This window comes from Engystomops pustulosus, chromosome 6 (assembly GCF_040894005.1).
Source record: "Engystomops pustulosus chromosome 6, aEngPut4.maternal, whole genome shotgun sequence".
Classification (NCBI taxonomy): domain Eukaryota; kingdom Metazoa; phylum Chordata; class Amphibia; order Anura; family Leptodactylidae; genus Engystomops; species Engystomops pustulosus.
This window is the reverse complement of record NC_092416.1, coordinates 48,972,759-49,196,701: the sequence shown is the minus strand read 5'-3', so window position 1 is coordinate 49,196,701 and position 223,943 is coordinate 48,972,759. Positions and strand designations below refer to the sequence as shown.

At 41.5% G+C, this 223,943-nt stretch overlaps 4 protein-coding genes across 10 annotated transcripts; all 4 read left to right on the top strand.

Moving 5' to 3' along the window:
- The first annotated feature begins 19,953 nt into the window (after positions 1-19,953).
- On the top strand, positions 19,954-22,558 carry LOC140065895 (transmembrane protein 26-like). The gene is made up of 3 exons (XM_072113455.1): positions 19,954-20,150; positions 21,513-21,636; positions 21,977-22,558. The coding sequence occupies exons 1-3, from the start codon at positions 19,954-19,956 to the stop codon at positions 22,556-22,558; spliced, it is 903 nt and encodes a 300-aa protein (XP_071969556.1).
- Positions 22,559-37,293: 14,735 nt separating this feature from the next.
- LOC140065681 (transmembrane protein 26-like) lies at positions 37,294-54,929 on the top strand. Of its 2 annotated transcripts, XM_072113256.1 has the most exons (5): positions 37,294-37,330; positions 41,156-41,202; positions 42,482-42,699; positions 50,478-50,598; positions 53,983-54,929. In XM_072113256.1, exons 3-5 carry the CDS (start codon positions 42,503-42,505, stop codon positions 54,571-54,573), a joined length of 909 nt encoding a protein of 302 aa, XP_071969357.1. In that variant the 5' UTR covers positions 37,294-37,330; positions 41,156-41,202; positions 42,482-42,502; the 3' UTR covers positions 54,574-54,929. The 2 variants fall into 2 exon arrangements, with proteins under 2 accessions (XP_071969357.1, XP_071969356.1); XM_072113255.1 differs by lacking the exons at positions 37,294-37,330; positions 41,156-41,202 and having other exon boundaries at positions 41,747-42,699.
- Positions 54,930-70,577: 15,648 nt separating this feature from the next.
- On the top strand, positions 70,578-87,192 carry LOC140135030 (transmembrane protein 26-like). Its single transcript, XM_072155985.1, has 4 exons — positions 70,578-71,200; positions 78,156-78,373; positions 81,863-81,983; positions 84,717-87,192. The coding sequence occupies exons 1-4, from the start codon at positions 71,186-71,188 to the stop codon at positions 85,299-85,301; spliced, it is 939 nt and encodes a 312-aa protein (XP_072012086.1). The 5' UTR covers positions 70,578-71,185; the 3' UTR covers positions 85,302-87,192.
- Positions 87,193-90,788: 3,596 nt separating this feature from the next.
- Positions 90,789-215,938, top strand: PRKCZ (protein kinase C zeta). Of its 6 annotated transcripts, none has more exons than XM_072155980.1 (19): positions 90,789-91,174; positions 94,800-94,964; positions 106,952-107,073; positions 119,990-120,079; positions 126,191-126,241; positions 179,139-179,224; positions 182,836-182,967; positions 186,278-186,338; positions 194,208-194,260; positions 194,579-194,767; positions 197,733-197,830; positions 198,129-198,215; positions 200,139-200,274; positions 200,701-200,788; positions 202,043-202,162; positions 205,929-206,008; positions 206,176-206,265; positions 211,947-212,062; positions 213,272-215,938. In XM_072155980.1, exons 2-19 carry the CDS (start codon positions 94,894-94,896, stop codon positions 213,357-213,359), a joined length of 1,758 nt encoding a protein of 585 aa, XP_072012081.1. In that variant the 5' UTR covers positions 90,789-91,174; positions 94,800-94,893; the 3' UTR covers positions 213,360-215,938. The 6 variants fall into 6 exon arrangements, with proteins under 6 accessions (XP_072012081.1, XP_072012080.1, XP_072012082.1 ...); XM_072155979.1 differs by having other exon boundaries at positions 90,790-91,174; positions 186,257-186,338; XM_072155981.1 differs by lacking the exons at positions 90,789-91,174; positions 94,800-94,964; positions 106,952-107,073; positions 119,990-120,079; positions 126,191-126,241 and adding exons at positions 133,885-134,082; positions 168,837-168,882 and having other exon boundaries at positions 186,257-186,338.
- The last annotated feature ends 8,005 nt before the right edge of the window (positions 215,939-223,943 follow it).

Here is a 223,943-nt window from a genome sequence, read left to right as displayed (position 1 = left end):
ACATGTGAAAAAGAGCCTTTTGGTGACATGGTTTAACTGTCTGCAGGCCATAACAAAGTCAACAGGAGAAAGACAGGTGTGGTGGATATCAATGAAGACAGCCAGGAGTGCAAAGTGCAGGACAGAATTCAAATTAAGTACAAAATTACAACAAACAACACATCTTCTGCCATACTTTACAAGCAGAGGATGATGCAGAAACCCGAACGGGCACAGACGTTACACCTGTCCTTAGGAATTGACATTGAGAGCAACAAATAAGCAAGACTCAAGGATAATAAACAACAGGTAATCATAAAGTTACTATAGACACTCACTGGGACTCACATTAAGGGTCCATGCACAGTAGCCATAGAGAAGGAGAAGTGAGCCATTCTTACGGCCAAAGATAGAGCATGCTCTATCTTTTTTGTGGACACGGTCCGGGCGCCAAAGACAACTAGGGGCGACGTATATACGGCAGTAAATTTGCTGCCGCATTTACGTCCCCCATACGTTCGTGTTGCATGGCCCGTAAAGGCACAGCTATTGTGTGGAAGGAAGTATAGGTGTTAAGTTGAGGGGTGCTAGGACAATGCTGAGTGATAAGCCATATGAGCACTAGAGGAACACACAACAAATGTCTGCGACTTCAAACTAGCCCCATTCATACAAATGGTGTTCCAATGGCAGCAAGCACATAGATTTTCATTAAATTAATATTAAATTAATATTGAAAGTAATGCAATTTTCTTTACATTTGCACAAAGGCTCTTTGTCTTAACTAGAGATGAGCGAGTATACTCGTCCGAGCTTGATGCTCGTTCGAGTATTAAGGTACTCGAAACGGCTCGTTGCTCGGACGAGTATTTCCCCTGCTCGAGATCGAGCATTTAATTAAAAAAACACAGTGAAGAACAGTGAAGAATAGAATAAAAATAGTGAACACAGTGAACACAGGATCATTTAAGTTAAAAACACAGTGAAGAACACAGTGAAGAATAGATTACAGATGTTCGGCACATCTGCTTACCTGTCGGAAGATATGCGCGGAACGGCAGCAGGGAGACATCAAGCAGCAGGGAGACATCAAGCAGCAGGGAGACAGACATCGGGCAGCACCACGGGGGACACAGACATCGGGCAGCAGCCCGGAGGACACAGACATCGGGCAGCAGCCCGGGGGACACAGACATCGGGCAGCAGCCCGGGGGACACAGACATCGGGCAGCAGCCCGGGGGACACAGACATCGGGCAGCCGCCCGGGGGACACAGACATCGGGCAGCCGCCCGGGGGACACAGACATCGGGCAGCAGCCCGGGGGACACAGACATCGGGCAGCACGGGGGACACAGACATCGGGCAGCACGGGGGACACAGACATTTGCCAGCACGGGGGACACAGACATCGGGCAGCCGCCCGGGTGACACAGACATCGGGCAGCAGCCCGGGGGACACAGACATCGGGCAGCCGCCCGGGGGACACAGACATCGGGCAGCAGCCCGGGGGACACAGACATCGGGCAGCACGGGGGACACAGACATCGGGCAGCACGGGGGACACAGACATTTGCCAGCACGGGGGACACAGACATTTGCCAGCACGGGGGACACAGACATCGGGCAGCACGGGGGAGACTTCAGTGGAAGAAGAGGAGCGGATCCCGGGACAGCGTATCACCCCGACAAGTAAGCAGATGTGCAGAACATCTGTAATCTATTCTTCACTGCGTTTTTCACTTAAATCATCCTGTGTTCACTGTTTTTATTCTATTCTTCACTGTTCTTCACATCTGTTAACTTGTCGGGAGATAATATACGCACGGAACAGTGAAGAATAGATTGCAGATGTTTGCATACTTATCAGAATTCTTTTTCAGTTAATTAACACATTTTATTCCCGAACCATGGTCCCTTTGAAAAATGCTCGGGTCTCCCATTGACTTCAATGGGGCTCGTTATTCGAGACGAGCACTCGAGCATCTGGAAAAGTTCGTCTCGAATAACGAGTACCCGAGCATTTTAGTGCTCGCTCATCTCTAGTCTTAACATCAAATTAGGTTACTTCTGTTCTGAAAGTGATCTCCAGTTACCTCTCCACATGTATAAGCCAACTTTTATATTGTCTCACAACATCAGTAAGACAAATTGTGTCATGCTAGATAAAAAAAAATAGGCATCCTACAGCAAATGTCTTACTACTATTGTTTAGGCAGAGTGGTGGGGGGCATAGAAAGTGTTTTTATTAATCTCCCAAAAAGATATTCCAGTGTTAAATAGCAGTATATCACACTGGAATATCATTTTGGGAGATGTATACTTTCTATGCCCCCACATCACTTTACCTGAAGAAAAGTCAATAATATTAGCAACATTTTAAAAAATAGCATTTAATAGATATGTCATACAGCAACACAGATTACATAAAGTGAATACAGAGCAGAAATGTTTTAGTTGCTCATTGCAACCAATCAGAGCTCAGCTTTCATTTTTCCATAGCTGTTTATAAAATTAAAGCTGTGCTCTGATTGGTTGCCATGAGCAACTAGAACATTTTTACCTCAGACACAACTGATAAATCTCCCTAGGCCTCATCTGCACAGATGTATGCATATCATGGCCTGCAAACAACTGACCTATGGTCCGCTGTTTACAGCCTATGCGTCTTTGAGGCCATGAAATGAGAAAACACTTCTCGAACATGGACACATATGGACAGGAATAGTACCTGCCCTGAGTTAAGGCAGTTAATACAAATGGATTGTAGAAGATATGGCTGTGTGTGTGAGCCCATAAAAATACATGGGGACATGTAGTAGTTCATGTACATGAGGCCTTATACTTCGTACATGGCTTTACTTTGTGTGAATGATGCTTCATTTGGTATTTTTTGTTTACGCATTCCATTTTAGACTCCTAGTCAACCATTCTAGAAGTCCACCCCAATGGATGGCATGTTCTGGCTTTAACATAAAAACTGCATATAAAGTGGTGAAATCTACCATTTGATTTCATGCATTATGAACCAAACATACCTTGAGAATGCTGTAGTTACACTGATGTAGAAACATTTCATGTTTAATCCCTGAGCTGAGTGGTTTTGCTGATAAAACAATTATAAAATTCAGGATAATGAGGCTTTGTCAGTCCTGTGTCTGAGAATGATGCCCTGACAGGCTGCACCATCCCCCAGTTGCTGTGTATAAGTCATCCAGCTCACATTGATTAGTCTTGCCTGGAGAGGTCAGCAAGCTCCATGTAATGTGTTTATGCATGCAACACAGCTTTCCCTAGGTCCTGAATTTTTCAGCAAAACCACTCAGCTCAGGGATCAAACAAGATATGTTTCTGCATCAGGGTAGCTGCAACATTCTCAAGGTATGTTTGGTAATGCATGAAATCAAATGATATATTTCCTTTAAGGAGCTTTTTATAAGCATTGCAATTCTACAATAGCCCCATTACTAGTAATTTGAAGGTAAGAGATATTCATGCATATGGAAACTCAATTCAATATTAAAGAAAATCTACTAGAAGGATCCAGTAATGTAAACCAAACACATTTACATCCTAGTGTTTGCCTTACCACCCACCCAAGCCCCCCCACCCCCCCCCCTCTCCCCCCCCACCCCAGTCATGATTCTCTCTTCTATTTTTTATGCCCTTGTTTGGCTGAAAAAGTCTTTTAATCTCATGCAAATGAGCCTAAAGGGCTCTGGGGATGGCGTCTTAATTATGACTGGGGAGGGAGGAGGCTGACATTAAACCTGCACCCCCAGAGCCCCACAGGCTCATTTGCATAATTTTTCACCAAAATGAGGGCATAAAAAAACTAAAAGAAGAGTAGATCCTGACAAAGGGGGCACATAGGAGCATGTATGTGTGCTCTGTTTACAATGCTGGATCCTGGTAGTAGATTGCCTTTATTTATCAATAATCAAATATAAAGCTATAGGTCCTGCAGCAAATTTATTTTATTTAGGATGTAAAGATGCTGTTGTAAAAGGGCAAAGCTTCTAAAACATGTGCATTATATACATTATGGGTGGTTTGGGAATTTCATTTTAAGTTCCATCTCAAGAACATATCTCACATCCGACCCTTCCTTTCTTGTATTTGTAATTGCATTTCATGTCTTAATATAATGCATGTGCACCCCAGCATTATCTCCTTACAACAAATGATTCGCTTAAAAACACCTTATTGCTTTTTAATGACTTATCTCTTCACCCTAAGCTAAATGCACATGCATCCCTTGTATTGCCTATTCTCCAAAAGCCAACTAGTCCCGCTAGACTGAAAGAGAGCTCTTTATTCTTGGCAAATGCCGGGTATACTTCAGGTCACAGGCCTTAATAATAATGGCAGGCTGCCCATATTAGAGCCTTTTCTCTGGTGTAAGCATTTGTGAGCACGTGCAGTTTTGATAATTACTTGTAATCATATCAGTGTCCTACATTAGCATTATGGATCGAAAACAATTATATCTACACAATATTTCAAGTGAAATGCACTTTATTTGAATTGTCACAATGTCATCTAAGTGATTAGAAAAAATAATGGAGTGCCACATTAGCAGCACACATCAAACTAGTTCGCAGGGGTATGTTGACACATTGGGGCGGCACATTTACTTAACTGTCCATGTCGCAATCCCTGATCCGGAATGTCTGACAATCATGGATTGTGTTACGATTCACTACGAGTGTGCCCCGGATATCCTGCATGTGTCGCTCCCCACTCAGGTCCGCAGGAGTTCACCTTTTTCTTCCTGGTGCATGGCCTGCGACACAATTTAAATGTAAAATCCTGAACTTAGTCCGAATCAGTGAGATTGACCAACGCACCCCCCCCCCCCCCCGATTTGTGTCACATGAAAGTCGGCACCGATGTGCCAAAGTCCAATCATGTCCGCCAAAAACCCCTGCTAAATGCGGCGCAAAACGGAAGTCGTTGGAATATCCGACGATAGAGAGGTCTGCAAAACCTTAGTGAATAAGCCCCATTATGGATAAGGACGTTTGTTGGTGGAAAATTTGCAATGTACTACAGTAGCTGATGAGTTTTTACCATATTTAATTCACAAATTTGGCAAAACAATTATGATGTATTATGAAGAAATTTAATGGAGCACATTGATAATCCAGTCCTTGGTTAGTTGATAGATGCTGGGGCAAATATTACTGTTTAGCCCTGGCTTAGTCCTGACCCGTACATGATCAGTGATTATAACTCAACCTTTGTTCATGTGTTGTAAATAATTGCAACACCCTCGCCGATGCAATGGCGAAGGAGTGCTTGCGAATAAGCCCCACAGCATGTCATCACATCACACAGGGGGACATTGCAGTGTTTAATCCTGCCTGGCAAGGCAGTAGTTAATCTGAGTATGATGTAAAAGTCTATCCAATCCAATGATCTGTGTTACATCCTGTCTCTGTGAGCTGAGAGGTAATTGGAGGAGCAGCCACCACCTGACCAAGGGGAGATAATAAAACCCCTGGCCAAGAATATTCTAGAGAGCAGTTAGCTGAGCAGTAGCTCAGAAGGAGACTGGAGTCTCTCCAGTACAGACTCTTCGGAGTCTGTACAGCTAGCATACCAGACCAGAGCAGGAAGAGCCTAGCCCCTGCCTGAAGTGGAACTAATAGCTAGGTAGTGAGGAAAGGGGTATCATCCTACCTTCAAGGGTGATACCTGAAGATATCCAGGATCAAGCTGAAGCTTCCTATTAGGACACAGCTGCCTCCCAGCCTGCCATCGGCATCCAGGCTGGTGATCTACATCCTGTGGCTTCCTCCAAGTACCTCTCCAGCAATCCACCATCTTGTTAAAGGCACGTTGCTGATGTTCCTGTCGGTTCCAATAAAGAACTGTAAGTGTTTCTGTTCAACCTCTGCCTCCGTCTGGTCCCTGCTACTACAACTACCATCATCACAGGCACCCTGTCCACCACACAGAGACTCATACTCTAGACACCAAAGGGTTGCCCCAGGGAGATCCGCTATAGCAGCCTCTCCCTCATCATTTCTTGTCAACACCACCCTGCTGGAGACCTGCCAGGCTGTAGGACAGCCCTCCGGTTCCCCATACCAAGCACCGTGACACAAGCGTGCTTAGGCCGCAACCGCCAGCCACTCATGTACTGCGGGCCCAGGCTGTCTCCAGGCCCCAAGAAAAGGCTAGGCCCCAGTGGGGGATGTTGCACAATGCTCTGTTCACATCTCAGTGAAGGCCTCTATTTGACATGTGTTAAACAAATCTGTAACTAACACAATATGGCTCCCAATAATACTGCATAAGGCATAATGTACAACATTATTCTATGCTCAAACAGACTGGTTATTGGACCAGTATGGAAATGCTTACTGGGTATTTAGTACTGAACATTACTAAGAACAGTGCAAACTAAACAGATTTCTGGCGCATGTCCTCCATGAATCTGGCACCCTCTGCACTGCTTTAACAAAGTGCATCACTTTTTTTGATGCTCCTTTAACATATTGGGGCAGATTTACTAACCCAGTCCTGTCGCGATCCCCAAGGTGCATTCTCCAATTCTTCAAGATCGTGCATCCATTTTCCTGTATTTGTTGCTTCCCCACTGAGGTCCACCGGAGTTCACCTTCTTCTTCCCGGTGTATGTGAGTGCATTGTCTTGTGACACAATTTGAATTGTAAATCCTGCCCTTAGTCTGAATCAGTCGGGTTGTCCGTCGGCCGCGCCCCCCAATTTGTGTCACATGCAAATTGGAGCGATTGCGCCAAAATCCAATGGCTTGCACCAAAAACCCCACCTAAATGCGGTGCAAATCGGAAATAGTCGGGAAACCCGACGAAAATTCCCCATGCGGACCCTTAGTAAATGTGCCCCATTGCCCACACTTATGTCGGAGTTTGAAGAGAAAACTGGCACACAGTGCTCATTAAGTGTGGGCCAATGTGAACAGAATCCAGCAAAAAAAAAAGTGTGAGATCAGGGCACTCACTCCTGCCATGATAAAAATGTAATCTTTATTCATGAAGGGTGCATATAAAATCTACACTGAAACAGTGGTCAGGTAAGACTTCTCTTCACATTCTTCTCTCCACATACAAACTCAATGTAAAGCAGAATAATATGTGTAAACAGTATTACAATTCGGTACCAAATTTCTAAAACAAAGATGAAAAATGAGAAAACCATAATAGGAAAGCAAGCTATTATAACATCTGTTTGGGCTTCAGTGTCATCCTCTATCCATAAAGTACAGCAAAGATTGCACTCTACTTTGATTTTGCACTTATTTTGCATTCTGTCTTGCACTAGTCTGAACGCTGCCCTACTTCACTCCTGGCTGTCTTAGCTGAATTCCACCACACCTGTTTGTCTCCTTCTGATTTTGTTCTGCGCTGAAGACAGTTAAAGGGGTTTGCCCATGTGATGATCCACAATAAAGATCATTTTCAACCCCTTACTTTACAATGTTACTCAGTGTAATTGCTGCTTTACCTCCTATCACTCAGTAATGGTCAGTGTAAAATTCCAGAGTGTGGGTGGGGACTCTCTGAGCAGACATTTCATATTTCCTCTACTGCTTTGTGCTGACAATGTGGTTAGATTATTAAAGTCCAAGTTTATATTTAGCTTTTATTTAGCTTCTGAACATTCACTAGTAGCTGACACTTAGAAAGAGAGATGAGACAGATCAGAAATAATAAGATCCATGAGATGCCTATTACACATGACATTCTCAGCTCTGCAATCACAGCCATTACATATTGTCACTTCTTCAATATGTCTCCCTCCCCCTCCACTGGATAAAGACCTTATCTGCCTGTAGCTTGTAACTTTACTTTCCTTACCCTGTGCTGTTGTGTGCTGGAAGGAAGTCAGTGTGTGTCTGTTTGAGCTCATCCTGGAATGCAAGGGTGTGGGCTAGAGGCAGAGAGCAGCTCAGTGCAGCGTCAGACAGAAGAACAATGGGGCATATTTATCAAGCTGTCTAAAAGTAAGAATGTTCTTATGGCAACATGGCAACCAATTACAGCTTCCCTTTAAAATATTCAGCACTTGTGAAATGAAAGCTGAGCTGTAATTGGTTGTCATGGGCAATCTGCCCCAATGTGTCTGCCGACTCTAATGTCAGTAGATCCAATGTCGGATCCAGAGGCAACCAAAATTGTGTAGAGCAGGACTGATAGAGACAGGTTGGAATTATATCTGTGAAATGCTGTATTTTTGTTAATAACAGTAAATTAGGGAATGTGTTATTTTGTTATCCTGAGTAGATTTAAGAAATTTGTCTTCATGCGAATAACCCTTTAAGCTAGTTATGATGTGACAGGTGCTTTCTCTATGCATATTCCTCCCTTGCTGGTCTGTTTTCTGTTTGGGTTAAATGTTGGGGGTCCAATCACACTTGGACCAGGACTCTGACATCCCATGAGAAGTAAATTTCCCTTCTTTCTATTGCTTGCTATAAGTCTTCTCAGGGTAGAAATATAATCTTACATGACTAAAAGGATCAACTCTAAATCATGGACACTGTTACTATGCAATATATATATTTACATCCTCACATGCGCTAGTAATTATTTCTTTAGCTAAAGTAGCAGAAGTCAGGTGACTTACCCTGATATGTATAAGGTCAGTCATTCTTTTCAAAGCTTCTCAAAATCACATTTAATGGATCCTGTTCTGCTTAAGAAAAAGCTTTTTAAATTCTTTTTGGATTTTTTTTAACATTTAAAGTGCTTTTTCAGGAAAAATAAATTATATAAAATATTTCTCAGAAGTGCATAATAACATTACAGTGCTACTCACCACCACTTCTCTCCCTCTGCTTAGGGCCATATTTACAGGTCCCTTTACCCAAGGTACTATTCTGTCTTTATCCTTATACGACAATTCCTGAATCAGAGATGGCTAAGATGTGCACACTCATTGAAATTAATATAATTTCAAAAGTTCTTATAGAGACCAGATAAATATCACATATACATATTACTGTATAGACCATATATCAGGTAGAAAATGTAAACTTGTCAACCTAGCCATGGGCTCAGCATCTTGGAGAACAGTGGAGCACATTATTTTACAATTCTCAATCTCTGTTTCACCCAAAACCCTTTAAATGTGGTAGAGAATTATATTTTAATAAGAATTGATTTTTCCTTTTGCCTTGGCCAAGCTAATTTAATTGACTCGGAATATTAGTAGCTCCTTTGTGTACTTTTATATTAAATTAGCAGCTGACATTTTGATAGCATTTTCCCTTTCCAAATATATTAAGTGAATTTATACTGCTGGAATAAAAGAGCTGGTATTTTAGACCGATTTCAACATTTAGAGCAAAAAAGTATTCTTTAAATGTGAGCATTTAAGTGTATATTCTCAAAACTATATGTTATAGTACAAAGGTATTAGTAGAGATTGGTACCTAGATGCTTAATTGTCCGTGTACATTATGACTCAATGTATAGTAATAACAGGGACTCAAAGAGGAGAAAGTAGCATTTATGTTTTTTCTTGCAAAGTTATATGCAGGTGATCTAAAATACTTATTTTATGCCTGAGATGAGTTACTTTTAGAGGCTACCCAGGTTTCTAAAGGACCTTGAACCATGATATGTTATTAAAGAACACAATCTACCCTTTCAAATTCCATTGGGTTTGTGGTTATGTGAGCTACAGAACTGGAGATACAGGCAGTTAAAGACATAAAGATTTAGTTTTGGACCCTTCTTGGTATTGTAGGAGATAGAACCACAAGCTCAGAACCTCAATGATGTGAGTTGTAAGTACTCGTTACTATAGACACCAAGATGGAGGCCGGGGGGTCCGAAAAGATGCTCCCACTGAAGTCTGTAGAGAGGACTCATCTCATGCAAAAAGTGTCTCTTCCAAACTCATCTGCATATGACGGTAATATATGCAGTGAATTGATAAGTGAGTCTATGGAGAATCTCTGTGCTGAAAACTTTTGACCCAAAATAGATATTGCAGATCTGCTTACAGCAATTGGATTCAGAGACGATTCTGGTCTTCTATTATATGCTACAATGCTACATGACCTCCTTCACAGTGACCTAAAAGATAGACCACCTCACCATCTCTGAAACAAAAGGGACTCTTGGAACATATGACTTGCCAGACAGATAGATGCAGGGCCGGCGCAAGCCCTGGGCATGCCTGGCCAGGTGCCGGGGCCCTGAGCTGCTGGGGGGGGGGGGGGGGAACATAAGGCTTTGCATGGGGGGATAGGAGACTGTTTTAGTTTTTCAATTAAGTAATGCCACCACATGAATTCACCACACAGGTGCCTAATGTGCCGACCGTGGATAGATGGACAGACAAATAGACATAAATGCATTAAATCTGCATCTATATGTTATATAGTTACATGGGATTTTGAAAAGTAAAATAAAAAAAATTGATAAAGCCTTATGTATAACTATCAGTTTCTTATTAAAGAAACTGATGGTTATAGACCTGAAAGCATGTAGTAATTAATGTTACTGAGAACCTGTCTGTGCTATACAATGGACTGAATAATGAAGGATAAATTCAAGAGCAGAAGAAAAAGACAACAGTCACGTAAGTAGATAAATGAGATAATTACAGGAAAGCTCTTTGCCATATTAATGTAGTCATTTGTTCAATCTAGTGACAAACTGATCACAGGGTTTATGTCAGGAACTAATCCCTAGAACAAATCTATGCCTGAAATAGTAATAATTATGATGGAATAAAAACAAATTATTTATTAATGGGTCACTATTAAACATATAATACAAAGTAGAATTATCATAAAAGGGCACATTTTCTGTAATAATTTATACTTTTTATAAATAATTTTATTACTGTTGATTTTTTTATTATTTTTTTTCATAGTCTGAAAAACAAAATCTAACTCCAGCAAAAGTAAATCTAAAACGCAGCCGTAGCCATGACCCTTACTCAATATCTGCTGTTTTTTGGGATACTGGTAGTTAAAACATAGTTGGGAATGTAAACTGCTGATGAAGATTCACATCTGCTTTGTCTTTTACTTAACTTTTATCTCTGATTCTATGGTGTAGTACACAGATGTATTATTAATGCTTGGATTGTGATCAGTAGGATTGCTTTCTATGAGATGCAACAATCGCATGTTCAAGTGTCTTTGGGGGGGGGGTAAAAAGTTTTTGTATATGTGTGTTATTATGTAATTGTAATTTATTAGTTTTGAATCACCCCTTTTTTATAAAACGCATAAATAAATAAGCAAAAAAAGTTTGAACACCTGTTATTATCTTGCATCGATAAAATAATAAGAAGAAGTAAGAAAAACTTAATAGAAGTAATGGACACTAACAGAAGTCATTAAAAGTTCATTAACATGAATGGACAATGTAATGACTCTCGTAGACTTTGTTGTTTTGGTGACACAATAATCATTGTTTTAATGACGAGAGGTAATTACGAAGGTCCATATGCACACATCAACTGGGCCTTGCGTGTCAACATGTAAACATCATTCCACTCTGCCACCGGCCACGTCCCTCTTTCACGTGGCTTACTGGGGAAATAGGTGCAATCCCAGGCCGTGTGCGAGGAATTTCCTCCTATTTCAGGGCCTGTAAGTCAGGGCTGGATAATTGAGTACATCTAAGTACAGGTGGAAGCCTGTAGTAACTTATTCACCTGTCGTCACTGCACACAGGGGTCAAATAACCCATTGGATGTACTGCTGTAGGATATGAAGAGTAGTAATTTTAGTCTTTGACATTACCTTTAATCTAGGTCTTAGGGGAGTGTTCCTAGGAGGATAGCTTATCTGTGCAAGTACAGTAGATGTTACAGCACCTCCGCTTTGTAAAATGTCTGGATCGTAAGTAAATATAAAGAGAATTTTGCTAACCACACAGCATAACACCACAAATACTTCTACAATTATAGGTAAGTACCCTGGATACAGAATAAATAGTTGTAAGTTAAATGTATTTTTTACTTTGACATTTTCTTTAACTGATTGTGGAAATTGAAAAAAAATGTTGACCTTTTTCAAAATGTGATGGTTTTGGTGTCAGAATATATGAATGGATGTAGGCGGGGCCGGTGTTAGGGGATGGCATACCGGGCATTTGCCCAGGGCCCCCGGTCCTAAAGGAGCCCCCTGCATATGGACTTTTGTGGGCAGAAGATGTATTTCTCCACGTGAAGATGCTAATGGTGCATCTCCTTTCTATATATTAATCATCTATCTGTCTAGTTATCTATCTCCTATAATTTGTCTATTTCGTATCTAACCATTTATCTATCTAGCTTTGTGTCTATCTATGTATCTACTGATTATATCTTCTATCTATCTATCTCTCACTCTATCACTCTTCTATCTTCTACTGTATCAATCATCTTTCATATCTACCTATCTTCTATCATCCGTCTAGCTATCTATAAATATATCTATCTATATCTCCTATAACATTCTCCTGCAGCCCCATATTACACATTGCCTTACCATATTACTGTTTGTAAACTACAAAGTGTTATTATTGTACATGGCAAAAGGGAGCCTCTTACTGTCTGTGACTGCTTATAAAATAGTTTTATTTTGGGGCCCCACTTTTAGTTTTGCCCAGGGCCCCACTTTGTCTTAAATTATCCCTGGATGTAGGGACCATTGTACAATACATTGGATATCCTTATTCACTGCTAGTAATGTACAGTATAAGTGCAGGTTACTTGTTACCACTTCAAATAAGTTTGGTGCAGTTTTTGACCCCCCTTCCCTCTTTATAAGAAAACTAATTATTGAAAATGCACTTCTTAGAGTGTCCTTTACCATGTTATTAGAAAAGGTATTCATCTTTGCAAGGGAGGCACCTAATATGGGTGCATTTTATCCAAAATTCAGTCTTAGCCCCAATGATACATGTGGATCTAAACTTGCTTTAAATTTAAGCAAAATTCTAATAAATATAACGTATATAAGACAGTGAACAGATCTAACAAGATTCAATTAGTCAAACCAAATTTTTACATAGCGCAAAGAACGCTATAGCTGACCGCTTCAATACCATCAAGATAAATTTATTGACTAATACTGTTTATGGACTGCATACTTGGCGTGCTTCATTTTTTATGTCTCTCCTGAGATGTTATTTTATATTACATTTTATTCATTTTGTATCCAATAAAAACTACATTTTATTATCATCACCCTTTAGCTTGTTGTATTCTCTTTAGTTTTCAGTTTAAAGTGTGCTTGCTTTAAATTTATACAGGAAAATATCTTACAGGATGCTGAAGTGGTAGATGCACCCAGACCCTAATACTGTCAGGGTCTAAATGCCTCTCAGCCATCTATTAAACAATTTTTATCAATGGGGTATCATAGGAACCATCATAACATTTCTGTTCGGACCAGGGGCTTCACATACACACTGGCTTTATGAACCTGCATACAAGTCTAATGAGAAGGTTTCATGGGCTGCATTATTCTGTGGGTACTTATACAAGATGTACCCCTGGAATTATCTTGAATTATATTTACTGTTAAACTGCACTTATAAAGAAACAAATGTACATACAATTGAGGCTCATTGTTCCACTGTGTTGTTTCAGATTTCTACAATATCTATTTATCACAAAAGGTCTTCTCGCGCTGAAATTATATGCTGAAAGCTGAGTGCAAAACAATAGCAAATCACAGCTGGGAACTGCTATTATCTACATTAAAACAACAATGTGAGTGTCAAAATGCAATCAAAGAAGCAGGCTCACTCTTCAGTATAAAAACTAAACCTAATATTGTGCATGAAAGATCAGTCAGAATCCGAATCTATTAGCTCCCAAATCACCTTACAAGTAAAACCGAAATTGTTTAGAAGATTCCCAAACACACCTTTTATTATCTCCCAGCGATCTCTCATTTCAGAGAAAATTCAATGTTTAGCTAAACGGTGCACTGGGGGTGAAGCTGTACCTGTTACCTTCTTTTTGTTGCCCATCATTACATATAACCTAATAAACAGTGAACAAAAATATTAAATAGTTGTCAAAAAATTTCAAATTAATGCCCAAATATACACTCACCAGCCACTTTATTAGGTACACCTGTCCAACTGCTCGTTAACACTTAATTTCTAATCAGCCAATCACATGGCAGCAACTCAGTGCATTTAGGCATGTAGACATGGTCAACACAATCTCCTGCAGTTCAAACCGAGTATGGGGAAGTATTAAACCGAGTATGGGGGAGTATCAGTATGGGGAAGAAAGGTGATTTGAGTGCCTTTAAACGTGGCATGGTTGTTGGTGCCAGAAGGGCTGGTCTGAGTATTTCAGAAACTGCTGATCTACTGGGTTTTTCACGCACAACAATCTCTCGGGTTTACAGAGAATGGTCCGAAAAAGAAAAAACATCCAGTGAGCGGCAGTTCTGTGGGCGGAAATGCCTTGTTGATGCCACAGGTCAGAGGAGAATGGGCAGACTGGTTCGAGCTGATAGAAAGGCAACAGTGACTCAAATCGCCACCCGTTACAACCAAGGTAGGCAGAAGAGCATCTCTGAACGCACAGTACGTCGAACTTTGAGGCAGATGGGCTACAGCAGCAGAAGACCACATCGGGTGCCACTCCTTTCAGCTAAGAACAGGAAACTGAGGCTACAATTTGCACGAGCTCATCGAAATTGGACAGTAGAAGATTGGAAAAACGTTGCCTGGTCTGATGAGTCTCGATTTTCTGCTGCGACATTCGGATGGTAGGGTAAGAATTTGGCGTCAACAACATGAAAGCATGGATCCATCCTGCCTTGTATCAACGGTTCAGGCTGGTGGTGGTGGTGTCATGGTGTGGGGAATATTTTCTTGGCACTCTTTGGGCCCCTTGGTACCAATTGAGCATCGTTGCAACACCACAGCCTACCTGAGTATTGTTGCTGACCATGTCCATCCCTTTATGACCACAATGTACCCAACATCTGATGGCTACTTTCAGCAGGATAATGCGCCATGCCATAAAGCTGGAGTCATCTCAGACTGGTTTCTTGAACATGACAATGAGGTCACTGTACTCAAATGGCCTCCACAGTCACCAGATCTCAATCCAATAGAGCATCTTTGGGATGTGGTGGAACGGGAGATTCGCATGATGGATGTGCAGCCGACAAATCTGCAGCAACTGTGTGATGCCATCATGTCAATATGGACCAAAATCTCTGAGGAATGCTTCCAGCACCTTATTGAATCTATGCCACGAAGAATTGAGGCAGTTCTAAAGGCAAAAGGGGGTCCAACCCATTACTAGCAGGGTGTACCTAATAAAGTGGCCGGTGAGTGTATATTAAAATAAAAAGATACATAATGGGGGTGATTTAACAATGTGTCTCAGGTTCCGCCAGTCTCTAGTTGCAAAACACTAGTCTTTTGCTGCGCCAGATTTATCACTGTGATGATGAATTCTGGTGCAGTATAAGACTGTCGGTTCCTACTTTAGACCTACTTTTAGTTGGTCTAACCTGTGCGCCAGAATTTTGGGTACAGGGTGATTTCCTGTAAGCCACGCCTCCTTTCTCATGATACCACGTCCATCTCCCAAAGGCCACGCCCCCTTAATCAGACTTGTTGTGATAGTGCCAAAAAAAGGTATAAAAGCCTTAACTGTGGTTCAAGGCATTTTAGACAGTGCTTTTGTCCCAAAACCACCAGAATTGTGGCTCAAGTGCGTTTATAAATCCCCCCAATATCTTGGAAAGTAAACATATTGAAGGAGATTTATTAATCTGTCTATGGCAGGATTCTGTTGTAGTTTACTCTAAAAAAAAGTGTCTGCACCACATTTATAAAGTGTTTTAGACAGTTTTCTGTCTCTCCTACGGCAAGCTCAATGAAAGGGTCAGTGCGCCAATAACACACCTGACCCAACAGAATTTTGTCCTAACTTTCTGGCATAAAGTAAGCCAACTAATAGGAGGTATAGAGTATGACTAGAGAGTCTTACACTGCACAAGACACTTAGATAAATCTGGTGCCGAATAAGACTGTGAACTCATGTGGCAGCATGCAAAATTCAGAAACTGAAACAGTCTCCTGTCCTAAAATAATCCCCAGTTTATCATACCAAACAGTCTTCTCATGGTTATTTTATATAAGCCCCCTCACATCCTATAGATTTATTAGATATAGCCCCCCTTTCCCCTTGGATTACTTATGAACAGCCCTATGTGGGCCCCCCAGCAGCTCTGGGACCTTATAATAACAGTGCCCCAATAGTTTAACCCGTAGGCGCACCAGGACATTATAGTACTTCCCCGGGGCTAGATACTTAGCGCACGGGGACGTTCTATAACATCCTGCTTCTGGCACTGGCTCACGAACGGAGCCGGTACCAGAAGCAGCGGCTGTCAGCTGTCTAGTACAGCTGACAGCCTGCGCTAACACCCGCGATCGGAGCCGGCTCCGATCGCGGGTGTTAACCCCTTACACGCCGCGGTCAAGCATGATCGCGGTGTGTAAGGGTTTTTGCGCTGTGGATCGGATCCCCCGTGCCGCTTACCGGGGGATCCGATCCACTTCTGGGCAGCTCCGAGGACTGGCATGTGCCCCGGAGCTGCCCGGTCTCCCTGGCAGTCAGACCCCTTCCGGGTCTGACTGCAAACTGTCTGAGCATGCGCCTGCATGCTCAGACAGTTTACACTGCTCTATAATAAAATAATATTGTAGAGCAGTGTATTGAACTTGAACCAGTGATCAGAGCATCACTGGTTCAAGTTCAAGTATGTATAAGTAACAAAAAGTCAAAAACACTAAAGTTAATACATTAGAATAAGCCCCTAAAATGTCACTTTCCTATAAAAACACTTAATAAAGTATAAAAAACACAAAAACACAAAAACCCCCCCACATATTTGGTATTGCCGCGTCCGTAACAATCTGTATAATAAAACAGAATCATTACTGGACCCGCACGGTACACGCCGTAGAAAAAAAATGCAAAAACGTTCTGAAAAAAGATGATTTTTAATTAATACTCTAAAAAAAATGCTCTAAAAAGTAATTTAAAAAATGTTATGCACTCCAAAAATAAGCCCCTAACTAGATTTGTCAGCCGAAAAATAAAAAAGTTATGCATATGAAAAGATGGTGATGCTAAAATGAACAAGATTTTCTCCAAATTGGTTTTTATTCAGTACAATTGAATAAAATACTCAAAACCCCCACATATTTGGTATCCTTGCGTCCGTAACAATCTGCATAATAAAACAGAATCGTTATTAGATCCGCAAAGTGAACCCCGTAAAAAAAAACCCCAAAAAAGCTCCCAAAAAAGATAATTTTCAATTAATACCCTATAAAAAATGCTCTAAAAAGTGATTTAAAAAATGTTATGCACTCTAAAATAAGACCACTAAAAAGAACAATCCTTCTCGCAACAAATAAGCCATTAAACACATTTGTGAGGCGAAAAATAAAAAAGTTATGCATATGAAAGACGGTGATGCTAAAATTAACAACATTTTTGCCAAATTATTTTTCATTCAGTAAAAATGGGAAAAAATAAAAAATCTATATAAATGAGGTCTTTTTGTAATCGGGGCGACCCATAGAATAAAAATAATATACTATTTTTATGGTATGGTAAACGGCCAAAAAAAAAACATAAAAATCTTCCTGAAAAGTGATGATTTTCATTTCCTCCACCAACAAAGAGTTAATAAAATCTCACCAATTAGCCTATAGATTCCCCCAAATTACATACCAAAAAAGTGCATCTCATGTGGCAAAAGAAATAAGCCCCTATAGGTCCACATTAAAAAAAGAAAAAAATTATAGCCTGTACAATGTGACATAGCAAATCTGATCTGGATGGCGCCTCCTTTCCTTCTATGCCCGGCCGTGCGCCCATACCGCAGGTTACCACCACATATAGAAGATCCGTGTACTCGGGAGAAATTGGGTATCAAACTTTGTGGAGCCTTTATTCATTTAATCCATTGTAAATGTTTAATTTTCCACCCAAAATGGGTGTATTGTGAAAAAATATTACAATTTGCAGACTGCACCTCCATTTTGTTTTAACCCCTATAAAACATGTAAAGTGTTAACAAACTTCTTAGAAGTGGTTTTTCATACGTTGAGGTGTGTAGTTTCCACAATGGGGTAATTTACGAGTCTCACTATTATTTAGGCCTCTCAGTGTCAATTACAAGTTGAGCAGGTCAATCTAAATACGGGTTTTGGTGATTTTACAAAAAATGTGAAAAATGATACCTAAATTCTGAGCCTCATAACATTCTAGTAAAATATGTGGAATCTTAAAAAAACCATGCCAACATAAAGCAGACATTTGGGAAATGTAAGTTATGAATTTATTTGGGTGCTATAACTGTCTGCATCAAAAGTAGAGAATTTAGAATGTTGAAAATAAAGAATTTTTCCAAATTTTTGCCAAATTTTGTTTTTTTTCATAACTTAACGCAAAAGATTTCATCCAAATTTTTAAACTAATTTGAAGTACAATGTGTCACGAGAAAACAATCTCAAAATCCCCTGGATATCTCATAGCGTTCCCACGCTATAACCACTTATAGTGACACAGGTCAGATTTGAAGAATGGGGCCGCGTCCTTAAGGCCAAAAGAGGCTGAGTCCCGTAGGGGTTAAAGGAAATATACCGCTTGCCTCAGGTAGGTTTTATGTAATCACTTTTACAAGCCGGCGGTATGATCCTGAAACAGGATCTTGTCTTCATTAACATTAAAACTCAACAAATGGAGGAAATGGATTTATAAAAATGAGTAAATTAGACTAGGGATATCCTAATTCATTCAAACTGCTCGGTACTCTGTTGTCTTACTGGCACTTATTCCATTCTCCCTGATGTCACTAGTTATGGGGATAGGGAATAAGCACAAGCAAGAGGTGTCAAGTGCCCAGCAGCTTGGATGACACTCACAGGAGTTACATATATATGCAACATCTGGCACCGGGGCCTAGCGTTTTCTTGAGGCCTGGAGACAGCTGGGGCCCAGAATACCGGAGTGGCTGGCTATTGGGGTATAGTGCACACTGATGTCACGGTGCTTGGTATGGGGACCAGAGGGCTGACGCACAGCCTGGCAGGTCTGGAGCAGGTGCTGTGTGCAAGAAATATGGAGGGAGAGGTTGATGTACTTGCTTCTCTCTGGGGCAATCCCTGAGTGTCTGTAAGATAAGTCCCTGGGTAATGGATTGGGAAGCTCGTGTTGTTGGACAGCCATATCCAGGGATCAGATGGAGACTCTTTATTGGTTCTTTATTGAATAACATAAACAATCAACAGCAGATTCTGATGCTGGTACTGGAGTGGTCATGGAGAGTGGTCCTTAGGAGTAATGCACCAGCCTGTTAGTAGATGCAGGCTGGGAAAATTGAGATGGGGCTGTGTCCAAGCTGTGGAAGCTGAAGCTCTGGAGTAGAGTCTCTTGACTCTTGACCCAGTTCCTGGGATTGGTTTCTGAGCAGCACTAAAGGTGTGCTGTACACACTGGGGCACATTTACTTACCTGGCCGATGGAGTTCACCCGAAGTGCATTAGTGTTAATGAAGATCCTGTTTCAAGATCATACTACCGATAAGTAAGTGTGATTACATAAAAACTACATGTAGCAAGTGGTAGAAAAAAGATTAAAACACTAACCTTATTCCTCTCCTCTTTGGGCCCTTCAGGATCTGTGGCGCAGGCGATGCTTGATGACGCATGCTGGTTCTGGGTCAGCCAATCATGTGTCACAAAGGCTACATATCCTTTATCTTATAGGCTGGTGGGCTATAAGATGGAGGGCAACTTTGCTGGGAGCAAAGAAAGGAGGGAATACTCCTTCCGGGCCTCCTGTTCTGTTTTGCCCCGCAGGGAAGATGACTATTTTACCTATTTATCTATAGTTATATCTAATAGCTGTATAGATTTAATAAGTGTATATATGTCACCACATGTTTTATGTTTTGACAGATATCTTAATAAATGGCCATCAAACATTGGAAGATACTGTCAGCTATCTTAAGTCGCATTATTTTCACTGTGCACGGTTTTCTTTTGGTATGGCAAGTAGTAGAAGTAAAGAAGAATACTCGTTACTGGATGCTTCTCATTGGACTTCTACTATTATATATGGAAGCTGTTGTCACATTGACTATAACCAGGAAAGGAGAATGGAAATGGTAATAATAACATATATACTTTATAACTTGCCACCTATATAACACTGTTCCTCTTGCTTTATAACATGCTACCTGGAGATTGGAATTTTGTTTTGTTGGTAATAAGGTTACTTTAAAGATTGACACATACATTATATAATTGGTTATTATAGGGTAATTGGCCTTTTTTAGCTCTATTGGAATTTGTAATGTAGGATCTGGGAAAGGACAGGTTATACAGACAGAAACAGTGGAAGCTATATCTTTTTTAGCTGTCCTTCCCTGTGCCAAAATATGGAGAAAAAGACAAGACAGTACAAAAAGTAAAGACTAGCTTAGAACGTGTTAACACCAATAGGACAATCACAGTACAAAATCACAAGGCATCAAAGGATATCAAAATACCAGAATACAAAATAACAAGAAAACAAAGCTAGCTTACTAAGTCCGAAGCCTATAGCAGGCAAAGGACCTACGATAGGTTGAACACATCCTGATTCAGGTAGTAATTGGACCAGAACGCGGATATCCAGATAAGACAGAACAAGAAGGGATTAATGTCTGTTTCAGGGCAATCCAAATCAGAGATACGGTCACATTGGAGAGAACCGTCCTTTCAGAAAAATTGTTTGCTTCAAACTAGAAACAAGTTTGGAAGTGTTAAAAATGAATCATAGAAGGTCGCCCTTGCAAACTTTCAGTGAGTTGAGCTCTCAACCGGACGAAGATCGCCTTTCTTGGTTAGAATATATACAACTGACCTACACTCACCGGCCACTTTATTAGGTACACCATGCTAGTAATGGGTTGGACCCCCTTTTGCCTTCAGAACTGCCTCAATTCTTCGTGGCATAGATTCAACAAGGTGCTGGAAGCATTCCTCAGAGATTTTGGTCCATATTGACATGATGGCATCACACAGTTGCCGCAGATTTGTTGGCTGCACATCCATGATGCGAATCTCCCGTTCCACCACATCCCAAAGATGCTCTATTGGATTGAGATCTGGTGACTGTGGAGGTATAATTACCAAAAAAAGGGCATATATGGCAGAATATGGCATTTATGGGTGATAAATTTGGATCCTTCCTCTGGGACCTCCATCGATAGGGATTAAAAGTCCTTCTGTCCCTTTCTGTTTGCTCTTCATGGTTATAAATAACGTTTCCTGAATCTCCAAAGGGCTTCAGCTTTAAGTCTTGAGGAGTGCTGTCTCTGTAAATCAGTGTCCTGAGAATATACCAATAATGACCAAAAATGTATATTGTGAATACTTCCTTAACTGAAGCTGCTTTTTTATACAAATACAAATGTTTAATAATGGTTATTTATACAGTATGTAAATTTTTGGCTTGTGTTATACCATTCCTTTCATTCATTTAGGTTTAGTCCTATGATTTTCCTCTACTTGACATCTACCATTCCCTCTGTATTCTTGCTGGAACTCGAGTTTCTTGAAATGAGGACATTAATGATTAATTCAACAAATGCTGAGTATGCAAAACAGGTATGTTTTTCTTCTCCGTTTGCAGCCTTTTTTTTAGAATTCTCCAAAAACTCTATACAAATTAAGTTTTTACATTTCCTCATAACCTGTGTAGTATCTTCTGTTGGTAACCCCATTCTGTATGGTGTATTGTCATACAAAGTACTAAAAAGAGGTACCTTATATACCCAAATGAATGGAACAGCTAGTCACACAGGCACAGCTACCCCATCCATTTGCTTTGAGACTGTCCAAAATCTCTGAAAGGAGCATAGGGCATAACTATGTATCTAGTGCCACCTACGATGTTGCCATGTGGAATTATATATTCATATATGGTAAACCTGTGTCTTTATTGCAGGTCAAATGCTTTGTGCCATCATTTCAATGGTTGGAGGCACTGGAGCAAGTCATGATCCTGGTGCTTGTTATAGGCCGTTGGCTGATGCCAAAAGGAGAGATGAGCAGAGAACAATTATCTCAACTATTGTTGATCTATATTGGTTTAGGAGCAGATATCCTGGATATCTTATTGCTAATGAAGGAACCCGCTGTTGAAACCAACTGGAGGGTAGTCATTGTGGCTCTGTGTCTCTTCGGTTGGGCAACTTTACAGTTCACATTGGTCCTAACACAAATGTCATCATCTACTCAAGAATCACAGACTATAGAGGAGACCATGTCACCACCTGATGTGAAGGAGGGATGTGCGTCCTTCAGCTGTGGCACTAATGAAATAAATGAAATATGGAGCTTATGGATCACAGTGGGGATGCAAGATGGACCTTTTCTCATCTTTCGGCTTTATCTGGCAATTAAAGAGAGAGTCTTGAATGGAATGATGATCTTCTTCATCTGCAAAAATATTTTAACTGTTACTATAGAAATATACAGAATTGTTGTGGTTCGCTGTAAAAAAGGAAACTTGTGCAAAAATAGATAACAGGCCCAATTCATAGGATAGAATATAAGTTTCTTACTAGGGGTTTAACTGCTGACACCTTGTAATGGAGGAACAAAAGTCTCCTGAAGATCCCCATGTAGAATAAAGCAGACTTGCATAAATTCGACCTGCACTCCATTCACTGGGATATTCAGGGTACCCAACAGATGGGCTTTCCGAAAAGTCCAATCAAAGTGAATTGATCGCAGGATGAACAAGTTCACTTGTGCTTTATATGTTATGGGGAACTTCGAGAAATTTTCAGCCTCCCACTCTACCAATCACTGAGGGGGTCACAATGGTCAGGCCCCCAGTGATCAGACACTTTTCTCCAATTCAGTGGAGATTGTTCAATAGAATGGTGTGCATGTTCAATGTGCGCTCAGTTTACTTCTACGGGACTGTAAACTCATAGGGGGAGATTTATCAGAAGAGTCAGTAAAGCTATTCTAGTTACCCATGGAAACCAATCAGAGCTCAACTTTAATTTTATAAATGGCTGTGGGAAAATGAAAACTGAGCTCTGATTGCTTACCATGGCCAACTGGAACAGTTCTGCTCTCAATGCTGATAAATCTCCCCATACTGTCCCATAGATGTAAATGGAGCATACATCAAACATAAACAACAATGCATCAACATATGGAGCACTGTGGGGCACTTGTGTACCCTCTATCTAATTATCATTTGGGTCCCTCAATCAGATCCCCAGTAATCAGTCACTTGTTTCCTATCCAATGAAAAGGTCAGGTGTTTCATTTTTTTGGGACATTACCTTTTAATTCCATCTTTTAACTGCATTAATTTTTCTCTTGTCCTGAAACATAATATTTCTCTTTCTTGTTAAGTGTCTCTGCACCGATCAGATTGCTGTAAATTGATGCAAGCAAAAATTTTACTTTAAGGGCTATATTAGGATTTTTTTGTGTTATACCTGTGCCACTGCTCATGCTCCAAAAGTAAATGAGCTGGATAAGTGTAAAGGTCTATTTTTGGTTTCAATAATGTTTTATTAAAAAGGAAATGGGAAAGCAGGGTGTGGTAATACACGCAAATCCCTTCACAGGGCGTATCAAGAAACACAAATAATAGATTGTGCCCAACCATGGTACAAACCTGAAAGTATTAGAAAAATAAAAATAAATAAAAACGACAATAGAAAGGAAGATAAAAGAGGAAGGGGCATTACTCTCCAATAATGAGGTTGCACATTGACAGGGAACACAGACCACAGAACCTCAGGGGAAAATCACAACAGACTGGTTTGGAAAGCAGATATAATCATTTCCAGACACTAAAAATGAGTCCATCATTTAGATATTTGGTGGTACCTTTAGCCACCATTTTGGACAAAAAGCCACCTTTCCATAAGGAGTGGTATGAAAGGCTCCTGGCAGGTTCCCTTTAGAGTTATATGAAATATTATAGAAAATGTTCAGTGTTTGAAAAGGAAAAACTGAGACAAAATAAGATCACATGCAAAAAATAAACATTTAATAAACACAGAGATAATAAACACAGTGGTGTCACAGTACAGAGATAATGCACACATAGGGGCACATTTACTAAGGGTTGCGCTGCTCACTTTTGTCTCACTTTGCACCTTTTTTTGGGATTAAACAGCTTGGACAGGTATTTAACAAATGTCTGTGCTGGGATTTTGGCACACGCGATCCATTTTTGGCGCAGCTGTGCTGGCTTCCATGCAATTTGGGGTGCATCCTGCCAGATGATCAGACTGATTCGAGCGCAGGACATCGGACAATGCACTTTCGGTGAACTCCAGTGGCCAGGTAAATAACTGTGCCCCGTAATGTCACAGTACAATGATAATACACAGGGATGTCATAGTTGAGGGATAATAAACTCAGTGATGTCACAGTATAGTGATAATACATACAGTGATATCATAGTACAGAGATAATACACACAGTGATGTCACAGTACAAAGATAATAAACACAGTTATGCTATTCACAGGAATAATAAACACAGTGATGTCAAAATAAAGGGCTTATGCACAAAGTGATGACACAGTACAGTGATAATACACACAGTGATGTCACAGTACAAACATAATACACACAGTAATAAAAGTAGAGTGTTAATATACCAAGTGATAACACAGTACAGGCCTAATACACAAAGTCATGTGTTAAACAGGTGTGATGCAAACAGTGATCTAACGGTGTAGGAAAATTACACACAGTGATATTTCAGTACAGGACACACAGAGATGTCACTGCATTATTAACATTATGCATTATTATATTATATTATTATAAAGTATACAGTACTGCACAAATAATAAGGGGATCACATACGTTACTTTAAAACAAGAACAAATGCAGGTACAAAATACAAAAACTACAGAAATCTGAAACAAGTGTGTAGGAGGACCTTGCTCCTATATACCCACAATCTTTATGTGAGGATAGATGGAGATTAGAGATTTCCCCTGCTCGAGATCGAGCATTTAATTTAAAAAACACAGTGAAGAACAGTGAAGAATAGAATAAAAACAGTGAACACAGTGAACACAGGATCATTTAAGTGAAGAACACAGTGAAAAACACAGTGAAGAATAGATTACAGATGTTCGGCACATCTGCTTACTTGTCGGAAGATACGCGCGAAACGGTGCGAACAAAATAGTATGTGAAGAGCAATATATATGTGTGAAGAACACATTGAAGAACACGGTGAGCAGAACAGAGACACCAGGGCAGCAGCACGGAGACATCGGGGGCACAGCAGCACGGAGACATCGGGGACACAGCAGCACGGAGGCATCGGGGGCACAGCAGCACGGAGGCATCGGGGGCACAGCAGCACGGAGACATCGGGGGCACAGCAGCACGGAGACATCGGGGGCACAGCAGCACGGAGACATCGGGGGCACAGCAGCACGGAGACATCGGGGGCACAGCAGCACGGAGACATCAGGGGCACAGCAGCACGGAGGCATCGGGGGCATAGCAGCACGGAGACATCGGGGGCACAGCAGCACGGAGACATCGGGGGCACAGCAGCACAGAGACATCGGGGGCATAGCAGCACGGAGACATCGGGGAGACTTCAGTGGAAGAAAAGGAGCGGAACCCTGGGACAGCGTATCTCCCGACAAGTAAGCAGATGTGCCGAACATCTGCAATCTATTCTTCACTGTGTTTTTCACTTAAATGAGCCTGTGTTCACTGTTTTTATTCTATTCTTCACTGTTCTTCACATCTGCTAACTTGTCGGGAGATAATATAAGCGCAGAACAGTGAAGAATAGATTGCAGATGTTTGCATACATCTGCTAACTTATCAGAAGACATTCTTTTTCAATTAAATAACACATTTTATTCCCGAACCATGGTCCCTTTGAAAAATGCTCGAGTCTCCCATTGACTTCAATGGGGCTCGTTATTCGAGACGAGCACTCGAGCATCAGGAAAAGTTTGTCTCGAATAACGAGCACCCAAGCATTTTAGTGCTCGCTCATCTCTAATGGAGATATAATGTGAGGTAGAAGAGCAGTAAGGTTATATAAATATATATATATATATATATATGTAAAAAAAAATTCCATAAATATTATTCTATCAGCCTTCAGGAAATGCTATATCATTCAAGAGCCTGATGATGGAAAAAGTCGATGCAAATGGATTAAGTGGGTTCACTTACATAGCAGGTGTATAGAAATAAATGCACAGTGAAAACTATATCCCGTCGGCTAAGAAAATTTTAATTATTTGCACATCTTCCCCTGTGTTATCGTATGAAGGCCTGCTTTGCATATATTCAGGGAAAACACAAACATCCAACCTGCAACCTGAGGACCCACAAAGGAGACAAGACATTTGGTGAATCCCTATTCAAATTGTTGACAGTATTCAATGCCGACCTGATTTTGACTATGTATCCAAACTTGTACCATAGAAATCTATATTGATAAAAAGTATAAACTTATGGCTCATGTAGATGACCAAGGACGGGCCATAAATTCCGGACTGTGAATTCCAGGCTGTGCACTGTGCAGAGGATTGGACACGAGTCAATACAGCCAGCCCAGCACTTTAAAAAAAAAAAACTTATATACTCGCCCTCCGATGGCCCCGATGCACAGCGCTGCTCCCCCGATGTCCGCGCGGGTCCTCCTCTGTCTTCCGACTTCTTCTGTCTTCGGTAACATCCTGCAGGGCGTGGCCATGTTTCTTCACGGCCGGCGCATAGTATGACGTCAGCAGCGGCCGCGTCATACTATGCGCCTGCGGGCCGGGAAGGGCGTGGCCATGCCTTGTTACCGAAGACAGAAGACAGGTGTGGAAGACAGAAGAGGAGCCGCGCTGACATCGGGGGAGCAGTGCTGGCTGTATACTACTGGGGGCAAGCTGTGCTGGCTGTATACTACTGGGGGCAAGCTGGGCTGGCTGTATACTACTGGGGGCAAGCTGTGATGGCTGTATACTACTGGAGGCAGGCTGGGCTGGCTGTATACTACTGGGGGCAGCCTGCCTATATACTACTGGGGCAGCCTGCCTATATACTACTGGGGCAGCCTGGCTATGTACTACTGGGGGCTTGCTGGCTATATACTACTGGGGGCTTGCTGGCTATATACTGGGGGGGGGGTCTGTGATCAATGCATTTTCTGTCCTCGGCTTATACTCGATTCAACAGGTTTTGCCAGTTTTTGGTGGTAAAATTAGGGGTCTCGGCTTATGCTCAGGTCGGCTTATACTCGAGTATATACGGTAATACAAGAAGTCCCTCCTTCATTGCAAAACAGAAGGGCCACACTGTATTCATGATTAGTCATAAGGATTAAAAATCACATTGACAACTGGACTACCACTATCTTGTAGTGGCAATATGGGGCGATTAGTAGTCTATGATGAACAAATAAAGTGGGTGGGGATAGGTAGTAACATCACTCACTAGTACCCGCCCACATCACTTATAAACAGGGAAACAGAAGAGGAGCTAGTAGAGGACCAAGGTAAGTTAGTATTTTCTTTATTTTTTTGGTGGAGCCTATAAAACCATCCCTGTATGTGTTTGACTGGACCGGACAGCCCCTTTAAGGTAAGCTTTACCAGACCAAGGAAGCTAATTTATATATAAGTTACATTTGTATTTTTGGATTTTAGTAAATGAGTATATACACTCACCGGCCACTTTATTAGGTACACCATGCTAGTAACGGGTTGGACCCCCTTTTGCCTTCAGAACTGCCTCAATTCTTCGTGGCATAGATTCAACAAGGTGCTGGAAGCATTCCTCAGAGATTTTGGTCCATATTGACACGATGGCATCACACAGTTGCCGCAGTTTTGTGGCCCGCACATCCATGATGCGAATCTCCCGTTCCACCACATCCCAAAGATGCTCTATTGGATTGAGATCTGGTGACTGTGGAGGCCATTTGAGTACAGTGAACTCATTGTCATGTTCAAGAAACCAGTCTGAGATGATTCCAGCTTTATGACATGGCGCATTATCCTGCTGAAAGTAGCCATCAGATGTTGGGTACATTGTGGTCATAAAGGGATGGACATGGTCAGCAACAATACTCAGGTAGGCTGTGGCGTTGCAACGATGCTCAATTGGTACTAAGGGGCCCAAAGAGTGCCAAGAAAATATTCCCCACACCATGACACCACCACCACCAGCCTGAACCGTTGATACAAGGCAGGATGGATCCATGCTTTCATGTTGTTGACGCCAAATTCTGACCCTACCATCCGAATGTCACAGCAGAAATCGAGACTCATCAGACCCGGCAACGTTTTTCCAATCTTCTACTGTCCAATTTCAATGAGCTTTTGCAAATTGTAGCCTCAGTTTCCTGTTCTTAGCTGAAAGGAGTGGCACCCGGTGTGGTCTTCTGCTGCTGTAGCCCATCTGCCTCAAAGTTCGACGTACTGTGCATTCAGAGATGCTCTTCTGCCTACCTTGGTTGTAACGGCTGGCGATTTGAGTCACTGTTGCCTCTCTATCAGCTCGAACCAGTCTGCCCATTCTCCTCTGACCTCTGGCATCAACAAGGCATTTCCGCCCACAGAACTGCCGCTCACTGGATGTTTTTTCTTTTTCGGACCATTCTCTGTAAACCCTAAAGATGGTTGTGTGTGAAAATCCTAGTAGATCAGCAGTTTCTGAAATACTCAGACCAGCCCTTCTGGCACCAACAACCATGCCACGCTCAAAGGCACTCAAAACACCTTTCTTCCCCATACTGATGCTCGGTTTGAACTGCAGGAGATTGTCTTGACCATGTCTACATGCCTAAATGCACCATGTGATTGGCTGATTAGAAATTAAGTGTTAACGAGCAGTTGGACAGGTGTACCTAATAAAGTGGCCGGTGAGTGTAGATCAATGTGCAACCTGAACATGAAGAGTTTGGGTGATGAGATCTCTTCCATTTACTATCATTGCACTGCAGGGTGTGTTCAGTGCGGGAAATGTGTTTTTCTCTCCTGGCTTCATCAATTTAGTGGTCTGGAGTATCTGAATAATTAAAGAGCACTGAACACACAGGGGAAGGTGAGAATTACTTTTACAGTGAAGTCTCTTTGAGGCAACCTCCCAAAATTGCAATGTACAATATTTTCTCTGGGGTGTTCTCCTTATAGAAGATGCTCAGAATGCAAAATATTTGTTGGATGCCAAAGTCTGTCAAAAGTAATCAGATAGGGATAAGTAGGTGGTCTTATTAAAGAAGTATGTTTAATATATGGTGGAGGTGGTAAGGAGGAAAAGTAGCATTGTGTTCTGTAAAAACCCATGCTTTTATTTCCATTGTTCTGCTCTGGTGTACAAGAAATGCTCTTACTTCCCTAGCCTCTCACTTAGCTTAACCAGTTCCCTACACTGTACTGATGAGATGCAAAGACATTAAAACAGCACTGTTTACAATAGTCTGTTCCTTATGTGATAGATTTACCAATTTGGCTATTATCCCGTTTTATGTCAGGGTTTCTGAAAAAGTAGAGAGAAACGTAGCACACATCCTGTGATGAATTTTAAATTATCATTTATTTCATATCATATATTTCATAATTACAGCTCCACCGGGTTTATGAAAATAAGGTACTTTTTTAACAACAGATCATAAAGTTTCCTTGGCGACGTTTCGGTCTGAATCGACCTTTGTCAAGCACGATCTGAAATGTGGACAGTAGCTGTGTTCCACCATAATTACCCCATAGCTACAGGATAGAGGATATCTAAAATGGTCTCACTGCACAATTCACAGAAAGAGGGACCACATGTTCCTCATGTCAGCTTTGGACTTCTGGGTTGGGTCTGTCCGGTTAACCAAACAGAAGTCCCATAGAAGTCAATGGAGCACAGGTTGGAGCCCTATGCTGTGCTCCATTTACCTATATGGGACTTCTAGACATGCAATACGTCTGAAGAAGTCTCTGAGCTATGGTGTAAATAAGAGGAATTTGTGATCCCCATTCTGTCAATTGCAGGGGGTCCGACAGCCAAAACCCTGCTCCATCGTTTATTTTTCCCCTACACAAGTGTATAGAGGCGAAATATAGTCAATGACACAGCCCTTTTAAAATCCCATCAAGCTGGTGGTTCTTTAGACTTTAAAGGGGATAAAGGCAGTAAAAGAAATAGTCCGGAACTGGATCTTTATCTGCAGCTGAAAGATGAGATTTTCATCTTTAATACAGCACCAATAGCGTAAAACCATAGATAGGAGCATTTCATGTTCCTATCTAGTGACACCATCGCCCACAAAGTATTTCGATTTTACTCATCTGAAGCAAATATGATTCTTCTATGCTCATAGATTTGGAGATTTTTTATAGGTAAATGGGCAACTTCCAGTAAATACTTTTGAAAACTTCTCATGTTTGTGTTTCAAGGGTTTTTACTTTTTTAGCACAAAACTTTTGGTCAAAATAGATGGTATAATGATTAAAATGACAACAGTCAGTGCAGTGCAGAAGATTCTCAGAAGCCTGGACTAAAGAACTGTCATAGAACAATTTGTATTACACACTACCAGAGGGTGTGATGAAAAAATTACCCCCCCTTTCCCTACAATAAAAAAATAAACAAAAAAATTACTAAATATTCCTGTCTCCCAAAATGCACGATCTATTAAACTTGTGCTATTTTTTTCACCATTTTGCCTTCCATTAGGTATTAAAACACACTATAAAAAACTATACAAATTTGTAAAAACAAAGCCTGTGCATTTGGAATTTTTTCCAGCTTTCTAATTCATTGCACCAAATTTTAAAGTGTGCGACTAGAAAGTACAATTTGTACCCACACAAAACAAACCCTTATAAGGCTCTCTAAATGGAAAAATAGATTGGCTTTCTTTTTTAAAATATGGAAACAAAAAAAATGATAAAGAATGCAGGGTCTATAAATTATAATATAATCAGGAGTCATAGTGTATTTTACATATGCATGGGTCACCCCAAATATATTTTACATATACAGGAGGCAAATAATGGTCAGTTGCATTGTCAGGAAGGGAGCGGTATTTTTTAAATTTAGTACTGTATTGTAAGTTACTAATATTTTCAGGGGCGCAGTGTGGAGATTGGCTGCAAAAGCCATAGACATCTGTGTGGGAAATTCTGCAGCTGTAAGTTACAGCCAGAAGAAGGGTTTATTTTGTTCTGTACCCCATAAAGCAGAATCATCACACGTCAGATGCCACTTCTACCTATGAGTGGTGAATAAAATAGTTACTGACTACGATGTTGCGTACACACAAGGCTGCCTTCTGGATTTAGGCCATCAGTTTTAGAGTGGGGGAAATGGGGTGTTATCAATTGTTTTTCCAGATTGAAAAGATTTTAATTTATTCACCGGTTATTTAAAGAGGACCTGTCACGCCCGAAAAATACTGACAGCGGCTAGGCCACGCTGTGCTGACAGTGGCTACGCTGTGCTTATTCACAGCGCACATTCAACCGCCGCTGTGAATAAGCTGTCAGTTCGGCACGGCCGACGCTGTCAGTGCGCCGCATCACAGAAAGCCGGCAGCGATTGCGCCGGCTATTCTTACAGGTCGCCGGCTGACAGGGGCGTAGAGGGGGGGTGTCGGCTGGCCCCATCTTGAATAGGGGACCTTTACGAGGATCCGACCTCTTATTTGGTAAGAGGTCAGATCGATTAAAACAAAGTCTGCACACAAAAATTTCAATAAAAATTGAATAAATATAAAGGGACCGGGGAGAGGATTAGGGGGAACATATTTGGTGGGGGTATTTTTGGGGGGTGACAGCTCCTCTTTAAGTGGACATAATGTAGAGAAGGATTAAGGTTAGGAGGGAAACCCAAGCTGAACCCTTGTTCTGGACCGAATGTGAATTAAGCTGTGTTATCTATAAGGATAAAGGTCCTGGCAGTTCAGTCCTCAGATATTTCCTATCATAAAGACTGTAGACATCAGCAGACTCATTACTCCATAATTTCTGTAAATGCTGAACAAATCTAAGGCATTGCATTAGCAGACCTATTTGTTATTTTCATAAATCAATTTACCCTTAATGTTAGAACATAAAGCAGAACAAGTATCATAATTACATACTTGCAGATGTATCCCTTAACCCTTGAGATTTTTGTACTAGTTCCTGTAATTAGAGAGATGATAAAATCTGCCTCACTGTATCTGGATCTGAGAGTAGGAAACACTTCTAGAACGTTCATTGTTAATATTCTGATGATACCATGTAATGCCCTGTGTAATTGTTTTATTGTACTGAAATATGATGTGTCTTATGATGTTGGTAGTGCACCTTATGATAATAATTCCTTTATGTATATAGTGCACACAGATTACGCAGCGCTGCACAGAGTTTGCCAAAGCAGCCCCTGTCTCTATGGGGCTCACAATCTAATCAACCTACCAGTATGATTTTGGAGTGTGGGAGGAAACTGGAGGAAACTCACGCAAACATGGAGAGAACAAACAAATTCTTTGCAGATGTTGACCTGAACCCAGGTCCCCAGTGCTGCAAGGATGTAATGCCAACCACTAAGCCACCGTGATGTAGCCCCTGATGTAGTCAGCTGGTCTGGAATACAGCCATACCATGTCCATACCTGGCAGCTGGAGAGAAGGAATAACACACAACAAATACCAATTTTTTTCATAAACAATAAGCAGAGAATCTGCATAATAATTGAGTTATTAAAAAATGCAGTTATTTTTTTAATGGAGTTTTTCTGAAAAAAAGATAAGTTAGATCAAAATTAACTTTTATGTATGCAGAGCTGTGTCCCTAGTCCTGTGGGAGTGGCAAGAGGAGTGGGGCAGACATGTATCATGTCCTGAAGGAGGAAGCAACAGGGGGGGAGGAGACATAGGGGCGTGGGAGTTTTTTTAAATTTAAAATCAATGCATACAGAGCAGTTTCCTAGGGTCAGGGGGAGCCTCCCTGGCTACTCCCATGGACTAGGGGGCTCTTCTTTTTTTGGGGAAAAAGACAGCTTTATTATAAAAACACTTTGGCAATATGCACAATATTCTCCATGGGGATATGGGGGAGGCAGAAAAAGAACTCATCATGACAGGTATTCTCATCTGGGCATTGACATTTAATTTAATCTGCTTTACAGACAGCTCTTTAGGTTTGTTCCTAAGTTGAATTTGTATGTAAGTCGGAACAGGTATATTTTATAATGGTAGCTCCCGACAAATTTTTTTTTGCCCCAATGACAATTGGATTTTCAAAATTTTGTACTGTCATGGGAACAAGGAATATCAATAAAGCTTAATTACAGACACCTTACAGCCGATCATTGCAGCCTGGGACTAAAGTAAAGCATCCAGAGAGCTTCACCAGATGTCACAGTGGGCAGAGAGGCCTGTCTATAACAGGGGGTCGTCTATAAGTCAGATTTAATCCAATTGGTCAGACAGAGCTCAATAGCTGGTCTCTGTTGGAAGAGTGCGGTGGTGGTCGTATCCACGGACAGCTAAGTAATTTCTAAGGGGCCACATTTATGGAAAATTAACTTCATACATGTACATTTTTTCATAACTCAGTCATACCTATGTGCATGTGTAATAGTAAATAATTTTGCAGTATATGTATAGTGAAGGATATCTGTTTACTATTTGTACTTATATATGATACAGGATTTATATCCCATGTCTGTAGATTGTTTTAGTTTTTATTGTACACCCACTCCACGGTCCCAAGGGAGGTTTTTTCCACCATGTAACTGTCAGAAGGTTTTTAAAAAAAAATTAAACTAGTGTGAATTGCACCACAAAATTAGACCTTGATTAAGACTCGATGAACAAGACATGATGAATACTGCTAGATGCTCCTATTTTGCGGATTGTATGGAGTCCTTGACTTGGGGACTGCCCCTAGCAGGTTGGGGTGAGCTGCGTTACAAACTTGTAGTGCAGATACTATTCCTGCCCCAGTTTACAGCTCGGGCAGATCTTTTTTTTCTCAATGACACACAGGCTGCAAACAATGGACCATGGGCCCATTGTTTATGTCCCTGATATGTTTGTGTGCATGAGGAGTGAGGCCACGTAAACATGGGGTAGAATAGTAAGTGATGACCCTGTGGTAAATACAGCCTCAGCATAGAGGATACCATACAACAAATCCCATCTGCATGCTGCATAAAACACCTGCACCGTCATCTATTTGGACCCGCTGCATGTCTTCTAATGTTACGGATTTATGCTACGTTTTTTCCTTGTTTTTGTTGCACATTTCTCCCCTTTTTGTGTTATTTTAATATACAATTTGGAGTATTTTAACCCCTAAGGACGCAGCCAGCTTAAGGCTCAACCCCATTTTCTGGATTCTGACTTGCGTCGCATATTATGGTTATAACTTTTGAACACCGTTACTTATCAAAGTGATTCTGAGATTGTTTTTTTCCTCACATGTTGTACTTCATTTTAGTGGAAAATGTTGGCAGATAAATTTTGAGTTTATTTACAAAAAAAAAGAAAAAGTGATGAATTTTTTGAAAAATTTGCCATTTTCGAAATTCGAAATCATTGCGTTTTCAGGCAGATAGATTTACCACCTAAATAAGTTGCTGAATAACATTTCCCATATGTCTGCTTTTCATTTTCATAATTTTTTAAATGTCAATTTATTTTGATGTCATGCGGCTTACAAATCGAATATCTCTTTTCCGGATTTTCAGAATTGACTATTTTGGGGGCAAATACAGTTTTGAATGAAATTTTGAAATCAAAACCCCCGATATAATCAACCCATTTCAAATCTGAACCCCTCAAACTATCAGAAACAGCTTTTAGGAAGATTATTAAGTAATTGAATTAAAAAGGAGGTGAAATTTAAAATGGTTAAATTTTGACGGTTATAGGTTCATTTAGCCCTAAAATTTAAACATTTCCAAAAGAAAAAAGAGAAAACCCATCTTACAATTTGTTCTGCACTTTCTCCCGAGTACAGAGACCCCTCACATGTGGCTGTTTCTTGTTTTATGGGCGCACGGCGAGGCTCAGAAAAAGAAAGGAGCGCCCTGCAGCTGCCAGGATTTTAGTTTCCTCATTGGCCCCTTTTGTAGGCTATATAATTTTTGCTTTTTCGTTATTGGGGCATTTTTTTTGCGGGATGAGATGCTTTTTCCAGTGTTACCATTTTGAGGTTGGCATTTCCTGTTGTTGAAAATTTAGGACCTTTTTTTTAGGGCAGGAGTAGAAAAGCATCAATTCTGTACTGGATTTTTTACTTTTTTTTTCTTTTTTTTGGTGTTCATCGTATAGCCTAATAATCATGTTATCTTTATTCTATGGGTCGATACAATTACGGGGATACCATACATGAATATTTTTTCTTACGTTTTTCTAAATTTGTCAAATAAAACTCTAATGTGGGGAAAAATCTTTCATTTTTGCATTGCCATCTTCCGAGTGTAATAACATTTTAACTTCTTTGGCTACGGAGCTGGTTGATAGCTTGTTTTTTGTGGGGCATGTTGTACTTTGCATCAGTATCATTCTGGAGTACATATGTTTTTTTGATCATTTTTTATAGCATTTTTTGAGGTATTGAATAGGTAAAAATCATAATTTTTTTTTAACTGCGTTTATTGTGCGGGTTCAATAATTATTTACTGTTATTCTACAGGTTGTTATGGACGCGGTGATACTATATATGTGGGGTTTGTGTTATGATTTAGACTTTTTTTTGTGTTTTATGTCTCTTTAAATGTTATGGGACTTATGGCATTTTTATTGATTTCTTACTTTATTTTCTAGTGAATAACCTTTTTTTAACTTTTTTTTACTGTTTCCACCATGGGACATGAAGAAGCAATCATCTGATTGCTTGCTCATGATAATACTCTGCAATACTGATGTATTGCAGGGTATTAGCAGTGTAAGCCTATGCACATGCATAGGCTGACACTGTGCCTTTAAGATGACGTCACTGACGCCATCTTACTGGCAGTGCCTGCAGGCAGTACTGGGGTCCTGATCGGACCTCAGTGCTGCCATAGCAACGATTGGCGCCTCCCGAAAACGGCACAGGGGGGCAGATCGTGGGGGAAAGACCCCCAAAGGCAGGTTTAATGCCGTGGTTGCATTGACCGTGGCATACAACGGGTTAAACACCCGCGATCGGAGCCCATTCCGACTGCGGGTGTTACACTGGGGTGTCAATTATCAGTCACAGCCGGCACCCGTGTTTCGCGATGCCGCTTCGGCTCAGATCTTGACCTGAACTGGCATCAGCTCTGCTACAGATATATCGGACGCTGAGCGTTAAGTCACTGCGCTCGGCATCCGATATATTGGAAGCAGAGCTGTAAGGGGTTAATATTCACTGTTAGTTTAGGTTTAAAAGCTGTTTTAAAAACATAGGCTGAGCTAAAGTGTGGGGCACATCGTATGGAGATCTTAGCTCCCTTGGGTAGCACGGTGGCTCAGTGGTTTGCACTACAGCCTTGCAGCGCTGGCTGCTGGTCATGAATTCAAGTCCCATCCAGGTCAATATCTGCAAAGAGTTTGTATCTTACGTGGGTTTCCTCCAGTTTCCTCCAACACTCCAAAACATAGGTTGATTAGATTGTGAGCCCCATGGGGACAGGGACAGCTTTGTGAAGCGCTGCATAATCTGTGTGCTATATAAATAAAGGAATTATTTAATCATTATGAAAAATGGACTGTGTTGGACTCTGTAGTGTCGCTGCTGCCGTCCGGTTCAGCATGCAGGGGGTCCTCACATATTATTTCTGCATGATGTAAGGACTCCCATCTGTGCTCCATCCACTGGATCTGGGGGGCTCAAGTGCTTTTTTCATAGTGCAGTCATTAAATCCCTAGATATAAACCCTGCCTGCTTGGAAAACTAGAGTTGGAAGAATCTGGATGGCTGCAATTATAAGACTTTGTAGGCGCAGTATTAAGAGGCTTCAGAGCTAAAAGAGAAGATGGGACAGCTGGAGAGGACTATTACTGGAAGACATGAAATGAACTTTTGCAACAACTTCAGTAATGATGACTAATAGAAAATTCTCAGAATTCTGGTAGGAGCCAAATCTGGGAGAAAAAAAATGATTAAATATAACAAGAAGATTTTACTAAATGAGGGTGAGGCTGGATGATATGTGATCTCTGTGGCGTATTATCACGGTGCAGGGTGTGTTTTATCATGGAGATGTCTCTTTATTTGTTGGCACCATTGATCTGGTGGGCTGAGCATATTAGCAATTCCTGAGCACTGGGGAAAACTCAGAAGCTGGAAGCAGATTGCTCAGGTATAAGATTGAATGGGGTAAGACAGAAGGTAAGACATTGACTTCCTTGTGTGATAAAAATTTATAATTGCAGGGATCTGATATGTACAGAGCAGCATGAGATATTAACCCTCTCTCTGGACTGATATAGCTGGCTGTACACAGGAATGCTTTGCATCAAGTTTACAAATATTGGATAACATATTGGGAGGAAGAATTGTTTTACTGTACAATACACGAAGATTGTCTCTTTATCCACAAATTAGTGCAATAAGTAGTTGCTTTGTTTCATATTTAATTCAATTTCAGTTCACAGACCTTCACCATGACCCTATTTGTGTGGGAAAAAATAATTTCAGAGTGAATAGAGGCAATATGAACTGTAGCAGCCACCTAGGACTATGCAGTCCCCCCTTTAGATCCTGTTTTGGCACAGTGTATCAGTACGCTTCACTATTCAATGCCAAAATAAACAGGCACTATAGGAGAGAGAAGTTATTTTCTTGAGTAACAATGAGCCTGAACATTTCCATGCTGGAGTCTGTTAAATGGAATCTTCTGTTTTTTTGTAATATCCAAAGTAACATTCCAGTCTATTTAACCCTTTACAGCTGAGTATGATTTAACCATCATTTTATAGTGGCATCAGACTGGAATTTAGTTTATGTATATGACTGCGGGCATGTATCACATATCAAATACCGTAGCTGTTCCTTCTGAATTCTTCTTAGTGGCTTACAAGGTACAATGATACATGAAAACTAAATTGTATATATGAAGTGTGGGTTTGTTTTTCGGTCTTATTTTTACCTAACCTTATTAGAAAGTATAAATTGATGTAACTTACTGTCTAGAATTGCAAAGAATATGTGGCTCAGGCACCAAGCTGTTTACATACATTATAACCACATTCATAAAAACATACAGTATGCACATAGTCATGCACATACATACACAAAAATACAAATACAATACAAACACTAATATACTGTTTAACACATGCATAGCTATACATACATAAGCATACACATGTGCATATATACAGGACGTGCACACAGGAAGAAGCAGATCTATACAGGCGGTCCCCTACTTAAGAACACCAGACTTACAGATGACCCCTAGTTACAAACAGACCTCTGGATGTTGGTAATTTACTGTACTTTAGCCTTAGGCTGCAGTAAACAGCTATAACTTTTATGTAAGGTGTCTGCAATTAAGATTTATGGTTGATCCTGATTCTTATGACAACCCAACCTTTTTAAAATCCAATTGTCACAGAGACCAAAAAAATTTGGCTGGGGCTACAATTATAAAATATACAGTTCTTACTTAAAATATACAATAATTCAACAAATTCAATTTAAGAACAAACCTATAAAACCTATCTTGTGCATAATCTGGGGACTGCCTGTATATATACATAATCTCCATTAATAAGTACATTTTCACATTCATTCTTATTCTGTATTTAGCTTGAAATCCCACCTAACTGTTTGTTTACAAAACTAAAGAAAAAAAGATCATATGCAAGACATCCATCTTATGCCTAAAAATGTTAGCAAAAAGAACAACATTTACAGCAAAGAATTGAGAATTATTACAAAAATCTACACAAATCTACCATACAAAATTGTGCTTGAACAATCATTTATAACATATTCAGATAAAACTCAAATGTGTCCTGCAAAAAAGGTAATACATGCTGAAGTAAATGCCCTCCTTACTGTAACTGACAGTCCTGTGTCTAGTGATGTGCGTTTAGCCCCGTAACAGAAAATAGCGACCAAAGTCGAAAATGGCAATTTTTTGCCATTTTGAAAAATATAAAAATTTCTATAAAAATGATTAAATAGTTGTACAGTTCTAAAAAAATAGTAGCATTGAAAACGCCATCAAAAGTCGCACAAATTGACACCACCCACATTTCCGTAGACCAAAATATGAAAAAGTTATTAGCGCCAGAAGATGGCAAAATGAAAAAAAAAAAAAACATTTGTGTGCAGGAGGTTTTAATTTTTGTAAATGTATGAAAACATTATAAAACCTATACAAATTTGGTATCCCCGTGATCGTACCGACCCATGATCGTATTGAATATTCAATACCGTCACTATGAAGTGCAACTTGTTAGGTAGAAAATAAGCTATTACAGATCTCTTTAAGTGTAGAAATAAAAATGTTATAGATTTTTGAACGTGGGGAGTGAAAAATGGAAATGGAAAAAACAAAAAAGGGCCTGGTCGTTAAGGGGTTAAAGACATCCTGGGTATGCATTGATCACTCTTTACCCCTATGCAGGCCAGTTGACCAAGAAAACAACATAACTAGCACACAAATACCATATTAAACAGATATTTTGCAAATAAAACTTAAAGGGGTTGTCCGGAAGTTGAAAGACATGGCTGCTTTCAACTGTACCAGTGCCATGACTATGGGTTGTGGCAGAGTATTGGACTACAGGCAGTCCCCGGGTTACATACAAGATAGGGTCTGGAGGTTTGTTCTTAAGTTGAATTTGTATGTAAGTCGAACCTGTATATTTTATAATGGTAGCTCCAGACAAAAAAAATTTTGGCCCCAGTGACAATTGGAGTTTAAACATTTTTTGCTGTAATGGGACCAGGTATTATCTATAAAGCTTCATTACAGACTCCTTACAGCTGATCATTGTAGTCTGGGACTATAGTAAAGCATTCTGAAAGCTTCACCAGAGGTCAGAGGGGTCTGTCTGTAACTATGGGTTGTCTGTAAGTCGGGTGTCCTTAAGTAGGGGACCGCCTGTATACCATTCTTGATCAGATCTGATGGTATACAGAGTGTTTTTCTAATTTCAATATACAGGCGGTCCCCTACTTAAGAACACTCGACTTACATACGACCCATAGTTACAAACGGACCTCTGGATATTGGTAATTTATTGTACTTTAGTCCTAGGCTACAATAAACAGCTGAAACTGTTATCAAATGTGTCTGTAATGAAGCTTTAGTGTTAATATTGATTCTTATGACAACCCAACATTTTTAAAATCCAATTGTCACAGAGACCAAAAAAGTTCTGGCTGGGATTACAATGATAAAATATACAGTTCCGACTTACATACAAACTCAACTTAAGAACAAACCTGCAGACCCTATCTTGTATGTAACCCGGGGACTGCCTGTACCAGACTGTTACGAGGCTGAAGAGTGTATCTTTATTTTTGTATTGTTCTTTCATTAACTGTTTCTGAGTTGTTTTCTATTCTAAGTTATAGTCATCTACATCTCTATATATACAGTATAGTGTTTGAATTTGTATATCAATTTATAATTTTTATAGTCTTAGGAGACTACGTAGCAATTCGTTTTCTATTGATGATTAATCCGCCGCTCATGCATCTAGGTTATGCTACAGATTAATTTATTATACAATTACATGTATTTGTATACAATTTTAGGTGTATTTTAATTGTTTTTTAATCATGTACTTATTAGCAAAGCTTTTTATTAAATTGTTATTTTTTTGTCTTGTTAATTTTGCTTTAGGATGTTTGGTCTAGTACTAAGTTTTTTATTATGACCCCCTTTCTTGTACCTTCTGATGCACAGTGAGAATGAATGGCGCCATCAAAGTTATTTGAATAGACAAAGGCAATCGGTTCATAATGAAAAGTTTTGTATAAATACGTAACAGCATGAATTAACTGCTAACAAATTTGCAGATTTGCATAAATTTATAATGCAGATAATAATAATGATAAATGTTTCTTTGACCTGGGTTGAACTCCCTTTCTTCCTGCATTTAGCATTGTGTATGAATCAGATTTCACTCCCACTGACAGCTAATAAATGAAGAGAAGTTGCTAAAGTTTCTAATGACTTTTTATTTATTCCAGATAGAGTCCCAAAATAGTCTTACCTCTTTACAGAGCCGAATTATCAGGTGAAATATTCTTCAAGTATGGAAGGAGTTAATCAATAGCCTCCTGTCTTTATGCATCTGCTGATTACAGGCTTTCAGAAACACTGCTCACTAGTGGACACAAAGGGAACCAAAAATACCACAGGGAGGTACAGGCAGTCCCCGGGTTACATACAAGATAGGGTCTGTAGGTTTGTTCTTAAGTTGAGTTTGTATGTAAGTTGGAACTGTATATTTTATCATTGTAATCCCAGCCAGAACTTTTTTGGTCTCTGTGACAACTGGATTTTAAAAATGTTGGGTTGTCATAAGAATCAGGATTAACACTAAAGCTTCATTACAGACACCTGTGATAACTGTTACAGCTGATCATTGTAGCCTAGGACTAAAGTACAATAAATTACCAATATCCAGAGGTCCTTTTGTAACTAGGGGTCGTATGTAAGTCGAGTGTTCTTAAGTAGGGGACCGCCTGTATTTTATTATTAGCACTTTCACAATTCACTCCTGAAATGTTTCCACTTTAAAATAGATAATACTTTAATTTTTCTAGCATAGACCCTCCTATTCCCAGTTGAATCCTCCTGTGTTATTGGATTGATAAACAAAAGTTGTATTTTTTTTTTGTTTTGGCCACACAAAGCTGGAAACAGTGTTAGGTATTTTCCTGGAGATCTGTGTAACCATACCTTTGTGTGTGTGTTTAGTAGCAGGAAGACTGTGAAATGCCTTTATATTCCAGGATTGTAGCTGAACTTACACTGCTGTGTTCTAAGATCTCTGCATTCAAACTGCTACACAGCCCCTACCCTGCTACTACTCTGAATATGTTTTGAGATCTCACACACCAGTGTATCACAGTGCTTGAAGTCCAGCTGCCAACCTAGAATATGCATAATTCACAGTTTTGCTGCTACTAACAATATGCATAAAGGTATGAATAAAAAGATCTCAAGGGTTGCTATCTAACAATATCTGTATCTGTGTATGGTGAAAACATCTTGTAGATTCCCTTTAACAAAGAGTTTTATAACTTTTGGATATACATTCTGTAGAAAAATGTCATAGTTTTCAAGACCTCTTCTTGCTGTCATTGAATAGTTACTTTTATTATTCCCAAGGATAATACAGGATGGACAGGTAAACGGCTTGTATGTTTGTAGGAGTTTTATTCCCTGAAAGTAAATAGTATAGTTTTCTTCTGTCATCAATAAATGTTCTAATTCAGCAAAAGTTCTTCCTTATTGTCAAGCTAAAGTACAAGATTATTCACATATAATTTCTTTTGTTCTCTCCACAGAGTTTAAGTTAAATTGTCAGAATGTGGTGTAACTGTAGGAAGATATTGGCTGCCATCTTCAGCCGTTTATTCTTTGCTTTACATGGATTCATTATGGTCGCGTTATTGGTGGACCACATGAAGGAAATGATCTACTGGACTTTTCTCGCCGGAATCTTTCTCTTATTCATTGAGATGATTGTGACACTGAAGATGACAAAAACTGGAGAATGGAAATGGTAATATGGACCAATCGTCTTGAGTTTGCCTAAGCAGCAGATAAAGGCCCTGTGCACACTGAGAAATTAGGAGCAGGTTTAGAGGTGTTTTTTTGTGAATTTTTTGAGTGGTTTTTGCTGTAGTCTTGTATGCAGAATAGCCTCAGAAAAAGATGCGTCTGTCTGGGTGTGTTCACCCGTGGTGTTTTTTGGATGCATTTTTAAACGCATCTCAGAAATGCGTTTTTACATGTTACCATACATTTTGCTAATTTGAAAGCATTTTCTTCATTGCTGAAGTGTGAACAGCTGTGCCCTCATGTTAACACAGCTAAGCATACTTCCAGCAATAATAAAAAATGCTTTCAAACCAACCAAACGCAAGGTAACATAAAAAAACACATCCAAAAACGCCCCCTTAAGGTCTGGCCACGTTCAGCAGCTAGACTAAGGGGAACATTGCTTCCTGTTTCTTTCTTTGTGAAACTTTTTTGCAGTTTGCGACTTTTTAGGTGCAGAATCAAGTAGTGTACCAAAGTTATCTGCCTCAAGAAATCAATGCAGTGGCTGGATTTATCTTTGCAGCCAAGATGTTTGTGCAACTTGTACGACTTTTAGGCTTGGCATTGTCCCATTTTTGCACCTAATAAGTTGCAAACCAGAGCATGCTAGACCCAGACTTACTTTTGGTAGACTACTATTTGCGCCTAAAAAGTCGTACACCACAAAAAGTTGCAAAAGTGAGACTAAACAGGCAATTCATGTCTCCCTCTTTTTCACAGTAAGCACCACTATTTCTCCTTTTTTTATCATTGCCGTGCCCCTTATTTCAAACAGAGCGCTCCTCCATGCTCCCTATTCCCCTTCTATTTCTAACAGTTTTCTCCTCCATGCCCCTCTATTTTTAGAGAGTTCTCCGCCATGCCCCTCTATTTTTAGAGTGTTCTCCTCCATGCCCCCTATTTCTAACAATGCGTTCCTCCATGCCCCTCTATTTTTAGAGAGTTCTCCTCCATGCCCCCTATTTCTAACAGTGCACTCTTCCATGCCCCCCTATTTCCCTTCTGTTTCTAACAGTTTGCTCCTCCGTGCACTCCTATTTATAGCAATGCGTACCTCCATCCACCCTTGTTTCAAATAGTGCATTCCTCCAAGCCTCTTATTTCTAAAAGTGCACTCCTCCATTCCCCCTACTTCTAACAGTGCGCTACTCCATGCTCGCCATTTCTAACAGTGTACTCCTCCATGCATGACCCCCTATTTCTAACAGTGCATTCCTCCATAAACCTATTTCTAAAAGTACCCTCCTCCATGCCCCCTACTTCTAACAGTGCGCTACTCCATGACCCCCATTTCTAACAGTGCACTCCTCCATGCCCCCCTATTTCTAACAGTGCATTCCTTTATATGCCTGTTTCTAAAAGTGGGCTCCTCCATGCCCCTTAATTCTAACAGTGCACTCAGGGCCAGATTAAGGGTCCCAGTGCTATGGAGCACCTCATTTAGGATGGGGCCCCCCAGCTCGTTAGCCAATGCGGGGCCCCCTCCCACAACAATATAAGTAAAAAGATATCACATAGTTACAGTTTCAAAGCTCTAGAGACATTAGAAACAATGGTATCTTTAGTTTTAGATAAATTCCTACTTTTACTAAACCATTTCCAATTTTGGTCCATGACAAACTAAAAAATACTCCCACCATATTATTACCGAATAATGATACCACAAAACTGTTACCAAATAAAAGTACCATAAGACCAAAATTCCAAACAATAGCGCTACTATTTGCAAAGGATACCTCGAAACTGACCCACAGGATTACCACAACGTGACCAGTATTACCAATAATTTACCACATATGAACTCCATTTACTGATGATCTTTACCGCCATATTGTTATTATACAAACACCAACCAGCACAGGACAATATCACTAACGACACCTCTGTACAAGCCCAAATAATAACATTACATCTTGATTATCACCACTACATAATGACTGGATAATACTGCAATACTACATAATAACCTACACATGCAGACCAGTATCTACCAGCATATAGTAGTAGTATCCCTCACACCACAACTGACCACACTGTGCCCCCACATATATCATATATACCCCTCACACCATAACTGACCACACTGTACCCCCACATATCATATATACCCCTCACACCACAACTGACCACACTGTGCCCCCACATATATCATATATACCCCTCACACCATAACTGACCACACTGTACCCCCACATATATCATATATACCGCTCACACCACAACTGACCGCACTGTGCCCCCACATATATCATATATACCCCTCACACCACAACTGACCGCACTGTGCCCCCACATATATCATATATACCCCTCACACCACAACTGATCACACTGTGCCCCCACATATATCATATATACCGCTCACACCACAACTGACCACACTGTGCCCCCACATATATCATATATACCCCTCACACCATAACTGACCACACTGTGCCCCCACATATATCATACATACACCTCACACCACAACTGACCACACTGTGCCCCCACATATATCATATATACCGCTCACACCACAACTGACCACACTGTGCCCCCACATATATCATACATACACCTCACACCACAACTGACCACACTGTGCCCCCACACATATATCATATATACCACTCACACCACAACTGATCACACTGTGCCCCCACATATATCATATATACCCCTCACACCATAACTGACCATACTGTGCCCCCACATATATCATATATACCCCTCACACCACAACTGACCACACTGTGCCCCCACATATATCATATATACCCCTCACACCACAACTGACCACACTGTGCCCCCTCATTTATCATATATACCCCTCACACCACAACTGACCACACTGTGCCCCCACATATATCATATATACCCCTCACACCATAACTGACCACACTGTACCCCCACATATCATATATACCCCTCACACCACAACTGACCACACTGTGCCCCCACATATATCATATATACCCCTCACACCATAACTGACCACACTGTACCCCCACATATATCATATATACCGCTCACACCACAACTGACCGCACTGTGCCCCCACATATATCATATATACCCCTCACACCACAACTGACCGCACTGTGCCCCCACATATATCATATATACCCCTCACACCACAACTGATCACACTGTGCCCCCACATATATCATATATACCGCTCACACCACAACTGACCACACTGTGCCCCCACATATATCATATATACCCCTCACACCATAACTGACCACACTGTGCCCCCACATATATCATACATACACCTCACACCACAACTGACCACACTGTGCCCCCACATATATCATATATACCGCTCACACCACAACTGACCACACTGTGCCCCCACATATATCATACATACACCTCACACCACAACTGACCACACTGTGCCCCCACACATATATCATATATACCACTCACACCACAACTGATCACACTGTGCCCCCACATATATCATATATACCCCTCACACCATAACTGACCATACTGTGCCCCCACATATATCATATATACCCCTCACACCACAACTGACCACACTGTGCCCCCACATATATCATATATACCCCTCACACCACAACTGACCACACTGTGCCCCCTCATATATCATATATACCCCTCACACCACAACTGACCACACTGTACCCCCACATATATCATATATACCCCTCACACCACAACTAACCACACTGTACCCCCACATATATCATATATACCCCTCACACCACAACTGACCACACTGTGCTTCCACATATATCATATATACCCCTCACACCACAACTGACCACACTGTGCTTCCACATATATCATATATACCCCTCACACCACAACTGCCCACACTGTGCCCCCACATATATCATATATACCCCTCACACCCACTCCAAAATATCCAATGTAAGGTGAAACAAGTAGTCTACTTTATTCCATGTTTAAGCAAGAGTACAATAAAGTAGAGCGATGTTTTGGCTCACGGGAACCTTTATCAAGCTTGATAAATAAGAAAACGCTGAAAACCATAACAATAACTGATGACAATAACCCCACACCACAATGCTGGCTCACTATAGACACTAGGAATATAACAGGACATGTACAGTACAAGCTCAGAGATGTCTCACACTAGAAGGTTAGTCAGTTAATACATTACCGGTACTGCAGAAGTGGCGTCTAGTACCTCACAGGTGACTTCTACTTCTTCTACTTCAGGGCCAGAATCGACGTAACCTATGGCTGAAGAATCTTCCACCAGATGTCTTTTGCTCCTGGCAGCGCATACCCCACACTGTTCACCTAAAAATACCACAGTTACTCACAGTATAATGTCACCTGGATAACAGAAATATGCCCCCCCCCAAATATACCCCACAATAAAACCTCTGTGTTCCCTGCATATATTACTATACTACAGACCCTGAGTAATACTGTACCCCTAATTATATGTCACCCCCCAATTACACAATATATGGTTCCCCCATGACTTCATTTATATATTGCCCCCTTTAATGAATTAATTTACCGATTTATGGCCCTTTCTAATATACTGGGGCGCCACATGAATTTTAGAGACTGGACCTTCTAATTTAATTATTTAATATACTGCCCCCCCCTATTTAGTTATTTAATATACTGCCCCCTCACCCCACCCTGTGAACTATTTTACATACTGGGCCTCACCCCCAATAAATTTCATACACTGGCTTCCTCTAAACTATTTTATATTCTGCCCCCTCCATTAATTATGCAGTATACTGGGCCCCCAAATGAATTTTGTACACTTTACTCTTTGGTTCAGTATGATTACAGGGAAACTACATTTATACAGGTTTTATTGAGTTTTAATACATCTTAAAAAATTAAAACCTCATCACGAGTATAAGCCAAGTTTTTCAGCACAAAAAATGTGCTAAAACCTCAAACTCAGCTTATACTCGAGTCAATAAAAAAAAAGAAAGTCAAAACCCACCTTTCCTGTGGCAGGTCCGTAGACGCTGCTGACGGAACAAGAGAAGCACAGGAAAGGTGCATTTTGACTTTCTTTTTTTGAGTGCTACAAGGGGCAGGAGCTGGCTATATTCGGGGGCAGGAGCTGGCTATATTCGGGGGCAGGAGCTGGCTATATATACGGGGGCAGGAGCTGGCTATATATACGGGGGCAGGAGCTGGCTATATTCGGGGGCAGGAGCTGGCTATATACGGGGGCAGGAGGAAGGCTATATACGGGGGCAGGAGGAAGGATATATACGGGGGCAGGAGGAAGGCTATATATACGGGGGCAGGAGGAAGGCTATATACGGGGCCAGGAGCTGGCTATATACGGGGGCAGGAGCTGGCTATATATGGGGGGGCAGGAGGAAGGCTATATACGGGGGCAGGAGCTGGCTATATACGGGGGCAGGAGCTGGCTATATACGGGGGCAGGAGGAAGGCTATATAGGGGCAGGAGCTGGCTATATACGGGGGCAGGAGGAAGGCTATATAGGGGCAGGAGCTGGCTATATACGGGGGCAGGAGGAAGGCTATATAGAGGCAGGAGCTGGCTATATACGGGGGAGGAGCTGTCTATATACTGGGGCAGGAGGAAGGCTTTATAGGGGCAGGAGCTGGCTATATAAGGGCAGGAGGAAGGCTAAACGGGGGAAGGATCTGGTTATATGTACGGGCAGGAGGAAGGCTATACAATGGCAGGAGCTGGCTATATACGGAGGCAGGGGCAGGCTATATCGGGGGCAGGTGCTGGGTATATATGGGGGCTGGCTGGCTGTATACGGGGCAGGAGGAAGGCTATATCAGGTTCAGTTGCTGGCTATATAAGGGTTGGCTTATACTTGAGTGTATAAGGTACTGAGATGTGTGAGGAGTCATGAGCTGACGTTTTCATTGCTACCATTTTGAGGGCTGTGCGACATTTTGATCAGTTTTTATTACATTTTTTATGTGATGTAAAATTGTGTAAAAGTTGCGTTTCGGATATTTGGGCGCTATTTTCAGTAATGTGGTTCAACACCAGCAATAACCGTTTTTATATTTTGATAGATCAGATATTTTGAGATGCGCAATCCCTAATGTGTTTGTGATTTTTACTGTTTATTAAACTTAATATCAGTTCTAGGGAAGGGGGGGATTTTTTATACTTTTTTTTTACTACTTTTTAGAGTACTTTAACCCTAGATGGTGTTATCATTCCTACCATATACTACAATACTACTGTATATGTATTGCAGTTTATGGCATTTTTATAAAGTATTCATTACAATGAGCCACTGGTACATTGTAACGAAACTGCTATTATGGCAACCGATGATAGGAATAAAGATGGTGGCGGCGCACATCTGTGCCATACATGTAAACCTCAGAGCGTGAGGGAGTTAATATTCTACCCCCCCCCCCCACACACACACACACACAATTAACTATTTAATATGCTGCCCCTCCCAGAATTAACTACTTAATGCCCCCATAATAAACTATTTAATATGCTGCCCCCCATAATAAAATATTTTATATGCTGCCCCCCCACAATTAACTATTTTATATGCTGCCCCCCCCCACAATTAACTATTTTATATGCTGCCCCCCACCATTAATTATTTAATATGCTGCCCCCCACCATTAACTATTTAATATGCTTCCCCCCCACCATTAACTATTTAATATGCTGCCCCGCCACCATTAACTATTTAATATGCTGCCCCCCCCATAATAAACTATTTAATATGCTGCTGCCCCCCACACACACAATTAACTATTTAATGTGCTGCCCACGACAAATTAATTATTTTAGATATTTCTGCCCCCACCATCTTTTAATACTGTTTGATAAAAACAAAACATTTTACTCACCTCAGGTCCCGTGTCTTGCTTCTTCTTGCCGCGTCCGGGAAGGAAGGGGTGCGCGGCCGCGTGGTGACGTCATCACGCGGCCGCGCATCCCAGTTCATGGAGCGATGTGCGCCGGGGTTGTCTTCCGGCCACATCACTCCAGTAATAGTGCTCGAGCGGCCGGAAATGGCCGCATCGAGCACTATATAGTGACGGGCAGGAGCTTCCGGTCCGGACGGACGGAGGCCCCTGCCCGACTGCCGATGGTCGAGGCCTGCCGGGGGCCACAGCAGGAGCCGGATCATTGGAGCGCCAGCCCGGGGGCCCCCAATCAATAAATTTGCATCCGGGGGCCCGGCGCTGGCGCTCCAAGAGCGCCAATGATGATCCGGCTCTGAGTGCACTACTCCTTGCCCTCCATTTCTAACAGTGCCCTCCTCCATGCCCACTGTTTCTAACAATGCGCTCCTTCATGACCCACTATTTCTAACAGTGCGCTCCTCCATGGCCCCCTATTTCTAACAGTGTACTCCTCCATGGCCCCCTATTTCTAACAATGCACCTCCTCCATGGCCCCCTATTTCTAACGACGCGCTCCTTCATGCCCCAGTATTTCTAACAGTCCGCTCCTCCATGGCCCCCTATTTCTAACAGTGTACTCCTCCATGGCCCCCTATTTCTAACAATGTGCCTCCTCCATGCCCCCTATTTCTAACAATGCTACCCCATTTCTAACATTGCGCTCCTCCATGAACCCTATTTCTTACATTGCGCCTGTCCAGGTCCCCTTTTTCCCGCCTACATGCTCAATTTACTACTATTATTCTAGTCTTCATATATGCAGCCTGCAAAGTTAAAAAAAATGTTTGACTATTTAAATTTCTATTTCTCTACTATATTCAACTATTTTCTGTGTTATTTTAGGTTTTCTCCTATGGTGTTTCTGTATTTATGTACTATTATTCCTACTGTATTTGTGATGGAACTTGAATACCTAAACGTTAGAATGAATAACACCAACCTGATACATGACTGCTCCGAAAATGTACGTACCTCATTTTATACATACATCCTCGTTTAGTAATACCTGACTCGTTTAACATTTCTTTAATTAAGACTACCCCCACTTCCTCATGCTGCAGACACACGTTCCGCTCGCAAAGCGTTTTGAAATGTAATGCAACCAGAAGGGGGAGGGGCTTGTGCCGATTGCTGCAGAGGAAACACATGCGATCGGTAGCCAGCACCAAAATGAAACATTTCCTCTAAAACACTGATCAGCACAACAGCCTCCCTGCTCTGGTTTTATTATGTTCAAATTGCATTACAAGCATCAGAGGTATAAAAAAACATAATCTTCCTGCAACCGGATGCAGTTGTATACCTGGTGTTTAGGATTCCAGGCAGTGGTGTAACTAGGAGAGGCTGGGCCTCACACCAAAATTGTGCTTGGGCCAGCTCCACTGAGGCCCCTTTCACACTTGCGTTTTTCACACGCGTTTTCTGCGCGTCCTTTTGACGTGCAGAACTTGCATTGTACTCTGACCCATTGTAATCAATGGGTCTTTTCAGACTTGCATTTTTTTTACGCACGTTTAAATCTCGACATGCTCTACTTTTGCAAGTCACGTGCGTGAAAACGCACCATGCAAGTCTATGGATACGCATCAAAAACGCATTGCAGTCTGAGACACTTGCAAGTGCAATGCAAGTGCAATGCGTTTTTCACGCATCAATTGCCATAGAAAAGATAGAGCTCAGCCCTGAGTCCATTTCATGCACATTTTCTGCGTTTCAAAAACGCATTGAAATTGCATTGAAATTGCATTGAAAACGTGCGTGAAAAACTGAGACACTGAACAAACTCTGACTGAAAACTGATTGCACTCTGATGCAAAATGTGCGTTTTTCACTGACCAAACCCTGATCGCACCCTGATCAGACTCTGGCGTGATCTGCAACGCAAGTGTGGAAGGGGCCTTAGACATGAACATCACAGACTGAAAGCTCTTTGTTGCTTGTCTATGGTTAAAGGGAAACCTACCATTTGCAAATTGTACTTCTAAGCATCACATACCGGAGCATATCTTCATTATTTTTATAAACCGCTGTAATACTTTTAAATACTGGAGAGCCGTTGACGTCACGAGCGCATGGTGCGCCTAGAGCGGGTACCACCAGCTGCTTCAAATATTCAAATTACAAAAGTGTTTAAAAGCATTACAGTGGTTTATGAAAATAATGAAACTATGCTCCGGCACCAGCTCACCCTAAGCTGGTGCACGGTATGTGATGCTTAGAAGTACAATTTAAAGGGGTTGTCCACTTTAAGCACATTACATCAAATAATTAATATTGTTTGTGTAATGAAAAGCTACAATTTTTTCCAGTATACTTTCTGTATTAATTCTTCGCTGTTTTCTAAATCTCTGCTTGTTGTCTTTCTATAGGAAGTTTCCATGTCTACTTCCTGTAGATAAACACTGATTTATGGTTATATGTATGGCTCATTAGCATCACACAGCTTTGATTACACTGTATGCTATAACAAGCCGTGCACCTGTGTGACATCACATGACCAGGGATATAACAAGCCATGCACCTGTCTGACAGCACATGACCAGGGATATAACAAGCTGTGCACCTGTGAGACATCACACGACCATGGGCCAATGTTCATTGACAGGAGTAAATAACAAAGCATCCTGCTGCATGACAGCAAACAGACAACAAGCAAAGATCTTGGAAACCGTGAACAATTGATACTGAAAGTATATTGAAAAATGTTATACCTTTTCATTATAAAAACAATATCAATTATTTGCTGGAATGTGCTTAAAGTGGACAACCCCTTTAAGTATGTTTCCTCCTTTGTATCGGGACACCATAATGCGGGTCATTTACTAAGGGCCCGATTCACGTTTTCCCGGCGTGTTACCCGAATATTTCCGATTTGCGACGATTTTCCCTGTATTGCCCCGGGATTTTGGCACACGTCATCGGATTGTGGCGTATCGGCGCTGGCATGCACGCGACGGAAATCGTGGGGCGTGGCCGAACGAAAACCCGATGGATTCTGAAAACCCGACGCATTTAAAAAAAAAAGTGTCGCGGGACTTACCTTCACTAGGAATAGGCATTCAGTGCATTCCGGCGGGCCTCGGGGAACTTCAGCGCAGCAGCGCCACCTGGTGGAAGTCGGAGGAACTGCCTTAGTGAATCCCGGCCGGACCCGCATCCACCGCAGAGAACGCTCTGCTGGATCGCGAATGGACCGGGTAAGTAAATCTGCCCCAATGTGTTAAAGGGTATCTACAATGTTTTTGACTGGGAAGTGCTGCATAGAGCAATGCTAAGCTTCCGTCACACAATATTGTGTGCCACAGTATAACCCAAACTACAAAATTGTCCAACATCACTGAGATATAATTACTGTAAAACCCAGGCCAACAATATTGGGGCACATTTACTAAGAAATGCTCCAACAGAGAGCACCAATTTTCTTTTGGTGCACCTTTAACATGATATATATTGACATCAACTCACAACTTTGTGACATCATAACTGTAGAGCCCGGGCGCTCAGAACACAGACCGGCAAAATTGTGATATCATTACATTAGAACCCAGGTCAGCGCTACTATAATGACATCATAGTTGTACCCGGCCAGAACCATTGTAAGTTCATTGCAAAAGAAACCATGCCAAAACTATGACTTCATCTTAGTAAATTACCTCAATAAGACCACCTCTATTGTGACCAGGGCCGGCTCCAGGTTTTAGTAAGCCCCTTGGTGACAGCGTCTCAGTGGACCCCATTGCAGTGAACTCCCATGGAGACAGAATTCAGAAACTAAAACAGTCTACTGTTCCCTAAAATATTCCCTAGTTTATCATCCCAATCAGCCGCCTCATGGTTATTTTATATAAAGCCCCCCTCATCCCCCTCACTTCCATGGAGTATGCTCAGTGCTGGCACCAACCCTGGTTGTAACATCATCATTGTCAGAACTTGGTTTATTTGTCTAGGGACTGTCAAGTTCCTTATCCAGTATAAGACAACATTTGATCACCATGCAATATGTGATCAACATATTTTTTGGCACTAAGAACCCTAAATACTTCACTCAACATAGTTTGGAGGCAAATATGGTACACTATTCTTATGAATACACTGGAATGATGTATCCACCAGTTACCACGTCTTTTTTAAGATGTTTTGGTTGTTGTAGTAGTACCGTTATGGCTGTTGTATAAGATGATATAGCCATATTGATGGTTGAGAACAGACTACTTATACCATAAGATACAGCATTAAGTATGAAGATACTTTCTGATTGAAGATTTACACGCTGTATGAGTTAATGGCTATTGCTTAGTATTTAGTATATTCGCTTTATGTGTCTAAATTAAAAATTGTCTTTTGGCAGGTCCTCAAAGTAACCTCCAAACTGGTACAAGGTGGGGAGGAGTTAACAATCTTGGTTCTTATTATTGGACGTTGGTTGATGCCAAGAGGTAAAATGAGTCGGGAACAGCTTTCCGAGCTGCTTCTGATGTACCTTGCATTAGGGGCTGATATGCTGGATATTTTGGAACTGATGAAGGAGCCATCAGTTACAACCAACAAGACCATAACTGTGGTTGGACTGTGTCTATTCAGCTGGGCGATCATGCAATTTGCCATAGTGATGAACCAAAGTTTAAATTGTTCATCTTCAGATACAAAGGTCGATGGGAGATTCCATTCATCGTCTCTAGTAAAGAACTGCCTACTGTCTTTATGTTATAGCGATGAGATATGGAATGTGATTTTCGCAGTGGGGATGCAGGATGGACCCTTCTTGGTTTATCGCTTGTACTTGGTAACTAGAAAAGGAGTGTTCAATGAGTCCATGACCTTTTTTATAAGCAAAAACATTTTGTCCGTCGCAATACAGATCTATAGAGCTATTGCATTTCTTTACCATGAAAGTCGCAAAATGAAGAAACTTCAACAATCACAAATAAATTCAGAATAGCAAATATTGTAATTTGAATGAACTTTTGTTTCATTTAAAAAATGAATTTACAAAAAAAATTGAGAACTGCAACTAAATGGAAAACTGTTAACTGATGTAGTTGTGTATCCTGAAGATTATGTTGCATTTTGGAGTTTTTTTCTCACGTTCCATTCATAAATTAGTTTTTTCTGCCTAGTACGAATATTTATGCAATGCAATTATAAGTTAATGAAAAAAATCTACTGAAACATTATAGATGCAGTCAAAGAGATCCATCCATTAACCTGCATGTATATGGGGATTTACCTGAATGTGTATGGGGATGTCATAAGAGAACAGGGATGAAGTTTACAGGACTAAGTCCTTATTGTTTACACTTGCACTAAATTAATTTATATATGTATTGTATTAAGAAATAATAAAATTTTGCATAAAAAAAACTTTTTCCTAATTATTTGTTTTGTTAACCACTTCTGGACTCCCATAGGAAACATGTACTTTCTGTAGCATTCACTTATCTCCTCCACCTCTATGATTCTGCTGCCTCTACACAACATCCAGATGTGAACCTTGAGTCAAAAGAAGAAAAGAGTAGAAGAAAAGAAGAGTTTTTCATTTACACATGAATGTAAATTTAGATTTTTTTTTTTGTGTGTGTTTGTATGTTTTATTAACAGAAATGTTCCATAGAAACTGGGAGAACAAAACTGATATCAAGCAGCTTGTGAGAAAAGAATTGCAACTTACCAATCACCAACATTGGGGCACATTAACTTACCCCGTCCTGCGGAGTTCACAGAAAGTGCATTGTCCATCTATAATTCACTAAGATCGTGCGCCCGATATCCTGCATGTGTCGCTTCTCCGCTCAGGTCTGCCGGAGTTCACCTTCTTCTACCTGGTGCATGTAAGTACAATATCTTGTGACACAATTTTAAAGTTAAATCCCGCACTCAGTCCAAATCAGTTGGATCGTCCGACGGTACACCCCCTAATTTCTGTCTCATGAAAGCCAGCACAGCAGCACCACAATCCGTTCGTGTGCGACACAATCACTAGTTAAACACCTGTCCCAGTGGCACAAATCCCGAAAACAGCGGAAAAAACAACAAAAGTGCGGCTGCAGACCCTTTGTAAATAAGCCCCATTGTCTTACTTCATCTTTATTCCATCATTATGGTGCTGTACAGAGTAAGAGAGGAATACAAAAAATTGTAATAAAAGCAACAACCGTTTCGCACTATTGGCGCTGCATCCGGCTTTTTAAGACCATCTCTGCATATTTTGTATTTCTCCATCACCCTGTACATCAGGGGTCTCAAACTCGCGGCCCGCGGGCCAACTGCGGCCCGCGGGACAATATTTTGCGGCCCCCACCTGGTCGCGCTGCATGGAGAGGGCTCACGGGCTGAGCCCTCTCCATAGCCGGTAAGTCTTTGCTGCATATTGCAGCAAAGGCTTACCGGTAACACCCGCGATCGGTGCTAGCACCGATCGCTGGTGCTTTCACAGCGATGGCTGCCGACAAAGCTGCCGGCAGCCTCAAAAAGATAGCGGCGCATGGGCGCCGCCATCTTACCTGGGATCGCCGCTCCCCGTGACGTCATCGGGGGCGGCGATCCGTCTCCATGGTAGCCTCGGGTCTTCCGAAGACCCGAGGCTATTTCGTTTTAACCCCTTCATTACAATGTGCTGAAAGCACATTGTAATGAATGAGGAGGAAAATCTCCATATACTGCCATACTGTAGTATGGCAGTATATGATAGGATCGATCAGACAACCTAGGGTTAAAGTACCCTAGGGAGTCTGAAAAATAGTATAAATAAAAATAAAAAAAAGTTTAAAAAAAAAAAAATAATAATAAAAAACCCTAAAATTTCAAATCACCCCCCTTTCCCTAGAACTGACATAAATATAAATAAACAGTAAAAATCATAAACATATCAGGTATCGACGCATCCGAAAATGCCCGATCTATCAAAATATGATGACGGTTTTTCAGTGCGTTTAACCCCGTTACGGAAAATAGCGCCCAAATTCGAAAATGGCACTTTTTTGCCATTTTGAAAAATATAAAAAAATCTATAAAAAGTGATCAAAAGGTTGTACAGTCCTAAAAATGATATCATTGAACATATTATCAAATTTCGCAAAAAATGACAGCACCCACAGCTCCGTACACCAAAGTATGAAAAAGTTATTAGCGCCAGAATTTGGCAAAATAAAAAAAATATTTTTGTACAGTAGGTTTTAATTTTTGTAAATGTATGAAAACATTATAAAACCTATACAAATTTGGTATCCCCTTAATCGTACCGACCCAAAAAATAAAGTAGACATGTCATTTGGGGCGCTCAGTGAAAGACGTAATATCCAAGCCCACAAGAAAATGGCGCAAATGCATTTTCATTGCATTTGGAATTTTTTTCCCGCTTCCGAGTACATGGCATGGAATATTTAATACCATCACTATGAAGTGCAATTTGTTACGCAGAAAACAATCCATCACACAGCTCTTTACGTGTAAAAATAAAAAAGTTATAGTTTTTTGAAGGTGGGGAGTGAAAAATGGACATGAAAAAACAGGAAAGGGCCCGTAACCGGTTAATCCCCTTCCCTCCGGTACTTGAAGAAGATGAAGTCGCCGCTCTGAACGCACTTGGTGCAGGTCAGAGCGGCGACTTCATCTTCTTCGATGGGAGGGACACGGGGAGGCAAGTACCGGGTGTGGGGGGGGGGGGGGAATGGAGTGTCCCTGACTGGGCTCAGTGCGGTAGGAGCTTGGGACCCCTCGGTACACAGGACGCGTTCATAGAGAAAACACGTCTCCCAGCTTGGGGCTTTCCTTGCACTGGGAGACGCCGTGACATTTGAATCTGAATAATGATATTTTGTAAGCGCATTTTGTGTGGAAAACTTGATGCGGCCCAGCCTTACCCAGAATCTACCTCCAACGGCCCCCAGGTAAATTGAGTTTGAGACCCCTGCTGTACATCATAAGGATGGAATAAAGATAACATAAGAAGATGTCAGTGGTCTCTGGATTGTTTCATGAGCAGAGCACCGCCATATTATGAATTGCTCCCCGTGGATCCTTAGAAGCTTCACTTCAGTGTAACAAGTACCGAGAGCAGTGACCACCCGCTAGTTTGATTTTGTTGCACAACTGAATTTAAAGATGTTTTTATTTGGATATAACTTTGATTGCGTCCAAATATAGAAAGTAGTGTGAGGATAAAGTAAAAGATCTGTATAAAATCAGTGTGGTAGTGGGGAGAGGACACCAACCACGAACAGGCAACAGGGCGTTTCGTGGAAGTGTGTGCAAAGCTTGCCATTCAGCTATGTATAAGAAAAAGTGTGTTTGTGGGGGCAAGTCCATGACAAACAGGCTCTACAACGCATAGGCAGACTACCAATTGAGATAGTTACTTCATCCGTCAACAAGCAAGATATATCCTACAGACACAGCAGCAAGAATGGTTCTGCCAGATTTCAACTCTTCTTTGGCCTGTTCAGTCACCACATTTATCGCCAATTGAGCACTTATAGAGTAAGCTGGCACGGCAACATCTGCAACCCACAAGTTTGCTGGATCTACTGTTTCATCTACAAGGATCTATGGGCAAAGGTGCTACAATATGAAACCTATTTGCCGCCATGTCCAACCATATCTCATCTTGTATCTTGTATCCAGGTTAGTGATAGCCCAACAGGGTCCTAGATCCTCCTGCATTCCCTACTCTAATCCTAGTCTATTGTAAAACTCGCCCATTGTAGTCAAACTTCGTGACAACCTCCGTAATTTACAAATTACCATCCGTCATCTACAAATTAGAAATTACCAGTAGGTATTCATTTTGGAATCCAATTCAATGTTGTCACTTGCAATGTGGAAGTGACTTTCATACATTTTTATTGATGCTAGATCTGGATCTCCATAAATTTAAATTTAGGAGTTTTTCATCATTTTTGTAAGCAATTTTTTTATTCAACTAGGTAAAATGTTTTTCTTTGTTTCAGTTGTTGCATACTAGATGCTTGTCCATTGTGATTTTGCATACAATATTTTCACTCATGCTTAATTACTTTCACTGCATCTGTGTAAAGGCTCCTGTTTATAACTGTTTTTCTATGGGAAGTACATGTCTTATTTTATATTGATGGTCTCTGAATGAATCACTTATATATTCATCCTGCCAACAGCAATCTACTTGCAATGTATAAATACATTGTGCAAATTGAAGAGGGGCCTGGATACCTTTCTTGATATAACATATTTTGGTAACTGGAACATTAATCCAAGGATTTATTGTGACAGCCATATTTCAATATTTTTTTTCAAATATACTCACTGAGCTAAAATCATGAACATATCATTATATTAAAAAGTTTTCTTAATCCGACCGGAGCTCACAGTTGTTGTAATCTTCTATTCCACTGAATATCTATATACGACTTCCTTCAGTCCAGGAAGATATTTTCAGACTAAAGATTTCATTGGGAATAAGCCACTGTTCAGACACGAAACCGCTGCAGTTCTTTTTCCACAAATATACTCCGTAATTCAGCTTTGCTGTTTAGAGTAAATAAGTATGGACATAGCGTAGACGGTTTCAACAAGTAAAAACTCTTTATTCCTGGTTCTACTCACATAAAATCAGATAAAAATGCGCATATAGTCAATCCACAAGGACACCAGACATCGCCCGACCCAGGGTTTCGCCTATCAGCTTCTTCTGGGGCCTCTATGTATCTACCTTAATCCATCTTGAAGTGAATGAATACACTGGAGGTCATTGGAACAAGTGTGGGGAACTCTGGCGTGGGTATCTTCGGTTTTCTGAAGAATTAATAAGGTTGGAACATGGATGTGTCTTCATTCAACCACCATTGTTATTGTTGAAGAAGGGATGGGAGATAAGATTGGAGCTCTCCAAATATTGTCCACTGCTACCAATTTAGTATCAGGGCTGGGTTACTAGAGCTCAGCTTCTGTTTATTTACTTGAGAGTTTAAAGGGGTTGACCACTTTACCTTATGTTTTTGTAATGTGTGTGTAAGTGTGAGGGACAGGATATTAGGTAATTTACCAATATACATCTATTAATAGTTCTGCACCACATTCTTGATATATAAAGTGAAGCCTCCTGTCTATTACCTCATCAGTCAGACATTCCTGTCCATAAAATGGCCGCAGATGGAGGGTCATGTGATCTCTGTCTGTCCATGAAGAATTGCCAGTTAGAGATCACATGACCCTCCACCTGCGGCCATTTTATGGACAGGAATGTCCGGCTGATGAGATAAAAGACAGGAGGCTTCACTTTACACATCAAGAAAGCAGAACTATTAATAGATGTATATTGGTAAATTACCTAAGATCCTGCACAAATTACAAAAAACATGAGGTAAAGTGAACAACCCCTTTAACTGCAGTCACTTAGCTTGACCCATAGAAAGGCATTGCCTTTGGGTCAGTTCTCTGTGTTAATTCGGACACCAGTGCCTACTGATATTACCTGATTCATAATGGAGCTGTGTATCAGCCCACCCTCATCTCACATTGAGATATTGGGGCTCATTTACTAACCCGGTCCAGTCGCGATCCAGCGGCGCGTTCTCCGGCGAGGATTTGGGTCTTCCAGCGATTCACTATGGTCGTGTGCCCGATGTCCACCAGGTGTCGCTGCGCGAGGTCCGCCGAGGTTTGCTGGTGTTCACCATCCTATTCCTGGTGCATGTAAGTGTGTGTGAAGTGACACTTTTTTTTTTAAATAGTGCGATTTTTCTAAATCCGACTGGTTTTACGGACGGCTAGGCCCCCCATTTTTCGGCGCATGCCAGCCGGAAAACCCAGCGGAAAAACGCGATTCGGACCCTTAGTAAATGTGCTCCATTATGTAACATTTTTTCCGAAGTCAACTTCTGCCCATAGTCAACTGCATAGAATCAGTGATAAATCTCCACCTGAAACATTTTTATATTTCCGTGTACAGTGCTATGCGAGGGCGTATTTTCTGTCTAACAAATTGTACTTTGTAGTGACATTATTTATTGTTCCATGCCATGTACTGGGGTAAAAATTCTAAATGCTATGAAATTGGTGAAAAAAATTATTTGCGTCATTTTCTTGTGGCCTTGGATTTTACGGCTTTTACTGTGAGCCCTAAATGATAGGTCTCGTTTATTCTTTTGTGTCTTCTGACACTAATAACTTTTTCATACTTCGGTGTACAGTGCTGCTTAAGGTGTTCTATTGTTGATGACTGTACAACCTTTTGATTACATTATATTAGATTTTTTTTAAGTGATCCAAAATGGCAAAAAGTGGGGGTTTGGACATTTGGCCTTTATTTTCTGTTATGGGGTTCACCACAATATATATTTTGATAGATCAGGACTTTTGGGATGCGATGATACGTAACTTGTTTATGATTTATATTATTTACTTCTTTTATATCAGTTTTAGGGGATTGGGGCTGATTTGTACTTCTCGGTAATAAGGTCTGCGTAATACACTACTTCTCTTGTAGAAACAAAAATGGCATGGGTGATCACAAATTCACTTTGCCTCGAAGAATCCATGAAATTCTCTGCTCAGATGATTTTAGGCCAGGCAACACATTTGTTTCAAGCTTTGCACCCCAACTTTGGCCTTTTGTATTGAAAAAGGTATGATTGCTGAAATCCAAAGAATCAACCAGTAGTGATCTCACCTGTTTATTTTGTGGGTACAGAAGTTTTAATTTTCTTGATTTTGCATGATTGTATACCTTTTAATGGAATGTTGACTTTAATCACGGTCTGTAAATCTACTTTGTAGCTCCTTGGTGATGTGATGTGCTTCATGCAGATAAATTGACCTGAACCAGGTGTGGATTAGGACTGCCATGGGCCCTGGTCTGTATGAATATTATGGCCCCTACAAGTCTGCAATCACTTCCAACATATAGTACAATGATCAAGCAATAATAGATGTCTCTTTTAACTACTACAGCAGGTGGCAATACGCGTGGGGCGTTTATCCCCAGGTCCCTCTTGTGTGTAAGTTTGCCGCACAGGTAATACTTGCTTATCTTTTGATTTAGGTAAGCAGTGTGGTACCATCTATTCATTTACTTTGGCCTGCATATACTCATACTCTATACAAAAATCCTTTTTTGTGACTTTTTTGCAATCCTCTTGCATTATATATTGGTACCGCATTCTCCCTAGCCCACTGTGTAATTCCTTATAGCAGTGGTGGCGAACCTTTTAGAGACCAAGTGCCCAAAATGCAAACCAGATCCACTTATTTATTGCAAAGTGCCAACACGGCAATTCTAGCATTAAATTATTAAAATCTTCTTGCTCCGTGCTATACCACAGCTTTCAAGGGTCCTGAGGACACCAATATCGTTGACAGAAGGTGGGAAAATTCAGATTGCCATTGGAGCTTCCCTGAACATGAAAAATTGTGGGGCCAAGAGCAAGAGCTTCAATGGCTCCAATGATAATCTGACCATGTCCTCAACTTCTCTTCCTGCAGTCTCAGGTAGACCAAGATGCTTCATTTTTTGGGCTACTTGGGCCTGTAGGAGGATCCTTCAAGTTCTGTTTGGTGAATTCTGTGCTGGGGCAACAGCCTGAGTGCCCACTGAGAGGGCTTAGAGTGCCACCTCTGGCACCCGTGCCATAGGTTCGCCACCACTGCCTTATAGGATAAAATTGTTGTATCTCTTTTTGTGTTACATAAGGCTTTAGTCTCTAGGGGGAGTTGGTGGTCCCAGGATCACTAACACTATCATATGTTTGGTTTTCCTGTGGTAGATTATTTTGTGACTCTGTTCACATTTTTAACCCCTACGGGACTGCGCAGAGCATGCGCAGACAGTTTACAGTCAGACCTGGAAGGGGTCTGACTTCCAGGATCATCGGGCAGCCCCGGAGCACTCAGCAGGGCTGCCCAGAAAAGGAGCGGATCCCCCGGTAAGCAACACGGGGGATCCGATCCATAGCAGGAACACCCTTACACGCCGCAGTCATGCTTGACCGCGGCATGTAAGGGGTTAACACCCACGATCAGAGTCAGCTCCGATCGCGGGTCTTAACGCACGCTGTCAGCTGTGATAGACAGCTGACAGCCGCTGCTTCTGGTGCCGGCTCCGTTTGTGAGCCGGTGCCAGAAGAAGGGCGTTATACTAAGTCCCGGTGCGCTAAGTATCTAGCCACAGGGACGTAGTATAACGTCCAGGTGCACCTAGGGGTTAATGGTTTTTATTGTCTTTTTTGTGTTGTGGTGTTTTCTGATATATGACTAAAGAATGTATTGTCTTGGTCACTTGGCATGTATCCTTTCTTTTTCTTGCAGTAGAGTCAATTAGTCTAATAAGAGGGTCTGGTGGACCCGACTTGTTGCCAAACCAGAAGAGGTCCGATTTGAGTCATGTGTGTCCAAACTGTTCATGTCTACCTAGTATGGCTTCATGTCTATTTCTAGACGAAATGAAGCAAGATTGGCTTGCAAGGGGAAAGTATGTTGTGTATGCTTTTCTAAGGGCTTCGCTCAGGAGCATAAGTAGGAGCGGCAGGGCCACATAGCAGGCTTCTGAATGGGCCCCCTTCCCATTTAAAACATATACATGTTTGTACACTCACACATGCGAGATACAGTCAAACACATTTATACTGTCAAACATAAGTCTATGGGGGATATTCATCATATGCTGGCGCTCTTGCGCCAGGGTATGATCGCCCTGCCGCTGCAAATTCGCAGCCCGATACATCTAGAGGCTTCTGCCTCTTGATGTATCGGGCTGCCAGCAGCGCAGCGTTTAACCTACGCGAGGCAGGGCGTATGAAAAGTTGCCGGCAGCAGCCAGTGCGCAGACGCGGGGACAGTAGCGCCCCGCGCCGGCCCACTCCCGTCCGGCCGCGCCCCCGCTACGGCCGCGCCCCCCACTGGCGTGAAGGTGGCGGCGCCACGGTGGCTGAGTGAGTAGCACTTCTGCCTTGCAGCACTTGGGTCCTGGGTTCAAATCCCACCCAGGTCAGCATCTGCAAAGAGTTTGTATGTTCTCTCCGTGTTTGCGTGGGTTTCCTCCGGGTACTCCGGTTTCCTCCCACACTTAAAAACATACTGTTAGGTTGTTTAGATTGTGAGCCCCATGGGGACAGGGACCAATTTGACATGCTTGTGCAGCGCTGCGTAATCTGTGTGCGCTATATAAATAAAGAATTATTATTATTATTATAAGCTAGCATTAAGCTAGCATTTGCGATTATTTCAGGGCCTCTGCGCCACTGGCGGTGCGCAGAGGTCCTGATAAATATCCCCCTATATGTCTATATATATATACATATATATATATATATAAATTTATATACTTATATACATACACAGAGTTCTTCATACACATATTTATACACTCATGTGCACACATATAGAGCATACACATACAGTGCCTTATACAAATTTACAGCGATACAGCGATATTTACACTTATACAGTATATACAAACCATATAAACATCATAGATATGCACACATATATAGCACATATATATTATATATATATTATGCTGTAGAGTGTACATTGGGCACATTTAGTTCACTAAATGTGCATTGTCTATGTATAATGCTGGGTATGCTGGGATTCGCTAAGAACGAGCACCAGAAATCATGAACGTGTCGCTACCCCGTACTGGTCCGACATGTGACACAATTTGAAAGTTAAATAAGGCGCTCGGTCCGAATTAGTCCATAATTTGTGTCGCATGGAAACAAGCGCGGCTGTGCCACAAAAGGGTCACATGCGACACAATCGCAGCACAGACACTTCTTAAATACCTGTGCAAGCCGTTTTAGCCATGAAAAACTTGCACAGTCCGACGCAAAGCCCTTAGTAAATGAGCCCTATTATGTGTATAATGGCACACATCCTCCACTCTTTAGTGTGACAGGTCGAATGACAGGGCCACCAAACACTGCAGGCCCCATAGCAGCTGCTATGGCTGCTACCACTGTGGTTACGCCCCTGGCTTTGCTTCAAGTGTGGTATTGTGCATCATTGTGCTTCCTGGTGGCCACTAGATGGTAGGATATGCCTTCCATAAGTACTGTTTTGGCTTCTTCCCAATAAATTTCTGTTCTATCTCTCACCTTGGCATTGTAAAACTCATATTCTAGCCACCAACCCCTAAGGAGCTGCAGAAAAGATTCATCTTTGGCCAGGTATGTTTGGAATTTCCACAGAAAATCATTTGATAGAATATGTTAAGGTTATTAAGACGGGCGCATGATCTGAAAGAACTAATTGCTCTATGTCTATTTTGTCACAGATGGGTCTATTAATAAGTACGTGGTCTAGCTGCGACCAGCTGTGGTGCACCCCAGAGATAAATGTGTATTCCTTATCTTCGGGGTGTAGGTATCTCCAATTGTCTGTGAGATTAAGATTGCTGGCCAAGGAGATTTCTGAGTCCGATTGAGTAGGTAAAGAATTTATTCTTTGCTCATAAGACCTATCTTTCATGGGGTTTATAACCTGGTTAAAGTCTCCAGACAAAACGAGCTGTTGGGCTGTGTCCATTGACCACCGCTCTAACGGTGACTTACAAAAGGGACCCTGATCCCTGTTAGGGGCATATATGTTACATAGGTTAATCTCAAGCCTTCATGGTGTGAGAGCCAATTTCTTCCTGCATTGACTGTAATGTGCTTGGCTCTATCTTTTTGTCACTTGCTTTGATAATTATTTTGTAGTTTAAAGGGAACCCGTCACCACTATTTTCACAAATACAGGTAGTGACAGGTTCCTATAGAGCTCTAGTAACTATGTGACACCCTGCTTGTAGCTAAAAATTATTCCACTGAGATTCACATATATTCAACTTTATAGTTTTAACTGGTAACTAAGCATGGCTACAGCGAGTCCAGGTGGGCGTGGCCTCCTCAGGCTGAGTCCAGCAGCTTTTCTCCATACCTATTGCTGTATGCTGCTATAATGTCATATGACCAGGGTGACATCATCGCAGGTCCTATAGCTTTTGTAGCATTAGGATCTCTACACTAAGCATATATGTCATGAAATCACAGCATATTTTATCTCATGAAATCACAGCAGCCTGCATGGAGAGAAGTAGAAGTCCACGGAGGCTGCTGTTATTGTTTTATGTTGTCTTATATGTACATGGGGTATAGTTTTCATATTAAGTAGCTCAAGGACCTTTGATGATGTCACCCTGGTCACATGACATTAGGCCACGCCCCCGTGGACTCGCTCGAAAGCTGCATAGATACCAGGCAACTCTGATTTTATGGGATCTGAGGGGAATAATTTGTAGTTACAAGCAGGGTGTCAGATAGTTACTAGGGCTCTATAGGAACCTGCCACTACCTGTATTTGTGAAAATAGTGGTGACGGGTTCCCTTTAAGGGTGGTCTGACTTGTTTCTGTGCGCTATCATCTGATTCTCCACATTCCTCCTCTGAATTGTTGCCACCTGCTGGACATAAAAGCAGAGACACCATTATGGTTTAATATTCCTGAAAGACTTGATGATGGCTATTACATATAAACTTAACCCACTCAGGTTTGTGGCGATTTGGTTATCTGGTGTAACCGGGCTCAGTCGCTGTTGCATGTAGTTCGGGCAGCTTTGCGGTATATGGATCCGCGTCTAGTGAATGGTGAGATTAATGTAGCATTAGCCCCAGTTTTTGACTCTCACTTTATGCTGTATGGGCTAGCTCCCAGTGAGTGTCGCAATGGTCTGGATCGCCCCCCATTGTAACAGCCACCAGGCGTGTGGTCCACTAAGTAGCCTGGCTGCCTGCTGGTCCTGTCTTTCTGGTGTGTCGCCCATACCTTAAGGGGGAGAGAGTTCAGTGTAACGTTCAGGTGGCGCCAGGTCTCAATCACCGCTTTTGATGCTGGCTGCTGGGTATTGATTGCAGGGCCCTGCAGCATGTGCAGTGATGTGAAAGGGTTGCCTGATCTCCTCTGTGCAGGTGGTATCACCGTGGTCTGGCAGCTACAGAGGAACTGCAACAGGGGTCCCATTATTCAGTACTAGTCGGAGCATCAGGAGGCAGGGGAGAGTTGGTTTGGTGTCAAGTTTTGGAGCTCTTCTCTCCTGCTGCTCTACGTGACGGGGTTGGAAACGGAAGTTAGGGCCTACTTTCTGTCTGTATCTGCAATCCATTCCCAGACACTGCATAACACATTATTATAATTGTGGACAAAGGACTTGGAAACATAGTACTTAGATGTTTCCCATCATGATGACTGCACATATTGGCAGACTCATTACTTTATTACATTTGTAAGTGCAAATGTAAAATGTAGTAGACCTATTAGTTGTTTTAATAATTCAATTTATTCTTATTTAATCCTTACTGTCAAAACATTTTAAGCAGAAATGTAAAACTAATTTACACCATCTGGAAACTACTTACCAAAGTATCTACAGTGGCAGATTCCAAGGGATGCTGACAGTGTACTTACCTTGTGAATTTGGAGAGGTCTACTTTTTAAAAATACACAAATTACCTCCAACTGCTACCGGGAGCAGAACCCTGCTATGGTTATAACAAGTTCCACAGAGCATTGTAGTAACTCATCCTTTCACATCCACAATATACAACGATGCACAGCTGCTGAGAAATCTGAAGAATGCCAAGAACATCCAGGGTATTCAGAGAAAAACTCCTCAATGGATCCCAGGTAGAAGAAAAAAGGAACTAACCGTGGCACAACCAAAAAGCTATAATAGCTATCAAGGTTCAGCAATTTAATATCAAGTTTAAAAATACATGTAAAATAAAATAATGAAATCTAGACAACGTGTTTCGCGCCTATCGCTGGGCGCTTCTTCAGGTCATTGCATATACATTTTGTCATATTATTTTGATAATAAAAGTCCAGAAATGACATCAGCAATTACAAGAAAAAAGGAGGAAAAATAGAAAAAAATTGTTCTTGTCAAAAAGCTTAATTTTAAAACATTCTACAATGAACAACACCACAAAACATTAAATAGATTGCTATAAAATCTTTATTAGTAGTCCGTAGTTCATAATATAAGCCAATAATTAGCAATATATAGTTAGTAGTCAATCACAGATGATCTATTAGAATTCGGTATCCTGGAACGCTCATTGGAGCGCAAAAAACCAATATGGTGGCTGCTAGCAAGTGGAACACTTGCAGAACGCTCACAGGTACGGAAGCCGAGAGAGGTCAACTAGGCAGATGCGTTCTGCCGCTAGTGGATTGCAAAGGCTGTGTGAACGAAGTGAGGAGCGGACTCTAGGTAAGAAGGTACCAATTTTTTTGTGTGTAAAGACTTTGAATATTGTTTCAGAGATTTCGTTTAGACCTTCTGGACTAAGGGTGTGTAATTTGTACATCCAAAAGACTTCCCTCCTACATAATGTCTGGTACCTATTGGTTGTATTTTCATTGATATGGTCTATAGGGCTAATCATCATTAATCTTTCATTTTTTTGATGTTTCAAAATAAAGTGCTTAAATAGACCATGTTTTAAAAAAAACTTTTTTAATATTCCCTCTGTGGTTTGTAATGTGGTCATGTAGATGAGAAATCTGCACTTTGGTAAGTAGTTTCCAAATGGTAGATTTCCTTTAAGGTTTGACACCTTTCTACTTGTATTGACTGTGAGTATTGTGTACCTTGTGAGCAGGGCCGTTATTCCTATTGTTACATGTGACCATGTTATTGCTCTGTAATGTCTTATTTTTTCTGTATATGTACCCCATGAATTGTAAAGCAGTGCTGTAACACTGGATCTGGGAACAAACTAGAACAGTAAACAAAGACAGTGGGCCCAGACTAGACCCACTTCCCAGCTTTCCCTATGTTTTTGCCTTGAAAACCCTAGCGATAAGGGACAGCTAGGAGATATTCCCTCATTGCGCCAAAGTGCAAAGCACAAAGACAGGACACGACAAAACAAATAACAAGGAGAGTAAAGCAGGACAAAATCACAAGAGCAGAGGATTGACAAAAAAAAGGCAAGATAGAAGCAGGTCAGAATCACATGAAAAGTCTGGAGTTTGCTAGGATACCTCTATGAAATGCACCCTTACAAGAGCGTGCAGAACTCTCATGTGATATCAGAGTCCTGGCCCCAAACAGTTCTTGAGTCAGAACACAATTGAGATCTAGACAAAACAGATGATCAAGGGAGCAATGTGAGTAGAAAAAGAACCTGCCATCAATGGATCAACTATTAATGAACCATAGCCAAGCTGCAGGAAAATGTTGGGTGTGATGAAGACACAAAGGCATAACCAATGCCTCCTTAGCTATATACTCCATGGACAGAGGATGACGCAGACACAGAAGTTACAGCTGCAGAATGTGATGGTGCTATGTAAATATATATTTTTTTATTATTATGTGTAAACAAAAGTTTGTAAAAGGGACACAGCTACGTCCCAGCCTGCACCTGCTACCAGGCTGGTGAATATTCTCCTGAGGATCACTCTCCATGGCCACTCCAGTAATCCGGACTCTCCAGTAATCCGGCATCTGTACAAGATCATTTGACCCATTGCCTGCAGTTGTTCTAATAAAGAACCGTGAGTTTTTTTGCACAACGTTGCCTCTGTCTGCTCCCTGGATACTGCTGTAACACCAAGGGCGCCCCATCCATTACCCAATGACTCATACCACAGACTCCAAAGGGGATGCCCCAGGGAGATTCAGTACATCAGCCTATCCCTCCATCTTTCTTGCACACACCACCTGCTGGAGACCTGCCAGGCTGTGTCCCCATACCAAGCAATGTGACACGTGCCCTAGGCCGCAACCGCCAGCCATGGCCGGTATTCTGGGCCTCGGCTGCCTCCAAGCCCCAAGAAAAGGCTAGGCCCCGGTTTTGAGATGTGATTTTTGGTTACTTTTTTTACACATGTTGTAAAAAAAATCAAACACCAATTAGTGATTTGCAATAACCAAGTGCTTTTCTAGCCTCTGCAAACAAAAATGGTGATTTGGCTCGCCCCTTATACAGACAACAGAGCTGTAAGTTGCCGCTGCTAATATTGCCAGATTGATGAGGTGTTGGATATCAGACCTTCACCACTCTGACAACCATAACCTATTCTAAAGGGATGTTATTGAGCAGAAGGATAGAAATGGTTAAAGGAAACCTACCACTTAAAAGTGGTAGTTTTTCACACTCATGCATGGCACCAGCTCAGGGTGAGCTGGTGCCGGAACATATTTTCATTAGTATAATAAAGCTAGTATGAAAGATTTTAATATTAATATAACTTATATCTCGGCACACCGCACTAAGGCTCTCTGGCACACTCGCGTCTGCGCAACTTCGCACGGGGAAACAGGCCGTGCTAAATTGCGCAGCTGTGAGTATGCCGCAGAGCTTGGTGATGTCACCGGCTCTCCGGCACTTCAGAATCCTGCGTACGCACGGGCGAGCGCATGGTGCGCCAAGCCCTAGTGTGGCGCGCCGAGATATAAGTTATATTAACATTAAGATCTTTCATACTGGCTTTATTATACTAATGAAAATATGTTCCGGCACCAGCTCACCCTGAGCTGGTGCCATGCATCAGTGTGAAAAACTACCACTTTTAAGTGGTAGGTTTCCTTTAATATCATAATGACTGCAGGAAATGAGCGGAGTTGTCCATCACTTCATTAAGTGCAGAACAAATCTAATGTGCTACATTAGCAGAACTATTTGTTGTTTTGATCATTCAGTTTATCAAGCAAAATGCAGATGAGCTTACACTAATTTCACAGCCTTACGGATGTATCCACCCTTATCACCTGACATATTGTCCTCATCTGTTTCCTGAGATAATAGTGAGTAGCAGTATCATTTTTTCTGAATCTGGAAGTCTATAAGGGCGTAGACCTGATTAGTTCCCCAGTTACATGAAAACTATAGCCGAGTTACTGTCTAATAGTTAGAGACTGAATATAAATACCTGTCCTCACCCTGGCAGTGCAAGGCACCAGCCTGGGGGAGGGGAAAAATGAAACTTACTAAAAAAAAAAAATTCTACACTGCAGACATTTAGTAAGAAACAGACCATGAAATCCAAGCTATTAACCTTGCTTGGTTGGAAAACTTTAAGAAAGCCGTGAGTCTGAAAATATCTAGAGGGCTTCAGTCATAAGACTCCTTTGTGTACGCACACAGACATCATAGGTATTGAGAAGATTGAGATCCAAACAAGAAGATGGGACAACCGGAGAAGACTATCACTAGAGGGCTTGGATTGACCTTGCAGAACAGTTCAGTAATGACTTATATTATTGGCGTTATATTAACTTGGGTAGAAACTTTTCGAAAGTCTGGTGGGAACTACATAACAACCCATCACATCTGCAAAAAAAGTTTTAGAACTTGTCTCTGTTCAGATATAAATATAACAAGAAGATTTTAGTAAATGAAGGTGCGGAGGCTGGATGACATATGATCTCTGTGGCTTATTATCACGGTGCAGGGTGTGTTTTGTGATGGAGATGTCTCTTTATTTGTTGGCTCCGTTGACCTAGTGGGCTGAGCATATTAGCAATTCCTGAGCACTGGGGAAAACTCAGAAGCTGGAAGCAGACCCTGCAGATGTTCAAGGCATAAGACTCAATGGAGCCGCAGAAGGTAAGATTTACTTTGACTTCCTTTTGTGATACAATTGTACATAATACAACTGATGTGTGAAGCAGTATGCAGGATGGGATATTAACCCTTTCTCTGTCCTGAAATACCTTGCTATACTATAAAAATGGTCAACAAACAAAGAGGAAGTGTAATAACACTCCAGAGGAATTTATAAAGGTTAATAGTGGGCTATGAACTGGTGCAGCTGCCTAGGAATCAGTGGTGTTGCATACTCCCCCCCCCCAAATATTAATTATATGCCTCACTATTAAATGCAAAAATCAAGATATGTCAAGATGTACATTTTTGCTGTGTACAATGCAGCACGTAAACCAAAAGAAACTTGTGGGATGTGTTTACTATGTTTTTCCCCACTAACTCTGCTAAGTGTAAATGGATATTACTTACTGATGAAAAATACAAAATATCTGACAATCCATTTGACAAGTCCATTTACATAGCAAAAAAGCACTTATCATCATACGCAAATGCGGCGTAAACACATGTAAACAACATATGCATACTTATGCACATTCATACTGTGCATACATACACAAACATACTGTAAGAAATAGGTTAGGGATCGCCTTTGCTGGAGTCAAAGGTCACGCTTCTTTTTCCATCAATTTGAGGCAAACAGCAGCAGGTAGGTAGAAGCTTACTCTGGGTCAGGTTTATTGCAGAAGATTGCAAGAAAAGAAACAAAAAACATTCACAAACAAAACTCCTTGCCTGTCCGGCACTGACTATACACAGTACAGCCCTAACTAACAACTGGAGGGCTTCTCCCTGCCAGCTAACAAACACAGCAGTATTGCAACCTTACTTGCATGTGGCTCTCACACAGACAGCCCTGTGTCTCCAGGTAGAGAGAGAGAGTTCCCCACCTGACTTTCCCTAAATACTTTCCTTCTGAACACCTCATTAATTAGGCAGCAGGTGAGTCTCTGGACTGCTACTTCACATATGAGAGGAACCTTGGAGAAATATACCTCCCCTCCACAACCTGTCCTGCACAGGTATCACATATCCTCCCCCTCTGCTCAGGCCCCTCGGACTGAGCAACTGACAGTGCACACGTGACAATGCATCCGCATTTCCCTGTAATCTTCCTGGCCTATGCTCCACTGTAAAATTGTAAGACTGCAGAGCCAGGAACCACCTAGTCACTCAACTGTTTCTTTCTTTATTCAGGTTCATCCACTTAAGGGGAGCGTGGTCTGTGACCATCCTGAATTTCCTGCCCAACAGATAATATTTGAGGGATTCCAGTGCCCATTTAATGGCAAGACATTCCTTTTCTACAACTGCATAATTTTTCTCATGCTTATTCAGTTTTCTGCTTAAATAAAGCACAGGATGTTCTTCTCCATCTCTGATCTGCGACAAGACTGCCCCTATTCCTATCTCTGAAGCATCAGTCTGTACTATAAACTCTTTCTTAAAGTCAGGGGTTACCAATACCGGCTGGGAACAAAGAGCCAACTTCAGAGTTTGGAATGCCTTCTCCGCTTCAGGGTTCCACTTTATCATAACTGACTCTTTTCCCTTGATAAGATCAGTTAGTGGCGCTGCAAGAGCTGCAAATTTGGGTATAAAGCGCCTATAATAACCAGTAATCCCAAGGAAAGCCCTCACTTGTTTTTTATTTAATGGTTGGGGCCAGTTCTGGATAGCATTAATCTTTTCAACTTGGGGCTTGACTTCACCTCTCCCAATAATGTACCCCAAGTACTTAGCCTCTTCCAGACCAATATGACATTTTTTGGGGTTTGCCGTCAACCCTGCCTTCTTCAAGGTGTCAATCACAGACTGTACTCTTGGTAGGTGTGTCTCCCAGTCAGGGCTATAAACAACTATGTCATCAAGGTAGGCAGAGGCATATTGCCTATGTGGCCTCAAAACTCTGTCCATTAATCGTTGGAACGTTGCAGGGGCCCCATGTAGACCAAAAGGCATAGTAACGTATTGAAACAAGCCATCAGGTGTTGAAAATGCCGTCTTTTCCTTGGCTGCATCTGTCAGGGGTATCTGCCAATAACCTTTTGTCAGATCTAGGGTTGTGATATAACGGGCCCTACCCAGTCGATCTATGAGCTCATCTACTCGTGGCATAGGATATGCATCAAATTTAGACACCGAGTTCAACTTTCTGAAGTCATTACAAAACCTTACAGTACCATCAGGCTTCGGTATTAACACAATTGGGCTTGACCAGTCACTATGGGACTCCTCAATCACTCCCATTTCTAGCATCTCTTTTACCTCCTTCGAGCCTCTAGCCTCTAGCCTTGCCTCAGGAATTCTATATGGCTTAACACGTACCCGGACCCCAGGTTCTGTGACAATATCATGTTTTATAACTGGTGTTTGCCCAGGCTTATCCGAAAAGAACTCTCTGTTCTGGGAGATCAACTGTTTAGCCTCCTTCTTTTGTATATCAGACAAAGGTTCAGCTATGTTCACATTAGGCATTACCGTCACATTTTGGAGGGGTTGTACAAAATCTACAGAAAGCGCCTGACGATCTTTCCACGGTTTTAGAAGATTCACATGGTAAATCTGTTCAGGTTTCCTTCTACCTGGTTGGTAGACTTTATAGTTAACTTCCCCTACCTTTTCCCTAATTTCATAGGGACCCTGCCATTTGGCTAGAAATTTGCTCTCCACTGTAGGGACAAGGACCAGTACCCGCTGCCCTGGAGAAAACGTACGCAACTTAGCTCCCCGGTCATAAATCCTTTTCTGGGCTCCCTGAGCACGTTCCATGTGCTCCCTTACAATTGGCATCACCGCTGAAATTCTATCCTGCATCTCCGAGACATGTTCTATTACGCTTTTGTACGGGGTGACCTGCCCTTCCCAAGTCTCTTTGGCCACGTCTAACAAACCTCGGGGATGTCTACCATACATGAGTTCAAATGGTGAAAACCCTGTGGATGACTGAGGCACCTCCCTTATGGCAAAGAGTAAATAGGGGAGTAAAAAATCCCAATTTTTCCCATCTTTGTCCACTGCCTTCTTTAGCATTTGTTTCAGTGTTTTATTGAATCTTTCAACTAAACCATCAGTTTGAGGGTGGTAGACTGATGTACGTAGCTGAGAGACCTTAAATAACTTACAAAGCTCTTTCATTACCTTAGACATAAAAGGGGTACCTTGGTCCGTCAGTATTTCTTTTGGAATGCCCACCCTACTGAATACATGCACTAGTTCTTTGGCAATAGTTTTGGACGATGTATTGCGCAAGGGGATAGCCTCTGGGTAACGGGTTGCATAATCCATTATAACAAGGATGTGTTGGTGCCCACGTGCTGACTTGGTTAAGGGACCAACCAAATCCATCCCAATCCGCTCAAATGGTATCTCAATGATGGGCAAAGGTACCAATGGGCTGCGAAAGTGGGGCGTAGGTGCAGATATCTGACACTCTGGGCATGAATCACAATAGGCTTTAATATCAGTATGCATAACGGGCCAGAAGAACCTTTGCAAGATTCTCTCAGTAGTTTTCTGGATCCCCAAATGGCCACTCATAATGTGTCCATGTGCCAGATCCAGAACTGTTCTCCTAAATTGCTTTGGAACAACTAGCTGCTGAACTCTGTCTTCCCCCTTCTTAACAATCTGATACAACAAATCATTTTCCAGTGCCATGTATGGGAAAGCAAGTCTCTGGTCAGGTTCCACCTGTTTCCCGTTTATGACTTTTACATTTTCTCGAGCTCGACTCAGTGTAGGGTCCCTCATCTGCTCACTATGAAAGTCATCCCTTCTAAACTCTAATTCAGGCATAATTGGTTGGGACTCCCCTTCAGTCTCTGAGGGTGGTGCCTCCAAGTCTCCTGCCATAACTGAAAATGGAAAAGGTAGAGAACTATCTGCTGACTCTTCCTCAACAGCCTCTTCTGTCGTACCGTCAAATGGTTCAGGACATACATCTGGAGCTGTGAGACTTATAGTGGTCCTTCTCCCAGGCACCAAGTTGTTTTCCCACAACCTCCAAAAATGTGGGAAATCTCTTCCCAAAATTACATCATGCATTAATTCTGGGACTAACCCAACCTTATGAAATACTGCTCCATAGGGAGTAGTAAGACAAGTTACTGCAGTTTGATATTCACAGGTATCCCCATGTACACAGGTAACTGAAAAAGTTTCTGTCGGACTGTTAAGGGAACAGACAAGGTTAGCTTTAACTAGAGTGACCACACTTCCTGAGTCTAGCAAAGCAATTACACTCTTATCCCCTACAGTTAGTTCACACAAATGTTTTTGTACACAATCTGAGCTTGCAGCAGAACACACCACCTGAGCAAACATAGACATACGCTTCCTCAAAAAGGCAACATCACATTGCATCGGTTCAGTAGTTAATGGACAGTTCATTGCAATGTGTCCCAACTCATGGCAACGGAAACATCGTAATGGCCCTTTGCCATGTCCATGCATTTTTGGCTTCTCTGGACCCTCAGTCTCATTATTATACTCGGCCAAAGTCTTTACATTTTTCCCAGCTCCCTTAGGCCCCGGAACAGTCTTACCAGGAACTCCCGGAAACCTTGTCATCCTAGGGGTCGAGGTCTGATGCTGGGTGTCAGTCAGTAGTCCTTCAGCTGCAGAATACCGTTCCACCAGATCCACAAGTTGGTCGGCTGTTTCAGGGTCTCCATGGCTTACCCACTGCCTTAATTTCGGGGGTAGAGCCCTAAGGTATCGGTCCATAACCACTCTTTGAACCACGTTAGGTGCCGACAAAACTTCAGGCTGTAGCCACTTTCTGGTCAGATGAATGAGGTTGAACATCTGAGAACGTGGTGGTTTGTCTGCTCTGTATGTCCACTGGTGCACTCTTTGCGCTCGGACTGCTAGGGTTACTCCCAAACGAGCCAGGATCTCTGCCTTAAGCTTATCAAAGTCCTGGGCTGCCTCTGGCTCCAAATCAAAATAGGCCTTTTGTGCTTCCCCGGCAAGGAATGGGGCCAGTAGTCCTGCCCAACGTGCTCTGGGCCATGCCTCACACTCGGCAGTCCTTTCAAACGTGGTGATAAATGCTTCCACATCATCCTCTGCTGTCATTTTTTGCAAAAAACGACTCACATTAATAGTTTTCCTTTCTGACTCTCCTTGAGCCGCGGGAAGATTTGCCACCTGCTGCACCACCTCCTGTAGAATCTGGCGGTCTTTATTTGTAGCATCTATTAATGTGGTTAGCTGTGCTGACAATAAGCGGTTTGCTTCCTGCTGGTGTGCATTGGTCCGCTGTTGTTCTCTGGTAGCATCCTGCTGGGCTGCAGTTGACTGCAACAAAGCCTTTAATACGTCCTCCATCTTTCAACGTCACCTTAGCGCGTTGCGCGCATCCTCCACCACTTGTAAGAAATAGGTTAGGGATCGCCTTTGCTGGAGTCAAAGGTCACGCTTCTTTTTCCATCAATTTGAGGCAAACAGCAGCAGGTAGGTAGAAGCTTACTCTGGGTCAGGTTTATTGCAGAAGATTGCAAGAAAAGAAACAAAAAACATTCACAAACAAAACTCCTTGCCTGTCCGGCACTGACTATACACAGTACAGCCCTAACTAACAACTGGAGGGCTTCTCCCTGCCAGCTAACAAACACAGCAGTATTGCAACCTTACTTGCATGTGGCTCTCACACAGACAGCCCTGTGTCTCCAGGTAGAGAGAGAGAGTTCCCCACCTGACTTTCCCTAAATACTTTCCTTCTGAACACCTCATTAATTAGGCAGCAGGTGAGTCTCTGGACTGCTACTTCACATATGAGAGGAACCTTGGAGAAATATACCTCCCCTCCACAACCTGTCCTGCACAGGTATCACAATACCTACTGAAATGCATGAATACATACACATACAGTGCATATGCATATACACAAAGACACATAGACAAATACACAAACTTTCATGATTATGTTCTTACATTAAATGCCTAAGTAACATTCCATCCTCATTAACCCTTCACAACTGGGTACAATTTAACAATACTTTTACGCTGGCATGAAACTGAAGTTTGCTGTTTCTGTAAGCCTGTGGGCAAATATCACATATCAAATGACAAATGTTCGTTGGCATCACAAGATTTTATACCTCACAAAAGGGTGAGGTCTCTTTTATTCATTGATTGTAGTACTAATGGACAGGAAACACAGATGTATCTACAATGATTACATAGCAGCTAAAGCAACTTTTATGGGGGCCAACATGGAAAGGGGCCCAATAGCACAGACTAGTTGGCAACACAATAGCCACGAGTAAAAGGAAGCACATTAAAAGTCCTTTGGTCAAAAAGACAGTACGGTAGGTACCCTTTAAAGGGAATCTATTACCAGGGACCTTATTTAACTTACCTTGCAACCTGTCCATAGTCCCACGTTTGTTTTTAAAGGAAACCTACCACCACGGATCTACCTATTAAGGTAAATTCAGTGGCAGATTCCTCTATCTATAGTAGTATAGCCCTTTTTAGAGCCAATCCATTAGTGGCCCAAATATTTTATACATTTTAATGCCCCTAATACTCTAATTTACTAAAGAGGCTACGGGGGCATGGAGTAGCCGGAGCTAAGGCTACACGGAGCGGCTACTCCAGGCCCCAGAAGTCGCAGTTCTTCAATAAAGCCGTAGCCCTACACCCGTGGCTTCAGTGTTCATGAGCTGTAACTACGGCACATGCGCAGTGGTGTAGTACACCTTACTGCACACCATAGCGAGGTAAATATAAACATTTTTATTTTAATAGCAGCCACGGAAAGACTTAATAAAGGGCGATTTGGGACACTAAACATAAGAACCTGTAGGTGGTTTAATGTCCCACATCGCCATAACAGGTTCTCTTTAAGGATAACATGTACGATTAGTGTCAGAGAGGGGTTAATATTCCCTTGTGCCATTAATGTTGACCACAACTTGATAATCACTTTTCTCTTTATTTTCCACAGGTCAAAAGTAGAGTTGGCAGAATGTGGTACATGTGTACGAAAATACTGTCTGCTGTCTTCAGCCGTTTATTATTTGCTTTACATGGAGGAATTATGGTGGATATCATAGTGGGATACAAGGAAGATGAGGTCTACTGGTGTTTCCTCATTGGGATAGTTCTTCTGTTTATTGAGATGATTGTGACACTGAAGATGACAAAAAATGGAGAATGGAAATGGTAATATGGACCAAAAAAGAATTATTTATATTGTGTTTACGGTATAATGGGTTGTAATATGAAAGGTAGATATACTTTGATAGAGCACACTGAGAAAAAGAACACACGGGGGCAGATTTATCAATTTATCAAACTGTCAGATTTGTCAAGCTGACCCATGGTGCGGCCAAAACCTATTCATATGCGATGGCCATTCTATGGCAATTCTATGGAATCCCAACAAGTAAACACCATTTCTGTATGAGGAGAGCTCATAAAGCTGTTAATGTGAGCTAAGAACTTGGTACAGGATACTAATCTTTAGCGGCCTGTGTTATTGTCCATCTGCTTACACCTGTATTACACCTACAAAGAATGGAGATTTTTATCGCAGATACACGTCAACTGTGAGAAAATGAATTGAAAAAGAAATCCAGAAAGTCCAGTGTGTAATTAGTAAATAATCCATTTGCCTTTTATTGCATGAATTAAGCATTTGATACAATATGTAACTTTTTATTTTTCCTGTATTTCCTATTTTTCCTGTTTTCCTGACTGTGCTTGCACACACTGCAGTAGGGATTCTGGCCAAGTCCTCCATACAGATCTTCTCCAAATCTTTCAATTGTTTGGACTGCTGTTGGGAATTTTGTCTCTGGTGTCCTTAACTTGTCCACAACTGCCCACTGACTAAAGATGTCAGCCGGCGAGAGTCCCGAGTCTGCAGCGACATCTTTTGGAGTTGCCCCAGTTTCTACTGCTTCCACAATCATCCCGAGACACTTTCTTCACCCTATGGTGTGAAGTATCCATGTACAGTGAAAAGCAGAGCCAGCACTGCCACCAACTGTATAGACCCAGCGATCATATGATTGCTGGGTCTTCAAGGGTTAAGTAGAGCTGCTGGGTCTGATCAGACCCAGTATAGCTTTGCCCCAGACATTTGCCCTGTAACTCTGGCACTTATAGGTGCTTCTTAGAGAGTCCCCGTCCACACCCTGGAATTTTGCACTGACCAGCCTAGGGAGTGATAGGAGTAAGTAAGGGGTTAAAAATTATCTTTATTGTGTAAGCATGACTAGGGGATTGAAATTTTAAAATTTTCTTGAATGAATAAACCCCTTTAATGATCAGGCAATTTTTATTGGATTTTCATGTGCATTGTTCTAATGGCTATAACTTTTTATGGTATGGTGTTCTTCTATAACCTCATGCATGACATATAAAAAAATACACATACAAATTATTAATAAATATTTATAAATACATGAAGATTTCCCAATAAAATAAAAAATCCCTTTCTACACTATAAAAAACATTGCCATATTCACCATTTGCCTGAGACTATACATACTTTATATTAAAACAACCATCACACCCTGGTGAATCAATTTATTATGGTAATTTTGAGTTACCGGTAATTTGACATGTTAAAAAGTATACTACACATTTTAAAAAATCTTGTTCTACACTTCTGTAACTTTAACCGCCCAACAAACTAAAGATGTCCTATAACATTGTTTAAAAAACCCTGCAAAATTTTTACAGGTATTGAACAAAAGAAAAAAAAAGTCATGGCCATTAGAACAATACACATGAAAATTCACTAAACATTGCCTGATCATTAAAGGGGTTTACTCATTCAAGAAAATTCTCAAATTTCAATCACCTAGTCATGTTTACAAAATAAAGATAAATTTTAACTCCTTACTTACTCCTATCACTCCCTAGGCTGGTCAGTGCAAAATTCCAGGGTGTGCGCGGGGACTCTCTAAGCAGACACTTCATGATCCATCTAGTTCTGTTAGCTGACAATGTGGTTAGATTATCAGGGTACAGGTTTATATACACTTTCATTTACCTTCTGAACATTGTACTAGTATCTGACACTTGGAAAGAGAGATGAGACCAGAGATAAGATCCATGAGATGAATATAACACATGACATTCTACCCTCTGCTATCACAGCCATCACATAATATCAGATCTGCTATATACCTTTCTCCCTTTCCCCAGGATAAAGATCTTATCTGCCTGTAGCTTGTAGCTTTACTCTCCTCACATGTGGCAGGAAGTCAGTGTGTGTGTGTGTGTGAGCTTGTTCTGGAATGCAAGGGTGGGGGCCTCTGCAGGGCGCAGATCAGCTCAATGCAGCATCAGACAGAAGAACAGTAAGGCTGCTGACCCCAAACTCAGAAGATCCAGGGTCAACCAGGGGCAACCAAAATTGTTTACACTAGTACTGATAGAGACAGGTTGGTATCATATCTGTGAAATGCTGTATTTTTGTACATTGAATTAGAGAATGTGTTATTTTGTTATCCTAAGTACATTTAAGAAACTTATCTTCATGGGAACCTGTCATCAGCAATTGGTCTAATAAACCACTACTAGTATATTGTAAAACACCTTCTAGTTTTTGTGTCTATCGTGGTCAATGGTGGTAGCATCATTGAGAAAATCAACTTCGAAGTAAGATGTCAATTGGTTTCACAAAGTCAAGGAGGAGGAGATTTTAATACTGAAGTCAAGTTGGGGGACTCTGAGCCCCTCCTCCTCTGTGATTGACATCATGCATCCGACTTCACAAGATCTGGTGAGTGATGTATCAGAGAGGGGGCTTTCTGAGGAAGAAAGAGCTTGACTTCAGTGTTAAAATCTCTGCCTCCTTGACTTTATACAACCATTTGACTTCTCACTTCAAAGTTGATTTTCTGGATGATACCACCGCACTGGGCATGAGTTGGAGGTTGGAGTGTGATTGAGTTTGTGGACAGGTTTGTTTTATACAGTTATGGAGAGATTTATTAATGTGACCAGTGCAGAGTAGGACTATACAGTTCTCCCTGTGCCAGATTAATCCCTGTGTTTGATGCTGGATGATTAATCTGGTGCAATATAAAACTGGTGAGTAGGATTTTGCACCTCCTATTAGTTGTTCTAGTTTTCTGCTCCACAATATAAAATTTTCTGACGCAAAGGTTATTTCTGGTGCAGACAGACCACCTTTTACAGCACACATGACCATTTCTCGTATGATGGAAAAAAGTTGGAGTTTGAAAACAGCCTAAAATTGGTCTAAAACGTCAGTAAATGCGGCGTACGGTATTTCAGGTGCAAAGTACTTCAGTTTTCTGGTGTAGGCCGATTGATAAATCTTCTCCAATGACCTCAAACAGGTGCAATTAATACAGATAATGGGGGGTATATTTCAGTGCTTATGCGTCAAACCAGTGGTGTATAAGCCCAAAAAAAACCCCAAATGCTATCTTATTGCTAGTTCTTGCGATTATTTCCCCCTCTCCGCCACCTCCACGCCAAGGGGGCGCGATGGGCAGGGCGTCCCCGGGCCTGTACCCGTGCCTGTGCGCTCATTGCAGCTAGTGAATTTTACAATTTCATTTTCTCAAATATAAAACTTATTATATGATGTTCTATTGAGTTATACAAATTTTGTTGACAATTTAGCGAGTGGTTGAATTTCTATCCCTCAAATGTTTTCTATTTTAGGTTTTCTCCTATGGTGTTTCTATATTTATGCACTATTATTCCTTCCATATTTGTGTTGGAACTTGACGGCCTTGACTTTAGAAGAAATATTACCAACAAGACAAATGACTGTGACGAAACTGTATGTATCTTCTTTAATATGTGCATTTTCACATAATAAAAGTACTAATGCCTGACTTACATAATCTCACTTCTCTATGTTTACCCTTTCACAACCAAGGGTCATTGGTGCCTGAAGGTTAATGTTTCCAGTTCTGTTCTGCACTTCTTTAAATGACGATATCTTTAGGAACAGCTTAGCATGTCATAACGGTTTTTACTCATGTGGGACTTTAAATTGATAGGATAGTTTTATCAATTAAATGTTTTTTCTTTATAAATTTAGCAAACAAATGACTGAAAATGAGTAGTAAAATTTAAAGGAAATCTACCACCAGGATGAAGGATTGTAAACCAAGCGCACTTACGTGCAGGTGTGTACCCCCTGCCACAAGATGTGGCCTTCATTTAGTTCCTTTACTCTTGTTTTTACAAAAAAGGCTTTTAAAATTATTCAAATGAGTCCGTTAGTTGAGCTATTTGCTTAATTTGAGCCATAGCTGTTAGTTGAGCCAGGAGCCTCTCAGTCTCATTAGCAAATTTGTAAAGCCTTTTATTTGTAAAAGCAAGGTATAGAAGGCTAAAAAAGAGCGTCAGTGTGCTTGGTTTACAATCCTACATCCTGGTGGTAGATTTCCTTTAATAAACCTTTACCAAAATGTGTTATAAATATGTAAAACACCCATTCCTGGGGAAGGGTATATAGCCCTGTGGCAGTCATGAAGGTTAAACTACCTCCAGTAAGCGTAAGGGTACATTTACACGGCCATCAGTGGAGATGTATATGTGGCTGCAAATTTGCACGTGGTCCCCTGCTTAAGGACACCCAACTTACAGATAACCCATAGTTACAGACAGACCCCGCTGACCTCTGGTGAAGCTCTCTGGATGCTATTACTATAGTCCCAGATTGCAATAATCAGCTGTAAAGTGTCTGTAATGAAGCTTTATTGATAATGCTTGGTCCCATTACGGCAAAAAATATTTAAACTCCAATTGTCACTGATCTGGATCTACAATTATAAAATATACAGTTTTGACTTACATACAAATTCAACTTAAAAACAAACCTATCTTGTACGTAACCCGGGGACTGCCTGTGCGTCCCCATAGACAGCAATGGCGGCCCAGCGGTGTGGCACCGATCCGTTCCTTACATGGGGAAAAGATAGAGGATGCTCTATCTTCCCCCGTGTGCGTGAGCCATGTGGCGCTTTTTTTCTATGGAGGGGTCACCTCCTCCTCTGCAGCGCACAGCGGTATGCCCGCCCGGGGCTGTGTGTATGTACCCTAAGTAAGTAAGGTAAGGGTCTGGTTTTGTGCAAAATCACTAAAGAATTCCCAATTAGCATGTACCATAACCATAATCTGCCTGCTATGTATTGATCCATATATCTTGAACAAACCTGCTGAATTCAGCTAACCGTTTAGACTGCATTCACATGGTGCATTTTGATACGCAATCCAATCACATATTGTGGTAACATTGGGTTTCCATAGCAATGTTACTTTAACATGGAAATGCAATGTTACTTTAACATGTGATTATATTATAACATGCCATGTTGATGGTTGGGAAAAGAATGCCTATACAGGCGGTCCCCTACTTAAGAACACCTGACTTACAGATGACCCCTAGTTACAAACGGACCTCTGGATTTTGGTAATTTACTGTACTTTAGTCCTAGGCTACAATATACAGCTATAACAGTTATCAATGGTGCCTGTAATTAAGATTTATTGTTTATCCTGGTTCTTATAACAATCCAACATTTTTAAAATCCAATTGTCACAGAAACCAAAAAAATTTGGACTGGGGTTACAATAATAAAGTATACGGTTCTGACTTACATACAAACTCAACTTAAGTACAAACCTACAGAACCTATCTTGTACGTAACTCGGGGACTGCCTGTACTGCAAAGTTAATTAAAGGGGTTGTCCAAAATTTACTTGCTATCCCCTAAGTACAGCATAGGGCAAACCTGGCCATTGAATGACCCGCGGACCACATCCAGCCCTCTCACTATCTCTGCATGGCTGAGCTCATTGAAAAATTTGAGCTTCCCTCCCTATCATTAAATAATGATGCAATTAGAATCATTGTAATAAAAGAACTATGTTATGTAGGTACAGGTTATATATTGAATACAGTATATAGGTACTGGGTAGAACGGAGTTCAGTATATAAGTCCAGCCCTCTAAAGCCATTCCAATTTCTCATGTGGCCCCATGGAAAAATTAAATGCCCATGCCTGGCATAGAGGATAACTAAATGTGGGACCCCCAAAGATCAAGAAAATGGGACACCCAGCAACTCAGAGAACATGGGTCCTGTTCTCACTAATTTGTGGAACGGCAGGCTGAGGTTGTGCCAGAAACTGGTGAGCACACCTCTCTGGTATCTCTGACACTCCAATTCACTATATGGTAGTTCTGGAGAAAGACAAGGGCTGTGCTCAGTAATTTCCGGCACTCCTATTCATATGAAAGGAGAGGCTGGATGCATACTCAACCTTCCCCTCCATCTATTAGTAAGAACTGGACCCCAGTTCTCCAAACTGCTGGTGACCCGGTACTGAACAGTGCTGTGAATAGGGTATTACATGCATAGTTGGGACAACCCCATTAACTGTAAGAAAATGCCTTTTGATTTAGGACTGATATGAAAGAATGTTTATTGCATGAGAACATTTGATGTATACAATTTATGTGCTTTGTTTTTCTACAAATGGATATTATGATCTCTTGACAGCCCTTCAAGACACGCTCCAAAATGGTGCAAGTCTTGGAAGAAGTAACAATCTTGGTCCTGATTGTAGGACGTTGGTTGATGCCAAGAGGTAAAATGAGTCGGGATCAGCTTGCTCAGCTGCTTCTGTTGTACCTTGCTTTAGGTGCAGATATGATGGATATTTTAGAACTGATGAAGGAGCCTACAGTAAAAACCAACATGACTATAACTGTGGTGGGCCTGTGTCTATTCAGCTGGGCGATCATGCAATTTACAATCGTGCTGACCCAAACTTTCTCATCTCCGGATATAGAGGCCGATGGCAGTTTCCATTCGTTATCTGGAGTCAAGAATTGTCTCCAGTTTTTATTTTGCACCAATGAGATTTGGAGTGTGATTATCTCAGTGGGGATGCAGGATGGACCCTTCTTGGTTTACCGCTTGTACCTGGTAACTAGAGAAGGAGTGTTCAATGAGTCCATGACCTTTTTTATATGCAAAAATATTTTGTCAGTTTTAATACAAACATACAGATTAATTGCATTTGTTTGCCATGAAAGTCGCAAAAGAATGAAATTTAAACAATTGCAAATAAATTTAGAATAGCAAATTATATCTACTGTATGTATAAAACTAGAATTAATTTCTGTTTTGTTTTGTACAGCAGGGCCCAGTGCATAACAGTTCATAAAGGATCTGTAATATTTGTCATGGTAAATACAGAACTGTGGGGGCATTGTAACTTGGCATTGTGGGGGCACTATGGGGCACATTTACTAAGAATGTAGGAAAGTGCACAAAAAGTGCTCTTCCTGTGCATAATGCTCGGTGCACTAGATTCATCTGGCGCTTCCCTGCACTGGCCCGACAGAGTTCACCATCTTTTTTGTGGTGCACCTCTAACATAGGGCATGCGACAGACTTTGCATGATAAATCTGGCACACGGTCCAACTGAACGCCGGCACAACCCTTAATTTGTGTCGCATGGTGCCTAGTGCAGCTGTGCCACAAAACAGTTGCGTGCAACACAATACCTGTGCGAGCAGTTTAAATCTAAAAGATAGTGCAAAGTCCGTCAGAAAACTAGTACAAAGCCCTTAATTAATGCTCCCTTATGAGCTCGTGCGCCAGCGTATGATAGCCCCGCCGCTGTAAATTCGCAGCCCGATACATGAAGAGGCTTCTGCCTCTTCATGTATCGGGCTGCCAGTTGCGCAGCGTTTTTCCTACGCCAGACAGGTCCTGGCGTAGAAAAAAACGCAACCGGCGACTTTTCACGTTTGAAAAGTCGCCGGTAGCAGCGAGTGCGCAGGCACGGGGCCAGTAACGCCCCGCGCCGGCCCACTCCAGTCCGGCCGCGCCCCCCGCTCGGCCGGCCGCGCCCCCCCCTTCACGCCCCACTGGCGTGAAGGTGGTGGATTGTGAAAAATAATCGCAAAAGCTAGCAATAAGCTAGCATTTGCGATTATTTCAGGGCCTCTGCGCCACTGGCGGTGCGCAGAGGTCCTGATAAATATCCCCCTATGACTCTGTTATCTTCTCCTATGAGAAAGACCTACATGGAGACATCATATACTGCGCCAGATTTATCATCCAGCATCACTGTGATAAATCTGCTGCAATATAAGTCCTGTTTTTTATGTAGTAATCTAGTTTCTTTTCCTGTATTTATGTAGTAATCTTGGTTCTGGTAATGTATTTATAGTAATCTTAATTTTGATAATGTATATGTATGGTATTATTGGTTCTCTTGTGGTTTTTATGTAGTAATCTTTGTTCTCTTAATGTATGTATGTAGTAATCTTGTTTTAAGTGTTGTATGTATGTAGTAATAATGTTAGTATCTATGTAGTAAAATTGGTTCTGGTACTGTCCAAATGTAGAGTAGATGAGTAGAGTTTAATGCTTTTTTAAGCATAATAAGGGGGTGCACCATTGGGAATTTAGCCCCAGGGTCCAGATGACTCTAGTTAGGCCACTGAGAACCTCCTAATACAAGCTTCAGCAGGAGCTCATAATACACGTCTCAGCTGCTGCAGAACATCACTATTCATACCTCAGATGCTGCTGAACATCACTATTCACACCTTGGCTGCTGCAGAACCTCATAATACATATTTCAGCTGCTGCAGAACCTCACAATACACACCCCAGCTGCTTCAAAACACCCTAAGGCTAAATTCATATGTTGGTTTTGTTTTCCATCTGTTGCAAGGATATATATATTTTGGGAAGATTCCTGAAAGAACATTCGGTGATATAATACGACACTGTATGTTTTTGCAATGGGACATTGCAAAAGCATACATTCCACAGTTATATAACTCATTCTACAATATATATTCATCGGCCATACAGTGACATCCGTCTCCCATAGCCTCTTATGGGCTCTGCTGTGTTTCCTGCTGAATGTGAAGTATACTGATAAGTTGGAGGTCAAAAAGGATGCCTCACTTTGCCAGTATACGTCTATTGACACATTCAGAATATACAATTTCCTGGCAAACACGCTGAATGTGTCCTTAAACAAGGTAAGTAGTGGGAGCCGCTCCCTTAACAATGCCTTTAATCCCCATGGCCACCATGACAGTATAGTTTGCTGTAGTGCGGTAGACGCCATATAAAAATGATTGGATTGGAAAGTAGCATCTAAATATCTGAACCGCCGCTAGTATCTAAGCTTTTCTGATGACAGGTGTTGATAGACACAATCTCCTGCAATCTTCTTCTGATGCACTGCTGCAAAAACATACAAGAAATATATTAAAATTTCAGTGGGACCATGAGCGGGGTAATATATCTAATGTTAGCCAAAGTTCCTTCCTACTTGTAACCACAAATATCTAACAAAAATTCTTATACAATGTATTCACATGGCACACTAATTGTAAACAAGCAGAATGAGATGACCCATCAATAGCCGCACTGAATCTATCATAACATAGGGTTCAGGATGTCAAGCTGTGTAATGGGGTACACTGCCTCACAGGTAAGATCAAAGCATGAGTAAGATGAATGCATGAAATTCAGCACATTGTTGGTGCATCCGCATGAAATTCAGTGTCGTGGACTTTGGAGAGACCACACGGTTTTGACATCGCACACATCGTGAACATGAAGCACCACCATCGGAACTCCTTCGCCAGACAGCAGATTCAATGCATGGCCACTATGGCCTCGGCAGTCATGTGGCTTTTGTGGAGAAGCCGTTGCTGATATGTCATCAATAGCAGATTGGTGGGAGACCAACACTGATCCGCTGAGAACTGAGTGAGAAGAGTGCGCTCCTTTCTTTGAGTAGTGTGGAAACAAGTCACTCAGCTCCCATTCAAGTGAAATACAGTTACCTACAGAATGGAGCTCTTCTTCCATCTTTGTTCTCTGTGTTTTTAGCATATCAGCAGAGTATAAAAACCCAAGAATTCTGTCGGTAACAGATTAATAAATCTGCCCCAATGAAATTACCTTGAATGAATTGTACACTATTACGGTACCTGTGTTGATCTAATAAAGGCTGAATGTCATCTTGAAACATGTCACATTGTTCAAACATTGTTGTCTTGTTGTAAAATATAAAAACAATAAAAAATTAAGTAAAAAAAAAAGAATATACATGTCAATCCCATTTAAACTAACAAGCAAAAAGGTAAGCAGAATAATGACACAAAGCATACGGCAATAAAATATAGTTTCTGGTTTGGCCCCCACTGTCCCCAAACTCAACTCATTGAGAAGTTTTGGGTAAAGTTGAAGAGAAAACAGTATTTGTACCCAACTGAATAGACCAGTATACACCAACAGTAGGAGCGCTTAGAAGATACTTAGGAGGAGATTTTGGTTTAAACACACTTGAATCCAATCGATAGCATGCCATAATGGATTCAGGAAATGTTGAAATCCAAAGATTGTTTTAGAAAATACTCAAAACAATGTAAAACAGTAACAAGCAAGCATATGCTACATAGTAGGAAGTCAAATTTATGTAAGAGATAGCCAAGATAATTGTCTATGAAATTTTTCTCACGTTCAAAGCTGCAGTGGGTGGTGTGATGGAGCCTGAAAGTCAAAAGTGCAAAATGTTGTTACCTTTAACTCGTTATTGTATTCACCATAATAATTTGGCTTGGTCACCATTCGTAGCATTCTCAATTCCTCAGTAAGTTAAGCCGTTACTGAGCCAAAGAAAGTGATATTGTTGTGCAACATCCCATCCCCCACCGGGGCCTAGCCTTTTCTAGTGCGGTTTTGGGCACGCCGTGGTCACAGTGCTTGGTATGGGGACCGGAGGGCTGACCTACAGCCTTGCAGGTCTCCAGTAGGTCTTTATTGAACAGCAGGCAACGGCCCAAAACGGGTAACAGCAGATTCTTTATGCTAGGATGCTCATAGATAGTTGGTGCATGCAGCCTGATAGTAGATGCGGGTTGGGCTGGTTCAGGTGGAACTGAGTCCAAGTTGTGGAAGCTGCAGTTCTGGGCTTAGTCTCCAGACTTACCCTGTGTGCTAGGCAGTAGGCATGAGGCACTAATAGTTCCTGGGATTGATGGATGTGGCAGCACCGAAGGTGTGCTGCTCACATTCTCCTTACTGAGGCCAACAGACTGAACCTTGAGACCAGGTGCTCTCACCCAGCAGGGGTTTTTATACTCCCCCTGGTCAGGTGGTAGCACCTCTCCAATCACATTCCAGCTGACATCACAGACAGGTCATTGGATAATTATATACACCAGTTAACTGTTGCCCTTCCAGGCAGTATCTACAGCTACAATTACACAATGCCCAGGTTCTAGAACCTTCCTAGAGGGTTTGCGACTCCCCCTAACAGCTCATAACCTGGAGAGGGCGCTATTCTCCACTACCAGTCTGCCTATGCATTGGCAGGGGTGTTGCAGTTGTCTTGAAGCATCTAACAGAGAAAGAATTTAAAAAAATGTATACAATAAATAAGTGTATTATTGTCTGTGTACTGAGTTGTTAAATATACATTACTTTTAAAGGGAATACCCTAAATATTGCGGACCACCATTTATAGTGCCATTTATGATCTTAAAGGAAATCTGCCATAAAAAACATAATTATGCTAATGAGACTGGGGGCTCTGGTGGGTGTATCCAGAGCCCCTCAGTGTCGCAAATACACAGGCTGTTACAATAAATAAAAGATGTCTCACCCTTCCCCTATTCTCCCTCTCCTCCCTCTGCCTGTGTAATCTAACTGCAGAGGGGAGGGGAGACCTGCTCCGCTCATTGTAACAACCAGTGAAAAGACATCAATAAGAAGTGTAACAAAAAGTACAATTTGTCCAGTAGAAAACAAGCCCTAAAATGTCAATGTAAACAGAAAAATAAAAAAAAAAGTTATGGCTATTGTAGTGTAGCAATGTTTTGCATGGATAACTCTGCGTTTGGGAGTTTCTCCCCAAATGCAAGCCGTGAACGCAACCTAAAGGGTTAAATAAATAATTGATAATCTAGTCTGGTGTATATCTGGCGTAGAATCGGAATTTCTGTGAATTCCCACTTGGATTAACCCCATAATACAGTGCACAAATTTATAACACATGGACTAAAAAGCGGTGATCTGGTTTAGGAACCTCCTGCTGGAACTGTATATTATAGATAGGATTGTACTGGATTATTACTAGAGCTTCCCCTATGCCCAAATTTGGCCATAGGGAAGGTTCCTATAGCTGTAGCAGCACAGGTGTGATCCATGGCCTCTGCACAGGTGAGTGAATGACCTATGAGAGTATCTATGGAATGTGACTAAATTCCTCCGTAATTCCAGGAAGTTGTTCCCCTGGAGTGTGTGTCAGTGCGGTGATGTCACGTAACCTCTCCACATTCCAGCACTGACAGCTCCCTCTAGTCTCTCACATCCTCAGCCGCCCCTTCCCTCCTGATTGGCTGCAGGTGTAATCCGCTCAGCTCCTATTGGTCAGACCTTTTAATTCCCGGGCCAGGTAATCGACTCTCTTATCACATTGGCTACTTGTCTTTGGTCGGTGCCGTTGATTGGCCAGACTAGCCCCTCTTGTGTTATCTGATTGGTCAACTCGGTCACCAAAGTTTGTCCTATTGGCTTAGGCTACAGCTACAGTTATTCCGCCATATTCCGGGAGTCCGGTGTTCTCCGGACGGGGTGTTATTGGCCGGTGTCCGGCAGAGTTGTGTCGGTGTGGCTGCGCCGGGGAGGACAGTAGTTTGGAGACGCTTGTAACTTATTGGAATTTGTGTAACTTTGCCCTGACGCAGCAGGTGTCGCACTTGCACGCAGTTACTGGTTGTAACCTGTAGGGGGCGGTAACCTGGATGGAAGAAGTTTAGTCAGAGCTGAATTACATGACCCCGACCTCTGGGAGCTCTGCACCGCGTCTCCTCTGTTCCTCAGTCATGGTCGGTGCTCGGTCCCGCCTTCCCCCGGGTGTGAGGGCTCCGGCAACCGCTGCGGGGGGCAGCTGAGAGGAGACACCGCTCAGGTAACTTCATCCCATCATCTCTTATTCATAGTCCTGTCAGCTCCTGCACTAATCCTCCAGTATCTATCTATCTATCTATCTATCTATCTATCTATCTATCTATCTATCTATCTATCTATCTTCTTATCTACAGTATCTCTCTATCTATTTCTCTCTATCTATTCTATCTATATATCGATTCTCTCTTTATCTATCTAGATCGTTCTCTTGTATGTATCTATCTCTTCTATATGTCATCTATCTATCTATCTATCTATCTATCTATCTATCTCCTATTTGAATCTATATAACTATTCTCTCTTTATCTAGATCGTTCTCTTGTATCTATCTCTTCTGTATGTCTTTCCTTCCTATCTGTGTATGTCTCTACTATCCATATATTGCATTTATTACCCTCTATCTAGCTCTTTCTCGTGTATCTATATATGTCTCTTATCTCTCCTTCCTATTAGTCCTGTTTCTTCTATCCAAATATTTCTTTCTATTCTGTCTATCTATATCTTTTTCTATCCTATATATCTCTTCTACCTATCTATATCTTTCTCTTCTATCTATCTATTTATTTATCTGCAGTACCTGCAGTAAACCTGAGCCGCCACTATATGATGCATGGCGCTGTCTGGTTCCACCCTTATCCTGGGTGTCAGGGTTCCATCAATACATCACTGGTTCCAAAATGATCACATATGATGAAATGTAAGCCCCATAAGACCGGTAAGATCAGCTGATGGTGTATACAGTATTTCATTAGGGATATAACATCTTCCCCAAGGAAAAGTCCTCAGCTGTTTCTATGACTCTTTTATAGACCTGTAGAGATGTAAACATGTGCATCTTCCTATATAGATATTTCTTTCTGTCTTTCTACTACCAACCATCTTGTCCTGACAACAATTGTCTCAAGTTGGTTGAGTGGCCCAGGGGTAGGACCCTCGCTGATTTCAAAAAGATATCTAAAGCAAAGTGTCTGAAATGGGGAAAACCCTGAGATGTAGAGACTTCCCTGACTGACAGCTCCTTATGGATCTCACATTCATCTCTGCATGATGTATCTAGAACATACTGGAAACTTTCTAACACTGCATTCCCTTGCTTTTTAAATTTTTTTGTTATGTGCTAACAATCCCATGAGGCCATCTCAGCCTGCTGGGAGGACAGTGTGATTAGCCAACTAAAATGTCTATTATAAAGTCATGGAGGCTGACTAGAGAGCGGGATTAGTGTCTATGATGATCAGAGTTTCAGATAGAAATAGCTGGTGTTAAAATTGCCTCAATATTTTGGAACAGATCCCTTTTATAACCAGTGTCCGAGCCTGGCCTTGGCCTCTTGGGAACTTTGCAATATACACTAGTTGTGTACCATTAACCAATACCATTAGTTTATCAGTTCTGTTTCTATAGGATGGGGTCCTAATGGTTGTAAAATATGAATAAATAGTGTATCTCTAGCGCCATTCCTCTGAAAGTAGATACCGGAGAGGCCAGGTATAAATGAAAGATTGTGCTTTGTAGGGGCTTTTAACAGAGTAATAAACATTGTTTCATTGGGTTGTGGCCACTATGATAGGTCGAGATAGTTAGTTGCCATTTAAATTGTATTTCAAGCGCATCATAGGTGGCCGGGTGTTCTTCCTGCCAGTGCTTTGTCCCGGATCTACTTTAGATTTTAAGCGTTCCCATATCTTATAGTATTAATGTAATTTTGTTTGTCCGTACTCTTGTGGTGGTGTTGGTACATTGCATGTTAATAAATGTATAAATCGGGTTAATCCTTGGCTTGTTTTGTATAAGCAGCCGTGTCACGGTTTTAGCTGCGTAGTGTACAACCAGCACTTTGTTGCCACAAGCCACTGTAATTACATTGAAACAATTAGGTTTATTTACAAGGAAATGCTCCTGACACCCAAGGTTTTTCCCCCTTTGTTTTTCTTTCCTTATGACTTGTTTTTAAAGTGTATAACCTTCATTTGAACAATTTGTCAAGATGTGTGTGTATATATATATATATATATATATCACACTCCGATCCGGAATTACTGCGGATGAAATATATTCCTTCTAAAAATATAGATACATAAAATCCAATCTTTGTTGTTCCTTTCAAACACTTTTCTCAAGTCTAGTGCGAGGCTGTGGTTTATAAATTGCCCATAGCAACTAATTTTAAGTCTTACTTGTTATAAATGATAAAAATGGTTTGGCTACAATTACCCAAGTTTTCCAGGATAAATGCAATACCCTAATGGGGTCTCCCATATTGTGCTTACCCTGGTAAACTTTCCCCTTCTGTCTGTACAAGCTGTACAGCAGCGGTTTTCTGGACTTCCTTGTGGCACTTCTGGCAGGTCAGGGGGGCTGAGCGCTAACGAAAGTTCAGCCATATTGATGGAAACTAAACTTCCCCAACCCAAGGCTCGGCACACTGGGCCTGCCTGACCAACCCGTGCCCTGAATGAGAGTAGGGAAGGAAGTCAGTGCCAGGTGCATGTGTGGCGGACGCTTATCTCCTCTTCAGGACTGGTCACTCCATATCCAAAATCCTCGGCACCCCTACATGTGTCATTGGGTGAAGAGGAGGCTTTTATTTCTGAGGTTATTGTTTTCAAAGTTTTGGTAAAACTTTCATTACGTTTTTTTTTTTTGAATAGATGATATAAGGGCGATTCCTGCACATAGGTTGTTAAACGAATGAATGGACCTTTGGGGGGAAGTGTTTTTTTTTTTTTTTTTATAGTTCTGTAGTCTCCTAGCACAGTAAACTTTGAGATGTGTGAACTTCACAGTATGTTACAGTAGAGATGCAAACCTTTCCTCACCACGTTCTTAAATTTGGGCTCATTATTCTGGGAAAATCTCTAGTGCTAAACAATAATGCCAGAAATGTGAACGGAGGGTGAATTTTGTAAACCCATTACAACAAAAGTAACTGTATGAGTCTATATTACACTAAATGATAATCTAAGGCGCTCATTCACTAAAAGGGGTATCTCACGACATTGGTGAGTATTCCAAGATTTATAGGGTATGAGCTCTAAAAAACCAACAGTGATTGCCAGAGCAGGGGCCCCTTGCCAAATGTTCCAAAGGAGTGCAATGTTTGGAGAAAGTCCTATAAAAAATTTGCAATTACAGTTCCATTCAGATGTTCCTAGTAGCAGCCAGCTAGGGGTAACATTCTGGCTCCATTCTGGCAGTCGTTGGGGTGGATCTCAATGTTTGAAGTCCCAGAGGGTTAGCAGTTATCGCATATCCTACAAAGGATCAGGCATGTTAAATGTATTATTAGGAGAGAAATGTCTATGTTATTGGGAAACGGTCTGAACTGATAACAAGTAAATGTAGAATGGATTTTTCGCTGCTGAAGGTAACTTCTTGCATGTGTGTATATGTACTGTTTATGTATCTGTAATCGCTCTGCTTTCCATACATTAAATCAGAGTATTGAGCTTGAGACTTCACTGAATTTCCATGAGATTGTATGTAATCTGTAATGGGCAGGTTCCTCAGAAGATAAATATAGCTTGAGAAAAACCCTTCCGTCTTGATAAGTGTTGCTGTACCCTGTCATTGTCATAGAACGTAGTGGAATGCAAATAGTGATTCATTGTTTGTTCCCTGCGCAGGAGCCCGGTCTGGTCGGATCACTACTTCTGCGACTCTTCAGGTTCTGCACCTCCCGTGTCACCAGATTTTACAAAGCTGGAGTTTTTTAATATAATGCCAAGCAGAATGGGGTCGAAAATGGATTTATCCAAGGACTTCATTAAAATGAAAGCGCACTACAATGGGTGAGTATGAAGGGGACAAATGTATCCTCTGTGTTACCCAGTCTTATAAGTTTTATGGAAATGGGACTTTATTACCCATAGGGAGAAAATGTATGTCCAGGAAATGCTGGCGGTACAGTTACTAAATGGATAGTTTATAAAAATGTCTTCATTGATTGTTTTCTTCTTTCTATTTTCTCTATGTTTACTTCCAGAAATATAAGCTGCAGGTTTATAAAAAAAAAAATTAACTGTAGTTTGCTTGGCATTTATTTATTTTTACCCATTGATTTGTATACTGACTATAGGGACTTCTTCAATGATCTGTAGCGATAGGTCATCTATGTCTGATGGGTGGCCATTAGCAGACACCACGCCACGTATTCTGTAGTGACCACACTTGGCACTAAACCTAGCTCTGTGCCATGCACTTGAATGTAATAGGGCTGATGAAGGCTGTACAAAATGCATTACACTGTCCCCCCCCCCATCCCCCCCCCCTTCTCTCCATACTTGTGTATGTTGTGAAACACACTGTTACAGGTATGGTCCAGCAGCTGCCACTTTACATTTCAACATCAAAGGATCATTAAATGGGTTTTCTGGGACTGCGCTTTTCTTTTCTACTGGCCCACGGGATCTACATATAACTTAAAGAGAGAACTTAAAAGTGCCTCTCTCCATTTCTCCTACACCCATCATCTCCATTATCACATCACTGAATCTAGGCCTGATGTAGAAGCAGCGTAGCCATCAGTACTGCAAGCTTGAGGATGTACATACGTCCCCCATAGGCAGGTATGGTGTCTGGACTGTGTGGTCCTAGCTGTAAAAAAGATAGAGCATGCTCTATCTTCGGCCATATCGACGGCCAAGCGGCTACTGTTTTTTATGGAGAAGGATGGGGGTGAACAGCGTTTATCTTCCCCCACCCGCTGATGTATGCCCGGCTAAGGCTGGACGAGGATATAGCCATATGCATGAGGCCTTAGGCTGCATTCAAACGAATGTATGAAATGGCCATATATATGGGTAGCATACAGTCCCGTTATTTTCAATGGGCAGTACGGCCATCCTGTTACATGGTCATATTGCCCGCTGTATCGTACCTGAGCCCTATGAAAATATAGAGCATTTCCCATAGATGTCTATGGAAACATATAAAATATGGGTTGCATATGGTTGTGCACCATATGCTGCTGTATATACGTGCAGAACCAGTGGGAGGTGCGTTCTGTCAGCCATCCATCATTTGCCAGCCCACCGTATCTTATATGGATGTAGTGACATACGTGCACATATATAAGTGCAGCTCAATGATTGGACCGCCTCATGACTCCTCAACATAGAAGGATAAATTATAAACTTTTGTTTTTTTTCTACAAATCTATAAATCATTCTGCTCTGCTCTTCCTGCTCTATAACTTTCTGCTTGCAGATAGGAAACTGTACATGGTCCTCAGCCCCTACTGTTCTAGAACATACTATCTGCAGGTTAGAACGCTGGGTACAATGTGCTCAGCTCCCCTTGCATTATAACATGCTGCCTGCCAAATACCCTGCATTTTCAATAAGAATGTCGGAGTTATTTGGCTACAAATGTTGTTTTGTACAATAGTGCTGCATGCGTTTTTTAGTTATGAGAGTTATTTTAGTTCCGCCAATTAATCTTATTTTCAGTGACAATCCTGACCCCAGAAAGGTTTGTTGCTGTTCCTGAAAGAAAGCACAAATATTTATTTTGTATACAATCCCCTTTAATTTATAAACTGTTTTTCTCTTTCCCTTTTATTGGGGTTTATTGTGACCACAAAATAAAATCTATTATGGCCAAGTCTTTAATTATGCTAAAATTATTTCCCAAATTCCTCCGTAATAATAATATTAATAATGTGAGTTTTCTTTGCCTCCCGAGTATATTATCTGACCTGTGCATTTTCCTCCTGTGACCCTTTCTAGATTGTGTAACGTCTATTTGAGGTAACATTACTTTAATAGCATAGCTAAGATATTTATAATAGTTGGCAGAACACACCTGAGTGATCTTACAGACCTGATACAGTCCAGAATGTGCTGCTTCCACCTGAACGATAAAGAACATATTATGTGTCCGCTTCCTACAGCACAATCTCAGGCTGGGTGTGTATAGGTGCAGCGCCGTGTGTAGTACACAGTCTTTTATAAACAATACTCCTATATAAAGTATTGCAGTCTGACTCGTTTGACGTTCTTGTTAGCAGATCAGTAATAGGCTCCTAAAGTACATGGTGGCCGTATTTAACAGACCAGACTCTGCTCCATGGAAGGGACCCCAAGCATTATAGTCCTAAATGAATCAAGGAGTTGTTATAACATTTATTTTGATGCGGTTGTCCTTGGGAAGGGGCATTTTTATAGTTATGCTCCTTGGAGCCCAATCTCATTTGCTGTATAAGCTGTTATGACACCAAGGAGGATACAGATCAGTCAAGACGGACCTCTCCCTGGATTGTTGGTACACCCATGTTTCATTGCAGGAAAGGTCAAAGGTAGGGGATTAGTAACATTCCCTCAATTGGAATATTTATGATCCCTGTAACGTCAGAGGACATAGGAGTCAATAATCGGCTTATTTTCACTGTTTCTTATAGTTTTCAGCCCTCATATTGGCAGTGTTTATGCACACGGCACCTACATCTTCAGTGACCTGCTAAGTGTAAATCCCACATTGCTTACTGCAGTGACCACCCACCACCTCTTTGTTTTTTGATGTGTGTCTAACAATCTAAAAATAAGTATAATCTATAAAATAGATTGTTACAAAATACAAGCCCATCAGGGGAGTAACTAGAAAAGAAGGGGCCCCATAGCAGATTCCTGAATGGGGCTCCCCTTCCCACTTTAAAATATGCATATTACACATATACAGACTTACAGCATATATACATCACATATATGTTATATACATATTATGCTGTACAATGTGTATGGTGCACAGCCTCCATTCTTAAGTGTTAGCTTGGAAGACGGGGCCCCCTGACACTGTGGGCCCCATAGCGGCTGCTACCACTGTAGTTACGCCCCTGAAGCCCATGTTGGCCCAAGGAGACCACAGCCGGGTGTATGAGCCCCGATGAATACATAGGCCTGTGTTATAGCTGTGGAAAGGTAAGCTAGCATACGTACAAAGACAAAGGATAACCCCTTTCGTGGTGGAGCCATAAAAATTCACTGTCGGGCTAAGTTCTTCTGCTTCTGTCTAGCTATGTGTCCTGGGGACAGGCCGTATAAATCAGTTTTGTATCAATATAAGGGTAAGGCTTGGTATAGTGACAAGATTGCAGCTGACTAAGACAAGAAGCATTTTGTCTCTATTAATGCATGTATGTAGTGTATACAATGAATGCATAGCAGTCATACACAAGATGTGGGAAGCTTATACATTCCTCAGCGGATTAGAAGTAGAGCCAGAATAACGGAAATGATGGAGGACGGGTGCAGCTTGTCTGACCAGAATGTGTCAGAATACAGTCCCCCTTCTTGTAATACACTGACAACCCAGTAATTCCACAATCCTGCCATTCCAGGCTTCAAGCTGACGCCTGATATCAACCATTTCAGACGCGTCAATTTGAAGCTTTAAAGATAAGAGGCTGCTGGGCACTTTTGGGGAAACAAGATTTAAGATTCTGTGTTTCCTCAGCTATATCAGAGAGGTCCAGTAGCAGGTTCTGATCAGTTCTTCGCTTTATCGTGTTGAGCAAACACTGGTATGCATTAAAAGACAATGGGGCAGATTTATCAAGCTGTCTGAAAGTCAGAATATTTCTAGTTGTCTAGTTGGCGTATAGATATCTATATGCATACTACAATGCATATTTATCTATGTTCATTTTCCTTATCCTAATTCATCATCGGCTCGGCAAGCGGGCAACACGCTGGAATTGCCACAACCTGGCATAAATATTAGATTTTGGGGCAAGCTGTAGTAATTTTGCCTGGCCAGGGTATCCCCACCCTACTGTATCTGCTCTTAAAGGGATAAAAGTTTTATTGGATAATGATAGAAGCAAATCTATAAAAGGGAAAACTTTTTTGTTTTTGTATTTTCATTGTGTTTAGCTCTAGAAGCTGCTACAAATACAACATACGTCCAGCCTTGTGTGGTTCCATCAATGCAATTGAAAGGAAATTTACCATAAACATTAAGCCTGATAAATCAGGGACACTTACTCATAGATCCGGGCACTATGACTGTGGTCATTTTCTTATATTTGTTATACATGGCCACCTTCCTTCTAAAAGCAAGCGTTATGTTAATGAGCCAGAACAGCTCTGGAGGGCATGACCAGAGCCCCTTCAAGCTTGACAGCCCGTTACATTGTGCAGTAGCATCTCCTCCTCTGTGAGATTACATCAGACCGAGAAAGGGGGGGAAGTGCTGAGAGAGCAGAGAGGGGGGGGGGATGGTGTAAAATCCTCTGAAGATACAGCATGGAGGTGTTCTGGTAGCGATTCTGGCTACTATTTCATTGTGGATTTCAAATTTTGCAATTCATTGGAGGAAAGCAGCTTGGGGCACCATTGGCAGGGGTTGTCTACTGCAAAAAATACCAACTTGCGTTTTTTAAAATTTGCAATAGACGTCTCTGTCTCCAACTAAGAGCTGACATGTCCACCTTAATGGACAGGCTAGGAGTGAATACCCTAGGACAGTCATGGCGAACCTTTTAGAGACTGAGTGCCCAAACTACAACCGAAATCCACTTATTTACCGTGAAGTGCCAACATGCCATTTTAAGCAGTAACGTATTGCCACCTGTTCTTCCACATCTTTCAATAGTATCGCCCCTCTGAGGCCAACAATACAGTTGAAATAAGGAGAGCAAGTTCAGACTCTTGTTGTAGCTTCTCTCCAAGGTTTCTCTGTAAAGGAAAAATGGTTGGTCCTGCAGGAAGACGTCCAAATATATTGCAGTTCTGTCATCACCTTCTCACTTTTCCTGCAGTTCCTAACAGCCAATGAAGTGTTGCTTTAAAATAGCGCTGAGAGCAGCATCTCTTAAGTTGCCTGGGACTTGGTGGATTTGGTCCTGTTTGGTGAACTCTGTCCTGGGGTGATGGTCTGAGTGCCCACGGAAATGGCTACGAGTGCCACCTCTGGCACCCGTGCCATAGGTTCGCCACCACTGCCCTAGGATATGTTCTTGGCTTCCTTGCTATTATTGGGTGCTGTATCATCTTAAATTTTACATTTATAATACATCACTACTGAGATTTTACTTTAGGTAAATGGGAATTTGTGGTAATGGGTGGGTGATCTTGTGGTGCACCTACCTGCACACCACACACTCTGTGGTCTATGAAAGATCCACTCCCCTGCCGGGGCCACTGTGTGGTTTCTAGGGTTGGCTGACTCAGAGTATCTGCTTTATAAGTATGTAAAGTCGAGGTGCTGTCACACCCAGTGACTACTCTCTAGTGATGTCACATTATACATGCCGTGCTGGATTCTTTACTGCACTTATCTTGCAGGTGACAAATGCTCTCAAGTCATTGGTTTCTGAATTCTTGTGTATTGTCACCATATGTCGTGGCACGTGTGATCATTTTATAAGCCTATAACTTATAATTGATACCCAGGCTGCTAGGGCTATTATTTACACCATTTATTTGAACCATTTCAGTAATGCGGTTGAGGCTGATTATTCATTTCTTAAAGGGGACCTGGATTGAGAATTTAGGACCATAAGCTGTCACCACCCTGTTATACAAGTGAGCGACAGGGTGACACTGGTGTCCTATATTGTGATAGATTCGGCAATATGCAAGAAGAAAAGCTTTAATAGTTGCAGTCAGATGACATAAGGAGTCAAGAGACGGAGGAAAGTCAATGTCCTACATATCCCCTCCTTACTCTACTTATGATGTACCTATAGTGTAGGACATCAATTAAAGCAGGATGGGACAACCAGCATGACTCTTCTTTGCCCCCCCCCCCATGACTCCTTACAGGTTATTTCTAATAGTGTTTCATATATTTTGTATGGTTTCCTTAAATATAGACAATATTAAGATCTTAGTGCTTTCCTGAATAACAAGTTTGTGGTCTAAACACTCATGACATCTTCTCTTTAACCTGATAATATATTACATTAATAAATAATTTTCTTCTTGACTTATTGCTGTATTATATTATTAAAGAGAACCTGTCACGATGGATGTCAATAGCCAGTGCTATGCTGATTGTAAAAATGTCTTTGTTAGCATTATAAATACTGTCACTACTTAATAAAACTTTATTTCACATTACCTGCTTTCCAGCAGAATGTGGAGAGTCTAGGCTAGGGAAGGGAGAGCGGGGTTAGGGCGTCCAACATTTTTCCTCTCCTCCACACTCCTATAGCTCCTTCCGCTCCTTACCTTTTTTTTCATTTGCATTGAGCAGCACCCCTGGCAACCCCCTACCCCGACACTGTAGGCCCCATAGCAGCTTCTATGGCTGCTACCCCTGTAGTTACGCCTTACTCTTTTGGTCCCACAGCTAAAGTTCAGGTCTGCTCATGTCTTTTCATTTGGCATTGTTCATTGCATTGGGTTGCTTATGGCCATTGTTGGTGGTCATATGACTCCTTTCCATCCGCACCCAAATGACTACCACAGTGCCAGGCATTATGTAAAATATTGAACAGTTTTAACCCCCTTGTGCCACAGTTTAGGTAAGTTTAAAGAGAATATCTCATAGTGTGATCATTTCAGGAAGGATTACCTTTTCTTATGTTCTATAATTTTTTAACTTAAGCTTCTTCTTTCTAGAGGATTCACTATCTATTCTCTTTAATTATACATAAGTGACTCTTGTTGATCTGTAGATTGAAATGTCACCACCAGACATCAGTGCAGCGATGCCCCCGGTGGTGGTTTATTATGCTGACAGTTAAAATCTCTATCTACGTAAAGGCTTATACCCAAAGCTTGGGAGTCTGAAAATATGAGCCCGACATCAAAGTCCTTCATAATTGGATAGGTTACATTAAATATCCCTTAAAGAGAACCTGTCATGTAAACTAACCCACCCAAAATAAAGACTTCATTAAAAACTTTGATTAAAAAGCTTTGTCGTTTTTCCCAAATGGTTCCTTTTCCATGGCTGCAATGTTACAAAATCACTCTGTAAACTTGTAAGCAAATCGCCTGATGTGAGTCATTCGCAAAAATTGAGTCCTGCATATTAAAATATACTTCTGTTGCCCCGCCTCCTTGTTCCTGATTGACAGATGTAAGTGCTATGATCTCATGCTGTATGGAACATTGGGAGAGAGCTCTGTTTCATTATTGGGCAAGTTTTTAATTTTTCCGTGCTGTATGACAGCTAATTTTCTGCGTAACAAATTGTACTTATTGATGGTGATTATTATTCCATGCCATGTACTGGGAAGCGGGCAAAAAAATTCCAAATGCTGTGAAATCGGTTAAAAACGCATTTGCGCTATTTTCTTGTAGGCCCTGTTTTTACTTTTTCACTGTGCGCTCCAAATTACACCTCTGCATTTATTCTTTGGTTCGCTACGATCACAGAGATATTAAATATATACAGGTCTTTTTGTGTTTTAACCCCTCACTGACCTGTGACATATTAGCATGTCACATGTTGGCTGCGGGTGTATGGAGAGGGCTCTGGGGCACAGCCCTCTCCATTGAAGTTGGGTGTTTGCTGCATATTGCAGCAAACACCCACTGATAACACCCGCGTGTTAACCCTTCGATCGTCGCTGGCAAAGTTGTCGGCTTGGCTTAGATTGTCGATATGTTACCAAATAGTCTGATTCTATCCGATCTATTACAATGTGCAAAATCACCATATACTGCCTTACTGTAGTATTGCAGGGAATGCTTGGATCATTTGGACAACCTAGGTTTAACGTACCCTAGGGAGTCTGTAAAAATAGTAAAAAAAAAATTCTTAAAATTCTAATCGCCCCCCTTTTCCTAAAACTGATATGAATAAACAGTAAAAATCATAAACATGTTGGGTATCTATCAAAATATAATGGCGGTTATTGCCGCCTTTAACTCCGTTATGGATAATGGCACCCAAAGTTAAAAATACTACTTTTTCGCAACATATAAAAAATTTAATAAACAGTAATCAAAAGGCTGTACAGTCCTCAAAATGGTAGCATTGAAAACATCATCTCATCTCGCAAAAAATTACACCACACACAGCTCCGTACACTGAAAGTAAGTATGAAAAAGTTGTTGGTGCCAGAAGGTGGCAAGTTTTTTTTTTTTTTTTTTTTGTACAGAGGTTTTAATTTTTGTAAATGTATGATAATATTATAAAACCTATAAAAACTTTGTATCCCCGTGATCGTACTGACCCAAAAGATACAGGACACATGTCATTTGGGGTATACTGTGAAAGCCGTAAAATCCAAGCCCACGAGAAAATGGCAAAAATGCATTTTTTTCACCAATTTCACTGCATTTGAAATGTTTTTTCCTGCTTCCCAGTACATGCCATGGAATATTAAATACAATCGCTAAGAAGTGCAATTTTTTACACAGAAAACAAGTCCTCAAAAGCTCCTTACATGGAAAGATAAATTATAGATTTTTGAAGGTGGGGAGTAAAAAATGGAAACGCAGAAATTAAAAGGGCCTGGTCGTTAAAGGGGTTTTCCCACAAAAGTTTTCTTCATGGGAATTCCCCTTTTAGGGGGTTGATACATTTTTAAAAATTTGTTCCGCCATCTTCTGACGCTAATAACTTGTTTCATACTTCGGTGTACAGACATGTGTAAGGTGTCATTTTGTTACACGATGAGCTGACATTTTCATTGCTACCAATTTTGGGACTGTACGACTTTTTGTTCCATTTTTTATATGTTGCAAAATGGCGAAAAAGTGGTGTTTCGGGCATTTTGGCACTATTTTCCGTTATGGGGTTCAACCTCATTTTCTGGGAATAACTATTATATTTTGATAGACCGGACATTTTTGTGATGCAGGGATACCCAACATGTATATAATTTTACTTGCTTATTTTTGTAACAGTTCTAGGGAAAGCGGGGTGATTGGAACTTTTAGGTTTTATTATAATTTTTTTAAATTTTACTAGACAACCCTTTTATATTAATAGTGGCGCTAATAGAAATAATGATGCTGCTTCTGCCTATTCCAATGTGAACCCTGACTTTTTGCTAATATATATTTTAAGTTTATCCCACTTTTACCTGTGACAAGCTTCTCTTGTCCTCATGTACAGCTTTTTTAGTGAAGGGAAATTTCAGCATTCGAAGCTTTATAGCTTTTATGTCCACTTGCTTTTATGGGTACTCCTGAAACGTAGCATTTGGCTACGGGCTATATATTTTTATTATATTCTTTTTATTTTCAAAAAAGTATTGCTTTTATAGGGGAAATTCCGGATTCTTCTTCTTCAGACAGAACAGAATACTGATAAAAAATATGACTAAATACCGTATATACTCAAGTATAAGCTGACCCGAGTATAAGCTGAGACCCCTAATTTTACCACCAAAACTGGGAAAACCTATTGACTCGAGTATAAGCTGAGGGTGGGAAATGCATTGGTCACAGACCCCCCCAGTATATAGCCAACCAGCCCCCTGTAGTATATAGCCAGCCATCCCTCTGCAGTATACAGCCAGCTCAGCTTGCCCCCAGCAGTATACAGCCAGCCCAGCTTGCCCCCTGCAGTATACAGCCAGCTCAGCTTGCCCCCTGCAGTATACAGCCAGCTCAGCTTGCCCCCTGCAGTATACAGCCAGCTCAGCTTGCCCCCTGCAGTATACAGCCAGCTCAGCTTGCCCCCTGCAGTATACAGCCAGCCCAGCTTGCCCCCTGCAGTATACAGCCAGCCCAGCTTGCCCCCAGCAGTATACAGCCAGCCCCCAGCAGTATGCAGCCTGCCCCCAGCAGTATGCAGCCTGCCCCCAGCAGTATGCAGCCTGCCCCCAGCAGTAAAAAAAAAATTTATATGCTCCCCCGATGTCCGCGTGGCTCGTCTTCAGGCTTCCGCGCCGTCTTCTTTCTTCTGCAGGGCGCTGCCATTGATCTTCCCCGGCTGGCAGGTGCATATTATGACGTCATACTAGGCGCCGTGCGGGGGGAAATCATGGCGGTGCCCAGCAGAAGAAAGAAGACGGCGCAGAAGCAAGAAGAGGAGCCGCACAGACATCGGGGGAGCAGCGCTGCACATCGGGGCCACCGGAGGGTGGGTATATAAGTTTATTATTTTTTAATTATTTTTTACTCTTTATACTTAAGTATACGGACTCGTGTATAAGCCGAGGGGATGTTTTTCAGCACATTTTTTGTGCTGAAAAACTTGGCTTATACACGAGTATATACGATATGTAATTTTTAAAATTTAGATTCCAAATAATTTTTATTACATGAATAAGTATTCTTCCACCTTCATAAGCCCCTTGTATACACAAGTACTTGAGAATAATTTGTAGGGAAATAGTTTTGTGGCTTATAATAATAGCAAAGTAATGTGTTTGTGTTTCTTATTTCCAAGCTGCACAAAAATGTGAAGCTTTTTTTTTTTTTTTTTTTTTTTCAATAGTTGCATAGATAAAGAAAAATCAAATTCTATATCAGTCAGGCTTACCCAAAAATTAAAAAAAAAGCAAGGGGCATGGAGGGAATATTTCAAGAGTAATTCAACCTATTATTCTTATTGAGCATATGTGCTTTTTATTAATCATGGTTCTTAGCAGTAATTATTCATGCTCCTCCCTGGATATGCATAGCTCCTAATCCTCTCCTCTGACACGCTGGGCTCAGTGTTGTGGAGAGACATCTTATAGTTGGGTATAGTTGGGTTTTCACGTGTATAGAGTATTAAAGTAATTTTACCATTTTGTTTTTATGCGTTGTGAACCAAACATACATTGAGAATACTGTAGCTACAGTGATGCAGAAAAATATCTTGTTTAATCCCTGAACTGAGTGTTTTTCCTCCAAAAAAACAAACATAAAATTCAGGACCTTAGGAAAGCTGGGTGCAGGGTGTCTGCCATACATAAACACATTACTTCCAAATGCCTAAACTGTCCAGACAGGACTTACCAACCTGATCTTGATGACTCCTACACAGCAGCTGGTTGATGGTGCAGCGATTGATTGCTTCTGCCACTGTCACTGTCTGTGAGATTACAGCAGGGAGAGGGGAAGTGCCACAGTATGATAGTCTGTGAAGCTACAGGACAGAAGATCCCTTTTGAAACTTTAGAATAATTTTTAAGATTAGATTTTAGAAGCAAGGAGGCCATGGATAACAAATATAAGAAGATCACAGTGGTCCCTGGTTTATCATGCTGGATTTCTAGGGTATTTTTATTTTTTAGTTAGCATAAACTTTACAAAAAGATCATGTACCACTCAGTTACTGGAGTTTCCACATATGGCAGTATTTCTTAGATACATTCACGCCTCATATAGGAAACAAGTACTGTATTTTATCGGACTATAAGGCGCACAAGAAATCCTTTGATTCTCTCAGAAATCAAAGGTGCGCCTTATAGTCCAGTGCACCTTCTATATGAACAGTGCTAACAGACAACAGCTGCCTTGAACTGTACACAGGTCTGCCACCTACTGGTCATTCAGCCTTACAATCAGGTCCACCTTATAATCCGGTGCGCCTTATATATGTACCTAGTTGTTTTAGCAGGCATTTATTGATGGTGCGCCTTATAGTCCGAAAAATATAGTACAAATTTCTCCATTATCTGCACAGGTTCCACAGCAAAATTCACGTGACAGAAATGGATTGGCCAACAAAAGAGTGTGTTGTGTGAGAAGATTTGGGATGTCTGCTATCTATATACGTGGGCAGTGTACAAGCAGATTCCAGGAATTAATATCCTGTAGAATGTTGTGATGATATCACTTGAAGACTATCACACCCTTCACTATAAATGTCAGTGCTCTGACTCTTCTTCTAACATCAATTTGTCTTACCCATCTGTCTGTTGTGTGTTTGTTTTCTGCAGAGATATTCTGATCACCCGCCTGGGAGCGTCAATGAATTATGATGAACTGTGCGATGAAGTGCGGGAGATGTGCAGTCTAAACCAGAGGCAGCCCATCACATTGAAGTGGATTGATGATGAAGGTATTAGGGTGGACATCTCATTCTCATTGAATCAAATACTGTTCCCAAACATGACTGCTGATTGTACCAAGATAAATACCGACATCCAGCCAACCTCCCGGCCTCCCACCTCATATTTTATATTGTGTAAAGATAGAAGAGGCTCTGCAAATGTTTTGCCGGGTAAACCGGGAAATCGGAAGTCACCTTGAATAGGTGTAACTAAACTTTTAACAAAATTGCATCTATCCACAGTCCACTAGTAATCTTTGTAGATTACTTTATTTATAGAAATGTTGTTTTTTTTCCTCTCTCTTTCTCCCTTATTAGGCAACTTGTATAACACCTTTTTCTGTAATGTACACCACTGACAGCTGAAAAGGTGCCTAAAAGTCAAATGTGACAAAACCCATTAAATACAGTGGGGCACATTTACTTAGGGTCCGAACACCGCATTTTTGTCGGGTTTTGCGTGTTTTTAATTTTTTTTTTCCGATTTGCCCTGAATTGCCCCCGTTTTTTGGCGCACACGATCGTATTGTGATGCATCGGCGCCGGCTTACATGCAACACAAATTGGGGGTGTGGACGTTGGACCACCCGGCTGATTCGGACAAACCGCAGAATTTAAAAACCAAATTGTGTTTCAAGATCAGCACTCACATGCATCGGGAAGAAGGTGAACTCTGGCGGACCTCAGCGGAGGAGCACACATGCAGGAAATTGGGCGCACGATCTTAGTGAAATGCGACTGTTAGAGATTTTTATCTAGGGCCTATCCGCCCTTCACAGTTGTACAGGCGACTTTCAAATTAACTCTTTCATGGTTGTTCTGGTACCAGGAACTTGGATTTAAAACCAAGACACGTCAGTCTCTTAGTGTATGTAAAGATCTTCTCCTGTCGTGGTTCTAACCTCCCTTATCAGTTGTACAGGTGACTTTCAAATTAACCCTTTCATGGCCGCCCGGCTAAGAACCACGACAGGAGAAGACTGTTAAGGGCGGTTAAGCCCTAGATAAAAATCTCTTAACAGCGGCAGACCCGAATCCTCGTCGGACATTCCGGATCGGCGGCGTCAACGGGACGGGTAAGTAAATGTGCCCCAATAGGTCCGAGTGCAATGCAAGTTCTGTGCATCAAAAACGCAAGTGTTAAAGGGGCCTTACTCCATGATCCAAGTTTATGTATAAAATGGTAGTAGGTGCAATATCACTCTGTTCTGTCTCCAGTATGGTGACTTACACTGTAGGATGAACATTTCTATCAATGTTAAGGTGTAGTAAAGACAGGAATTGTCTCCGAAATCAATCAATAAGAAGAATACCAAAGAAAAACATAAATCAGGTTTTCAATATCTCTTGTCATTCAGAAGTTACCAACACAGATTCTTGTGTGCGTTTGGGTCCAGCGCCTTCAGCTCTGTGTTCAGCACCATGGACAACACATCAAATAGCTGTGCATCACAGGGACCGTTCTCGGTTCTGTTTGCTAATTTTTGTGTTTGATAACTTTTTAACTATAAGGAATATTGCAAATCTCATTGGGATTATTGATTTTTATTTTTTTTTATGTTACTTGACCACCGTCTGGTTGAAAATAAGTGTAGGACATCAGCTTAAAGGAAATCTACCATCAAAATCAAACATGGATAAACAAGGGACACTTACTCATAGATCCAGGCACTGTGACTGTGGTAATCTTATATTTGCTATCCATGGCCTCCTTCCTTCTAAAATCCACTTATAACATTTTTCTAATGAACCAGAGGGGTTCTGGTGGGTGTTTCCAGAGCCCCTCACTGCTGCAGCTTCACAGGCTGTTACAATGAGCAGAACATCTCTCACTCCCCCCTTTGTCTCTAACTCCCCCCTTTCCCTATGTAATCTAACAGAAGCAGAAAGTGCAGGGGGAGACCTCCTCTGCTCATTGTAACTAGTGAAAAGACTTCACTAAGGGGCACTGAAAACAGGCTCATTAGCATAATTAGAATAGTTGGTTCTAGAAAGAAGGAGGCCATGCATAACAAATACAAGGAGATTACCACAGTCACGGTGCCTTCATCTATGTGTAAGTGTCCATGGTTTATCATACTGTATTTGATGGTAGATTTCCTTTAAATATTGGACCCCCCCCCCCCCCTCCCCTTCCTCACCCATTACTTTTGTGGGTATTCAGAGGAGTGGCATGGTAAGAGCTTTGAGGATTTGGTCAAGGAGTTTAGCCAACTCCACCAAAAGCAGGTATTCCTTGTAATATTGAAGCAATGGCTTCAATATCTGAGATGACCTGTACCTTAAAGGGGTTTACCCACGTTGATGGCCTGTGTCAGTCTTATCAGCAACGTGTGTGCAGTGCTTATTGAGCAGCAGTGCCAGTTCCACTTCAGACTGATCCTCGCTGCACCATTGACCCCAGCAGAAGAATCCGCAGTGACTCACCGCCAAATTGCACCACCATGCCCCTGGACAGACCCCACGTGGAAGCAGAGCCGCAGGATGGGGAAGCATTGCGGTGCAGACCCAGTAGGGAAGCAGAGCCGGAGAAGGAGGCATTGCAGTGCTGTGCAGACCCTCAGGGAAGAGGAACCAGAGAAGGGGGAAGCATTGTGGGGCAGACCTTGCAGGGCAGCAGAGCCGGAGAAGGGGGAAAAATTGCAGGGCAGACCTGTAGTGAGGCAGAGTCGGAGGATGGGGAGGCTTTGCGGGGCAGACCCTGCAAGATGGTGGGGATGGGGAGGCATTGCGGGGCAGATCCTCAGGGAGACGAGTCCAGAGGATGGGAAGGCATTGTGGGGCAGACCCCACAGGAAAGCAGAGTGGGAGAATGGAAAGGCGCGTGCATGTGAGGGAATCCGACCTGATAGGAAGACGTGCACGACCATAGTCAGAGTGGTTTTATGGTCGTATCCAGGGGAAACCAAATTAGGCATTAAAAGGATTGATGGAGACAGGTTATAAATATATCTGTGAAAAAATGATTTTTTTTTTTAATAACATCAAATTACAATTATGAATTTGTTTCAGAATTTTGCCAGTGGGTTGCTACAGCAGCCAAGGACTTTTGTTAGGCCACAATTATTAGTGTATGCTCAATATTATTAGTATAGGGTGTTCTTTGTACCCAGAAACTGTTATGCTGCAATCCCTACTAGTGGCAAGGAAAATGCGTTATTTTAGCCCGGCATTTTAACACGAGCCTCAAGTTTCTGTTTTGGCTTAATCACTTTATAGCAAATCCCTAATTATCTCTTCTCCAATATTTATTAACTCTGCATTGGAATTTGCAGTTTAAATACATCTGTAGATACTACTTTTTTATGGCCTAAACATCCCCACTACAAAGCATAATGTAAAAATCTTTACCAGTCAGGTATACACTACACATATTGATTGTGTTACTGTAAGAAGAATTTTATTGGGCAAAGATCTTTTTTTCCCCTCAACCAGATTCAGTTTCAGACAAAAGATTTTAAAGGACCCAATCACCCCACAATTGTAAAGGGTACTTTTATTAGATTTCCAGGCTTACCATTCCTATTTCCCAGTGATCGGTCATTTAAACAAAATTGTCTTTTAATGGTCTGAAAATTAGCTTCAAAAACACTATGGACCTGTGCCTTCCTTTTACAGGAGGTGTCAATGGTTGTGTGAAATGGTTGTGCTGGGCTGTGATAGGGACTGTAGAATGAAGAAAATTGAAGCAGGGATGAATGGTGTTAACCAAGGGACATCAGGAAGCTTTTTTGCTTAAAATGTAAATTTTCTTTAAAATAAAAAAGTAGCTGACATCACAATTGTGCGTTGGCCGGGCTGTGCACACAAAGCTGTCATAGATTTGGAGCCGGCACCTGCACGCATGAAGACAGAAGAGGAGCTGCCCAGAGCGTCGGAATGATAAGTACTCTGTTTATTTGTTTTATGTACCCAAATATAAGCTGAGTGTGGAGTTTTCGGCACAAAAATTATATACACGGTAAGTGCAGAGGCTACTGGGGAGTGTACTAGCCTGGCCGGGCATTGGGAGCTAAGTCTACTCCATGCTCCAGTAGCCTCTGCTGTTAAAGGGAACCTGTCACCGCTGTTTCAAAAAAATGTATCTAAGACCGGTTCCTTTAGAGTCCTTAAGTCCTAAGGGCTCCCCTTTTTCAACCAACCCCAGTGATATTCACAAAAGCAGAAAATTAAGTTTTATTCTCTACCTGGTCACCAGGGAGAATCCAGAGAGTCGAGATTGGTGGATCACCTCGGCTTGAGTCCACGGCCTTCCTCTCTGCATGTCAGCCAGCACACGCCTCAATCTTTCGTTTCCTACTCTCCCTGGTAGAGTCCCCGGCTGTGCTCGCATGCGCAGTGAGCTAGCAGTGTTCCTGGACTGCTGCGATGCTCACTGCCAGGAGGCCTTGTGACATACAAAAGACAGAGGCATGTGCTGGCTGACGTGCAGAGAGGAAGCCGGTGGACCCGCCCAACTCGACTCGCTGGGATTCGCTCAGATTAATTTTTTTTTTAAACAGCGGTGACAGGTTCCCTTTAATTTACATATTACTAAAATAATGTTTTTAACAAGTTAGATTAGGTTTCCGGATTATTAAATTACAGATTAGGGCAGAGGTAGGCGGGAGGAATCTACCATCACATCTACTTCTAATGGTGGATTCCTCATGGTAGGTTTCCTTTAAGACTATTTTTCGCTCTCGAGTATTAATATCAAGGCATAATGTTGATGGTGTGGTGGCATCAGATATTTAAATGTTTTTCTTGCTCTCACATTCTTTTTCCATAAACCTTAATAAAATGGAAAGTCACAGAGCTGAATTTAAGATGCCCAAATTTTCATTAACTAAATGCATTTATAATTGGCTGCTGAGGATTTTGCAGTAGCGCTGGAAGAAAATGTAGTTCTTCAGTGAGTATTTTACAGGCAAAATGAGTTTGAATATAATAATGGGGTGACTCTCCTCTTCCTACTGAACCTTTACTAAAATTTGATTCTGATGGGAAACACTTTTACATATTTTTCGTTTCAATAAAATGTTATCACTTTTAAGTTATTCCAAATGTAGTTAATGGGCACATTAAATATGTAGAGATAAATGTATGCTATCCGTGCAGTTTTTTTTAAAAAAAAACCTTTTATCATTTTTAACTTTTTAAATAATGCTTTAGACAGACAGCTTATTTTAGAAAATAGAGTGGAACTGTACAATTCGACCAATTTTTTTTATAAAACTTAAGAAAACACGATCGCTGTTAAAGGTGTCCTCTGAAATAACACTTCCTCTGCTTTCCCTCCCCCCAGCATATACAGGAGGTCCCATATTTCAGTACACCTGACTTAGACGACCCCTAGTTACAGACGGACCTCTCTGACCACTGAGATCTCTGGTGAAGCTCTCTGGATTCTTTACTTTAGTCTTGAGCTGTAATAATCAGCTGTAAGGTTTCTGTAATGAAGTTTATTTTTATAATCCTTGATCCCATTCAGGCAAAAAATTCTGACTTGCATACAAATTCAACTTAAGAACAAAGCCAAGGAACCTATCTTGTACGTAACCTGGGGGATGTCTGTACATTTGCAAACCTACTAAAATTAAAGTTCTTTCTCCAAACGCCAAATATATCAAGGCAATCCACATGTGCAGGTCAGGCGTGTGACTTTTTAAAAAGTGTCAAATGTTGGCGCAAAATCACTACATTCCCTTCCTGGCATACAATATAGTATTGAACTCGCAAATCCACTGCAGACTTTAAAAGGAACCTGTGACCAGGGACCTCATTTTCACTTAAGACAGGTTACAGAAGCCCATTACAGCTGCATTCCAAATATCCCTTGCACCCTGACAGAATCCGCTGTCAGGCATTAAAAAAAAAACATGTGATTTGTCTGTACCACAGACTGCTCAACTCTTGGCCCCTACATTTGTGCACCTGTAAGCTCCTCCCTCCTGCTCCCTTACAGAGCTCACCGCCCGGTGAGCTGACATCAGTGGGAGAAGGAGGAGCTGTACAAGAGCACATAGGTGTGGGGCCATGAGCTGAGCAGTCTGCAGCACAGTCAAGTCACATGATGTTTCTTGAAATGCATCCAAACCAAAGACCGACCCCTGGGACTACACAGAGGATTCTGTCAGGGTGCAAGGTAAGTTATAACACACATTTATATTGTAATGCAGATGCTTGGAGAAAGCATAAAGGCAGATTTGCAAGTGTGATGGGCTTCTGCAACCTGTCTTTAATGAAAAGAGGTCCCTGGTGACAGGTTCCCTTTAACAGCTCATATGAAGCATTTTAATTTACTCTGGCTCCCATGACTGTCGCTTGTAATCTGCTTAATGATACATTCTTCCCACTGTACATCATACCAATATTATTTGCATGAAGCTGTACAGTGGTGGGCCCCAAGAATTGATTTTCACATGTGGACCCAGTCTAAAACCATAGATAAAATGGGAGTCCTAAGTGGAAAATTAAATACTTGGCGATCTGTGGCACTCCCACCGCGGGATGGCTCTTGCTGTCCGTAATTGATTATCATATAGGTAGTTTGAGTGGTAGCCTGGGGCTCAAGCCTTCTGAGAAGGAACTTCTCTCATGAAATCCTCATACATCTGGTCCTGAAATGTAAGAGCCATTTCAGGACCTTTGAAGGTCCACCAAAGGTCCCAAAAATGCAGAAAGCAGACAGATGGGACGCATCCTCCATTCCCCAAGAAGCTTGATTGTACTATCATATGGAAGTGATACCAGACTTGTAGTGGTTATAATATTCATACAGCCCAGGGCCCATGGCAGTCTTTATCTATGAAATAGAATCACTTTGAGACTGATTGAGGGAGTCCTGGAGCAAGCATATTCGAGTACTTTATCTTTTTTACTTCTGAAGGCTTAAACGCTGAAGCATTATGGATTCCCGGCAAATCCATTTACATTCTTTGCCTCTTTGGGACATGCATCATGGGGGTGTTCATTTTTACAATGGAAAGCTAAACAATTATATTTGCGAAAGAAGTGAATGCAATACATAAAACCCTTGACAAATTCGAATTACACCATAAAATTTTCATTTTACGTTGACAACCCAAGCCGACATTGTGTAGGTGTAATGCCTGTAAGTTGTTGGTTTTTTTTAATAAAAATTTAAGCTTGGAGTATTCTGCGCTTCACTGTTTTGTCCGAGAAAGCACTTTGTTTTATGGGAGTTCCCAAAGAGCAGGGCACAGCTAGATACAGTACATGGCTCTTTATGTGACTGTGCTGCTTGTAGTATTGTGCACTCCATGTCTAGTAAAATCTTGTAGTGATAGTTATACACATTTAGATTCTACCGCCGCTGCATGTCTCATACTCAAACATGCAGCTTTCCGCAGCGTTTTGGCTTCTTTCAACTTGTTAGAAAGCATTAATATTTAATGTATGGGATTAGCAGTTTCCTGTTGCTTTTTTAACATACTAATATTCACACCTCAAATATGAAAGCTCTGTCATGGTTTTCTCCTGGTTTGACAAAAGTTCGGAGAGATCTTAAGAATGGGGCTTTAAAAATGTAGGAAGGTTCTTATATAATGTGAATATAATTAAAGGTAATTTTTTAAAGAAAGAATAGAGGGCAACTGTTACCACATTTTTCACAAACTCAGCTAGTGACAGGTTCCCATAGAGCCTTATTAACTATATGCCACCCTTCTTTTAGCTAAAAATTGATTCCTTAATATCCCAATAAAATCAACTTTGTTCTCTTACCTGGCATACAGCCAGATCCAGCAGCGAGTCAGAGGGCGTGTGTCCTCATATGCTCTCTCATTACGACTCCTCCCCATTCTCACCATTCAGTACCTCATGTCATATGACTAGAGTAATGCCATCTAAGATCCTTTACCCAATAACATTTGTTGGCACGCATGATCTTGTGTGATCTGATACATACATGGGGTAGATTTTGCAAATGTTAGTGGGTAAAGGACCTGAGTAAGGATGAGAGGACATTTAAAAATAACAATTTGTAGTTAAAAAATGGTGGCATTTAGTTTATGGGTCTCTATGGGAACCTGTCACTAACTGTATTTGTAAAAAATGTCACAGGTTTCCTTTTATAGTGTTTTTCTGGTATATTGATAACGTATCCATATATTGGTTACCATATAGCAGTGGTGGCGAACCTATGGCACGCAGAGCACTCTCTGTGGGCACGCGCACCGATGCCTGAACCACTGCCGGAGGCTCACTGGAACTGACCCTGCTGAGCCGATCTTCATGCTGTGAAGGTGTCAGGTCTCTGTGGAGTTTCCTGTGTGCCAGCGCTGCTGTCTGCTCACAGCTAACACATTCCTCAGCATGGAGCAGCACGGAGCCGGCCACAGAGGTCAGAGGTTGCATGTGGGCGGAGTCACAGACGCTGGACACTCACACAGCGTCTCCTGCATCAGTCCCTGCTCTCCTCCTGCCTGCCATCAGGAAGAACTGAGGATAAGCTACAGATGCAGCACAGGAGTCCAGGCTGTGAGAGAGCTGCTGGGTGATGGCTGCTGGGTGAGCTCTCAGTTCTGCTCATTCCACTTGCATTTATCCTCCTTTGTCACCCAACCCCACAAACAGCCCTGATGCTTATTCACTCACTGTACCCAATCCCTATCAGACAGCCCTGTGTATGGAACAGCACTATTGTACTTACACAGGACTGTTTCCTTTACATGGAGGGAAAAGCAGCAGTCCTATGTAAAATACAGCACTGCATGGTACAAAAGCCAATTTGAGTAACAGACTGCTGCATCTTATTGCTCCATAAGTTACATAGGACTTCTGTAGCTAGACAGTTTTCATTCATTACATAGGACTGCTGCCTCTTTCTTCATGTAAAACAGTGATGTATAAGGTAGCAGTCCTATGCAAGAAAAGAAAGTTGGCAGACTGCAGCAGTCCTGAGTAATATATGCGGTCTGGTATCCCAGCAGTTCTGTGTAAACTTAACACTGTTAAGCCCAGTAGCTCACTATGTATGTAGTGAACTATTTTTTTTTATTAATTACTAACCTAGGACTGCTGCAGATTTTCTAGTTATCTATGTTGGCATTATTGGGCAGTTTGCATTTTAAAACACAATTTAATTTAGAAGCACTAGAGAGGAGTTACTACTGATCAGGTACTGGCCCTGAGTGTGAATTGCCTTATTGGCACTTTGTGTTAAGTAGGTACATTTTGCGTTTTAGTTTGGGCACTCAGTCTCTAAAAGGTTCGCCATCACTGCCATATAGCAATACTCTGCACCCCCATCGGTCATCTGTTTGCAGCTGCCACCTTCACTGGTAGGGACAAGATGAACAGGACTGAGGGCAGATGGCTTTGCTCTGTGTAGCGGCTCAGCTGAGTATCCGCAACTTTGTGTGCAGACCAATGGCAGACCATGATTGAGTTTTTTCCGACAAACTTTCTTTGTGCAGGATTTACCGTACTGAACCTGGAATCTCAGAACTGAACGGACATGCGGAGTTCAGTTCAGTAGTTATAGGTTCAGTCCGATAAGTCTGGTAAGGGTTTGTTGGAACAAACTTGCTCATGGGCAGCCGACTTAGGGCCCAATGCAAACATATCTGATTCGGTGAACTTGTCTGGCCCATTTAATGTACTACTGTACATCTTACAGCTTCAAAATTATTGGAGCTGACAACTGCCGCATCCAAAGAGCTAAACCCTCAACGTCTGGAAACCTTAAAGTGCCTATATATTGGCCTCCAATAGCTGGAACAACCAGCGAGTAGACGATTGCCCCCTATCCTTTGTCCATAGGAGAAATGTTACAGAAGTTTTTATTACATTTCACCGCTGCTGTACTTCTCCATTCTCAGCTATTGTCAGCTGTTTGCAAAAAAAAAAAAATTGTAAAGAGAGAAAGGAGCTTTTCAGGAGCTTGAACATATTTTCCCCTTCCTGCTCATTTTCTACAAAGAAACAGATGCTAAAATGTTCCTGTACATCTGCGCTGGCTTTGGCTACAGTGAAGTAATGCTAAGTAAATGATTCAATTATCCAATCTGAGGGGTTGAGAAATAACACAAGTCCTTAACATTTGTACTACTATTTTGGCTGAAAGACAAGGATTAAGGTGCTTTAGTTACATTTTTCGCTTTGAAGTCTTGCCTTGGAGGAAAAGTTCCTTCAAAGTTGGCAAATTCAATGTACGGTAATCTCCTTTTCCTTGATAAAGAATCTCTCCCAGTTATGTACTGGTCAAGGTCTACTATGTTACTGGTTAATCAATATCATCTTGTATCCAATTCATAAATAGTTCTGTAAATCAGTAAGGAGTTTGTATAACCATTTGTTGCCATTCTTCACATTCTAGTATGAGATGCTCACAAGGAAACAGCAGAATCTCTAAATAGATGAGGTTTTTTAACAAATCTCTTCCCCAGACAATGAATACATTTTGTGTCCTGGAATTTGGATGCTGTGCAGATCATCAATGTCCGTTCTTTTTAAATTCAAGAGGACATGTCAGGTTGATTTGGGACCCTATACAAACTACAGACAGTCCCAGGGTTACGTACAAGATAGGTTCTGTAGGTTTGTTCTTAAGTTGAATTTGTATGTAAGTCTGAATTGTATAATTTATAAAGTTTTAATTGGATATTAAAAATGTTGGATTGTCATAAGAACCAGGATTAACAATAAAGCTTCATTACAGACACCATGTATAACTGTTTATTGTAAGCAAGGGTTTAAGTACTGTAACTTATCAATTACTAGAGGTCCGTTTGTAATTAGGGGCAGTCTGTAAGTCAGGTGTTCTTAAGTAGGGACTGCCTCTACAGGCTTTTTGAAGCCTGTACTTTGATAAACATTTAAGAAATTAAACTTTTATACTTGGCTCTCCTGGCTTCCAGCAAGTTAAGCCATTGTAAAGTAGGTATGTGGCTTGCGCAGTGAAGCCATTGTGTAATACGCCGGCTTCACTTGACAGAACATTGCATGCACCGAAAGTACAAGGTAAGTATAAAAATTTTTTTTTCTTTTTTATATAACCATGGAGACTACAGGGCGATTTGGGACACTAAACCACTGGTCTGTAAGGAACTGTGGATGGTTTAGTGTCCCAAATCTCCTTGTCAAGTTACCTTTAATACATATCTGTGACCTATTTAAAGGAAATCTACCATTATAATTAAGGTAATGAGCTGAAAGGCTCCTAGGGGGGGCGTTACCAGAGAACCTCCATGCTTCACAGACTATTATACTGTCTACCCCTCTGCTCACTCAGCACTACCCTACCCTTCTGATGTAAACTCACTGCAGCAGAGGAAATTTCAGCAAACAGTGGGAGGGGGGTGGGGGGGGGTGGAATTGAGTTCTATGGCTGAATTTCTATCTCTGCTATTGAGTGACACAGTTATGAGAAGATCTGGAGAGTGGCCCCTAAATTGTACGGCACGGACTACCACAGTGTTCTGGGAACCTTACTTTCTGAATAAAGCTAGCTGGTAACCTTGTCACACCTTAAGAAGGTGTAACCTATAATTATATTTTATTAATGGAATCATTTTCTATTTCCTACTGTCGTATTTATAGAGATTAGAAAAAGGTAGAGACAAAGGTGAACTCTGCCGCTTTAGATCTTGTATGGAAAGTCACAAACCCTTTGTACTGTGTGAGACACATTCAACTTGTCAATAAAAGGAAAGTCCTCAAGTCATAAAAATTGCAAAAATTTGCACATAAATATTTTAAATACTTTTATTGCACTAAATGTGGGTGTTGTGTAGTAGGATGTGCTAAGGGGTGATAGCAGCACATTTGACTATTTTTCCAATAAAAAGACAAATTGGAAATGAACCCATCTTTTAAAAGGAGAAGCAATTTTGAGCATACAACGCTGCAGATGTTTTGTATTGACTCTGTAACTATATTCTTGTGTTTTTAGGTAGTAACAGAAGGACTGTGAAAAATGTATTAATATTACAGGATTGTAGCTGGACTTAGAGCCCTGGAGTCTCCTCGCACTGATGTGTTCTCTGCATTCAAGCTGCTCGCCCCCCCCCTTCCGCTTTGTTGTAATGTATAACCAGAAGCTTGCTACAGAGAGCAGGGGCTTTGCTGCACTAGATGAAGTTCTCAAAGTCCAGCTACATTCCTGGAAAACAAATGCATTATTCAGAGTCCTGCTGCTAACAACACACACAGCTCTTCATGGCCAGTGCTGAAATCTATCTGCAGCTTTGTATGGGGAAAACTGCTGCTAGAGTCTCTTTATAGGACCTCCAAGATCAAGGATTGTAAACCAATCACACTGACATACTGGTGTGTGCCCCCCCCCCCCTGCCAGGATCTGCTCTTCTTTTAGCTTTTTATGCCCATGTTTTTACAAAAACGGCTTTTAAAATTCTGCAACTTCCCCGGCTCAGTTGCATAATTTTAAAAGCCGTTTTTGTAAAAACATGGGCATAAAAAGCTAAAAGAAGAGCAGACACTGGCAGAGGGGCATACACCAGTATGTGTGTGCTTGTGGTTTACAATCCTTTATCCTGGTGGTAGATATTTAAGTCGCTACTCTATGGAGCTGGTGACGAGTATGCGGAAAGCCACAGATCATGACCCATCGGCAACCGGACTCGAGACTTCCTGTGACGTCCCTGATGTTTCCGCATGCTCTGATATGAGAGTGCTGATCATGGAGGGGCCGTTGAGAAAGTAATGGATGGATAGCCGCCTCGTTGTGCCAGCAGGACACAAAGTCCCAAGTCCTCCAGCCAGACAGCCATGTGACCTGCAGCGGATTACAAACTTTAACAGGGTAACTATGAGTGACCCTACTGGAGTGTTATGCTTACTCTGTTAAAGTTCAGAATTGGTACAACTCAATTTAACACTTACCATAATATTATATTATAGTAATTGTTGAAACGCTGAACATTTAGAACAATGATCTTTTCTGTTTGTTTCCCCCCAGGTGACCCCTGCACTATTTCTTCCCAAATGGAGCTGGAAGAAGCTTTCCGATTATATTCTATATATAAAGAGGAGGGCCTCAGCATTCACGGTAAACAGTGACCTCTTCTTTACAAGTGGCTACATGTATCACATTGTGTCCTGATAGATTGACCACGTGCAGCGCCTTTATGTTGCAGTCTTCTCTACTGCCCTTGAAAAAGAATGTGCATTCAAGAACGTGATTGAAAAACTGCCCTTGATTTAGCATTTTAGTCTTATGTTGAGCTTCTACTCTAGATTTCACAAAGGATGAATTCCTGATCACTTATAACTAGCACTTTATATGCTGTTCCCTGCATTGACCATGACATAAGCCATCATAATGCTTTCTGGCAGGAGTCACTTTGTGCCATTGTGTGAATTGACTGTTTTTGTATCTTGCTGAAACATTTCACCCCAATAAACCTACAATGTTAACTCCTTGACAACCACCTTTTAATCTTTATTTAATAATAATTAAATGGATCGAAATCTAAAATAATAGACTAGATCTAAACATTGTTCTGATCTTGTTTGGGGCAGACATGTTTAGTCCATAGCACAAGCCATCAAGTTTCTGTAAGAATTGTAGGTTGTGTATAATCAGGGTGACTTGCCCATCTAAGCATGACCTCCCAGATCAGATATGAAATGACAAAAACCCCAATCTTACAACTGGTCTCTGCCTTTGCCTTCAGACAACCACAGGTCTCTGAGATCACCTTTCACCCCTTTTAGTGGTGGTTGACATATTTTAGCCATTGCCTCTTTTTTTGGCTGCTTATAGGTGAATCATGTCTATCCCCTGATGTACTTGCATGGCCATTGCATAGATACAAACGGATGATTAAATCTGCATTGCTTCATCTAATTACAGAACCCGTAATTAGGATCAGTGTCAATTTCTACATTACAGATCCTTATTATATAATACTGTATAATAATCATGGTGTCCAATCTGCTCTATAACATTTCGCCTGCAGATTGATCTATAGTTTTGTGGGAAAGTAGTCTATATATCTTGTATGTTTTACAATTTACATCCCTATGCTTAGGGATAGGTTAGAAGTGGTGAACTGGCAACTGTGGACACCCTAAGTAGAGAGTTCATTGCCACCCTTATGACTGCTTCTAAGCAGAAAAAGTTCAAAGATATAATTCAATAAAATGCAAGTTATACAGCTCCTCCTGCTCTATTAGATGCTGCCTACAGATGGAACACCGTACAATCTGTTCAACTACTACTGCTCTATAACATGCTTTCTGCATGTAACACACTATGTACAATCTTCTTAGCTACTCATGTGGTCTTCTTGTACAAACACTCAATAACAGGATCTGAGTGTATTATTATTCTTGAGACTTCACTTTTATTCTTATTGCTAAAATTTGAAAATTGACATTTGCAGATGGATTTTGTCTTTTAAATTTTTAGTAATAAGAATAAAAGTCTTAAGAATAATAATACACTCACATCCTGTTGTTTCCAATCTATAATTCTTTTATTTTCCTTTATTCTGTGATGCTATTTTATGCTGCCTGCAGATGGAACATTATGTAAAATTGACTTGGCTTCTTCTGCTCTATAACATGCTGACTGCAGATTGTGCACAATGTTCTATCTGCTCTACTCCTGCTCTATTATATGCTGTCTACAGATCGAACATTATGTACAATTTGTTTAGCATCTTCTGCTCTATAACATGCTCTCTGGAGATGAAACGCTATGTATAATCTGTTTAGCTCCTTCTGGGATAACACTATCATGGTGCCAGGGGCCCTGAAGGCTTTGGTATTAAGTTATGAGTATATACCATTGGCTATATTATTGTTGCTAGGTGCCAAAACATTTTCAAAACTTAATCTTTAAGAGTTAATTTCTACTCTTGACGCTGTTTATTTTCTCATATGAACTCTGAATACGTTGCTGATCTCCTGGACACCACGGCTTCCTTTTAATAACTATGCATGAGAGTTTTAATACTTCAAAGTTGCACAGTTTTCTATCGCCCAACTAATAGCGAGGAGAGAAGTGGAATTTCATGCTTCTTTTTGGAGAGAAATGTCTCCACTTGGTTTTGTAAGTGTATTTATGAAGAAGAGCAAGAACTATGGCATGTTAAAAATGACAAAACCTCTGTGCAAACACATAAGCGACTTCTGACAAGGAGGATATTGGGAAGGATCTTCATTTCTTTTAGCGTAGGAACATTTCATTATCTATTCAGGAGACAGCCGAGCTCAGAGCCTGTTTTTCTGCCACACATCCTTTATGTTATTTGCAGAGAGACAATTTATTCTTTGCTTTTGGCATTGTTCAACATCTGCTGCATATGTAATTACTACTGTTCATGTTCTGCAGACAAGTCTCATCTCTACGTTTTGCGTCCTTCAGTGTGCAGCACAAAGAAATACACACAATGGAGAATCATCGCTGGTGTTATCCGCTGCCTGGATTTGTAGGCCGATGTAAATTGTGTACATGCCATTCCATTTTAAGAAACGGGTCATTTGGGAGCCCCATAAATCAGTTGATGAACTTGGTAAACAATCATGGAAGTACAGTTCCATTCTCTTTTTAGTGGCTGTGGTTACCTGGCTGACCCCTACTTAAAGAATGGAGCTGCTTCCACTTGTTGATTCTTGTGACCTTTTGTGGAAGTGCAGATCTGATATTTGTAATGTATAGGTAGAAAATCCATATCACAAAACTAGAAATCCCTCTGTGCTGCAGATTCACAGGCTGTTAGTGTGCAGGAGCACCCCCTCCACAGTGTGAAACTTTCTTTGCTGTTAAGAGATTACATCAAGGAAAGTGGGGGAAGTGCTGAAGAGGAGACAGTGAAACTGCCTGTGAAGCTGCGGCACGAAGGAGCTCAGGTAACACCACTCGGAGCCCTTCTGTTAAGTTGATTTTAGTTGACGGAGGCCATGGACAACAAATATAAGAAGATAACCACAGTCCCGGTGCTTAGATTTATAAGTAAGTGCTCCTGATTTCCTTTCAAGAAAAGCTACCATCAAAATTAAACATAACGCAGGAACACTTACTTCCAGGGAGTGTGTGGGGAGGGGGGGGGGGGGGAGTGCTCCTGCACAGTGTAACAGTCTGTGAAGTCAGAGCACACAGGTGCTCAAATAATTCCGCACATAGCCCTTCTGGCTCATTAGCTTCATTTGAAAAGTTGATTTTAAAAGGGAGGTTTGAGGCTACACAGCAACTAGAACCCTCTGGTATCATATTTACCAGGACATTTACCACCAGGATCAAGGATTGTAAACCAAGCGAAATGACATACTTGTGTGTCTCCCCTATGCCAGTATTCTTTCTTCTTTTAGCTTCTTATTCCCTGTTTTTTAAAAGAAAAACTATTTTTAAATTCTGCAATGAGCCTAAGGGGCTCTGGGCTCCATAGATTTTGATGGAGCCCCTTTGGCTAATTTTCATACATTTTAAAGTCTTTTATTCCTAAAAACAAGGGCATACAGAAAACTGGATCCTGCCAGAGTAACTTAAAGAACCACAATTCGGAAGCAATCTATAAAATGAGATTCTTAATATGACACCAAATGCATGTTTCAAGCACTATAGAGTCAATTAGGACATTTTAAGTGATACTTTCCCTTGACTTATCTTGTACAGAAAATAGTAATGTTTGCATATTTTCACACGACTTTGGAGGAGATTATTTATAGGCAAATGGGTGAGATTTCACACAAAAAGGGAAATCTGGAAAGGACTGTTCAAACCCCACCTGAGGATGCTGAGAGGAGTTTAGTGGGGTAAAATCTGTCACCGGGAATGTGATTTTTTTAGCAACCAGTTTCAATAGCCTATGCTCTGCTGATTTTACAAATTCATTTTGTCAGCATTCTGAATCATTTCAGTACGGTAATTGATTAATAGTTGATATAATATAATTAATATACTTGAGTAGAAGCCGAGTTTTTCAGCCCAAAAAAACTAACTCTGCTTATACTCGAGTCTATAAATAAAACAAACACTGTACTCGCCTTTCCGACGCCCCCTGCAGGTCCTCCTCTTTATTCGGTCATGCTCCGGCCCATGTCCCAGCAAGCAGCCGACATCATGGTGCATGCGATGGCACTGCGCAGGGACACTGAGCCAGAGCATCGCTGAATAAAAGAAGAGGACCTGTGGGGCGTCGAAAAATTGAGTACAGTGTTTGTGGTTTTTTAAAAGGCTGGGCATGCTCACGGGCTGGCCGGGGCCACGGGGCGGCTGGCTATATACTGGGGCCAGGGGGGCTGGCAGGCTGGCTATATACTGGGGCCAGGGAGGCTGGCTATATACTGGGACCAGGTGGGCAGGCTGGCTGGCTATATACTGGGGCCAGGTGGGCAGGCTGGCTGGCTATATACTGGGGCCAGGTGGGCAGGCTGGCTGGCTATATACTGGGGCCAGGTGGGCAGGCTGGCTGGCTATATACTGGGGCCAGGTGGGCAGGCTGGCTGGCTATATACTGGGGCCAGGTGGGCAGGCTGGCTGGCTATATACTGGGGCCAGGTGGGCAGGCTGGCTGGCTATATACTGGGGCCAGGTGGGCAGGCTGGCTGGCTATATACTGGGGCCAGGTGGGCAGGCTGGCTGGCTATATACTGGGGCCAGGTGGGCAGGCTGGCTGGCTATATACTGGGGCCAGGTGGGCAGGCTGGCTGGCTATACACTGGGGCCAGGTGGGCGGGCTGGCTGGCTATATACTGGGGCCAGGTGGGCTGGCTGGCTATATACTGGGGCCAGGTGGGCTGGCTGGCTATATACTGGGGCCAGGTGGGCGGGCTGGCTGGCTATATACTGGGGCCAGGTGGGCAGGCTGGCTGGCTATATACTGGGGCCAGGCTGGCTGGCTATATACTGGGGCCAGGGGTGCTTGCAGGCTGGCTATATACTGGGGCCAGGTGGGCGGGCAGGCTGGCTATATACTGGGGCCAGGGGGCTGGCAGGCTGGCTATATACTGGGGCCAGGGGGCTGGCAGGTTGGCTATATACTGGGGCCAGGGGGCTGGCAGGTTGGCTATATACTGGGGCCAGGGGGCTGGCAGGTTGGCTATATACTGGGGCCAGGGGGCTGGCAGGCTGGCTATATACTGGGGCCAGGGGGCTGGCAGGCTGGCTATATACTGGGGCCAGGGGGCTGGCAGGCTGGCTATATACTGGGGCCAGGGGGCTGGCAGGCTGGCTATATAGTGGGTGGCTTTTGTGACCAATACATTTTCCACTCTAGGCTTCTACTCGGGTTTTCCTAGTTTGCATTGCATTGTAGGGAATTATTGACTATGGAAATGATTCAGAATGCTGGCAAAGGCATATTTAAAATCCACATAGCACAGGCTATTGAAACCTGACACATTCCTGGTGACGGGTTTGCTTTAAATACTTTTATAAATGTATTACTTGCTTCATTTCAATAAAGAATATGTTGGGAAAATGTTTGGTACAATAATTTAGAACATTTTCAGTTTTTTCATAAACCAGAAATGTATTTTTCTTGTGTTCTATAGAACAGAATAATAAAAAAAAATATCAGATTGTAATAAATGAAGCAATTTTTGTGTAGCTCTACAAAATAATTTTTTGTAATCCTTGTGTTCAAAAAAATGATTTTGATAATCTTTTTTTCAAATCTAATGTAGTGGCCTTTATTACTCTTATTAGGAAGATAGAATTTTCAAGAAAAGGCAGAATATAAAGTTGTGAAAAAATCATAATGGTTTTTATGTGATTTGTTCTGTACTTCTCAAGCTTTGCTCCAAGAGTGAAGATTTTTATGAAGTACATGTAATGTCTTTAAAGGGGCTGCCCGTCCACAGCAAGTTAGCGCCTTGAGGCTAACTTTCTGATCAGTGGGGTTATCGGTGATGGGACCCCCATGGAATACGCAAACGGGGGGGGGGTCTTTTGTTCCCCAATTTATACTCCAAGTGAGCAGAGCAGCCAGTCGCAATATATCCTGCTGGTCTATCCATCAATCTGGCAGAGATTGCTGAGCACCAGACTCTCTGTCCGTCCCATAGACTGTGAATGGAGCTGCATCATGCATGTGCTACCGGAGGTGCAACATTATCCTTTATCCTTTAATTTAACTGAATAGCCTCCTAGTTATAGAAGTATGCAGACAAGTCCATCTTTATAGGTATGACTTATCTTTTTGTTTTTCAGTATTTCCAAGCATTCCAGAAAAGCCGGGATTGCCCTGTCCAGGAGAAGACAGTGAGTAATTTGAATTTAATTAAAAATGTGTTTTTCTTATAATCAGATGTGATGTCCATTGCTCATAAGATGCTATTGGGCAAAAAAAAAGGGTACAATTCAATTAATAGAAGGGGAAACCAAAAAAAATGCAGCCTTTTTGTTATCTATATTTGTGCAACTATTGATAAAGAAGACTTGTATGCAATTATAACAAAATGGATTGCACTTTTAGAAGGCATAAAGAGACGCGATAAAATAATCCTCAATTCACTGTATTATTAAGTCATGGATTGTACATCCCTTACTGAAAGAAGGCGAGTATATGATGTAATCTCCCACAGGTACCATGTACTAATGTTGCTAGAGCATGCAGTATGATAGTAATACCATACGTTATAATAAAAACCGGTGATGTAATAACATTTAGATCCATGTATAAGCACTGACCTAATAAGATGATGAAAGACACAGAAACAAGTACAAGCACAGCAGGCTAGACAAATTGTTATTAGAACGTTGGGACATTTTTATGGAACAGTCTAAAAGAAGGGTTTTATATTACCCATAGCAACCAATCACAGCACAGCTTTAATTTTTTATAAGTATCCCTTTTATATTCTATAAATCCTGTCCCTTTGAGTCTGAAAATTTGATGCATTTATAAAACTTTAGGACCAGGAAGTGACCAAACCAAATTTTTTGCTGGTTTTAGTTGCTCTGAAAAATTTTTTTGCTCTGAAGAATTAAATGGGTCAGAAATGTAAATACTTCTCGTCGAGACAATGGGTCTTTTCTTTCCTCAATTAGGAAATAAAACATGTTTCTGGTATCAAGAATTGACATAAGTTATTTTATACGGCAATGATAAATCTCTGGTGTATTTTTAGTTACTTGAGCTTGTACTCCTCCTGACAATCCACAGCTGTAGCATATAAATGGCTACCTGCAGCCTCGCTCATGGCGGTGTAGATCAGCTCTTATCTCAGGGCCGTTTGTCCTTGTAAACAAAGGACAATTAACGTCAACTCCTATCGGATCTCCCTGGACCCTGCTTTTCTATCATACTTGCTGAGCAGGTGCATCCAGTGACAGGTGTTGGGGTTTATTCATTACTGTGCAATTGGCCTTTAGTGTTTCTAAAGAAGCATGAGAATAGACTATGATCATTCAAGGAATACAGCTAATATTGGTAATCCAAAATCTCCAGTTAGTGTAGCATTGAAAGAGAGTAGTCTTCTCTACTGATCATCTAGGCTTCAATAATGTACCCGTGTAATAATAATAATAATCTTTATTTATATAGCGCCATCATATTCCACAGTAATATACAAATTATAGGAGACGTATACAAACCGTCATATGGAATAATGATAAGTTGTGAGGGCCCTCCTCGCGAGAGCTTACATTCTATGAGGATGAGGGGGGTGACGCAAGAGCTTACATTCTATGAGGATGAGGGGGGTGACGCAAGAGCTTACATTCTATGAGGATGAGGGGGGTGACGCAATAGCTTACATTCTATGAGGATGAGGGGGGTGACGCAATAGCTTACATTCTATGAGGATGAGGGGGGTGACACAAGAGCTTACATTCTATGAGGATGAGGGGGTGACACAAGAGCTTACAGTCTATGACAGTGATGGCAAACCTTTTAGACACCGAGTGCCCAAACTACAACCAAAACCCACATTTTTTTCACAAAGAGCCAATGCCACAATTTAAGCAGTAACTTATTACTCCCTGCTCTGTCACAGGTTTAAAATCTATAGACACCTGAGGACACCAATACAGTAGAAAGAAGGAGAAGAAGTTTGGATCATCATTGTAGCTTCCTTTTAGGGTCCTCGGCTGCCTGTGATTGCAAGAGTCCTTGAGTCCTGTCTGGCAAGCTCTACCCTGGGGTGATGGCAAGGGTGCCCATGTAGAGGGCTTTCAGTGCCACCTCTGGCACCCGTGCCATAGGTTCGCCACCACTGGTCTATGAGGATGAGGGGGTAACACAAGAGCTTACAGTCTATGAGGATGAGGGGGTAACACAAGAGCTTACAGTCTATGAGGATGAAGGGGTGACACAAGAGCTTACAGTCTATGAGGATGAGGGGGTGACACAAGAGCTTACAGTCTATGAGGATGAGGGGGTGACACATGAGCTTACAGTCTATGAGGATGAGGGGGTAACACAAAACGTACAAGAACTTGTATAATGGTCCAGCCATTCTTTATAAGGGAACAGAGTAAAATAAATGAATAAAAATGCTACTGATTGAACCAGCCATCAGCTGCCATCTTATATACAAAGTCAAGGGGACTGCAGAGAAGCCTGGTGCTTGGTATTTGTCTGGTTTTTGACGGATGACATAGGATGGGTTGGCAAAGAGAGAGTTGAAATTTCACGCAGGTAGTGAGTGTGATCGGCCTGCCTAAAGAGATGGGTTTTAAGAGAACGTTTGTAACTTTTGGAGATTGGGCATTCCAGAGAATATGTGCAGCTTGAGAGAAGTCCTGGAGGTGTGATTGAGAGTTTCAAATTAAAGGGGTATTCCCACTTTGGCAAATTAATGTTATTGTTTGTATGATGAAAAATAATATAATTTTCTAATATACTTTCTGTATCAATTCCTCACAGTTTTCTAGAGCTCTGCTTTCTGTCCTTCTATAGAAATCTTCATTGTTAAGTTCCAGTAGATCGATATGTGACCGTGGTCACACAGTTGCATAGTTCGTTAGTATCATACAGAGTAATCAGAGCTGTGTGATAACAAGCCATGCACCTGTGTGACCATGGTCAGATTTCTGTCCTCTGTAATTAAAAGTAGAAGCTTTCTATAGAATGACAGCAAGCAGAGATATAGAAAACCACGAGGAATTTATACAGATAGTATATTAGAAATTTGTATAACTTTTCATTATTCAAACAATACCAATTACTTGTTGAAATGGGAATATCCCTTTAAGGTAGAGATTATTCTAAAATCACTGGCAGATCAAAGAGCTCGGGTTGGGAGATAGACTGAGATCAGAGAGGAGAGGTAAGGAGATGCAGCATCGTGCAGAGCAGATTGGGCCGATGTTTTTGAGATGCATGCGACAAGAGCGAGCAAGAGATTGAATATACGGTGCAAAGGAGAGGTCAAGCACAACCCTAAGACAGCGCACCTGTTGCCTGGTTTATGGTGACCCCACAGACCGAGATGTAGAGGATTTGTAAAGGAAGCCATATCCTTACATAAGGGACAGCCTTAAAGGGGCTGTCAATAGAGATATCCGTTAGTGAGATTCAGCCGTCTCAATCGGATATATTGGCGGGGAAAAGGCAATCTGGCATATAAACCTCCCTAGTGTCCCCCTGGTCCATGGCTAGATTGTAGATTGGCTCCTTAGCCGTCCATTGGGCAATATGTCTGCATCAGGCAGCCAAACCCGGCCTCCAGGTCCGCTCATCTCCAGTTGACAACTTTCTGTTTATATAACGAGCCGTGCCCCTGTATGACATGACAGGGCACACATTTGTATCCAGCGGAAGTAAACCACAACGCTTCCTAAAGAATGACAGCATGCAGAGATCTAGTAAACTGTGAGGAATTGATAAATAAAGTATATTGAAAAGTTGTTTGTTTAATTACACAAACAAGATTAATTATTTGTTGAAAGTGGAAATCACCCTTCCGATATATGGTTTCATGAAGTCAAAGGGGTATTCCAGTAACATAAAGTTTATCCTCAGGATAGGGCATAACATGCTTGACGGCTGGGGTCCCTGCATTGGGTCTCCTGCAGAGCAGACAATGAGGGTCTGTTGTAACACAAATCAATAGCGCGCCAGGTCAAACTTGCAAAATTGGCTGCGCTCGCCCATCTTCGTCAGTTCCGTAAAGATGAAAACGGCACCCGGCACGTGTGAGACCAGTTCCTCTATTTATACGGTGATACAGCGGACCACCGTTTTTGTGATCTGTAGGGGTACTACTACCAAACATCAAGTTATGGATAGCTCTTGATGCTAATTGAATACCCCTTTAATGTAGTATTATGCATCTATTAGAGCTGCAGCCTGCTGTAACTATAAATATGATTTCTAGATCTTTCTTAAAGTAGTTCCTTACTCCGGGCATAGGGCATGAAAAAGCTGCATAATCTGCTTCTAATTTCCCGTAATGGCGGTTCAGTAGACATTTAGACATTTCGTTCATGAACGGGTCCATCAACATGTCTCGTAATGCAGCATTGTGGGAACAAAGCGTCATTAATAATGAATTTCATTTGATCCTTTTACCATAAATAACATGCCGGATACTTTATATAGTGATATGTCTGCTGTAAAGACGGTGCACTAATGGGATTTGTCTACCGTTCCTTGTAGATTAATATAGGGCAGATCCTTATGTGTTTTCACCTGGGAAGAAGTCCTATTCCAGCAGTTTGTGGGTTAACAAGCTCCGCTCCTTCGCAGCCTATATCTCAGCCTTGTGCACCGTTTTACTCGCTTGCCTTGTGTATCTCCCGCATCCCAAGGCCTTTACAGAGAGAGACAGAGAAAAAAACATTGATTGCAAATAATTTCAATGCAAATGACAAAGAATAACAATGTTGTGCAAACACAGAGGCGCATCTCTGCAGAGGCGGAGGAGGACGCAGCACTTCTGTCTGGGCATAGTCTGCTTCTGGCTTTTATCATATTGCCTGTATTTACGGTATTGTTCTATTGTTTTTCTGTTCACTTCTATGTTTAGTTTTTTCTCACCTTGTGCTCAACTTTCTTAAATTAATAGTTTTCTCGTAAGCACAACTTAAAAAAATAAAAAAATAAAAAATGAGGCAAAAGAAATGTAGATGTATGTGCATTCATCCATATACAACCCCTATGCAACCACAGAGGATTGTAGGGAGTTTTACTACTAGCACAGAAGTATTTAGAAATTTCTTGGAGTATTGACGGTAGAAGAACTCAGAGCCTCATGTACACGACTGTAGAGTGTTTTTGTTGTTTTTTTTTTTTTTGCCGCCATTTTTTGGCAAGTATAGCGGGGCATGTGATCTGAAATGCTACCATAAGCAATCCATAGCCGCAAAAAAAATACTGGGCTGGCAAATGATGTAATTAGCTTTTTCAACCCCAAATTCGTTCACCTGACTGACCAAGGGTCTATTTGATCCTTCCTGTGAACGTGGTTAGATTTCATTGCTTTGGTGTCTGGTCTCCTAGGCTTGAGTGCAATCCTATCAATGATTTTTTTTCTTGGCTGGGATGTTCTTGGGCATCTCGGAGGGGATTCATTTATGCTGGAAGAAGACTGGACGGTTTAGGGTTAAGCCCATTGTCACCCAACAGCCTAGGAAAGGATACTTCAGGAGCCTGTATGACGACCTGCGGCGGCATCTGTATGTCCCTCCCGACGTTTGACCGTCTTTTGTCGCTGCTCAACAATTAGGCGGTCAAACACATTCTGGCACTTTTCTTCCTTGTTTTGGTTAAAAAAAAAAAAATAGAAAAATGATTTGCTACTACTCAGTGTTTGACCTTCCATCCTCCAGCTAGTTTTCTTTTTGAACATTGGGGCACATTTACTTACCCGGTCCCTGCGCAATCCCCGATCCGGACTGTCTGACGAGGATGAACTCTGACGTGATTCATGAAGATCGTGCGCCTGTTATCCTGCATGTATCGCTTCCCCGATCAGGTCCGCCGGAGTTCACCGTCTTCTTCCTGGTGCATGTAAGTGCTTGGCTTGCGTCACAAATTTAAATGTTAAATCCCGTTCTTAGTCCGAATCCGTTGGATCGTCTGACTGCCCACCCCCCGATTTGTGTCGCGTGAAAGCCAGCGCAATTTTGACACAAAACGATCGCGTGTGACACAATCCCCGGCGCAATCTCCGATTGCCTGAATTGCTCTTATGTTTCCCAAAGGTCACCGAGGCCCCGGCCCCAGGCTAGTGTCTGCTTTGTTTTCTCTGATGGCATCAGGTGAATGAGCTGGCTTCCATGCAACAACAATCACGGGGCTTGCCATTGGACGGTCCAACTGATTCGGACCGATTGCGGAATTTAACTTTCAAATTATGTAGCAAGCCCAAGCACTTAGATGAACCACTAAAAAGTTGGTGAACTCCAGGGGAAGCGACACATGCAGGATATCGGGCGCACGATCTTAGTGAATTGCGGAACAGTGTATTATTGTTGGACAATGAACTTTATCTGAACGCCAGTGGCCAGGTAAGTAATTGTGCCCCTTTTTAAAAATTTTTTTTTTCTTCTTCTTGCCAAAACAACAAGTCTGTTCAGTTGAGGTGAAAATATTGATTTCATTTCAGTTGGTTTGGGTCAGTAAATCTGGCAGACACACAGTAAATTTCATTTGGAATAAATCATAAATTGCCTTGGAATTCTGGATTTCTGATATAACACCTATCGATCAATCGTTCATATTCCTGCCTGATATTAGAATAATAATTCTATTCCTTTGTTATTCCTCCCAGAAACAAACTTTTATCAACGTTTACCTGGGTCGATCTTAGATTAATAATCATGTCCCTCTGTTATTCCTCTTGGAAATAGACATTCAGTAGCTTTTTGCTGTCTGATTGCTGATGTCAACTCTGTTCCTCTAGAAATGGACATTCTACCACATTTTCTAAGTCTCCTCTTATCAAATCTGTTCCTCTGTTATTCCCCATAGGAATGTCTGTTCATAATCTAATTATGTCCTATTAATCCACTTAACAAGACACCCAGTTGACAATTTCGAAATGCATAGTAAGAAATCACTGCATCAAGTAGATTTTCCAAAATTGTCATTACAGTAAGAACATAAGTATTTACAGTAGAGATGGAGAATCTGTGCTTAGGTATGAATTTCTTAAAATATAAATTGTATTGTCTAGTGTTGAAGGTGGGTTATCATTGGATTGACGATGAATGTGTATGGCCATGGGCTTAGGTCCTTTTTCTTCCATTACTTCTGTGTATCCAAGTGATGTTCTATACTACAAAATAAGCAACGTTTCCCTGTAGAATTGAGACCCCAATCCTTTTTCTCCATACCAAAACCGCATGTCTGCACAGTTCAGCTAAAAATATTGAATTTTATCAGATGGACATGGCTAGTGTTTTTGGGGATATTTCGGTAGAGTATGCGTCCTGTTTTGCACCACGCCTTGGCGAAATTACCATTTTTGATCATGTTAGTCTTCTACCTGTATATAGGCAGTAACCCTGTGAATTGGCACAGTAAGGATTTTGTGTAGGTGGCGTTTTTATGATTTTTCACAACTTCAGCCTATAAATAAATCCTGTGACTGCGTGGTGTTGACGCTTCTGCACAGTCCATCTTCTGCGTTTAGCTGTCTGAATATTCCGCCACCATCTTGGCATCGATGCCCTGTGCCGGTGCCCACTTCAGAGGCTCGTATTTATTTAATCACAGGGTGGCTTCTATCCCACTGGCCGGCTACTGAATGGATGTCAGTGTTGCAGCTCTCCTCCGTTATGTCACTCCTTCCATTTCATGTACCAGTTACGCAAGCTAAAAGTGTTCCTTCGGACCCAATGTAATGTTTTCCTACATGGGAGTCTCCCGGGATGTGTGTGTCAGGGCCCTGCAGACAGTGTAATACGGCTGGCATTGGAACATCCCGCCCACTGCCTATGAGCATCTCGCTCTCTGTAGTTCCTGGTGCACAGAAAAAGCCTTTTGTCGCCTCAGCACTGGCTGTCCTCTACCTTCATACGGAGAGAGCGAGGGGGAGGAGATAGGTGGGGAGCTCCGGCTGCTTGTCTATGGGGTGTATGATACAGAGACCAGCGGAGATGCTCAAACAATGCACCAGCTGTTACTTTTGGATGTATGCATCACTTTAAAGGTGATCCTTTTCTCTATCTCCCTCATTGTCTATGTGTATCGTGTTATTAATTCTGCTCGATTATCTATGGAAACTTCCTAATGAAATGCATACGGTTAACCCACACTGTCCTGGAATGATCTGGTTAACGCTTTCACACCCAGTGTTTTTTTTTTTTTTTTTTAGCTCTTATTCTAGAACAGATACTAACCACAATGAGAGCGTTTATTACAGATTGCTTCTTTAATTGATGGAACGTATCATTATCACCGTTGTTGCTGTGTATAAGGCTTCATTTGTTATTATATGTAACAAGATATTTACGTTGTATCCAGTAGGTTTTGTTTGTTATAAAGTAGCAGGTTGGGATGATAGGATTTAGTTTTTTTTTGTGCTGGATTGGAAATTGGAAGCTTCCTGCGTCCCTAAAGTTTGTACTTGTGGTGCCTGGATGTGGTGGTGTTGTCTGTGTATGTGTGTGGCATCCAGACCGTGTTTTCTCCTGTGCCTCAGCTGTTCTGTAGCCTCTCCTGGGATATGGAGCCACCCGTGCCTGGATACATGAGGCAGAGGCTGTACGACCAGCCTACTATTAAATGTTTGATTTAGCCTTGTCTCGCCATGTTTGCCATGTCACGTCCAGGCTCTTGATTCTGCCTTTTGTCCTTGATGTCTAGCGATATCCATACATCAGCATCCGTTAATAAAGGACCGGGAGAAGGGGAGGGTGACGGAGGGGGCTGGAGGGCTTCTTTTTCCTCGTCATACATCCTCCATCCTCCTCTTAGCATAAGAAAAATCAATTTATTGAGAAAGATGACGTTAAAGCTTCTGTAATGAGTAATATGTGTAGATGAAGCATGCCAGGCGTCTGCTGATGCATTGCTGTGTGTGTGTGTGTCAGTGTGTGTGTGTGTGATGCAGAGAAGTCAGCAATCCGCCTCTGTAGCCGCTCTGCCTTCAGTTCTGCTTTGCAACGTAGATTGTTACCACACATGAAAATCCTGCTTGTCTCCTGCGTGCCTGTGGATGTTACTGAATTATCTCCGAGGCCAAGGAGAAAGATTGGAATAAGATTGGCACGGAAGAAGATGCCTCAGCGGATTGCTATGAGAAAGGGATGCTGCCGATAAGGAATAATAAAGAAAGGAATGTATCCCAAGAAATCTGACGGTATGTTACCAAGGGGCCTCTCTCTTTACAGGTATATCTAGTGTCACACAGGGAGCCATTTGTGTCCTATACAGACCTGACATCGCTGTATGACTTCCGTGGTCAATTGTTCTTCCTTACTACTTGGATATTCTGCAGTGCTGCATATAACAAACACTTGGATGCCTTTACACAATGAGTGGAGGAGTCCGACGCTCCGATGCTTAAGTTGTGGAGGGAGAATTTGCTATGTTACCGCTTTACTGTATTGTTTTAGTTGTTGTGGTTGGTTTATCTGTCGATACTTTCTCAACTCTGTATCGAACATGAAAAGCTCCTTCTTATATCATGTGCATGAATCATCCATATATATAATATACTGCTTATTCCATCGTCATCCTTTGGGTATGCTATAGCTTGTCCCGCAATGAGATTCTATATCAGAGGCTTATCTATGAACCTGACTGGGCACATTGTCATTTTTTGGCATCCCTCTTGATATCTTTCCCTGTATTAGGGCACCCAATTTCTCTGCATGCCAGCACCCTGACTTATTTCTTTTTATGTCTGCTATGGTTGATGGAATACTAAGTGATCCACTCCTAAATTTCACCCTCCTCGATGGCTGAGACACCGCTTTATAATAACTCCATCCAATTCTGTTTTGCTAAAGGGACGGCTCTGGAATAGAGGCCCAATGTCATGGACCATTTAACAGGCTCAATATTGTAGAAGTAAGGAGCATTGTAGAAACATGGTCAGGGCTTGTCATCACCATGTCCTGAAGGTAGATCTAGATTTTGCATGCACAACAAGAAGACTTTGGTTTCAGGTTGTTGCTAGTTTGTGTTTTTATTGTCGTGTAGATGTTGTGTGCACCTTCTGGTCCGTAGATCTTTTCCTTGCTGGTTTTTGGAGCATGTATGTTGCTTCCTGTGAGCCATGCTTGTTTACTGGCCAAAAAAAACAACTGATGGGCATCAAGATTGGACAAGCCCTATTGGTTTTCCCACATCAACTACCTGAAGGTTCTTTATGGTCATGTGTTTTTTAAGTATTTTATCTTTGTTGGTTTCCACAGGTTAGGATTTATAGTGTCTATTCTCAGTCTTTTCATTTGTATATGTATCCATTAACATGTAGACTGTAATTCCAAGGTCAGACACATCCCATGATGTAACCATACTGTGATCTCTCTCACTGTGTGACCTTCGGAGGAAGGCTGGGATGTGCTGTACTATTCATTCTCTTTAAATGGTTTCTTTTTTTTTTAATGTCTTCTACATTTGTACCATTAAAGGGTATAACGTTTGATCTAAAAGCTACAAAATGTCCTCATTCATTTTCATATTAGGTTCATTAGTCTCCGGGGGAGTATGAGCTTGCTTTCCGATTTTTAAAATCGTTCCTGTATGAAATCTTGGTATTTTAGAAAATTTTTTAACTTTCTTGTCATTTTTCTTTTTTAATCTTCAAAGGCAATCTACTGTGAAAATCCAGCATGATAAACCAGGGACACTTACGCATATATCCAGGCACTGTGACTGCGGTAATCTTCTTATATTTGTTTTCCTTGGTATCCTTTCTTCCAAATCAACTTTTAAAATTGCTAATGAGCTGCAATGGCTCCGGAGTGCGTTATCAGAGCCTCTCCATGCTGCAGCTTCGCAAGTTGTTACAATGTACAGGAGCACTTTACTGTGTGTGGGTGAGGGCGGCCTTACCAGAGCCCACCAAACTCTGGCTTTCACAGGCTGTTATACTGTGCAGGAGCAATTCTCACCCCCTGCTCCCTCACACAAAGAGAGGAGGGATCTTCACAGTTTAACAGCTGTGAAGCTACACTACTGAGTGGCTCCAATTATTCCCCCAGAACCTTTCTGTCTAATTAGCATCATTTTAAATGTTGATTTTAATTTTAACAAATATAAGAAGATTACCACAGTCACAGTGCCTGGATCTATTAGTAAGGGCCCCTGGTTTATCAGGTTAATTTTTGCTACCAGCTTCCCATCAAACTCAAGCTTAATAAACCACTACCAGTATGTTGTCAAACAGCTTAACATGACCAAATTATGTTTCTTTCATGACCCAATGTGGGGGCATCATTCAGAAACTCTGCTTTAAAGTGTGATGTGAACTGGCTGTACAAAGTCAAGAAAGCAGGAATTTTAACACTGAAGTCAAGCTCTCTCTTCCTCAAAAAGCCCTTTTCATTGTAATTGGTTTTCCTGCATCCAGAGACATCACCAACCAGATCTCCTGAAGTCCGATGCATGATGTCAATCACAGAGGAGGAGGCGTTCAGATTCTCCTCCTTCTTGACCTTATACAACCAATTTACATCTCACATCAAAGTTGATTTTCAGGTTATTATCACACTGGGCAATGAAATAAACACTAGGTTTTACCCTGTTTGACAATATATTGGTTTATTAGAGCCATTGCTGATGACAGGTGCCCTTTAAGCTTATGACCCTGAAATCTGTGGTTTCATAAGTTCTAATTTGCATTACAAATGTTTATATTTGGACTTTGGGCATGATTATGGAGACGGGAGGACTAGTGCTTACATAATAATCTTGTCTCGGTTGGTTAATTTTGTGCATCAAGGGTCGTCTTAAGAAATTTCTTTAGGTGGGTTACTGGTGGGTGCAGTTACTGATAACGGTGGGTGGTGGCCTTGCTCCATCTAACCTTCTAGCAGAGCTTCTTTCATCACCTTTTAAACTTTTCCACCTTCGGATGGGGCACACACATAATCTCAGTAGCGATAAGTCTGCAGCGTGCAATGTGTATTCTGCTGATTTCTACCTTTGCAAGACTGAGATAGAAATCCTTGCATCTTTTCGCCACAAAAACGTACTCATTTGATCGGCTTTTCCTGCCGAAATTTTACACTAGAAAATGCTGTGAAATGTTCCTGCAGGTGTTCTGCACCTTTTCATAGACTGACATAAGGAATATGTGCAAAACCCCACCATACATAGTGACGTATGGAAACCTCTATGACATAGCATTACCCCTATACTGTGTCTATATAAAATGGAGTTTACAAGGAGCCTTGAAGCAGTGGTGAGACGTAACACTTACTCAAAGACACTTGGTTCATTGTGTCAACATTGGAAGTTGAGGTACATAACCCTGTGGCTTCTCGTAGTGATATCAACCCAGCTTGTAAGCTAAATATGAGAGAGAACGCGTCTCCGAAGGCTGGTTATCCTGTAACACCTGCGATATTCGGACATTCCCGGTACTACACTGCCAATGATCATCTAGGGAGAACCTGTTATTCTTGCTTTTTGTATCATTTTGTTCCTAGTATGAGTACAGGCGGTCCCCTACTTAAGGACACTTGACTTACAGACAACCCATAGTTACAGACAGATCCCTCTGACCTCTGGTGAAGCTTTCTGAATGCTTTACTTTAGTCCCAGACTGCAAAGATCAGCTGTAAAGTGTCTGTAATGAAGCTTTATTGATAATCCTTGGTCCCATTACAGCAAAAAAATGTTTAAGCTCCAATTGTCACTGGAGCCAAAACTTTTTTTGTCTGGATCTACAATTATAAAATATGCAGTTTCGACTTACATACAAATTCAACTTAAAAACAAACCTCCGGACCCTATCTTGTCCGTAACCCGGGGACTGCCTGTATTGGGGTTTCTTCCAGATCTACAGGTCACACATCAGACTACAGAAAAGTAGCAGACGCCATGTAGAAGATGTAGCTATTTGGAGTTGTAGTCCACCAGTATGGCTCCATTATTATTATTTTTTTTTTTGTTCTGATTTTATCTTATTGTGGATTTTGCTTCCTTTTTCCCCCCCTCTTCTATGAATAAGTGTCATTGCTTGTTTCCCCGGTGACTGGACGTCTCCTGTCGCCCTAAGCACTTGTGAGTTGCTGTCTCTTCTCATTGTGTCTCTTACCCTGGGTTGTCACTAGTCACCACGGCTCGCTTGACTCTCTCGCTGACTGGCTATGCTATTGGGCTCGGAGATCTGGCAGCTAGAGGTCTAATCTATATTTAGAATGTGAAAATCTCCACAGCGCACAAAATCTCATTTGTGGTGTATTTTATTCATATATTGTTTGGCGGCGGTGCAAGGTTTATGCGCATTGTTAATTGTTTTATGTACATGACACCCATTTAGTTCTAGTATAGGCCTCTCATTGTGCGATGCCTTTTTTTCGTGTATGTGTTATTCCCCTGCAGATGTTACTGTCTGTAGTAATCTGTTCATGGTTGGCATTTGAGATGTGTCTGACAGTGCCTGAGACCACAACATAGCAGTCACGCTATATTCATTTTTTTTCTTTCCTGTACATAGTAATTTGTTTAAATAAAACCCTTTACCTTTATACATTCATACTTGGTAATGAGGTACGGAAACCGGCCGTAAGAAACCTGCTCCATTTTTAACCTTGAAATTAATTTTCAAGAGAATATGTCATCAGAGAATTTACCCATTTGGAATTTTTTTTTTTTTTTAATGTTAAAGTTTTGTTTGGAGGGTTATTTTTAGGTGACTTTTTCACATTATTTATATTGCAAAATGAAATCCTTAAAGGGAATCTGTCAGCAATTTTGACCAGACAAAGTTGCAGACTCGGCTTGGAAGTGACTGGAGATCTGTGTTCCCATACCTTGTTTGAGTTTTTAGTAGCACCAGGACTAAAGAAGTACTGTCACTCTGAAGCATTTGCTTTACTGTACTGCTGCACAGCCCCTCCCCCTAAATAATACAGCAGTTACTCAAGGGGGAGGAGCTGTAGTTGGGGCAGTGAAGAGATCTTGGGCTCTAGAGTACACCAGGTACAGCAAAGATCCTGGAATATAAATTAACTTTTCAAAGTCCTGTCCTGCTGCTACTTACCACACGCAAAGGGATGTTTACACGAATCTTCAGGGCCGCTACCCAACACTGTCTGCAGATTTGTATGGTCAAAACTGCTGGCAGATAAAATTATTATCTGTGAATGAGGGCAAACACTGCAGCAGCAGCTGGTACATGGACTGGAAACCTAAATAAGATGCAATAATATTTTTTTACAGTTTTCATACAATAGAGGTGGAGTCTGCCCATATAGGCCTAAACAGTAGGGCATTCTTGAACGTTCCTGTAAAAAATTTTTGTCAATATTTTTGTCAAAATTTGCTTGTTTAAGCACAAGCTGCAATTCACTTTTGCTTCAAGCAATGCTTTTCATTGGATGTCTGCCAGGGTAGATTTGGTGTAAATCCTGTGGTTATTTCTCCGACTACCTTGGCAATAACCTTTTCGGCCAATAAGTAAATGAATGTGATTGGGTTCCTTTTGGAGAGGCTTTTTGCAGTAAATTGAAATTTTTTTTCTTTTCTTGCAATGTTTTTCTTCCACTTCAAGCTTGAAGTAGGTATTAATGCTGCAACATAACTCTCTCTCTCCTGAGATTCGGATCACCAATTTTACATCAAGGACTGCAGAGCACACAGAGGTTGACCCTGTATGTAATTCATCATTCTAAACACTGGGCTTGGAGGAGATAGCTGAATGACGGACAGGACCTCACCGAATCCCAATGTAGCCCTTTTAGTTATAGATGCAAACTCATTGACCTAATAGTAACGAAACTTGCTACATGTGATACAAGTGTTCCTTTAATTTAGCGATCATATCAAATAAGAACTACTTGCATCACTTTCTTGGGGTCACACGTTTTTAGTAACTTTAACAACCATCTGTAAACATTTTTAAAAATAAGCAATAAGTTAACCTTGTTGTTTGATTTTTTTTTTTTTTTTTTTTTTTTATGGAAGCGGCAGAATATATATTTTTTCCTATGTGGAATGCAAATAATAATTGACTTCAAGTCAAGGGGGAAATCTCTTAAACCGATTAAGATTTATCTAGAAATTCTATTTGTTTCATCTCTATGCTTGTAATTTTTAATCAGCTGCCAAGGTCTGTAGGCTCCAGTCGCCTTTTATGGCAGCATTCTCTCAAAAGAGGTAAATGTCTGTCTCTGTCTTTCTATCTGATTGTTAAAGGGGTTTTTAATGCCACAGGTAAGTGTTAATCCTGTTGACCTATTGCCAAGATCGACCATCACCATCTTCTTCAAGGGAGGCCAACACATACACCCTCCGCACCAATCACTTGTGCACCATAAAGACTACAGGAGACTTTGCGAGATGCAGATGGAACTGTCAGCTTTATCAAGTCCTACTTGGGCCATAGTGGCCCTGTTCCTGTTCATTGAAGCTACTGTTCCCTGCCATGGCCTCTCTGCAGTGTATATAGCCTTCTGGCACCATCCGCTATTTGTCAAGTGTCGAGAGGCGCCCAGAACAGCTGGTCCATGCATGGTGCGTTGGGTGGACCACCATCCAATCAGATAATGGTGGCCTATACTTACTCAAAGTCCCAGCAAACCCTTATAGTTATTTTTAGGAGACCATGAATAAGGACAACATGCCAGGCTATGTCCGAAACGCGTAGGTCTGCTACCATGTACTTTTTAACAGAGAGCACTATAACCATCTAGAACGTATGGTGCACCTCATGTTTTTCTTAGCTTTTTTGTTATTTTCGTGGAATTAAATAAAGAATATGAAGTTTTAATTCACTTGCTACGAGTGCTGGATCTACCCAATTATCCTTCTAAGTTATTTTTACTAAAGGCCAATGAGGGTGCACATACACATGTCTCTGTTCACATGCTTTTGAGAGCCAGACACCTGCACCGGAAGGATCTCTGGGCGTGAACCTTGTTGTACCCGTCTGTATCAGAGTCCCATATAAGTTGATCCACTTGGTTTAGATTCTGTATTATGGGTGATGGATTCATTTTATGGTCTTAATATACTTAAATGCTTTTTCTATTGCATTGCTGATGGCTACATCCATGTATAAATCACATTTGTGTGAAAGAAGTGGTATAGCCATTACAAAGGATATTTCTGTATAGATTTTGTCCGCTTAGTTCCCTGAAGTATATTGAACATAACCTGCTTCTATAAATACATTTTTCCTGTAAATGAACACAATTAGATAAGCATCAGGTTGCCATGGGAAAAATCTGCATCTGTTTTATGATACATCCTGCATCATTTCATTTTCTATTATTGAATTACTATTTATCTGCCTTATTTTTAGCCGCAGTTTGCTGCCTTGTATGGATTGATCAATAATAAATGTGCAAGACCGTGTAATACTGATCTGAATTTATAGGTTTATTTTTTTCACACAGCTTCATTTTTTCCATTATAGTGGCAGGGATGACCATGGTGACAAGCGTGGAGTTAAGGAACAATTGGGGAAGCTTGGTCTAGATCAGTGATGGCCATACTTTGGAGATTAGTGTGTCAAAATTGTTTTGTTAAAAAAATAGCATAACTTTGTGCGTAACTGTGGTGTGTACACTGGAAAAAGGGTGAGATTTTGGTAGCTACTTAAAGGGGTATTCTCGTCTGGGCATTCACATTCAGTTTCATTAATCTGCCATATATAAACATTTCTTCAATTGGATGTTATTTAAAAAAAATGTCCCTGTGTGAAGGTAATTTCTCATAAATGTAGTCATATGGTCCATTAGAAACGAGATTGCTTCCTCGGATACGGCCACCTCTGCTGGAGGGAGTGCACAAAGAAACAAAAGGTTATTGTATATGAAATGTCCAGGAGTTAATACATGTCCCACAGCCGTCCTGTGGTAATGATCCCTGAATCCAGGCGGTCCGGCAGGACTCTATAGTGCATGTCTGGCCACCGCTGCCAGAGTGTGATGTGGTTGTATCCGAGGAGGCTATCTCGTTTCTAAGGGACCATATGACTACATTTATGAGAAATTATCTTCACACAGGAACATTTTTTTTTTTATTAACATCCAATTGAAGAAATGTTTTTATAAGGCAAATGAATTTAATTAAATGTAAATGCCCAGATGAGGATACCCCTTTAAGGATGATGGATAGTATGTGAGTAGCACACGTGCCTGAGATGGCTCGCCTGTCCCCCCTTTAGTCACTGGAATGGAGTTTGGTCCAGCGTCTGCGGCTGACAGGCAACTGTGGGACCCAATCCTTGTATTCACAGCTCTTTGGGTGCAAGTCCACAATAAAGTCCGCATCTGGATGCTACCAGCTTGCTATGTGTCGGCAAAGCATTCCGGCATGTCAGAGGTTGGCCATCACTGGTCAAGGGCCAATGTTGACCTTACAGCAAATTGGCAAAGAAATCTGGAACAAGTGGTCGAAGGAAACCGCATGAGGCTAAAGCTTTGGGATAGGGAAGGGCTCGGAAGTTTGTAATGATGATTGATGATGAAGACTAGAGAAGAAGTGCTAGAACCCAAGTAGTCCACATACTGTGAAAATGTGTGGTTTAACATAGCAGTCAACTCCTCCATTCTCTGGATATGTGACCCTTCTTAATCTATTCATTAATGGTGGAGAGATGTGTGGCTTTCTTAAGCCAAAGTATAACAGATATGGCTTTTAACAGGAAGTCCTTTAGTGATCAAGTAAGCTTCTTAACTGGGGACAATATGAAGGAAAGTAGCTGAATAGCAGGGTCGTCCCTAAGCAAACCTCTATGAACAAGCACTTTGCCCTAGAAGTCATGAATAGATGGACATTCCCACCGTTTCCATCATAGGACATTGGAGAGGGATCCATTTAGGACTCTACAACGGCTCTGATGTCTTGGTATATTCGAAGTGTTCCTTCAAGTGTTGGGGTAATTTTCATAGATTTAACAGATATATTTCATAATAAATGTTACGTTATAGGAAGGGATTTGGGGGGGAAACTTAAAGAATATTTGATTAAATGCAGAAACATTTTTTCAGTGATAAGATTTATTAGGAATAATCGTATAGTTGCTGGTAGTGTATCTTTATCCACAGTTTAGCTGGTAATATATTGCTTAACTCTATTCCTCTTTGTACAAGTTAGCCCTGCCAATTCATAACCAGTGGTTTGAAAGGAGGAAACCTTTACCGTACATTCAAGCACAGGCTCCACAGTTGTCTCGGAAGTTGTCTTTACTGTCAATGTACTGATACCCAGATAGATATCTATTCTCCAGTACATCATTGGTGGAAATAAAAACACACTTTCTAAAAAAAAAAACAAAGTAATAAATTAAATATTTTAGCATCAAAATGGTTAAGAGGACAAATAGCGAAACCCTGGATAATATGTTATACTTATACATTGTTAGAAATAACTGGCGCGTACTATATGTACAGTATTCATGTAAATTTTACAATAAAATTTTACAATTAAGAAAATCAGACGCTTGGAAATACAGTGTTAAAAATGGATACTCCCTTCAATACTACATTACAGTGACAGAGTAGGGTCCGTCTTTTAAACCATCAGGCACATGTTTTGATGCTATCCTGGAACCTAACCTAGTTTTTTAAAACCTTTATTTAAGTAATGTGTAAATTAACTGCAGAGGCTACTGGGGCATGGGATAACCTGGCCCTGGGAGCTAAGGCTAGTACACGCCCCAGTAGCCTCTGCTTTTAATTTACATATTACTAAATAAAGTTAGGCTAGGTTCCAGGATTATTAAATTACAGATTAGGGCAGAGGCAGGCAGATCTTCTTCTGATGGTAGATTCCTTTTAAAGGTAATGGTGAGTCGAGAGTAGATTCAACCATATTTGACTTTGATTTAGGAAAAGCTAGTAAGGTAACAAGAGTTCTCTATCGTGTGTGGTTCATGTTTAGTCCCTGGGTCTAGAGCAAAGTTGGGAAAAGGTAAGAAAAAAGCTAGATATGTTCATTTGGATAAAAACATTTCATTTGGATGCTCACAAGGGGTGATCCCCTCCTGCAGGCCACCACTGACACCAACTGGGGCAATTTTCTCTTACTAATGTACATAAAAATCTTGTCGACGTAACCAAGCGAATGGGCATTGAACAGTAAAGTCGGTAAAATGTGCGTATGTGATACCTCCACCATATTAATCTATATTGTAAGGGATTGAATATTGTATATCGGTCAGGTTCCTTATTAGTAACAGAAAAAATAATGTAGGGGCCTATGTGATTTCTCTCTGAAATAATGGAAGCATGAGACAAGGAGCTCTGCTTATTGTTCCTTGCTGAGATTATGCTATCGGTGGTAACCTGGTTATTGTGCACTCACCAATATGATATGGATGGGTCGTCATTATCTGAATCTGTAAGATCCCTTTTAAATCCTTAGCATTGGCATCCGGCTCGGATCCCGGTGGAATGTTTTTTGTCATAAGAACGACACATCCATCATTTTCTAATTGTTGGCAGTTTGCAGTTTTTTCCTCCCTTCATATATTAAAGAGAAGCGCTTATAAAAATAACAGTGCAAAGAGTCTGGAACGATAATTGACCTTATTTATATTTTGCTGGCAGTGCTGCTGTATTCACTTATACATCTCCTAATATAATCTCTCATTAATATGGCAAAAGGTAGTTGGCTGTGCTGTAGTGATGCAGATTTGCGGTAATCTGCCTGGGGAGGTGCCAAGAGAACTATAGTGGTTTTTGCCAGCAACCTATTTTTAATGCAGTAATTTATGAAGCCATTGAGTGCTCTTAAACAATAGCAGGATATGTATTTATCCTACCCTTTATGCAACCTGTGTGTTGTAGTAGTGCAAATAGTATAGTCATCACTTCACTACCATGTCACTGCATATTGGCACCTACTTCTAACCACAGCAGAAGGAAAATGAAAGCAGGTGTGTGCACCAATGAATATAGCCATAATCTCCCGGAAAAAACCCCTTCTTCCACCCCTGCACCACTTTCCGAATCACAGTGCACATGATACTAGTGCAGAGAGTCATTCATTCCTTGCAGTGGAGCCTCCTCTGTGTTCCCATTACCACCATGGCTGTTGGATCACCAAATAAAGATGGGGAAATCTGTGTAACCAATCATGCATCAGGAAAGCATCACATGATCGGCTACAGACTGTGTCATCCATACCTGCTAGGGGGACAGTGTGAGGACCCTTTTCACTGTATTCTCCTACAAAATGTGGATACAATCAGGAGGCCGGACTGTAGCTTCCACTATTTTATTTACCTTTATGACAAAAAAAGGTCTCTTTAATCAGAAGAATAATAAGTAGCCTCTGTGGTAGATTTAGAAGAAAATGATCTAAAAGAGATTTTACAAATTTTATGGACTGAATTCATCCATGTGAATGGGGCATTAGAATAACATTCCTTTTTAATGTCCCATCGTTTCTGTTTTTTTACACACCCTGAGAATAAGAACAAGCAAGAAAGAACTGTCCACGTATTATAGAGAAAATAGAAAGATGGAATATTGGACTAGTCTCTTTCAGAAGTGGTTAAAAAGTGTTTAAGACACATATAAGCAAATAGAGGGGCAGTGACCAGGAGTGATTTTTTTTTTTTTTTCTCCCCCACCGGTGCACGACGGGCCATATATACTCTGCGTCTCCAGCCTCTTGGTGCACAATAGTGTAGATAGCATTGAAATCTGCTTTAGTCTGCAGTAAACTATAGCAAATACTCCAGGTCAGGCCTGGTCCAATCCCTGCCCCTCCAAATCTGGGTGGGGGATAGTCCCAAGTTCTGGCACAGCACCAGTACCGTAACTTTTTCATTAATTGTATGCCAGAAAGCTAGTTTACATACTGGGGAAGGGGATTTATCATGGCTTCTTTTGTATGTACAGTGTGGGGATTTTTTTGTTGTACAAATTACAAAAGATTTGTAGTGCTTTTTAGCTTGTTAATATCTCCCAGTTGGAGCCCCAGGGGTTCGCTATACCTCCGCATGGCCTCCCACACACAGCTCTGCATGTGAAGGATGCCTAAGGCTCACCATTAGGTCATTTACGCACCTCACATCTGAACAGACGGTTGTTGCAGTTTATTTGCTTTTCTGTTTTCATTGTGATCTGATTATTCTCCGGCACCAGGGACATGTCATCCTCAGCACTTTTGTATTATCGTCTTGCGTATATTGAACCTGACCTCAGGGTAGTTAATAAAATAGTGTAATTTGCTGTTCTATCTGATAATTGTCAGAGAAACAAGGTTTTCTTGTTACACATAGCTGTATCTCCACAGTCAATTTATAATCCATAGATTTATACTATATACTGTACTATATGTTTTACTCTTTGGAGACATAAGTTCTTCTTTTCTTTAATAGTAGAACATGGCTACTTGGTTAGCTGATATTAGATGATGGTTGCCATTGCAGTCCTCTGAATGCCATTATTGGAGATGGTCTCTGACAGGAGCCGCTTTTACATCTGATTTTAGTATGTTACAAGGAAAAAGGGCCATGTGTGACTGCTGCGTAATTTTGTATCCTGCAGCGCCGCGCTAAAAGCTTGTAGGGACAAAGTGGGACAAGCTGTTCCTGGATGTCATGACAAGCATAATAGAAAGAGAAGATCTGATTACTGGGGCTCTGTTGTAGGTACATTAGGGAGATTGTCAAGTAAATGCACATTGTAGACAACCAGGAATTACAAATGCTGCATGGAGGGAAATTATTTCTGCCTCCAGCTGGAAATCCAACTATTGAAGGCATTACATATGGAGGAAAGCCGAACATTATTTACCATAGTTATGAAGTGTACGGAAGTGTTATCCGGAGGAGCCCTTTATAAATATGTTTCATCATCCTATGGCGTATTTGTGCGTCAAGTTCAGTGTCTGGGTATAATCTGTCTCTGATCGAAGGCAAACTCCCCTAATCCAAAGTGCCTGAGCATTCATTCTCTCAGGTCACTAGTGTTCAATACTTAGGCCTCTTGCCCATGATCTCCACATAAGACCTCGGGTAATGAGACGCAATGAGAAGCACGGGTAATTTAATTGCCCCTTTATAAGCCAAAATGTAGAGTACAACTGTGCGGGTGACTCCCATTTCAGCGGGGTAAAACGCTGTTTCTGCATCGGCTGTGTGCTCTGTACGTTGATCAACTTTTTGTTTTTAACCCGTACTTTTCCTTCATGACCGCTTTGCCTCGGCTGGTAGGACATTGCACCATGTACATTTCTTTGTGCATTGCCAGTAACCAAGGAAGACACTCATGACTTTTGTAAATTTGTATATAGATGTGTCTTTTATCGTCCACAGTGGGGTTTTGTTTTTTTTACCCAGAAGTACAGGCATATGGAGGTATCTGAGACCACATAGACCATACTGAAATGGATTAAAGGCTTTTGAACCCGTGACAATTTATATAGTCAGAACATCAATACCTTATGATTGATTTATTATATAGGACGTGTGTGGTCCCTGATGGATAGACAACAGAAGCCAGACTATTGATGGGCATCTACTTATACACTGAATGTGGTCAACCTTAATAAAATACAATATAGTATATGCACCCACCAAGCACATGGCTTCTGTACACTTTGCAGTACAGTAAAGTAAAAGACATGCCCTGTACTATAAATAAAGTCCAAGTGGTAGTGATCTACGATCACACATTCACAGACCTGCTCTACTCCCGGCGCGTGGACCTCTAGGAACGCCTTTCTTCTCTAGCAATTGTCGTAGCTCACGCCTTTGGTTTCTCTATGTATTATGGTGTTTTTCTATGTATTATGATGTTTTTATTGTAAATATATGTGTAAGTATAAAATGTCTAGGCACGGCAGATACACACACCTGCTCAATTAACATGCCATTTCCAGTATACGAACTATAAGTGCTTACCGTGCCGTACACATTTTATCTATGAGTAAGGACCAAGAAGGTCAGAAACGCGTCAGATTTTATCCACATCTGTAACTGCTGTTTTCCATGCACAAATAAAAGATACAAGTTTTGATACAAGTAATCAAGAGTGCGAACCTCGTCTTTAACAATTTCCACTACTATAAATAGTTTATTATGTGCAGTGCAAAATTAATTGTAATATTATAATTTGTAATTGTTAGAATTTGTATATAGATATACCATATAGTCATTTTAGATGTTGCAGTTCTTGGTTTTCCCTCCCAGGGGTCAGTTTTTTATCCTCAGGATGGCAGCTGATATGTTAATACACCCAAAATCTTATATATATATATATATATATATATATATGTATGTATGTATTTAATTCATTGATGAAACGTTTGAAGTACAAGTCTAACTCTGCCGTTCTTATTTATGAAAATTATCTGCTGTCTTCTTACACTTCACCCACAAATCCCGGTAAAATAAGCCTTCTTAGATTAGATTTTTTTTCCCCCAGTGCATCATATTTTTAGAGCATGTGTATTAAGTAGATAGCAACCGGTTTCCCTGGTGATAGTCCGATTTTCATTTGATCTTATCTTCCCATTAGATTAATCCACTGATGATCTGGCTGCTTCTGTCTTTTCCCATATCCCAGTATTACATTATTTAATGGCCTATATCTGTGCAGAACCAAATAAGGCTCCTGCGGAAACCTGCTGCCTTCAAATAAATGCCTGGCTTATCTAATAGGTGTTCTGGGGTCCAGTATTCTACCAGATAGAGGAGTGTTGTTATGTTTCATACTTCCTATTTAGTATAGCCAGACTCTACATGGCGCTGTAATGTATGGATATTAATCCAGTCATAAAATCCAGTACACATAGACTTCTTAAAAAATCCGGTCCATTCCAAGGTGGAGGCCATGTTAAAGAATCGTTTTTTTGAGACACTTGGCCTTAGGTGACTTGTATGGAAAAGTCATTTGTTTGCTATCTGTTGCTGATGACACTCTGACACATTCATTTCAATGATCCCAATGCACATGACTGTTTTTCGCCTGATCTGTGTGGAGGCTGTATACATTTCAGGTCTTACTCCTGCTCGTCTTTACAGTCCGTGTCTTGGGAACATGTAAAATACTCATACCACACGCGTGTCATTCATTTGCCATACATATTTGGGGTTCGGTTGCCAGTTAACACAATTCTATGACCCAAGAGATTGGGATAAGCCACTGATGTAATTTGTCAGCTCTTCCCATTGCACAGATTACACACTGACAAATGTACCACCAAAACGGACTGCAAGAATAGCACAGGTATCCTTACTCTGAACGGTAGGGACATTGTGTTAATGTCACCCAGTTTCTGGGTGTTAAGGGAGGGTGCTGAAGAATTACTGACTTGGCGCTGGTGGTGTAAAGTTTCTAGTTACAGCTAAACTACAATCGTGGTCAAGTAATGGACTAGGGGCAGAAATGCTTGTCAGGATAAGGGCACAGAAGGGCAAGAATGAAGAGAGATCATGATCTTGCAGCAGTCACAAAATACTTTTGTGTTACAATGCAAGTCACGGGGATGATGCTATTAAGCACTGGTTCTGCATTGTTTCTGTAGATAGAAGAAAAGCTGAGTATAGACTTGGGTTGGGAATTAGATTTGGAAAAGCTCCCGGCTTATTTACAGGGTAGTATTTTAAGTAGTAAATGATGAAGTATGAAATGATGAGAAGAACGATGGTTTCTACAGAACCTGCAGACATTCAGGGGGATCCGAGACTTCATTGTAGGTTACGTTTCTGAAGACTTCTTCCCAATGACTGGATGTAATGAAAACAAACATTAGGCGTATACGGCTGCGCTCTGTAATATCTCTGAAAGAATTAGCCGGCCACATATTCGATTAAAGCCGGGCTCTGCTGGTCACTTGCAGTGCGGGTATCTGCTTTGTCTCATTTTAGATTGGTAATGTGGTAGGAGAGGAAGCATTCGGGGAGTTCCCTTGTCTGATCAATAAGCATGAAGTAACTTTCATGTGGAACTCTATCATTTATTATCATGTGTACTACACCTTTTACCAGTAGTTTTAGTTATACAAAAAATTATACCTTCAAACAACAAAAACTATGCATACGCTGTTCTTTTTATATCCTGCATGACCTGTTCATAGGCTGACCTTTATGAGAATAGTGTCCGAAATATCTCCTGTTCACACCGACGGTTACAAAATGTTTTGTTGTTTTGCTCAATATCCATCTCTAATTAAGTGTCGTAGATTATTTTCAGTACTTTCCATTCTCACTACTCCAAGCTTGGAAAACTAGTAACAGAAATGTGCAGGTATAGATAAGAATGTTATCCTGATGATTGCACTCCTTGCCTTTACAGTGAATTTGGAGATCCACCTTGCACCTGGGCACCGTGCCATCTTACTAGATGGGTGTGATTAAGTGTCCAGGCCTAAATATATGAATACTCTTTGTAGGGAGTTTAGGAAAGAAGCTAAAAATAAAATATTGTACTAATATAGATGTTGAGAGATCAAGAAGGTGCAGCCTTTCTGCATCATTTACAGCAACCCTGCAGTGTTTCCAGCTGCTGTTCTGGTAATCTCATCTTTTAAGATGAAATTTCATATCCGGTAAGACTTGGATGGGAGATCCCATTTCTCCTTTTAACATGCATATCAGTCCATTTCCTGTTCCACTGCATGTCTATCAGATGGACACGCAGAGGAACACACAGGTTTGGCATCGCTGTCATATTGTATTGAAACAACAACATTTAAGGAAAAAAATTTTCTGAAACATACAAAATTCTAGTAGGTTGGATGCTGAATGTAATTTGAAGGCACTTTTAATATTTTGCATTGACTATACAGATCGGTCATCATCTATGTATGATATTCCAGTGTCTTTGGAATGGTATAAAATGATACTTGTATCCTGCATGTTGTAACGTGTTAAACCCCAAGCGGACTATATTTCATCCCTCGACTGAATGGCACATACTTCTCCGGAAGCGTTACTATGTATTCACTTGTTTCAGCCGCGTCATGTGACCCCTAATAAACAATGCGCCCCTGTTCCTCTGCTGCTGCAACTTTTCATTGTTGATACTGTTCTCTCTTGGCAGCGTCTGAATCACCCTCTGTAATTGTGCATTATCATATTGGCATAGTAGTGATGTGCAGGCATCCCATGGACAGGCGGGTTGGTATATGTAGCTTTCTTACTCCATTCAAAGCAAGATTATTTTTATTAACTGTAATAAATATTACTATTCCTGCATTTTCCCTTGTTTCTCAAAAAAAAAGTTGAGCAACCACAGATGCAGTATTATTCCTCGCACAAGGGTTTCTTACCATGATTAACAAATCCATAAATGCTATGTTACACAATGAGGCAGTGAGAGGTTTTTTTTTAAAGCATTAGGTTAGGGGCTAAGAGTTGGTTTAAAAAGATTAGGGAGTTAATGCACACCTCATTAGTCCTGCACCATTCCGGTTCAGATGCTTATCTCTACTTGTTTGTGTGGAAGTGAATGCAGCAATCCCTTTCTTATTGGATGACTCACAAATGTTATGGATTAGTTATTGTTATTATTATTGGATGCATCCTTCGTGGAATGTACGGTGGACCCTTAGGATCAACACCTCTGGTGGGGATGTCTTTCAGTAAGGGTTGTGCCGAATATGTGGGGAAAAATCTGATTGTGGAATGACTCTTCTAAGAAATTCTAGTGAATATTTTAAAAGTAATTTAGTTCTGAATTTTGATTTGGGAGAACCAAAAAAACATGGAATAGACTCTCATCAGGATGAGAAGCCACAATCTTCACTAATTCAATGGGGAGATGTATTAATGTGTGAGTAGAACTGGGTGGTTCTCTGCTGCGCCAGGATAATCACTGTGTCTGTCTGATGCTGGATGGGTTAATCTGGCGCAGTATGGTCCTAGTAGGTTGCACCTCCTGTTAGTTGGCCCAGTTTGCTGCACCACAATATTAAATTTTCTGGTTCCCCTGTTCTCTGAGGACATGCCCCTTTTTAAGTCAAGGGAAAACTTCCTAAAAAGTGTTTTAAAACCTCAATAAATGTGGCACAAAACATTTCATGTGGAAATTTCTCCATTCTAGTGTAGACGGATCTCCCCCCAATAACTCATACTGTGTAATTTACCAATAAGGCCCCTTGCTCACCCGGGACCTACCTGGGCATCCTATGACTGGTATGACAGGGTTCTGACACGGTATGGTGGGTTATACAGCCAAATAAATGGATGACCATATTGCCATTGAATGTGGCTGTGCTACCCATATTAAAACTGTTCACTATGGGGAGCATGCGGCCATTAAAAAAGACTAAGACTGTCTTTGGACTTTTTACTTTTATTTTTCTACAGCAAACACTGCTGAATTAACCAGAAATCCTCCCTCGGCCTTATAATGTTGAGCAGGGCTGATGTAGTGGTAGAAAGTAACTTGCCCATTCTAGAAGTGAATGTTTAATGATGACTTGGTCTGGGTTGCTAATAAACATCTTTGTAGGAGGACCATTTTGTCAGCACATATTTGTGTGCCAAGCCACAGCGTACACTCTCCAGTCACCATCATCCGAAAACAAGAATCAGCCAGATATTGTACTTGTACCAGGTGCATTAAATTGAGAAGGGGGAAAACTGCATCGCCACAGAGGTTACTAATTCTGTCTAAAATTTAGACCTCATAACCTTAGATGAGACGGGCAGAAGAGACAAATGCAGGTTTTTTAATTTCTTTTTATGTAAAATCATTTTTTTATGACAAGGAACTATTACTAAACCATGAAATACAGTAAAATCATGCCACAGATACAGTACAGAAATTTTTCTTTCATCCTGCAAGCGGTTTTGTCTTTGCCTGCTCTTTCATGCATAAACTGCTAAGAGGAGCGGGAATGGGAAGAGACAAGACTGAGAATATTTTTGGGTCAGAGGAGTGTTTGTCAAAATCCATTCAGCTGTTGATGTTATGGCAGTCTATACGTCCGAAACCTCATTTACAATCGCCATTTTCATGTAAAAATAATATTGCGTGCCTTTTTAAAATAAATATTTACATCTTATGGCGATTTTTGTCAGGTTTTTAAACCACAAGTGAGTGTGGTCCAAGAAACTCAGTCGAGCGCTTGTGTGATTTGCTGGACTGAAGCAGAGTACAGCTCAGTGAATTAAGATTTGGCACTGGGAAATCCTAACGGCACACGGAGCGAGTTTCTTAGATCAAATTCGCTTTTAGATAACTGGATTTAGCTGCATGTAGACATGCCATTACACTTCTGAGGCCCAGTTCACACCACCGTTCGTGATGTCAAATGCCAAGCTCCATTATTTTTAACGGCATAAATAATGTGAGTCTCAACGCTAGTTTTGCCTTTTATAAATTACAGGTGTGCCACAGAAGGTGTTTCCGACTCAAGGGAAAGGTCTTTTAATAATAATTCTTTATTTATTATTGTCTTTTCATTTACTATACAATCAATTGGAGAGGTTTATCATATAATGGAATTGCCATTCATACATCAAGAGGCTTAGGCCTCCTGAGGTGTCCGGAAGGGGGCTGCATCGGCAGCCAGCAGCTGGCGTAGTTTTGCACAAACTTCTTTTGTTCAAGGTGAATATATTCGCATGGTCAAGGTCAGTGGTGGCAAATTTCTCCACTTTCTTATTGTATTGGTGTCCTCAAAGAGGCTCTAACTGCACAGAGACCAATATAGTTATGACTTAAATTCCCAGTTTGGTAATAAGTGGTTATTGGTTATAGTTTTGGTACTCTGTTTCACCCTGCACCGACCTACTCTGCCTTTGGCCACGCCCCCTCCACACTTGCTTGGCATGGAGATGGCGTAAAGTGGAAAATAATCTCGATTACTAGTGTTTTGCAAGTAATTGTGATTATTTCAGGGCTTCCACACCATTTTTCCGTCTATTCCATAACAGACACCACTGGAAATGGTGTGAACTAAGCCTAATACTGCCTCCCTTTGAGGAAAAACAAATGACCCCAAGCAGGAATGAACTCACTATTTGGCTTTTTTAATCTTTGCTAATTTTGTTTTATCGTTTAAATTTTTAGAATTCTTATTACAGGTTGTAGTCTGACAATAAATAAACTACAAAAAGGGGCTGTCTCCAAGAGCACTTTTTGGATGACAGTGAAGTAATGTGGCTGATAATGAATGTTTAACTTGTGGTAATTAAAGAATGCGGATAGGAAAACCTAATCATTTTTTAATTATAAAAGTAGAAAATAAAACCTTTCACGAAGATGGGGAATGAGAAAACGTTTTAAAATACATTTCATTAAGAACCAAAACTTTTTAATGAGGGGAAAAATCTTCAATTACCAATGGTCGCGTTGGGAACTTGGTGATAAATGATCGACTTGGTTACTGTGGTGTTTTTATGGTTTGTTTATGCAGTAAAAAAAAATCTGTCTGATATTTATCATATCCCTTTGGTATTGGAAATTTGTTATCCAGTTGGATTATCTTTTTGATATTCTTTTTAGTATAAAAATGGAAAACAAAGCCTGAATTGCTCATCTTACATAAACGTGGCTTGTAAACATTACATTAAGAATGGATGGTGTTGCTAGAGGGATGGGAGGTCACATGGGATGGGAGGTGCTTGTCTCTTTAGAATTTTCCGTGTGGCTGAAAAAAGGGTTGTGCAGTAAATAGGGGTCAGTGGAGTGTAGTCATTTTAATCGGATTTCTATATACAAAGTCCAGCCATTCTTTATAAAGAAATATCCCTGCACCAGCAAGACACCAGCTGCTATCTATATGAAAATAAGTGAGGTGTGTAGGCAGACAGGTTTAGGCCGCAAACAACGGCTCCGTAGTCTGTTTTTGTGGTTCTTCGGTGTCTAATGCATTTTTGGATCTACAAAGAAAAGGAAGGATGGCAAATGATGTTAGTTGCTTGCCCCAACTTCTTAAATGATTACAAGATTGTAATACCCGTTAACTGATACCCAAAAAAGGACGGCACATGGATGACATAGGAACGGCTTTAAGCTTTTTACAGCTTCCAAATAGATCTGTAATAAGCATATTCATGTGGATTCATGGATAGCTGAAGGAATAAACCAAGGGAGTTAGTTTAAATAGAACTACATGTGAGATGAGGTTAGGGAATTGAATTGTCCTGCCTAAGGAGTTGGGTAACGGCCTGTATGAAACAGAGGAGATTGGGTACTAATAGTCTGAGGTAGTACATTCCAGAGAATTGGAGCTCCTCTGTAGAAGTCCTGGGGACCCGATGAGGATTATAGAAGATGTAATACCAAAAAGTTAGGTTTCAGGGTGCATATGTGGTACAGAAGAGAGGTGCAGTGCTGTGTAGAGATTTCTGGATGAGAGTGATTAGGTTGCCTTCTATTCGGAACGTGACAGGCAACCAGTGCGAGACAGCCACAGACTTTGAGGCATCTGTGTAGTGTCTTGATCAAAAGGCGAGCCTGGTTGTAGCTTTCAGCGTTTTTTTTTTATTTTTATTTTATTTTTATTCAAATGTCTGTTTTTTTATGTTGTGGAAATGCTTCCATATTAAGATGCAATTTTCTGGAGCAGAGAATATTTCATGTTTCCATCATTTGACTTTACAGTTCTCCTTTTTGGCATTCCTGTAATTGGTTTTCTTCTACGTTTGGCATTTGTTCAGTATAAAATTGCTTTACTGTTTGGTTACATAAAACGATGAACAACCCAAGGCAACAAATACACTGCCCAATTATGTCAGGAGTCGGCTTCAAGCTTCACTTACCTAATTTGTGTGCTACATTTCTTAACAGCCTATAATACTCCGTACATGACCAGCGAGGGAATCTTCAGTTTTTCATGGTTTTGTCTTTCATGTGTTCTACTCTTTCACATCTGTGGTCTTGATGTGGCTTATTCCCATAACTGAGGTTTAAAGAGACATTTATAAAGATGAACTTCCCTGGAATCACTTTGTATGACTGTTGTTTCTTAGTTTATCTGACGTTCTAGATTAGTTGACAAGAAAAGACTGGACTTTTTTCTTGGTCCACTCCAGATAAATTCCAATGAGCGGACAATTTTAATTGCATTACATTCTTAATTATACATCTGAAATGTAACATGTTCTTAGACGATGATAGACGAAAATAGATGGGGATTAATAGTTCTAGTTTTCTCCCTAAGGGTGTAGGGTTTTAACAATGTAAGATATTATAATCCCAAATCGGAAAATTATATAAGCAATTTGATAACTGGGCATTACCTAGGTTGTATATATAGCACATCGGTATACTCTGTGTCATTGTAAAATCAATAAATCTAATAACAAATCCATTTATAATTCATACTATGCAGTGGTTATAGAGTTGTATAAACATTACAGAAGGTGCCGGATCAGCGACTTTGTCCACTTGGTTCACACGGCTCGGGTACGCATTGCACTAGTTAGCACCAGGTGACATGGGTAACTATGCACAATCACAGCTCCACCCCTGCAGGACTCTGCTCCTGTAGATCAATATACAATCACCTTACAGTTCTTCCCCATCCCCCCGCCCGCAGCCTTAATTTGTCTGGCCTATTCTTCATTGTATAAGGGAATTGTATGAAGAACAAATGTGACGTAATCTGCCGCATTCTGCCAGATACTTTCACTTGAAGGGTAACTCCGATATTATATGTTTAAGGCATATCCACAAGATATGCCATAAAAATCTACAGGACCTGCGTTAATCTCGATAGGAGAGGAACGGGATTAACAAGAATTAACCTCTTACAGGTTTTACTTTTGTTCAGCCCTTTTAGGACCCGACCATGAAATATCCGTCATTTAGCACAACTGTGCTAAATGAAATACCTTTGAATGGAAGAATCCATGTGCCCAGTGTTTTAATGTTTTAGTTTGGAGGAGGGTGTATATTTTTCTTTAAGAAGTAGAGCATGTCCTAATCAAATCTGTTTTCACTAAACCATTGTCCTCTAGAAGTCCATTGGTTCTTGGTGGAAAAGAAACCGAACATTCGGATTTCCGACATGTTCAATTAAGTAGTATCATAAGTGTTGTCGGTCAAAAACGGATGGCTGCCAGGATAAACAATACATTGAGTGACTGTAAAAATCATCATTTTTTTTTTGATGGAACTGTTAAAAACAGATTTCCACAGATGCCACATATGCGTTAAAAACATATCTGATGCAAATCGACTATGAAAAATGTTTATGGTTATTTGTTTTAAACCAATTTTGCCAATGTTCAAGTGAAGTTTGGCTAAGGGACAAGCTAAAGATTTAGATGTCCTTTATCTGAATAGTAAAGTACGGACTCCAGTCACACCGAGTTTGGTTTTGCAAAAGTGAACAATTTTTTATTTAGCAAACAAATATATATATATATATATATAGTATGACATTTTGTTCAATTGCTGACCTTCATCAGACACCGTTTGCTGTGATACAAGAATGTAATGTCTGCAATGTAGGTGCTAGGTGCTGAGGTGAATTGGCGAGAACCCGCTCTGTAATGTGTAAGCGCTTACACATTCCAGAGCGGGCTCCCACCAAGTCCTCTCAGTACCTAGCATCTGCATAGCGGCCATTTCAGTTAATTACTTATGAGACTGGCACCCTATCCAGAGCACCTGACCTCACAAACCCAAGGTGTGCGGTATCACTCCTATGTCTGCTTTCTTTATCTGAATAGTGTCGTAAGGAATATTTAAAAATCAAGGACTTGCACACTACAATAACAGAGTGTTTGTTTAAAATCAGTTTTCAGCACAATCTCTTTAAAGGGGTTTTCCCATGAAAGAACGTTCTCAATTTTTAATCCCCTAACTCACTTTAATCCCCCATAATTTACAATTGTACTTGGTTTAATTGCTTTCATTTTAGCTCTTAAATCTTTTAAGCAGACACATTATGATCCCTGTAGTGCTATGAGACGCTGTGTGCTGACAATGTGGTTAGATTATCAGGGTACAGGTTTATATACACTTCTGAACATTCTAGTAGTATCTGACACATATGCAAAAGAGATGAGACCGATCAGAGATGAGATAATGAGATCCATGCGTATAACACACAATGGCACTCTCAGCTCTGCTAACTCACCTATAACACACAGAATCAGCACTGCTATGTGCTATACATACATTTAAGAATTTTGTCTTTGTGGGAATATCCCTTTAAGGTAATATAGGGTTCTATTGCCAACAACAAATTCTAAATCTCTTGACGAGTTAAAAGATTTCAGAATTCTCCAGTCTCTGCTGTAACAAAGTTCTGTTTCAGTAGTTGGCAGATGGTGTGTCAGTAATAGCACTATCTACATTCTGGTTATCTGTACTCCAGCACCATTAGGATAGTTTTTTTTTTTTACTATTCCCCGGATAACAGATTTTCTTCCATGATTATTTTTCTTCCATTTTCTTTTTGTCAATTTTAATTTAAGCTTAAAAGAATTGTGATTGAAATCCAGTAGCGGTTATAATCCATATGGGAGAGGAAAATGATTAGAAATGAACAGTTTAGGACCCTGGTGCATTTGGCTGATCAGTCATACATAATGTCTTGTCATTATGTTCAGATGACATATATCACACGGCTCTGATTACTCTGTCTGATATAACGACTTGATACAGAAGGTATATTAGAAAATTGTATAACTTTTGATAATACAAGCAATAACCTAATTGAAATGGGAATACCCCTTTAAAGGCGTTTTCCCACAAACAAAAGTTAGGCCCTATGCAGGGGATAGGGCCTGACTTGCTCATCATTTGGAGTCTCGGTGATAAGACCCCAACAGATCACGAAAACGAGAGGTCCGTTGGGGTCACACGTACCTCCATCGGACCCCTTGTTGCTCTGTCAGACTAATGGAGCAGACCGCCGCGCATACCTGTTCTGCTCCATTAATCTCTATGGTCCTGACGGAGATCTGGGGAGTGTGGCGTGGAAAAACCAGTGTTATGGTTTTTTGCTGAAAATAAGACTTTTCCCTGATTGTTAGCCCTAGCATAATATATTAGTGTTTTTTAGTTTTAAAATATGAGTACTACTTCATGAATAAGCCCTAGTTACAAGGGGGGGGGGGGCTTAATTTCAAACCACTTTACCTTCTAGAAACACTGTTCTGGTGTTATTTTAAAGCAAATTACATACCCTTAAATTTTGGTAGTGTGTGATTTTCACACACTGCACCCACTCTGCAGGGAAGAGGGAGCTGATGGTTACAACCCGTTAACAAGAAGGGCTCAAGTGAAAAGACTGCATTAGAGAAATTGTTGCCAATAGCTCTAAAGGCAGAATATAGTCTCTGGCTAGACTTTTCCAAACAATAAGCCCCAATTTTCCAGGGCAAACTATAATATAAAACGCCATCTGACTTTAAGAGAAACCTGACTCTCAGTAACAGCTACTATCAGAGAGGGACACCGGCCTCTTTTAGGATCCAAGCACATGATTTTTCTATATTGGTGGAAAGCCTTCTGCGTAATAGAATAACTTCAAAATCTGTATGTTTTAATTGACACGGCGTCGACTTTGACATATGGCGCAAATTTTTCAATCCTTGCCATCTCCGTTTTCAGTTGCATATCCATAGCGAATTTCTCCTCTCATCGAGCTGGGGTAATTTTCTGCTAAATCAGAGGCCAAATCTGCAACTGTACGATGAATCCACATGTGTTACATCCTGGCTCTGCACCATCTGCAGGAGGCTTTATGACGGCAGGTCTGTAGCAGCCATCTGGTCGCACCGTTCTACTTTTTTTCTTTAACATGGTTATTTTTAATACAATAAACTATGTTTGTGCCAAGTTCTGAATAGGAGCCTCTTAAAGGTGCTACCATTTTTTTTTTTAATTTTATTTTTTTAATTATATGCAACATTTTCCACTTTCCTTTTTGCTACAAGCTATTCCAATAAGCAGAAAAATGTTTTAAAATGTCTAAAGAGGCTGGTTTTGTGTGATACTAATTGTATTGGAAAATTTTATCAGCTAGAGTTGGCTTATGGCCATCAAGTTCCTCATTACCTTTTTATTACGTAGTTTTGTTTTTTAAAAAAAATTAATTAATTTTTTTCATGGTTTTGTTTGGTCTTTTTTCCATGGAAATTGTATTTGTATTTGTTTTGCCAAGTTTAATTACAGAGCGTGAATGGGCCTTATTCCTATTGTTCCGTATGACCATGTTATTACCCTGTAACGTCTTATTTTTATTTATTTATTTTTTGTATATGTCCCCTGTAATCTATAAAGCACTACAGCATATATAATGGCGCCATACAAATAAAGATTATTATATTGTAGTAATGGGACATGTGTTTACTTTATCTTTTGATGTTAATAGTTTTTGGTAATGTAATAAATTCAGCATGAATGTGAAAATTCACTATAACTTGGGTTAATTTTACTATAGGAATGGCTGAACCATTATACAAGCTCTTATACCTCCTGTGTCACCTCTCATAGACTGTAAGCTCCTGTGTCACCTCTCATAGACTGCAAGCTCTTGTGAGCAGGGCCCTCACTCCTATTGTTCTATATGATTGTTTGTACTTTGTATTTGTATATGTCCCCTATGATTTGTAAAGCTACGGAATATGATTGTGCTATATAAATAAAGATTACTATTATTATTATCTGCTGTATCAATGCTTGGGAGTCCAGTGGTGGTCCTTCTCGGTCAGGTGGAAATTTATTAGTAATTATTTATAGAAAAGATGCCTTCACTCAATATTCCCTTTTAACATAAAGAATAATACATGATCACGCTCAAAATGTGCGTATACGATACATACTGAAATATAGCAATAAAAGGATGCAATGGCGTCTCATCACTTTAGACAAAAACCTGTCTATTATTCCCTTCAACTGGTTTAGAAATGCAAATGTTATTATGCAAAATGTTAACAGATGATTCTTTCTATTACTTGGATAAAGCTCTAGTGGTGTTTTTCATATTGGTCATTATAATAACCTATAAAATACACCTTTATAAACCTGTCATACACACGCGCTGTTCTTCCAGTAAAATATAGGACACTTGAAGACAGTAAGTCACTCATGGAAAATTTTCACAGTTCATCTAAAACAAAAGACGTGCGAGTTTAAGCTCTTTACACAGCAATTTTATACATGATCAGCTCTGCTACTAAAAACCATTCTCCAGCTTTCCGTGTAACCTATCCGCCAGGCTTTGTACCTGGGTCTGTAATGGATTTAAATCCTTAATAATGGTTCTTCAGTGGAACTTTGTCTTATTATGTTGGTTGTTTTTTTTAAAAGCCACTTGAAAAGGTGTCGTCTACATTAGACCATATTGTTCTGGTCATTGAAAGAGCTTCACAATGTTGATGATACATCTATTTATAGGATAGGTCATCAATATCAGATTGGTGGATATGAGTAAGATCACAGCCATACAAGGTGACAATGTATCTCATACGGCTGTGATTTTAGCAATATGCGATTTGGACTCCAAGGTGAAAACTGTATGTCTGAGGGTCCTCTATTGTGCAAGTCCCATCTGTATTGGTGTCCTTTGGAAGATGATGCAATTTAAAGCACCCCAGTTTATACTGGTATGTTTGCTATTATAATAAATTTAAAGAAAATCTACCATCAAAATCAAGAATTGATAAAGTATTCATGGCCTATCGGGGGATATAGATCATCAATGCTTAATGTTGACCAAACCCTTTAAATGATGTGTGCTGACATATGTTTTCTGAAATTAGCTTGCATTGACCGTGAGAAATTGCAATCTAATTTTAAAGTTTTATGTGTTGCAAGTTTGGACATGTTTTATATCTGAGCTGAGTACAGGCGGTCCCCTACTTTAGGACACTCAACTTACAGATAACCCCTAGTTTAAGACGGACCTCCCTGCCCACTGTGACCTCTGGTGAATACCTCTGGATGCCATTACTTTAGTCCTGAGCAGCAATGATCAGCTGTAAAGTGTCTGAAATGAAGCTTTATTTATAATCATTGATCAAGCTTTATTAATCATAAAACAAAAAAAAATTGTTTTCTGGAGCTACATTTATAAAATATACAGTTTTGTTCTAATCTTCTATGTAACCCGGGGTCTGCCTGTATTTGGGCCAATTTATGACCGCCTATTACTTTTTTCTCCATATAACACTAGCTGGAAATGGCCGACTTTAAATTGGGATTAAAGGGGCTGTAACAAGTATTACTGTCATTTTTCTAATAAAGAATAACAATCTGATTGGTGGGGGTCCAACCTCTGATACACACACCGGTCTTTAGGTATCCTAATGGGGGATTGAGGGTCCCATTTTCAGTAATTGAATGAAGCAGCAGGTGGAGCTTGTGCCCTAACACTCCATTCAGGTATTTCTGGCAATGCTATTATCTTTCTATGAGCGTGCCAGAGATAATAAAGCGATTTGCTCGACAGATTCCAACACTCCCAGAATGAAGAGTTAGAGGCCTAACGCAGCCATCGTCAGTTAATGAGAACAGGACCTCCGCTTTTGGCTGTTCTCATGATCTTGTGTGAAAATTCTTTTATCATGATTCAGATTTAGGGTTGTGGATGCTCGTAGAGACAATACCCATCCACACACTGGATGAAAAAAATGTTTTTTTCCACTGTGGATCTAGAATCTGCAGCATGTCAATGAATGAACCGTTGTGTAAACCGCACCCCAATTTAAGGTGATCTTTGTGGGTCTGAGCTGGATATTTCCACTAGTGTGGATCTCCAAAATGAGCTGGGTATGTAAGAAATTTCAGTCTGAGTTCACAAACTTAATCCCGCTAGTAAGTGACGATCACTTTGGTTCTTTATTATACGTCTTTGAAGCGATCCACAGTAAACAAGGCCCATGTGTGTGGGACATGGCTTTGTAGACGGCAGTAAATAACACAAACCAGTGTGAGTAGTAATTCCTAAGCCGTGGTTGGTCATAGTATGCAATGAACAGCTACAATTATGTGAGCTACTTCTTCACTACTGCTGATTTGTGTGCAGCCCCTAATGACCCCGGCATGCCTCCTTACAGCCATACATCATCCATCCTCAGGAAGTGCCGAATTATCTCATTTCTTCGGTATACTGCTAGCTAATTGTAGAACGCCAATTAGTAACCAGTGCGTTTGGTTCTGACAGACATTAAACGCGTCTCCTCGGATTGTGTCGTTTTTCAACCACTGTTGTGGCTCTTAAGACATTTCAAAGCTTGACGCTTATTTATAGGCTTTGTGATTGTTGAGGAAAATAATGAGCCTTGTTTTAAGATGGCAACGAAGAGAAGTTTTTAAGTATCTGGTTAACTAAATGTGACATTATAGTACTTGGTAATTAAAGGGCTTGTCTGGCTTTCAGAAATCTACATATAAAACATTACGAAATTTAAGCTCCGATTAGACCTTTGGTAAAGTTGACCGGCACCCGTTGGTGATCGGTCACTTATGTCATGATTTTCACGTTGAAGGAGCGCTATAAAAAGGTCATTCCTTAGTGGCATTTTATTTTTGTAATTTTGTACTGAAATAGAAGAACCGGAAAGCTGGTCACAAGGTCATGGTTACCCAAGGTTCAATGTTGTGTGTAGAGAATGAAGGCTAGGCAGTCTGGTCTAGGCTCACAGCATAAATTTCTGTGAAAATTATGATTATGAGAGAACTTTAATGTGTGGTCCTCCATGTAATCATACAGGTGGATGTTACTTCTTACCTGAACTGTGTTGAATACCTTGTACGCACCTTCTTGGCAACAGCACTGTGTCTTTCAACTCATAAGTTAATATTTTATTGTTAGGACATTTTTATTGACTTCCTATATTGTCCATATGCACCTTTCAGGGACAATTTTTCTGCCAGTGCCTCCTACACTACCCATCTATGTACCCAGTAGACAACCAATGCCTACAGAGTATTTACCTTTTGGATAGTGTTTGTGGTTTGCCGGTTTCTGTGAACATGAACTTTACAAGGGACCCGTCTCCTCTTCTTTTCAGGCATACTTAAAGGGCATCTACCACCAGGATGACGGACTGTATGCAAATGAGCCTAAGGGGCTCCAGGCTCCATAGGTGTTTATGGAGCCTGGAGCCCCTAAAGCTCATATGCATACAGTTCCTTCATCCTGGTGGTAGATATCCTTTAAGCACATAATGATGGGGGAAAATTGTGTAATTGGTTGGGGTTTTGGCTGCTGAGATCCCCAGAAATTGCAAACACACGGGGGGACATTTACATAAAGTGTCGGTGTCTACTCTGTCAAACAAATGTCAGTGCTCTACTCTTTAAAACAGCTGTTCAACTTCAATGAGTAATCTCACCACTTTCCCTCAGGTTAAAAATGGAAGATCCCCTTGGTTTCTTGCTTCTCTTCCCGTTCCCCTCCACTGGATTCCTGTCGCAGTTGCCGTATCACCTCAGTGTCTGTGGTGCACTGTTGGTCCTATGTTGGGAGATTAGCAGATAGATAGTGTAGATTTTCAAGGTAAAGGAAGAATTTTTTTATTGTGTATACTCACTAGGATATGGTAAAAACGTGCGTATCAAAAGCATAAAACGCCAAACACCTCGTCCGACCCAGGTTTCGTCTCTTCAGGCTTCTTCCGGGGCTCCTCTGGACTTTTTACTCCTTGTTTCCAGAAGTCCAATTTCTGTAAGACAGCGGTGTCTACAATGGCTTGGTTACCGACTTGCTCTCGGAAAGGAGATGCATATTCCATAATGTGGTGCTCTGCAGATATATTTCAGGCGCCAAGACCATTTTCTGTCCCGAGCTCCAGAAATGTGTCTATCAGTCGAAGAACAAGCTGAGTGCGCTGCTCTCAAGTGGAGCAATGGCCGCTGCGGCAATGCATCAGTGGCTGACCTCATCCGACAGTTGTCCGACAGCTCGTCCCATCAGAATTGGATGCCAGAAGGACAGGCAGCAGACATCCTAATGTAGTGAGTGTTTTGCCTGAGTGCAATAACATGGTTTGGTGTCCCTGCTAGACCTTTTGGTCTTCTTTCCACCAGTTTACAGTGCCTAAAATTGGCTATGACACATTAATTGTGTCCAAGTTTCCTTTTTGCCAAAGCCACGCTCCTTTTGGGTGCAGAGTCAGAGCAGGAGGAGAAAGTCATTTTTCTCTGGCACCGCCAGCCAATAGGTCAGAGAGCAGAACTTAGAATTAACACCAAAAAGTTCAATCTTTGTCTCTTCAGACTAGAGAATGTTATTTTTCATAATCTGGGAGTCCTTCATGTGTGTTTTTTCAAACTGTATGCGGCTTTCATATGTCTTTAATTGAGGAGAGACTTCTGTCAGCAAACTGTGCCATAACGCCAGTGATCTTGGTGTTCTTCTTTACCTCTCTCACCAAGGCTCTTCTCTCACAATTTCTTAGTTTTGCTAGACAGCCACTTTAAGCAAGAGTTGTGATTGTCGTCCATTTAAGGATTATGGAGGCCATTGTACTCTTAGGAACCTTGAGTGTTGCAGAAATTCTTTTGTAACCTTGGCCAGATCTGTGCCTTGCCCCAATTCTGTCTATGAGCTCCCTGGGCAGTTCCTTAGACCTCATGATTCTTGTGTGCTCTGACATGCACTGTGAGCTGTGAGATCTTACATGGACAGGTGTGTGCCTTTGCTTATCAAGTCCAATCAGTTTAATTAAACACAGCTGGACTCCAATGAAGGAGAAGAACCATCTCAAGGAGGATCTGAAGGAAATGTGAGTTGAGTATTCAGACTTTTTACTGTGACACTCATATTTAAGACCATGTGATTATTCCAGTTTTTCTTGAATAATAAATAAGCAAAATATTTACATTTCTGTTGTGCAAGATGGGGAGCAGAGTGTATATTAATGAGCAAAAAAATAACTTTTTTGATCTTCCTAGTTGACTGCAATGAAGCAAAGAGTGAAAAATTTATAGGGGCCTGAATACATTCTGTATGTACGCTGTGTGTGTGTATGTATGTATGTATATGTGTGTGTGTATATATATATGTGTGTGTGTGTGTGTGTGTGTGTGTGTGTGTGTATATATATATATATATATATATATATATATATATATATATATATATATATATATATATATATATATATATATATATATATACAGGCATATAAATCCAGCTTGTTATCACGTATAATCCTTCTGCATAAAACCCCCAAAATCTTCCTAGACTGCTCTTAATACCGTTTGACCTTGAGAACATGATCAATAGATGTTTTCAATTTTCTTCTGTCTGGATTTTCTGATAGTACAAACATAGGCACTTAAGCCCTGTCTGCTCACGTGTTATAGGCCAATATATTTTCTATTTATTTGTAAGCAGCTTTAACCCGACACATTGACTTGTAGAGCGAGCGATTTGCTTTACACATCCCTATGGCTTTATACAACGCGCAGATGTTCTTCCAGAAGAGGGAATTGATGCTCAGCGAACGTCTGACCTTCTCAGTAATTGACCTTTTTGATTGTAATTCCGTCAAAGATCGCTCGCCGGTGACTGATCAGAACAGCCGGGTGGACTGTGTCCAGGACATGGCGAGATACAAGGCAAATGTCAACACATGTAGGACCTTTCTAGTCTGAACAGAAACAGATCTGTTTGCTTTTTGCTGATTGGCAAGATTTGTTTTCGTAAAATAAAGCATCAATATTTCTCTCAGAGCATGATGGGATGTACGTACAGAATAGAAAGTAGCAGCTTCTGGACGTAGATCTCGTATGGAAGTGTGACTGGAGATGAAGTGGTCATTTTGGATGCTTCAGGATATTTTTTTCAAATTTTGTAGACGACAACTACTACTAGATACATCAATTGCATTTGTGAATGTGCGATGGAATTATGTTCGTATTGGGTTGTGCTCTCTGCTTTGTCTTGTATTGAGAGACCCCAATGTGGCTTGTCTTTCCACTGTCTGTGCTGCAGACTCCTAGCTAGATATAAAAGCTCCATATTAGACCATCCTGCTGTGATAACCACTTATAATCACAGGAAAATGCTGTCATTCTCTTTCCCCATGTGTAAATGCTTTTCATTTCCTTCATGATGTACATGACCTCGGAGGCTATCCCTGGCGATTACATCTCAATGGTCACCATTTAAATAGGACGACCTAATGCACACTATGTCTATTGTTTCTGTACTGTGACATCATTGTGTGTATTGTCCCTGTACTGTGACATCACTGTGTGTATTGTCCCTGTACTGTGACATCACTGTGTGTATTGTCCCTGTACTGTTACATCACTGTGTGTATTATCCCTGTACTGTGACATCACTGTGTATATTATCCCTGTACTGTGACATCACTGTGTGTATTATCCCTGTACTGTGACATCACTGTGTGTATTATCCCTGTGCTGTGACATCACTGTGTGTATTATCCCTGTGCTGTGACATCACTGTGTGTATTATCCCTGTACTGTGACATCACTGTGTGTATTATCCCTGTACTGTGACATCACTGTGTGTATTATCCCTGCACTGTGACATCACTGTGTGTATTATCCCTGTACTGTGACATCACTGTGTGTATTATCCCTGCACTGTGACATCACTGTGTGTATTATCCCTGCACTGTGACATCACTGTGTGTATTATCTCTGTACTGTGACATCACTGTGTGTATTATCCATGTACTGTGACATCACTGTGTGTATTATCCCTGTACTGTGACATCGCTGTGTGCATTATATCTGTACTGCGACAACATCTGTCATAACACTATATATGAAATATATCTATCTTTGTATTCCACAAGAGAGGAATAGATATGACTCCTGCTTCTCTCTTGCTTTCTTGACACAAAAGTGGAGCATGTACCTGGGGTGCTGTAATGAGGTCAGACAGCGTTTACATGACATTGTATGTCTGCTTTCATTTCAGTGCGCTCGATCATCTCTTCCCATCGCCAGCTATCTGCATACAGCAAGTATTACAATTCATTACTGTTGTAGTAAAAGACTAATTTTTTTTTTACTGCTCAACTCATTTCCAGGATCATGTATATTCATTGTTCTTCGGTCTGGGTCTGTCTTCATGGTGCTGCATCCTCACGTTGATAGACCTGCTGTTATAGTGGATGGAAAGCTGTCCTGAGATGGAAGCATCTGGAAGTTTTGTGTACCCAATATAAAACATTTTCAGATGATGAGATTTACACTCGACAGATCTAAAATCTGCTTCATGCTGCTTTTATATATGACGCGCCACCACCTCCATTGCTGATGTGAGTTGCTGAGAAAGATGGCTGCGCTCTGTACTCACTTACTATACATATCTCCATTAGGCCTATGGAAATTGAATGTAGTGAAAGCATAAATGTCACCAACCCCTGATTTGCATCGGGCACTTATCAACTATTCTATGGAAAATTTGTCATTGGAGGATAAGCCCATTTTAATATATAATCTAACACAAATTTTCAAAATTCAACAAATTTTCATAAATTAATATTTCCCGTCTTTTTTCTGCCTTTCTTCCTTATTTAGCAGTTTTTTGTAAATCACCCTTCTGTCCTGTATCCACTGACAGCTGAAATATAAAGAAGCCTGATAAAGTCTGTAAAGGCTTAACTCTTTACAGTCCCTGGATAGTCTAATCTCCTCAGAGAGCAGAATCATCCATGGAAGTGTTCTCTAGGTATGGAAAGAGTTGATCATTAGCCTCCTTATGTCAGGTTTTCAGAGACACTGCTCACTACAGGAGAAAGAACAGAAAAAAGCACGGAGAATCTTCTCTACATTACGGAGACTATTACAAAGTTTACTATTATCACCTACTCTGTGAAGCTATTTCTTTTTTATAAAATAATAATAGAGTTGGTTACATCCTAAAGGAAACCTATCATCAAAATCGAGCATCATAAACCACTGGCACTTATTCATAGATCCAGACTCAGTGACTGTGGTAATCTCCTTTTATTTGTGATTCATGGCCTCCTTAATTTTTAAGTCAACTTTTAAAATGAGGCGGCTTAGTCTGAAGGGCTCTTCGGGTGACATTGTCCTGTAGCTTCACAGGCCTTTACACTGTGCAGAAGCACCCCCTCTGCCTATATTAATCTCACATAGTGGAATGAGGGGAAAATTGATCTTGAACACCTTTAGAAGCTACAGCACTGAGGGACTCTGGTAATGTCTGGCTCATTAGCATAATTCTAAAAGTTGATTTTAGAAGGAAGGAGGCAATTGATAACAAATATAAGAAGATTACCAGAGTCACTGTGACTGAATCTATAAGTAAGTGGTTCTTGTTTATTGTTATCCATATTGATGGTAGATTTCTTTAAAGCTTCACCTAGCAACTGCTATTCCATCTTTAACCCATATCAATAGGTTGATCTTGTGCTTATGAGTTTGCTAAATCTGGACAGTCCCTTTGAGAGCTACATGCACACATGATGTATTAAGAAAATGAGCAATTAAGTAAAGCGATATGGAGGTGGAATAGAGTTCCAATCAATATGTGCACATGAAAATCTCCATGGGTTTTATGCAGAATCCATAGCATAGCCTGTATGTTACAGAGTTCTGTTCTTCCGCACATTTACTACATGGCAAAGCTACTGCAATCTGCCAAAATATCATCTCCATGTAGTATTCAGAATTGGCTCACATTCTATTAGAATTCACAGAATCCGCCATCTGTAGACATGACAGGCAGCGCAGACGGGATATTTTGCCGACGATCCATATCATTAAAATTCCTTGCGAGTCCATCTTCTGTGTATCTGAAAATCTACAAAAAAGCATCTGGCCTTTCTTCCTTCTTGTAATACAATAGTTTCTTTAGACAAGTATTACTTTTGAACTCCCGAGACATGTAAACTAGTCTCTGCCCTCGCTGGCCTACTCCATGGCAATGTTTGGAAATTGTCCTTGTATCCTTTGGAGATGTCACTTCTTGCTCCGCTCTTCTCCCTCTGGTGCTGGTGAGATTGTACATCTCCATTCAGTGCAGACCAGGGTAATAACATGATTTTCTAACATAATTGCAGAGCTCTACAAGGTGCCTGAGCGGAATCCAAATAGAAAAGCAAAAATTTTGCCACCCATGTACTGGTCCAGGATCTCCTGATCTGATCAGTTCTTGGCAGAGATTTTAGTTGCACTTGGTCTATTTCATCCACATATTTTGTATTGTTACTCTCCCCCACAGAGTGCAAGCACAGATGTATTATCACCTGAGAATATTCATATGATTAATTATAATAGTACTGAACTGACCCCATTAAAGGAAGTCTGTCAGCAGTTTTGGTAGGTAGCAGCCCTGGAGAGCTGTGCAGTCATACCTTTGTGTGTGTTAGTAGTGACCGGACTGTGCAAAGCTATAATCTAGCTCTGCAGCTCTTGCAATGGCTCTGGGCAGGTCTTTCTGATTTCTGCACTGTTCTGCTTCACATCCTTTCCCCTCTGCTAAGAGGAAGAGCTTTAGTAGAATTCTGGGTGGATACTTACAGCAGTCACTCAGAGCAGATGGGAGAAACTGGGGAATTGTTTAGTGCAAAGAGCAGAAAGCTCTTCAGGTTTTCAGCTCCTGCAAGTGATCTAGACTGGTCTTTCAGTCTGAAGAGCTATCTCCTCTTTGCACTGAACTCTCCCTCCCCCCTCTTCTCTGAGTGACTGCTGTAAGTATCTAGCTAACATGCAAGTATATGTTTACACACATTTCCAGGGCCTATACCCTACACTAGCAGCACTGTTCAAAACTGATGACAAATTCCCTTTAACTTAGAAGTTGTCACAGACCTCATTTTATTTGTAGTCTGCCCACTGTCACAGAGGAACGGATTGCAGAGCAGCCATGAATGGACCCACTGAGACATGTACGAGGAGAGCTAAATATTATTTGTGTGTTATTTTGAACTATTTGTAATCATTTCCCAATATATTTGTAAGAAAAATCTATATCCTGACATTCTAGAAGTCAGGATATCCGGCATCCCAAAGGATTTTCTATCCTGTGGGATAATCCATGGATTAATCCCGGAACTGCATCATTAGCTGCTGGTAGGACTCCTCTATGATAAATGTAACAAGCTGAATGAGAAGACTGTGGTGAGCAGAGGGCGGCTCTGGCTAGCCGTAGTATAAGATGCCCGTACACATTAGACTGAGGATGATGAAATTGGACAATTTTAGCCATTTTGAAAGTTTGTAAAGTGAGATTTCACAATGAGCAATCATTTTTTACTGACCGGTGACAAACCATCATCATCTGGAAAGAAGATTACCTCACATCCTTTTGTTGGATGAAAGAATAAGGCTTTTCTTTGGCAGAGATATTCTCAGAAAGAAAATTCATCCTCTTGCAATCCATCCCGAATTATTTGTAATGGCCAATAGTGACAAAATGTGCAAGGCAGTTTTGGTGGAATGATTGTTCACCAGATGATTGTTTTCAAAGCCTGTCTGGCTTATTAGCAAAATTGTAAAAGTAGATTTTTAGAAGGCAGGAGGCCATGGATAACAAATATAAGATTACCAGTCATAGGGCCTGGTTTATCATGATGGATTTTGATGGTAGATTTCCTAAGTCTGTTTAGACAGAAGTCCCGTCCTGGCAGTGAGATCAGCCCGTGCCGAGCACTCTTGTCATTCGGTGATCACGGCTGGTGTGTGTCAGCCCAAACGAGCATCGATCAATCATATAACCAATCGATCAGTGCTCATTTTAAGGACCTTTATTGTGTTGCTGTCTGTGCTATCTGTACCTTACATGTTACAGCTGAATAACCTGATGGAAAGTGCATGAATGATTGTTAATACAATTTATCTGCCCCCCACGTTTACCCAGGACTGAGAAAAGAAACACAAATATACATTCATCTATAGAAGAAACGAGGGAAAATGTTATTCAATTTATAGAAACATGTCCTCTTGTAACTGTTAAATAATGGCAAATAGCAGAAAATAGCATAGTGAGAATACGCCGCTAGCGGATCATGGATACGTTTTCGCACCAGTCGAGCTGTTATGACACCAAGTTGCTATGGGAACAGCAATAGTTAGATCCGGAGTGGCCGCTCTATTAATAGGTAGCTGTGGACTCGTATCCATAATGTTTTATTTTTAACAATATGACTATTCATTAATATATATTCTAAATAAAATCTCTTACAAGAGGTGGTCAGCACCATCAGGCTGGGGACACTTCAACAATGTCATTTGTTTCAGGCCTACTTGTTGATATTGGAAATGTGAAGTTTTACCCCCAGACATGTTCATCCTGTAACAAATGATTGGATTATTCATTCCCCTATAGTCGCCCCCTGTGCACCCACCTTATACAGGTTACGCTTGATTAATGTGAAAGTATATGGTGCCATCTAAAGGCGGCTGTAGGGAACTACACCGCAAGATGAAAAGGAAAAAAGAGTGTTATAAAATAAATCAGCGTCGCTTTAAGACTTGTTTTCTGCATCTGGTCCTCGTGAAATAACGCAGGTCTACGCAGTCTTCTGTTCGGGATGTGAGAATATATCACTTATATTAAAATCACATTTGTCCTCTTTTGTCTGTGCTTAATAAGCAGAACAGGATAATGGCTCTTGGGTCTGCAGTCACAGCGTTCTGGCGGAAAAGATTGTGAATTGTGCCATAAAAGGGAACATAACCGGCTCCCCTTCTCTCCCTGGATATGGTCTGATGGTTTCTTGCTGCGCATTACTAGTCAAAGGAAGAGGCAAGAAAGTGCCTTTGTTGCATTGATACATGTGGACAGTATAATAATGCTGTATTTAGGGGGAACACAATCATAAACCGGGTTTTCACTATTGGTCTAGATCAATGAAGGTAAACCTTTTAGAGGCAGAGTGACAAAATACAACCCAAACCCACTTATTTATGGTAAAGTGCCGACACATGCAATCTAAGCAGTTATTTATTAATCCCTACTTATTGTCACAACTTTTATCATATTGCTATCCTGAAGCCACCAAAACAGTCCAAAGAAGAAGGAGAAAGAGAGATTATCATTGTAACATCTCAATGTCCACACCTCCCAGTGATGTCCACACCTTCTCCATCCTCCTTTACGCCCAGCAATCCGGGCTGTGTCATTTCACAATATCACTGTGTGGCATGTCATGGGCTGCCTGGGACTGCAGGATGAGACCTTGAGTCCTGACTGACAAACTCTGTGCTGGGTGATGGCCTGAGTGCCCACGGAGAGAGCTCTGAGTGCAGTCTCTAGCACCCGTGCAATAGGTTTTCCACTACTAGTCTAGGTGGACAGATTTGTAAGAAGAGTAATGAATGCATCCAAATGTATCGGAATAATGGATAATGTTATTATAGTGGTTTCCTTATTTTCCCTGAGTCATTTCAATATGAAGGGCTTGGGCTTCCATTAGGCACAAGGGGAGGCCTTGTAGTGTCAGACAGCTAGTCAGTCTCCCCTAGGTTTCAGTATAACGTGCTGGAGCTGGCTACAATTATTTTATTTTCATAATGGGTCTTGTATGTATGTCTGTATACATCATCGACTCTTCCCCATGTCCCATGCCTCTTGTTAGCACCTAGGACTTAATTTTATGTGATCCGGGTGATGGCATCTAAGGTTCTTTACCAGGTTGCATTTGCAACATTTACTGCATGTATGTATCTGATCACATAAGCTTCATGGACTACTCCTCCCCATCCTTTATGGAGGCTGCTGGGATTTCATCTGATCAGATACGTACATGAGGTAGACATTGCAAATCTTACCTTAGGTAAAGGTAAGGTAAAAGACCTTAGATGGCATCACCCTGGTCAAATGGCATGAACTAGTCAATGATGTAACAGAGCTCTCTCTCAATGTCCCACAAAGCAGCATGTCCTAGCTGTAAGACCTGTCAATCAGGAACAAGGAGGCGGGGAAATGCAAGTAAAATGTACAATGCAGGACTCTCTTAGCGTGGTTGTGCTCATGTTAGGTGAGTTGCATATAAGTTTACACCTGATTTTGTAACCTTGTAAAAGGCATGGAGAGAAACCATTTATTGGTAAGGGTGATGCTTTTTAATCATAGTTTTTAATGAAGTCTTTATTTTGGGTAGGTTAATTTTAATAGCCGGTTCACTTTAAGTTCCTTTCTCCCTGCCTATTGGATATTTAGGATAAATGAACATTTTTCATTTGATTTTGGCGACAAGGTCCTGCTCTTCTTTGCTGCCTTTGTTATTGCTTCTCTTCTTCATCCGATGTTGGCGTTTCATCTCGCATCACTGCTTCTATCTCTGAGGTCACAATGAGATCCCCAGTGAACAATGAACAATTACTGTAAAGATGCTTTAGATCTCTGTGTGGCCATAGGCTTCTGCTAGTGCATTAAAGGAGCTTTATATATTTTTCAAAATGCATTTAAAGGGGTTCTCTTCCTTCTCTAGCCTTCGGCTATGCTTTATCAGATGCCATTCGAGCTCTAGTTTGAAGTCAGATCAATGGAAGCCACTGGGAATTGATTCATCACAGCTGTTCTGATTTATTTGTAGAACTTTTCCAGCTTGGATCATACAAGGTATTGGACAAAGTGGTCTGAAATAGGAGCAAGGACTGTCCTTGAGAGCAGTTCTTGGAAGTACAGAAAGTCTACATTCACATCTCCTTTTATGGATATGTCCAGTGTATACGCTGGAAGCTTTCCTGGAATATATGCTTAATGTATCCATGGACATATACTGGCAGGTGCAACCCTTTGTCTGCTCTTTATAATTCACCTCCTGCAGAAAACACTGGATGGAATAACCCAGTGGGCTTCGTCTTTCCATCCAGCTCCATCCTGCTGAGTGACTGGCACAGGACGGATGCATCAATACTGCACTCATCCCTGGCCTCTGCTGAGCATACACTATAAGAAACCGTCACAATATCGGAACCAACCGGTCATTCTGCCGATGTTCAATCTGCCAGCAGCTTTCAGGGAGGAGCTAAACAGTTCTATGTATGCTATTGTCCGAGCACACATCATATGTCAAACATATCCTTACAACGGAGGACAGTAACTATGTGAGCATAGTCTAACTCCTATGTGCGTGCTGATATAGAGTTAAAGGGGAAGATTTACCAAAAGTATCTGAGATAAAACTATTATAGTTGCCCTTGACAACCAATCAGAGCACAGCTTTCATTTTTTCATTCATATTAAACAGCTGTGAGAAAATGAAAGCTCTGATTGGTTGCCCTGGGCAAATGGAATGGTTCTGCTCTCAGACACTTGTGATAAATCTCCCCCAGAGTTCCTATTGTATTCTAGGTGAGTGGACGGGGTTTATGGAGACTATGTGAGTGAGGCCATGATTCTTGCATAACCACATAAATGTGATAATTTTGGTCAAAGCTGACAAATACCTTTTTAATTATATGGCATTCCAGAAAAGTGTCTACTGCGTCACAAAGACCGATTCATGTTATCAATGCGTCCCTGAATTACTGTTGTCTCTTAAAATTTCAACCTCTTCCATTCTGTGACTTCATTAGCAGTAGATTTATGAGATACTCTGCAGTAAATATGCACGTCCCTCAGTGTAATATTTGTATGTTATCTGTGCAAACCTGTGAGCAACTGGATTCTCTCATTTCCAGGGCTTTGTTGCAAAAAACACACGATTTGCGGAAATCGTAAAGGACTATCCAAGTTTTAAAAACAAAGTTATGTTTTGCCAGGTTATTCCTTTTGCTCCTCCTCAAACCCGAGATCATCCTTTTGTGCTGGGCTACTGCCAGGGTCGGTGCCAGCACTGGGCATACCTGGGCAAGTGCCGGGACCCAGAGTGCCGGGACCCAGAAGGCTGTACATATGGAATCCATGGGGGGAGGGGGGCTGTATCTAGTGAATCCATAGGGGATCTATATATAAAATAACTATAATGGGGCTGTTTGGAATGATAAACTAGAGAATATCTTAGGGAACGGGGGACTGTTTTTCTTATTTTCTGAAATTTGTATGCCATGTAAGTTCCCTGGAAAGAGGCCCACTGAGGCTCTGTCCCCCAGGGACCTACCGAATCCTGGAGTCGATCCCGGCTACTGAAATATGGCAAAAACAAAGACCAAACATATAAAATCCTGCAACTGCCTTCCAGAAATGGATTGTATATCTAAAAGATGCATGATCTTCTGTGGTGTAGCTAGGAGAGGCAGGGCCCCATGGTGAACTTCTGAATGGGGTCCCACTTGCCTCTTAAAAAAAAGATTACATACAGTGTACACGCTCCATATACACAGACATACAGCATCTACACATCACATATGTACATACATTTAACACATACACATCACAAATACACACATACAGCATATTCACATAAAATACTGGAGAAGCTGCTAAAGTTGTATTGATTTCCCATAAGTCAAAACCCCCCCCAAGATTTATGCCCATGATGACTTTCCAGCACCAAGATGGGTAATACAGTGGACACCCACTCTGTATGGCGAGGGCTCTCCATACATCCTTAAAAACCCTGCACTTATGGCTGTTTAAGGAAATCTAGCATTCACACTATATGAAGCAGTCTCCCTGACTGCTGGATCTGTCCTTGAAATCCTCTTCTGAAAATAAATATGCTAATAAGCCACAAGCTCTCTGGGGCATGTTATTGCCTTTTCAGCCGCAGCCTGTTGGGGCTCTAGTGACACCTCCACTTTTTCTTGTCAATTTGGGGAGTCTAAGTTAATGATTAATGTTATTAACTTTTGTGGAGATTGTGTGTTTTGTGCATATAATTTTTCATTTGCATTTTTTTTTAAACTGAGCAGCAGGTCAAGTATGTACTCTGCTACCCCATTCAGTTTCTGTGAGACTTCTGGAGATGGTATATTCTCAGGAGAATTGAGAGTGAATGGATAAGTAGGATGCACACTAGACCTGGCACTCCATTTATGAACTGTTATGGGATCTCCACCATTCAGCACTCTACATCAATGTCTGACTTTTAAGAAGCCTAGTGACTTGACTTAGGATAATAGCCAAACCAGTGAGTCTGTTCCCAAGGAAATAGACTCCCAACTGTGGACAGTGCTATTTCCATTTTATTACATCTAATCGGCACAGTGTAGGTAACTGGTTTGGTAGGTGAGGGGCCATGGATGTAGGTCAGGAAGCTATCAATTCGTCTTATGGAGATTGTATTTCCAGCCCACTGTTTCAGGAGTTTAAAGTCTCAAAGGTCGGACAAGCCCTACTGATATAGAGGGAGCATTAGAGGCCTAGTTTTCCTTTTCCCACTTAGGAAAATATATGTGCATATTTTTACCTACGATAGGCATATTACCATTAATAAAAGCGTGGAATGATGATGGGAATTCTGGAAAAATTGACCACTCAGGAGTGGGGTAAACTTGAAATCTATTGAGGAAGATCCTGTGGATAAGCCATACCATACATATCTAATACATATAGATACGGCCTAAAAATTTCTTCATGTTGCTCCAGTACAAGGGCTGCAGATAAGTTTGGACTGGCACAGTACCTGAGTTGGCCATATTTACCATCCTGAACCCAGTAAAAGGGAACTGATGGGTTCTGTACAGTTCAGTGATCCAGGGTCCATCCTGGTAAATCCGGTAATCTGTTGGTTTTATTATCATTTTACTAACTGGCCATAATGTAAAAATAATTAGGTTTCAGCTTTTATCCTTCAAGGAATCTCTGAAAAATGAGTGAACCTTCTTTGTATTTCCCCTTTCTGATTTCTTGTAGCCTGGCGTCTCCAGCAGTGAATCGTCTCTTACCCCAATTACGTTAGTTTTCCTTTCTGTCAGATTGCTTGTCTAAATCTAGTTTGCATCTGAATTGGTGGCGTTGAATTCTGCGGATGCATTTGCAGCCCCCGGTACGGCAAGATTTGTATCCAATGCCTTTGTCGGGCTCAGCTGATATTTGCCTATAGGATCCGCTATCCCCCTGTAAAGCATGGCCTCTTCCCATTTCACCTGTTTATCCACTAGTCTCTTAGAAAGGTCTGTTAAGCAGAATAGGATCATGTGCGGATGTGCTGGTGGGAGGAGGAGGGTGTAAGACGGAAGACGCGGCTTGTACTAGGATCTCGATCTGGAGCCTGCCATGGAAATCTTAGCTTCTTGCTTCCAAGCATCAGCGCTCAGCATTGATTATTAGGAAGAAGCTGGATTGTTCTCCCGGTTGCAGGCGGCTGGCAGTGCTGGCTTAGTATGCTTCTCCTTTACACGTTTCTTTTCTTCCTAGAATCAATCTACCGTCGAGGGGCCAGAAGATGGAGGAAGCTCTACCGAGTGAACGGGCATCTGTTTCAGGCAAAACGCTTTAACAGAGTAAGTGATTCATCACAAAATCCAAATCCCCCAGCTTCTACATTGTATCCTCAGATATCACTCTATAATCTACACAAGGAGGAGAAAATGGATCATTGTAAATAGTGTAACAGCCAAGAGCTGGCGAGGGCTTCTACAATACCCCATCCCAATGTCTCTTTATCATTGTAATGTACATCTTTGTTCCCAGTACACGGTGTGATGTACCCGGGGAGGTGCCTGGTAGAATAATCTCTACTATACTACATTTATTCTGCAAGAAAAGTCGATTTAATTGCTTTCCCCGGGCAATGTGGGGGTGTTATCTCATGGGCTCACATTTCTTACATTCTGCAACTAGGCCACAGATAAAATTATTGACAATGCCATCCGGTTATAGCAGTGGTGATGATACAATATTGATGCCTGGGAATATACCCGTCCTAATCTCTAGTCTAAAATTTGCTGAATTCTATAGAAATAGCAGGTATGGGAATTCGATGGAGGAGACCACAGCATGCAGAAGATTCCAAAGAATGAAGGCTCCTCCATCGATGTCCTGACTCTCAGGTTCGTGTACCAGAACCCTTGGCTGCGAGCACCACACCATATGAACTATCTTGTAAGACTCTGATTGCTGTCTCTCCCCTTCTTGTTTGGAGGTATGGGAATTCCACATTACAGTGAGAACAGCCATTTTTAGTTATCCGCTTCAACTTTCTGTGGCTCTAAATGTATGCTGGAAGTTGTAGTTTCATCACAGCTCGGAGACCCCTTAACTTTTGAAATATGTATTTGAGTTTTTATGTGTTTAATGATTATTTCATTGTATCAACTGTTGTGTTATTTGCTATGATTTTTGCTTGTTCCTTGGTTGTAATCGCATTATTAGTCCATGTTAATACTATGTTTAGGCCATGAAAACAGTCCAGGAAAATAGAGACCATGGTACACTTAGATAAGTGCCTGTAGGGGGGAGTGCATGACTTATTCCCTTTTGTGTTACTTGAAGTACTAAGAGGTTACTGCCCTTATTAAAAGGGGTATTACCATCTCAGTTCCTCTGATGAATCCCAGCGCAGGGTTGCGCTGCATTTGGGGAACTTCTATGCCAGGTCTGACCTGCCACAGAATTCCACCATAGCCTGCACCTCACCAGGCAGTTTCCCCGCACCAGCCCACTGCATTGCCCAACACCATCCCCTACCTGCCCAAACAGCGTAGAGGACGATGAGGTCACAATTCCCAGTTCTGCGCTGGGAAATGTGAATAAATTACAGTTTGTACACGTGTTTTCAGCTGTACAAGCTATGATAAATGTGGCCAGATGTCCCATAAAAGTAGCCATTTGGTCCCTTAGAAACCAGATTGCTGTCCTTGGATACGACCCCCAGTACACTCTTCCGGCAGTGGCCAGACACGTGCTATTGAGGCACCCAGATTCAGGGTTACTATAGGATGGCTTTCAGACATGCAGTCCATTTCATATGCAAAAACTATTTGTTTCTTTGTGCAGTCACTCCAGCAGAGGTGGTCGGATCCAAGGACAACATTCTTGTAGCCATATGATCCCTTTTTTTTTTTTTTTTTTTATAACACCCAATTAAAGAAATGTATGATAAATTAAATGTCAATGCCCAGATGAGAATACCTCTTCAAGCCCTGTTGCAGGTTTTAAGAGGACCTTTCACTACCTCACTTATATGGAGATTCTCACACCATTCTGCTACATAGATTCACGGGCACTTCGAATTTTCCTTCTAGCCCCCACGGTTGCTGAGTTATTAGTCCCGAGATCTGACCTTTATAATCTGTGTTTGGTCTGAGAGGAGGAGCTGGGGCTGGAGCTGGAGGCATGTGTTATGCTAGCATATGCTATGCTAAGCATAAAGTGACCCTAAAGCCTTGTAAGCATGAACTTGACGCAGTTGCCACATAAGCGTAACCGTGACACAAACGTTGTGTAAAAGTAAACGTAATTCAACCGCCACATAAGCATAAACATGACGCAAACACAGAGTAAATGTAAAGTGATGCAAATGCGGAATAAGCGTAGACATGCCACAAACACCGTATAAGCGTAACCCTGATACACATGCCAAGTAACTGTGCCGCAAGTGCTGCGTAAGTGTAACTGTGCCGCATAAGCGTAACCATGACGCAAATGCTGGGCAACCGTGACACAAACGCTGCGTAAGCGAGACGAAAACGCAGCGTAAATGCAGCCACAAGCAAAACTGCAGAAACATTGTGATTATGTTAACACAGTGTCAACAGAATGTTAGCAGAATGTGTGTGAACACAGCCATTGATTGGACAGTACGAGAGAACATTAGTATAACACACGCCTCCAGCTCCTCCTCTCTGACCAAACACAGGTTATAATGGTCAGAACCTCTGAATGATATCTCCTCAACCGCAGGGGCTAGAAGGAAAATTCAAATCTGTATAGCCGCCCCTACAGGATGGTATGATAACTTTAACATGTGTGAGGTGGTGAAAGGTCCTCTTTAACCCTTGTAGTGCATTGGATCTGGAGCCTGCTTAATACTAATATCCAATATGCTTTTAGAATTAACATTACTACTTCCACTCCTTTTTAAAATAATGTATATGTAAGTTATCAAAGCAGATTGGGAATTAGTATTAAACAGGCTATGGGAACCTGTCAATAGGTGAAAACGTGAAATCCTGATGATGGCTCCCCTTTAAGCAGAAGCACAATGGTGATTTTCTCATCTCAAATAATTTATTGAAACAAAAGCCAACACAACAAAATGTCTCAACTTGTTGTGTGGCTTTGAGCATCGATTACAGCTGACAACGTCTCATGCTCTTGTCAAGGGTGGTCTTCAGGTCATTGAGTGTATAATCTGCAATTTGGCTGGTTCCCATAAATTTTCAGTGGGATTCAGGTTTGGAGAAAGTTCAGGCCACAACATTTGAGGTCCCTCAGTCTCCAGCAGCCATTCTGTAATGATGGGACCTCGATGAGTTGGTGTCATCCATGAGGATAAAATTAGGCCTGTGTTGTTGATATAGGGGCACAGTGGATTAATGATGCTATTCGCATAGTTTGGGCTTGTTACTGTAGTCCTTCTGTGTCAACCCTGTGACACTCTACGCCCAGTAGCATAGAGTGTTTGAAGCCTCCGGATGCCCAAATAATGTTGATCATTTGTTAGATGTCATTTTGGGCTCACAATGTCAACTTGTGAACAGCATGATGAGGAGGACTGTTTAAATACAAATTCTAATTGAACCCAGAAATGTATTGGTCTATCATGAAATGATATATGCATGGATAGATCTGTGTTTACTATATATCAGGATATCTAGTAAAGGATAAGAGCAGTATCGTGCTCTGTGTGCTGCAGGGTCAGATTATCTTTTATGGCTTGCTCTCCAGATGTATGCATTAGGTTTAATGTACATAAGTGCATCTGACTCCTAGCAAATTGTTCTGGGAAGCTGTTGGCATGTCTCCGCTACATGTCCAGTGGGGGATCATAGATAAGGCTATTATATTATTGATGGGGATGGTCTCCTGCTTCAGTCATGTAATGGTATACATACATTATATACAGTGATCATTGTGATATAACTTGGTGACATGTTTGCTTCATTTTCAGAAAGCCTACTGTGGCCAGTGCAGTGAAAGGATATGGGGCCTTGGGAGGCAAGGCTACAAGTGTATCAACTGCAAACTGCTTGTCCATAAACGCTGTCACATACTTGTCCCACTGACCTGCAGAAAGCATATGGTGAGTGTTATGGGCAGAGCTCCTGGCAATGAATATACATTTTGCATTGAATAATATTCGTTAAAGGAGGGAACACATATAAGAGTCCACCAGCTCCCAATTAGCAAGGGTCTGACTGTTAGAACCCCCCGATCTGTTTAATGGGGATCCCATTCTCACTAAGGCGTGGAGCATGAGTCCTGCTGTGCCCCATGTTATGGATGTGCTGCCACTCACATAGTCAGTGAATGGAGCGGCAGGAGGCGTGTTCATCCTGCAGCTCCACCCATTAGTGAGAACACGATCAGTCCGGTAATATCACATACACAGATATGCAACAGGAAACGCGTAGCTCCCTTCTCAGTATAGTGGTCAGACCAGGTTACTGCTAATAATGTCTTGGAGCCAAGCTGCAGTTACCCAGTTCAGCCACTACACTGAGAGTGGAGCCGTCTGCTTCCTGTCCCATTCCCTACGTGTCAGCTGCTGGATGTTGAACCGCACCAATCTAATGTTGAGGATCTATTATTAGGATAAGTAAATCAATATGGAAACTCCTTTCAGTACATATTTTATAAAGGGCATGCACTTGTATAGCTCATCACTGTATTTGCTTATTATGTGGTTATAGTAGATTTATTGATGCCCCTTCTTATAATAGTATTCCTGTATAATATTTTGTACATCTCTGTCAGCTCCTCTCCTCAGTGGTCACTAATAGACTATCATTTCAGGCCTGGTGGTAGATTTGCACTGATTAAGTTACCTAGAATCCAGCGCTCCTCTCCCGGTGCACCAATATATTCTCATGCACTTCCCAAAACCAAGAAAGCTGCTTATTTATTTGCTCTCCACTTACAGCACGAATCGCGACGGTTCCTGTCCAGTATAAAGTGTTACCATAGCAACCTGTTAAAGTGGCAGCCGGGACTTGGAGAAACAGGATTCCTTGTTTTGCTTTGTTCTTGGATGACTTTGCAGCCGCCTCATTGTAGACAAGACTCCAGAATGGGATTTAGAGACACTCGGAACGCTTGACTCCCCTAGACTATTACTTTACGTAATTTAGGCCACTTATACACCTAAAGCTCAGTGCAAATATTATATGTAAGATTTACTAGTGACCTTGTCTGCACGGTGAGACTCCTATATATTCAGCCCTAGTAAGAGACAAAAGGACTCATCCAATTATTTCAAGACCATTTCAGTGGACTTTGCTTTATTATTTCTGTCTCTTATGCAGTTTCAGAGAAATTCCCATTTTAATCCGTATGCTAATGAGGCCGATGGTGCACCCATGTTGTGTCCTCAGCACTCGGAGCACTGCTATTCCCGCCTAGATTAGCTTGAGAAAGGCTCATGTATTAGAGCCAAAACATTGCTCAGATGATGAAAAAGTTGCTGGTGAACTTTTTATTATATCACAACCCTGGTGTGCCGCTGTTTATTAGACTTTATTTGTGGAGGAACTTTGATTTGGCCCTTTACATTGTCACAGGGGCGGAACTATAGGGGTAGCACTCATAGGAGCTGCTATGGGGCCAGCAGTGTCATGGGGCCTTGGCATCTGGGATATTGGGTGTGTATATGCAGTGTGTATGGTGTGTGTATACCATATCTGTGTGTATATACTATATGTGTATAAATGGAATGGTATGTATGTGTGTATTTTCTGTATCTGTGTGCATACTCAATGTGTATATGCTGCATGGGTGTATATGCTACTATCTATGTGGGTATATGCTGATTGTTTGCTGTATATTTATGTACATAAATCTATAAATGTATGTATGTATATATGAGTGTACATGTGTGTGTGATTGGAACTGACATGTGTGAGTATAAAATATGTATATTTGTTTAAGGGTGAAGGGGAGCTCTATTCAGAAGTTTGCTATGGGACCCTGCCTCTCCTAGTTACACCCCTGAGCGTGCACCCTTCTAACCAACATGTTTTTGGGGTACAGTTTTGCTGCTTGAACTTTCGTTTTGTATCAAAGAAGAAGAAGTATGGAATGGGAGAAAGTGATGCAGCTGAGAATATCAGTGCTCTGGGTGCTAAGGACACATACTGTTTGCATCAGCATATGGATTAAACTGGGAATTTCTTGAACATAGGATCGTGAAAACAAAAATCAAATGGGACATGTTACATTTCAGCATACCTAATTATTTGTTCTCCCTCACCAGAACTGTTTTTACAGACGCTCTATGGGAATATTCCATGTAATGCTGGTTTACGAGCTTAACATTGGGGGTTATATAGTGTAATAACTAGTTAATGAATTTCCCTTGATATATACAGCCCTAAGGACATCAAAATAATTAGTTCAGTAGAAGTCGAGATGCGATTTCTTGAAGTCATTGGTGCATCTAAAAGTCAGAGCAGTTTCCAAAGTTTTAAAGTGTTTAATATATATGTTAAAAATACCTTGCACATGCAGCAAATATGCATGGAGAGGGTGAGGGGGGGGTAAAGGTTTGTTTTCAGTGTATAATATATTAAAAACGGCAAGTTTAAAGTAGCGGGTCTATTACCCAGAGTCAAAATCTCTTATGTAAGCAGATTACCCAAGCTCCAGACAACGGTGGGCAGCATTCCGTTTTTATAGTCTACTTTTATCTTTTAAGATACCCCAATTCCCGAACAGAAGATTGCCTGTTGACTGTTGTGATCTATACTATGTATCTACTATCCCATGGGCGCATCTTTTATTAATCCATGTGTATCTGTTCGCTTTGTGGAAGAGGTGTTTGTTTCTATCCTGTCTGTTGTGTTGGCTCTCATAACCATTGCCGGATTCCCTCTGTATAGACACTATCTGATGCCGTCCCATGAGTTCTCTTCTACCTTTCCTGACAATGATAACCTTGAGTTGCAGATTCGTTTTTTTCCCCTCATTTCCAGAACGATTTGGTTCTTTCCTCTGCAGGTCTCGGAGGATAGGTACACAGCGCTGCCTTTCAAAGAGCTAGATGTGGGTTAAGAGTGCATTAATAATCCAAATGTGCGCGGCTCCGCCATCTGAGCGCCAGCTGCCCTGATGAGTCCTGTTAAGGAGCAGACATGGTGGTTAAGATGCAGCCCACGTTCAACTCCTGTTCTTATATTTGCCGGAGCATGAACCTCTTCGGAAAGATTTGAAGATGTTTTTTTGAGCTGTTCATTGTCATGATGGGGCCAGTGCATTAATAAGATGTCTAGATCCACTAGGGAGAATAAAAGCAGGTTTTTCTTTTGTCCTCTTCATTTCTCACAAATTTAGATCAGGCAGTAGAAGCAGTAACCTGTAACTTGTGTTTTTAACAGGATTCTGTCATGCCTTTCCAGGAGCCGCCAGTAGACGATAAAAGTGACGAGGGAGAGAATCCCCCTGAAGAGACAGATGGAAGTAAGTTGTGCACAAGTCTGTGAGGATAACCCTATGTGTCGGTGGTATAGCAGCTATAATTAAATTGGTGGCAGTGATACCCCCCCCCCATCCTGCCTAAAGCAATTAGAAAGCGATTAGGAGGTCACACAGAGACAGAGCACATTAAGGCTTTGGTGCATGGCAGAATGACTTTATCCGACTTGTTCAATACGCTATGCTAATGCCCTCACTCGCCTCTCGTAGCTCCTGAGCTGCAAGAAGTGCTACATTTACATACCTGAAAAAATTAACAATTTCTTTTCCAACGTGTAGATAAGCCATCAGTTGATCGCTTTTTTTTATTTTTTTGTTTAAACATTGGGGGCCACAACACCATGGATATAGGCCTGGCCACTAGGAGGCTGACATAGTTTTTTTTTTTTCTGTTGACGTCACCGAGGTCTCCCTCTTGGGTGGCAAAGTTTTTTCTTGCCATTCAAACTCTTCTACTTCAAGGGGTTATTGTTATTGCAGCCTTTTTACTGTCACCAAGAAGGATGGAACCCTGGAGATCAGAGATTTCCTGTTTTTAATTGACATTCACAACGCCTATCTCCATATCCCCATTGCAAACACTTCCGCTGCTTTGTGGTGTGTTCTTGGCAATTTCAATTTATGGCCCTACCTCTTGGTTTGGCCACAGCTCCCAAGGTTCTCCAATGGCAATGTTGTAACTTGGTATCTGGATGACGAGGACACCTTGTCCAGACACACTCCAGTGTTCCTGTCCTTGCTTCTCCCAACACAGCATCTGCAATTCCTGGGCATGGTCCTCGACTCCTGGTCATGGAGAGTATTCCTCTCAGAAGGACGCTTGCTGCAGGCTAGTTTGAGTGTTGAGTGTATGAGTGTTCCTCTTACCCTGCTTCGTTCCCAGGACTCTGGAGCTGACAACTAGTTAGTTTTCTCCTTGACAATTCTCTCGTGCAAGTTCTTCCTACCCCTTCATTGGTAGATGATAACAATGGATGCTTTCCTTTCTGGATGGGGAGGGTTTTTTCAGAATCATACAACACATGGTGCCTGGACCCCTGTGGAGACCTTGCTACCAATCAGCATCCTGGAACTAAAGTCCTCCTCTTCTGCTTCTTCATCACGTACTTGCGTACTGGTGGTAGATGACCTTTAAATGAAACCAAAAATGATTTGATGCATTATGAAGCAAACATACCTTGAGAATGCTGTAGCTACACTGATGCAGGATCATATCTTGGTTAATCCCTGTGCTGACTGGTTTTGCTAATAAAACAGATATAACATTAGATAATGAGGCTCTGTCACTTCTATGGCTCGTTTAGCACTTGTTTCCACGCTTCTCCTAGCCTGTGAGTTTTTCTCTGCAGAAGAAGATGATGCAATCACTCTTCTCCCTGCCAGACAGAATAATATATCGCTGCACCATCTTCCAGCTGCTATGTATGAGTGATCCAGCTCAGGTTGATTAGTCATGCTTGACTAACGGCTATTTGTAATTGCAAGATCCCTTGTGTAATGTGTTGATCGAGGCAGCCATGCTGTCCCAGCTTTCCCTAGGTCCTGAATGTAATAATTGTTTTTTCAGCAAAACCAATCAGCTCAGGGATTAACCAAGGTATGATCCTGCATCAGTGTAGCTACAGCATTATCAAGGTATGTTTGCTTCATAATGCATGAAATAAAATGGTAGGTTTCCTTTAAAGGAAACCTACCACTTCAAAATGACCCTTCTGACCCACAAATACCTTTAGCTTGCTCATGATGAACTGATGCTGGACCATATTTTCATTTAACCCAGAAACCGCTGTATTCGAACATATTTTATTTCTTTCCTTTACTAAAATCTTCCTTCGGCGCTTCTGTGTGCGTCACACAGCGCGCACCACGGATCCTGCTGCTCCATGAAGCTCGCGACCGTCGATCGCGTCGGCGCCGCGCCAGTGTGAAATGTTGTCGTGCCCGAGAGCCAGTGACGTCACCGTGCTCTCGGGCACACTAGCGCATGCGCACCAGCTCGCCGACTCGCGTCTCGGCCGGCTTTTCACTGCGCATGCGCGAAGCCTCGTAGTATCGCGAGGCTTCGGGGAGAAGACCGTGGGGGTGAGTGCTTTAAAAAAAAAACTATGCTCGCCGCTCCCACCAACGAGAGGGGGGTTCCCTCCACTGCCACCAATGATAAATAAAAGTTTTAATGCACTTCAAGCCCCCTGACACCAATGTTTATTAAAATGCATATCTATTAAAAAAAAAATATATATATATATATATATATATAAATATATATGTGTATTTATTTATTTATTTAGATAAATAAATAAATACACATATATATTTATATATATATATATATATTTTTTTTTTAATAGATATGCATTTTAATAAACATTGGTGTCAGGGGGCTTGAAGTGCATTAAAACTTTTATTTATCATTGGTGGCAGTGGAGGGAACCCCCCTCTCGTTGGTGGGAGCGGCGAGCATAGTTTTTTTTTTAAAGCACTCACCCCCACGGTCTTCTCCCCGAAGCCTTGCGATACTACGAGGCTTCGGGACTTCGCGCATGCGCAGTGAAAAGCCGGCCGAGACGCGAGTCGGCGAGCTGGTGCGCATGCGCTAGTGTGCCCGAGAGCACGGTGACGTCACCGGCTCTCGGGCACGACAACATTTCACACTGGCGCGGCGCCGACGTGATCGACGGTCGCGAGCTTCATGGAGCAGCAGGATCCGTGGTGCGCGCTGTGTGACGCACACAGAAGCGCCGAAGGAAGATTTTAGTAAAGGAAAGAAATAAAATATGTTCGAATACAGCGGTTTCTGGGTTAAATGAAAATATGGTCCAGCATCAGTTCATCATGAGCAAGCTAAAGGTATTTGTGGGTCAGAAGGGTCATTTTGAAGTGGTAGGTTTCCTTTAAGGGCTGGACCAGGGCCTTACTCTTGCCTCACATAAGGGCTAAGTCCCGGCTCTGTCCATTCTGTTCCAGAAAATACTTGCTTTTCGTCTTCCGGTTAGGACTTTCCTTCAGGGGGTGGCGCATTGTGCTCCCCTTCCTTACCAGAACCCACTTGAACCCTGGGACCTGACTTTAGTTCAGTCCCCTCCATTCGAGCCCCTGTAAAAGATGGTTGCCTTCCTAGTGTCAAATCCTTATACAGGCTTTCTTCCTGGTGCTTTATAGGGACAAGGTCATCTTGCACCGTGTAACTACCTTTCTGCCAAAGGTGGTGTCAGCTTTTCATCTCAACATGGACATTGGCTTGCCCTTTATCGCCCATCTCCATCGCATCTGTGGGAGATTTCTCTTCATAAGCGTGATGTGGTCCTGGCGATCACCGAGCCCTTTCCAATGGTCGGATTCCCTGTTTTTGATTCGTGAGGGTCCGTGTAAGAGCTTAACAGCTTCCAAGCCAGGGAAGACCAGGGTGCGGTGAGCTACCAGGGAAGTGTACGCAGTCTGCAGTCATACTCTTTCCCCCTCCCCCTTCGGATTGCTGCTCAATCGACCTGAGCGGTTTGACCCTCCTGGGCTGTTAGGTATCTGGCTTTACTTGCCCACTGTCCGTACTATTCTAAGTTCCATTAAATTAATTTCCTCTTCTGTTGATGCCATCCTGGTGCGTAAGATGCTTGAGGCAGGTTTCGCGCATGGCGTCATGCTCTGGGATATGCCGTGGTGCAGTAATGTCACCTGTTATAACAAGAAATTGGGGTTTTGTACTTAATGTAAAATTTGTTTCATCGTTGTTACATTGGGGGACACAGATCCCACCCCCTGCTTTATGTTTTGTCATTTTCCATGCACTTGCTGTGCCTTTCCTGGTTTCAGGACATGTTGGTTCTCTTTTTTTTTTTTGAGTTTTTTATATTTTTGCTCCTACTGCTGTTGCACAAACTGATCAGCTTAAGGCCCATAGTGAGGGCAGAGAGCCAGGCCTTTTTTTCTACCTAGGGGCAGCCTCCCAGTTGCCTATACCCATGATCTGTGCCCCCCCCCCCCTACACACACACACACACACACACACACACACACACACACACACACACACACACACACACACACACACACACACACACACACACACACACCACTTTAAGGGCTAAGCTTGGCTATACTCGTATAACAGTATATGTCCTCACCTGCCTCCTCCATACTTGCACAGCAAACATACGTGTCCCCTATAAACACACATTTCTTATAGTAACTTGTGCAAGGGTTTGACATAAGGTTTGACATCCGTTTTTGAAAACCACTGTTCAAACCAAGCATACCTCCTTATTTGCACTTTGAAATAGGATTTTATTTTGACTATCCATAAAACCTTGTGACTTCTGCAAAAAAAATTAATTATGCAAATTAGCCCTGGGTGCTTCGTGCTTGTATCGTGCAGGTGCACCGAGAAGCAGCCGGATGCGCATTAGGAGTTCTTGAGAGCTAAGGGACATCACCAGCTCTTGGGTACTGCCGAATGTGAAGGAGTGTGTAGGAGACGTCAATAATTAGAAGCAGAGGGAGCACCGGAGTGCCCTGTGTGACGTGCATAGGAGCACCTGGGACTAATTTGCATAATTAAAGTGATTTTTGGCAGAAAACACAAAGTTTTATGGATCATCAAAATAAGATCCTGCTTCAGGGTGCAAGCAGTGAAAAGGAGGTATGCTTGGTTTAAATACCGTAGTGGTTTTAAAGTGGTAGATATGCTTCAAGTTAGTTCCCCCATCTTTTGGTTATATATTTAAGCTTTACCGAGAAAAATCACGTATCTGAATACACCTGCAACGTAGTACATACCAAAGAACGAATTGTCTCAGAAACTGATTGCTGGATTTAGATTTGCAATATTTCTTGTGGTTCGGAAGTTATCAACCCAAAGATTTTCTATAGATTCCAGCGCCTTCAGCTCAGTAATCCGCACCATGGACAACACATCAAATAGCTGTACATCACAGGGAACGTTCCCTGTTGTTGTTCCAACCGTCTCTTTTGCTTTCATACCACAAGGGATATTGCAATCAATTTCTGAGACCATTCTATCTTTGATCTATTACGTGACCATCTTCCCATTGGAAAAACTTGCACTTGATCCAATTTGGCAACTTTCAAGATGGCAGCCATGTTTTGGATGTATCCTAAAAGATTACCCATTACTTGCTGTGATGTTAGATATTTCTTTTTCCATTTTGTTTTTGAAAATAAAGGGTGTCCTTACATACTGTTGAATGTCCATGAGGATGGTAATGTATGTGACGGGACAATGGTGAAGACCTATACATAGCTCATCCTCTAGCACGGCTACACTTGAAGCTTGAGAAGTGTCATTTTTATTCAGATCAGCCTTTAACGTCATGTCTGTAGATGGCCTTTAGGGAGCCCGGCAGCCTGGAAGGAAGATTTTTATAAATGAGCTGTCTGATAGTAACACGAGGGAGCTGTAGTCTCCACATTGTACTGTAATCTTGTCCCTGCACGCAGACACACTTTAGCGCAGTGCTATTGTGCGTCCGGGTAGTGTGGGAGTGAGTGAAATGACTGAAATGGCTCCCTGCTGTGTCATTCAGGCTGTTTTCTATAAGATGCATAGAATTTCAAGAGTCGTTTGGAATATTATGGTCATATAAGACGTCTTATTATATAATATCTCAAAGGTGAAACGACTGCGAATGGAGAGTACACAATCACAGAAAATGGTTCTTCCCTCACATTTCCATTTATATAAACATTCTGCAGTGTTTTTTTTATTATTTTTTTTAAATCTATGAGCTCGAAAATTATCACATTTCCTGTCGCATAGCCAGGAATTGTGACTATTTACCTCCTTACGCCAGCTCCATGTCTGGCGGGTGTGGGGCAGCATGAAGGGGACGACAAGAGGGTGTTGCTCCCCTACGCCGGCACACTACCTGTGCCAGGAATTGGGGCAGGCTACAGCACAATTCGACACCATGCAGGACCTGGTGCCGAATTGCTACTAAGCATAGCCAGCCATTGCATTAAACAGAATTAACCCCCCCACCCCCCACTAAATGTCTAATATAATAGTGTTATATACGCTCACTGGCCACTTTATTAGGTACACCATGCTAGTAACGGGTTGGACCCCCTTTTGCCTTCAGAACTGCCTCAATTCTTCATGGCATAGATACAACAAGGTGCTGGAAGCATTCCTCAGAGATTTTGGTCCATATTGACATGATGGCATCACACAGTTGCCGCAGATTTGTCGGCTGCACATCCATGATGCGAATCTCCCGTTCCACCACATCCCAAAGATGCTCTATTGGATTGAGATCTGGTGACTGTGGAGGCCATTTGAGTACAGAGAACTCATTGTCATGTTCAAGAAACCAGTCTGAGATGATTCCAGCTTTATGACATGGCGCATTATCCTGCTGAAAGTAGCCATCAGATGTTGGGTACATTGTGGTCATAAAGGGATGGACATGGTCAGCAACAATACTCAGGTAGGCTGTGGCGTTGCAACGATGCTCAATTGGTACCAAGGAGCCCAAAGAGTGCCAAGAAAATATTCCCCACACCATGACACCACCACCACCAGCCTGAACCGTTGATACAAGGCAGGATGGATCCATGCTTTCATATTGTTGACGCCAAATTCTGACCCTACAATCCGAATGTCGCAGCAGATATCGAGACTCATCAGACCAGGCAATGTTTTTCCAATCTTCTACTGTCCAATTTTGATGAGCTTGTGCAAATTGTAGCCTCAGTTTCCTGTTCTTAGCTGAAAGGAGTGGCACCCGATGTGGTCTTCTGCTGCTGTAGCCCATCTGCCTCAAAGTTCGACGTACTGTGCGTTCAGAGATGCTCTTCTGCCTACCTTGGTTGTAATGGGTGTCGATTTGAGTCACTGTTGCCTTTCTATCAGCTCGAACCAGTCTGCCCATTCTCCTCTGACCTCTGGCATCAACAAGGCATTTCCGCCCACAGAACTGCCGCTCACTGGATGTTTTTTCTTTTTCGGACCATTCTCTGTAAACCCTAGAGATGGTTGTGCGTGAAAATCCCAGTAGATCAGCAGTTTCTGAAATACTCAGACCAGCCCTTCTGGCACCAACAACCATGCCACGTTCAAAGGCACTCAAATCACCTTTCTTCCCCATACTGATGCTCGGTTTGAACTGCAGGAGATTGTCTTGACCATGTCTACATGCCTAAATGCACTGAGTTGCAGCCATGTGATTGGCTGATTAGAAATTAAGTGTTAAGTGTACCTAATAAAGTAGCCGGTGAGTGTATATACAGGCGGTCCCCTACTTAAGGACACCCGACTTACAGACAACCCATAGTTACAGACGGACCCCTCTGCCCACTGTGACCTCTGGTGAAGCTCTCTGGATGCTTTAAAATAGTCCCAGATTGCAATAATCAGCTTAAAATTGTCTGCAATGAAGCTTTATTGATAATTCTTGGTCCTATTACAGCAAAAAAATTTGAAACTCCAATTGTCACTGGGGCAAAAAAAAAAAATTGTCAGGAACTACAATGATAAAATATACAGTTTCGACTTACATACAAATTCAACTTAAGAACAAACCTACAGTCCCTATCTTGTATGTAACCCGGGGACTGCCTGTACTACATGTAAAGTATGTACCTGCATGAAGCACAAACTAGTGTAGTAGCATAGCTTTAACACAATTTATTTTTAAATCTTGCCCATATAAACCAATCAAATCATATTTGTAATTTCAATCACATTCCTATATGAGGATAAAGGAATTCTTTTTTAGTAGTTTACCTGCATACTAAGGACCTATTATTTTGGAATTATGTTGGTCAAGTTTACAAAAAGATTTATTGATAGTAAACTAGGATTTCTGTTTGTACTGAAGTGTTTTTTTTTCTTCTTTCTAGTTAATATTATTCCTCCACTCCCAAAAAGTAAAACACGGAAGGATGTGTCTGAGGTAAGAGAGGACAAAAGAGAAAATAACCATATGGTATTAGCAATCCATTACACAGCCACCCATAAGGAAACTTACACATTGAGCATGGAGTGAGCTCCCTCTAGTGGTGGCTGGAGAGGCAGCATTTAATTGTCTGTCTGTGCAGCAGATTTGGAGATTTTCTCCATAAAGTGGAATCTCTGAGTACTATAAAGATACAAGAAGTCTCTTGTTTGTCCATGGCACCATCCTTTACTGCTCAATCTGCATTGCATAGACATTAATATAACAGTTTTACTACTTGTAGCTTTGATAACCTTTTTTTTCTGGTATCTTCAGGACATCAAACCTGTCATTGATGGAATGGATGGCATTAAAATCTCACAGGGACTTAGCCTTCAGGACTTTGACCTCATTAGAGTGATCGGTAGAGGAAGCTATGCCAAAGTCCTTTTAGTAAGGTTAAAAAAGAACGACCAGACGTACGCCATGAAGGTGGTGAAGAAGGAGCTGGTGCATGATGAAGAGGTTTGTCCAGTCCTGACACAGTACAATGTTGGGACCCTGCTATCATGTCTCCGCTCTGACTGTATCCTTGGCCCCTACTCGAGCTTTTCAGCATGGTCAGCAGGTTGCGGAGTCTGTGTACGGTCCAGTTAGGAAATTCATGCGTGTCCCACAATGGAGTTTATGTTTACTTTGTTAAGCTGGATGTAGCGATAATGGTTTAACATGGTGGAAAAGTGCTTGTCAGTGGCTAATGTGTTGTATATAGACCTGCCCTCTGGATGCTGCAGGATAGCCTCTGCTGGCCTGATAATGCGCTGCCTCTAAATACTTCATTAATTCTGTTCCTTTCTTCTGCCTTGTCGCCTGAACTCCAGTAGCCTTCTCCTCCTGTTTGTCATGCAAGAGATGATTTTAATAGACGCTGGCCTTGTCTATTATTATCAAAGAGATGGTTAACCTCTTCATGATCGGCCTCAAAAGGGCCTTTAGCAGTTTTGGTCAGTTTTGACCTGTATCAGGATTGGTGGAAATACCTGATAGTTGGGGTCCAGCCAATGACTTCTGTAATGTAGATAAAGAGAAGGTTTCCACACTTAGCCAAATCCTTTTGTTTCTTTAGATAAAAACAACTTTTATTGCAAAATATCTACAGACATGAGTTAGATGCTATGACCAAAAAACATGTTACAGATCTAAACGATCCTTAATCGTAGTTCATACAATGCAAGCTGCAAACAAATGTTAAATAGACTCCTGAGTTGTTAGACCACCCCGGAAGGTGCGTCAGACACCACAGATACGTCATCACAGGTAAGTAGCGCCCTAAAGTTTATGGCGATCCAGAGAAGCATTGTGTCCCTGCAGGATTGATGCAGGACCTAATGTGCATTTACTGATTCGGAAATACATTTATTATTCATGTTTACTGCCATAAACTTTAGCATGTATCTGTGGTGTCTGACTCGCCTTCGGGGGTGGTCTAACAACTCATTTGTTTGCCGGTTCCATTGTATGAACTACGATTAAGGATCATTTAGATGCAAAACGCATCAGTTTTTTGTCATGGCCTCTAACTCATGTTTTTAAATATTTTTATCAAAAGAAACCTTTCCTTTTTCTATCCTACAAAATGACTCAGATATTCCGTGCACCAACAAGTCAGGACCGCAACAGAAGTAGCTGAAAAGAATTTTTTAGTTGACTTGTGTCCTGTCCTATACACTATTGGGCAGTGAGTTGGAGGTTGTTGGAGGCCTTGGAAACCAAACTCCCAGATCAGACGTTTTTTCCACCCTCAAATAATAGACTAACGGGGCATTTTTTTTGTGCAGCAATCACCTTATTTACATCACAGAGCAGACAGGATTACAATGGAAGATAAGGCTCTATAGCAAATGCCATCATTTCCTCCATTACATACCATAGATGATTTTACAACTCCTACACACTTCCATCTGTGTTGAGCACAATAATCTACTAGCAGAAAATAAAAACAGATTAGATAACTGATAGAGCTAAAGGACCATACTATGGGAGTGTTGGAAATTGCAGAGTACAGCGCTCTGGTATATCCAACTCTCCCATTCATTGTATATGTGAGTGCTGGACTGTGTATGGAGTGCGTGCTCATCCTGCCACTCCATTCTTTAGTGAAAATGGTACCACTCATGATCGGTGGGGATCCCAGCTTGATTAGATTGTTTTGACAAAGAAGCTTTACCAATTTATATTGTTATAGGAGAAAACAAAGACGTTCCTTTTTAGACCCCACAGCTCTGCTACAGTATAGCTAGAAGCACCCTGATATGCCATGATTCCTGAGTTCAGTGGCACTGCAGTGTCCTATGTCCAATATTTTATTATGTGTGTATAGGAGGAGACAGAAGCAGAAAACATACCTCCCAACTTCTGGCCTAGAGAAAGAGTGACAAAAAGACCCTTCCCTTTTTCCTAAACCACGCCCGTTGCCCCACCTCCATCTCATATTGTGGACACTGTCCTCACCCCTTCCCTCATATTATATCCCCTGTCCTCCCCTTGTTGGGCTCCTTTCCTCACAACTATTGTGGCCACCTGTCTTTTGGTATTAACCAAAAAAAAAAAAATTCTACTTGCCTTTTCCTTATTCCCAGCAGTCCTGCTTCCTCTTCTCTCAGGCTCTGAGATGACAGAGGAGGGGGGTGGGGCCAGACAGGGGAGGAGCTACCTCCACGCATCTCTTCTGTAGAGCAGAGTGAGATGTGCGGAGGCAGGAGGAGCTGATCCCCCCTCCTGGTCTCTGCACTCAAGTGTGTCGGGGCAGGGACCAGGAGGTGGGACTGTCCTGCCGAATCCAAGACAGTTGGGAGATATGGTAATAAATAGCAGAAAATCTGACCTTCACCATAAAACTTCTCTATGGGTAACATCTAGGATCCCACAGTATGGACTCATTCAGAAGTGTGTTTCTGTTGCGAGTAGGCAAAAAATTGAGACATGTTAGCAGTTCACTCCCACGTTAATTATTTTTCAAATCCGAAAAAAAAATGGATGGGTATTTTTTGCATGCTGCAATTTTTTTTCACGCAGTGTGTATTTGTTTTTTTTAACTACCTCACCAGCCGCCTGCAGGATAAACAGGATAAATAGACCCCTGTAAAGTTTGGATCTGCTTATCTCTAGTTGTAAACTAGTTGTGGTTGTATGTGACAATAGAAAGACAATCCAAGCTGAATACTGGAGCAGGAATGGGACTTACTTATGGCACCTTGGAAACTATGTCCGGGGGCATACGCCATAAGATTACATGAGAGAGAACACGAAGTATCAGGTGCTATAGAGGTGGCTTTGCATGTCAAAATAACCTTGATGAGTGGCTCAGATAACAAGGCAGATGGGAGGGAGCTGTCACTCTCCAGACATCTGACCATCGCTGGTGACTTGCTGTATTCTATCTTGTTACTGGATGTTCCATCATTGTGATGGCCGTTTCTTTTGAATTCAGGATATTGACTGGGTTCAGACAGAGAAGCACGTCTTTGAGCAAGCCTCCAATAACCCCTTCCTGGTCGGCCTGCACTCCTGCTTTCAGACGCCAAGCCGGTAAGAGGCAAAGTTATTCCCCCACCCTCTAATAGCTATGGGCGGTATTCACATGGCTCAGTATTCTGCAGAAGTGGGACCCAAACACAGGCTAAGTACAAATCTTTCCATTATATTTTCTATCTGAAGTTTCCATTTCTGGTTTTGGCATAAATATTTTGAGCAGAATAATGCCGTGTGAATATACCCCAATGGTCCTAGTGCAGATAGACATGTTCCATAGAGGTGTGTGAATGATATGTCTGCTGTCTGCATGTGCAGAAGTGTGCTTTCTCATGATTTCTTCTTCTGTATTCAGGTTGTTTTTGGTAATAGAGTATGTAAATGGAGGTGACCTCATGTTTCATATGCAACGACAAAGAAAACTCCCAGAGGAACATGCCAGGTATGCCGCTATTGGGAACATTGGGAGCAATGACCTATGGAGTCAGGACTGTTTAATAGAAAGGGAAACCCAATATTCTAATATAAAGACACTGAGAAACCCTTATGAGTTTTGGGCGAATGTAATGCAGATGCTCTACTGTTTAGGAGCATCTGCCTCCATCAGATTGGTGCGACTCCTGGCATCAGCTGGGTAAAGGGGAAACAGCAGATTTTTGAACAGTGACCTGATCATTCAGTATTAGCTTCAATAGACTTGAATTCAGAGTGATGCACAGGTTGGCACTGGTGGCTCCTAGTCTGGGATTACTGGGGCTCAGAGCGCAGCTTTCGTTTTCCCACAGCAGTTTAAAAATGTTAGCTGAGCTCTGATTGGTCTCCATGGGCAACTAGAACAGTTTTACCTCTGACACTTCTGATAGATCCCAAAGATTCTTTGTTCTCCTTGTTTTCGTGTGGGTCTCCACCAGGCATTCAAAAGTTTCCCCAGACACTAAGGGTTAAAGGTAGACTGTCCCCACTGTCATGCTTGTTACCTTAAAGGAAACCTACCACTTAGAATGGTCGGTGGAAGCTGTAAGTACCGGGCACCAGCTCAGGATGAGCTGGTGCCGGTACTTACTTTCGTTAGTGTTATAAACCACTGTATCGCGGTTTTAACACTTTTTAAACTCTAGAGCAGAAGAGGCTTCGGCGCTGCGCGCTACCGTGCGCGTGCAACGTCTCCGTCATTTCCTATGTAGGCGGTTTATAACACTAACAAAAGTAAGTACCGGCACCAGCTCACCCTGAGCTGGTGCCCGGTACTTACAGCTTACACCGACCATTCTAAGTGGTAGGTTTCCTTTAAGTGGTCTTCTGCATCGGTTTTCTGCTCTTTTGTAAAGTCTGTTTGTCCATGAAAACAACTTTAATAATAATAATAATAATAATAATCTTTATTTATATAGCGCCATCAAATTCCGTAGCGCTTTACAAATCATAGGGGACATATACAACTATATTACATTACAAAGAACAAACAGTCATATGGAACAATAGGAGTGAGGGCCCTGCTCACAAGAGCTTACAGACTATGAGGATGAGGGGGTGACACAAGAGGTTGTAAAATGGTCCAGCCATTCTTTATAAGGGAACAATATAAAATAATTTAATAAATAATTTACTAAACAACGATGTTGCTGCTTGAACCAGCCATCAGTCGCCATCTTATTTACAGGGTCCTAGGTGAAAAAGACTGCAGAGAAGCCTGGAGCTTGGTATATATCAGTTGTTTGCCAGATAACAGATGGGAGATAGGACATAGGATGGATTAGTAAAGGGAGAGTTGACATTTCATGCAGTTAATGAGTGTTATTGAGTGTTTAGAACAATATGGTAATGAGCCGGAGGTGCTCAGGCATACGTCAGCCGAGCACCTCCTGGCTCTGGCGGGTAATAAATAATGCACTCTCCCTGAATAAAAATTCAGCACAGCACTTTTCTTGCGCAGCCAAGTGGAGACCAGTCCAGTTGAGCAAGGAAACCCGGCTGCTCTCCAGCCGACTGTGCAAGAAGAGTGCTACCGCGCATGAGCGAGACTTGCAGACAGCTGGGTGACGTCACCGACTGTCTGCAAGTCTCGCTCATGCGCGGTAGCACTCTTCTTGCAGCCGGGTTTCCTTGCTCAACTGGACTGGTCTCCACTTGGCTGCGCAAGAAAAGTGCTACCGCGCATGTGCGAGCCTTGCAGAGAGCTGGGTGACGACATAATCATTACTATATTTTTTATAAAGTTGTTTTCTTGGATAAACCGACCTTACAAAGCAGCAGAAAATCTATGCCGAAGACCCCCTAAGGTAACGAGCATGACAGTGGGGACAGTCTACCTCCAGTAAATCTAGTGCTAGATGTCCTTTACTTACTTAACTTTTTTTTTTTCCAGGTTTTATGCTGCTGAAATCTGTATTGCCCTAAACTTCCTGCATGAACGAGGGATCATTTACAGAGACCTGAAGCTTGACAATGTTCTTCTGGATGCAGAGGGTCATATCAAACTAACGGATTACGGCATGTGTAAGGTGAGGACTCCCCCTAAAAATAAGACCTAGTGGCAGTCATTACTACTACAGCTCCCCCCACACCATACATTAGTATTAGTAGATCATTTAGATACTACAAGAGGTTGTGACATGGAGGAAGAAGTCATGGGATGAAATCACTGACTGAATTTGATACAAGCAGCTTCCCGGATGAGAAAGTGATATCGCTGACCAGGAGAGATTGGGCCAAAGATTCCATTAGAAATGGAGTCACAATAATCTTAATATATTCTCTTACAAAATGTAAGAGACAAGAAGTATACAATTAGGAGGCCATGCTGCCTTCTCCAGAGAGACTTCCAGTCAGATGCACAGCTCACTAGGCAATCACATAACCAGTGACTAAATAATTATAAATAATAAAAATCTATATGGTTAAACTTTGCTGCCATCCATCTATTACAGGAGGGTCTGGGACCAGGAGACACAACGAGCACTTTCTGTGGGACACCAAATTACATAGCTCCTGAAATCCTCAGAGGAGAAGAGTACGGTAAGTAGTCGCCACAAGTGCGATGTAGAATTAATCTCTACTAGAGATGAGCGAGTATACTCGTCCGAGTATACTGCTCGGTCGAGTATTAGCATACTCGGACCGGCTCGTTACTCGGACGAGTATCTCGCCGGCTCGAGATCGAGCAGTAAATTAATAAAATAAATTGAATAAAAGTATTTTTATTGTAAAAAAAAAAATATTACACATGTTTGCAGATGTTTTACTTGTAAGAATACATTAAAAAAACACTATTCTTCACTTTACAGGTGTTTGCGCGTGTCTCCCGCTAAGTTAGGAGATGTGCACGAACATCTGGAATGTGAAGAATAGTGTTCTTTCAATGTGTTCTGCACTTAAATGCTCCTGTGTTCACTGTTTTTAATGTTTTAATTCTATTCTTCACTTTGCAGCTGTGCGCGCGTATCTCCGAACCTATCGGGAGACACGCGCGCACACCTGCAAAGTGAAGAATAGAATTAAAACATTAAAAACAGTGAACACAGGAGCATTTAAGGGCAGAACACATTGAAAGAACAATATTCTTCACATTCCAGATGTTCGTGCACATCTCCTAACTTAGCGGGAGACACGCGCAAACACCTGTAAAGTGAAGAATAGTGTTTTTTTAATGTATTCTTACAATTAAAACATCTGGAAACATGTGGAATGTGTTATTATTTATTGTTCTTTTAATGTGTTGTGTTAGTGAAAAAATGCTCGGGTCTCCCATTGACTTCAATGGGGCTCGTTATTCGAGACGAGCACTCGAGCATCTGGAAAAGTTTGTCTCGAATAACGAGCACCCGAGCATTTTAGTGCTCGCTCATCTCTAATCTCTACTAATCCCGCCTGACCTCGCTGGTTCCTCGCTGCATAAAGAAGGAAATCAATATGAATTAGTTTGTGGTTTCTTGCGGTGCTTTCGTCTCCTTCCCAACATCCAGCAAAGTGAAAAATGTATAATTTATCCTGATTCAATAGTTCTATAAGAATTATGTGCAGTACACATTGTGGATCCAGATGACATGGTTCTGTAGAAGCAGTAAGGTAGAATATGGCGCAGGATCGGACAAGCTGCGTACAGCTTGAAATACAACATACATCAATGCTTTCATTGTACCCTCATATAGAACTGTAGGTATATTATGAGCCTATTGTGAGCAGTGTCACCTGATCCGGCTCTCTCATGTTTATAGTTTGTGGTGGTTGTGATGACGCCTGGCACTTATGGCACTTATCTCTACGTGGCAGGTTTCAGTGTGGACTGGTGGGCGCTCGGGGTCTTGATGTTTGAAATGATGGCTGGAAGATCTCCATTTGATATCATTACCGACAATCCAGATATGAACACTGAAGATTATCTTTTCCAAGGTATGTACATGTTTCCTTACAGTATGCTCCTTTCATGGTCATCTAGCTCAGAGGTTTAGCTAGAGACAATGGAGTCGGATAGAAAAACATGGAAAATATTAAACATATTAAACATTGGATAACGACAGTGGTGTCACAGTACCTGGATAATACACACAGTGATGTCACAGTACCAGGATAATACACACAGTGATGTCACAGTACCTGGATAATACACATAGTGATGTCACAGTACCAGGATAATACACACAGTGATGTCACAGTACCTGGATAATACACACAGTGATGTCACAGTACCAGGATAATACACACAGTGATGTCACAGTACCAGGATAATACACACAGTGGTGTCACAGTACCAGGATAATACACATAGTGATATCACAGTACAGGGATAATACACACAGTGATGTCACAGTACAGGGATAATACACACAGTGATGTCACAGTACAGGGATAATACACACAGTGATGTCACAGTACCAGGATAATACACACAGTGGTGTCACAGTACCAGGATAATACACACAGTGATGTCACAGTACAGGGATAATACACACAGTGATGTCACAGTACAGGGATAATACACACAGTGGTGTCACAGTACCGGGATAATACACACAGTGGTGTCACAGTACCAGGATAATACACACGGTGATGTCACAGTACCAGGATAATACACACGGTGATGTCACAGTACCAGGATAATACACACAGTGATGTCACAGTACCAGGATAATACACACAGTGATGTCACAGTACAGGAATAATACACACAGTGATGTCACAGTACAGGAATAATACACACAGTGATGTCACAGTACCAGGATAATACACACAGTGATGTCACAGTACCAGGATAATACACACAGTGGTGTCACAGTACCTGGATAATACACACAGTGGTGTCACAGTACCTGGATAATACACACAGTGATGTCACAGTACCAGGATAATACACACAGTGGTGTCACAGTACCTGGATAATACACACAGTGATGTCACAGTACCAGGATAATACACACAGTGGTGTCACAGTACCAGGATAATACACATAGTGATGTCACAGTACAGGGATAATACACACAGTGATGTCACAGTACCAGGATAATACACACAGTGATGTCACAGTACCAGGATAATACACACAGTGATGTCACAGTACAGGGATAATACACACAGTGATGTCACAGTACAGGGATAATACACACAGTGATGTCACAGTACAGGGATAATACACACAGTGGTGTCACAGTACCGGGATAATACACACAGTGGTGTCACAGTACCAGGATAATACACACAGTGATGTCACAGTACCAGGATAATACACACGGTGATGTCACAGTACCAGGATAATACACACAGTGATGTCACAGTACCAGGATAATACACACAGTGATGTCACAGTACAGGAATAATACACACAGTGATGTCACAGTACCAGGATAATACACACAGTGATGTCACAGTACCAGGATAATACACACAGTGGTGTCACAGTACCTGGATAATACACACAGTGGTGTCACAGTACCTGGATAATACACATAGTGGTGTCACAGTACCAGGATAATACACACAGTGGTGTCACAGTACCTGGATAATACACACAGTGGTGTCACAGTACCTGGATAATACACACAGTGATGTCACAGTACCAGGATAATACACACAGTGATGTCACAGTACCAGGATAATACACGCAGTGATGTCACAGTACAGGGATAAGGCACACAGTGATGTTACAGTACAGGGATGATACACACAGTGATGTCACAGTACAGGGATAATACACACAGTGATGTCCCAGTACAGGGATAATACACACAGTGATGTCACAGTACAGGGATAATACACACAGTGATGTCACAGTACCGGGATAATACACACAGTGATGTCACAGTACCAGGATAATACACACAGTGATGTCACAGTACCGGGATAATACACACAGTGATGTCACAGTACCGATATAATACACACAGTGATGTCACAGTACCAGGATAATACACACAGTGATGTCACAGTACAGGGATAATACACACAGTGATGTCACAGTACAGGGATAATACACACAGTGATGTCACAGTACAGTAACGGATGGGGCACACAGTGCGATGTCACAGTAACAGCGATGGGGCACACAGTGCGATGTCACAGTAACAGGCATGGGGCACACAGTCGATGTCACAGTAACAGGCATGGGGCACACAGTCGATGTCACAGTAACAGGGATGGGGCACACAGTGCTATGTGACGGCGCAGTAAATTGTGCCGGTTTCATCACCCACTACTCCCTATATCTGAGCTGATATATAAGTTGTACTGAGGCTAGGTAACTTGCTCTACTGTTAGTTCTGTACAAGTCGATGGCAGAGTACAGGTACACTGTTTCTCTGAAAACAAGAGAAGTTTTTATTGGTTTTTTTCCCCCTCTTTTTTTGGGTTTATTTTCAGGGGTTTGTTCAGGAACCAGTTACCAGTCCACATTAATTTTTAACAACAAAAAAAACAACATTTATTCAAAAATAATCATGTCATTATCTTCTGGAACATAACTCTCTAATCCCAGAATTCTGTAGTGAGTTTCTTGCAGCTTTATCGTCTTTAGAATAATTGGCCCTAATTTCTCATGTCTGGCAAAGGTACTTTACTTACATGAGCCCCTCTTTTCCATGTAGCCTGTCTGTAGCCATTGTATCAGTTCTCCTGATTCATGCTGCCTTCAGCTGACAGGCTGGTGGGGGCCCTCTTCAAACAGTAAAATCTTATGGGATGTAGCACCTAGAAACACAGTTCTGGTGTCATTTTAAGGATTGTGTCAGACACTGAGAGATATTAAAATTACAGTTGGGAGAGGAATTTTCACAGCTCTTGCTCCCAGCAGTAGAAACACAATCTGTATGTGACATTTAAGGGGTATTCCCACTTTGGCAAATTAATGTTACTGTTCTGCAATATATGCTCTGTATCAATTCCTTGTGGTTTTCTAGATCTCTGTGTTCACTTCCAGTGGATAGAAATCTGTCCATTGTTACACAGCTGGTTACCATGGAAAGATTTCTGTCCACTGGAAGTAAACATAGAAGCTTTCTATAGAAGGAAAACAAGCAGAGATCTAGAAAACTGTGAAGAATTGATACAGAAAGTATATTGGAAATTTGTATAACTTTTCATTATTCAAACTAAATCCATTACTTATTGAAATGGGAACACCCCTTTCATATGACACTGGGAACTCTGCTATGGTTCAGAAAATCTATAGACGTTGGTATCTAGGGCCACTTGGATGTGGCAGAATGATGGTAATTCATTACACAAGGGACCTGCATCTTTGGGACAATTTATCCAAAGTAGCCTTCTCTTAGATCAGGGTTAGAGGGCACAGCTGTACTCCCTCTGACTGGCTCAATGCCGAGCACTTTACTAGCAGTGCAGCCACTGAGCAACCATGTATAGGGATGTACAGATGTACAGTACTCCTCTGCCTGACCTGACTGTACACTGCACACTGGGCCATCAGATTGTAAAGGCGACCAGCCAACAACCGGAGCCCATTGTGCAGCATCCTGTTATTAGGATAGGCAATCCATGGTGGCAGCTTACAGACACCATGTCACAGTCTAAGACAGTGAGAGCAGGAGCGTATGCAAACCTGATTGTGGTCATTATCACGTATTGTTGAGTCTTCTCAGTCTTCTGCATATATCACGTGTCCTGTTATGGGACGATAGTACTGACAATGATTCTTCTATGTGACTAGTTATCCTGGAGAAGCCTATAAGGATCCCAAGGTTCCTGTCTGTGAAAGCGTCTCACGTCTTAAAAGGATTTTTAAATAAGGTGAGTCCTGCACAAGTTCTGTCCAGAAACAGAAGTCTATACACAATGCATGATGAGAAGTTGTTCCATTTACAAGACACCTGATTGGTTGAGAAGGGCTCGGGCTGTGTGGATACAGTCTAGGAATCGCTGTCTGGTATTTGTCATGTTTCCTTTTATTTCTTTAGGATCCCAAAGACAGACTTGGATGCCAGCCTCAGACGGGATTCACCGATATCAAGTCACACACCTTTTTCCGCAGCATAGACTGGGATATGGTAAGAGGAAGGACTTACTGCATTATCCAGGGGGTTAGATGCAGGAATCACTAGACCTGTGGCATTTTGTTTGGATAAAAACGACAAATGCTAATTTATTGTTAGATTTTAGTTTTATCTAAAGCATCACATCAGAGGCCGTCTGCAGTTTGATTGGTGCAGATTTGATACAATTGCAGTGTTTTGTCTTCAGTCCGAGACGGTCCCTAAGTTGAGTTACAATATTTTTATTTCATTTCTTTTAAATTTAAAATTTTTTACCACGAATTAGCGGGATTGGCGGTCAGTGTTATAGAGCCATTAGGGTTTGATTAGACCAATAAAACCAGCTGTGACTTAGTGCAGGTAACAAAGTGTTGTGTATTATTCCCCACAGTAAGTGCTACAATATGTTGTGTAATGGACCAATGGAAGTCCAGTGTAGTACATGCTGCTGTATTATAGATATGTATGGTACACGATGTAATGCCCACTATGCCCAGCAGATGGCAGCAACAGCTCATATATAACTTGGTTGCCCCTGAATTGTATTATTAGGATGTCGCTGTTCATCCTTTCCATGATATATATTTATCCTAATATTTTAAATTGGTTTTCTTTTCTGTGACTTTCCTTCTATTCCATTTATTTTCTGTGATTAAATCCTTTTTTAAACACTAATTAAGTGAGCCATGTGTTATTTATGGCAGTGGATGTACATATGTGTTCAAGGGTTAGTATTGGCTCGCCAGAGACCTTCCCTGTGCCGACAGACCGTTCTTTAGTGAGTGAATATCACATCCTAGAACTGATCCTACATAGATATCCTTGTTTTCTGCAGCTTATTTGCATGGGATAAATTGGGCGGCAGAATCCAAATATGATACATGCAGATTTTATCACCAAAACCCTAAAGCATTAGATCCTTACATACTATGGAGTATTGGTAATCTGGAGCTCCTTGTAGGGCAGCACGGTGGCTCAGTGGTTAGCACTACAGCTTTACAGCGCTGGGGACCTGGGTTGAAGTCCCAGGGTCAACATCTGCAAAGAGTTTGTATTTTCTCTCTGTGTTTCCTCGGGTTTCCTCCCACACTCCAAAACATACTGGTTGGTTGATTAGATTGTGAGCCTCATTTGGGATCTGTGTGCGCTTTATAAATAATAATTATTATTAGCTTCTTCAAGCCGGTATCGTGTCATGTACCCAGATTACCTAATTTCTGCAGCAAGTACAGGTAAAGGACATTGTCCTATGGCCCATGGATCTTGTGGATCTTACCATTGTGTTCATCGGCCATTGTTAGATGATTTTTTATGACTGCTTTATTTTGCAGTAGCTGTGCGCCATCTAGTGGTCACAGGCAGGTTAGCTATGTCCTAGTGCAAAGCCCTGATGGGAAAGGTTACAGGTGGCAGGTCTACTGTATTCAATATGTGCAGGAGAAGTTTCTAATCACTTCGGTAAGTATATGTGGCACGCTTTTGGCACTCATTATCAAAGTCCCAGACGTCCTAATGCTGTGAGGTAGAGATTAGTTACTGTCATGTCTCCCATACAATGCACATATAGAAAAAGTCTGTCTATGTTTTTCTCCTGATCTATGTGCACAATAGTTTGCGGACACTCTCCTAGTGCACCAAGTCCAGGGCTGCTACAAAACATTGGGCCACATTTTATTAAAGTTTTTGCACCAGTTTTCTGTCTGAGTTTGCACTGAGAAGAACGTGCAAACTGCTCGTACCTGTATCTATAAAGTATCTATGCCAGACTGTATAGTGCATTCTGCCGGAGCAGTGCAGGGGCGCCAGATTCCTGAAGACCATGCGCCTGTTTTGATGAATCTGGCGCCCCCTGCACACGACAAGGGCAAACTGCACATAGTACAGATTGCAGTAGTTTTGATAAATTTCACCACTTTTTCACGATGCTGATAGATAGATTCTTTGAACATTGGTCCCTAGTAAAGTGCTGGGTTGAACATCACAAGTCATGTGCTGGACTTATGTCTATTTCCCTAGAATCCACTATGTAACAGGCTGTCGGAGCAGTGTATCTGACATTGGACTGTTACTTGGGAACTTGTGGATTTCCTCTGAATATCCAGGTTATCGTGCAGGGCTGTTAGTGCAGGTTTTATATTTAGAGGCTTGTCCGGCAGGGCTGATATAACAGAAGTCGGTGTTATTTTTATGTACCTGTTCATGAGTTTCCAGGTTATGTCCCACACTTACACTGCTTTCCTGTTATGCCGGGGTTGTACAAGGGTTATTAACTTAGTGTGGTATGCTCGGTTATCATCACCCCCGCCCTATTTTTCCCCTTAGTATAGTCCATCGTACCCTGGCAGCAGATGAGTGAATGATACAGTTAATATCCCCAATGCTAAAGGTCGCCTCTTTCCTGTAAGCTGACATGTGCTGGGATTTCTGCGAGGAAACAGACATCTCATTACACATCTATTTATTTGTATGAGCTGAGGATGCCCCGCTAGACTGAGATCATTTCCACCGCAGCGCCCGGCTGTAGCCCGAGATGAAAGGAAGAAATGTTGTCTGATCACAGCTAAATAGCAACCGCACAAGGCACAGACCAGGAGAGGGATTTGTGCCCCCCCCCCCCCCCCCCCCCCCCCCCCCACACACACACACACACACCATGGAGAAGGGGCTTTTATTATGTTGCTTCATAACAGGCTTATTTAAATCTCTGGAAATGTGGAGAACGGATAAGCCGGGGAGATATTTCTTTTTCTGAAGTTTTTCAGTGTTTTAAAGTCTTATTATGATTCTGCCTGCATTGACAAGTCTCCCTGTGGTCTGGGCAGTGATGGGGAAGAGGGTAAGCACGGTCAGCGCCCAGCAGCTCAGGATGGATGGGAAAGGCCCCCCCAGATTTGCCATCAAACGCACAGATTGTGCGCCACCATTAAGAAAGTATTGAATGTACTGGGATAGCTGCAGCGGGATATGCACATGGGGGGCACAATGTCAGTCAGTCTGGGGACTGAAGTGCTGCATCAGACACGAAGGGGGCGCTACCTATCAATGAGGAACAGACAGTCATATATAAGAAGGTGCAAAGGGAAGACCTGGTAATGGAGCAGCACTGAGCCCAAGGGAAGCCGACAGAGACCTACCATAGAGACGCATCTCATCTTGCTGCAAGAAAGGAGAGATTTCATCATTTCACAGTGATTCCCATTCAGCAATCATTTACTTGAGATCAGAGCATAACTAAAGAGGAAATAGGCAAAATGTACCGCATGTTATTATATCTTAGTGCAACATAAACAATCAAGTGACCGCATCCCCCCCAGACTGCTGATTAGTAGGATATTGATATCTGGACCCCCAGCTAATGAGTCAGTCAGTAACCCCCCCCCCCCACACCACCACCACCTTCAGTTATATGTAGATGTTGCATCCATGTTCCCCCCTCAGCGGATTATTTTTGTACATGTCACATGCAGTAAATGGGGGAATGGGATATAAAGAGAACATATAGTGACAAGGTCATCCATAAGCTGGAGATATACAAAGTGACACATTGACATTAAGGGGTGAATGCGGCAGTGAAGGATCACTAACGCTATTCTCCAGCCTAACAGACAGGGGTGTGGTGATGGAGACCAACAAGTAATCTGCTTATTTGTAGCCAGAAATAGTTATTTATCAGATCCCCAAGGCTCCATAAGAGATTTTTGTGGCGAGTGGTTCTATGAGACACAGACCAAATCCTGTGTGATCACATGGTCATTCCACCATTACCAGAGTTTACGTAAAAAGAAAAAAATGTGCCACTTTTTTCATGGGAATGGTTTAATATGGTCCAAACATGGTCAGTGCCATGGCTCGGGAACATATTAAGGAATATATGTTCCTTACGCAAACATTATGGAGTCCTGTCCATAAAGATGCTTCTGTGTGGCACAGCCGAGCCATACAGGCTCATTAGTGTTTGTGTAACATTCTGATTACAGCAATGCCAGATATTTATAGGTTTATGTTGCAATTGGTGGCTTAAAAATCACATATTTTACTGCTGAAGTCTTCAAAGATCACTTAAGGCCATTGTATCGGCACGCAGGCTTCTTTTGGAAGATGAAATGTAGATTTGATCCACCACGTAGACCGGCTATTGGCTCGCCCGTCACATGTGTAGAGGTGATGTCATCAGTTTCCCTACAAATGTAGCTTTACCTTTGTTGAACCTTCTGCGTTGTGTTGGTCTTCTGCGTCGGCGGCTGCTCTGAGTAAATATCTATTAGAATATTAATCCTGATGTTTTCCAGAGCAGTTTTTCCATTCAGCTCAAACCATTTATTAGCTAAATTGGTAGGAAATGGCTGCCGGTTAAAAGAGAGAATGAACAATTTCCTCAATAAAAAACCAACATACACATGGCCAATGGCTCATACACAGAGAGACAACTGTACACTGCAGCATTTGTACCTTTTTTGTTCGTTCTACAAATTGGATACAACAAATTATAGGGAATATACAAAACCTATACAATGACCCTGAGCCCCAATAAAGCGTCGCCACCACTTATCACATCTGACCTTGTCTAAAAATTGTTGTCTAGTTATAAATAATTTGTTATAACAAAGCCCAGATATTCCCTAGTATCAGGCATTTCTCTGCATGTGACCTGGGAAGTTATACGCAGATCACGCCTCCAGTCCTGTAAACTGATTAGTTTTCTCATGATGGATTCTTTTTAATAACTTTATCTACATTAAACCGGTTCATGGGGTGATCTTTGACTGGGACATGTTCTCCGTGTGAGGGTCTGGAGTATAGATAGGACATGGATATACTAATAATAATGGTAGAGGAATAGTATTATTCCATCTCCCTGCTGGTGAATGTGGCTTAATGAGCCTAAACCACATGTGTCACCCCTGGTGATGCCACAGCATTTACACTGACATCAGTGATAAAGGAGGCGGATAACTTAGGGAAAGATTCAGGATAACTTGTCATTTATGTCTGAGCTGCCTTAGAGTCCAGGGGGTGGTCCCACTCCGTAATGTATGGTTGCTCTGTGCAGCGCTGCGTAATCTGTGTGCACTATATAAATAACGGAATTAATTTTGTATTCATGTGGATACAGAGGGAGGTGTCAGATACTGGATTTTTAAACCAAAATTAACAGAAATTTTACATCATTTTACAACAATCTGAATCTAGCATTGATCTGCCAAGCACAACGCTCCTATGAATGGGACATGAGTGTAAGGCTACATGCTAGCGTGCCGTGCAGTGGACGGATTACAGGTACTGACCACAGCGCAGATGATGGGACTCCAAGCATCATTATGATATATGATGCAAGGAGTCCCTGCTTCCCCACGACTAGTAACAGTGTAGTATAATCATAATTACAGAACGCCACAGTGGTCTTGTGGAAAATTCTTGTATGATATCACTAGGATCAGCAGAGATCAATTCCTGGCACTGTGTTCAGTACCTGAAATCCAGCCACCACATTCACAAACCAAGCACGGTCCTGTTTATGTGTAGAATTTTCTCCATTCAGACTAGGGTACAAGAGGCCATATTTGTGATTGCTAGGGGGTGTCAGCAGTTGTAGATTTTATAGCCATCGTGTGTATGATGGTCATGTATCGGCAGCAATGTGAACTCAGATATGTAATAAAATTTAGTAATATTTCTCTCTCTACCTATCCTTACAGCTGGAGAAAAAGCAGGTTGTCCCTCCCTTCAAGCCTCAGATCACAGATGACTATGGTTTGGAGAACTTTGACACTCAGTTTACCAGTGAACCAGTGCAGCTTACTCCGGATGATGAGTATGTACTAGATAGCGCTTTATCCTGTTGTAGTGTTCATGTCACCTGGAATTCATTAGAACAGATTTAGATGAACATACCATCACCCTTACTTACCAGATGTCCTACATTTTTTGGATCATTCCAGCTAAGGGACTGGTTTCATGTAAACCCCACCTGAGGGTGCAGCCACACGTTGCGTTTGTTTATGCAATGTAAAAGCAATGTGTGACTGCACCCTAACGAAGATGGTCTCATATTAAATACTTAAATGTCCCAAATTATGCAACTAATTTTCCCAAATGGAGTCTTTTAATCTGCCCTCGGTATATTCTTCACACTTTTTGTAAAGTAAATGCAAAGCTTCAACTAAATATCAGTTCAGTACATGCAGGTGCTTACAGCTAAAGTCCTGCATTTTTCTCAGACAGCACTAGAAGTAAGGCTGCATTCACACTGCCGCAAGGGGGACGTACATACGGCCGATAGACGTCCCCCATAGACGTCAATGGGCGCACAGCGCCCTACAAGAGTGGTACGGTGCAGCACTGTACCGCTCCGTACCGAGGAAAAAGATAGGACATGTCCTATCTTTTCCCGTATTAGGGTGCTGTGCGCCATACATCCCTCCTCCTCTCCCTGGGCGCTGCCGTTGCCTGCCGTGCTACAGTACGGCAGACAACGGCAGTGTGAATGTAGCCTAAGGGTTAAAAGACACACCCTTGAATCAAAGAACGAACACTGTGCTGTGGACCGGACTCCTAGCATCAGTGATATACGAGTCCCGTCCTCATGATTACAGTTCGGCGCTGCTGTTCTGCAGGGACTCCTCGTATATATCACTGATCCTTAGAGTCCCGTCCTCTACACCCTGGTCGGTCCATGAAATCTTTCCAGCACACGTAATAAATTGACCGAGCGCGGCTCTGTGTGTTTTGTCCCTTAGAACTATGAGAACCACGGCCCTTCCAGGTTTGTACAACATTCATTTTTAAAAAATTAACTTTTTTTTTTTTTTACCGCCATTATGGCATGATACATAATATTGTCCACCACTCCTGTCACCCGGTGTGGCACATTTAGCTGAGTATGATGTACCTCCCTTTAGAGTGTTATAGATTTATGCTGTAACCCATCCTCTGCCCCGGTCAGGAAGACCAAATGTTTTCTATTCCATGGAATTATGTATTAATCTGTCTCATCCATCTGTTTTGCTTTTTTTCCTCACAGGGATGTAATAAAACGAATAGACCAATCAGAATTTGAAGGCTTTGAGTATATTAACCCATTGCTGCTCTCAACCGAAGAGACTGTATGAAGGACTGTGATTTATTTATGGACAAACCATGTGATTGATCCCGAACTTGTATCCTTAACTACAGTATATGCATGCGAGGCTGGAAAACTGACGCCAGGTTCTTAGTACAGATCAGCGCTGCAGGATCTGCTGCTGGGTATCATCTACTATGGAGGTGTTTATGGTGGATCTCGTCCTGCCTAGTGGCTGCTCTCTACATGAGGAGGTGGCTTTCCGGCTCAGTGACACAAGGGATTTCACGTTTTGTGCCTGCCTCTATGAAGGGTCTACAGTGTATGTAAATTCCATCTGAGGGCGCCTGTATGGAAGAACTGTTTTATTTCAGGCAATTATGTGTAAGCGAGCCGCTTCCATTAGTGCATTAGATGCCATGTGCAAGAGAGCGGGGTAGAGGATTTGGCAGCATCTTGATTGGTGACTCTCCCGTCCCAAAAAGCAGCAACGTGGCACTTGTCAATCTAGGTATTAAATAAAGCTGTGTTACACCGATCACCTACTAAATTTACCTTGCCTAAAGAATTTTTTCATGAGAATAGAGGATTTGGAGGTTTCTTTTCTAAAATGAACACAGCGATATATTGCACTTGGTGAAGCGAAGGCAATAAGAAACCAAAACAATTAGTGGGGAGGTGGAACAACAAATTTGCACATGTTAATGGCTTTCTGTAATGTGCCTACTTCTTAGCTTGTAGTCTGACATTTTGCTATCTGAACAATTCCAATGCAGTATTCCATGCAGAAACCCGCCATCCATTGTTCCCACATCCCTATAGCCTTAACAGGTGGAATTATTATTATTTTCTTCACTTTTAACCCATTTCCCTCATTTCTTGTCCTAGTCAAGCACATGTTATCTGGATGTTGGCCGTTGAATCGTCTTGTAGCTGCTGTTTAGAAATAGAGGTCAAGACTCCCCCCAGTCCCTTACATATCCGATGCAGCATCACACAGGAGAAGCCATGAACCAGGCACTTATGTCTAGGACCCCAGGGGTTACAGTATAACATCTACACTTGTACTGGAGGATGTGTGATCGCTGATTATTTACACCAATGTCTTAACTACTCCATCATCACATACAGAAAATGTCACCCGGCCTACATTATGTAATGATTTTATTACAACCCCAGGGGAGTACATACAATACAAAAAACACTCCATGCCCTTGCCATATATTTTTCCCCAACCAAAAGTAGTTTTCAGGGATTTTTAGTATAGATGGCCTATTCTTTGAATCAGATTGGGGTCTGAATCTTGGCATCCACCACTGATCAGCTCAGAAGATGGGCATATTGTAGCCTATAGTGTACATTCCAGGGCCGCAACAATCTATCCACGTTCCATCGTTATTGCACATGCGAGGTCGGCTCATATGCCGATGACTATTGGAAAGACTTCCCAAACTGCAAAAGCCAACAGGAATAGGACCTGCTCATACACCAGGGCCTTTAAAACCACAGCCGTATGTATGAACATGTAGAAGTACGTGGGGATGTGTGTGATTTATTGAAACTGCTAGTACATGTCCCCAAACTCCATTAGTGTGCATAAGCCCTAATGTGTAGTAGCGCTGCTGTGGTGATGCAGATTGGAAGCCCTTTCCAACAACTGACCAATAGTTATGCCAAAAGTCACATCCCCACCAAAATATTATAGAGGGCCTATGCTAAGAACTGGCCATCGATATTAATGGAATCCGAAATCCCAGATAGACAATATAAAGCACACACTGACAATTATGAAATAAATGCAGATATCACATACATCTCTCATGTAGACACTTGTGACCTCCGACCCCTGGTCCTATAACATTCCAGCTTACTACAGGTTCACTTACTGCAAAACACAGAAAGGGAAATCTACCAAATTCACATTTTTTTAAAGCCACTAAGTTATTTAAGAAAGTATTTACCCAAGAGCCATGTGATCTCCTCCTGTCCAGCCTGCTGAAATTGCATATCCATTGAGATATTTGGTAACTCCGGGGATCCCACCAAAATGACATACTGCATCAGGGATGGGAGCAGAAGACTTGGTCCTGTGTAACGTCATGTACGTATCGCGTGAACGATGGATCCCAGATTCTGTATATTTGCCGAGCATTTAACACAGAGGAAAAAACAAAGTACTTGATTTTCTACATTTAATTTAAGGCATTACAAATGTTCCTGTGTTGCCAAATAGTTTTGTTGCTCATATGCAAGTGTATGACAAAAAAAATGTTTTGTTCACAATGAAGGGGAAATTTTTTATATATATTAAAAAAAACAAACAAAAAAGGACTTGTTTTATAAATTAAAGAAAATGAAGGCTGTAATTGCTTGTGGTTTGGGGGGGTGACTAATATATGAAGACTCTGGCTCTGGTGATTATCTAGTCGTCTTATTTGGAATAGTAAATGAACATTACAGCTAATTTAATGATTGTAAAACAGTAAATATGTTCTTGTAGTTTTGTAAATTTCAATGAGTTAAGACCTTGCTGACTAAGTAAATTGTGCAGAAGATGGTATACTAATCCATTAAACAATTAAGATCATTTATATTCTTGCACATTAAAAGACTTTATTGAGAAATAGACTTGGTTTCTGTCTGTCCTGCTGTCTGTTCTTTTACCTGTCACATGACATTGACCTATGAACTCTATTATACGGATTTATAGTATAGGACAATGCTACAGTTCATAGGCCACCATGGGTGGCAGTACCCAAATGGCAATTAGAGAGGACCTGTCATTTCGATTTGGGACCCTAAACCAACTACAGGTCCTTATAGACCTGTGATTTAGGGTCCCAAATTAACCTTAAGTTTTTAAATGGAAAAAAAAAATTAACTTAAATACTTACCTAGATGTGAGTCCGCTGAGTCACAACGGAGTTGCATCAAGAGACCCGGCCCCAACGCCTGATGTCGCAATGAGAGAAGTTGTACCTACAGCGCTTGTGCAGTGAAGCCCGGCTGTAATGCTCCAACTTCTCTAGCTGAACCACACAGACAATGGTAAGTAGTACTTGCCACCACGGTAAATATAAAAGTGTGTTTTGTTTTTTTTTTAACCTAATCTTACAGGACGATTTGGCTGCCAGTCCATAAGGACCTGTGGGTGGTTTTGTGTCCCAAATCGCCCTCACAGGGTGACTACAGTATGGCAGTATATGTAATGAATGAGGAAAATCCCCAATGTGCTATCAGCACATTGTAATGAAGGGGTTAAAATGAAATAGCCTCGGGTCTTCGGAAGACCCGAGGCTTCAATGGAGACGGGGAGCGGCGATCCCAGGCAAGATGGCGGCGCCCGATCGCGGGTGTTACCGGTAAGTCTTTGCTGCAATATGCAGCAAAGACTTACCGGCGATGGAGAGGGCTCGGCCCGTGAGCCCTCTCCATGCAGCGCGACCCGACCGCTGCGGTGAATACATGGCGGGCGGGCGCAAACTAGTTAAAACCAAACCAGTATATCTATTCCAGAAGGAACAGACTCCTGTTTCGACCTGGTCGGATCTCCTCAGTACAGCGTAGTAAGGCTGCCAATTAAGGGCATATGGAAACTGAAAGCCATGGAATATTTTCCCAGAATACCCTAGTGGAGTGTCCATGGCTATCAGTCTCTACATGGCGGCCTTTAAGGGGTTGTCCGACAGTTTTTAAAATTCTACACACGGGCTGGGAAGGCATTTAAAAAAAAAAAAAAAGCTGTACTCCCCTCCTTGGTTGCTCCCAGTGTCCTGCACCACTGTCTCGCCAGGCCGTGCCCCTGTTAGTTTATAGGAGCGCAGAAGCTGCGCAGAGAACAGCTGATGGCCAGCCACACTCACCCGTTCCTGTGCCTGATACAGCAGCCCGGCGAAACAGCAGTGCGGGACACCAGGAGTGAAGGAGGAGGTGAGTACAGCTTTGGGGTTTTTTTTTTTTTTTTTTTTAAACCCTCCCCAGTCCGCCTGCAGAATTTAAAAACCGTTGGACAACCCCTTTAATTGGCAGTCTCCGCAAGGAGAACCTCTTTCTTCCCAACCTCAGTCCATGCTCTTTTCTTTTTCTACATACCGGTATCATGATGTATTGCTAAACATCCCATACAGCAGTATATGGTAGGATCAATCAGACAACCTGATGTAAAAAAAAAAATTTAAAAAACCCTAAAAATTCAATTCAACCCGCTTTCCCTAGAACTGATATAAATAAACATAAAAATCATAAACATGTTAGATATTGCCCTGTCCCAAAATGTCCGATCAGTCAAAATGGTTATTCGCAGCATTTAACCCCATAATGGAAAATAGCTTCCAAAGTTGAAAATGCCACTCTTTAACCAAATGCGCAAATTAATTTTTTTCACCAATTTCACTGCATTTGGATTTTTTTCCCCACTTCCCAGTACACGGCATGGAACATTGACCACTTAACGCCAAAGCCGCTTTTCACCTTCCTGACACGGCCCATTTTTTTCAAATCTGCCCTGTGTCACTACAAGTGGTTATATCTTTGAAACGCTTTAACATATCCAAGTGATTTTAAAATTGTTTTCTCGTGACAAATTGTACTTCATGTTAGTTGAAAAATTTTGGTGGTATGTTTTGCATTTATTTATGAGAAAATCATTTGGTTAAAATTTGGAAAAATTCTCCATTTTCGAACTTCAAAATGTTCTACTTTTTCCACACACAGTCATAACAGCAAAAAAACTTAAAGTAGACTTTCGGTGAATGTTATGTGGACATGGTGTTTTATGCACACTCTTATATTTGTAGGATGTTATGGGGCTTTGAACGTTAGGTGCGATTTTGCTATTGAGGGACCCGCTCAGGTTTCAAGTCACTTTGAGAGGCCTAAATAAAAGTAAAACCCCATAAATTACCCCATTATAGAAACTACACCCCTCAACGTACGTAAAACAACTTTTATGAAGTTTGTTAACCCTTTAATTGTTTTGTTTTACAGGGGTTAAAAAAAAATCGGCTACAATTTTGAAAGTAAATTTTTTTTGGCTAAATTAATGTGTTTTTCAAAAAGTTTACAAATTCTCAGTGGATAAAATACCCAATCCCTCCTGCGTATAACAATACCCCATATGTGGTGGTACCCTGCTGTATAGGCACACGCCAGGGCATTGAAGGGAAGCTGCGCCATTCAGAGCAGATTATGCATTGTCACTTTTTATTGGCTATACAATCTATTTTTTTTTTTGGCAATTTGGACATATAAGGGCTTATTTTTTGCAACATGAGATGCACTTTACAAATACTTCATTTTAGTGGGTCATTAGGTTATTGATGAGATTTTATTAACTCTTGAATGCATGGGTGAAAAGAAAATTGTCAATTTTGGTTTCCTTTCTTTTTGTATTTTTGGGGGGTCGTACACCGTACACTAAAAATACTATATTATCTTTATTCTATAGGTCACTACGATTACAGTGATACCTCATTTATATAGCTTTTCATTTATTTTAAAATTTTTACTGGGGAAAAAAACTACCGTATATACTCAAGTATAAGCCGAGACCCCTAATTTTACCACCAAAACTGGGAAAACCTATTGACTCGAGTATAAGCCGAGGGTAGGAAATGCATTGGTCACAGACCCCACCAATATATAGCCAGCCCAGCCTCCGTGTAGTATACAGCCCAGCCCAGCCTGCCTCCAGTATACAGCCACCCCAGCATTAAAAAAAAAAACTTATATACTCACCCTCCGGTGGCCCCGATGTGCAGTGCTGCTCCCCCGATGTCCGTGCCGCTTGTCTTCAGGCTTCCGCTGCTGACGTCATGCTAGGCGCCACCCGGGGGAAAAGCAATGGCGGCGCCCTGCAGAAGAAAGAAGACGGGCGCAGAAGCTTGAAGAAGGGTATATAAGTTTATTTTTTTTAAGTAGTTTTTACTGACTGACTGACTCGTGTATAAGCCGAGGGGGCGTTTTTCAGCACATTTTTTGTGCTGAAAAACTCGGCTTATACACGAGTATATACGGCAATATGGAGGAAATCTCATTTGGTTTTGCATCACCATCTTTTCGGAGACGTAACTTTAATATTTTTTGGTTGACAGAGCTGGTTTAGGGCTTATTTTTTATGTGTTGAGTTGTCCTTTCAATTGGTACCATTTTGGCGCGCATAACTTTTTTTGATCACTTTTAAGAACATTTTTGTGAAGAGATTTTATGAAAAATGTAAATTTTTGTAGTTTTTCGTGTTTTGTTTTTACGGCGTTCACCGAGCGGGCCCAATAATGTTTCTGAGTTATTGCACGGAGTGTTACGGACGCAGCGATACCAAACATGTGGGGGTTTTTGGCGATTGTGTTTTTTTTACTTTATTACATGTGTATAGGGAATATATGTGTTTAGGGGACTTTAACTTTATTTAATTCTTTTTATTAAAAAATGTTTTTGTCTAATGTTTTTAACTGTTTTTATTCACTTTTAGAGGTTAGACTATTCTTTACTTTGCACGGTGTAATACATCTGTATTACACTGTGTAATGTAACACACGGAGCATGAGCAGGTTAAGAGGCGGATGTTGGCTATAATATATAGCCGACACCCGCAGCTTCTGGCCCCGGCTCCGTTAAGTACTGCATTTTGCTGGAACGCACCTCCCGCGATGCAGTACTATTACGTCAAATGTCGGGAAGGGGTTAAATACTGTCACTACAAAATGCAATTTGTTACGGAGAAAACAAGCCCTCACGCAGCTCTCTACATGGAATAAAAAAGTTATGGATTTTTAAAGGTGGTAAGTGGAAAATGCAAAAAATGAAAAAGGCCTGGTTATTAAGGGGTTGATAAGTGGTAGGAACCTCCCAGGCCCTTGAAAAGATCAAAATCTGCACCAAAAACTGCATATATTTCCACTGTGTGAACATGCCTTTAAAATTAATTTCTGTAGAAAAAAAAATGTTTCTAGGAAACTGATCAAGGAAAATCATATTTTTTAAGGACATAATATATGTGAAACAAGTGTGAATGGCGTCATCAAACACTGCTAACATCTTTGTATTACTCACACACAGGCGCACCACCCATGAGGCGAGTTGAGAATCACGCCTTGGGCGGCGCCCCCTGGTGGACGATAGGGGAAGTCAGCATCATAGAGGAGTCTGACACTGTAAGAGGCCATTAAGCCAGGACATGCCACCTTAAAATAACTATGACCGGGGCATGTCCTGCCTCTGTGTCAGAAGGAGGGGCCCCAGGCTGAAGTGTGGAACCGCTGCAGATTCCCTGCCGACTGGGCTGTGCAATCAGCAATGCAGGTGGATCAAAGGCTTGCCTGCTTACAGCTCCCACCAGCAGCATTACTTGCCTGAGTTGGGTATAGTGGACAGTTCGGGTGCATAAGTGGCATTTTTAAATGCATTCCAGAAATGTACATTTTCACATGTTACCATGCGTTTAGCTGGTTAGAAAGTGTTCCTTTTCATTGTTCGAAGTTAAAACAACACAGCTGCTTACACTTCCAGCGATGAGAAAAATCGATTTCGAGCCAGCTAAATGCACGGTAACATGTAAAAATACATTCATTTCAGAAAACGTGTGTGAATACACCATCCTGGGACATATACATGGTCTGGTCACCATGCCACGCATAAGTAACCAAGGATTTGTGCCCAAGGATACACAATACATTTATACATCCCCTTTGCTAAAATGACCCCATACATTTATTGTAGACATCTCCATGCCATTGCCTTCTCTGCCTCCTGACCTGATTGACTCCATTTCCCTATGACTAATATAAAAATAAACAAAATCATAAACATGCTAGGTATCCTGTCCCATAGGTCCCAATCTATCAAAAAATAGCGGCCCAATGTCAGAAACGCCACTTTTTTTCAATTTTGTAACAAAATTTTTTTATAAAAAGTGACCAAAAGGTCGTAGAGTCCCAAAAATGGAATCAATGAAAAGGCCATCATGTCAAGCAAAAAACAACACCTTAGGTAGTGTAACATTTAAACTGGTCTATACACTGAAGTGTGAAAAAGCTATCGGTGTCAGAATTGGGCAGAATTAAGAAGAACAAAATGTTTTCATTTTTTTTAAATCTAAAGAATAATAAAACCTACATCAATTTGGTATCTCCGTGATCATACCAATCCAAAGAATAAATTAAAGGTGTCATTTGAAGCGTACAGTAAAAGCATCAAAAATTGTGTCCAAAAGAAATTGCCACAAATATATATATAATTTTTTACAATTTCATCACATAATAATTATTGGACCATGGGCGGTGGGGGGTTGATGGGGTATAGTTCGCCTCAGGCAGCAGGGAGGCTAGGTTCACCCCTGCTCACACATTTCATATTCTAAGCTTCACCTCCATAGGGAGTCTGACTACTAGTGTTGTACTGCAGGCAGAGGTCAGGCTAGACCATGAGAAGGTAAATATTTCATTTCTGCTAGTCATAACCAATGTTAAACTGTGGGGATAACCTTCAGCCTAGCTTATCTAGTTCTAACCAGCTTTTCTTAGAAAGCAAAGATCTCAAAGTCCAGAGACTAAACCTGATGACCCTGCTTTTTCCAGCCCCCTGTGCAGATTCCCCTGACTGGAAAACATTCACCTGCTGGAGAGCTAATCTTTAGTACTGTCTGCAGACAAATATTATGCAGCTTGTGGCCCTTCATGTCTGTATACCGTTTAAGTATATTGAATAAATTTCTTTTTGCACACAATTGTATTTATAGACGTGTGCATGCAACAAAACTGTCAAGTTTCCGCTCATAAATATGAGGCGACAAATATGTTAAAGCCCGTGGCCAAAGTGCGTGACGTGTTTTTTACAGTATAGATTGTGAACAATGCCCCATCTCATGTCCCTTCCAGTAACAGTGTTTGTGGTGGGATACCACAACAAGCAGTACACCAGAAGTATTCACATACGTAAGGGCCCTATCTCACAGCGTTATTGTCAGATTACTGTGGATCTTATGGTATATTGGATTCCATGAAAAGAATGTCAGTCTACAATGTAGAAAGGAAGTTTACAGTAAATCCTTTATCAAACCGTTCAGCGTATCCAATCATTAAAGTGTCTGTCACCTTTCCATGGGGTATCTGCAAAGTTTACAGCATATACCATCACTGTCAGACGGCTGCTGTGACTGCAGAGGTGGCCAGGCTTGCACAGCTCTCTCCAGTCACTTCTAAGTGCCCTCTCTACTAGTGTCAGGAAAAAACCATGTGACTGAGCGTTTGACTGCCAAGTGATGAGCGTTTTAATATAATTGAAAATGACACATGGAGGAGCGGTTTCCCAAGGGTGGGGTGGGGTGTAACTGATCCTCTATAGCCGCTCCCAAGTGTCTAGTAACAGAGCACATGGCAGTGAAAGGTACTACATAACATTTCTTTTTTTTTCTGTAGTACCTATTTTTTTTACTACAAAAACTCTTTGGCAGTAAATGTACTATGCTCTGTGGGGACTGGGGGTGGGGGGTGACACGTTCCCTTTATTACTTCATAAGAAGACATTGGAGCCTAGTAGTGCTGATTCTTGGCTCTGTTCTCATACGTTCTAACGTGACACATTGGGCACTGAGATCATCTACTGTTGACTCAGGGAGGAAGGTTAATGTGTCAGCACCTTACAACATGCCGTATATATATGAATATAAGCCTACCCGAGTATAAGCTGAGGTACCCAATTTTATCACAAAAAAACCTGGGAAAACCTATTGACTCAAGTACAAGCTGAGGGTGGGAAATCCATTGGTCACAGTCTCCCTAGTATATAACCTGCCAGCCCCTTCCTCCAGTCTGTAGCCAGCCCAATAGTATATAGCCTGTCAGCCCATATCCCCCTAGTATATAGCTAGCCGGCTGCTACCCCTGTATATAGCCAACCACCCCTAGTATATAGCCTGTCAGCCCGTTCCCCCAGTATATAGCCAGTAACCTGCCACCCATTATATAGCCTGTCAGCCCATTCCCTCCCCTCCGGTATATAGCTAGCCAGCGGCTGCCCCTGTATATAGCCAGCCACCCCTAGTATATAGCCTGTCAGCCCTCACCCCCAGTATATAGCTAGCCAGCCCCCTCCATAAATAGCCTGCAACCCCACCCCCTAGTATAGCCAGCCAGCCACCTGCCATCCAATATATAGCTATACAGCCAGCCCCTGTATATAAAAAAGTAAGCTCAATGCTCGGCACACTTTCTGACACCACAGCATGAGGACCAGCAGCAACAGGTCCCGCTGCGAGGGACATTGGAAAGGGGATTTCTATTGTTTTTTTTACTCAACTGAACATCTTTTGTATTTTCTTGTTGCTTATATTCAAGTATAAATATGGTAAGAAAGTTTTATGTAAAAGAAATTTAATTTGTCTTTCCTCAAAACCACAGCAGCACCACCAGAAGGGAAGGGGCGCTTTAATGCATCCCCCAGTGTGGAGCAGTCAAATACCAGTAGAAACAAAAAGGGGTCCGAAATAATAGGGTGATGTTGTGGTTCGCGCAAGTACAATTACCAATGACTGCCATCACCGATTTTCCCCCTTACTACCACTAGAGAGAACAGAGAACAATTTAGAGAGTTGTAGCTGAGGAAAGAACCCTACACCTGAAATATAGTCATAAGTATA

What these genes read in the sequence shown, in the direction of transcription:
- LOC140135030 (XM_072155985.1), top strand. An exon ending in AAAAATGGAGAATGGAAATG is followed by an intron (nt 78,374 to 81,862) that starts GTAATATGGACC and finishes TTTCTATTTTAG; the next exon opens with GTTTTCTCCTATGGTGTTTC. An exon ending in CAAATGACTGTGACGAAACT is followed by an intron (nt 81,984 to 84,716) that starts GTATGTATCTTC and finishes ATCTCTTGACAG; the next exon opens with CCCTTCAAGACACGCTCCAA.
- LOC140065895 (XM_072113455.1), top strand. Translation starts at nt 19,954, where the DNA reads ATGGCCATCAAACATTGGAAGATACTGTCAGCTATCTTAAGTCGCATT. An exon ending in AGGAAAGGAGAATGGAAATG is followed by an intron (nt 20,151 to 21,512) that starts GTAATAATAACA and finishes TCATTCATTTAG; the next exon opens with GTTTAGTCCTATGATTTTCC. An exon ending in ATGCTGAGTATGCAAAACAG is followed by an intron (nt 21,637 to 21,976) that starts GTATGTTTTTCT and finishes TCTTTATTGCAG; the next exon opens with GTCAAATGCTTTGTGCCATC.
- PRKCZ (XM_072155979.1), top strand. Translation starts at nt 94,894, where the DNA reads ATGCCAAGCAGAATGGGGTCGAAAATGGATTTATCCAAGGACTTCATT. An exon ending in GCCCTGTCCAGGAGAAGACA is followed by an intron (nt 126,242 to 179,138) that starts GTGAGTAATTTG and finishes TTTTCTTCCTAG; the next exon opens with AATCAATCTACCGTCGAGGG. An exon ending in TAAAAGGATTTTTAAATAAG is followed by an intron (nt 206,009 to 206,175) that starts GTGAGTCCTGCA and finishes TTATTTCTTTAG; the next exon opens with GATCCCAAAGACAGACTTGG.
- LOC140065681 (XM_072113256.1), top strand. Translation starts at nt 42,503, where the DNA reads ATGTGGTGTAACTGTAGGAAGATATTGGCTGCCATCTTCAGCCGTTTA. An exon ending in AAAACTGGAGAATGGAAATG is followed by an intron (nt 42,700 to 50,477) that starts GTAATATGGACC and finishes GTGTTATTTTAG; the next exon opens with GTTTTCTCCTATGGTGTTTC. An exon ending in TACATGACTGCTCCGAAAAT is followed by an intron (nt 50,599 to 53,982) that starts GTACGTACCTCA and finishes GTCTTTTGGCAG; the next exon opens with GTCCTCAAAGTAACCTCCAA.